Source organism: Sebastes fasciatus, chromosome 6 (assembly GCF_043250625.1).
Source record: "Sebastes fasciatus isolate fSebFas1 chromosome 6, fSebFas1.pri, whole genome shotgun sequence".
NCBI classification, from domain to species: Eukaryota; Metazoa; Chordata; class Actinopteri; order Perciformes; family Sebastidae; genus Sebastes; species Sebastes fasciatus.
This window is the reverse complement of record NC_133800.1, coordinates 11,602,199-11,852,848: the sequence shown is the minus strand read 5'-3', so window position 1 is coordinate 11,852,848 and position 250,650 is coordinate 11,602,199. Positions and strand designations below refer to the sequence as shown.

Here is a 250,650-nt window from a genome sequence, read left to right as displayed (position 1 = left end):
CGTTCAACAAACACCTATAGGAAGGAGCATGAGTGATCATACATGATTTAGAGAAACTGGAGGTGTACTGGTGATGCTGTACTTACCTTAGAGGCAGCATACAGGCTGTACAGGGGGAATGGAATAGAGGCAACTCCAGATGAAATATTCACAATCACCCCTTTTCCCCTGTAGAAACAAAAAAAAAGTGGGGTCTTACATTTGTGGCCAGAAACTCAATGTTGATCAGCATGTTAGAATTTTATCATATTACACATTACATCTACTGAAGAAAACATGGAAAGAAAAACCTGTTCTCCATGCCTGGAAGGATTATTTTGCACATCTGGAGAAAAAAAGAATATGAAACCAGATTTGAAACAAATGTAAGGGTTGACAGAAAGAAATCACACTCATGGTCCATCACTTGTACTCATTTCGGTCCTCAGACGTTCATCAGGCAAAGTTCATATATACAAAAACTATGTGAACTATTGTCTATTTGATTTTATTGTCTCGATAAAAGTCAGAGGACCGAAACGTTGTTAATAAAACTGTCCAAGAACTGTTTTAAAATTGTTCATTTGTTTGAGAACAAAAAAAGTAAAATACACACTCTTACCTTGGCCACGGTTTTCACATTGCAGTTTATCACCTTTGTGATTGTCTGAAAGCATAAATAAACATGTGTAAGATGTATGTAATTATAATCAAGGGAAAGGAAATATCAAGGGGTGGATACAGTTAAGATTTAAAAAAAACAAAAAAACAAAATTGGGTTCCTTAAAGCTGCAGTGGGTAGAAATGGAGCAAATATGATTAAAAAAAAGTTAATTTTATAAAAAGGTCACTATATCCTTTGGTGTCTGTGGAACAACACACACCCCCACAACAGCCTGTTCTCCCCCCTGCCCTCTGGTAGAAGATACAGGACCCCCAGGACTCTCACCAGCAGACTGAGGAACAGTTTTTTCCCCCAGGCCATAAGACTTTTAAATAGATAATTCATACGACACTTTCTCACACAAAAAGTGCAATAAACAAGTGCAATACCTCAATCATATATCTTATACTGTATATACTGTATATACTGTATATTTTCTTAATATGCCTTGTACAAAGTACTTCCTTTTATAATTGTAATATAACTTTTTAATGGAGCTTCCCAGCAAAAAGCATTTCACACGATTGTACTTGTATAACCGGCGTGACAATAAACTTCTTGAATCTTGAATCTTGAATATCCTGGCAATAGTGCATGAGACAGGTAATCTGAAAAAAATCATATGCCTCTGTGTCCTCCGGTATCCTCCGGTGCGCATCTGCAAGATTTCACAGACCGGTAACCAGTCAGAGCTGATCTGGAGTCTGCCGTCCAGCTGCCGTCTATGAGAGCCAGCTGTCAATCACTCGCGAAACGGTCAAACTAGGCAGCACTGATTAAATATGAATCAATATTCTGTTACTGTAATGTCTATTTATTTTTTTATATTGCAAAAATCTGAAAGTTTGTGACCCGGCAGCCATGTTGAGATCAGTTGAGGAAATACCAAGCACCGCCCACCATCCGGAGTACAGCCAATAGGAACGCTCTCTCTCTGAAATGCCCTGTGATTGGCCAAAGTCTCCCGTCACGGGCTAAATTTTTTAAAGCCTGAAAACAGAGCCATGAGGAGGTGCAAAAGTATAGTATTCTCTCAGAACACTTGAATTAAAAATTCAAATTGAAAGGTTATCATGGAAATTTTGTCCAATGATGCCAAATTTTTTTTGCCTACTGAAGTTTTAACTTCCTAAAAAGTTAAGGGAAATGTTTGATGAGGATCAACACTTGGTTGAGTAGATGATGTGAAACTTATGACCACTAAAAGTAGTTTATTGGTAATGCAAAGGGAAGAAGAGCATTTGGAAAATACTTTAAAATGTTTTATGGGGAAGATTCATTCAACACATCTGTTAGAGCTCAAGGAGACATGCAATGCAACACTGACTGTAAATATGAATTGTGTTTGTTTACAGTACACGAGAACTCCACAGGGCACCTAATAAAACTACTGAGGCACCACTGACCTGGTCCAGATCTGCAGACTCAAGGAATTTGCAGGGGACGAAGCTGGGCAGAATGCCTACATTATTGACTGGGATAGGAAAAAAAGATCCGGTTTCAAAGGGGGGAAGAAAATCAGTATTACTATCTGAAATAATGACCTTTTTCTGGTTTTTGGTAACCGTGGAAGCAATTAATGTTTCAATCATTACATGGAATTATAAAAGAAGTCCAACCTAAAACCCCAATGTTGAGGTCCCTGAGCTGATCCTCAATTTCACTGAAGATGTTGTCCTTGGTGAAGTCTGTTACCATCACTTTCACCTTCTGCCCTGTGGTGACACCTAAGAAAAATTAAAATGTTAACAATATGAAAAACAGCATATCTGTGGATGTAATTCAGGTTTTAAAAGTAGGCAGAAAGCAAGTTTTTACCTATGTCCTTGGCCACCTGGTCCAGTATTCCTTTAGTTCTACTCATGATTACCACGTTCATTCCTTGCTCAGCCAGCTGAGGGAAGCAATAGTGCAGCAGTGGGCGGTAGGAAAAATAAAAAAAATTACAAATTGCCAACAAGAATTAGCAGATGTGCATCAAATAAAAAGCATACATATTTTAATCTGCACAATGAGCTGGGCAGGAAATAAACAGTACAGTATTTGTTGCCCTGGTCTGAGAATAAACATAAGTTAAAAAATGCTACACATAAAAAGGCATCATGTATAGCAGTTTTTAAAAATCTTTATCTAACACAAGGAGTGCTATTTAAACAATAACTTACCGCAAATGCATATGCTCTTCCTATTCCCTCTGAAGCACCAGTCACCACTGAAACAGGGATGCAGGGATTAGTGTCATATTCTTCTGCAGTTTCCATTTTTAACACCAGGGGCACAGTGACTCAGAGCTGCGCAATACACCGTCTCTCTTCCTCTGCTATCATACAAATCTCAGGATTGTGTTCGTGTTGGTATTCGTTTACACTATATACCTGACCTATCCTGTTCTAACACACTGTACTAATACAGCATGTTCCCCAGTTCTGATAAAGAGTTTCCGAGAACCAACAGGAACGGCTTGTTTCTGAGTGTTCACGGCTCTCCTATCTCCTCCTGACCCAGATCACAGAGATAACAGGCTCATTTCCTCACTCATGTTCAGACATTAGATATTGGGCATCAATAGTAAACAAAGCCTGGTTTTCCAGGATTGGGATTTTGGAATAATTTAAAGCTGCAGTGGGTAGAAATAGAGCAAATATAATTTCAAAAAGTTGTTTTTATAAAACGGTCACTATATCCTGACAGTAGTGCATGAGACAGGTAATCTGAAAAAAATCATGTGCCTCTGTGTCCTCCGGTGCTCCTAATGGCATCTGCAGGATTTCACAGACCGGAGGAAAACAACCAGTCAGAGCTGATCTGGAGTCTGCCGTCCAGCTGCCCTCAATGAGAGACGGCTGTCAATCACTCGCAAACTCCAACCAAACGGTCAAACTAGGCAGCGCTGATCAAATGTGAATCAATATTCTGTTACTGTAATGCCTATTTCTCTCCTCAAATGTTTTCAGAAACATCTTGTAGCGTACTGTTTAGCTGTAAAATGAGAACGTTTGTGACCCGGCAACCATGTTGAGATCTGTGGAGGAAATACCAAGCACCGCCCACCAGCCGAAGCACAGCCAATAGGAACGCTCTCTCCTGTAATTGGCCAAAGTCACAGGCTAGATTTTTTTAAGCCTGAAAACAGAGCCATGAGGAGGTTCAGAAGTCCAGTTTTCTCTCAGAACACTTGAATTACAATATGCTGAAAGGTTACTATGGATTTTTTGTCCAATGATGCCAAAGAATTCTGACTACTGAAGCTTTAACAGAATTGCTGAATGAAGCTATAAACGGATCCCAATGCTACTAGCGACATAATACGTCAACGAGCGCTCAAGTGCACAATGTAACTGGCCCCGCTTGGCCGTTCTGTAGCTTTTGTTGCTTGTAATGTGAACAAAACATTAGGCTGCAGAACATGCTAGAAAACTTTCTGGTGCCTCACCACCACATGCAGCTGGTGGCCTTTTTATTTTTTCACCCCTGCCCCTAGGACAGTGTCAGTCCCCCACTGCTCCTGACCTTATAGATAACGTCACTCAAGCGGCGGCAACCGTTTCTACAGGAGATGAAATAACCAAAAGGCAAAGACCCACCCAGAAATAAACATTAATTTCATATATACTGTATGCTGTCTTCAGTTGACCCATGCACCATACAATCCATCTTAGGCCACTTGAAATTGAAAAGACTCAACCCTGCAGGAGACACAAAGTCATGCTAATGTGGTCTCAGATTAATACAGAGGGACAGGGTTTCTACGGCCCAGGACATACTGTTCTGTTTCCTCTGTGCTGGAATGGAATGAAAGTGGGCTTTATAAAGAAAGGAGAGATCAGCCCTGTATTCTGTGTCTTTTTATTAGGTTTTCTTTAAGCACTGTGGGAGACTGAATAACCTCTTCAGAAGATGCCAAAGAAAATCCTCGTAATTCGATGAGACTGCTCTGGGACCTGCAGAGGAATGTTTCGGTGTGATTAGAATGCACTGACACTGTCCTCGAGTTACAGTAATAGGATGCTTACAAGTTTGATTCCCTGCACCTGCTGGAAAAAGTAGTAAGTACTTTTCATCATCCTTAATCTCCGCTGTCAACAAGGCACTTCATTGCAAAATAATCTAATAAAGCAGGACAGTTTATACTCTTGTTAGTATTGTCTTCTGGGATTGTTCTTGATTTTCTTGACACAAGTGACACCAATTTGCCTCCTTTGCCATACAATTACTATTATTTAACTATAACCACATTGGCAGTGAACATTTCAGACCATCAATATGTTTTGTAGATGAATAACATTGATAAGATCTCAGCGGTAAGCAGCCAATCCATAGGTGTGCCACGTGACCACTAAGGGAAAGTCAGAACTTGCCACTTGCCTCACAAGTGTAATCTTGTGTAACGGTGAAAAGTTGAAACAAGTCTAGAACTGAACTCTCCTTTTTCTTTTACTTTTATCGCCAAATTTCTTTTTGCATGCACAGGCACGTTTTAACCCTGCAATTTCATGCATAGTACTGTACTTTCACCATAATAATTGCACATGAAAATACACAAATTAACAAAACAGATTAAGTGGTTACTTGACATCTAAATAGTCCTGATGCTCATTGTCCCGTTCATCAAAGTCCTAGCATTTATTTTTCCACAGTATGACCTACTGTAGGTCAGACATACATTACAGTACATGCACAAACACACACACACACACACCATACACACACATGCGTGCACACACAGCTCACCTGCCCACTCTCCCATAGAGGTGAAAAAAGACTTCGACAGTGGAAACCACCTTTTTGGAAAAAACATCCTACTGAAGAGCAGCAATTTCACTCCATAGCAGACAATAACTGCAGCACCAAGAGCGATGAAACACATTTCCATTAAATCCATTGCTTGTCCGGCACAACAACAACAACAACAACAACCCTGGTTTTAAGCCTTTCTATGTTTGTGTCTGCTCTGCTTTTTAGTTCAGTGGTTCACTTATAAAAAGCAGGACAGAAAGAGAAGAGAATATAACCCTGCCACAGGACACTCCCATTTCAAGATCACACACACACACACACACCCACACACGCACACACACATGCACACACACACACACACACACACCCACCCCACACACACACACACACACACACACACACACACACACACACACACACACACACACACACACACACACACACACACACACACACACACACACACACACCCACACCCACACCCACACCCACAGACTCTCACTCTACCTCTGACTTGCAGACACACACATAAATAGTACATGTACGTGTCCCTCAAAACTGATGAAATGTTGTATGGAAAGTTGCAGGCTGCCGATAAAACTGATATTTTTTTGTTTTTTTTGTTTTTCAAAAAAGCCCTTTGAGGCAAATTTCTAATTTTTGACTTTTTGACTATTCAGAAGCGGTGTCTGATCGAAGGCTTAGTACAAACTAATCCATCTTAATCAGAGGACCACATCTTTTCTGGTCACTGCTGTGTCTGGATGAGGTTATACAGAACATCTTTCCTATGCACACACCTCTCCATAACATACTTGATAAGCTGCTAAATTCATCACAGCAGTTAAAAAGCTATGGCTTCCAGCCATATGGGTAATGTCAATGGAATCCAAAAGAAGGATGATTAGTATAGCCTGAAAATATTGTACTTTTAATCCAACTTCAATGTTTTGATGGGAAATTGTATTCTGAAAATCACTTGACACTGTCACCTGTCTGCACAGCTGGTTTCCTTTTAATCACTTAAAAGCAGTTCATGAGTTTAATTTGTCACATCTTCAGACTTGATCTCCTGCCTTTTACCTGCCTGTGTGCTGAAGATCTGCATGCCCGTGTACTTTGGTGGAGCGAGCCAAAATAAATGTGGTTAGTGAAGAACACTTATAGCTCTTCTCACCAGAGCTAAACAGGTTCTTCCAGCTCTAGTAAGAAGTGCATATTCCCTGTTAGCACTGTTAGTAGTCTTTTGCAAACTACAGACTACAAAGGTGTCCACGGACCATTTGATGGTACAGGATCATCCGTAAGACTAGCCACTAACAGTGTTTTGTGGAGCTCAATATTGTATGTAATGGGGGGTTTGGATCAGATTTAACTATACGCTATGCCTGTGATTGGTCCCTGTATCTAGAGCCATGTGATAAGAGAAGTGATTGGTTCCCAAATAATTGGATCCAACTCTCAGCTGTGTGTTAACTCTGCCCTTGTGTATATTACTGAACTGAATTTGTATACTTAACACACTCTGAAGAAGGCTCTGTGCCGAAACGCACAAATGTATGTATGTCTATTGTGATGTGAGCCAGTTAAGTGAAATGTTAGTATTTTGTTCTCCATGATTTTGAAATATGGGATGTGCTACCCTATCACATTTTTATGCTTTTTGGACTTTGGATCCAGCACTCCACCGTGAATCCCATTGTTGAAGCGCTACCTTCTTTACCAAAACATAAAGTTATTATTAAATTTCACATAAAATAGTTGGGAATTACGGATTTACAAAAAACGCAATAGGTGTCACATATTTCACGATAACTTTAAATATACCTTTAATTGTCCTGCTTTGTTGTTCTTCCTGGCTGTTCTATCTATTACTGTGTACATTGAGAGGAATACAAAAAAAATTCAAATCAAATCTAGTCCTTGTATGTGTACACATCCTTAGCCAAAAAAGGTTATTGTTGAGCTTTTAGAGTTGCTGGAAGTTAAATCAGCTGTCAAGTCTGTTTACACTGAGTTCACATTTATGAATACAAAATGTATGAATAAGCCTGAGTAGGCAAAGGGAAGTCTAAATGTAAAAGCTGAAGGTTGATCAGCATCTATACAATTTTCCATTACACATTTTCTCATTGAAACTAATACGAACAAAATAGCTGCTGGCACACTGCAATAAGAATGATAGTAAATGAGAAAAGAGCGTTCAAAATTACAAAAATATGTCAAACATTAAGGAATCTGTTTTATGCTAATTATTGTTGACTCAAATGACTGATCTGATAAATGCAGAGATTGGTGGAATTTATTGAGCTTAGAGAGAGAAGAGCACCAGTTGGAGGTGAACATGGAGGATGAGGAGGAGCAATAAGATAGATAGATAGATAGATAGATAGATAGATGGATAGTAACTTTATTGATCCCGAGGGAAATTCAAGTTTCCAGCATCACAGTTCCATAGTGCAAAACATGTTAATAAAAAGGTAGCAAAAAAGTTAGTAGTGCAAAGTACAAAGTACAAAAAAATAAAAATAATATACCAGATATATATTAATACAAGGAGATGAAGAAAACTATTATAACTGAATATAGTGCAAGGTAACAACTGTGATACACGACTATTAAAAAAGTGAATATAGTGCAGAAGAGACTGTTAAAAATGAGTATAGTGCAGGGTATCTCCAGTATCTTAGTCTATGAAAGTGCACTGTGTGCATTATTATCTGCAGACCGTCCTCCTTTGTCCCCCCCCCCCCCCCCCACCCCCCCCCCTCTTCCCTAGAGAGGTATAAGGTATAAGGTATAATGCATCAATAAGCATCTCTGATGCACAGCTCTCGTAGAATAAATTATCTTAGAACTCCCCCCCAGAAAAAAAGTAAAAAATGGGAGAAGCATCAGTAAGAGCAACAGAGTAGGGAGGGATATATGAGTTCATGTTCAAGAGACGCCTTGTGAGATAATGGAGGAGAGATCAGGTCCAAGATAATTCAGAAGAGGGCTGCCAAATATTGTGGAACTGATCTACTTTGGCATGTAGAATATTTGTGAGATAATCCAAAGGGACCATCTCAAATATGACTTTACGCCAGCCTTGAACAGAGGGTTTCTTATCACTGATCCACTGTAATAATATATACATATTTTATTATTTTTTAACAAGGAAAAATGGGAGAAGCATCAGTAAAAGAGCAACAGAACAGCTGCAGCTGGCTCTATTCATTCATGACCAAGGACGCCTGCTAAACCTCATACGTCATTAGCGCGCGACCTGCTGCTATGTTGAACGCGCCATTCCTACAAGCGTGTGTCTCCATCTCCATCACACTATTACCACTGACAGAGCTTCAGCAGAGCTTTACCGCTGATCCTGCTCCTCTACCGTCACTCTTTTAGGTGAGTCCGTGTTTCCTTGTTTATATTTGACACATGTACTTGAGGAGAGAGGTTGTTTACCAGCAGACACTCTGTCGGCCCTTTGGTGTCACATTGTATACGTTTAGCTTGCTAGCTAGCTCAAAGTTAGCTCTGGAAACTGTCAGTGTCGCCTCTTTCACTAGTGGAGGTGTCTTATTCTCATTGTAGGGTCACACAGAGAGAAAGAGAGGGCCATTACAGCAACCTGGACTATACTGAGAATGATTCACAGCTGATTCAGTCCACTGTGGATCACATGATGATGTACATGTGATGGTAACGTTGCAGCTCTCTGGTGACCACTGAGCTTGTTTTGATTCTCTCAACCTAACTAACACTTCATAGACGCTTCCTAGCTGATGTGATTGTGTCAAGATGTTGACATCTTTATCATAAAGGCATCTACAGTGGAGGCACACAGCTGTAGTTATACTGTAACAGGGCCACTCAGAGTATAACTTTAGTCAGATCAATCCTATAGGCGCTTCGTAGATCAGGGTTGAGTTGGTGGAGCTGTGATGCTATCAACATGTAGCCTGATTATCTAGCTTATAAAGTCATGCTGCCGCTAGCTTACTTGTTCACTCAGCCTGCATTTGACTCCTAGGTTAGCTAGTGTTAGCGGCAGAGGCCATATTATATGCAAACCACCCAGACATCTAGCAGGCTCACCTTGGGAAAAGACCCCCAACACAGTGGCAGTAGTAGCTACAATACAAACAACAACAACAACAACACTGAGCTGTTAGTGTTGCCCTGTGTGTTAGCCTGCATGTTTGCTCTGCAGATTCTAGTTTTTCAGATTCAGAAGCTAGTTTCATGTTGTACATTTCTAGCATATGTGGTGGTGAGGGTGTACAGTATGCATTTCTGATCTGGCCCAAAGCCCAGCATGTAATGGGAATGACAGATCAGATAAGATATTCCTTTGTTAGTCCCGCAGTGGGGACATTTGCAGTGTACAGCAGCAAAGGGGATAGTGCAGAAAAACAAGATGCATCAGCTATCACAGTAAAAAAGAGCTAAACAAAGTGTAACAAAATATGAACCATTTAAATGGAAAGAAGTATAACAATAGGAGCAGTATATACAGTATTGACAATAAACAGACTATTAACACAATTGCACAAGTGGAAAATTATATTGCACAGTGAGAATTAAATGAAATTCCACCTGAAAATATCAGGTTATTGTCAGTTTTTTGGTGTGTAAGTGGTCTACTGGGAGCAGTGCTGGTTGTGGTCTACTGGGAGCAGTGCTGGTTGTGGTCTACTGGGAGCAGTGCTGGTTGTGGTCTACTGGGAGCAGTGCTGGTTGTGGTCTACTGGGAGCAGTGCTGGTTGTGGAGTCTGACAGCTGCAGGAAGGTGCACCTATATACAATCTGGTAATAGGCCCTTTTCACAGAGGACATTTTTATATGTCACATAAAAGAAAAGGATGACATAATATAAGATTAATTCCATCTAGCTGCTTTGTTTTCAGGGTCCTGGTATTTTGCATGCTGGCTCACTGTCACACTGCCATGGCTTTCTGGGACACTTGAATAGAAGTGGAGCCGTCGTCAGTGTTATTAGTACCACCTGTGCTTGTCCTACAATGACAAGTCAAAGGATCTGCAGTGAAAGAGGCCTAGATATTTAGTGGACTGCTAGAGAAGCAGCACCAATAGCAACTGACCTCATTTCAGCTGTACATGGATGTTGTAATGTTACAAGAATTGGTATCGTCCTTTGCCAGTTAAAGATGGTTTGACACAGTTGACAGTACCACATGCACACTGCATATGAACTCTGGGCCGGCTGTTGCATCTGACTGGAGGCACCTTTCACTGATTGCCAGTCCTTTTTGAGGGTGTCTCCTACTGCGAGTAAAGTACGAGTAGTAAAGGAGTCTTGCAGTGACATTGTCAGACATCACTGACAATCTCCACCCGAGTCATATGACAGTCTTTAAATAAGACCAGTCCCTGCATTCAAACATGTATTGATGTATAACACAGACATTGTTGACATATCACGACGCCACCTGTTCATCTTGACAGTGTCTCAAAACACCAGACCGCTCACAGATGTGAATCTTCTTCTTCTTTCGGTTGCTGCCGTCTGTTTCCATCTCTTCCTGTCCTCTGCATCTCCCTCTGTTGCTCCAACCACGTGCATGTCCTCCCTCACCACATCTATAAACCTCCTCTTTTGCCTTCCTCTTTCCCTCTTGCCTGGCAGCTCCATCCTCAGCATCTCTCCTTAGCACATGTCCAAAGGCAAGGCAAGGCAGCTTTATTTGTATAGCACATTTCAACAACAGGGCAATTCAAAGTGCTTTACAGAAACATTCAAGAACATTGCGACAAAATGCAAAAGAACATTAAGAAATAATTAAAACAGTTATAAAAACATAAAAACATTAAAACATTAAAAATTAGAAAATAAAAACAAGCTAAAAATAAAAGCTAGGATAGAAACTAAAATTGCATAAAACTCAAAAGAGTAGAAGTTATAGTGCAGTGTCAGAATAAAAGGCACCCGCAAACAGGAAAGTTTTAAGCTTTGTTTTAAAAGAAGTGAGAGTTGGAGCGGTCCTGCAGGTTTCTGGGAGCTTGTTCCAGATATTTGGTGCATAAAAACTGAATGCTGCTTCTGCATGTTTAGTTCTGACTCTGGGGACACTAAGCAGACCTGATCCAGATGACCTGAGAGGTCTGGATGGTTCATAACACAGCAGAAGATCAGAAATGTATTTTGGCCCTAAACCATTTAGTGCTTTGTAAACCAGCAGCAGTATTTTGAAATCAATTCTCTGAGAGACAGGCAGCCAGTGTAGAGACTTCAGAACTGGACTGATGTGATCCACTTTCTTGGTCTTAGTGAGGACTCTAGCAGCAGCGTTCTGAATCAGCTGCAGCTGTCTGATCGATTTTTTAGGAAGACCAGTAAAGACGCCGTTACAGTAGTCAAGTCGGCTGAAGATAAATGCATGGACTAGTTTTTCCAAATCCTGCTGAGACATCAGTCCTCTAATTCTTCTTATATTCTTCAGGTGATAGAAGGCTGTCTTTGTAATTGTCTTAATATGGCTGTTAAAGCTCAGGTCTGAGTCCATGACTACACCAAGGTTTCTGGCTTGGTCTGAGCTTTTTAACATCACAGATTGTAGGTGAGCACTAACCTTTAATCTTTCTTTTTTGGCTCCAAAAACTACGACCTCAGTTTTGTCTTTGTTCAACTGAAGAAAATTCTGGCACATCCAATTATTGACTTGTTCAATGCACTCACTCAGTGCTTGTATTGGACTGTAGTCTCCTGGTGATAGAGTTATGTAAATTTGTGTGTCGTCTGCATAGTTATGGTAATTTATTTTGTTGTTCTCAAAAATCTGACCCAGTGGGAGCATGTAGATGTTAAACAAAAGAGACCCCAAGATGGAGCCTTGGGGAACTCCGCATGTGATTTTGTTCAGCTCAGATTTACAATTACCTATAGACACAAAGAAGTCCCTGTCTTTTAGGTAGGATTTAAACCAGCTGAGTGCTATGCCAGAAATACCCACCCAGTTTTCCAGTCGGTCTAGTAATATATTATGGTCAACCGTGTCGAATGCAGCACTGAGATCCAGTAAAACTAAAACCGTAGTTCTACCACTGTCTGTGTTCAATTGGATGTCATAGAAGACCTTAACAAGAGCAGTCTCAGTGCTGTGGTTTCGTCGAAAACCTGACTGGAAGACATCAAAAGAGTTGTTTAGTGCCAGAAAGCTATTTAATTTTTGAAAAACTGTTTTTTCAATTATTTTAGACAAGAATGGAAGATTTGATATCGGTCTGTAATTATTTACTACTGATGAGTCCAGATTGTTCTTTTTGAGGAGTGGTTTGATGACAGCAGTTTTCAGGGCCTGTGGGAAGACTCCTGAAACAAGAGATGCATTAACAATCTGTAAAAGCTCTGAGACCATACAATCTGATACTTTTTTGAAAAGGCCTGTTGGCAGAATGTCAAGGCAGCATGAGGAGGATTTTAGATGTTGTATGATTTCCTCCAGGTATGTCTGATTTATTGGATAAAACTGTGTCATGGTATTTGCGCCAGGTTTAAGTGGACGCAGGGGAAACAAACATCCTGTACCTGCTATGGAGGAAGTGACTGCTTGTCTGATTTTGTGAATTTTTTCTGTAAAAAAGGAAGCAAATTCATTGCAGGACCTGGAGGATAAAAGTTCAGAGGCTACTGACACAGGAGGGTTTGTTAGCCTGTCGACAGTAGCAAATAGGGCACGTGCATTGTTATTGTTTTTGGTGATGATGTCAGAGAAGAAGGACCGCCTTGCATTTTTCAGTTCTGAATTATAAATGCAAAGTCTCTCTTTATAGATGTCATAATGAACTTGTAGATTTGTTTTCCGCCACTGGCGTTCAGCTTTTCGACACTCTCTTTTTTCATTTCTTACCAACATGGTATTTCTCCATGGAGATTTTTTCTTACCAGAGACAATCTTCACCGTGGTGGGTGCAATGGTATCAATAACATTTGTCATTTTAGAATTGAAATTATCTACAAGCTCATTGACCGAGGTCCAGGGGAGGGTGGGTGTGGAAGAGAAAGCCTGAACAAATTGATCACTGGTGTTTTCAGTGATATACCTTTTTGTGATTACCTCTGTCTGATCATTCCTGTGCACAGGAAGAGTACTCTCAAAGAATACACAGGAATGATCAGACAGAGCAACATCCATCACTACAACCTTGGAAATGTTCAGGCCCTTTGATATGATTAAGTCCAAAGTGTGTCCCCTATTGTGTGTGGGCTCTGTCACATGCTGACTCATTCCATAGTTATCAAGAACCTGACACAGTTCTTTGGCCCCTCTGTCCTGTTGGTTGTCAACATGGATGTTAAAATCACCAACAATGACTACACAGTCAAAGTCAACACAAATTACAGACAGCAGTTCAGTAAAATCATCAAAAAAGTTTGCACAGTATTTAGGTGGCCTGTAGATATTGAGAAACAAAGCTCGAGAAGAGGAGTTCAGCTGAAGAGCGACATATTCAAAAGAAGCAAAATGTCCATAAGATATCTGTTTGCATTGGAGAGAATCATTAAACAACATGGCAACTCCACCTCCTTTCTTATGCATTCTAGCTTCGCTCATAAAACTAAAGTTGGGAGGAGTTGACTCGATAAGAACAGCTGCACTGTTATTTTGGTCTAACCAAGTTTCAGTTAAAAACATAAAATCAAGCTTGTGCTCAATAATAAAATCATTGATTAAAAAACTTTTTCCTGCCAAAGACCTGACGTTTAACAGGGCTAGCTTTAATGTGCTAGAAGCATTATTATTATTTTTTGGGACATGGTTTGGCTGGCAAGGAATCAATGCTAAATTTGATAAATTAGCACAATCAGTCAAAATCTTCCTGTTTCTTTGTAGGTTCACCATTCTTTTTCTACTACTTATTAGAACTGAGATAGAAGAAGCTCTCATCACACAGGGCCCCAGCTTATCCTGGAAACAGTCACGTGTATCATTAGCCTTGAAGCCTGGACCCAACACATATCAATCTGTGCTTGCAACATTTTGTAAAGGAACATCCTTATCAGGCTGCGGAGACAGAGGCTGATTCCATTGTGGAGGGGATGGAGGTGGTGGGTGTCGTGTTTGTGGAGATGGTGCCAAAGTTGTTCGAGGTCGACCTCGTGGGGGGATCATGGGAGAGAAAATGGGTGTAGGGCGGGGAGTAAGTTTAGTTCCAGCATTGACCAGCTCCTTCATGTGGTCAGTGAACTCCAAGAGGGGGGAGGAGGGAGAAAGGGTGATAAGCGAGGATGAGGACGCCTCCTCTTGTCTCTGCTGTATCCCAGGGCTGGCTTGTGGTGGGGGGTGAAATGATTCTCCTTGAGGTCCCCTGGCACATTGTGTTGTGTCTTCGTCCAGTGGTGATTCCTCTTGTCTCGCGTCCTTGGCAGAGGGAACAGATGAATGACGCAGGAAGTAGAATAGGTTGGAGTTGAACAATTTTACTCCTGACTTGTTTAGGCAGAGTCCATCTGCCTTGAAGAGATGTCTGCGGTCCCAAAAAAAGTTAAAATTGTCAATAAAATGCACTGAGTGGGATTTGCATGCTGTTGAAAGCCATGTGTTCAGTCCCAGCAATCTGCTGAATCTCTCGACTCCTCTTCTGATTGGCGGCAGGGGTCCACTGATAAACACCTGAGCATTCACAGAGCTGACCGTGTTTAGCAGACCAGTAAAGTCCCGTTTCAGCACTTCAGACTGTTGCTTCACAACATCATTCGACCCAATGTGCAATACCACATTTTTCACATTTGGGTGTGCAGTCACAATATCCAGGATTCTTTCTGCCAGATCAGAGACCATATCTTTGGGAAAACAGAGTACTTTGATGTCTTTACTCCACATGCTTTTCACATCTTTAACAGCAGCATCACCCACAATCAGAGTTTGAGTTTGAGGCCCAGTTGTTAGCTTTCCCTGTAGCCTTTTACCTTAAGTGTTGCTTTTGGTTCTTACCCTGCTGTGTGAAGAGTTGACATTATCCAGGGCATCAGATCGAGATCCAGGGTCCTGCAACAGTGGAGCAAATCTGTTCTCCAGTTGCAAACTTCTTTGTTGGGGAGGTTTGTTACTCATCCTTCCTTTCACAGTTGTCCACGGTTGGACCTTACTTTGTACAGGGGTTGATGAGGCACTATGCTCGGATGCTAATGCAGGCCAGCCGGTCGCATCACATATCTGAGGGTGCTGGGTTCTGCCTGTAAGTTTTCCTCCCATTTCCCAGGGACATGATTTACGCTTTGGCTTCGCACCAAGAGCGTTCCAGGGAGGACTACTAGTCGATTTATTGCCCTCTTGATTCTTGGTGGTCTTGTTGGTGCTAATTAGCTTTCTATTAGCCTGTTCCAGTTCACTGTTTTGAATCAGCGGTAGAGTGGTTTCATTCCCACATAATCCATTCACCTCCGCATTCACTTTGAGCCGGATAATCTTTGTTTCCAGCACTGCTATCTTCTGTAGAAGTTTGTAGTAGTCATCCGTGGAGAAGGGAGGCATCTTGCTGCTGATTAGCTTTAGCCAAGCACCTCGCTCCCGTTCACTAAAGTACAGGCTTGTGCTGCTGATAGGCCACGCTCACAAAGTAAAACAGTTTTTGAAATAGTGGTAGCCTTCAGTTTCTTTCATAAATTAAACTCCCAGTGATTTGTAAGTATCCAGGACCCGTTTTCCAAAAATTTAGTAGCGAAAGATAAGCATAGCAATGATAAAAAGAAAGCAAAGCGAAGAGCAACTCAGCGAAGCGTCTGCACAGGAGGAAGAGCAGGAAGCGAATCATCTCAACCTCGCCTCTCTTGTTTTGTCTCCAAGCCGTCTAACCTGAGCTGTCCCCTTTAATATACTCATTCCTAATCCTGTCCATCCTTGTCACTCCCAACGAAAATCATAGCATCTTCAACTCTGCCACCTCCAGCTCCGCCTCCTCTCTTTTTGTCAGTGCGGCTGCCCCCAAACCATACAACATAGCTGGTCTCACTACCATCCTGTAAGCCTTCCCTTTCACTCTGCTCACATATGTGAATACAGTTTTCTAAACACTTAAAGATAGCTCTCCTTAATCACATTACAACGTGCCCAAACACCTCGTTTCTGCCAAGCTCACTGCTTACGCCATGAAGCATGTGTGCACAAAAAAGCACTCAGCTGAGAATAGAGAGCCGGAGTCACGCCACTTTCAGTGGACCATCATGGGATCTTATTTCAGAAAAAATATGAACGGTAGTCAACGGAGAGAGATAAATATTTAGTTGATCCCCTTTGAATTGCGACCATGAATCACACATATGATGTTTGTCAATTTAAAACATAATTTTGCAAGTCAAGAAAGTCGCAGTTTGTTGTAAAACAGGTAAAGTATAAGACTGTCTCTCTCTGAAGCTACGATGCCTGTGTTTTTTTGTACTGGGATGTACTCACAAGAGCAACGGGTCTTGCTCCTTCTTTTGCTTCCCGGCTGATAAAAAGACCAGGAGTCGCTGGATAAAGCACATCAGGTCAGATAACGTTTCATCTGAGCGTGGAACACACGAGAGATGTAGTTCACTGAGCAGTTTCACACAAAACTAAATGATACTACGACAAACCTACGACAAACTGTGATTTTCTTGACTTGAAAAATGATGTTTTAAATTGACAAAACATCATATGTGTGATGCACAATTCAAACGGGATCAAAAAATGATTTATTTCTCTTTGTTGGCTACCGTTCATATTTTTTCTGAAATATGGTCCCATGGGGTTCACCGGAAGGGGAGGGACTTCAGCTCTCTATGGGGGCGTCTACAGAATCTGTGTCAGCAGAGTTGCTTTGGGGGAAAACACAGTGCATTGCAGTTTAGTTAGTGATATTTTAGAGGTGGTGTAGCCCAACTCTTGGGTTTCTCAAAACTGAGATAAATGCTTATCCAGGTTTCTGAAATCAGGATAGGATGTTTCAAGGGGATCCCCTGTCCTACCAAAATACTAGTGTGCATGCACATTAATTGTAGCATTATGGCTACCAGGTGGATTTTTATCTTGATGTTGTTTCATGTGGAAAATGATCCCTGTGTTGTGAGACATAAATGCCCTTTATTTATTTATTTATTTATTTAAAAAGGATCCCCATTAGCTGATACCAATGGCACCAGCTAGTCTTCCTGGGGTCCGAAATCATGTACATTAATTTATCACATACATACTATATACAACATCACATTTGTGTTACACTAATAACACTCAAATTTTCAAACATATATAAATTTCAAATTTCAAATTCATACACAAATCTTCCACAATTTTTTTTTTTTTTTTTTTTTTTTGTTTAGCCTCAAGGCCCATCATCAGGGAAAAAGGAACAAAGAAAACAAAGAAAACCATACATGACCAACACTGGACTATCGATCAGCTGTTTAAGTAATGTATTCGTAGATGGTATTTGAATGTGGATTTGTTAGAGGATAGACTGGTACTACTCTTGCTATACGTTCACACCTTATAACAGAATCTTCTAATAGATTTGTTACTGAATTAATAATTCAAGGGGCTGTTTTATTAAAAGAATCTGTCTCTGTTATGTTACAACAGTTCGCATTCTTGTGTGAACACGACCCTAATTTAGTACATGCAATTACAGAAGCACACAATGGATCATACTGGAGATTTGTTTCTGGGCTGCAGATGGCAGCCTTGCTCAATATTTCCCCAAACTTACTAATGAAAGCTCACTTCAACCGCACTACCTCTACTGGTCTCACAGATTATAGTTTCTCCACTCAGTCTGTTAGGGTTAAGTGCTTACTAAAACAATCCAGCTGTTTTTAAGTGTGTTTTTAACACAGTTTGTATCCGGAATAAAGTGCTTCTGATAGCTCCGGACTGCAATATCTTGACATGATTAGTTGACAGACATACATAACATATTTCTTAGGTTTTTCATCTCATGCTTGTCGGAAATATTCTCTGAAACTATTTGGAATGCACCCAACGTTGAAGAAGAAGAAGAAAAGTTTGCTATGTTTTGTAGAAAAAGTAAACAACCATGTTATTTTTTCTCATCAGTTGTTGTATTGTTGATAAGCTCCTCTGGAGATGTTGAGATATGACCTCCATAAGGAAGGATTCATAATGTAGGTCTGGTTATGGTTTATTTTTCTATCTGAGAATCCCTTTTTTGAGGCACAGAGGCGACTGACTCGGGTACTTTGAAAATGAAAAACACCATTGGACCTGTGAAGCTGAGGTGCTTGAATACTATCTGGGACATAGTCATCTCATACCACGCATAGAGCTGTTCTGTCAGTGATTCTATCAGGTGTGCTTTCCTCTTTATTCAGAGGGATTTGTTTCTTTCTCACTATGTTTGACAGTGATTTCAGTGCTGCTTGATCTATAATAAAAATGGATGAAAAAAGGGATAAAGCCAGACAAAGCAAAAGAGAAGACTCCTTGTTCTGACATTTTTTTGTAGATGTAATTTGACTGCCTTCCGCTTTCAATTGATGTTTTATTATGATGTATTTCCCTACAGTGAAACTATTTTAAAAGTTTTTTTCTTTTTTAACTCGGCCAGAACTTTTCTCAACACGAGCAATGAAACTCTTCTCTTGTCTGCTCCTTCCTCTTCCCTCCCCCCCTCTCACGTTCCCCTGCAGATATATCCAGCTATGGATATTGACGGTGCCAGTTCAGTGGTGCTGCAGGCCTTAACCCAAGCTACCAGTCAGGACACAGCTGTGCTGAAGCCTGCGGAGGAGCAGCTCCGACAGTGGGAGACTCAGCCAGGCTTCTACTCGGTCCTTCTGGTGAGGGATGCTATCAAATAATTGGAATACATGTGCTGGAGTGGAAACTATTCAAACTTTAATGAATGGAGATGTTAATGAATGTGTATCTTAGAGAAAAGCAGGACGACGTTGGGTTTTGTGCTCATTTCTGATGTTTTTGAATAAGTTTTTAAAGTAACTTAATTCAAACAATGAGAGGAGAGTGTTTCTTTGTAGATCAGTTATTAATAGAAGAGGAATATCTTAACAATCGGCATAACAATAGCAGATTGAGAAGTTATATATTCTGTTCATGTGTGACAATTCAGCCTGGCAATTTTACACAATAACGGTAATCACAGCAACAAATCAGAGGATTGTGTGGAGGTAGGGAAATGGGGAGAAAGAAGGCAGTGGAGGGCAGACAGCTGGGAATTGATTTGTGTTAAAGGGATACTAAAATTCCATTAAATGGTTTTATTGAAATTTATTCACAGATGTTTTATCCACACTTGGTATTTTTCAATGTCTAAGATCAAGTGTGGTCAAAAAGTCTGAAAAGTGGGAATAATTCAACAGGTAACTTTTAGCGCATATTCATCACGATGCTTGTGATGATCCTTGAAGGAATACTCAGACATTTTAGTTAATGTGTTTGTTTGCTGTCTCGGCTGGGTGTAAATGAGAAGATGGATTTCAGTTTCATCTCCTTTCATTCAGTAGAGAAATTGGCCCAGGGTGTGTTCTGCGTAGCTAAGCACAAAGCCCTATTCCATTCACATGAAAATGTATTATTTTCTATATTTTTGTCCTGAAAATATTGTGGAAAAGGGAGACAATAAACAATACAACGTCCTGTTTGAGTCAAAGTATATCTTACAAGACACATTTTACGCACCCAATCAACAATTATAAGATACAAAAAACAAATGTGGCTTGTATAGCATTTCATTTGTCTGACCTATCTGGCTAATGCGTAAGGTTGCCTACCCCTGATCTAATCACAGCACACTGGAGCTGCAACGATTAATTGATAAGTTGTGAACCATTAAATTCATAGCCAACTGTTTTGATAATCCAAATAATTGGTTTGAGTACATTTTTTAAGAAAACTAAAGTCAAAATTCTCTGATTCTAGCTTCTCAAATGTGACTATTTTCTATGTTTATGACAGTAAACTGAATATCTTTGAGTTGTAGACAAAACAAGAAAGTTGAGGATGTCATCCTGGGCTTTAGGAGACATTGATCTAACTTTTTCACCATTTCCTGACATTTTATAGACCAAACAACTAATCATAATCATCATCATAATAAAAAAAAATACTCAACAGACAATAAGCAATGAAAATAACCGTTAATTGGAGACACAGCTTCATCGACTTTTCATAAGATGTTCTTGACAAAATCGGGTTTATGCATCATTTTGTGTAGCAGCCTGTGCTGCCAGGGTCCACATCAGTTAAACTAAAAGTACACCATGTCCCCTGTCTCATTCAGTTTAGGCTAATTATGTCTGTACATCACGAGGGACAGCATCAATAAATAAAATGCCGGCTACAGCAGCTAAATTCCAGTTGATGAATCTAATTAAAGTTTAGTGGCAGTGTGCAGATTTCTACTTACATATTCAAGGAAATAGTTACGCTGTGCAGCCCAGCTAATGGCCTCCCATTCCCTTGATACAGAGCAGGAGGGTGTTTTATTTCTGTGAAAATAAAAACTTAAACCCTCTTTCATTTAACACGTGTTTGTTCCTACATCTCCTAGACCTGAAAAATACAGGAGCCAAGAGGATATGACCGTGCTGCTCTTTATGGAGCTCCTGCCTTTACAGTGACTTGGAGAATGACTTTGAGTACACTGTGACAGTGCTCGGCCAGATTTTCTAGGGTTATGGCTACATTTTACAGCTCAGAAGTTTAAGCACTTATAAGATAATAAAACGGCATTAGTGTGTACAAGTTGGGCTCTAGATTGCAAAGTCAAGGTGCCCTGTATTTTAATGGAGTCGACCCTTAAAGTATGGCTTGATGGCATCACAGGTCTGCATCATTATTCTTCAGTAAGGGTTGTTTTCTCTACTATAGCCTGAGCTGTCACACATCATTAAACTGTCCTTGAATTGCCTGGTATTACCCATTTGAGTTTACCAAATACTGTATATATATTTTTTTCCCTCCATAGAATATCTTCAATAACCACATGCTGGATGTGAACGTCAGGTGGCTGGCTGTGCTGTACTTCAAAAATGGCATTGACAGATACTGGAGGAGGGTAGCGCCTCAGTAAGTGCCTTCTTGCCTCTCATGTTCCCTATTGCTGTCAGCCTTGCTCTCTCATTTCTCCTATCTTAGGCTTGTTTCTTTTTCTTCTCTCTTCCACCGCTTCTTTATTCTCTCCTTCATTTTGTTCTATTCGTCAGTCTTAATCTCTCGGCCTGTTTTTTGAAGCTTTGTCATTCTCCTCAGATCTTTTTTTGTCACAGATTTATAGTTGCATTTTACTGTTGTGTCCCTATTCCTCATCGCCTTCATTTTCCTCATTGTCTTTTCTTTTTTACCGGTTATAGCCGACGTCTGCATTTCTGCCTCCACCACTTTTCACCGCCTTCTTTTTTTTTTTACCTTCCATCCTGATTATTCATATCATTGTGCTCTGATTTTACTCGGTTTATTCTTTTGTGTCTCTTTTGTCTGGCGGTAGATCGGCTTTCAGTATTCAAAGTCTGTCTTTGGGTACCTGACTAACTGGCTTTTGTTAGATTTGAATTGAACACTTGCTCTTAAATCTCCAGGACAGCAGTTGGCCGGAGGTAATCAGTTCTGCCTCAGCACTCTGTGGCCACTCTTTGACCACTTCAAATTATTGATATTCTCTTCTTTCTCTCCAAAGTTTTCTGCTCTTACCAAAGTTTGTTCACTCTTGTCAGTTATTCAGTAAACTGAATTCTATTTGCTAGAGCGCAAGGTGCAAGGTCTTTTGGTCGTTGGGATTATTTGTCATCACCTTGGGACCATTGGCATTAATCCAATAATTGGATACTACGTGGGACCATGTGGTATCACTATACAAAGCTTAGGCCACATTACATCATATTTTTATGACACTGTCAACACTGGGGTTAACAGTAATGTGTTACAACTGAGTTCAGTTTGCAACTGAGTTTTTATGCCTTCGCGCAGGCAACAGGTTGTCCGTGAATATGATATCTCAGGAATGCCTGGAGGGAATTTCATTACATTTGGCACAAACGTCCACTTGAATGAACTGATTAGAATTTGGTGGTCAAAGGTCAAGGTCTCTGTGACCTCACAAAACATGTTTTTGGCCATAACTCAAGAATTTGAATGAATGATTGAATGAATGCAACCTTTATTGCCCCTAAGGGAATTTGTTTTGCATAAAAGAATATCACGAGAATGTCAACAACCATATGTGACAGCACATAATATAACATAAAGCATGAGCATAATAAAAACATGATAAAAAGCATCATTTGGGAAATCAGGTGCAAGTTAAAAAAAAAAGGGCAAAGTTCAGACCATGTGATCCTGGCTTGTTAAGCAGCTGAATGCTGCGTGGGACAAAGAATGTGAAGCCTCTGTTATACTGTACCTGCGTCCTGAAGATACAAGTACATATTCAGGCCTTAGAGGGTGCAGTGGATCTGCTGTGATGTTGAGAGCTAAATTCATGGTGCACTAGTCTGACATGTAAGTAAGCCATTACTCAACATTGGCTCCTCTGTTATCTTACCACCCAGTTAAACAACCCCGTCCAGTTTGTTCTTGTTATGCTTTATGCCAATTATGACAACTTCACACAAATGTCTAATACGATAAAAAGAGGAAGTGATGGCATTTTGGACAGACATGGATATAAACTGCAACTTCACTGGTTTGCAGAGGCATACAACGGCAAAGCGGTAATTTTATTTTTTATATTTAAACCATAAGAAAACAATTAAAGACATGTTGAATTCGTCCGTTTTGATATTATATTTTTCTTTTATTTCTGTGAGAAACTAACCAAATGTGGATGATTTGGTGTCTTAAGATATTCCTAGTGCAGGTACAATTACATTAGTATTTTGATCAATACAACATCACATGATAATGTGAGCGTTTTGCATTACTCCCTCAATGAGCAAGAATCAACCAGCAAGTCCTCAACCTTGATATTGCTGTTTTATTTGACTGGTTTTTAATATAGGAGAAACCAGTCAAATATTATCATAGATACTGGTTACATTTCTTTTGACAGACATTTTGATATGTCATAGCTGAAAAAGCACATGTTTAACTAATGTAATTGAAAAATTACTGTATTCCATTATGGCTGCCTGCTCCACAGCCCTGGGATTGTGTCTGCTGGCTTACTGGCACGGCTGAATGGGTCACTTAAGTGTAATGGTGCCATCATTAATGTTATTAGTTCCACCTGTGCTTTTTATTGCTATGACAAGTCAAAAGGTCTGCTGTGAAAAAGGTCAATTCCTCTTTCATAACTTGGAATAACTCCCCCTTATGCTTTTTATTAATGTTATCCACGACGGTACACAGGCCTGCCATTTGTCCATAATGCTGATTTATGAATAGTGAGATTGGAATTTATTATTTTATCATAATATAATATTATTTTTTAAATATAGATGACAATAGAACATTTTCAAAATAATGTAAAAAAACAATAGAGAAAATAAATAAACATTCATGGGTTACATGCTGTACATAATGCATACCTTACTTCATATGATCTATAAAGTATTATCTCATCTCATCTTAAAGCAGAAAAAGAACCAGAAATAAACACTCAGTAGATGTTTGCCAGGTTCGGAGACAGACTTCACATCTCCTGTGTTTTCATTCTCCCTGTCCATCTCTGCACATCCATTCTAGGGTCCTAGTTTACATCAGTTACAGAATTGGGACTCTTCAATTGAGTAACTGAGATTCACCTCGGGGCTCCCTGCCCAATGAATTGAATCACTGACTTTAACCGAGCAGCCTTATAATGTTATCACTATCTTTGGTGGCTTTTCCACCCACTCGTATATAACTCAAGGTAGTTTCGGAGATGCGTGAAATTACAGTGCTTTATCCAAGATTTTTTTTTTTTTTTAACTCAACATCACACGCTGATGAAATTATAGTGAAACAGGGTAAGACATTGTTCTCTGCAAGTGCCGTCTCCTGGCTGATTAGACTGTCTGTAGAAGCAGAGTAGAGATTTCTGGCACAACTTCACCTACTTCCAAGTTGCACGGAGAAGGGAAAAAGTCTGAAGAGGTCATCACTCTAGCAACACTTGTAGTATAAAAAACAACTTTATCGTCAGACCAGACCAGATCAGAATCATCATGATGAAGGCCACAAGCTGAAACTAGGACTGTCAATCAATTCAAATATTTAATCGTGATTAAACGCCTGACTGTCCATAGTTAATCGCCATTAATCGCAAATTAATCATACATTTCTGTTCAAAATGTACCTTAAAGAGAGATTTGTCAAGTATTTAATACTCTTATCAACATGGGAGTGGGGAAATATGCTGCTTTATCCAAATGTATGTATATATTTATTATGAAATCAATTAACAACACAAAACAATGACAAATATTGACCGGAAACCCTCACAGGTACTGCATTTAGCATTCAAAATATCAAATCATAACATGGCAAACTGCAGCCCAACAGGCAACAACAGCTGTCAGTGTGTCAGTGTGCTGACTTGACTATGACTTGCCCCAAACTGCATGTGATTATCATAAAGTGGGCATGTCTGTAAAGGGGAGACTCGTGGGTACCCATAGAACCCTTTTTCATTCACATATCTAGAGGTCAGACGTCAAGGGACCCTTTTGAAAATGGCCATGCCAGTTTTCAAGCTAGTGTGACATGGTTAAAACGAGTTTGCCTTAACGCGTTATTATCACGTTAACTTTGACAGCTGGACACATTATTTTCTCTTGGCAGTCGGGTGATAAATTGTTTTATTATTTTAACAAATTTATATTTTTGTACTGCATTAACTTTCAGCTCAGAAAGGTTTTGGCGAGATTAAAAATATAATGACTAAAACTGACATTTTTGAAAATCACAGGTCAAGTAATATAAATCATGGATCAGTAATCAGGTGTACCTCGTAGCAGATTCGGTCTGCAGTCAGGCAAAGGTGAATAGTGTATTTTGAGGTGTTTTTATATGAGGCATACACCTTGGCTTTTGACTGATGTATGCGGTGTCTCCCCAACGCAATATCAGTCTTGTTTTTGCAAATATAGTGCGCCGTAGTGTGACATTTGAATGCTTTTTGTTAATGTGTCATGCATACAAACATGCCCAGCCTACACAGGCTTACAAGACACCACAAGTTTTATATAAGCCAGGTCCAGAAAGCATGCATTTGCATAATTCTTTAAACATGCTGACAAGCATGCTCATTCCTGTTTGCTAGGATGCCTGTTCCCTGAAAGGGTTTTAACATACTGAAAAAAAGATGAGAACATATCTAACAAAGTAAAACCAAAGTAATGTGCTTGTTGAAATAAAGAATCAAAGCAATTTACTGCAGAACATATTAGGGGTGTAAGAAAATATTGAGTATCGCGATATTATGTTTTGTGATGCAAAAACACTATCGATTTTTAATTAATAATTTACATGCAAAGATGAACTCAGTCAATACTTTATTTCACTTACTTTATTTGTGCCCTCTCAGTGTGTGCCCTCTCAAAGTAGTGCTGTGTTGTTGGATGTTACAGGGACTGTGATAAATGCAAATGCAGATCCCACTGTTCTGATTAAATAAAAAAAGTAAACTTTTTTCACTCAGATTTTATGCATATGATGGTGGTGTTTATACTATGACAGTTTCCCTAAAATTAAATTTAATAAATTGCAATATATCACAATATATTAAATCGTACCCACTGCAGTACATATCGTATTGCCAGATTCTTGCCAAAACACAGCCCTTAAAAAAATAGACTGTCAAGTTGGCACTACCTGAAAAATCTAAGGCAGGAGCAACTTGAATGAGAGATTTTTATTGTATTGAGAAGCTCAATTTAGCTACCTGCAGTAACAGTAAAGGGGTTTTCACACCAAATCTGCTTTCGTTCTGTATTTTTTTATTTATTTTTTATAAAACCCAGTGTCCAACTTATCATTTTTCGCCTCTGGCCCCCCCAGGCCAGTAGATCAGTTTTACCGGCCCGTTGAGTAGTTTTACCGGCCCAAAAAAAAGGGAAAAAAGTCTTCTCAGTTGGCTGTCTTTTTACATGTGATTTTTGCTACAATCCTGCTGTTGTAAGGTACAACTCAGACAAGTCATCAGTTACAACTTGTAACTAATGACTTGTCTTGTCTTGTTAGCAAAAATACTTTTCAGCCATTAATATCTATGTACGCATTTACAGATTCACAGGTGAACTGACTGAAGACTGGGATTATCAACTTGCCCTACATACTTTTTTACTGACCCCAGGCCATTTCTTATGTCGAACCCTGAAACTGATAAGTGAAACTGAAAAGATTTTCTTTTTTCCCCAGTCGTCAACTTTTCTAGTTCCTTTTGCTTACAAACACAAAACAAGGCTCAGGCACACACTTGCTTATGTTTTTTAATCTCTCCATTTTCTTCAAAGCTCGCCTCACTCCCAGATTCCCAAAATATGTGTGTTGTAAATCTTGTTTCACTAATTCACACTCTCCCCCGTAGTAATTTGTCTTCCACCCATGCCTCCTCTCTCTCTCTCTCTGCCTGAGGTTACAGCATGATTCATTCCTCACTCTTCCTCACATCAAACACTCTCCCACTCCGTCTAGCTTCTGCAGTAGCTGAAGTAAGCCAAACAGGCGAAATTATAGAGAAAATTGTTTTGTTTTTTTCAGATTGGCACTGTCACTCTTTTGCGCACACCCCCTACTCTATTTGCAAAACCTTAGGCTCATGTTGTAGACTACAAGATATGAGATGGAGGAGAGCAGGGGGTTTATCCAAAGCTTACTGATTAAATCAGGCAGCTGGCAGGACCTGCACTATAGAGTGTTATAAAGGGATTTAATTGATCCCATAACAACTTGGCAGGTTGATGTAATAATATCTTCCCTATATTAAAATATGAGGCCTGCATGTCCAGAATTTTAAATGAAATTATAAGGAGTCTCTTGGATATGAGCTGCAACAACTCAGTGGTTAGCACTCTCGCTTTTGCAGTGAAAGGGTTTAAAACTGGGCCTTTGCATGCATCTTCCTGCATCCTTATGGTATAACATCTTAAATCCATTCAATAAAGTTGTCTCAAGTGATGCACAACTAAAGAAACTGCTAACTAGCCAGACAGGCAATGTTTGAAATGTGTGTTTTACTGGTATTTCGCTGGTATATTATAGTTATTGAGAGATGTTCTTCTTGTCATTGATATTGTATTATTTTTTTTTTTTAGTAAATCCAAATATTGTGCTACTCTTGCTCTTCTTCATTCTTTCTTGACCCACTTACCTCTGCTGAACATCTTTGTGGTTGGTTTGTTCACAGTGCGTTATCAGAAGAGGAGAAGACGTCATTGCGTGCTGGTCTCATCACAAACTTCAACGAGCCTGTCAATCAGGTTAGTGGGGAAAAAATGGGATGTACTATGAAAGATTAAGACAATAATCTGATTCAGCATTATAAACTGGTACAAACAAAGAAACTCCATGATTTCGGTCTAGATTACTTAGTATAAAACCATATCATGTACAAAGAAAGTGACTAAAAGCATCATGCCACTTTTTGCATGCTATAGTCCATTTCATTTATAATGAACATTTTTCTATGTTCTACTGTAATCATTTAGCTTATAGCATGGGAATATACTTACAGAAGCTTTAAATTAGCTTGAAATGGGTCAACCATCATAATGAACAGAACACTAGATCTACAATCGTTGAAATTTTATTTATATTGTCCAAGATTTTAAACAGCATATTACACCCAGTTTGTTACCCAGTTTGACAGTTTGTTATAGGACACACTTTAGATTGTTGTAGTAGTTTGGCATAAACATGCGTGTCCACTCCACTATAATTGGACCTGTTCTGATGTTAAACTGTATTGAATATAGCTCATTGCAGGGCTCAACAATAAGGATTGCCCGCTTGCCCTGGGCAAATAAAATTCCCCGTTGGGCAAGTGAATATAGCATTTTCTAGCAAATTGTGTATTTCAACCACCTGTTGACACCATAACTATTGTGATTTTTCTCGTGGCAGCTAGATTTAATTGGATCAGACCAGCTGTTCTATCCTTACAATCAGATCACATCGCAAACAAAGAGGGAAATGAAGTTGGTTTTATTCTTGTCTTTAGGAGATAAAAATGTAGCAAAGGAGATTTTTCATTTAGAACCACAATCAAATATAAAAGTGTGTTTGTGTCATGATATGAGCTTTCATAGTGTATGTTTGAATACATTATAGCGGCACCACACACCGTCCTTTTCATAGTCTCAACAACTAGGTAGCAGCGGTGTGCCCTTCTTAGGTGCCCGGGCAGTGACGCAAACATTTGACAAAATAGTTCCCATCCTCTTCAATTACATCAGCAAGGGTAATGGTGGCTTTATGGAGAACGTCTTGCATTTTTCCTTTAACTCAATCAGGCTGGATTGGCATTGGAATAACATTCTTTAGGTTAACAGTGTTGTACTGTGATAATAGAGATTATTGCCACACTAAAACAATTTACGTGCCTTAAAGTAGCCGCCAACCTCACCAAATCAATTATCTGAGCTTTAGTGACACATGTACTCTAAGTGTACTATTTTAACAGCAGGTAATATAGATACCTGTATGCTAAATATAGCCAGACCTTTTAAATTTGTCTTCTAAAATGCTCTAAATAGGCTACACATAAGTAACTGTAATGCAATGAAATAAGAAGATAATAGAGAGGATGAAGACAGCAATTGTGCATACCGGGACTGCATTTGAGGGTCAAACCGTTTGTTTATAAGCCATTATTTGTAGTTCTCAGGGGAATGCTGCAAACAAACAAATAATTCAGAATCAAGCGGTGTGTAATACATCTGTCTGAGGGGATATGGAAGGTGGCCCTGAATGTTGGCCATCCATCCTGGTTTTTCTACAGCTTGTTGTATCCCTGAGGGACAGCCCTCCAACATCAGGACTGATAGCGTCCATATGGCGAGCAATGAATGCCATTTAAACACCATATGTCTCACCAGTCACAGCCTCTCCTCGTCGAATCGATTTAGGTTGTGCGCGCGAGTGTTCCAGTGTTATGTGGACAGTTTACATTTATTATTATTTATTATTTATTTAAGTTCTGTAATCCAAGCAAATGTTATGACCTCACCTGGCTTTACAAAACTTAATGGCTTATTGATGCTTGAAAATTTAATTTACATGCACACTGACTATTTATTGCTTACTTAAATTAGATTGCTAACCGTTTCTATCAGAGCATGCAGTCTATAGACGATGCAATACATTCTCATCCTTTTACCTCTAACTGATTGTGGATTCTGCTGTAAAACAATAACGGGGATCAAAAAAGCTAAACATTGCCATTGCTGCTTTAATATTTGTACTATAAATGTATAAATGGGCTAGATATATGTTTTTTGGAATTAAAGATGAATCCCTGAAAATATTAGATCAGCTCAAGCATGTCATAAAATGTAAACTACTGTTATACAACAATTATAATTTACAAGTTAACTGTGTGATTCGAGGGTTGTAACAGGACTATCAACTTACATGTCTACCCTTATTGATATAAATTGGGTGGACACAATATTAGAAAAGCCTCTCAGTATATGACGATACATTTCAACATCATAAGGTAGGATGTATTGCATCAGGGCTGTTGTATTAGACTGGATTTGTTTTAGCTGGCAACTGAGTGTATATCTGTTGTTACCACCCAGTCCCACCTCTCGAATATATGGATTAGGGCTGTCAAAGTTAACGTGATCATAACGAGTTTACACAAATTCGTTCTAACGACACTAATTCCTTTAACGTATTAAGCACAGAACTAAAAAACGTAAGGAATCCATTGGTACCAACTATGCAGTAGTAGCTTGTCGCAAAGGAGGATAAATAATGCTCCTAACTTGCACTTTATTTTGGTGAGAAAAAACTGGCATGGCCGTTTTCAAAGGGCACCGTTGACCGCTGACCTCAAGATATGTGAATGAAAATGGGTTCTATGGGTACCCACGAGTCTCCCCTTTACAGACATGCCCACTTTATGATAATCACATGCAGTTTTGGGCAAGTCATAGTCAAGTCAGCACACTGACACACTGACAGCTGTTGTTGCCTGTTGGGCTGCAGTTTGCCATGTTATGATTTGAGCATATTTTTCTATGCTAAATGCAGTACCTGTGAGGGTTTCTGGACAATATCTGTCATTGTTTAATAATACATATAAACATACATTTGCATAAAGCAAGCATTTTTGCCCACCCCCATGTTGATAAGAGTATTAAATACTTGACAAATCTCCCTTTTAACCTTAAAGGGAGATTTGAAACAGATAAAAAATATGCGATTAACTTGCGATTAATCGTTTTTAACTATGGATAATCATGCGATTAATCGCGATTGAATATTTTAATCGATTGAAAGCCCTAATGTGGATAATAAACTACGTCTGCTCATTTACCTGGATATTTACGTTAATGCTATATTTATGATAGAACTGTGAAAAGTTAGTATTTTGGCAGGATGTGTGAACAACAGCTGTCAAATTAAAGTCAGCATATGCTTATGTGGTGTAAAAACAGTGTTTATTACAGATGGCGTTCAAATAGTAACAGCCCTAATTGTACAGATTATAAAGATGCAACAATCCTGTTTTGAAAAGCAACTTAATCTGTCTGACTGATTGCATCTTTAACAGGAAATGGATATGGGAATAGTGTATGCACACTATGCTATACATGATATCATAATTTAATAATTTGTATCCTCGTCCAAACTACTCATTTCAAATCACACCTTAGGGCGTGATTTAGACCGTTTCAGATGTAGTCAAATTCCCATCAAGTTTACTTTAGCATAACCGCCTTCTGCTGTGTTTATGCTTTGCCTCTGGTAATCTTTTCTCTCTCTTGTGTGTCTTTCCAACAGATAGCGACCCAGATTGCAGTACTGATAGCCAAGGTGGCCCGTCTGGACTGCCCCAGGCAATGGCCAGAGCTCATCCCCATTCTGCTGGAGACGGTGAAGGGTCAGGACGGCCTGCAGCAGCACAGGGCGCTGCTAACCTTCTATCATGTCACCAAAACCCTAGCGTCCAAACGTCTGGCGCAGGACAGGCGGCTTTTCCAGGATGTAAGTCCACATTTTTTAGCTATTTGTCAGTTGTTTCGTCACCACTTAACATCTTTATTTTTGTATCTCATTGCTTGTCATTCTTGCTCATTCACTATCCCTCTCTGGCTTTTTGGGCAACACCTTATAATAACCATAATTTATAAAAAAAAAAAAAGGTAAATTGATAGTTAATTAAACTTAGTTAATAGTTATTTTACTGTTAACAATGAAATAATAATTAATAATGTTTACAAACTATTAGTAATGCTAAAATTTCTGTGTAATATGAATTAATTAGTTTATAATTTATATATTGTATCATAGCTTATAGGAGACAATAACAATTACATTCTGATTACATTATTTATTATCAATTTATTGTTGTACACATTGTAACATTTTATATACTATATTAAGTATTTGTTAATGATTACCAAATGATTTGTAAACTTTTAGGAAATCTTTCTAAATCATCTATAAACCTTACGTAGACAGATGGACCACAAACCAATTTTTAACCATTGACAAAGTATTAACTATCTATCTAAATAATGTTTATAGATGCTTATAAAGTATTTCTTAACCATTTAACAAGGTATTATAATCATCAGTTGCAACTTTATAATAGCCATCTAAACAATGTTTATAGATGGTTTACAAACCAATTAACAAAGTATTACAAATATCTGGTCTATCTATTTATGAAATGATTGTAGATGTTTTACAAGCGATTTCTTAAAGGTTTACAAATTATTTTCTAATCATTAACAAACACTTATAATATAAAATGTTATAATGTGTGCAACAATAAACTGTTAAAATAACATAAGTTGTAGCATTACTAAATATATTTTAACATTATTAATTTTTATTTCATTGTTTAACACTAAAATAATACATTTAAATTAACTATCAATTACCATTTTTAAATGATTATAAGGTGTTACCTTTTTTGTTTTCTGCACTTGATGCAGTGGCTGTGCACGTCTGAATACGAGGTGACTTTAGGTCAATAAGTAAAGAAAAAGAAAAACTTGAACTCTGTCTACTGAACTTTGCTGCTTTTTCCCTCTTCTTTCTATTCTCGTGTGCTGCCCTCTGACTTTGTCATGTTCCTTTTTTTAACTCCCTATTTTTCCACAAAAACCTCTTAAGCACGAATAGATGAATAGTAAGATTATCTTGAGAGTTGCAGGTTTATCAGTTTCACTTTTTGCCTGTAGGAGATGCTGTTTAGCCGCTGTATGAAATGTGTCAAATCCCAGATTTATGGCAGCCAGATTCTCTGTGCATGCATGTGTGTCTGTTTTCATGCATGACTGGAGCGGGATTGACGTGTTTGGGAATAGATTTGTCTGTGTTGCTTGTTGTGTGTGTGTGTAAGAGAGATCGTGTTAGAGGGAGGGTTGTTTGTGTGAGTTAATGTTTCTTTCAAAGAGGAAGTGAATCAGGGTGAATACAATTTCTTTTTTTTTTGCCATCCATGGTTTTAAAGAACATAAGAGAACGAGTCATGAGGAGTGTGGGTTTAAGGGAGTAAGATATCAAACAGACCAACAGAGAGAAGATGGAGACCAACTGAGGGAGAGTAAGAGTAACAGAGACAAACCAGTGGACATCAGAGGCAGTGACTGAGACCAAATAGCTGGACGTCGTGCAGAGGCATCCTCTATGCCAAAATGGGTGCCCTTAGGCAATACGAGGAACAAAGGCATTCAGAGCCCCATTAAACAGTGCAGTTTTTAAATGATGCACTGATGACTTTGACGCTAAATGGCCCATGGAATGCTCTCTCCCCCCCGTCACGACACAACTGACTCGGTGGCCTGTGTGTGTGCACACACCATGCATTGTGAAGAGGTGAGGAAACAAAGCACAATGCAACACTGTTAATTTCAGCTCCAGCGGCAGCACGCTTTACCCCTTGAGTATTTTTTAATGCGAAGGCTGATTTGAACCTTACATGACCTCAGTTTAATGCTTTTTTTCATGTGGGTTATTTGTATACACATCGTTACAACTGTCAAGACTGGCTCTGGTCCTGTTCACACCTGGCAGTAACATGCATCTTGGGTGATCCGATCAGAAGTGGACAGCTCTAAGCACAGGTGTGAACGCATTGAGATCCGATCGCTTAGACCACATTCGGAGTTGGTCTGGGCCGCATATGGCCACATTCTATTAGCAGTGTGTATCTGAAGGAAATTTTCCCACCGGTTAATAAACTTGTAACAACACCAGTGTTACCGATTAAACTGGACATTTTACAAGAAAAGATAACGCTCAATATATACAGAGCGCTTACTTTGATCTTGTCGAATGTGTCCTGGGCCACATTGAAGGACCGGCTACTCAACTGAGGTCCTCTGCTTAAGCTGAAGTACGTACTCATTCGCACCAACGGCATCATGTCAAAGTATGACAACAGGCAAAAAAGGATAGAGGATGGATACAGATATATTACGACTGCGTCAAACATCTTGGGTGATTTGGTTTGCCTGGAACACGCCAAGGAATAGACCCCAGTCTGTATTGATTTTATTTCTTCTTCTATTCCAGCAGACTAGGCACGGGAAGTGCATTGGTGGCTCCCACTGGTTAAAAACAACACATTTGGTCTTTGCAAACGGAAATAAGATATGTGTTTATTTGCATATTATTTGCATAGAGTGGGGAAGTTAGATCAGATCACAGGTGGTCACTCGAGACACGTCAATGTCAGGTGTGAGCTGACGTGCTTAGAGTTGTCCTGTTGAGGATCAGATCACCCAAGACGCATGTTAATGCCAGGCGTGAACAGGGCCCCTTGTGTCTTGTGGTAAGGCTCTCTTTGTTCACCATCCCAAATACCACACCTAATTTTTCAGTCACGGGCTGGACATAAAACTGTGAGACTTTGAAACAAGGAAAGCTGTAGTATTATAGTGGGTTGTACTTGTTTGCGTTTCTGAAAGAACACAGTGATTAGTCACTGGTTTCCTGAACCTTACCTTTGCCATTTATTCACTGAAATGTATTTTCATTGGACAGCAAGTACCTCTTCATTTCTAAGATCACTCTTTTTACCCGCTCTGTTTTTTTGTGTCACCCTATTTAGCGCGGACATAATGTGTCCATAAGTGCTGTTACGTGTGTGTGGGTGTTTGAGCGTGTCTTCTCGTACCCGACGAGTGTGTGCACTTCTCTCTAGTCCTTCGCCCCAGCTAAAACAGTTGGTCGACCATGTTGACTGCATCATGGGAGATGAAGCACTGGCGGCAGTACTTCAACTAGCTCTTTGTTTTACTGGCCCACTTGCTGAGGCTTTGAACTCAACTCATTCGCCCAGACACAGAGCTAAACAGATAGTGGGAGAAAAGGGAAAGAGTGGGCTGATAAAGAAGCAGGCTGTGGGTGTGTAGGAGAAGAAGTGATTGAAGTAACCAAGGGCTGCTGGTGGCAGGAGGAGGGATCACAGAAGAAGTAGTTATGGAGTAATGAAGAGAATGTGTTAAGATAAAGTTGAGACTGTATTCAAAGTAAAGAAGGCTGGAATTGCGGCACTTTTAGAAGTGGATTTCTTAGAAGTGTGTAAAAGTACGGATGTTTAGAAAGTGAAGAGGGAACTGGATGAAGGAGAAATGCTCAGTGCCTGATAAAATTGAACTCTGCAAATTTGAGATTCATAACGGTATTTTTTTCCTCTCATAATATAATGAAAACATGAAGAGTAAGCAAAGGGCAACAAAACAAAATTATAAAACCATTCATCTTGAAAATGAATCCATGAACAGGCACCACAAGTAGTCAGTACTTGAGAATAGCTGCACGTCGCTAAACGGGCCATGCCTGAACAGCAGGTTTGCATAATGCAGTTGTACAATTGAAGATGATATTATTGAGTAATAGAGTCTCGTTGCCACCGAACAGGATGATTGTGCCGTCTCAATTTTACAATTTAACTGTGGGTGATATTGCCCCAGCAGCAGCAGCATGGAAGACATGATGACTTATCAAAGTCAGGGACATGCATATCAAAGTGGATCTCAACACTGGTGTGTCAAGCCTGATCCCAACAGACTGGTTGATGTCAGTTGCTGTTATTCATCCAGTGTGCGTACTGTATATGTGGTGTTTCCCAGAGGTCAGTGGCAGGTGCACTGTTTTACTTATGAAGAGGTTGCCTTTCTGCCTTTTCACTGGGCCCTGTTCCCCAACATTAACAGTGTTTTGTGTCTGCTTAATTGTTGATTTCTGTCCAATGTTTCAGATTATTTGATACATTGTCAAGTAGTGTGTATAAATGACACCAGCTTGTTTAGTTTGTTCTATGGGTTCATAGGATTTTGTTGTTCTGCCTGGGATGGTGGGGTCAATCAATCAAGGAAAGTGCCAACAGGTTGGACTCATTATGTCCTCTGAGCAGGGAGGGGCTGGCCACCGTTAAGATGTAGGATGATATAGGTAAGATAGTTCTGCAGTGAATGACATTCTTATAATGTTTGGTGGGCTCATTGGTATGTGTGGGTGCCCATAGATAGATTGAGATGTCAGCAGTAACTTAGAGATCTTGTATTAATGGTCTGTTCATTACTCTGTGTGAATTTGGATGCTTGTTCGGTTTAGCTCACCCTATACTCACTTAGTCAGGTGGTAAGTTCCTGTTAGGTGAGGCTGTGAAGTTAAAATCCCATTAACTGGAGTAAGAGGGGGAGCAGAGTTAACGGCTTGCTGTGAGGCTGCAGCTTTCTTTTGTTTGCTGTTCTTTTGATTCAGTTTAAATGTAGTTTTGTTGAATTTCCAGGGTTTCATTTTTGCCCTTTGTTTCAGTGAACTTTTTGTATATAAATGGCACTTTTTTTTGCACTACTCCTGCTTGTCAACCTGGTTCTTCAACATCCCTTTTTAAAATAATCCAGTGCCAATCCACCTCGTCTGCCCTTTATATGGGACACCCACATTTCTGTTACCTTACTGACTTTACCACAGAAACACTTGAAACCACACTGAGAGAGATACAGCAATAGAATATGTCTTTCTGTAACCAGAATAATATAAATACTTCCACAGACAGACACAAACACTTGCTGAATCTGCAGAAAAAAAGGTTGTCTTTGGATGGAGTTTATTTTTTTTGCCCTCAGAATAGTATGTCGTTCTCTTAACACAGCAATTGTATTTATGAATAGAGCTGCACAATTAATCAACATTTTATCGGAATCGCAATATGGTCTGCTGCAATTTTCAAATCGCAGGAGGTGCAATATTTGTTAACGACAAAATGTGTGCCAAAATACTATTTTAAATGAAATATTGTCCTGCTGCAGAGATGTCCTGGCCTTCACATCATATTCTACAGACTTAAGAAAACATCTCTGTTTGTTACAGATCCCCCACAAAAATCACACCCTAATCATTTTAATGTTGAAAATGATAATAATGATCTAAAAATTATAATTCCCTTGAATATCACAAATCATATCGCAATTGCAATTAGATATTTCTTCAAAATCGTTCAGCCCTATTTATGAAATCATTCTGTTCTCCTCACTCCCGTATATAGTGAATAGCTTACATGGGACTGCATTCTTGTAACAAAGAGAGTTATTCTGGTGGTAATACATTGTTGAATGTTTTCTCTATAAAGGTGATCATTTCAGTTTTTATAGAGAATTGATTTTTAAAGCAAATTGCTTTTCTATAAAAATAAAAATGGTACTGGTAACCACTTTTTAAAATACTTTTTTACAAGAACATTTCATCTTAAATTTAAAATCTTGTGAGATAGCCGTCTAGAGACTGCATTGTTGTGAAGAAACTGCGTTGACATTGTGTTGAGCTTGTTTGCTTTTTGTGATTCTCAAACAGACAGTAAATTTAGAGAGGAATGGGGCAGGTGATAACCAGCGTCTGGCTTTGTGCTTTCGAGTAGCAATAGAGGAGCAATATCCCACTGGATGGGTGTTCATAAACAGATGAAATGAACTGCGCTTTTCTTGGACGGCTTTGGTTTACGAGTTCTTCCTCCTGGAATAGAGAATCAGCTTGCAGATGGAGGAAATTGTTTGCTTTTATTGAAATTTTGCCTCTCTGTTGTCTGCAGTTGTGAAAAGGAGCAGACTCATGCATACAGAGACACACACGCACGCACACACACACACACACACACACACACACACGTACACACACGTACACACACATGTACACACACATGTACACACACACTCATGCACCACACGGGTGGGAAAATAATAGATTTTTAGATACATCGGAATCCTCTCTTGAATGATTCAGCAACAATTCACAAAACTCATTAATTGGAATTCAGATGGTTCCCCGTTCACCAGCAGTCAGCTAAATAACAGACTGCTTTTCTCTGTGTGGCCGACTTTGTTAAAAATATGAAGTTGTGGAGCTTTAATTGACATCCTCTTGGTTTATCGGGAGAGTGGACTGAGGCTGTCAATAATCCACTTTATGAGGCTGCATGTTATGGAGATGTAATCTCTTGTCGGGGGACTCCAGGAGTTTGTGTTCAGGGTTACGTTTTCATGTGTGGCAAGCTGTCTGTGTAGTTGTTGTTGTGCTGTTTCATAATGCTTTTCAGTGCGGTGTGCCACCTGGGATTCTTGATGGGGATTGTAGTCTGCCTCAGTAAATTGCACCAAGCTTTAAAAGCCTCAACTTCAGCCAAGATGATCAATCATATGAAAAAACACCTGTTGTGTGATTGTCTGTTTTGTGCTTGCCAGCAAACAGCAGGTGCGGTTGTTTGGTTCACCATCAGCTGTTAACTTTAATTAAAATGAACTAACTGAATACTCGGGTGCGGCTGTGGCTCAGAGATAGAGCGGGTCATCCACCAATCGGGAGATCGGCCGTTCGATCCCAGGCTCCTCCAGTTCACATGTCGAAGTGTCCTTCGGCAAGATACTGAACCCCAAACTGCTCCTGAAGGCTGTGAGTTTGTTAGATTAGATCCTGATGGGCAGGTTGGCACCTTGCATGGCAGCCTCTGCCATCAGTGTATGAATGTGTGTGTGAATGGGTGAATGCTGACATGTAGTGTAAAGCTCTTTGAGTGGTCGGAAGACTAGGAAGGCGCTATATAAATACAGGTCCATTTACCATTTGGGCGCTTGTTGCATGAGTGGTGTGTAGTTCCCAACCTTTTTCCTTAAGGGACCCCTTTTTTATTATTGAATAAACTGACAACCCCTGTCTAAGTGACATTTTATGGATATTTCATATTATATTCAGTGCATAACAATAAAAGTACAGAGCAACTGATAAACTGTACAATAAACTCAAATAGTGAACGCAATAACTGCAGGAACGAGCGATTTGGATGTATTTTGAGCAGATTATTTCCTGTGAATATTGCATTGAAGATGAGTTGTCCTGTTATTTTTAGGAACCTTTAAGTAGAGTGTAGTAAGAACCTTTATGTTGGGTGGATTTTAAACAAACATTCATACTTAATAGGCTTCTTCTTTTTGACAAATTCAGTGTTTTCTTCTCCCTGACGCTTGGCCATTGCTCTATTCGCTCTTTGGTTGTTTTAACTGCGTACTTTTCTAATGCAGGACAAGGCTGTTCAGCAGAGAGGGGAGGCTCTGTGATTATAGCTTGTGTTCAGGTCTTCACCGTGTCCTTATCCTGTTTATATCTTAAATGATAATCCAAACATTGAAAATAACAATTTCATTTAGTTTTCTTTTCAGAAATGAATGAAATGCTGAGATATAGGGCAACTGTATATTTTTTTTAAAAGGTTGTCTTACACCCCTTAAAATCAAGAAAGCCTCGCAACCCCCCGAGAAGCTTTGGAGACCCCTAGTGGGGGTTGGGACCCCATGTTGGGAAACATTGCTGTACAGTACAGTATGGGGCTTGTTGTGGAGTTTTATCATACACGTCATGGGATATCTACTCTGTGCCTTGTTGTCACATTCAAGGCTAGAATTGTCAAAAGTCTGTGGCAAGTGTCACTGCACTTCATCGCTCCTATCAATGTTATTACTTTCTAAGTGTTTAAATCTTCCTAATATTATTTGATTAATTTGCTGGAGGAGAAGGGCTTACAGGTTAAATCAGACTAATTTACTGGGATGATTCCCAGATAATCTACATTGGGTATTTTAAACATGTTTCCGAGTACTAAAACAACATTGTTTTAGAAGTTATTTAAAGACACTTGTGTTGGTTGTGCTATGATTTCAGTCTCTCGTTGGATGATGATTGTAATTTTTCACAACACCCTCATTTTACCGTTAAATGACTTTCGCACTCGCAATATATTTATTTCATTGGGCTATATATACTTGTGTGTAGTCTGCGAGTGTGAAAGACTGGCAATATCTGGTGTGAGAGAAGCATTAGGGAGACGTAGGCTAATTCAGAAATTAGATTTATATCAGACTTCACGATTATACAGACTCGTGCTATTGCAGTTCTTTTTATAATTATTTTATTGTTCAGGAAAAGCATTCAAAATGTAAATCCTGTTGTCCTTTACACACAAATGTGTAATTCATCATGAGGCATAAGGAGCTGAACCTTTGTCCCTCTGCGAAAGGAAAGAGCGGGGGGATGACAAAATATAGCATCAATAGGTCGTTAGGAAGCAAACACGCCATAGTAAGTCCCGAGCATTTGGAAAACCACCATACAGTATATCCAGCTGAGCAGTCAGACCTGCTTTCGTCCATGTTAGAATACAGTTAAAACTATCTTACATCCCATAGAAAACAGAACACCAACAGTGAGGAAGTCAAAAGAAGAATTTGAGATTGTTTCCTAAACTTGGTTCATCACTTTTGGGCTGCATGGGTTGGATTAGTCTGGTATCCGAGGAATGGAAAGTGCCAAGCTCTAGAGAAATCTCTCCAAAGAAGAAAGTTGCCAGCCTTGCTGTTTTCTGTAAAGAATCTATCAAAGCCTGTTCTGTGCTGTCAAAGTAGGGATTTCTCTTTCAGTAGGCTCACGTCACCAACCTAACCACTGGATCCTCCGATTTTTACCACTTGACACTCAAGTGTTACCCCTAACACATAGTTCTACTGTCAATGAGTTTTTCATTTCCTTTTTTTTGATATGTAGTGTTATCTACTAACTAGTTTTCAATGTGTTTGTTTTATTCAAGTAGACATCACATTTAACAGTGTCAGAATATCTGACGGTGTAGTTTTCCTTAAGCTTTATCCCACGGAAATGCTTGAATATTGAGCCACTATGGGTGTTTACACATGTAGTCCTTTTTAAAAGAACCAAACTCAGTCCTCTTAAAGTGGACCAAAAAGTGGACCAACAGAAAAGGGAATCAGTTCTTTTTGCGTTCACACTGTCAGTTCATTTGAAAGAGGACTCAGTTCTGTTTCTGGTCCACTTCAGCCCCTCAGTCTTCTCTCTGTTCACACTATAGTTCCTACCTTCATCACTTCTGGTCAATGCTTTCCACTTCAATGCCATTTTTTAGGGCTGGCACAGGCGCTTCCACACAGAACACTGTCCAGTTCGTTGTAAAAGGGGCATGTGTCTTTTATGTCAGCGGATTCCCCGATTTTCTCATTTTATTGCGTGTTGTAAAGTACTTTTGACGTAGTTTTTTTTACATTGACGCTGCACTGCAGTGCGGTCCTAATGAAGCCCCTCGCTTTCACATGAACTGACAATTGGAAGAAAACCTCAGCGTTTCTGTGCGTTGTAGACAGTTGCCATTTGACGTGTTCTTCGTTCCATATCTGGAGAAGTGCAGTAGTTTCTTCTTCGGTCCACACTACTCCTTGTCTTCTAGTGTCCATGGTTCTGCGTTGTTTTTCCGAGTGTCACATTGCGCAAGTGCATGTGATCTGTCTACGGCAACTCTAGAGGGCTAAAATACGATGGCAAAAATGCAAAGCGAACCTGGAGCGCTTTGTGTTCACAATGCACAGATAAAGCGATCGCAACGTGGACTTGAATCAAACCATACTCAGACCACCTCCCGAAGAGGTCTGAATACGGTTAGTTTCAGAGGGTTTCAGAGTTCATTTGGAGGGCGGAAAGGGACCAAGTGTGAAAACACCCTATGTCTATGTCTATCTATGTGAATAGTTACTGTGATGTGCTGTTTACCTCTTTTCTGTTCTGTTTATTCTTTTTATGAAAACACAAACCAAAGCATAATCCAAAGCTCATTATTGTGCCTTGGCAGATTTATTATATTATCTGAACTACTGAGCCAGACTACACAGTTGGAGGGACTGAGTGTACTTTTGTCTACCTTTTGATTATCTTGTTTTGCCTCTACAGGAGAATACATTCATGGAAGAAAATGTAATTGGTTTGGGCCCAATGTTATGGCGGCGACTGTAATAGGACGTTCATTTGGAGCTAAATTAGACCTCTGACTCAGACGTCCTTCTTTGCCCCTCCTTGTTTGTGCTGTGAGACTGTATTATGTGGAAGTGCTTTTGTATTTGCATCATCATCGGTGATCTGTCTCTGACGTTATAGGTGCAGTTTGCACACGTGTAAATCTGGTGTGCTCGTGATTCATTTCATGTGTTGACCTCAAATGCCTGTTGAATGTGATCACTGATCCAGAATAATTTAAAGTGTGATTGACTCTGCTGTTTTTGTGTATGTTGGCAGCTGGCGTCGGGCATCTACAGCTTTGCATGCTCCCTGTGGAGCCATCACACCGACTGCTTCCTCCAGCAGATCTACGCCAGAGATGAGGCTGCAGCGCTCGGCTCACTGGAGAGGACGCTGCTCTCTCTTAAAGGTAGCAACATATGCACACATGCCCATACACACACACACACACACACACACACACACACACACACACACACACACACACACACACACACACACACACATACACACACACACATGACACAACTGCATTCTCATGCAAAGAGGTGCTCTATAAAATCAAAATGGTAAGTTAATAATGGCCTTAAATAACTGACTGCATATCATATTGCATTTATCACATGATTCCACCTATTGACAAAAACTTAATTAAGAAGACAAGTTGTTAACTTCTGGAAATATTCATGTGCTGCTACTCAATTAAGTGGAGATTAATTTGCAATTAGCGACAATCCTGCATACTGATTTTTTTTTTCTTTCTATCTGCCCCTCTCAGTGCTTCGCAAGTTGACAGTCTTTGGATTTCAAGAGCCACAACAGAATATGGAAGTGATGGTGAGTCTTGAGTTATTTCAGCTGGGGCTGTTAAGAATCTCTAATTTTTTTTGAATAGCTGATATTTTTTGCTGTCGGTGTTTCGAGTCAAAAACGACTCCAATCACAGGGTGGAATGTGGATGGCCGAGAAGATTAGTAAAGTGCCTTAAGCCTTGTCTCGGTTCAAAGAGGAAAGAGTTCTGTATGAGCTCTTCTCCCACTCTCAGTGTGAAGAAAGTCCAACTCCATGAAACTGTTAATTCAATTTAGTCTAAATCTCTCTGGTTTGAAAAAAAATCCTAAGCGTTTGCTTGGATAGTGTTTTGGTTCCCCCACGGCTTAGAGTTAATGGAATCATTTTCACAAAATGTCCCAGCGCTGTGAACTCCAGCTGCAGATTCTGACTACTTCCTGTTTTTGCCAATCAAGGTTTGGTGAAAGAATAGCAGTACATGTTTTAGATAAATAATAGAATGGAATAATGGTACATGGTAAGAAAGTAACTTTGATAGTGAGATTTCTTTTTAAAATGTATTCTTTATTTTTTATTTTAAAGGTCCCATATTATAAAAAGTGTGATTTTCATGTCTTTTATATTATAAAGCAGGTTTAAGTGCTTTATAAATACTGTTAAACTATCAAAACACTCAATATACGGAGAAATACACACAGCCCCTATTTACAAATTGTGCATTTGAAACAAGCCGTCAGGATTTCTGTCCATTTGTGATGTCACAAATATACAATATATAGATCATTACACGGTTTTAAACATAAACATTCTAAATGTGTCCCAGTTTATTTCCTTTTGCAGTGTATGTAAATAACATCAGCTGACAGGAAGTAAAACATGGACCCAAACTGTTGCCTGGAAACGCAATTCCGTTGCAATTCCGTTGAAATTCACTAAAACGGAGCGTTTGAGACAGCGGCTGAATACAGGTATATTCAGGCACAGTATGAGGAAAATAATGTGTTTTTTAACATTAAAGCATGTAAACATGTTCTATTAGAAACACAAAATACAAGTATGAACCTGAAAATGAGCACGATATGGGACCTTTAAACAAAAGAAACATACCTTTGGATTGTGCTTGTAATCTCCAGGGTAGGGTTGGGGACTGAAAATAGGTAGCGATATCACATCTGTGCCCTTACAAGCTCCACCTACAACAGTGTTTCTTGAGCACACTGTACAGTCATCAATACTGCTAAGTATGCTTTGGAGGAGGAAAAAATATTCAGACAGCTCAGTCTATGAATAAGAATATAAGAAATCACCCGGCACTGGTAAAAGTAAAATATAAAATGTTTGTGACCCGCCCACCATGTTGAGATCAGTTGAGGAAATACCAAGCACCGCCCACCAGCCCAAGCAAATATTCTCATTTTACAGCTAAACAGTACACTACAAGATGTTTCTTGAGGCGAGAAATAAGCATTACAGTAACAGAATATTGATTCATATTGATTCATAGTTTGACAGCTGCCGTTGAATTAACAGCCAATAGGAATGCTCTCTGAAATGACCTGTGATCAGCCAAAGTCTCCCATCACGGGCTAGATTTTTTTTAAAGCCTGAAAACAGCCATGAGGAGGTGCAGAAGTCCAGTTTACTCTCAGAGATACAACTTTCTGCCTACCCTCACTTTAAAACTTTGGATTAGAAGGTTAGTCTAGGGTTAGCGCTATTGGAATTGGATCAGGGAATATGAGTTGAACATATTATGGACTGGTAAATCACAGTTTAAACCTATTCAATCTATCCACTGAGTGGACTGCAGAAGGTATAAAGAATACCAGCTTATATAAGGAGTCCAATTGCACCGTTCTGGTTCAATAATGAAAGTGTGTAAAAAGAGTGCACAAGAATTTATATTTTAAAAAAGTTGTAAACTCTTGTTGCAGATATATGTTTTTAATTGAATCTTGACCCCCCAATCACAATTAAATAGTAAACTACCATAAAAGATTCAGACTGACAGCTAACTAACGACATGGCACCCTGTTTGGATAAAAGTGATTTTATTTAAAGAATTGTAAGACTGGAATCATGAAGTCAAGACAAAGACTGGAGAAACTTTGGTAGGAGGATGTTTGTAAGTTTTGCACCTATTGCCAGAAATATCATTAGTGCTGAAATAAACACTTCAGTCATTGATTAGTATTAGTGAAATAATGGGTGCTGAATTTAAATATTTAAATAAAAAATTCCACATGGTTACGGCTTAAAAATTAGTATTTGCTTGCTTTTGTCAACTTTATGCCATTATACATCATTCTTATTCACGTGAATGAACAAAATATTAAATTTTACACCAGCAGAAAATGTATTATTTAATCTTCAACGAGTATAGACTGATTTGATCAACACTATAATTGACAATGAAAAGAAGTATTAGTTGACTCCAAGTATCCTTGGGATACAGTACATACAGTCATAGGAGGTCAGTGAGTTCTGTGCTCTTTCTGTCTTTATCTCTCTATTAATTTGATCTTTTATTGGTTTATTTGTTTTAGTTTTTTTTCTCTCTGTCAACTGGGACATGGAAAGGACATTTAATGACAGAAGTAATTGTGTTTACTATACTCTATTATGCCACTAATGAGACAACTTTTAGCTTGCAGGCTGACGGTTGTATAATGGTTGAAATAGTCACATTAAAATGTCATTTGCCTTGAGCTGTCCCTGGTTATTCCAGCTCAATGAACAGAAGAAATGGATTGTAGTTAATATTTCATGTTCAGATGTTTATGCTATTATTATCTCAGACTCACGTCTTCCTACTTTAGCTCGTCGATAACACTTTTCATTCATTTTATTATTCTGCTGATGGTGTGTTAACAGTGAAATATGCACACTGGGAGCCTAGCTCCTTTCTCAACATTCAGGTCATTGGCTTTACCTCATACTATTTTAAAATCAAATAATGTCAGAATGTTGTTTTACTTATTGATGCTTCACTTGGATGTTTGAAGGATGGACGTATGTGCAATGTTTGACACTTGAAGTCTGTTTTCACATCCTGAAGGGGGACAGTTTCTCTGTGCTCACTTTAAATCTAAATCTATCATATATGTTCGCGCAGGATTTTATGACATCACACATCAGCCAATCATGGCCCAATATGCAACTCACACTTAAATGTGATTTAGAAACCTGAACTCTAAGAAATAGGAAACATTTTGTGTCTACAACTTTTGAAATGAACAACATTTACATTTTTAACAAGGTAATTGACCTTTTTTATGTAAAAGCAATAGCAGACACAAATTATTATTCCAAGCAGAGTATTTTAATGTCTTTAAAACATGTCTGGAAGGCATCTTTAAGATTTATTTCACTGCTTACAAAAGCAGGTGGTGTAATCTTGTGGCTTTCTCTTGACTCTTTGGCTGCTGTATAAAAACAAATAAGCAATATCATGCATCCAGTTACTCCGCTATCTCAGACTGATATCATGGCTTACTGTACTTCAGTTTTTGCTTCTGCTGTCACTCTACATCTCTGCACAAGTGGAGTCCTTTTTGCCTCAGGATGAGCATGTTTTTGTGCTGCAGTAGATAGACTTCCATGATCTGGAACAAATTAAACTGAAAGACAGTTAATTGTTGTTAACAGGAACAGGTGAGTTGAGTCAGACAGGGATGATGTCATTTAAATGAATTGGATGCAATTACTGGTTTTGCTCAAATGAACCCTTTTCCCGAGTAGGACTCATTGATTAATTCAGTTATTCACGACACATTGACAGGTTAATCTGTTTCAATCCGGTAATGGGAATCCTCATCCAGATCATATTGACAGTTATTAACTACTTCCTGACATTTCTTTTTAGTTAACCTGATTTTGGACAGACGATTTCCTGCAACCATTTTTCAAATATGTCCTGTGATGGTTTAAAGACGGCTCTTTTTATCTGACTTATTGATTATTAAGGTGTTCATGGCTTATCATCTCATTTTCTCTTCCTTTGGTAATGGGTGGGATGCTGAGAAAACTGTTAAATCGTATTGCAATATTCATTTTTTTAAATCTGTTTCAAGGTTATACTTCTGACGGGGACTGTAGGAAAAAAAGAGTCTGAAGTTTGCCTACTGAAGAAGTCATTTAGCAGCCTGCAGAGAACTGAATAAGCCCATCTGAGAGAGTAACTGTGTTTAAATAAGTCATGATGTGTTGCTCAGACGCCTGCAGCACAACAGGCCTGAGCTGTAACAGTGAGTCTTGATAATAAGCTGGTCCCATATCTGTTAATTATGCATATTGTGCATTAGCAATCTGACTGTGAATAAGCTTGTCCTTTTGTTTACCACTTAAGTTGTTGTTTTTTTATATACTTTGACCCTCAACCCAATCTTTGGTGTGTGGGAACCATGTTGGAAGTTTGTTATTTATGGAAGGACATATGTTTTACATTGAATATATTTTTTTATGGTGAAATGGCAAACAGTGATTAAATGAACTTAACACATTCAGCCAAACAATTTTCCTCCTCTCACTTCTAGTAACGTTTACAGGTTACTTCTGTAATGTTTACAAAATGTACTGAAACTGGTGTTTGTGACTGCAGTGCTACTTAGACTTGCGTCTCTACATGCCATTTTGTTTGTTTTTGCTGTTATGTTTATTTCCAGTTGTCTATAATATGACCTAGGGCTGCTTGATTATGGCAAAAATCAAGATTATTGTGGTCAACATTGAGGTCACGATTGTTTAACGCGATTACTCATTGACTTTGGAAACATCATGAATTTAGAAAGAACATTTTGTAGGCTACATTTTAAAGTTGAATGCATCAATCTGGTGCACTCAGAGCAAAATTAAGAGGCTATTGTAAACAATGGGTTGTATAAATTTTAATGGTGATGACATGGCTTGACACAGGTTGCCGACATCGCCGCACTGAGGTCAGTCCGCCCCGGTTGACAGTCACCAGGAGCGTGGGGTGAGGGAACAGTGAGCACTAAGCACCAAGGTCTGGGCGAGGGGTGCTGCAAAGGGCCACCTTCACCCTGGGCCTTTTCCAATCTGACCTAGAGCCAGTCATGGCGTACCACCACGGGGCGAAAGCGCACTGCTGTAAAGGAAAGGGGTGCGCTGGATTTATATAACTCTAGACAAAACGAGAGCGTCATTGCGAAATGGAATGCCGCACAATAATCATTTTATGTTGATTATCTTGTTTTCATAATTGTTGGGAGCCAAAAATTTTAATTGTAATTGAAATTTTGCATAGCCCTAATATGAACTAAAATAATCACAAAAGTACCGTTCATTAATGGAACTTGAAACACTGTTGGCTCCAAATATGTGAGGGCCCTGACACACCCAGCTGATAGTCGGCTGTTGGGCGCCGTTGGGCTGCGTATAGCACACTGGTACCATCGTTTTTTTTGCTGTGTGTGTGTGTGTGTGTGGCTATAGTTTACCCATGTCACTGCCAGTTACAAGTTTTTGATAAAAAAATAAAACCCTAAAAACTTGGAAAACAACTTGAGAATGTCTTAAGACCCAATGACAATATTTGGGTAGATTGTTTTTGTTCGCTTCTCCATAATGCTCTTTGGAGCACAAATCCAGACTACTAACAAGTTATTCACCCTGACATAGCCACCCGTGTCTTCACACTCGACACGTGAACATTCTGCATAGAGTGGGTTAATTTTCTAATCACCACAGTGGCAGCACTGCTTGGGATGATTGACAAACAGGCATTACAGGAGGCTAGAATAGATATCTCAATTGATCAAAAACATATTTTTTTTCTAGATATATGTTCTTGCTTCTCAGCATGTGGCTCCGCAACATCCAGGAGTTAACGAGCCTCTTTGTGTTATTCCCAAAGCAAATTATAGATTTCTGTCGAGCCATGGTGATATACAATTTACTGCTACATCATAAACTTGAAGCAAGTCTGTGCACTTATATTTCACCACATGCAGCGTTCACCCACTGTTCGTCCTTTAGATCCTTTCTCATATTGAACTTGGTTGCTCTGTTGACACTCTCATCTCCCTTTACAAACTACTCCTCACATTACTGCTGACATGCCCGTTTGATGCCCGCCACACTCTGTTTCAACTTTCCATCTTTATCTTCCCACCTCAATCCATTTAGCTGATTCATTTACTTTCCCACTTCATCCTTGTGTATTCTTCCCCGGCGCTACCGTGAGCTGTCAAACCTTTTTCATCATGAGCTATTCAGCTGAAAACTTCTATTTTGCACTCCCTTTAATTGTTTCTAATTCCCTGCATGCTCTATTTAAGTATTTTTCTTTTGTTTCACCCACCTTGCCTCTCCGTCTTTTTCTAAATCCCACCATTAGCTGAACAAATGCCTGTCGTGCATGTTGTTCTTCATCATCTCCTGTGCTCCTCTTGTGACCCCGTCTTTCTCCACTAGATTCGGTTTGTTAGGAGCTGTACTTGCCAGCTGGTCTGCGTTGGACGGGCTGTGTGATTAATAGCACTGCTGTTGACCTCATGGCTGAACATTTACGCAGAACTAAACCGATTGCATCTCCATCTATCATCTAATTTCCCATGCTAAGCCGCGTCTACACCAGGCTACAGAAAATTGATTCTCTTTCATACTGTGTAGCTGGCACTTTTATTTATACTCCTGAGTACAGAGGCGTGTGTGCCCGTGCACACACGCACATACACAACACACCCGTACTAAAGTTATTCCCTTTGTTGATATATATCTGCATCTGAGCAATACTGATGAAGCAATCACGAGCAATTCAACTGCAGAAATGTCAGAGATTAAACTCGATCTCACCCTCTCTTCATCTCTTCCCTTTCAGGGTTTCCTGAATGCAGTGTTTGAGAGGCTAAAACAGTTCTTGGAATGCTGTGAGTACTTGTCTCTTTCTCTTTCCTGGATCTCTGATCCGAGGCTTCTCCCTTCAGTAAACAAACTCCTTTACTGGGGCTTGATCTAATGCATATTAAAGGCACCTACTTAAAAGTCTAAGAGACTTTACGATACACAAAGTCTAGGTCATGATAGTATAGCATTATATAGGAGTCAAATTAAAAATGTAGGCCATCCTAAGGGGCTTAGTTCGTTTTTAATCAAGTTTTTCTCTTCTAAACCATTAGGAAACAGAAGACTTCTAAGTACAACTTCTCCTCACGGTACTATAATTTAAATGTATGAGTCTGACTCAAGGAATGAGAACCTGTAATAGTGAGATCCTAAAGGGATAGTTTGGGTGTTTTGAAGTGGGGTTGTATGAGGTATTTATCCATAGTCAGCGTATTACCTACAGGAGACCACGGATGGCGCACCTCCAGCTTGGAGAAGCAGACAGGGGTACCAGCACAGAAGCAAAACAATGTATGGCTACGAACGTGTATTTTAGCCACCTGAAAGAAAGGCTCAACTAAAAAAAATCAATGTCAGTTTAAATGCATTTTGAATATTTTCGGCGGTTTACCTTGTCATGAGACAGCCCTTTCCGACGGGGAACTGGAGCTGTTCTATCCATCTATGTTCTCACCAAAACCACCACACCTCATTGGAAAAAAAACTGTAAATTTTACCTCGGAGAACACGGGGGTTGCTGGTTGTTTAGTTTGTTTGTGTTATTGTGTGACTTTGGTGAAACCGAACTCACTAAAGTCACACAATAATACAAACTAACTAACCGATCCAGGCAGCGGTAGACCAGCAGTTCTCGTGTTCTGTGAGGTTGCTCTGGCATAATGGTTTCAGTTCCCCATTGGAAACATAGACTGTAAAGCTGTCTCATGGCAAGGTAAACCGGCGAAAATATTCTAAATATAGCATACACTTAAACAGATATAGTTTTTATTTTTTTTAGGTAAACCTTTCTTTTAGGTGTCTAAAATACGTTTTGCTGCCGCCCCATTCACAGCAGTACATTGCTTTGCTTCCGTGGTGGTACTCTTGTCTGCTTCTGCAAGAGACCCTGTCCCTTTAAGAGAGCAGGTTAAAGACACCATGAAATGTGTCTTCCTGGAAAGTGTTTGATGGTGAACATAAAATGTAAGCAATAAAACTGTCCAAAAATGATAGAGCAATCTTAACCCTCCTGTCCCTCCTATCATATCAAACATGTCAGGTTTGATCCTTCACTAATATCCCATTGGTTTACATGTGAAAATGATCCCTTACTGTGTTGTGCCCCAGCCCAACATTGTGCATTAACAGGAATTACCCACATTAACAGTCACTTTAGATGTTTTACGTGTTTGTTTTCTTCTGATGTTTTGCCAGTTTATACTCTGGTCCAGAAGGAGCGATATTTAGTTTTAACTGTATTTTTTTTTTACAGCTAGTACTGCTTTAGTGTGTTACTGCGATCAATTTGCAAATTATGTTTTATTTTATTTTTTTTCTTGTTAAGTTTTCTCTTTGCCGTTCTATCTCTCTCTCTCACTCATTTGCTCACTCTCTTGAACGCCACTTCGTTCGCTCCTGGTCCCTTGAGCTCAGTCACGCACACACTCTCTCTTTATCTCTCTCTTAAACTAGCGTGGACGCTAAAAACATAACTTTTTATGTAATGTCAATAAACATTACGAGAGATATCCTCCCTTCAGCTTTCCTCTTTCCTGAACCATTGCAAAATAGTGTACTACCTGCGGAGCAGGGACTTTTTTGGCACCTGGTGCAGCAACTAAATTTAGTACCTAGTTCTTCTGGTTGAAATACATGTAAAGTTCCTGAGTTCTTAAAAGGGTTCTTTATCCTGTCACCTGTAACCTGTTACAGGTACCTGTTGTACCTATCCCTCCGTCCCTCTGAATGGAAAAATCTAAATAAATTAAAAAAAAAAAAAAAAGTGGTGGCTACCCAATTTAGCTTCAGCTATGTTAGCTCACTTCCACTGTTTGATTTCACTATCAATGGTCCTTTCCTCTTTTCTGTGGACGTTTGTCATGACAACACCCAGTGAGTGAGAGATAAATCACAGACACAACATCCATGAGCTACCATAGTGGCAGATGTTAGCAAAAAATATCATTTGAGATATCAGCCACAACTGTCACTCCCAATATTTACTCTGCTGATGGCAATGGAGACAGGGTCAGGGTCCTGTTGGTATTTGGGCTGGCAGATAGGGGAATCGGCAAAGCAGCTCACAGCCGGGCTGGGGAGAAATATCAGCTCTGCACAGACTGATAAGGTCAGCTATATAAACTGGTGTTTTCAGGGCAGTCTTTGTGGTCCATTCAGATGTCTGGCTCTCTCTCTGTTAGATCTTTGTCCTCAGACTGAGGTCACCTATCCATTTCTGTCAGTCACTATATTGTTGAAAACTTTTCTTTTCAAGGTTACATATCTGTCAGAAACAGTGAATATTTTCATTTTCTGTCTTCATTTTCTTTATCTATCTCTGTCTATAGGGTTTTAGTAGCAGGTTTCGTTGGTTCAGATGTAGGACCTCAGTGACTTTGATGACATTTACGCACCATCTGCTTCGATTACCAGCTGTCGCACACCCGCAAACAAGGAAACAATGGCATGGACACAAAAATCAATAAAATGCAATGGTGTTTTGATCTACATAGTCCCTGATCTTAAATCTGAAAGAAGCAAGACAAAGAAGTTAACCTTTTTAATCAATCTAGTGTCACGTTGAATTAGCAGCGGCAGATAGAAATGAATGTGTGTATAAGGGGAGAGGAAACTATGACCCTGGCTATTCAGAAATGATTGAAGGAATCCCAGAGACCACGATGCTAGGTTGCAGATTACATCAATGAGGTTGACAAGGAAGTAAACTACATGGGACATCTTTATTGGCTCTAGCATCATGAGTGATTTTATGTGGCCAAAATTTACATCAAAGGGACTGAGTCATTCATGGTCATTTTTGAGTTCATTTATTACAGTACTTAATTATAGACACTGACGTAATGGGCTCATGGGACTCTCACAAGGCAGCAAGGTGAAGTGGGCATTTGACCTCAAAGACAGCAGAAAAGTTTCTTGTAGTAAATCAAGATACATTAATCTCTGCAATGCAAGCTGCATTAGAAAGTAGTGACAGTCTATTTGTCTTGTTTAAAAATGAATATTGCCGGGGGAAAGGAGAGTTTTTGTAAGTTCTCTGTTTGGGCAGATGTTGCTCTGAAGCGGCTGCCTGATGGCAGTAGCTGAAAAGTAAAAAGGCATACATTTCCTTTACACAAAGACATTATAAAAAGTGTCAATTGACCTATTGCTAAACACCAAAACAGCTGGCAAAGATTAAGAAAACTAAAATAGCGCAATCATAAACGGATAAAAAAAAACCCAAAACAAACCGTGTTAATAATAGACACTCATAGTACAGCAGCATATCACCGACACCCCAACAAACGCAATATTGATCAGGAATCAGGAATGAGTGGGGAAATTCATCCTCTTAACAAATTGGAAGAATGGACCCAATATTTTCCCAAATTTATTGGAGGAGCCACTTAATGAAAATCTGATTTTTTTCAATCTAAGAAAATAATAATGATGCCTCTTATCCAGTGGGTATGAGAGGGAGATAGAATTTGGTTCTACTTTCTCCCAAGTCATCTCTGATTGGGTATTACAATCTCTGTCCAATAATTATGTAGGGGATGGGCAAAGCTAGAATATGTGTATGAGGTTTACAGGAGATTGCTGACACCTATCACAGGCAGGTTACACTGTCATAGTTCTTAGACAACCAAACCTTTGTGTAGTAGGTACAGTGTCAGACCATGTCTTGCACAAATAGAGAATTTGTGTACACAATCTAAAATCTCCACCCAAACTGATATTACTTCTCCCAGATCCTCCTTCCTAAAAGGGTCTTTATAGAGTCTAATGACTCTCTACGTAAAAGATTAATTTGGTTGTAGATGAAAATGAGCCCTTCAGAGTTGACATTGGTGTCAAGACACAATCTAAAATGTAATCACTAGGTAGTTTGGGAAACACAGGGAATTGAAACAAAGTTGACAAAATCCTCATTTGAAAGTTAGCGTGTATTAAGACACCATAGCGCATGTGTACTATTGAAATTCTTAAAATAGATTCATAGAAATTGGAGCATGATCAGATAACAATTGCGTCGTATTTACATGCAGACACAGATGGAAGTAGTCTAGTAGTAAAAAGTAAAAGTATGATGCAAATGAAAAAAAAAAAAAAGGAATACTCCCTTTTTAGAAGGGTTAAAAAAGGGCCAGGCGTCAGAAACGGCAAACTCTGTCATGAAGGACTCGATTACCTTGGCAGACTTCGAAGGCAATCAAACATTGGAGGAAGAACGATCCAAGTGAGGATTAAATCCAATAGTTAAAGTGTCCTCCTAATATTAAGTACTGTGAAGACATGTCATGGAGTGGTAGGAAAAGCCATTTGAAAAAAGGCATCATCACAATTTGGAGCATAAACATTAACCAAAATCACAAGAGTATCATAAATCTGGCCAGTAACTATAATGAATCTACCATTAGGATCAGAAATAACAGATTTATGCAGCAGGATAGCCGCACCGCTTGATTTGCCCAGCAATGAGGAATGATAAGCCTGACCTACCCATCCCCTCTTCAGATTTAAACGATCTGAGGCTTTAAGATGAGTCTCTTGTAAAAAGATTAAATGGGCACCCAGGTGGTGGAGATGATGTAATACCTTGCTATGTTTTATAGCGTTATTGAGCTCTTTACAGTTAACTCTGGTGAATTTAATGTCTCCCCCGGTAGAAATGCTGTTAAATTAGGTTGGGTCATAGCTAGGACTTGGAAGTGCTATTTAAGGAAAAGAATGATGGTCTGCAGCAGTGCTCAAAACAGAAACCTGACTGATGGAAAGGGGGGAAAAGAGAAATGAAGTTGGGGAAAATTGAGATTCTCAAGCCCACCAGACAACCATTTTTCCACCTTGAACATCTCCCCAGGTCTTCACATTTCTTTGAAACGGAATCGACCAGGGCGATTAGCATGCTACCATTAGCTTGAAGGTTGGTTAGCTATCGTGGTCATTAGCTGAGCGCTTGAGGTCCGCAATAACCCCACCATGTGAGATAATCTTGCTCTCGAAAGACTGAGATGACCCTGAGATGATGGAATCAAATTTACTGATAATGTCAGAGCTCATTTTGTCCATCATTTGCCATCATGTTCAGCAACAGAGTCTCGTTAGCATCCAGCTGCTGTCTGGTTCTGGCTCAGCCGACAGCCTTTAGACTTTAGAATCAGATTTCCCTCAACCTGCCATCATATATCCTCCATTGGAAAATAATTTGTTGGTTGCTGTTTGCAAACACACGGCATTCAAAGTTGGCCCCGTCCTCCTTGGCTCAACAAGCGAGCGAGGAAGAGAGAGTGAGCAGCAGTTGTCAAGCGAGCTATAGAGTGAATGAAGAGAGGGAGCGGCGTTGAAAACAAAGCAGTGAATCAGAGAAATAAAGTGTTATTGCTGAAGCCCAGAAACGTCCCTAACACAGCAAAATAAGACGAAAAGAGAAAATACAGGTAGAGGGCAGGTCCTCAGATTTAGAAAATTCCTGCATAATATACCTTTAACTAGAGTAAATAGCTGCAATATTAAAGTTTGATATTGACAAAAGGTACAAAATAGTGCAAATAAAGTAAATAAGAAGTTACATTCCAGCGGGGCCACTGCAAAACACATCCTACATCTTCCCTGCTCAGCAGCGCCCCCCCCGTCCTTCTTCCTACTCATTCATTCCATTCAAGTGTTTTTCTATTCTTTTACATAAGGTCCATCATGGCTGTGTTGATAGGACACGATCAGACACCACTTAAGATGATTTCTCGTCTAATGTTCCATGTCATTTTTAAAAGGTTTCCTCTGAATTAATTGTGTGACTCATAAAATCGCATTGTCTGACACTGTCGTTTCTTATGTGGGCTTCATGCAGTGTGTACCTTTTTATCAAGGCGTAGGCTAAATACTTCAGGAGAGGAAAGTTCAGAATTTCAACACGTCGTGCTGCTGCTCTGCCGGTGTGTCGGCATTAAACACGTGTAACTCCCGAATCCTCAGAAATTTCACAAATCAGCCATGATTTTTTTTCTCTTGAAAATTTAGTGCTTTATTGCCTCGGCAAGTAAGTGAGTAAACATATTTCCTAAAATGTCAAATTATTTATTTAATTAAATCCATTGTATCTAAAGGCTTAAATAATAAAAAAGTTGCTCACAAAAGTTCTAAAGTTGAAACAAAACTTGCTTAAATACAAAAGTTGCTCACTTTGAAGGTCAAGAGATAATACTAATTATTCCCACTGACATCATGGATATGAATTAAGTTACAGCAATATATTACCTTGTTATTATTACTCTCTCACTCTTTTTACTCGTATTATTAAGTTGCATTATTGACAAACTAAATTACTTGGATTTAGATTAAATAACTATGGACCATCTCTATATTGCCAAATGATGATAATTGCCTGTGGATGCTGTAATTAACAATACTGTATGGTTGTTCTGTGTTTCAGCTCGGCAGGTTGGTCCTGACAGCACATGCAGAGAAAAGCTTGAGAAGATGATCATACTGTACACTAAAATTGTGAGTTGACTTGTATATTAATATATAATAATAAATGGCTGTTTCATCATTAATGAATAGGTTGTACGTTTGCATCAAGGGTGTTGCAGACCAATTGCAGCGTCTAACACATGTTTATCTTTCTCCCGTCCCCTTTTCTTTCCATGCAGTTGTTAGATTTCCTGGAGTACCATCCATGTGCATTTATACCCCTAATCCAGCGTTCCCTGGAATTTGCCGTCAGCTACCTGTTCACACCTGCAGGGGAGGGCGTGACCTTTGAACGCTTCATTGTTCAGTGCATGAGCCTCATCAAGCTGATTGTAAAGAACGATGCCTACAAACCCTCCAAGAACATCGATGGTAGGATATGAGGGGCTGTGGGAACGGGGAGCAGGGGAGGGTGGAGAATAAAGGATGAATGAAGCGACAACACAAGGGAGTAAAGTACACGGTAGACGAGTGATAAGAATTGCAGACATGAACAAGGAGAAAGAAGAAATGAAAGCCAAGACAATACAATCTGAATTTTAGGTCTATGATTCAGAGGCCTTCAGAAAAACGCCACAAGCTGTTTTGAAAAACACAACACTGTAATACCATCAGCGTCACCGTACCTCGCCACGGCTCATGTTTATTTCAAGCTGACAGAGGCCTCTAGTGCTTCATTAGCTGTGGAGCACAGCTCTCTGTCTTTGTTCTGCCAGCTAGTTTGGTCTTTGGTGTGCCTTATTGAAGATCTTTCTCTTAAGCAATCGTTAGTTGACAGAGAGCGGAGCCACGTTTTTGTGGTTCTTGTGCGAATTGCTTTGGTTTTCATGCGAACGTTTGATTGTGCCGTGGGGGCAGGGTTAGGTTCTACTTCTTATACAGGTTTTTCTTTCCATTTCCAATTTCCAAACAAGAAAACAAAGTATTTTGAGTAGCAGGGCTACATAGCTAAAGGGAAAGTTGAGCCTTGGCTGACCCAGCTCAGCTCAGAGCAGCCATCTGACTTATTTATTAGACCCATGCTGTCAGTCAGATAGACAGACAGGAAGATCTGTGTGTGTCTGAGAGTATTGGAGGTCAGGGGCCACAGGTAAAGTTTGAGAGGTTTGAAAGTTTAAATGACTAGCAATCTGACGAGTTGGGTATCGGTTCGCCTCTGGAAGTAAATTGAAATTTTCTTGTTTGCTTTATATCAGAATTTTCCCCCTAAAATGCATTTTGGCTGTAAAAATAAATATTCTTTAATCATCCACATACAGATTAATGGATAATAAAATATTTCTTTTCTTAATTCTTTATTTTTTCTCTCCTCTTCCTCCCTCCTCCCGCCCTCAGACAGTAAACCAGAGAGTCTGGAGGCTCACAAGATCAAGACGGCATTCTTCACACACCCCACGCTGACAGAGATTGGACGCCGGCTCGTCTCTCACTACTTCCTTCTCACAGAGGAAGAGCTGGCAATGTGGGAAGAGGACCCGGAGAGCTTTGGTAATAGCACATCCCTAGATACACAAGCTGAATCCAAATGTGCAGACTTATCTGGACCTGCAGACTTGCAGAGTTAACAGGCGTGTTGTTAGGAAGTCCAGAACAGCGAGGGTTAGCTAATTCTACAATTCATGAAGTCAGCAGTGTCGCTTTGGATACAGGCTTTGCCAGACTTTATTGTGTAGTGGTGATGCTGTACTCATTCATTAAGGTTAGGTGCTGAACACATAAATAATAGCCTTAATAGGGATTTCTTGAATTGGGATTTGTATGGTTTTCATTAGGGCTGCCAAAGTTGACTATTTGTCATTGTTTTTAAGCGATTGACAGCCGTAGTTTTCATACAACTTTCACCCACCATCTACCATCAACACTGCGCTATTTTTAAAACAATGGAACATTTTATTATGCAGATCAAGCATTACAAACTTATGTGCAGAAGCTGAGATTTATCTATAGCAGCAATACTCTACACAGCTGCATGTTTTATAAAGTGCTGATACGGATTCCTTTTGGTGAAATGGTCAAGATTAGAGGGTAATAATGTTGGTGTTGGTTGTAGCTATGGCAGAGATTGAGATATACGTTACAGATTTTATTTTCCTCCCAGCCAAGTGCCCTCGCAGACTTGATGTAATGACACCGACCAATCAGACACAACACTTTATAAAGCTGAGACCACAAGGGCCCTATGCTGTTGTTCAGCTTGTTGACATATGGATTCAGTTCCTCAGTCAGACAGAAAAACACACAAGAAGTGTGTAAAAATACATTTGCACTTTTGCTCAGACAAGATGTGCAGTGTTTCTGCTCCGCAGCTATAATCTCCAGACCGGCATTTCCAAATAGATAACCATTTGTCATCTCAGAATATAGTTCAGGCCTGTAGCAGTATTGGCTTGACAGTCCTCCCACTCTTCTGATTATGCTCCACATGGGACACCAAGTCTCACACCTCTCTTCTCTTCTATTCTAGCCGTTGAAGAAACAGGTGGTGACTCTTGGAAATACAGTCTACGGGTAAGTAAACACACACACACACACACACACTAAGATTGATGACCTGAGAAGGGGGAGACAGAAACTCAGACAGAGAGGTCCTCAATGATTTCAAGTACTTTTGTGTTTCGTAAGTGCCCAGTGATGATAGTTGTACACACAGTCCTCAACCTTTCCCACAAGAAGAATTACTGCAGCATCTACAAACAGTGAGAGGAGGAATGTTGTTAAACAGAAACCTAATCTGTCCCCTGCGTTTCAACCAAAAATATCTAGTTTGCCAAGATTAAAGAATAAAGTTTGCAAGACATAAAACACCTTTGAAACCATAAAAAATATGATTGAAAGAACCATAACAGCAGAAGATTTCCATATAATGGAATTGCTGTAATATAACTTTTTTCAGAAATACATTTTAGTGTGTGCTATATTTTGAAACATTTAATGTATTTTATGTGGTGGCACTGAGCAGGTTGTATACATTGCAACATCATAAAACAGTTGGTGGTCCACAGGGCTTTCGATCCGGTCTCTGTGACTCGTCTTCAGCTGTTTTTCTGAGTCTAGACATACTTTCTTATTCATGTCTACCCCTCATTTCTCTCCCCTTCCCTCTCGGTGTTGAGCCCCATCTACTTACTTTCATACTTCCGTTGACAACCTTTTGCTCTGCAAGGGATTTAATTATAAATTGGAGTGGCCCAAGAGTTTTAAATAGTACTCTGTTTTAGTTGCTTTCTCACATACTTAAAAAAAAAAAAAAAAAAAAAATCACAATATGATTGGAATTTGTAATGAACATTCTAGTCTGTATGTATAACTCTTTAAAGGGGAACAACGGCCATTTTTAAAACATTGGTATTATTCTGGAGGCTATACACCGATCAGCCATAACATTAAGACCACTGACAGGTGAATTGAATAACATTGATTATCTCGTTACAATGGCACCTGGCAGTGGGGGGGATATATTAGGCAGCAAGTGAACATTTTGAACTTTGTGTTGGAAGCAGAATAAATGGGTAAGCGTAAGGATGTGAGCGACTCTGACAAGGGCCAATTAGTGCTGGCTAGACGACTGGGTCAGAGCATCTCCAAAACTGCAGCCCTTGTGGGATGTTCCCGGTCTGCAGTGGTCAGGACTCTACCAAAAGTGGTCCAAGGAAGGAAAACCGGTGAACCGGCGACATGGTCAGACCCGAGGCTCATTGATGCACGTTGGGAGAGAAGGCTGGCCCGTGTTGTCCGATCCAATAGAAGAGCTACTGTAGCTCAAATTGCTGAAAAAGTTAATGCTGGTTCCGATAGGAAGGTGTCAGAACACACAGTGCATCGCAGTTTGTTGCGTATGGGGCTGCGTAGCGGCAGACCGTTCAGGGTGCCCGTTCTGTCATGATGTTATGGCTGATCGGTGTTTAAGATGATGGAAAAAAAATACTGCAACTTGCTCATGTTGGCGCATATTGCGAGGGCGCGCCGGGAAACCACAATGGGGCACCGTCATCATGGTAAACAGTAACTGACTGTAAGTGCACGGTTTTAATGGAGTATAGAATTTCAACAACCTTTGCAATATGAATAAACTTGTTGTCACTTTCTGAATCTGTTTTATGTTAACAATAAGGGAACTGTGTCATACTTTTCTGACTTCTTTCGTTTTCCAGTAGTTATAGTTTATGCAAGTGCCATCCATTGGAGCAGAGCAATCCATGACAGAATTTCAGCGCATACATATTGTGACGGTTATCCCGCGACTAGCGTCCATGATGACAACAGGCACTGCATATTGGTAGCTGGCTAGTTAGATTGACTTTTGTAGCACGGATGGGAATCGTCCAAGATGCTTTACTGGTTTAATGTTCCTCACTATGGAAACTTCAAGCTACCTGCTGCCCAAATCCTGTCATGGATTCATTCCAGTGGACAGCACTTGCATAAACAATAACTACTGGAAAACGAAAGAAGTCAGAAAGGTATAACACAATTCACCTATCTTAAAAGTGTTTATCGTTAACATAAAATAGATTCAGAAAGGGACAGCATGTTTATCTACATGTTGTGGAATTTCTATACTCCATTCAAATCGCCACTGACAGGCAGTTGCTGTTTTACCGTGATGACGCTGCAAACTTGTGGTTTTCCGGCGCGCCCTCTCAATATGCGTGTTCATGAGCATGTTATGTAGCCTCCAGAATAATATCAATGTTTTAAAAATGGCCGTTGTACCCCTTTAAACAGGAACTTTTCCCACACAGTGTACGACCTCTTTTGACCTTCATATTAGCACATTGTGGAGCTCAGGACGGTTCATGGATCAAATGTCACTATCCATCTATTCCTCCAATGGTCACCAATTCTAATGGCTGATTATAGATGACATACCCCTAGCCATATTACCACCTGTCTATATATCCCCAAAAGAACAAGGGTTTGTGTTTGTCTCAATCCTGCAAAGGTGGATTGGCCTTTTAGAAGTGCCATCTGACCTCCTGCCACCGGGGTGGAAAGGTTATACGTGTAGACACATGCACATACGCTGTATAGCACACAGCATGTATTCATGAATTGGCTTTTTTGCTATTGATTTTTTTAGTGACATCTAAAACCAATAAACCACTGAAGGTGGGTGGAGTACCATTTCTCTATTTGACCACACACAAACACACAAATCCCCCGACAATTTCACATTGACTTTTCATTGAACCGGGAGCTCAAGCCATTGTTTGCCTTCGTTTGTCTGTGTTTGTGCATGAGCCTCTTTGTATAAAATGTTCTTTGTGTATACAGTGGGTATGCACTGACATCACTCGTTCATGTGATTTTCTCCCTCGCCACCACTGAGTGCCCATCCAAACCAAAGCAGGCTGCTGAGAATGGGGAGAGCAGAGAGAAAAACAAAATTAACGATTGTGATGACTTCTGCATTCAGTGCACCATCAATTCTGCCAATTAACCGTCTTCCCTTTTGTCCCCTTCTGCTCTCTTCCTCTATTTAGCCATGTGCAGAAGTGTTGTTCCTGGATATCTTCCACAGCTACAACCAGATACTGATACCGGTGCTGCTGGATATGGTTCAGAATCTCCAGGGTCAGTTAAATGTCAATCCAAATATTATTCCATGCCAAAAGCGAAGTCTGCTCTCTTTTCAGCAAACCTTTTAACATCCCTTCAATACAAGGAAAACATGTACTCATTGACACTTTATTAGGTACACCTGGCTAAAACTATTGCTTTCTAATACAGCTCTGCATTAAATTGTACCTTCAGAAAGTTCTGTTTGGATTCAATGGGCCTCATGCAAGAAACACTCTTACAGACAGATTCCTTCTTAAGTGGCTTGTACGAGTGATTTTAGGTTAATTTTGTCGCATTCACCAATTTTATTGTATTTTGAATTTTCTCTAAGGCACGAACACAATTTCTGAGTCTGTCCTCTGTCGTAGGAGTCGTGCAATTAGTCTGCTTTTATCCAAACCTAAGTTTTTCACTAGGTGATTGTATATTTAACTACTTTGAAGCAATTTTGAGTTTGAAAATCCTTTACATATTACACGTCATAATTATGTTGACATCATCCTGTTAGACTCTTTAGTTGGAATTATAATATAAATCTAAATGTATTCATTTAACTTAACGATATCATTAATTTAAACTGGCCAATCCTGATATTGTATAAGACTATATTATCAATATGAACATCTCAAACTGCAAAACGACTTAAATTGTGCACTAATTAAAGATTTATTTGTCTCTGTAGATGATAAGGTCAACAGGAAGTGTAACCAGGCGCATTATGACTGACTTACTTCTTTTGGATGCGCGTCAGGCCCGTGGAAGAGAGCGTGTCTTATTAGACAGCGTACTCATGCATTGGCAGAGACAGATGAATGGGACAGGATGCGTAGACTTATATGGTATCATTGGGGCGTTAGTTATGCTAATTTGCAATTCTCATGAACTCGCGGCCATTTACCCACAGGTTTGCGCAAGTCATTCACACGGTTATCTGAAGTTAGGAGTGTTTGCTGAATCTGATGTGGCACACTTGTACGAAAAAAAGTAAGAGAAAGTTGAGATAAGAATACGAAAATGTTCTCGCATGAGGCCCAATGTTATGGTAATTTTGGAGGCTGTTTGTGGTGCTGTTTGATTTTATTGTGTTATACTGAGTGGTCTTTCTAATATTTGTCCACCCCAGTGATATCATAAAAATCCCTTTTTCAATGTGTTTTATCTGATTGTTTTCGCATGCATTTATACACACTATGCAAACCACTCTGAATTGCCTTTGTGTTTAAAAAATGTTATACAGATAAAATTGCCTTGCCCTGTACTGCACTTACAGTATGCCTCCTGTAACACAAAATGTGCCTCACATATCAGACATGAAATGTAGCCTTGCCTCAGAGTAAGTTATAAATATTTCATATATCAGAAAACAGCAAAGCGTGTAGGTTTTATTCACGTTGCTTTTAGCAGTCAGTCACAGTATGTGTAACATGCAATCTATAGGCTTGACAGCACCTTCAACTTCCCCCCGTAACAACCTCCACCATTACAACCACTCACAACTCTCTAGTCAGTCACATATACACACTGCCACGGGTCCCCTGGCGGCGCTGGCATGTAGTTCGTGTTCTGTTGCTGATTTAGTGGCGTCAAAGTGGCAGAGTGGAAATGGGTTCTGCTGGAGCAAGGAAGGCGCCAGATTGGTGTAATTCTATGGTTGAAGGCAGGCAGCTATTGATTTTGAGAACGGAGTACACAGCAAGGACTAATGGAGAGGGAGCGAACAGACCAGTGAAATGATTGAGACAAGAATGATATAGTGGAGTCCAGGCCGCTTCAAGTTGCAACCGTGTTATGATGTGGTCACTGGGTCCATTAATTACTACAGGTCAGCTGTTATTGAAAAACGTTTTTAGCTGTATGCATGCTACTATAACCAATAAACTAATCCAGACTATGTATATGTGTTTGCAGGCCCAACCAATGTGGAAGACTCCGTTCAGTTGCTTATGAAGGATGCAGGTGAGTCAAAGGCTTCACCTACTCTTGCTGGTTCAACAATTGCTGTCATCCGTCACGCCAGGTATATTAAAGGTGCAGTGTGTAGAATCTGGCGGTATCTAGCGGTGAGGTTGAGATTGCAACCAACTGAAGCCTCTGCCAAGCGTGTAGAACTACGCTGGCTGTCGCAAAAACATGAATGGCCCTCTCTAGAGCCAGTTGTTGTGAGAGTAGAGTAGAGTAAGAGTAGCGTAGGTCATTTGGAGCAGAGCCAGTGGAAGTGAGTGGCGACGACGGGAAAGAGTAACTCCAACCCAAGCCGTTCTGGGCTGCTGTTGAAACATGGCGGTGCAACATGGCAGACTCTGTGAAGAGGACCCGCTCCCTATGTAGATATAAATGGCTCATTCTAAGCTAACAAAAACACAACGATTCTTATTATCAGGTGATTATACACTTAAGAAAACATACTTATTAATATTATATTCCATTTCTGTCAATAGATCCCCCTAATTGGTACACACTGTTCCCTTAAATGACTGATTTGGTCTCATAAGGAGAGTCTGATTTTGCTAAAATTTATGTTTTATCTTCAACAGAAAATGTGAAGGTTGTTAAATTTGTTAAATTCACTGTCCCAAACAATGCAAGCAGATGGAGAAGGGAGAGCAGGGTAAATTGAGATTTGAATAACGAGAGCTACAGGATGCATAACAATCATTTTAGGCTAAGATATATAAAGTCTGAAAAACCACATGAAAATGATAATTGTACCTATAGATTCAACTTTTTTCGTTGCATTTTTTATAATGTCATCCATTCTTGATATACTGCTCAATCTCTCATGTCCATTGACATCTTGTTTCCACCCTCTTTTTTTTCTTTCGTACACCCTCTCTCTACCTCCTTTATCTATAACTCGGTGGCAGGTCAGGGCTGCCTCTCAGGTGGTTCTATGGCATACACAACTAAATCACAGACAGTTCGGATTGCCTGCTATTAGGGCCTCTGTTAAAGCTGGATGCCCACAGAGAACTCAGTAGTCTGCTGACAGTGTTGATAAAACAGCAGACATCACTGGATGATGAAGCTGTGCTGTGGCGGCAGCTGTGACATATAATTGTGGTTGTGAGAGCTAAAGCGGGTTGAAGAGCCAAAGGGGCACTTAATAACAGCAGGTGCTGATTTTTTAATTAGACAATAATTATAATAGTGCCGCTAATACACTTATAGACTAAGACCTTAATTACACTGCTGTAAAAAGAGGATCCAGGTTTTTTTTTCTGAGCCCCCAACCCGACATTTAACTGAGTCACTGCTTCAATGAGGTGAAGACTGAGAGGGGCACATTAACCCATCCTATGTGCTATAAAGACATTTGTCATATGCAATATATATTTAACATAGCAATATTTTATCAATACATGGACGTCAAGTATCAATCTTTTATTATATGAACTATTGTCTTCTTAAAAATCCGACAGACGCTTTTCTGTCTTTAAGAGGTTGTAGCGGGTTGAGTCTTAAAGCTAGATTGAAGATGTTAGTTTAATACCATCATATGAAACTAGAGAACCTAAGGAATCGATTGGCACCAACCATGTTGTGTTACCTTGTCGGGAAGAATGCTAAATAACGCCCCAAAATTACGCACAATTTTGGCAAGGAAAAACTGGCACGACCATTTTCAAATGGTCCGTTGACCTCTGAGAAACTCTGAGATGAACAGAGTGAATATTTTATTAGATAACACAGATATTGAAAAACTGCATAATTTGCAGTTGAAAAAAGGGTAACAAATCACAATATGTATCGCAATACTCAGCATATCGCAATAAGATCGCTAAGGATCATGATAATATCGTATCGTGGGGCCTCTGGTGATTCCCACCCCCAGTAATAGACAGCGCTACGTGACAACCATGTTTAATAAAAAAAATCTGCTTGGATTCTTTTTATAGCTGACAAATGCTGCAAACTGGCATTCAACCAAGTATAAACCCCCCTTGTGTAGCAGTGCTTTTAATTTCTGTCGCCACAGACATCCATGAGGTGTTTACATAATTTTGTAATCCTGGTATCAGTCCCACGTTTGTCATTTTAATGCTGCACTGACAGGATAATTAACTTCCTCTTGTCTGAAATGTTGTAAATTAGAACAGAGTAAGTATATTTTATTACACCATTAGCCCTCTGAGAGGCCCTTTTGGACCACTAAATCACAATTGAAAACTTATGAACATCTCATTTTGGGGAGCCAGAATAATAAAGCCGTGCTGTGGACCAGGAAATAACTATAGTTTTAACCTTAAAGGGAAGCTAAACCGTGTCATTAGCGACTATTCTAGGACTCTCTCCAAGGAAGGAAGGGAAGCAAAAGACAAATGCATGTTACTCTTGAAAGTTTCAAATGTCCCTGTCAGTTTTACTAACCTATAAATAGTAACCCCTCAAAGCTTTGGTTTGGCCAACGTTTCTGCACCTGTGCACTATCCATCTTTTCTCTGTGTCCTTCCACCCATCCGTCTTTTTGTCATGATAAACGAGAGAAAATATGTCTGAGAGGCGTTTAGCTGCTCCATTTGTTTTTGGATCATTCTGCTGATAGACACCTACAGTGTTTTATCTCTCTTTTGCTTTTCTCTCTCTTTCTCGCTCTCACACAATCACACAAACTTGCATAGAGATACGGTAGATCCCAATATACTCTTGCTCAGTGCCAGCCTTGCATAGATAATTAAAGTAATGGGAAAAGTTTCAGTTCCTCTCTGTTAAATCTGTCCTTCTCTGCTCTTTCCTCCCTCTCTTTTTTGCTATCTCAGAATTCAGTACTTTTAAAGATAAACTATAAATAGTAACAGGAAGCATCTCTTCCACTTGTATGGCTTCTGTCTCTTTATCTGTCTGTATTATATTGTTCTCATACTGTCATCTTTTTTTAATCTCATCTTTTATTTGTTGCCACTATTACACACACACACAGATACACATAGACATAAAGCAAGTCATGGCCCTTCAAATTCACACACATATACCATAATGTATAACCATTATTATAGGAGAAACACGTGCACGCATACATGTGCATGGTAGCGTAACTGAGGGAACAAAAGGTGGACGAACTGTAAATAAGTAGTCCTAAGGTAACAGGAGCTTACCAGGGTTTCTGGAGTAGGGTGCAGTGCTTATACGATTATACTTGATGATTTACAGTCATTCCAACTAAGACACTTGAATGACACCTCAAATCCTTCTTTGTACACTTAAGCTCAAATAAGTCCTTACACTATAACTCTGCCTTTTATACGCCTTCCATGGCTTACACTATACTTTGCCCGCCTTTATCCCTTTACTATTATTCCAACTCTTCGTTCTCTTTCAACTGTTCTTTCATGCAAAGTTAAACGAGCAAGGCTGTTCAGCTCCCAGCCATGCATGAAACAATACAGTCCAACTTCCAGCTATTGCAGCAATGCAGTGTTGAGCTCTTGGCTGTTCATCCAGAATTGCAGCTCAGCGTCAGCTTTTCAGCAGCCAACAATCACACAAAACAATTTCAGAAAAATTGCATTCTGTAGTTGTGAGTTTTTTTTTTGCATATTTTAAACATTGAAATAAAACCTGACAAGTGATGCATTGCGTGATTAAAAACATTAGAACCTCAAACATGAACGTCTTGTAGGAACAAAATGTAGTAATTTCCTTTCAGCCAATGACAGTATTGTATAGTTTTTCGCACAATATTTTTGTCTTTTTTTTTTGCAAAGCTGTTGTAACAGTAAAATTTCCCAGTGGGATTAATAAAGCATCCATCGATCATCACATGGATGACTCAAGTTTTAGTGTTCTGCGGCTCATTTCAGGACCATAAGCCATCTTTTTTAATGGAGCTACAGTATATCTTTTTTTTTAAATTCTCTCACAACTTAGACTGCTATTCTTTTTATTTACTGCTGTTTTTAGAAATTTTATATTTTCAGTGCTACTCCGAATACTGTGACTAAATGATGATAATTCTCTGACTTTTATTGTGGTTGTTTTGTCCGCAGTATACAATGCAGTGGGACTGGCAGCTTATGAGCTGTTTGACAACGTGGACTTTGACCAGTGGTTCAAGAATCAGCTTCTTGGAGAGCTGCAAGTCAGCCATCACAGGTATTGTGTTAGTGTTGCATTTCTTTTGAAACCCACACATTTATCTCAATATCTTTTTTGTTTCATTTCTGTTTGTCATGATATTATGTATTTTATAGTATCAAGAAGTACACAAACTAAAGAATTATAAAACATTCACTACTCAAGAAAAGATACCTGCTCAAGGTGGCCGAAACAAAACGGACACCTGATGGTCAGCTGCGTCTCTTCTAGAGATTCAAGGTCACAGCAAACATACAGTGAAAAGTGAAAGTGAAAATGACCTTTTGACAGTATATTGACATCATACCAGTAACATTACTACAGTTTCAGTGTCTCTATCTGTAGACTATGTCACAGACATGAACAAAAGCAAATATTTATTTTTAACTCAACACTTCAACCCGTTTCCCTTTCAAAATAAAAGCCCTCCATCATTCTCTTTATACATCCATGGGACAGAATCCCTTCATTTGTTAATAATACAAGGCTTTGATTCGGAAATATTTGCAGGTCAGTGTTGTTGAAAAATGCATTGACTTGCAGGGCTCCATGAATTAATAGAGTTCTGGCTTTTGGATTATTATTATTTATAAATAAGAACATGCTTCTTAACCTTTTTCTGTCTAAAATAGATATAAATTACATTTATAATGAAATGAAATGGCCATTATGAAAGTCAAACTCTATGTAGAAAAAGAAACGCTGGCAGTAGCACAAAAGCACAGCAGCAGCAACGCTGTCTGTCAAAGAGGAGTTGAACTGCATCAGATTGCCTTCATAACACCTCACAGTATTTATATTTAATAGTGTTAGTAGTATGTGAACAAAAATAACAGAGTCTCAACAAAAACTGAATGTGATAGGCTTCCCTAAGGCAGTTTTGAGTTGCAGGGTTATTGAGTTGCTTTGTTCAGTACAGGTGTTCAATAATTCCCTCTGGCTTCTTTTATGCAGCATTATTTTTAAATGCATCACTGTTAGGAAGTGGATGACTCTCAAGTGCATCACATTTGGCCTTACTAATGTTCTACAGGCTTGAAGCAATAATAGTCAAACTTGAGCCGGCTAAGCAGTTCTTTGTTAAATGTCTGTTTATTTTACTGTACGTGAGCTCCTTTTCAGACATTAGCTGTGTCTAATGCATTGCATAGTTAACATTCCTGTCAGTGTAACTCAATCTAATTGACTATTAACCTCTGTCCAGCTATTGATTGCTGTCAGCAGCACAGTCAATGCATGCCAAAAGGCTCATAAGTAGCCAACTGATGCTTGGAGTCAATGTCTGTTATGGTCACATTAACAACTGCTGCTTGTATTCATACAATCACTCCAGCAGCAGTCAAATGTATGCAACAGCACCAGCATCATAACAGACTGATTAAGCTAGAAAAACAGTAATACAAACTTTACATATCCCATCATGGGTCTAAAGACAGTCTGATGCAGTGACAATAAAAAAACATTGAGCTGACAGATGACTGCATTTAAAAAATTATGACAAAGAGGGAGAGTGGCCAGAGGGGAGGTAGTGACAGCGATATGAAGAACAAAGAAGTGCCCCGCTTCACCCCGAGACAATCAAAACAAAAAGCCTGTAGCACTCAAAAAGGTCGGTCACTCAGGTTGCCGCTGACGTCAGAGTGCGGGCGAGCGGCTGATGTCACTTGTGGCTCTACTCCCACGCAGTGCAGGTGCCAATAAGCCCTCCACTTTGTACCTGTGTCCTTATTGCATTGGTGTTTTCCAAGTTTAGTTCACCTCCACACTATTATTTTCCTTTTTTGATATTCAAACCTTTACTTGATTTTATGTATTTGAACAGTCAGTCAGGCCTGACATCCCTCGTCACTGTGTCTTGATGAGCTCAGTTTGTTCAAATACATAAAATCAAGTCAAACTTTGAATATCAAAAAGGGAGTGTGGAGGTGAAATGAACTTGAAAAAGACCAAATCAATAAAGGACCCAGGTACACAATGGAGGGCTTATTCGCACCACGATCATAAATGCAACATCCCGAGAAATAAAACCAAATGAGCAAAGAGCCCAGGGATGCAGCCAAATGTCACCTCTGTTGCTTTCTCTGTTTCTTGTGGACTCACACACACTAATGCAAACACACACACATATACATTTATTAACTCTGCTCCCCCAATAACAGATGGAAAGAATAGAGAACCTAACAAATGGAAATCAATATTGGAAAGTATTTCTTTATTTTATTTAAATGTATTTATTCTCAGGGACAATGCACATTGAGCAAACATCACTGTGAGTGTGCCAGTGTTAGCCTTGGCTGATTTTCAACTGTTGTTAAAATGGGCCGTTATAATAACAAATAAAACACACAAGATATAAAATTAGAACAGGAGTAGACATGCTGTCAACAGCTGAACAGGATAAATAGCTTAGAGGAGTAAGGCAGCGTCATGCATTTAGAAAGCAGGCAAATAATACAAAACCGAGTTAAGCATACAGTCGGCACAGGCAGCTAAAACATGACAACGTAAAAGCATATTACAGAAGACAGGTAAAACCAGACGGGATGCAATCTGACACACACAGACAAAAAGCTAAGCATACAAGCGCAGACAAGGCAAGCATGCAGTGACTAGGTATGATGGCAGGCCTGGTTGCTTTTTCAGTTTTAGCTTTTTTAGTTTTAGCTTTTTTAGATTATGTGCAAAGGAACAGTAAGAGTCACTATGACGTTTATTTAAAGGAAAGATGATCCAAAACTGGGAAGCTCTTAATGTAAAAGCTGTCTGGCCGATAGATGCTTTCCTCCTTGAGGCATCTGTCTCCTCTTACTCTTGATCTGGTTTATTTATCCCCAACATTTTCACACACAGTACAGTCCCGAACATGATGTCTTCCCAAAACATACCTACTATCAAAGGTGATCAAAAATGAAAAATGTAGCTGTGGAGTTGTAAAATTAAATACACTTGCTGTCTTAATGACAATAGAAGGATGTCACCAAATGCCACAGTCTGGCTCCAGGCATAAATGATATCAGCCTGTTGCTAATGGAGGACGGAACCTGCAAAAAATCAAAAATTATGAATAAAGAAAAAACTTGATAAATGAATAAAGCAAAAAGAAATATTCAAAATAAATGTTAAATGTGACATAAATTGATATTTCTGTTTTAATTTGCTTCTTTATTTATTTATATTTGTATTGATTCCCTTATTTATTTATTCTTCTGTTTAATTTTCCCTTTTTATTTATTTATGCATTTATTTATTTTGAAAGATTTTCCCTTTGCATTTCACCCCTTATATTACTGTATTCTTGTCTTTATCCCTTTTTTGTATAAATCATTCCTTTTTACATTTCATCAATTAATTAATGGCTACATTTATTTTTGATATTATTTTTGCAACATATAATTTATGTATTAATTTATTTTTTATTTTGGCAGGTTCCATCCTCCATGGTTGCTAAACAGTTAAAGATGTTTGCAGGATAAATTCAGTGTTTGGTTTTAGTCTCCTCAGTGAAATTCATTAAAAGATAACTCCATCCTTATCCATTAACTGTCAAATAATGTCTTTTTTAAAACAACAGAGAGGTCTTTTGATGATAACCTCTTGCTTTGTGCTAAGAGGATTGTTTTCCTTTAAGTAAAGCCAAGGTTAGTTATATAAATGACAGTAGATAAACTCTTCAACTCCCATTGATTTCTCTGTTGTGGGGTGCTGAATCAGGCTGAGTTTCTGTCAGGCTTGAGATGTTTTCCCACAGTCTTTTTGAAGAGGCTTCTGCAATGAGAATATAGATTCAGCGTGGATATTATTCAGCGTTAGTGATGATGCTCCTCACTGAGTGGAGCTTCTTTCTTCTGTAGCAACCAGAGGCTTGTGTGCGCTGTCAGTATGTCATCATGTTTTACATCCTGTCACAATTCGATATCTCATTCTCAACTCCCAGAGGAGTGCACTAGTCCCAAGAACAGACTTCCTCCTTTCCTGGTCACATATATGAAGCCATCACATAAATAATTCTGACATGCTTGACCAATGTCCGGAAAGGGAACACAATCATACGAAGAAGAAACTGTAGAAGAGCATGGCTGGGGCTTTTAGTGTCACTGTTATTGATCTTACCATACCTTAAGTCTACATATCTATATGTAAAAGGCACCATCACCCTGTAACTACATTAACCAGTGACCTCCCATCTAATCTGATCTAAAAAAACACTTATTTTTAAAGCAGCATCTTTTTCAGAGCACTTTACCATGTTTCCCCTCCACATGCTGCAATCCATACACATACAAATCATCTGTAGGCACTTGCAGGGTTATTTGGCATGCTGGGGCACTGAACTACACATTATGTATACGGTCTATTCACTAAGTGTCCAGAAAGTTACAGGTCCCTGTTCCCTGCTATGGTGGCCCATGATTGAAAGAGCTGTCACACGTTGTGGCAGCGACTCAACAAGGGACCCGTCGTGCCTCGCTATCAAAGCTGACCATGCAGACGTCGGTGCTTTGCACGGCTGCTTACGGTTTATAGATGGAGGTTCCTTTTTTACTGATGCTGCTTTCAAGCTCACTCCAAAGGTGTTGAGGTGGATTGCTATCAGGGATTTGTGGGTACCATTAAGTGTTATATTGTAGACTTGTGATTATCTGAAATGGCCTGTGCCAGCTGGCTTATCTCTATTTTGTTCAAGTGTTTTGTGCTCTGGTACGTTCAGTTTTCTGTATGTTTGATAACATTTAAAGTCCAAATGAAATCACATTTAGTCATCCTTTTTTTGTAGTCAAAAATATAGTCAACATATTTTATATTAAAGTTTTTGTTAGTAGATAGGTTTTTATTATTAAAAGGAAGAGTTTGGGGAAATGTTCCTTTTTATCTCAGCTCCCTGGAGGGGCGCATCCGTGTCTTTGTTTGATTGACAGCTGCTGGCAGGCTGCCAGAGTGCCGATGTTACACCGTAGGGAATGAGAGACGAGACGTTAGTGGTATCGAGGAGAAAAGGACACACCATGACTTAACCGGACCGCAGTTTGTATGTGTACATGCTGTTAAAACTTCAGTAGGCAGAATGTTTTTGGCATCATTGGGCAAAATTCCATAATAACCTTTCAGCATATTGTAATTCAAGTGTTCTGAGAGAAAACTAGACTTCTGCACCTCCTCATGACTCTGTTTTCAGGCTTTAAAAAAAATCTTGCCCATGACGGGAGATTTTGGCCAATCACAGGTCATTTCAGAGTGTTCCTATTGAGCGTTCCTATTGGCTGTGCTGCGGCTGGTGGGCGGTGCTTGGTATTTCTTCAACAGATCTGAAATGGCTGCCTGGTCACAAACTTTCTCATTTTACAGCTAAACAGTACACTACAAGATGTTTCTGAAAACATTTGAGGCGAGTAATAGGTATTAACATAACAGAATATTGATTCATATTTGATCAGCGCTGCCTAGTTTGACCGTTTGGTCTGAGTTTGCAAGTAATTGACTCGTGGCTCTCTTTGACGGAAGCTGGACGGCAGACTCTAGATCAGCTCTGACTGGTTGTTTTCCACCGGTCTGTGAAATCTTGCAGATGCCATAAGGAGAACCGGAGGACACAGGGGCACATGATTTTTTTTCAGATTACCTGTCTCATGCACTACTGTCAGGATAGAGTGACCGTTTTATAAAGATACATTTTTTTTAATCATATTTGCTCCATTTCTACCCACTGCAGCTTTAAAAGTGCTGCAGCTGAACAGCTAATTAGCTGTCTAACCTGCAAACGGATGTTGGCATTGACCTTTTCCCAGGTGAATGTTTGTTTGGTCGAATGCAAGAAGTGTGTTCATGTTTGTAAGTTAGATAAGAAGTCATAGTGGCTCTTATGTTGTGTAGCAGGCTGCTGTCTGATGTCTGCTCTGCCTATGATATAATGCTGACATTACTGCTCTGTACAAGATTTGATTTGGTTGTATCAGAATAAGGTCTCCATCTACATAGACGAGTACCTAATGGTATTCTGTCAAATGAATGCAAAATGAGGGGACACCATCATGAAACCAAAAAAATGTTTTAAAAAAAATTCTCAAAGGAGAACATATACATATACTGTATGCAAATAATAAGTAATGGCCCACTATGTTTGTGCAGGCAGGGTTTAGTTTTCTAGTCACTGAGTGCGTGAACACAACAAGAAGTAAACAGAAAAGATTAAAAGTCTTTCTGGATCATTGTTTGATTTAGTTTCCTTACACAGTCCCCCCCGCTGGCTGCAGGATGGATATCGCTGTGTGTGTTTGCTGAACTGTTTTAGATTTCTTCCAAATGCTGGAGTGTGCTGGGTGAAGCCCATGTTGGGAGAGTTCAGCCAGCGGGTTTGTTTGCGTTGTGTCTTGGGAAATCTAAGCATTTTGCTGGAGCCATTCTGTTGCATTATCACTGTTCTCCACTGCCAACAGGTTAGCATATACTGTATATACTATATATATATATATATACTGTATTCTTTCTATGTAAAAAAACAAACAAACAATGGTAATAGGAAATTAACTCTCGACTTCACTTTATCGTTTTATAATGTGGCTCACAAGTTCCCTAAAGGTGAGTAGAGGACAAAAAAGTTGTGTTGTTGTGTGGACTGAACCAGACAGAACCCTGCTTTCAGACTTGAACGGTGATTATTCAAGTGTAGATGTTTTCATTCAACCCCTGTCATCTAGGTCTTAATGTATTGACAGTCTGCCCTGATCTGATACAGTTTCACATCACTGTGAAAATAGTACGGCCAGCTAAAACAAAGAGGAGACATTGCTGAAATATTTCCCCAACTTGGCAATATCTCACGAGAAGCAGAAGGACAATAATTATATTGGCATCTGCCAGAAGCCTCATTCAAAGCAGATTTTCTGCCCGACACCCATGCCTGCTGCACATTTGTTGCCGTTACCACAGTATTCCCACATCGCACTGCCTGCCTTCCCCCGGCCCTCTGGACATTGGCTGTCGGAGTGTTTAATACAGCTTGCTTATTTGGACCTTGATTTACATCACAGAGAACAATGAAATACTAAACATTAACAACAAGAGGTACCATTTAAAATAAAATAAATAAAAGTAAGGTTTCTATGGAGAAACCATTGTCCTGAGAGCAGCTCCACTATTGTTTCCCTGACAGTCTCTGGGGTTTGACTGGAGGTCTGCACCTGTTCTCACACCTGCAGGATTTTCTTCTGCCTCTCAGCCCGCAATATGTCCGTGTCAGTGCCCATGCTGTTTCCCTGGGGTAGATTATCATTTAGATGCTCATCAATCCTGGTTCTGAATCAATTCCTGGGACATTTTGTGATACTCTTGTGTTCATTTATCACCATCAACATTCAGGCAATACTAGCACGGGTGGCAATTTGACTGTTTTCTCGTTCGCTCTGCGTTGAGCTGTAATGAAGTCTGTTCTGGCTGACAGAAGCTTTACACATGATAATAATATAGCTCTAGAGTTACAAAGATAGGATTTATTTTTTATGATTTAAAAGTCTCACAAAGTGTGGCATTTTTGGCAAATAAATGGCTATACAGCCGTGCACTGAAAACACGCATCACATCGTGACAGTTCATGCCTCCCTGCAGCCCTAGGGAGGAAAGGAAAAAGAAAAAACTGAAAGAGAAGCATCATCTGCCGTGTTGAACCTGTAGGCCGTCCTGCCCCACGCAGACCTCTAGAAAACCCATGAGACAAATGCTGGGGGACTTATGTACTTCCAAATGGGGAGTCAGGTGCACTCCATGACATCAACTGTCTGTGGAGCTTCTGTGTCGACAGGCGGATTGATGTCCAGGCGTCCTTCCCTCTGTCCTCAAGGGTAGAGCCTGCATACTTGACTGATTCAAATGGTCTTTGGTCAGTATGATGCCGTTTAGAGTCAAGGTGAGGAGTTCTTAGCAACATCAATCCACGTTTGCTTGTTTCTGAAAGTAAACTACTGTTTACACCACGGCCACGGGAGAGTCTGCTTTCTGTGTATAACTGCACAGAAAATAAAGAGATAAAGAGAGGTCGCAGGTAAGAATGTGAGAAGGAAAGGGAGACAGACAGCAATAGAGAGCTAACTAGTTGTCTAAGTGTGTGTGACAGAGTGAACGGGAGAGCGAGGCAGCTGTGTGTGTGTGTTTGTGTGTGTGAGAGAGAGCACTATGTAATGTTATCTCCACTGGACAGACAGTTTTACTAATATCTTATAGCAGGATGAAGCGCTATTCTCTGTTTTGATAGGTTGGGTGTGTTCAGGATTTTTAGCACAATCATTAAATTTCTATTTCAAAACGTGTCAGGATTTTAAAACTCGGAGCCCAGCTGTGTGATTGCTTTGCTGTTTTAGCTATATGTTGCTTAGCAACGCAAACAACAGATATTCTCACACCTCTTCCTAACATATTGTGAGTGACACAACTCTGGCGAATGGAGCGCAAAAAATTGTCCAGATATATTACGAGCGATGTCATTCTCTATTACATACCTTTCCTTCCATTTCACGTTACAAAGACACACGGTAAACTAATGCAGATTTTGACCAGTGACAATAGGTTGGAGGTAAGTGAAACTTTGCATAAGTAGAGCCAGGGCGAGCAATTTCTCAAACAAGCGACACGTAGTTTTGCCTGTTTGTTGACGCCTGGAGCAGGTTAGGACGTCATTGGGAAAAGCTGAAACAATCTGATGTTCACTTGCCTGCTCGTTTGCATCCCGTCCAGTTAAGAAGTGTCAGGCTGAGGAACTATTTTTCATGATGTTTAAAGCTGCAGTGGGTAGAAATGGAGCAAATATGATTTAAAAAAAGTTATTTTTATAAAACGGTCACTATATCCTGACAGTAGTGCATGAGACCAGTAATCTGAAAAAAATCATGTGCCTCTGTGTCCTCCGGTGCTCCTAAGGGTATCTGCAAGATTTCACAGACCGTAGGAAAACAACCAGTCAGAGCTGATCTGGAGTCTGCCGTCCAGCTTTCGTCTACGAGAGCCACGAGTCAATCCCTCGCGAACTCCAATCAAACGGTCAAACTAGGCAGCGCTGATCAAATATGAATCAATATGTAATGCCTATTTCTCGCCTCAAATGTTTTCAGAAACATTTTGTAGTGTACTGTTTAGCTGTAAAATGAGAACGTTTGTGACCCGGCCAATAGGAACGCTCTCTCTCTGAAATGACCTGTTATTGGTCAAGGGTTAGATTTTTTAAAGCCTGAAAACAGAGCTATGAGGAGGTGTAAAAGTCTAGTTTTCTCTCAGAGCACTTGAATTACAATATGCTGAGAGGTTATTATGGAATTTTTGCCCAATGATGCAAAAAAAATGTTAACTACTGAAGCTTTAAAATCGAAATCAGAATTACTCAGATGAGAAAAACAGGCAAATCACCCTCTGCTTCACATCAGTTGGTTCTTAGCCTCCACGTCATCCATTACAATCATGAAATGTAGAACTTGTCGGGTGTTATTCCTCACTGTACATGTACAAGCTGTTCACTTATTTGCAGGTTTGGTAATCGTTTCCCCATAGGGCTCTGATAGTGTCAATGTGCCTCTTCAGTTTCACTGATTTAAATTTGAGCCCTGCCCGGTAAGTCGGTCTATATCACTCAATACGAAGCAGCAGCGGTCTAAATATTAATAACCATAACTGTCAGCACAACTATTGTGTGTGACTTAACACCTGTGGCTGAGCCTCAGGCTGCCTTAAGCTCCCTTAAAAAGAACTTTTTGTGCATACTGACTACACAAGCACCTACACAGTCATACATGCAAATTGATCTGCACGCACACTTAGATTTTGACTCGCTGTCAATCTTTTCCTCCTTTCTGCGCCTCAACCGAAATAGTTGTGATACCTGTGATGAGTCATCATGTCTGAGTGCCGGGAGATGACAGCAAGTCATTTTCGAGCACACATACACACTCAAAACTACTTAGGACACAGCCACACACACACACACACCCTTAATATCACTCATATTGACATCCCAGAATAGCCAGAAGGAGCTTTTTGTGTCACCGAGACAGACGGTGAGATTCAGATACAGAGCGTTTTCCATCATCTCTACTGTCAGACTCTGCCAGCATAGAGGGGCTGTGAAACACTTTGGCATTTTGTCATTGCCTTTTGTGGCTTGACCTTTTGTGTTTTGTTAGAAAAGTCAGTCCCTCTCCTGGGTGACCAATAGATGTAGCTGTAAAATGACTCTGTGCTTTGGGTATCTTAAATGTAATTTCCCCTTATTGCTAGTATTTGCCACTGCGGATGGATTTTGTGTTGGCTTTATACTGCAAACAAAATTGAGTTTGGCATGTTCACACAGGTGAGCAAAAAAGAAGCACCTCATTTCTGCTGCGCTGTGCGTGCGAGCTGGTTATGAATCAGACTTTTCACACCGCAGGGATCATGACCCCAACTCTTACAGCGATACCAGTTTCACTGTAACTCTGTTTACTTCTTTTTCTCTTGTATCGGCTCCCATTGTGACTCGCAAGGTCTTTCACCTGGTCTTGACACCATTTAAGCGAATAGACTTCAAGTCCCAGCGAGTATACTGACATTTGCCGGCAGTGCTGTAGCTAAAAGGCTACACAGACGTGTTGTAGAAACAACCTAAATACCTTCTGTACTTGGTCCTTTAAACCTTACACCAGGACTCCACCACCTTTTTATTTACTCATGGATATTAGCTTAGACTGTGTGAGGGATTCTTCATATCCTCAGCCTGAGAACAGTTAACCTTAACCACGATCCCATGTACGTGACATTTAAAAAAATGAGGTTACTACAGAAACCAATAACCATACTATTTGAGTGCATGCAATTTAGAGGTGTGAATCTTCTCTGGCCTTATGAATCACACAACGATTGCACAACGATTGTACAACGATTGCACAATGATGATTGAAGATACTGGTCTCATATAAAACTAGAAAATCTAAGGAATCCATTGGTACCAACCATGTCATACTAGCTTGTCGTGAAGGAGGCTAAATAACGCTCCAAACTTACGCAGAATTTTGGCGAGGAACAACTATTGCCTGTTGGGCTTGAGTTTGCCAAGTTATGATTTGGGCATATTTTTTATGCTAAATGCAGTACACGAGAGGGTTTACTGGACAATATCTGTCATTGTTTTGTGTTGTTAATTGATTTCCAATAATAAATATATATACATACGTTTGCAAAGAACAGTGTGTGCACTTGATGATGTGAAATTGAGATTCTGCTTTTCAGTCAGTTCATATTTCATCCACATGGATTTCCCATGTGTTTTGCCAGAAGGAAGAGCAGGGTCGCTGACAGCTGTGTGACGTTATGGAGGAGGAAACGGGTTTAGCGCGAGTGAGTCATGTCTAATCTTTGACTGACGGACAAATACCCCCGTCATCCTGCCTGTCCACCTGCCATTCCATCCTTTTCTTCCACTTTGCCAAGCGCACCAGTAATAAACTCTACCAGCTGTACCCTCCCCAGCTGAAGAAGATATTTTGTATTTGTTAGTCACAGACATGCACACACGAACCACTCTATTATATTGCATTTAGATTTGGGGAAAACTTTCAGTCACTTCAACAGATGCATTGAATGAATAATAATCAGCATATGGATTATGATGATTTTTTTTTGCATAAATCTAAACTTGCATAAACAAACATATTTGCCAATCGTTGTTTACTGCACTATGTATAAAAAGATATGTTTTTAATTCGTTGTCTTAAAGAATACACAAAAAGCACAAGCGTCCTGTAGAATTACCTTTCATGAGCGTTAGTTTGACAACAGATGATAATCTGTAATTTGATTATTTATTCTTAATGTCGCCGAGGTGTTTACTGAGTGTGATCATTTTGTTGCCAAGTTGTTGTTTGGATCCTGGATATAGAGAGAGAATTCTGGGACAGTGCCCATGGCCACTGGCACTGGCGCACCTGCTCTATCAGGCTTGAACCATCCCATATGTTGATGCCTCCATAAAAGCCTGCAGAAAAATCTGATCTGGCTTCCTTTGTTTTCCTCTACAAGTAATTGGATGATAGTTTATTCTCCGTGCATGCTCCACTGCTTTTGAGCAGTTTAACCCAGAAGTGTCCCAGTGCCATCTTGTGCTTTTAAGATGATTAGAAATCAAGTTCAAATTTAGCCATTTATCCCTTTAGCGGGACGTTGTTAGGCTAAGTTTTCCAAATGCCTTCTGGAAAGGTTTATTTAAAATGTATTTGGAAATCAATTAAACCAATTACCTTAATGAAACACAGAAACAAGCTTTTTTTGTTTAAGCAAACTAATTTTCTCTTTCCATACGCACACACACACACACACACATGAACACAGCGTTATTTCCCATCCAAGTCCTGAGTCATGCTGTTGTTTAGCATCTTCTGGCTGGTGGCCCAGACTGTGGTCTCTGGCTCCCTGTGGATATTTGACAAGAAGCCAACAACGAGTGTCAACCCCCCTCCCCCCTCCCCCCTCCCCACCTACCCCCTCCCCACCTCCCCCCTCCCTATCCTTTATCCTCTATCCTCCTTTCTCTCCGTCCCTTCATCCCTCCATCCGCTCATTTTTGTCAAGCCGGTCCTCGGATCCGAACAAGGGCAGATGCACAGGGACACTTCTTGCCTGCCCGATACAGCTATTGAAAACCCATCAGTTCCCAACATGCAGTGGCCCACATTTGGGACTTGCATTGCAGGGCATTTTAATTCATATCACACACTACTCAGCCCCAGTGGATTTTTGATCATTCTAGTTTTTGAACTAGGTTATTTCCTTTATTTCGTTTTTCTGTCACTGGCAAGTCTGCAACTTGGACTCAAGTCGCACTTAAGTAGCATCAAAAGACTTGAGATTTGGGACTCATGAACAATCATTTATCAACATCATTATAACATATATTTTCGCATTATTGATACACCGGTACCAGCTGCACTTTCTCATCCTCTCTTGCCTCCCCCTGCCAGCTGATACACAAACCCGCCCCGTCTCCTCTCACTCACTCACAGTGCTGTCTCGTCACTCGTCTCAATCGCTCCGGTTATAATCATTTACGGGCCGTTGTTGTCATGTTATGGCCTTCAGTGTTTCCCATTAATGACCTAGGCAGTCTAGATAAGCCCGCCACAGTTTCATAATGAACCAAAATGTTTTTACACTTCAATCTCGGCGGGTCAGGGATGCTCCAGGTCAGTTTCGAAAGGTGTTTCGCGGCTCCGACTGTGAGCTTTACAGCACCCTGTCTCATTTGTGGGTGAGACTTTTGACAGGTGAGACTGTCATCGCCATTCATATCCATACAAATGATGTGTTTATGATTAAATTGTTTACTACAGCACAAAATTGTTTACAAGAGCACAAAGTTCTTTATAGATCTAGCTTTGTAATTTGGCTCTCAGAGTGCACCAGATTGATGCGTTTAACTTGGCCTTGTTATAGTTATCTTTTAATAAAAATCTAAAAAGTTATGCCCTCAATGTTGTTTAAATTTATCGAAAAAGGGTGTTTAATATCAATATTTTTCAAGGTATTGTATCGAAAATCCAGTATCTTGACAACACTAATGCTGATACTGAATGCTAATAGATGAAGGAGTGATGATACAGTACATGCTTTGGATTCCTTAGATATAGCTATACAGTGTTCTAAGCAGACCGGATGGAATGATAGAAGGCTCATTACAACCATACGAGTCTTGAGACTTGACTTGTACTTACAAGAATTGACTTTGACAAATACATTCTCAACAAACGCTTTCTTCTTTTCCTAGTTCTTCTTTGCCTCAGTTTGTCCCTCGGGTCGTGGTTTGAGTCAGTTTTATGTGTAAATCCTACTATCTCTACCTCTCCGATAACTCTAATACCCTTTTTCCACTGCGCGTTTATGCCGTTTTTTTAAACACGAGAAAACCCACTAATTGGTGATAGACTTCTTTCCCATTGCGAGTATGCCATGCCGTTGTACTGGCCTTTTATGTTTTTGTCTAACCAGAAGCAGGGTTAGAAAACAGTGAACATGTTCCAATGGTTACTTCTTTTTTTTTTTTTTTTATATCTGTTACTTATTCAGTCTCTCTTTTGAACTCCCAAACTAGAGTTGGTGATTGTTGCAACAGTGGAAAGACAAAGACGTTTTTGATGAGTTTTATTTTGTTCCTGTCGAGTTTGAATTGAAGTGTGTTTTGCAGCAATCGGCAAGGTAAAATCACTGCTCTCTGACTGGAGTCTGGTGGCTTTTAGGAGAGCATATTAATTGTATGTTTTGTACGTTAACAAATTATTATAATTATCCAAATCCCTGTTGATTTTATTTATTATACATTCAATTACAACGCGCCCCACATAACATTGCACCGGAAAAGGATGTCATGTTACCATCAATGCCGATCAAAGCTGGAACCGATAAATACCTGTGACTATTGCAGAGTTATTTGTCCCGGGAATGAATGCCGACAAAAGCCAGATATTTGTGGTTGTTATTGGGGTTTTTGTCCAGTGGGAAAATTGAACCCACACTCAAGTTGTTCACAGTTCAGTGTGCATGTGTATGCCACCAGATTGGACACAGTCTTGAAGTTGGATATGTGAAATGAAAGGGTAGTGATATGGCTCTCTCCCTCAGAGCACAAATTATACTGCAGTCTCCACCAAACGTAAGCAACTGATAAAAGCAATTTCAGGATGAGCCACAAGAAATGGCAGATTTCATCATTTGAATAGCTGGCCCAGTTGTTTTTAATGGATATGTAGCTCCACTGTGGAGATAAGGTTAGAGAGCCTGTTGGTTCATTTCTCTAAATTACGTTATGGATGAAGAGTGCGGAGAAGAAGTTTGTTAAAGTATTTCTCTGCAACCAGAGCTAACTCCTCTCCCCCTTCCTTCTTTCCCCTCTCCAGATACAAGCTGATTCGCCGACGAGTCATCTGGCTAATAGGACAGTGGATCTCTGTCAAGTTCAAATCCGACCTTCGACCTTTACTCTACGAGGTCATCCTGAGCCTCATGCAGGATCCCGACTTGGTGGTAAGGCAGCTACAGACACAAAGTCAGTGTTTTATTGGTAAACTGCTTATTATCACTGGAGTGGCAGCTTCCCTAGAAAACATTGGATTCGTAATGAATGAACCGTTGGTGAAAGTGCACAGTCAGCGACACAAACACAGCTCTCAGCTTAACAGCATGGAACCGCAGCTATTATGCTGCCAACTTCCCACAAACAAAGCCAAACATAGTTAGTCAGGGATTGCAGGAAGGTTTTGTCATCCGATTTCTCAACATACTATTTTTTTTTTGCATAGGTAATTTCTTGGAATTGCTTTGATTAAAAAGCGAAACCTTTCATTTACTCATTAACATTTGTATTCAGCCATGGCATTGATAAACTGCTGTGTGATCCCATTTGTGGGAAAAGTGGCTGTTATTATGCCACAGTCATCCTCAATTCAAATTACATTTCGCCATCCTTTCGGGTTTCGTGCCTCATGAGCAATGCACTTGATTGATGTGTTTTCCTTCAACAGCATTTATATGAAGGAATAAGGAAAAATCCTATGCATTATTTACAATGCAATTCAACGTGAACCCACCATTAGACCAAACCGTTATGAGTAACTGGGTTCAATCTCTCTGCGTCTAATTGCCTCTCTTACTTCATAATCCATCTTTGCGTGGAGGAGCTTTAAGATGGGTGTTTATTTGCATTCCTTTTTGTTGCAATACACATAGAATGTGATTATAATGTAATTAAGATTATAATGTAATTAAGATTATAATGCACGTAAGGCAGACGCCACGCTCTGATCATATTTACGTGATGGATGGAAGCATAAACTCAGTTTGTGCAGCTCTCGGAAGTTAATTGTATGTCCCCAGTTATGACATGTATGATGCATCATCCATTTCGGGTACTTAGTTTAAATTAAGGCTATAGAAGCACACATGGTGACACTAACAATGTTAAATAGTATAGATAGGTCTATAGCACCCTCATTTTGTTTTCACAGCCATTTACACAACATTGGAGCATAATGCCACCTGTTGCTATGGATTTCCAATTAACTGAAGCAGGTCACATCACTTTATGGTAAAATGATTAGCAGGCAGCCATGGTGGAATTAAACTTGTGTATGTAGCATTATAGACAGTTAGCCAGTTATTTTCTTTGCGTTGGACATAAAATGGCTCATCATGACGTCCTTCTTTATCAAACTTACATGTCACAAAGGTCCCCAGGATATGATTTTATTTTGTATTTATAATTATTGGGTGCATTTAAATATTAAATTATATTCATCATTAGGTTTTCCATTTCACCTTTTTACCCCCCCAGTGAAGCCATATAGAGATTATTAAAAGAAATCAATTCTTTCGTTGGTTTTACATATCTGCCCCCAACCAACCAAAGTTGTAGTTTTGATAGGTAAAATTACATTCAGTTTTTATAATCTAGTGCCATACATCGGAATTTGATATACGTTTTATGAGGGGGATAATGGCTCTCAGAGTTTTAACTTGCAACTTTTTATTTGTCCCTGAAGGGCAATTGGTTTTTGCTGCGAGCTATAGCTAAGACCATAAAATACGAAAAGCCTACATAGGGTACCTACATAGGGGAGAGAAGCTGATTTAGTTTCGCCGTCCAGTCTAGATGAGACACTACCATAAGACACTACCACTACAACTCAGTGGAAGTACTGTAACAAAGTATTATTACTTAAGTTTACTTAACTTTTTTGGGAGTGTCTGTACTTGAGTTTTTATACCTCTGTTAACTTTCACTTTTATTCCACTACATTTCTTAACAAAGTAATAATACTTTTTTTACATTACACCACTGCTACAACTACAGAGTACAGAGTAGGGAGTACTACTTAGTCTAACAGTTTCTATGGTGTTTCTTCACACAAGCTCGCTGTTAGATCACTGAGCAGCCCACCAATCATGTTGTGGTTCCTGATCAATATGTTCCGGACCAATTAGAACCTCTTGGGCAGAATAAAGTATTGATCATAAACTTTTAATGGGCTAATGGCGCAAATTGCCCTCTATCAATCAGTCCAACTGGTTATCTATATCTGTACTGTATTATTCGGCGGTCCTTGTTGTTCAGATGGAAAGTGAATCACTAAAGATATCAATTATATTAATCTCTGACATTTCAGTTTCTGTACTTTATTGAAAGGAGCAATCAACAAGAGAAATTGTTGGGTAAGCAGAGTTGTAGTTTTATCAAAATGGTCATTTAACTGCATGTGGGCTGAATGATTTTTAATTTAATGTCAAAAAGTTGTTTCAACTAAATCTGGTGCATTTGATTTCCTAAAGAAACATCTCAAATGAGAGCTGTTTTAATTAAGGATGTGCTTTTTGGTTGAAGAGAGAACATCTCACCTTTTCTGTGCCTGCTTACTGGTTTTAATTATTTTTAAATTTAGCTGATGTCTCCAGGGAGACCATTTCAGAGTTTGGCACCTTAATAACAAAGGCACGGTCACCCGGCGTCCTTGATTTAGATTTAGCTGTCTTGAACAACAAATAGGCTTGTAGGGAGTTATGAGCTGGGTAATGTAACTGTTGGACAAGCCTGTGCCTTAAATGTGATTGTGAAATCTTCTAATTAACCCTCAAGAGGCTAAAATAAATGTATCATGCTCTTTCTCCCTGAGGAGTCTGCAGCATTCTGTGTTAATTGAAGTCTAGTTAGGGTATGTTTTGCAAGACATGAATCACAGGTGCAATCTAGATGTTATATAATTAAAAAAAAAAAAAAAAAGTTTCTACATTTTTGTTTTATAGAAATGATTTAATTGTAGTTTTTTCTTTATTAACAACCGATTTTTCATGCTTATTTAATTTCAGTTTGTCATCAAAGATACTAATAGGCCTATATCTGTATTTGTTTTTGCATTTGAGAAATGTGGATATCCACAATGAATACATGTTTTTGTGGTAGCGTCACACCCCGTGGGAGCTTTGTATGTGAGTCAGTACATTGGCATCTATCAATGACATTCATGAGCTGAATCTGAATCTGATCACAGATGCCAGTTGCTCGCAGCCTTCTATTGTGCCAGTTTTTCTATCCTCATTTCCTCCATTACATTCTCCTTTTCTCTTAACAGCTGCATTCTTCTCTATTTGAGGCTAAAAATAATCTCGGTGGCAAGTGTAACTCCTTCTATTTTCAGGCCATTTGCATTCCCCGTGGGAGGTAATAATACTTTCTAGAATTTGCGGTTAAGCTTTGACGACATCAAGCTGTGACGTTTCAGTCAACAGTTTGTCCCATTTCCGCTCACTTTTCCTTAACCGCAGGAAGGCTTTGAGGCACTCTAAATATAGATTTTATGCCTCATGATTATAATCCCACTCAGTCATGTTTTAGTTACTGTACAGTCAATGCACTATCCTGATTGATATCGGTTTTGAACCACACACTATTAGTTGGAGTGAATTCTAATAGGCTTTAGTTAAGATCAGAATTTGTCTTAGATAACCAAATTACATCAGGTGGCTTTTCCCCATGCCAAACATAAATATTTGTTAACCGTAGGGCTGACCCGAATGCTTCAAAGCTTCAACCGTTGCCATGGTATTCAACCTCCAAATCACTATTCAAATGCTTCATTTAAAAAAGAAATATATATATATATATATATATATATATATAAGTATGCAATTATAATGTATAAATCTCAAAATAGCACACAAAATAAGGAATAATCCCACAACATTATTCATATTCAACATTAATTATTATTAGTTATTCTCAGATGGATATCGCTGTTTGTTATGTGTAGAGTTGCATGTGTGTGTATACAGTAGTGCAGCAGCGACACTGTCCCGGGCACTGAAACGGGACATTTCAAAAAGTATATGTACTTGTATTTATATAGCGCCTTTAGTCTTCACACTCAAAGCGCTTTACAATACATGCCAACATTCACCCATTCTCACACACACACAGTCATACACTGATGGTAGAGCCTTCGGAAGCAGTTAAGGGTTCAGTATCTTGCCCAAGGACACTTGGGCAAGATACTGAACACCTGAACACCTGCACTCCTCCTGCAGACTGGAGGAGCCGGTGATCGAGCCGCCGATCTTCCGATTAGTAGACAACCCGCTCTTCCTCCTGAGCCACAGCCGCCCATGATGAATAATGAGGCAGCAAATGTTTTGACTGAATTAATGTCAGACATTGCGTGTGCTCGCATGTGTGTTTATTAGACCCTTCTGAGTATTTCATCAAGCAATCTATTATCTTCTAGGCTCTGCCGTAGAATTGAAATGCAGTTTCTCTCATTAGTGTTTGAATTGCCAACAAGGCCGGTGCTGATGGCAAGTGATGGGCCTCGTTCATCAACATACTCCTTTTGTTGCCTGTTAATGTATGCAGCATGACTAAAACATTATTCTGTATTTTATGATCTTCCAAACAGCGGGGGGGAATTTATACATCTCTAAATCCAACTAGTGTATGTGTCAATTCAACTTTAAGCAATTTAATTTCTTTAATGCACATTTTACAGTGGTGTTTTTTATCTTCATATGTGGGCATAGGATGAGTGTTTGAAATGATAATTAAGCCAGTTTGTCAGTTTAAATCTCTTGAAGAATTGAAGAAGGCTTTCATGTCTCTCTGAATATATTGGCAATTTCCTGCCATGCTGTTCTTCTTTCTGAGAAGATGAAACTTTGTCTCTGCCATGTTGAGATGACAGTAACAACCCCCAAACCTGTGTTGTTACACAGATTTAAACATCATTCAGTATGCATTATGCAAATAATTTAATTAATGTAAATGACTCAATTTCATGTGGTATTCCATGGGAACATAGTTGTATTTTTACTTCTGGTGTCCAGATCTTAAAACCAAGTCACTACAAGGGAAATCAATGTGATGATGCAATCAATGATGTTGCAAGTGTTAAATATTGATGACATGTTTTCCTTTGACAAAACCATGTCAAATTCTGGTTATTGCAGTGTTATAGTTTGTTTTAGACTGATAGTATCACAGCAGCGTTAGAGCCTGCTTGCTTTCCAGTGCTTCACAAACACATACTATTCATGATTAGTCCTAAAAAGTATAAATGCCATCATGCATTTTAAAGCTGAGATCGGTAACTTCGCCGTGATCATCCTTTGCAGCAGCGACAGGTTAGCCGGTAAAGTTGTTTTTGTGGGAGTCTTTTTGAAAATTTGCTCCGTATTTAAATCAGTATCTTAAAAATTGGTAAAATGCACCAGCTAGTGAAGTGTGTGTGCTGTACTACTGAGCTTGTGCTTCGGTTTGATGCGTAAAAATAGAAGCACGGTGCAAAATAAGTATCTTCCAGAAAGCTGACTTACCTTTGAAGTGAGTTTATTGACATTAAAAGTATGAAAAGCAGAGAGTGCTTGAGAAACTCCAACCACTTCAATGGAGACTGCTTGTGTGTTTTTAATAGACTAAACCACAAATATAAATATATTAATGATTTATAAACTGAAAAATAAAATATTTAACAAACACATTTTCATCCTGCACATGTATGCTGTCTTCCAAAATAACATAATTATTATCTAGGATTTTCCATATTTAATAGATGTGAAAATATGCACATAGAAAAAATAAGGTTTGATACTGTATGATTTATTTTTCCAAACAGTATTATTTACAGCAGAATGGGTTATGCTGTTCAACTCATTGGGGTAGAATATAAATAAAAAAATAGCTTTTTTTTAATGCCTTCGTTAGGAAATTAAGAAAAAGTCAAATACACCTGAAGTTGTTTGGACTAAAATTACAATACAAAGCTTGCAAAGACCTTTCATAGTTTGGATAGTGTTGATACTGTTGTCTGCAACACCGAACACACACACACACACACACACACACACACACACACACACACACACACACACATACACATACACATACACACACACACACACACACAAACTCAACCTTACTTATCCACCCATAGATGACATTTGTACTTCAAATGTGTTGTGCTGTAATTGAGTTCTCAGTCCCACACCTTACTCTTCACTCCTTCTTTAATGTCTCCTCCATCTGATCACTTTCTCCCTGGTGGACGTTTCCCCCTCCATCTCTCCGACACAGCTAGATTACCCTGCTAGAGTCTATAAGGGTGGAGGGGCCGCTTCCTTTTTTTATAACAATCGACAGCCTGTATTTAGCGAACTTGCTGCAGGTGCACACTCCTGGAGTGTTCAGTTATTAAAAGCTTTTGCTATAGTAAGAACTCATTGTTGTAGTCTTTCTGAGGCTGCCATTAAAGGAAAAAATGCAATTATGTTTTTTTTTATGTTTGGTTGAATTGCTGCACGTGCAGCTGCGGCAATCATCTACTGTTCATGTTTATGTATTTCTATATTTCTTTTGCTCTCTCGGTCTATTTTTCTCCACTTAGCTAATCAAAGCTGCGGAGAGAGAAGACATGAGTTTGTAGTGAACTAACAATCCAGATGCACTGATAGAGGCTTCATTTCTAAAATGCTTTTCAAAATGAACTGTATTTTCATCTTTTTTTTTTTCTCATAGGTGCGGATTGAGACTGCTACAACCCTGAAGCTCAATATCCTTCCTGTACTTATATCATTTTTAATTTTTGCAACAAATAATTTGATCATGCTATTCTTAGTATGTTTGCTATTTAAGCCTCACTGCATCTGATGGTGTACCACCAGCTTTATTAATGGTTTAGTGTGTGCTGAATGATGAACTGCAGTTTGATTTCATCCTTAACTCCCGACCACCTGTTGATGACTTTGAGTTCCGGACAGAGCAATTCCTCCCAGTGAGTTCATCTATCACTAACGTGGACATTACTATACATGCTTTTAATTCAGTGATGAGTAGAATCAAAATCTCACAATAATCAATGACTAAATTAAAACATTTTATCTCTCCATTCCCCCATCTTTCTGACTCTTAAATTCTCCCTTCTTTCCTTAGTACCTCGAGTCTATCTTCGGGCTGCTCTTCCAGTTGTTGCAGCAGGTGACGGAGTGCGACACTAAAATGCAGGTGCTCCATGTCATCTCCTGTGTCATCGAGAGAGTGAACACCCAGGTGAGATTTGAGATATCAAACATAGAAAAGTTTCCTATAATTTCTTTACCATCATCAATTGCAGTATGTAAATTGAAGTTGAGTCAAACTCTAAATCAGGACCCGGACATTTTCTCTTACTGGACCTCTCTGAATTTTAATTGAATACCCCCTGCTCTAAAGTGTCCATGAAGGAGCCCTTGCGTTGGACATCTGGGGAGATATATTCTGCAGCCGCTTCGTGAAGAATAGCACCACACAAATTGTAGTAATCGATTCGTACTCTGCAGGGGACATGTGAAGCTGTAAAGAACATAACACAGGTACAAAACATCTGTCACCCGGCACTAGCCCCAGACCACCAAGGTGAAACAGCCATCTGTCCTCAAAAGATAGCTAAACATGAATGATTTTTCACATCCTGAGACACTGGCTGTGTAAATCACAAGGCCTGAGGCAGCCCCGCACTCATTTACCACGATGACACAGCCTCCCTTCTGCCACACTGCAGTGCTTTTGTGGCCATACGGATTTTAATTTTTTTTCTGAGCATCCAATAAGTCGTTCTAATCCACTTAACTGCCAACTCTTAAAAACTAACCTTTCTCTTGACCCCCTCAGGCTCTTTTCAGATCCATTTTAAGCACCTTCCTTTAAACGATCCCTTGACTTAAATCTTTCACAGAATTGGCTTTCATCCTTGTGAACTGTCAGTCTGGTTAAGTCTTCCCCCAGTCATTGGCCCTGGCTAAACTTCGAGAGTCAGTGGAAGTCCCATTAATATTCTAACTCTCCTCACGAGGGAGTTCAAACCCACTAAGAGTGGCAGCAGCTGAGAAAACTAGGCAATGAAACCATGCTTGTGTTGAAATGAACATGATGACAGATATGATGAGATTCAGCTCCTTTCTCTGCTGTCAGTGTCACAGAAGACACCCTCAGCTGGTTTGTGGGACTGTTTTTCTCCCTTTTTTTAATCTTTCTCCTCAAGGCTGTGTGTCATATTTCATTTTTACTGTTCGCTCTGCCCTCAGCCAAATCCTTATAAAGGTGTAATCGAGCAAAAATCCCGTTGTGGGTTCTGAATCCCGGCCACATTGAAGCTACAGGGAATACGAAGGGTTGGCACAAGTCAGCACAAGAAAATGGCTGAAAACTTTTTGAAGTCCGTGATTCAGTGCTATACTCGGATGTCTTCGAGTTGGCCGGCTGCACGGCGAGTGCACCTAAATTACAGTGTGCCATGACATTTATTTTCCAATTTCACACAGGTATGAGAGTGATGACATCCATTTGGTCCACTGACCGCCCAGATTCAAGTGTTTAAAACAAAAGAAAGACGTTTTGTAGGTAATATATACAACTCAGGATAGAGAGTTGAATCGTAAATACAGCCCAATTTTGTTATAAAAATAGATTGTTATGGAGGTTGCTGTAGTATGGAGCATTGATTGAGATAAGTTATGTTGGTATATTAGGGGAGGGAATCACCAGAGGCCCCACGATCCGATATTATCATGATACTTAAGTCAGGATACGATCTTATTGCGATTTTAAACATTTTGCGATAAGATATATTGTGATATATTACCTTTTTTCAAATGCAAATTATGATGTTTGTCAACATCTGTTTTATCTAATAAGATTCAGTTTTCACTCTGTGCATCTCAGTTTTCATCCACATATCTTGGGGTCAGAGGACCTCTTTGAAAATGTCCATGCCTGTTTTTCATCACCAAAATTTAGCGTTAATTTGGAGCGTTATTTAGCGTTCTTCTTGTCAAGCTAACAGGAGATTCCTTAGGTTTTCTAGTTTTATATGATACCAGCATCTTCACTCTAGCTTTAAGACTAAGCCCACTACAACCCACACAAAATATCGTGATACTATGCTGTATCGATTTTCCCCCCACCGCTATGGTATACAAGATCAACTGTGGAACAAGTTTTCTAATGAGAACGATACAACAGCTTATGTGTGAAGCTTGTATATTTCCAAAATGTATACTGAAAAATCGTAATATCGTGTTACTTTACACACCTGTTCAGCTCTGAGTGTTGTTGCTGTAGCTGCTACGGATCTACAAACACTCACATCATCATGTGTCGGCCAAATTGGCTTCCATGAGCCCTTTTACAGACTGTAGAGTTGAGGCATCAAGAGAGATCACCTCAGTGGAGTTCTGACTTTCTCTGTTACACTAAGAAGAAAATATATGCTGTGTTTTCAACAGCCTGTCCAATATTTTCTTTTCACATCTTTTCCTCTGAAGTATGTTTTGAAGCAGCTGCTTTGGGTTGATAGAGGCATAGGATAAGGGGATTGTGTCTAAATTCACTGCTGGAAAAACCGAACATACAACGCTTTGAGGGGAAGCGTTACATTACCTGCATAGTTGATCACTTTTCTTTTATCCTATATACTAAATGTTAACACAATTTCAGGCTAATTAAGCTTACACTGCTGCAATGCTTGAGTTGTTTCTAAGTGTTTTTAGGTATCTGATGAATATACATACACCATTGTGCCTGTCACTTAGGGCTGTGTATTGGCAAGAATCCGGGGATACGATACGTATCGCGATACATGGGTTAAGATTCAATTTATTGCGATACTGTAAGTAAGGCGATATATTGCGATTTTTTTTAATCTAATTTTAGGAAAACTGTCATATTATAAAGAACACACCACCATATGCATAAAATCTGTTTTTATGCAGTCAGAACAGTGCGATCTGCATTTGCATTTATCACAGTCCCTGTAAAATCCAACATCATAGCTCTACTTTGAGAGGGCACATCTTTGAAAATGATATAAAGTAAACCATTATTTAAAAATCGATTGTGTTTTTGAGAATCGATACAGTATCACAAAACATAATATTGCGATATTTTCGATATTTTCTTACACCCCTACTGTCACTGCTCCCAAATTAAACATGCATTTGATAGTAGTTAAATATTTTAGCTGTTTTGGAAGTTGCAGGTTGAAACTCAGTGTGTGTGTTTTGTGCCTTATTTTTCCCATTTTCTTCCGTTTCAGATCCGGCCATACGTAGGCTGTCTGGTGCAGTACCTGCCGCTGCTCTGGAAGCAATCTGAAGAACACAACATGCTTCGATGTGCCATCCTCACTACACTCATCCACCTGGTTCAGGTATGGCGCACATCCCCAACTTCCAACATTTTTGCATCGTGTCAAATAAGGCACACATATGCTCAGTGTTCATGCATGGAAGCATCCTTGTCAGCCAAGCAGAATTCGGCAAGTGTATTATGTTTATGCACCACCTTGTCATTAGATATGTGTGAGATTTCACTCTTGCCAAATGTGCCACCTGTTGGCTAAAATACCATAATGGAATTAAACAACATTGTGTCACAATAAATTCCACTAAATGTCAATTACTTAAATATAAATGCCATTCAGCTAGTGGTTGTAAAACACCAAACATGTTGATTAGAAGGGAAATAAATGAAAAACGACTTTACAAATGTGTCATTAGTGAAGGGGGCACAATGTTGGGCTTTACTAGACTCCCAACAGCGCTGTTAAGCAGCTCAAGCCTAGATGCACGGTTGCTGTCAGATAGAAATTTACTGTCTGAATAAGCTGCGTTTGGCTGGCTCACCTCGCCAGCACTCATCTCTCTCAGGAACACAAGAAAAATAGCTCATTAACAAAACTATTGCAGGAAATACAACTGAGGTTTAACTTCAATAATGGTTCTGTGGGTTAGATAGCCCTTTTAATTAAAAGTTTATCATGGTAATTGTTCATTGTGAGTGGAAATACCAGGTTCTGCGGTATGACAGGTGGTACTGTTAAGTGGATCTGGCAGTAAGTGTGGTTTTACTTGTGTGGGCCACATGTTGCTGAGTTCCAAAATATCTGCCAGGGTGACATGGGTCAGACACATTTCCCCAAATGGCTAGGTTACTGTGACACCGATTTTTTTTTATTTTTTTTTTTTTAACCTCACCCTCACCTGCCATAAATTGTGACTTGACTGAATAAGGCAACCTGGAGAGAGGCTCTGGCTGTCTTTCCTGCTCTGTTATTCTCAAATTCAATTGCTCACGCAATGAGCAAACATATAGTTTAAACCACTGATTAAGACACATGTCAAAACTCCTTTTTTTGCTTTTAGCGGTGTGATGTTAGGATTCTGTTGTTTTTGTGGGGCAACTGGTATCATTTCCAATCATTTGCTTCAATATCATTCAGGTTTATCACTAACTGAAGTTAAGAAGAAAGTAACGTGAGACAGAAGCTCCATTCCCCACAGCATTGAAGGAGCCTGTCTTTAATATTTGGGCCCCCATGTGGCTGCCGCTGCATTACTTCACAGTGGGAGATGAAACGCTCAGTGATAGAGACACACTCCCTTTGAAAGGGTAATACAAGTACACATCTGGCAAACTGTGGGAGGCATTGAAAGTCTACCGCTGAAGGGGTTTGGATTAGTGAATCGTGTAATCACATACTAATGTAGATTTTAATATAATGCTGACATTAAAAAAAAAAAAGAAGGAAAAAAGTATGGTTGAAGTTCTGTAGTTACTAGTCAGTTCAAATTAGTTGAAAATGATTTCTAATTAAGAGGAGCTGTTTGTTCAACACAAAACAAATGGTTTATTGTAAGCTATGGATGCACATTTGATAAATTCCTTTGATTTGTGTTAATCAGTCATAGTTACTTTAATCATGAAAGTAAATTCCATTAAAGTGTTGTATAGAAATGCAAGTAAAAACATTTATCCAGGTTATTCTGGTGTTTTGTTACCTATCTTGCTAATTGAAGCTTTAAAGAATCAGTTAATACAGTACAGAATATACTGTAAATCTAGTCAAATGGATATAGACTTTTTGCCAGTAATAATAAAGACACAGGTAATAAAGTATAATTGAACATTGTTGCTACTTAAATTCTCTAACAGGAGCTCACTGACACGCATCAGAGACGAAGCAGCAGTATAGGAAAAGCTGAAAGATGTATAGCCTACTGTTCAACAGTTTTATACGTTTCCCCACAGATAAATATGAGCAGGGAAGCAGAATCCAAATCACAGATAGTCACTTGAAATGAAATTCTAGTGCTACTCATACATTTCATCCAGCACATAATATACTGGATGACTGGAGATTATTCCAAAAAGAGACTTCTAATAATCAATTAGGACTTAGTTTATATACTGTATATTAATGTGTAATAGTTTCAGCTGGCAGATCAGCTGTTTGAGTGGCGGAGCATCATAAAACGCACTTGACAGAAACAAACTTTCCACAATCAACTTTGTTTTGTCAAAATAAACCCTTATTTCACCGAGTTATACGTGAAAGTATGGTGGCTTTACATCCTGTTTCCCTCCGCTGTCTCTCTCTCTGCCCGCTGAGAAGCTGAGCGGCTCTCGTTCTTCGGAGATAGACCATTGAATTAGCTAAATAAAATGAAAAAACATCACCCCCCTAAAATAAAACACAACTTGCAATGTACTCAGCCGTTCGTCTATAGCCACTATATTCGTTCAATTGCCCAGCCCTAATCTATACGATACCTCCTCATTTTACTGCAAAAACCTAAATAAAGTGGCAGCTGGCTGAAGGGAGATCTCCAGGGAGTTTCCTACTTGCTGTTGGATATATTGTATGTCATTTCCAGTAAATATCTCAATACAAAACGTGTGTCTTCCATTTAAAAAGTAAAAATGTCGGAAGATAGCAAGTACTACTAACCCATCTTTGAAATGGTCATGTCTTCTGTCTGATCTCAGGCGCACAGCTGATAGGTACGTGGTTTGTTTGCATGACGTAAAGTAACGCTTGCTGTTAGGTCATGGTCTCTCTGCGGCCGAGTTCTCTGCTGTCTTTACAGTTGTTGTTGAATTATTCCTCGTCCAGCTTGACCTAACGGTACGTTTCATTTTCACTTAATGAAAGTTGTGTGACTCCTGTCATACTGTGCATTCAGTTTGCACCAGGCAGACAGCCAAGCATTTTTTTTTCAAAATCGAATGTTAATTTTTATATTCGAATATCTGTTTGTTTTTTTACGATTCAAATATTTATTTGAATTTAGAATGTTCACACGCGTCAGCACAATAACACAATAACAGCACACGCCACTCCGCTGTTCTCACCACTGGCTCCCAGTTGCCGCTCGCATCAAATTCGAAACTCGCTTACAAAACAGCAACAATAACAGCTCCCGCCTCCCAGGTCTACAGTCCCTCCTGTCCCACTATGCTCTGCCAATGAAAGGTGCCTGGTACTCCCATCACAACAGAGCCTTAAGTCACTACCTTGACTCTTCTCCTCTGTAGTCCCCCGGTGGTGGAATGAGTTATCGAACTCCATTCCATCCACAGAGTCCCTTTCCACCTTTAAGAAAAAAAGCTAAAGACCCAGCTCTTTCATGAACACCTCCGCACCTAATGACACTGATGCTATTGATGATGTTGATGATGAGGATATTGAGGATGTTGCTTATGTTGATTCGGATATTCATGATGATGATATTGATGACGTTGTTGATGTTGTTAATGATGATGATAAAAAACTAAATCTGCTTCTATACACCCTGTGCACTGCCTCTGTGCGCTGCCTGTCGGCGCCTGTGTCCGATCGGACACTTGAAGCTGTTGTTGCTACTTACTCACATTGTTCCCTCCTATCTAGATCCTTGCTTGTGTTGTACGAACTCTCAGATGTACGTCGCTTTGTACAAAAGGGTCTGCAATATGAAATTGTAGAATATTCATTGAAGACCCTAGTTCCCAGCAGCACTGTCTTTGACTGTGATCCTCCATGAGTTAACAGCCAAGTGAAGGTCAAGATGACGCACTGCTCAGCTGCTCTTTCCTCATCCTCAACCTTATATTATAGCCACATACTTATGTCCAACGCGTGCTCATCTGTAACAAATGGGTTTGTGCATTACACTTTAAAGAGCAGATCTTCCCAAAGGAAAACTCCGTCATCTCCTACTCACCCTAGTGCCACCTGGAACGTCGTTAATATGTGTTTGACCCATAGAAATAGAATGAGAGTAAAATGGACATTCCCATTCTAATCAACATAACAGGATGGTCAGAGCAGTGGCCATTTTTAATGCACCGTTGCCATTGCATAGAACTGTAACCGTTGTAGCAGGCAAACTCATTCTATTTCTACGGTCAATGCCCAGCACTGAGTGCCATTTCCTTTTGAGCTTGCCAAATGACCACGGCAAGCTGTTCAATGTCCGTTCTACTCTCATTTTATGTCCATGGTATGACCACTAAAAGGACATTAAGTTAGATTTGTACCTGAGCCTTTACTCAACCAATTGAAGTAAATGGGCACATGCCGTTTTAAAAGAGCCATAAAAAGAACGTATTAAAATTCCCCAAACGACTCTTGCACCTTAAGGCATGTATCTTTCAGCCGAACAGTACAAAAAGACACTATTCATTACACTTCCGTGTTGTGAAAGCGGGAACAGTTGCACATGCCCCGCAGCGTGCTCGCTCCGCTACATGCATCTTACATAATGTAAGAACAAGGTACTAAATGCTGTGTAGCGTTGGGGACAGTGTGCTCTGACAAGGTGTGCATTCCTGGGAACAAGTGAGTCAGAGCAGTTAAATGTTGAACTTTTCTATAGGTCTATCGTTCTCAACTTTGCCCAGAGGAACACCCATTAAGCTAAAGCACATAAAGTACAGCCCTTAAAGTCCCCCTGTCTGCTTCCTTTGTCAGGTTTTCCTAATTTGGAATTGACTTTCTGTATCTGTGTGTTCTCACAGGGCCTGGGGGCAGAGTGTAAGAACCTGTACCCTTTCCTTCTTCCTGTCATCCAGCTGAGCACCGATGTTTCCCAGCCGCCGCATGTGTATTTGCTGGAGGATGGACTGGAGCTTTGGTACGGACACACACGCATATACACTACTACACATTATAGAAAAAAACTCCCCGATGCACACGAAGAACTTGGTGATCTCATTTTCTTCCCTCGCATGTCAGACCACACTCGCACACACACGACACATCCATACTATGAATCTAGCTGTCTTTATCTCTCTATTTTCCTCTTTTCTTTGTCACTCAATTCTCTCAAGTCCTTTTCTTTTTGTCATATTAGTCATCCTCATTTACTGACTCACGTAGGGTCCCATCTATGCAGATAACTTTGCAGATAAGTAGTGGTAAATGGGCTCACCGTGACATCTTATTATAATTCGCTTTTCCACAGACAACTACTCTAGGTGGGCGATAATTCATGTGCCTCACAATCTTGCCTTTTTTATTGTTTTGGGCACTTGCCGTTTTAAAGCTATCTCAAGAATCTGCTGCGAAGCGGTACGCTCACTTTTTGCAAATGCATTACAACCGCAAAAAGTTTTGGTTCGGTAGAAGAGAATTTGCTGGGTTCCCTTTTTTATTCCTATCCTATTGTCCCTGCTTAATGTGTTGTTCTCTGTCTGTAGAGAGCTGCAGTGTTCTGCATGCTGTGTGTGCTTGTAGTACAAAGCCACAGTCTTATGTCTCCGTCCCGCCTTTTATTCCTGCCTGATTAACAGTCGCGCCGTATTTGTTTGCTTTGTTTACAAAGTCAATGTCATTTTCTTTTGCTTTTATCTTTTATCAGCTGATTATCCTCTCTCTCTGTGGCCCTCTCAGTATCTGTCTATCTTGTTTTTTTCTATTAGTCTGGGGAGCATGCATCAAATCGGTCATTCATGTCTCTTCTTCTTGGGGGTTTTTGATCATTGAGTGTTTTTTATAAGCATTAAATATAACATATATCAGTTTTTTTCAAATGCAACATCTAAGTTACTGTAGGTAACGTTAATTCACTGACTATAAGGATGTATATATACTGTACATGTAGCAAACTACATCAGGTCATGTGGGGAAAAGTTTTTCGAAGGGCTCGGGAAAATTGGATTTTGATGCTAAAACATACATACTTAAACCATAATTTGAATGTTTGGATTTGAATACAGAAGGAGCACCACTGGGAAGCTACAGAATGATATAAAAACCTAAAAGAAATAGATAAATAATGGACTCGCCCTTTAACCACTAACCACTTTATCTCATTTAGCAGTAAATATCTTTTCTGGCGAACTGATTAATTATTTTGTACATAAAATGTTTAAAAATAAAACCTAACCCATTATGAGTTACAAGAGCCAATCTGACTGTCCAAAATTAAATTAAATTTTCTTTATTTTAGAAACAAATGTGTAAAACTGTTGATATTAATCAACCAATCATCAGACTTATTTGACATGATTTTTCTTTAAACTGAGCCAAACCACTAACGTTGCTTTCCTCTGCCTCCTTCTTTTTCCAACTTCACCATGTATTATTTCTTTCCACCTTTTTGATGCCCACGTTCTTTTCCTCTTTCCGTCTCTGTAATTTGTCCCGCTGTACTTGTCTTCCCATTTTCTTTTGCCACCTCTAATCTATATCTTCGGTACTCCCTTCTCACAACTTCCCCCCATTTTCTGTTTTTATTCTCTCCTGTGAACTCTCTTCTCCTTTCTTTTTTTTTTACTTTCCCTTCTGCCTGCTCTCGTCCCTCCCTTCCTCTCATCATGCAGGTTGGTGACTTTGGAGAACAGCCCAGCCATCACCCCGGAGCTGCTCAGAATTTTCCAGAACATGTCGGCTTTGCTGGGTGAGCTCACATGAGATTTCCTTGTTTGCTAGTCCGTCTAGTGCTCTGTTAGTGCGTGTGTGTGCAAATGAATTTGTTTTTTCCCCCTCACTTCATGGAGTTTAGCATTAACATATAAATGAAATCAGTTGTAGAAAAGGAAGGTATCACAATGACATCAATAATCATACTACTATGATGCATTTTGCATCGTTCGATCAGCATGAGGTCAAATTGTGGCATCCTGTATAATGAAGTGATGTGTTCGAGTGTGTGTGGAGTTCAGAAGAGAGAAAACACAAAGTTAGATAGAAAAAAAAGCTGAACTATCTCAAAGAACAAACCAACATGATATGGGCAAGTCACAGAGAAGCTGAGAGAATGAGAACAGTAGGTTGATGACACACATGGACATGGACTTCATTTTCATAGTTTTATTATTTATCTGGGCAGTGTGGCTTGCAGAGATCACAGTTGTGGCTTTGCAGTAGCCTCAAGGCTTCAGGGCCACAACTCCGGGTCTGTAGGCAGCTGTGAGCGGTGGCAGATTGAATGGAACTGGCTGGATGATTTATCACAGGCCTGGAGCATTGGTACACCTCACTTACTGTAGCGTGTGTGTGTGTGGCTGTGTGTGTGTGTGGCTGTGTGGCTGTGTGTGTGTGTCTGTGTGTGTGTGGCTGTGTGGCTGTGTGGCTGTGGCTGTGTGTGTGTGGCTGTGTGTGTGTGGCCTTCAGTGTGATGAAGAACAGTATTGATTTGGTGCTTCTGCACATAACGAGTGAGTCAGACTAATATGAACACTAGTTGTGGCCTGATCGGCTTACTGGAGCATTTGATCACTTATAGTGCGGATAGGGAATCCATGAGACACAGAAGAGCAAAGGACTCAGAAAGACCGTCACACATGGATGAAACAGAGCGGGAAGGATTTAAAAGAGAGTTGAGAAAAGGGGAAGTTTGGTGAAAACATAACAAGCAGGTGGTTGGATAAAAATTAATGATTTAAGAAGTGATGGCAGGAAAATGAATGAAAGAAAAAAAGTTCTACACTGGAGGTGTGCTCTGAGGAGCTTGGACACGGATGGATGGAAAGATAAGAGAAGCCCTTTTTACTCTTATCTAGTACGGAACAGAAAAAGTAAACCGAGGCAATGAACAGTAAAGGAAAAGTTCTTTTTACAGAGCAGCACAACCAGTCACGTTTCATTTTAGACCAATTACACAGAGGGGGAGGTGACAAAAACAGCTACTGCAGCCAAGAAGCCTTTGCACAGAGGAAAAGCCCAGCCCTGGCAAACTGTGATTTTTTTTTTCATTAAATGTAAGGTATGTGTGAAGGGGGTTGTCACACTGTGACTCTACAGCAACAATACTGAAACATTTGATGGAGCATCTGTTTTCTACCAGCAAGGACGATGAACCTAGTAAGAATGAAAATAGAATAGTTGACTAATAACACGAGTAACGTGTATACACTCCTAGAAGTCTGACAGTGGGACTGATGAAGAATGATTGATGAAGAAATGTCAAGTGATTAGTGCGCACTGATCGGCTCCCATATTACTGGTGTGGGTGGCTAGTTTAACGATGGATTGAAAGACGGGGAGAGGGAATGTAAAACCAGTAAGAGGACAGACAATACTTTAAACTAGAGACTATCCTGCGATCAGATAACACCAGCCGTGACGCCAAATCAAGCCAATGGCCCCTCCCCACTTCCTAGCAAAACTCGGAAGAGCGACTTGTCGCAAAAATGAGAATGGCTGGTCCACCTTAAAGGCCAGGTCGTTGTTGCTAACTTTGGGTTTTAACCCCCTTCACTGTAATCAGCTGGTTGCAAGCAAGACACAGGAACTTGGCTTTGGTCTTGAAGAGTGGTAGTATTTCTTACACTGCTACGCTCACAGCTATAACGTTACTTCTAACTTCTTCACACACGCTCTGTCTCTCAATCGACCATACACTTGCTAACATTAAGCACACAATCTGCGCACTGAATTATGCCTTAAAGGAGTTCACTGCTTGTATAACACGTTTTAGTTAAAAAAAACATCATAATAATAATAATCCCAGATGCTTAGGCCCGGCAGGGACTCAATTTAGGCCGCCGGGCTTGCAATACACTGGTGGAAACCCTGATGACGACGATGAGTCTGAGATAGCCGACAGTCTGAAATGGAGACCGTCATTCTTTACATATCCTGCCTGTCAGTTGTTTTTTAGCTCAATAAACACAGATAATATTTCACCGCAATGTCTCCCATTTGTCCGGGACATCGAAACTTTCCAGGACACGTGGACCGGCACCAACCCTCGTATGGTTGTATGTAAATAATGATGAACACTTTGATAGGTCCTATACATGTGCTTGTAGGTTTACCTGCAGATATGCACTGATTTGTCAGCACCATTTATTTCAGATCTCCCTGCTCTGCAATCCAACAGATGCAGGCTCAAATTAGAGCGGCAACGATGAGTCACAAATTAGCCTTGAGCAGATAATCGATGGCTGCTTTCCCTTGTCTTACATCATAGTAAATTGGATATATTTGGGTTTTTTGACCATTGTTTGGACAAAACAAGACATTTTATGACGTCATCTTGGGCTCTAAATAAATTTTCACTGGCATTCACAAGCATTTTTCCCTTTTTTCTGATGTTCACGATTAATCAATAATGAAAATAATCCTTAGTTGCAGCCCTATCAAAAATACAAACTAATTCCTGTGGGTTTTTCTTGTTTTGTACACTTGTAATATGCCTAAATGTGTAGGACCTTATTATCCGTCTTTTCTGTCAGTGATCCAACAACAGCCTAATGTGTTACGATATAGTGCCCACGTCCACCTCAGACAACATAACTTCATTGAAACACGCTCATTCTGTGACCCGATTTTGCTTACTATCATCATCATCCTCTGTGTTTACTACGGAGGCTTGTCACATTTCTCTCCTTCAATATTTGTTCGGTGGAGATGAGTGCTGCTTTTTCTCTGGCTGTGACAGACACATTAAAGCAAAGAAAAGGAAAAAGCTTTCACATCTCTCCAGGTACAAGCTAACAGCATGCCATTAGTCAAGTAAAAAACACAAAATGATAAGCAAATGCACGGTGGAGGTATTTTGTCCCTTTTCCCAGCATTTTGCTTTTATTTTTTATGCAAGTCAGATTTTAAACATTCATGAGAAAAAATGTGGGCTCCATTTAGGATCTTCCAGTGCTTGAACTTCTTATGGATACTCTGATGCTGCACTTACATCATGCATACTTGCATACTGTAATGCTGTTTGCCTATATCAGGTCAACCTTAACCTGAAACGTGTCATCTTCTCATTTTTAAATGTGCTCCTGTGTCTAAAATTGATTTAATCTGTCTTTTAATCTGTGGCGGTAGTCTGCACATCATTAATTATTTGACTGATACAGCAGTTTAAAAAATGATTTAAACACCAAATCCACTAGCTGTTTTCCAGCTTTTGATCTTATCAAGAATGATCTTTTAACCAATTAGGGATGTCACGGTGAGGACATTTTCCCACTGGTTAATAAATTTGTCACAACACCCGTGTTACCAATTACTCCAAACTGAGCCGTACACACCGGCTGTGACAACTTAGTCCCTCGCACAGCGATTGCCTCATTAACTACTCTGTGCTAAGACTCTGTCCGGAACAGACCTTTTCACATCTGCGGAAATGAACTAAAAGGGGTTTTATTTTTATAGAAACCAAGGACCAAGTCATTGTTTTGCTGGTCACAAGTAAATCTCAAGTCTTTGCCCTCAAGTCCCAAGTCCAAAACTTTGAGGTTTGAGTCCTAAACTAGTCATAATGCACTCTTCACCAAATGTAACGCTATTTTAACAGAGTAACGTAAGTTCTTCATGATTTTCTACTACTACTTTGTGCACACATTTTTAAATGATTTCCTTTTTGGGTGATGACATCGAGGTCACGAGTCATTAATGTTAAGGTCCAAGACGAGTTACTTTTTTTATTTTGTCAATTCAAATCTAAAGTCATTAAATTTGCGACTCAAGTCCACACCTCTGCCACACTTTATCTCCACCTGTATGGCACATCTTTGTTCTCCACATTTGCCCTATCCTGCCTTTAATTACTCCTGTAAAAGGAACCCAAATCCTTGTTCTCGTCTCCAAAGGAGTGTGGTGTCATGCTTTTTTTTTTTCCCTCTTCATTAAGAGCTCCTTATATCCTTTATCCCTTATTTTGTATTATCCCCCCATGCCTCATTCCCTCTCCCTCTCCCTGTGTCTGTCTCTCTTATTTGACATTTTTCTTAACATCAGCACGTTTAAAGCACATTATCTCATTGAATGAGACTGTAGGCTGTCGATGCAAAGTATTAGAGGGAAAAATTCCAAGCTTCTGTGATGAAAAATGACAGCTCAGAGGTACGGTCACAGGTCAGAACTAATTAGCAAACAGTTTTAAAATGTGTCTTTTTAACACTGAACATGAGAATAAGTGGAGGATCATTTTATATTCATGCATTTATTTACATATATTGAATAATTCTCATAGAGGTAATTAACTTGGCTTTTTTCTTTTTTTTTTTTTTCTTTTTCGTGAAACTGGTCAGTCATCATCTTTGGCTGGTTTTCACCAGAACATTCGGCGGTTCATTTGTTTAGTCCATAGAGAGCAACAGTGGAGGGATGTGGGCCATTGAGAGAGTCTGGCTCTGTATGGTACTGCAGCTTGCCAGGTGTGTGGCCTGGCCTGCCTGATAAAGAGCCCCGCTCCATCACTGCTAAACTGGAGCAGCAAATTCCCTAATTAGAATGTCAAGAGCCTTGCCTTGGCTAAATTGTTAGACTAGCACTATGTCCTGTATCACTGCCACCACACTCTGAACTAGGACACATTTCCACTGTGTCTGCTGCACTGACTAGTGATGATGGAGAGTAAGCAAGGGAGTTTGTGTCCTTTGTTGGCCTAACAGTGATTAGCGTGAGCAAGTGATGGAGTTACAGTATCCATTAATTTAAATGCCATTTTATATTACTTGTTAAGAAACTCACGTCTTGCTGTTTTCACAGTAAAAGCTGTGCAGGGAAAGGAAGGCATAATGGCTACTGAACTGCTAGAGGGCTTCAGTCTGAAACAGATGGAGGAAATGTTGAGTTTCCTTTTAAAAGCAAAGAGCAGCAACATCTAATTAACACATTAATGGTGAAATGTCAGAAAACATGAGGGCTTCTTACTGAAAATATATAAAGTATTCTTATAAAACATGGGAAATTAAGAATAAAGGTCTCTTTAATTAATCACATTTTTTTATCTGTTCAAAATGTACCTTTAAAAGGAGATTAGTCAAGTATTTAAAACTCTTATCATTATGGGAGTTGGCAGATATGCTGGCTTTATGCAAATGTGTGTACATATTCAATCAATAAACAACACAAAACAATGACAGATAATGTCCAGAAACCCTCCCGGGTACTGCATTTAGCATACAAATAAAATATACTCAAATCATAATATGGCAAACTGCAGCCCAACAGGCAACAACAGCTGTCAGTGTGTCAGTGTGCTGACTTGACTATGACTTGCCCAAAACTGCATGTGATTATCATAAAGTGGGCATGTCTATAAAGGGGAGACTCGTGGGTACCCATAGAACCCATTTTCATTCACATATCTTGAGGTCAGAGGTCAAGGGACCCCTTTGAAAATGGCCATGAAAGTTTTTCCTCGCCAAGATTTAGCGTAAGTTTGGAGCGTTAAGCTACCATGACATGGTTGGTACCAATGGATTCCTTAGGTTATCTAATTGCATGCCAGTATCTTTACTCTAAGTTTAAAACTGAGCCTGCTACAACCCCCGAAAAATCAATTAGGTTAAAAGAATTTGTGGCGTTAAAACAAATTTGCTTTAACGCACTATTATTGCATTAACCTTGACAGCCCTAGTTAATAGCCTTCAGCCTTCAGTATTATCTTGTACTTTTTATCAATAGATTAATGGCTTAGTATATATCATTTTAGAAAATGGTGAAAAATGCCCTTCACAATTTCTAGAAATTGGCGGGCGGCGACGGCAGCCTAAACTGTACACACACTGCACTGCGACGTTCACACCTATAACGTTACTACTGACTTCACACTCGCCGCCAGTCTGAGTATATGGCTGGACCGTGTCTGGTCAGTCTGTGAATTTGTGGCTAACTTGTTATATACAAATAGTCAGTGGTCATGTCTGTAATGTTAAATGCAGCGCTACATGTCCACTAGGTCCGGCGAGGACACTAGGAGACGTGCTGCTCCACTCAACTGGCCATTCAAGCGGTGACGTACCTGATTGGTCCCTGGTTTTCTGCTTGTCATTTCAAACAGGAAACAACAATTTCGACCAATTGTTTCCATACTAATAGCCTGCCTTTCCACAGTTTAAGGTAAATAAATGATAATAGACAGGACTACTGCAACATGACCTTCCTGAAATGGCTTTAAAGTAATAACAGAACAAAATTGGACAGTCTAATAATAATAATAATTTCAATTATCAAAGCCCCTGGCCACATTGCTTCATGATCATCCCATCAGTTAGCAATTACTGCAGCCAAAGACATGTCAGGCCATCTGCACGAAGATCAATGGCAATGTATTGAGAGAGCTTTCAGCCTCATCTTTTGCCTGTGAAAGAATGTGGTCTCTCCGTTAACTGCCCGGCTAATGTGCTCCATGGATCAATCTGGACATCCCCACCAGAGGATAACCTTTTTATTACAGGCTTCTCAACTAGAAGTAATGACTGATTACAGCTGCCACAGATGTTGGATATATTTGGCCGTATTGACTGCCCGGGATGGAAGAAATTTGAATAACGTATCTCAATGTTTATTATATACATGTAGCAGTTTATTTATTGTGATTCTGTGCATTAATTTTTTCTTAAAGTTTAATACTATAATTAATCATTATCTTTTTTTTCTTTGTAGTCTAAACCTCTTGAGATCTATTTGCCCTGTTCAGCCTTGAGCTGCTATTTGCATCAACTAAAGTGAGATGTTTCAGAAAATTTCCTGGGAGGTTTCTGCTTTCTCATCATTGCTGTCATCTCATACCTGATGGGTGTCACCCTATAAAGTAGATTTCTGCCACTTCGTTGAATCCCTTGCTGAGCTTTTATCGCTTCTCTCATGCATGATTACCCGTCCATGACTTTTTTCAAAGACTCAGTCACTCGAGCACCAATGGGAGTTAGCTTCTCATCTTGCAACTGCAGCTGTTGGCCATGTTGTTCTTCATGTTTTTGCAGTGAGTCCTTTGTGTACAGTAAAACCTGGCAAAGCAAGCCATCTCTGGAGAGCTGCTGGGGTAAATATTTTGTACCCCTAAGAAAGTCTTCAAGGAGGCTTTAATACGGTAGCAATGCAGAAAGCTATCACCAGAATAAAACATGATTTGACTTCTCTCCAGAGGTTGTCCTCTTTAAGTTTTATTCATTTTCAGGTCTTCAATTAAAAAGAAATAATCAATAAAAAGAAAGAATAGTCAGTTTTCATTTTAGATGTATTGTATGCATTTAAACCTCCAACCTTGGGCTTTACTCAGCTCAAACTCTTTGTATCTGGCTGGCTTAAATGTTCCCATCAAACACGTCCGTATGTCTTTGTAGCGCATCAGTACAGATTTTGGCACCCCCTTTTTTTTGGTATCTGTTAACTTTCATCACTTAGCAAACATTGCCATCCACCATCACACATAGTAAGTAAGCAAAAATTGGTTTGGGAGATGACCAAAATTTTTTAGCAGCGTCCCCAACAACCATTAGAGGCACTTGAGAGAGGCCGTTATCACAGTCAGATGTGAGGCTCATTTTCCTGTTAATGTTGATAACCGAAGCGGATTGGGCAGCACATGCCCAGGGCTATGAAGGATGTACTGACTAAAGCTTAATCAGTGCTTTAGCAGCTGTTTTTGTGACTATTTGATTATAGCGGATGATGGTGTGTGTGTATGTGTGTGTGTATGTGTGTGTGTGTGTAGGGGGTGGTTGTGTCCTCACTTGCCTTGTTTTGTGACCATTTAATTGCTTTTATAGTATTGATTTGGCAAAATAGCCTATTCTGTTTTAGAATAATTAATATTCATAAGTGGTTTCTAACATTCTGCCTTTGGCTATTTACATGCACGGAAGAACAAAATGTTAAAATACTTTTCGATGTAATTCAATCCTATCCAAATCAAACTAAAGCCTCAAAAATGATTCCAATAAGCCACCTGTTTTTGGACATTGTGTATTGTGTATTTAACCACGGATGCCTGCAATATGGTTTGTAGAAGGAACAAAATAGAAAAGAGTAAATTATGTAAATCATGAAAATACAGGCGTGGAATCAAGTGAAATAATACACAAAAGACTCCTGAAAAACTAGGGCAGCAGTAGCCTGTAGGGCACATGCAGGTATAGCACAGATTTTGTCAACTGAAATAAACCAACCAAGGAAAAAAAAAAGTTTCTTACTATAACCATCATGGTCACCCAATTCTTTAGGATTTGTTTAATCCTCTTGGGAAGGCTCGATTGTAATAAAGCCCCATCTTCCTCTCAAAGTTACTGTAGCTGGTGCAGTATAGTATGGTATGCTTTTCTTTACGTAACAGCACCAGTCACTCCTAGTCTGAGGTTTTCTCCCGCGGCTCTTCATCCGAAGGTCACACTTCATTCCAGATTTACCTTTTCATCACATTTGTCAGTACAGGCTCGTATCGTTTCCCTGCTATCTGATCTGAAGCGGCCTTCTCTCTGTGCCTGGGGTGTTGGCTTGTAGCTCACTCATAAATGTTTCCCTCCATGTTTGTGTCATTCTGGGCCTGTGGAGTCCTCCTGGTGGCATCTCGGCTCAAAGCAATGATATGAGATGTTGATCAGCCGTCGCTGGAGGGTTGCTGTGAGAGCTGTTCAGGCATGTTCCTCGGGCTGAAAGCCACCAGTGGTTTAAAGCCTCGACTCTCAATTTGTTTCAGTTACACAGTCTGGATCACGGCGGATGACTAATGCTTTTGGCTCCCATGCTTTTTGTGATCTGAAGATGTGAGACTCAACACTTATTACTTTTCAATCAAACCTAAAAGCTTTATTTAAATTCTCACTATACATTTTATTTTTGTTCTACTCTACTTCAACATATTTCTGAAATCACAACAAAAACACATGATGAAGTTTTATAACCAGAATCCAGATTATATTTGTTTTATGTAAATTATGGTAATCTACTACAATTGCACAACCATTTGAGTTGACCAAGTACTTGTGTGTCACTCGTATCTCTGTGGTCAAATCGGCCGACGCTACAACTGTAGAGCACCCATATACTGATATTTATGTTAAATGCATTCAAACGGCCCCGATGGAGCTGACCATGGATGCATAAAGAGAACGGAGCTAGCGACAGACTTGGCAAAGTAAGCAGAAGTATACGTGTGACTACGTCCGGTTTTCAAAATAAGGTGTTTACAAAGGGAACTGTATATACAAAATACATATTTGGAAATGAGATTGATTGGATTGTATTAACCAGAAGTATAAAACATCACATGTCCCTTAGAAATTAAAAAGAAAATACTACTAATTTGTGAGGGAAATGTCTTGATCCTTTAATTTTTGGGTTGCTGGGAAAAAAAAGAAAAGAAATAATGCCTGACAATTACTAATATGTTTGACTTCAGGACATCTCTGACTACATACATGCTGAAAATCAAACATTATTACTGGATTAATTTAGAGATTTTCCAAAGTAAAAGTCCCTAGAAGTTTATGATTCAACTTTTTCCTATGGTCCAGTGTTAAAAAGTTAACAAAAATCGCAATATCGAATCGCAATACTTGTAGAATCGCAATACTTAAAAATTACAATACATATAGAATCGGCACCCAGGTATCGTGATAGTATCAAATCAGGAGATGGATGAATCGTCCCGGACCTAATACGCATACATTTGGCATTTGTGCAAATGAGCCTCGTTGCAAAAACAATCCAATTCACAAAGATCAGTTCTAATAGCCACACGCAGTAACAGTGAAATTGTTAACGTCTTCAGTAAGTAAGTGGTAAGTGTAGTTCATATATAAGGGGTGTCACCTCCGCCTGTTTGAGAAGCTTGTAAGGCATTGAAATATGTTTTGTCCTCCGCTTCAAATCATGCCATCTTCTTCTACAGTCTGACGGTGTGCGTTTGAAAACACCAACAGCACTGACAGACTGGGATATTAAATCCCAAATACAGTTTCTCTCTGTCATGTTTAAATTCCCTGCCTGAAGTCTTCACCTCGTAGGTCAGGACCCTTAGCTCGCGGTCTGAAAATTTAATTTTTCTCTTTCTCTCTGCCTTTGTTCTGCCGACTGTGATCTTGGCGCTTGGGCAACATTTATACTTTGTCACATGAGTAATTGCAAAAAAATGCATAACATTATGGGCATGTTTGTGCTGTAATATCATCACAATTCATGGTGGTATCAGCAGTCTCAATCCATTCTTTGTGAATTCGCCCATGAAGGTATTATACTGACATTTGTCAAGGGTGTGTTTCAGTGTGAGTGTGTGTTTGTTTGTGGAAATATGCAGCATGTATGTTGTATTTTTCTTGTTGCTGTGAATTATAATTTACATTGTTTGCAGGTATTGTGAGGCTAGTGGGAATAATAATAATAATTTGAGTTAATTTGATGATAAAAGTGTCATTCTGCTGTTAATAGAACTGAACAGAATTCAAGTGTTCACCTGCCCTATTTACCTGTAGGACACAACAAGAGGATTTCAGTCCCTTTTGATTGAATTTGAATAGATAGCCTAAATTGCCTTGAGCACAGGAGAAAAAATGTTCAATGATCCTGTGAATGCATGAGATGCACTGATGACTTGAGCTGCAGTATTGAGGTTGCACCCTTTTTTTAAATGAAAATGTACCCCCAAAAGTTACTTACTCAACCTCAGTGTCCTGATATTTGAACTCATATCATACTTTGAGACACATTTTGATTACAGTACATTAAAGTTGATGGGATGTATATTTCCATAACAGCAAAATCGCATCAAAATATCTGCATAATCCCCTCAAAGTACTCATTCAACACCAAAGTCTCAGGTATCTTATATGCACAGTAGATCCTAAATCCATTCAGTCCACTTTTACAAGGATTGTGCCAAATAAACAAAGGCCTGACAGTTCTTTTTTTTGCCAGTTTTCACCCAAAAAACACCCATATTTATGTTTGAGATATGTTTGAATGCTTGATTTTCATCAGACTGGAGTTAACTATACACTGAAAGGTTGTAATTTCCTGCTTTAAGAACTATTTTTTTTTTTACTTTTACTCCAGGGCTGGACTCGATTATTCTTATTTCTTATTTGATTATTCGTGTTTTTGTTATTTGGGTAGTTATTCGGTTTTCAATTTTGGAATTCGGATCTTTTTTAATCCTCTCTGGATTACAAACATGCATATAACACACCAAACCTTTTGGAAAATGCTTCATATTCAATAACAAATAAAAATACAAACAAAGATACTAAATAATTACAGAATCCATAAAAGTGAATGTGTTTATCCATCGATCCATCTGCAACCGCTTATCCCGTTAGGGGTAGCGGGGGGGCTGGAGCCGATCCCAGCCGACATTGGGCGAAGGCGGGGTACACCCTGGACAGGTCGCCAGTCCATCGCAGAATGTGTTTAATTAAACCTAAAGACACGTTTAACAGCGTTATGCCATCCATCTCAGCCGAGAACGGAGTTCGTCCCGGGTTATGTCATGTAGACGAGCCTAGCCAGTGTCCTTGTTGACGATGCTTATGTCAGAACGCGGAGTGCAACCCATGCAGGGATCGGGCCGACATGGCTGAGAGGAAGCAGGCCGCAGGCAGCGCAGCCTTGCAGCCGGCACTGCCGAAGAGGCGGTGTATAATGCATGGAGACAGCAGGCTCAAAACGCAGCTATTTAGGGGGAGAATTCCTGCAAAGTGACTTTGAAGTACATCCCCACTCGCACACACACAGAGGGATGAGGAGAGAAAATGCTGAGCATGGACAAAGGCTGACCACACGAGGTGTAAAAACATAGCTCGTGGACACAATTTTGTTATAAAAAAACACGTGGCCTCTGAGTGAGTGACAGATGAATCTGTGCTGCCTGCTTTAATGACATGAATCCGTGCTGCCAACTAACCGAGAGATTAAAGCGCTCCTCCGGTCACAGCGTGGCCAAGCCAAGGCCGAAGCTTTGAATATTCACTGTTGATCGCTATCGAAGCTCCAGAGCCCAAGAAATGGTCTTCGGGACAGCCCTATTTTATCACACATTTTACAGTAAACAAAGTCTTCTTAAAATAAGGGGTTGCTTGGTTGGTTCCCCATGGTAATATTAAGTCAGAGAAAATAAATATATCAACATAATACAGGTTTGATAATGCAGTCTCTATGTAAGTTTTAAGAAAAATGTTCCACTCAGTATTATGCACACACTTCCGTGTTTACAGACGCAGCAAAGAACCATGATGATTTATTCACCTCCTCTGCAGGACTGCGGCCCTGTCGTGCTCTCCTTATCCGATGACACTGTGTGTCCTTGTTCTCACACTGTTAAGCAGTCTGGTGCCTTTGCTTTATACTTAAGAAAAATGAACCGACCTGGCCTGACCACAGGAAAGCATTTGTTGTTGTGGAGCTCACGTCTTTTCCCTATCTGTTTCCTCATAATGTTCTACATTCCAGCACCCATGATGTTACAGTATACTGACAGTAGAAACATCAGAACAATTGCTTTAGTGCACATTTGATGTCGCTTTGACTTTTTTTAGTCCATCACTGTTGTTTCTGCTTATTCTTGTTTTTGGACACATCTTTGCAGCTGATTTGGTTTTCATTGTCTTCTCTTGATCTGTGCTCACGTGACTTGCCTCTACACTGCATGCGTTTAGCGTAATGATGCTCCATACTATGTTTATAGTGTTGAATATTCATGTCGGCTGATTTGCTGACTAAATAGGCCTCTGGAATACATTATGTACCTGCACAGATGGCAGCATACATTATCGTCATTACCTTACTGTGACTGGCAGATGGCTACAGAAAACGCATTGCATACATCAACATTAATATCACCTGTATGAAACCGGCTTGGTTAGACTGGACCTCCTCTATTACGGCTCACCAGTGACTTTTAATCTTCTTCCATCCAAACGCTGATGAGGAAGAAGAAGTTTAATGAGGTTTAGGTGCTTTATGAAATTCAGATTCAGAAAGTTTGTTCTTAACTTTGGCTTTGGAAAGAGACAATATGGTTGAAAACAACTACTATATCATAAGTACTATAGAATATAAAGACAATGCCACAGAGGAACAACGCATTAGACTGATAAAACAAATGCTTCAGAGGTTTCAGGTCCGTTATTGTAGGATTTAAATTTTTCATGAACCCCTAAAAGATGCTCTTAGGAAGATCCAAGTGTGCAATGAGCCAGATGTTTATTGCCTGAAATCATGTTAATTTGTTTGTGTTGATATATTTTCAGATAATTCCTGTAGTAGGCATGAGGGGTTTGTTCACTATTATTGATGTTTAAACAAGTCATTAAAAAAACAACTGTCTCACTATACTCAAAGTAATAGAAGGACTGAAAGAAAGCTAAAGAGTGAATGAGAGAGAAATACGAGCGCAAAAGCAAAGTTGAAAGACACTTATTTAGTTTTTAGTTCATTACTTTATTTGACAGGGACAGTGCATATTAATAACATTTCTGAAAATATGCCAGAGTTAGCCAGAAAGGCTAATTTTCATCTGTAGATCAGGCAATAGTTAAAAACACAGACGTTAAAAATAAAAGCACTTCAAATAGAATCAACGATAAAAGCAATGAAAAATAAAATATGCAGATACGAACCGAGCCTGTACTGCACAAGAGAGACAGTTCTTATAACACACAGAATCAACAATAACAGGACGGCAGTACAAACAACAAGCATGACGATACAATGTCAGGACCGGTGAATTGTGGGTATTATGCACACTGTGTTAGAGACACAATAAGCAGGAGCAGCTCTCTTACACTAAACATAATAATGACAAATTAGACAACAAACAACACCTCGCTGATCTAATGTTCACAGTTTCTTATGTGTTGTGGTAAATTGTTCCAATCCTGGGAGGCTCTTCCGGACCTGAGAAAAAGTTATTGCAAAAAGAATTACTGCACCCCCATTTAGACCCATATAAAAAGTAATACACAGTGAAATGTGTGAGTTTTAACAGCTCTAACTTTACTTTACTCAACACCAAAATAATGTCTTGTTTATTGTACAGTATGTATTCATAGGCCTATACAGTATATCCACAATATCTGCCCCCCCTGTGTGCATGTGGGGAAGTAACTGCTATCCTGGGTGTTAGAATTAGCTACCCTGTCAACTTGTTAGAAGTAAACAACTGTTCTCGGTGTTAGAGTCAGCTACACTGTCAGCCTGTATTACTTTCAAACTATTCATGCAGATGTTAGTCCCGGTGTATGTATAGATGCTGTGCGGGGTGTTCGTGTCGGCATGCAGGTGTGTGTGAGTCTTTTAGTTCCTGTCTGTCCATCAGCTGTCTCTTTTCTTCCTCACCTCTCACCTGTCTGCGTTGTCTGTCTGCATTTCCAAATGCTACGTAGAGGTGTTATGGTCTGTTACCATGCCAGCTTATATTACTGTCAAACCTATATCCTACTGTGTATATAGGTTAGTTGCGGTGTATGATTAGGCCACCTCCCACTGCTCATGTCCTCCTCATTCTCATCATCGGCGCTGTCTATTTGCAAACTGGACCGTGTTTCAAAACTCTTTTTCTTGTTGTGTTTTTCTGTTATCCTCCTCTGAAGCCCTCACTCACAACACCATAACATCTTCCTCTCCTCCTCAACCCTTCTTTTACTTGTTGAACTGCCTGGCAAGCTGTTTTAAATACTTTAAAATTTGCAAAACCGTCTTTCCTACTACCCAATACATTTGCACATGTGAGCAAGGAAACACACTTAATACTCTGTGTACAGTACATAATCATTTCATTCTTTCATTTAGGCCTTTGTGTTCCCTAAGAAACATAAGCCATCGACGAAAGCCCTACATCCTAGTGGGCAACTCTGGTTCTGAAGAGTGAAGCCAATGCTGAAGTGCCTTAAACTTGCATTCTTTCTAATAGCCAGCAGGGGGCGACTCCTCTGGTTGCAAAAAGAAGTCTGATTGTATAGAAGTCTATGAGAAAATGAGCCTACTTCTCACTTGATTTATTACCTCAGTAAACATTGTAAACATGAGTTTATGGTCTCAATCGCTAATTTCAAGTCTTCTTCAATACAGCATGATGTTCATTTAGTGAATTATGGTCCCATTTAGAGTCAAATAGACCATAAAGCAGGGGGTGCTTTAGGGCGGAGCTACCTTGTGATTGACAGGTCGCTACCACGGCGTTGTTCTTTCAGGGTGTTGTCTGTGCTTTCGGCTTTTAACCCTTTCACAAAGTGTTTCCAGTTCATGAAAGTTAATTTTAACATTTTGGTCCTTTTGGTTTTATTCAGCATTTGGTTGTACTTAGCTCCACCCTCTCGCGTTACTTCTGGTTGCAAATAAACCAAGATGGTGACGGCTTAAATGCCAAACTCGATGCTTCAAAACAGCAGTCCACAAACCAAACGGGTGACGTCACGGTGACTACGTCCACTTCTTATATACAGTCTATGCTCCACCCTCTCTGGTCTTGTGCTTTTCCAGTTGCAGCCATGACAGCCCATCAGTCTTAATCTCTTGTTCTGTGCTGCTACAGTGCATAATATCACATTGATATAGTATTACACACCTGTTTGTGTCAGTGAGGGTTGGTTTCTCTCTGCTCCATGGATCAAGAGGTCATTAACAGTTAGAGCCATGGTACCACATTGGCTTCGGACTCCCGCATGTACACGTCCAAAAGTCAATTCTTTGCACTCCTTCCTCCTGTGTATAATTCTCTGCTAATGGTCCAAAGTGTTATGTGTTTGATAGTGTTACCTTGAGGGTGTTTTCTTCCCTCTTAATGCATTAATGCATCCATATCTGTACAAAATGCCACACGTTCAACTTTTCCAGAGTGAGTTGTTTTTGAGGCTACATCCCGCTGAGCTCGCCGGCCTCTTTTGTTGCTCTTTTACATTGTTGTCCCCTTTAATTTTTGTCTCTACTGTTACATTTATCCCTCGGTTATGATCTTATTTTAATCCTGTTTGAATGAGTATAAATAAACCCAAGTTTGTTTGTTTTTCAAATCTGCATAACGCACCGCAATGTGCAAAAAAATACTTCATAGACGTTGTATAAAGAGCTAATCCTCAGGTCTCATCCAGCACTGATATGCGAGGCTTCATTCTGTCTGTGTTAACATGCACTTAGACAGCAAAGGTCAGACAAACACCAGAGACTAAGTAGAACATATTTAACGCTGGGATAATGATGCTGAGGCAACAGCCTGCTTAATAATTTAGCTTGTAGTTCTTTTTAATAGATTCTCCCAGCCTCTCATTAATGCTGGCAGATGAGCAGCCACTTGTGTGTGTTTTTTTTTATTGAAGGCATATAAAGCTATTGCTGCAAGGTTCCATTTTTTGCATCATGGATATCTTGAATTGGATGGTTTAAAAAAAAAGCTTGTCCCAGTATTTCTTTTATTTTTTTTTTTATCACCACGATGAGTCAGTTTTGTTTCTCTTTTTGTGTTGGCTGAATTTCCTTTCAGCATGCAAGAGGAGAACTACAGCATAGTCACAGTAGATGAAATTAGGAATTTTGGACAATCTTTAACCACACGCTGAACATTTCAAAAGTAAACGTGTTTTTAATGATCACTCTAGTTCATCATTAATATTTAGCCGCCCCTTTTATAATTCTGGGACCCCCTTAGAGGAAAAACTGTCAATACCGTTTTCAAAGGGGTTCTTTGACCTCTGACCTCAAGATATGTGAATGAAAATGGGTTCTATGGGTACCCACGAGTCTCCCCTTTACAGACATGACCACTTTATGATAATCACATGCAGTTCTGGGCAAGTCATAGTCCAGTCAGCACACTGACACACTGACAGCTGTTGTTGCCTGTTGGGCTGCAGTTTGCCATGTTATGATTTGAGCATATTTGTTATGCTAAATGCAGTACCTGTGAGAGTGTGGACATATTTGTCATTGTTTTGTGTTCTTAATTTATTTCCAATAATAAATATATACGTACATTTGCATAAAGCAAGCATATTTGCCCGCTCCCATGTTGATACGAGTATTAAATACTTGATAAAACTTCCTCAAGGTACATTTTGAACAGATAAAAAAATGTGTGATTAATTGCGATTAATCATGGACAATCATGCAAATAGTCTCGATTAAATATTTTGATCGATTGACAGCCCTAAAAACGGCCAATCAGAGCCGAGGAGTCTCTAAGCATCTGTCAATCACTGCTCGCAAAACTTGTGAAACTGTCAAACTAGGCAACACTAATCAAATATGAATCAATATTCTGTAACTGTAATGCCTTTTTCTCTCCTCAAATGTTTTCAGAAGCATCTTGTAGTATAGTGTTTAGCTGTAAAATGAGAAAGTTTGCTCCGGCCATTGGGCAGTGATTGGTTTTGGCTGGACTGTTTTGAACACGGTGGCTGGGCAACTTTCTCATTTTACAGCTAAACAGTACACTACAAGATGTTTCTGAAAACATTTGAGGTGAGAAATAGGCATTACAGTAACATAATATTGATATGCATTTGATCAGCGCTGCCTAGTTTGACCGTTTGATCGGAGTTTGCGAGTGATTGACAGCTGCTCCGAGACGGCAAGGCTCCAGCTCAGCTCTGATTGGTTGTTTAGATCCGGGCGTGGTAAAAACTTGCAATTAGCATTAGGAGCACTATGAGGTAGGCAGAGGAACATGATTTTTTTCACAGATTATATGTGTCATGCAATGCTGTCAGGATATAATGACAGTTATATAAAAAAATATTTTTATCATATTTGCTCAAAGTGACCGACTGCAGCTTTAAACCCTTTTGTTCAATTTGCTAAAGTGTAACATCTGATGTTCTGTTCCAGGGTTGAGCTCCGAGAACCTGCGCACCTGCTTTGCGATCGTTAACGCCTACTTATATTTGTCTGCCACAGACTTCCTGCAGGTGAGAAACACACACACACACACACACACACACACACACACACACACACACACACACACACTTTTCTCCTGGCAATATAATCCACATACATTATATAAAACTTCCTAATGCTCATATTATTTTATTCCCCACAGAACTATGCAGAATCATTGTGTCGAGCTTTCTGCGATCTGCTGAAAGACATCACGAATGAGGGACAGGTCCAAGTGCTCAAGGTACTGTCACTCCAACCCTCTCACACACAGAACTACTGTTTATTCTGCCTCTCTCTTTCCTGAGGGTTCATTTTTTCATCCTCCCTTCTGTGTTTGTTTGTTTTGTGTGTGTGTGACCCGGTGCATAACAGGTGCACTAGAGGTGGCATTAAATGCTGTATACACAGACACAGAAACATAAACAGACACAGACAGTGCTGCTTGTGAACTGACACCGGGTTATAATGCAAGACGAGCCCTGATAGTCTCACAGCTTATACATTATTTGAGAAGTATTACAGAGGGTACTTCAAACAGCAGAAATAATTAGTATTATGTTAACTCTTTGATGTCCTCACTAAGAAAAAAACAATGGAAAAATTTTCTCTTCGCATTTTTTATATCCTTGGGGCAATATTAACATTAATCAATGGTATTTTTTGATACAGGTTTCTACCAAACGGTTGAGATAAGCTCTTCAGGGTAAAAGAAAAATACAAACCGTGTACTGTTATTTTGCAAGTAAGAGGTTACTTTACCAACATATGTCAATTTGTTACTGTGGAATTAGTTGTATTACCAGTATTAGTATTATTTTCAGGTATTTATTCTAGATATTTACCATATTTACAGTAGGCTACTTTGAAAACATCTTAGAAAAAGTGAAACATCATAAGTAAATCCTCTGAAACTATGATACATCAAAAAAATATGCTTACTTTTCAAAATTTGACCAAACCGAGTCCTCGTGTCTGGAGTGACTTTTTTTGTTGCTAACTTCCTGTAAGGAGGCGGATTAAAAAGACATGCTATCTAAAGTTAATTACAGCGACATATAGTGGATTTTCTTAGCATAACATACCTAAACTGAGTGGTAGAGATGGCTCAACACATTTTTCAGTACGATATAGTGACTCAAAATGTGCTCTCCCAAACAGTCGAGCAGAACATTGAAGGGTTAACGCCACTGCCGATCATAAATCTGAGTGAACCACCATGTCAGTGGAGTTCCTCAGGCCTTCCTGTGATTAGCCACGCTCAATTTCATATAATAACACAAAGTGAAATCAAGCCTCAGGATGTTGGCATGTTTTTTTTCCCTAATAGATAATTGGCTGTGATTGTTTCAATTACTGGCAAATTTATGCTATTTTCAACTAGATGCTATCAACAGTAAGCCGAACACACTATGAGTGTGCTCTGCATGTGCGATTGTTGTGTGAGTAGGCGTGATAAATGATGGGTTAGAGACGAGCAGGGCCATCCTTTTCAAATTTGTCATTTCTCTTGGTTTACTCTCAGACTTACAGTTGGTGTATATATGCGTACAGTGTTGCACATGTGCTGTTTTGCACCGCTTCAGTTGTATATGTAGCCAGAAGGACCATAAGACCACAGAGCTTTAGCTTAGTACAGCTCAGTGGCATTACTGCACATCTGGCTCCTGCTAATCCTTTGTTCCTCAGAAGAGGAGAGCCAGCAGACAATAAACCCGTCAACCTACACAGCAACATGTGCACACAGCAGTTCACCACACACGGGCACCCTGAGAACGGAGGGATCAGAGTAATCAGCATGAGTTCCTTTGAAAAGTTCACATGCATGAACACAAGTTACAGAGACAGATATGGGCCACTCACTGTCTGCATCTGCGCTTCAAGTTTGGTCGCTGACCTTTTGAGTTTAATATTCTCATTTGAGGCTTTAATTTGCAAACATGCCATTTGTAATGTAACAGCGTTTACATCATCATGTTGGTGTGGTCTGGATTTATGTTGTAGTCTAATCATGGGAAGCCTAATGAGGATGGAATGATCTTTTTACTGGTTTGAATTAAGATTGGGCGATACGACCAGATCTGTGAAATCTTGCAGATGCCGTTAGGAGCACCGTTTTATAAAAACAACTTTTTAAATCATATTTGCTCCATTTCTACCCACTGCAGCTTTAAGCTGTTGAATTCAAGTGGTCTTTTTATTTCAGCTGTGACAGAGAGCTCATTCAAATGTCTTTGAAACTTAATCTTAAGGGACTAACCTTGCAACATACTGTAGGTCAGACTCTCAATTAAAAGGAGGATTTTCCACTATCTCTCGAAAAAAGAAGCTCCCGCTAACTCCCTTTTGCCCCTCTATGTCCTCCCACACTTAATGTTTACATCATCCTGTTTCCGACCCTTACTGTCTCTCTTTGACACACACCCTCTCTGGCCCGATCAAACCCCCTGTATGTTTCTCCTTGCAACTGTTCCTCACTCCTCTCTCTGGGTACCGTATCTCATCCTCCCTCTCCCTGTGTCTCGGCAGGTGGTAGAGATAGCTTTAAAGGTTAGCCCCATACTGGGAGCCCACATGTTCCAGCCCCTGCTGCCAGCTGTCTTCAGAGGTATTGTGGCCGGCGAGGTGAGTTTAACCTGAACATCTTGCACCGATCTGGACTTGGATTATATAAAAGGACAAACCTATAAAGATGTGCTATATCCCCTGTGGTGCATTTTCACTCATTTCCATCTTCTTTTACTGAATCGTTACCTCATTAAACCTTGAAAATAATCACTTAATAAGTTCCGGCATGTTCTTTCAGTTTGTCCTTTTCTGTCATGCATAAATTAATTCTCATGGAGACTATATAATGGTATTTATTGATCATTCAGCTCAGTTAAAGGTCACAGGCTGTTTTTCAACGATTCTGCTGTGTCAATCTTCTTTCCCCCTTATCATGCGTAATGACCTTTGTTTTATGTAAAAGCGTTTGTGCATGGTTATGTTTCCGCATCCGCATGAGTGATTCCCATCGCTGCTTGTTTGTTGTTGCAGAGATATCCCGTGGTGATGTCCACCTACCTGGGAATAATGGGCCGCGTCCTGCTCCAGAACTCCACTTTCTTCTCCTCTCTGCTCACTCAAATGGCCTCTGAGTGCAGCCAGAAGGTGAGATTCGCATGTCCGCCCTTCATTTCTGTCTTCTCAGCACAGTCCCCTTTAAATGTTTGCGGGAAACATACCCGCAAAGCGCCCGTTAAAAAGGGAATAATTCTGAACGGGGCCGAAACGTAATGAGCCAAGGAATTGCAAATGGTAACATATTCGAGCCCTAAAGTTTAGAGTCGTCCCCACTGTCACTGTGAAACCGTGACGTTGTTTTTGTGTGACCCGGAGATTTGTCCTGTATTTACATTACTGCCGTAATATAAAATGAAAGACCTCGAGTTGTCTCTACATTGCCTCTCCTTTTTTGACAATAGAGGACAAGGCAGTGAGCTAAATGAGGCAGAACAAATAGGGAAGGTCAGTTTTGCTGACTTTTATGACAATCCATCAGTATATCTTGAGTTGTCAGACACTGTTTATGTCACTCTTTCTTGACCTCTCTTTATATATTTAATTGCCGCCCCTTCTGTTTGTCTTCTCTTTATTAACCCTCCGTATCTCCCCTCCCTCTTGTCCACCTCTCTACTCATCAGATGGACCAGTTGCTGGGCAGCGTGATAGAGATGTGGGTCGACCGCATGGACAACATCACTCAGCCGGAGAGGAGGAAGCTGTCGTCGCTGGCTCTGCTTTCCCTCCTCCCATCTGACAACAGGTGAGAAACATTTGTCATTCATTTATCTGCAGAAGGGGCTTTGATCCGGTGAGGAGTGGATAGCATCCGTCAGCACAGCTGACACAAGGGGCAAATAAGAGGAAACTGAAGAGACGTACTTAGGCAAATTATTTACTCAGCTTTTGTTTATCTTTATAGACTATAGCTGGTGAAATGATCCTTCTCTGGGTAGTCTGTGGTTCTGATTCTGATGGGTTTTCACTAACAACGGAGAATATTAGCTGTTAAAAAGTTTGATAAAGATAACAGATTTTTACCCTAAAGTCATAATGTGCTGCACAAAATCAACAGACTTGACACCATATGGGTGGAGGTGATATGTGACAGCAGCTCACACATATATGCACCATGCAGGCATACATTCTGTAGGCAGTGGGGTTTCCAGACATGGTGCTTACAGGAGGTGTGTTGTGAGAGAGACAGCTTTACAGCCGAACACATTGTGGGGCACTTCTAGACAAACATGTTCTATGAGTTTATATTCTGTCTGACTTACCATCTCTCTTTCTGGACAAGTCTACAATGAGAGACATAGAAAAGTGTTCATAGACATAGAATAGGAGTAGAGCGGACATTCCCACTCAAATCAACATAGCAAGATGGTCAGCGCGATGGCCATTTTTACGTGTATGTTGCCGTTGCAAAGAACGTAGCAGGCTACTTCCGTATAAACTTCCGCATAGACCGCCTTGCGGTAAGTCGCGGACTCCACGGGACTCACTCAGGCCGGCGTGATGTATAACACAACAGCGCCTAGCAACAGTGTGACAGGTACGGCCCCACTGACGTGTGTTGTCCCCACAACAACTAACAACAATCGCCATTTTCTTTAGAACTGGTCAAATGACCACGGCAAACAGTTCAGTGCCCGTTCTACTCCTATTCTATTTCTATGGATGTGGTATTTTAATCTGTAAATGATCCGGTTTCATCATAGGCATGGGACATCTCTCTGTGCTTGTGTGTGCCTCTATTGCTTCTAGTACTACTAACTAACTAGTTGACTTGTAGTGGATTATGGTGCAGAGAAACAGCACCATCTTCTTACAGTAGGTTAAATGTAAAAGTTTTAAGGCCGTTGCCTGTAATGCTAGAACATTTCCAGAACAAATGCTGTTTTCAGCACCTCAAATATGGAAATTTCCTGTTTTTCTCTGTTTCATATCATTAAAGTAGATAAATAAATATCTTCGGCTTTTGGACTGCCAAAACAAGACATTTAAAGACATCACCTTAGACTTTGAGAAACTAGGAGGGACATTTTTCACTATTTTCTGACATTTTACAGACCAAACGATTGATGGATTAATCAAGAAAATCTTCGGCAGATTAATTGATAATGAAAATAATCGTTAGTTGCAGCCCTACCCGACTTAAACCAACATGTTATATTGTGAGAGCATTCTTCTCTTTCCTCAGTCATCGCACATTAGGCTGTTATCTACACCTAAATGTGACAGGTGCACGGGAAGGCTGAAACATTTAAAAAAACAAGTTCTTCACTTGCCATCAAAAGACTTTTCTCATTTCCTATTCTAAGTGAAACTTCTCTTGAAGTGGTTCAGAGGAGTCACTGTGGGGTTTAATGATACACTTTTCTTGTGATGTCCCATCTCACTGTACGGTGATGCATCTTTTTATCAAGATTTTGTGAAGTTTAGTTTTCTGCATTTGAGATATGGTGATCATAGACATAGACAGGCATGAAATCCTTTGTTACGCCCCCATCCTTGGTCTCCAACGGCAATTGATTATGACAGGATTGGCTGGTTAAGTGCTGCATGACTAATCAACTTTCTCACTTACAATCAGACCTAAAATTGGAAGAGGTCCATATCTTGTCCATAGCTGCCCTTAATATCATCTCATTTTTTGTCCTTTTTTTTTCTATTAGATGTAGTGTGAAGTGAAAGTCAAGTCCTAAATCCTACATTTCACTGGTATTGAACAATAAACCTCAATCATAATGATTTAACTGATTAATGATTTTTTTATCACCCCAATGATACAAAAAAGAGAAACATAATACATCATTGAAAAAATCAGCAAACGCAAGAAAAAATAAACTGTGACAAAGCTTTTCTAGCCATCATTATGTTATGTTATCTATATATTGTTACATTTAGTTTTACAAAGTTAGAAAAGCAATGTTTAAGTCAAGCCTGATGTTGCCTTAGACATAAAAGAATGATCCCAGTCTCTTCCACACAGTGAGGCATACAGCTTATTAATTAAACACTGGTATCGGATCGGTACTTGGTATCGACCGATACCCAAAGCCCAGGTATCGCTACTAGTATCGAAACTGAGAAAGTCGGATCGGTGCATCCCTAATTTTGGACCATTAGTATTACTATAGATAACCCCCAAAAAGCTTGAAGACAAAAACTTGCTATAGTTGAATATTTTTTTTAATTATTTACACACATCGTAGCCTTTTTCTGAACATACAATCCTTCTGGCAGTGTTTGCCAGGCCTAAATCAAAAGAGCAGATTCAGAAAACCTTTAAATGTTTCATTAATTATATTTTTTATATCAATAATTATTTTATAAAAAGAACGTGAGAATTGTATCAATAAATTACAGCACCCTCGTTCCCACTCCATCCCCCGTGTCGTGTCGTGCCGTCCGCCCGCCCGCTTGTACAGATGCTCTCCACATTGTTTTTATGTCCATATGGCTGAGGCACAGCGCTGCACCGTGTATAATGGCATGAATCGCCTAGAGAACCTGATCTGGAGTGGACAAAAAGAGTACCAGCAGCTTGTTAGAAGTACCGGTGAGCAAGGAAAAAGTCACGGTACGCCAAAGAGTAAAATGTAGAGGTGCCAGTACTGCGTACCGGTGAGTTCTGACCCACTTCGACACTGCTTGCAACGCTAAATATCCCATCTTTACCTCTTTAGTTTTGATGTCTAAAAGAGAAAATGTGCACCAGTATGCAGCTGTACAGTAGAATGCACCACTGGGGATTTGCTTCAAGGCATAAAGTGAAAAGGCACCACTAGAGGGCTGTGAAACAGCTGCAGGCAGGTAATCTATAGGGAAGTATCCAGTTAGGCACTTCTTATTACTCATTGTTGAAGAGGGTGCTTCACTCTGGTGGACCAGTCAAGAATATCACACAGGAGAAAATCAACTTACTCTGCTTTTCCATTATGGATAATTTGTCTTAGAATTGTTGTTGCTATTACTGCACATCATGTAACACGGTGTACAGTAGGTGCTGTCATTGAAAATAGCATCTTTTGTGTTTTGAAATGATTGCATCATTGTTGTTTTTTTACTTTTTACACTTTTCACAGATTTGTATTGAATCTGTCAACTACTTTTTTCCCTATGTGGTGATTGTGCATTAATGCATTCAAAGAATGAAACCTGTTTGTCCTTTGATGAGATGTTCTTCATACTTTCTGAAACTTTTGTGCAATGTAAGGGCACTAGACTGTTTAATTTGTATTTAACATGCACAGCCATGAGGCCGTTTTCACCGCAGACTGCTTCAGTCATCAGAACCTCTTGTTCATCCTTTTTTTTTTTTGCCGTACCAGTTCATCATCACTGACAGGTTGCTTTACGACGCAAAGCAACAAGAACAAGGACCTTAAGAATTCATAATGCACATCTTTATTGCCTGCATCTGCTGTGCTCTCATCAAAGTTTTGATTAGTTGTTATGTTATATTTGGTTCAGACATTTGATCTGCTTTGTTGACTTATCACGCAACCCATAAAGCCTGGCTGTAGCTTGTATATATTTCTGTTTTTTGCAAGCAATTGCATGTAAATTATTACTAGTAAATCAAGCTCTTCTCCATTGTGAGATTATGCAATTATTTGCCTTTAATTGTTGTTTTTATTCACACATGTGTTTTTTAGAAATCTATAGTTTTATGATTATTAACTGTTTGTCCATAAAGGTAATTTCTCAGTACCGTCATTAGATTATTTCCCAGTATAATAAATAGCTTCGATATGCATACATCATGCTTTCAATTTGCTAATGCAAGACAACAACCTTTAGTCCTGTCATCAGTTATGCATTCGCCACTTACACCAGCAAAGCCCCTGTGCTATTTAGGGTCTACACTAATGATTCAAACTTAATGATGCTCAAAGGCACCGAATGTAATCAGTGACGCTTATTTGAAATCCATTTGTAACAAGCTCAACTGGAATATGTCCAATATTTTAAAGAAAGAAATAACAAGGAGGAAGGAGAGTATTTAATAAGTATCATAGCATGAGACACTGCTTCTCTAAGGAGGAAGGATTTTACCATTTAATCTGTAATTACCACTGAACACGGAAAACAATATTAATCTAATGTGAAATGTAATTGCTGAATAAACTGTTTTTCAACACTGAAAATGTCATTTTGCATGCAGCCTTCACAGGTCACTGTCCTCTACTTCCCTGTAGCCTCCTTTAGTTTACGCTGTGAGGATGACACAGAGACAGTTGATTCTGATGAGGACTTTGTTGCTGCGACCAGTTTTGTCTTTGCACGCAGCCCCGTCAGCTTTCACATCATGTTTCCACTTACATTGATTTGAATGGCAGGCACGAAGCAGCTAGCACTAGTCGGCCATTAGAAAATAATCACTGGAGAAGTGTTGGGCTGAATGGAATTAAAATTGACAGACATGTTTAAATGTGTGATAAGGGATCTTTGATACGATGCCTGCATCCAGTTGTTGCTATGGCTGCCAATTTGAGCCTATTATTAGGAAATTGGGGCCAGAGGTGTTCAGTGATGTATTTTACACTCCCAGGATATTAGTAGCGAAGTGTTACTGACTGAAAGGAACATCTATTTAAAATTCACCTGGGCCAATTTCCATGCTCTTTTAAGTCAATCAAAAACATTCCTGGCGTCTACTTCGTATATACCGTGACGGTATACTCATAGATAATAATATGTGTGAGTGCAGATATGTAAATTTGAAGTTGATTGGAGAAGTACATATTTGATCACATGCCAGTGTAGAAAATAGGATTATAGTACATAGTCGTAGGCTGACTAGACTGCAGAGGAGAGGATTTGAGTCACAAATTGTATGACTTTAGACTTGACTTGACAAAATGCAAAAAGACTTACAAGTCGACTTGGAGTTTAACACCAGTGACTCTTGACTTCACTTGGACTTGAGCCTTTTAACTTGAAAATACTTGATACCCAAAGATTATAAAGTACGTTATTAAAAAAGCGTGTGCATGAAGACTATCAACTGCCCGGTACCGGAGGTAACTCCGGCAGTGTCATAGATGTTGGGTTTATTTATTTATTAGATTATATAGATCCTTTATTAATTTTTTTTCGGTAGAGGATTTACTCATGGGGAAATAAGTAAGGGATAATGTACAGCGAGCCGGTCATTGTTGTGAAATAAACCCCCAACAGGGCGATGCGGCACATGCCACGCAAAGCGGAGGGGTGGACCCCGACGCGAAGCGGTCCTGAAGGGGTTTATTTTACAACAATGACCGGCTCGCTGTACATTATTCTGCTTATTACACGGCTACTTACTTAAGAAATCAATAATTTGACATAAAAACGGTCAGCCAGAGTCCAAGGTCAGAACTGCGTCCATAGCAACAGTCTGTTATACATAGCAACGGTCTGCTATAAAGAAATAACAGGATGTAAAATGCCGTGATTGACCAATCAGAATTGAGTATTCAACAAAGTCAACCTATTGGCTACGATAACAATGAGAGACTCAGCCTGCAAGGCTGTGTGTAAAGACATTAAGCCCCTTTGATTTTTGATTTTTCACACCTGAATGTGTGAGACAATAAAATAAAACTGCATTTATAGCTGGAAAATCACCCTTATCATCTGTGATTGATCAGCGCAATGGGAACGTGTTTTTGTGGGATAATAAATGTAGAGAAATATTTTCAACCTTTCAGCCATTACCCATGTTATGGGTTGGGCCTTTTTTAAACCCTCTGCCTTTCTCTCTTTTTGAAAATGTTTCTACTAACGGTGAAATGGTGAGAGTGAGAGGCATACAAACAGAATAATCTGGACATGTGTTGCATGACGTGAGTTGATGGATGGCATAGATTACCTTCTCTGGATTGCCATATGTTTTTTTTTGACAGACGCTTTATCACTTTCAGTGTCGCCAGGATTTAACCTCGACTGTTGTCATGTTGCTCTCGATGACCATGTGCTTATTTGGACAGATACCCATCTCTCTCTCTGTTTCTCCCTCCCCCCTCCTACAAAAAACAAACACACAGCTGTTGAATTAATGATGTCATGAGTAATGAGCCTGTGTTGTCTGTTTGTTATCAGCGTGATCCAGGACAAGTTCTGCGGCATCATCAACATCTCCGTTGAGGCCCTGCATGATGTAATGACAGAAGATACTGAATCAGGCACCTTCAAAGAGTAAGTGTGCATGTTTCTTACTAATTTGGACGAGAAGAAAACAAAGAAAAACAAGAAACTTCCAAGTCATACTGTTAAACCCTCCAGACATTTATATTCTTCTCATGAGTGAATGAAGTTTGTAACATTGACAAAGCTCGTGCGTGATGATTGAAGACAGTTGGAATATGTGTTTTGAAAGCAGTGCAACTTCCGATGTGCTTTTGAGTTGTTAGATGTATCAAAAACAAACCTGAAGAAAGATTTTAAATTAATGATATGAAAGCACTCCCTTAATCATGGAGCATGACAGTGGTGCTGCAGAAGGCTGAGTGGCAGTGTTGGACTGGACACAATTCTCTAGAAAAATAATGGAGTGTGAAATGGCCCAAAAAAACACATGCTCACTGTGGAAGGACACACTCTCCCCTCAGGCTCTCCGTCCCAGTAGCATGGTGCTCATTTCTTAGTAGATGTTAAAGTCTGGTGTAAAGCACAATCAGAGATTTGTTTTGAAACACATTATATATATAACAAAATAACTGCTGAAAAGACTGTGAACTACATAGTACTGAATTGTGGAGTTAGACCGTTTAAACTGTTTTTCACCATTTTCGTATTTAGGATTTTTTTTGGGGCGGGCCTGAAATCATGGCTTGATGACGCACTGGAGCCATCCTTAGCATAACCCCTCCCTTTACACTATATAAAAACTAGAGGGCATAGCAGCTGTGGTTCTCCTGCTCAGTCAATTGTTGTGGCTGTAAAACAGTGGATACTCCCACGAAATGACTAATTTGACTATCAGAATTTGATCAATTTGGTCCAAATTGAACACCCGCCAAGCGCCAAATGCGAGTAGATTTTCCGTTTTTGCGAGTAAATCTCAGAAGACTATCCACCACACTGGAATGTAAACGTTTTTTACCTAATTAGTCATATCATAAAAAACTATACAGTAAGCTTGGTTACACTGAGAGTCTCTACTGCGTTTTGGTATCATTTACGCTGTTTCTGTCCTCTGATCTGTGTTGGAGTTTGCCACACACACACACACACCGAGTGTGAGAGAGAGAGAGTATGAAGTTACAGCTGTGAACATAGCAGTGCAGTGTGTGTACAGTTTAGGCTGTTTGTTGGTGAATAAATGCTGCAACTCCTCAAAGGGCTCGAGCGTAAGGACGTCCCGTCGTCCCACGGCCAAGAAAAATAGGATCAGGGAGGATGAAAATTTATTTTGGGACGAGAGTTGAAAGAAAAATACCCTGCTAATGTTACAATGAAAATTACGTTTTGTTTAGCACACAGTTCTTCTTTATATTAAACCTCCTTGATAACATTAACACACACACAACACATACTGCCGGTCTCTGACCTCACGACAGCCGCAACAGGGAATTCAACCCAAGTCAATGAGGTAAACTTAATAGTATTAATGTTAGACTCTTTAGACGGAAACGCTACAATTACCGCTAGCTAACCAGTGAGCAGCCGACGTGTGCATCATACAGTGAGATGGCTGATGATAATGTTACGTTAACTATTAGGAGTCAAAACTTCGCAACAGGTCAAATCATGTTGAAAGTCTCTGGTGCACATGGAGAGGCAGGGCTGAGAGAGAGGGCCTGGGCTGAACTCAGCCTTGATACGTGGGGCGCACGCTCTACCAGGTGAACAACTGGGGCGCCTTTTAAGCAATTTTTGAATCATTCAATTTTGTCGAGGTGGTTAATAACACATTTTTCGTGTGAAAAACTCAGAACCAGGGCTGTCCTCGACCAAAGAAATACTTAGTCGACTAATCGATTAGTTGATTTAATTTGTTTCTCCACAAAGAATCACACAAAAGCACCACTTTAAATCTTGTGTTTACCAGAGATGTGCACCTAAGTTTCTTGGAAATAAGTAACTCAGCATGAAAAAAAGCATAAAAAACAACTAATCTACTAAGGAAATCTTAGTCGACTACGACCAAAAACAACCGATTAGTTGACGAATCGACTAAGAGGAGGCAGCCCTATCTCAGAACACATTTAATTTGGCTTTACCCAGACCTACATGATGCAGACACCTTTTCTCTGCTGTCAAAAATGCTCAGCACTCTCCTAAAATGTGCCAGTGTGAAATGAACTGAAAAAAGAGGTTAGTGTAAATGCTTCTTTATTTGCCAGTGAAGTGCCGAATTGTTTTGGTTCCCCGTTGTGCTTCATAACGGACAAAAACATATTTGTGGATGCATGTTTTATTCACTGTTTGTAAATGCAATCAACTGAGACAGAGAGCAGTAGGTATTGTAATCGTCCTGCCTGTATTTAGGAATTAAGTCAAGTTTCAAATAAACAGACTTTGCTTTTATTCTTCTGTTGTAAGTAGTTTGGAATTGTTCTAGTGTGGCGAGGAATAACAATGAAAGTCCTTGCTGCCATGGATAAATTCAGTAAAATAACATGCCAAGTGGCAAGCCAGTTCAGCATCGTACTCTATTGTTATTGTAGAAATTCCGTCACATGTCGCTTAACTACTGTAAAAGGAATTCAAAGTTTGAATGTCTTTTGTACTGTACTGAATTGCACAGGATGAATGTGTAAGAGTTGTAGTTTCAGTTCAACAAACTTTAAACTGCACAAGTTTTAAAAGGGGAAATAGAAATGCAGCCATATGTAGCTTTCGACAGAGCATTAAACCATTACTCTAAACTGCAATAACTTTTCTTTTTTGGCGCCACTTGGCGGTAGCGGAAACAAGTTGTGAAACACCACATTGACATATCATAACCTTTTAAGTTGACATGACAAACTTGTTGGCAAACAGTTGCTTATTTACACATCCAGCAGTTGGAGCAACATTATCTTTCATTTCGAGTTGTGTCTCTGGCCCCAATATTCATTCTCTCTTCCTGAGGGAAATATCTGGCTCTTTAGCTGCTAAATGATCCACTGTGTTCACCGGCTAGACACTAACTATGTCTGTCTGCTGTTTGGTGTTTTTCCACTGAAATCAGCTGGCTGCTGCTGCAGCCGAAAACGATGACACGACATTGGCGAGAGTGAGCCAAAACAGTACAGTTGCCAGCTGAAACTCTCTGTAAAGCTCTGTAATGCGGAAGCCTTAAATGGACGTGATTCAAACACTTATTTAATACTGTTAACTCGAGAAAACAAGCTTTGTTATCTGGAGATAATGAGATAATTAACTTGTTATCACAAGATAGCTAAAAGTTGTTCTCTTTAATTACTTATAAAGTTTGGGTCAAATCAGCAGACGGTTAATGCATCCAAACGGCCCAGATTGAGCTGACAGCATGGATGTATGATGTAAACATCCATGGATGACAGTGATGGACTTGGTGAGGTTAGCGGAAGGACTTTGTGTCGGTAGTCGGAGATGTCTTCAACTCAAATGTATCAGTCAGTGTCAGGAATTATTCATTTAATTGTTTCCCAGAAACCAAAAATCAAAGAATAAAGACATTTCCCTCACAGTTTAGTGGTGGGGACACAGGTAACTTTTTTTTTAATTCTGGTGAATATAATCCATTTAATCTTATTTCCATATACAGTATATGTATCCTTGCTAGCACCTTATTTTGAAACACGGATGTAGTCACAGGTGTGTCCGTCTGCCAACTTCACCAAGTCCATCACTGTCAGCTCGATCTGGGCAGTTTGTATGTATTTACTATCGACCGATTTGACCCAGACATTATAAGTAATAATAATAAAAAAAACGTTTGTTTTCTCGTTATAACCAGTTAAAGGGACTATTTGTAACTTTCAGAAATGCTTCTTAACAGCGACACCTGTGGCCGTGAAATCAACGAAGGTCAGCGTCGGGCTCGCGCTTGCTCGCTCTCAATATACCTGAACGAGCATCACTCAAAACAGTGAGGCGACACACGTCAGCTAAAACCACAATATCATTCTATATTTCAGCTGCTTGGCAGTAATGTTAGCTGACCAGACGAAGGTCTCTCCATGAACATGATTTAGATCTGATCCTAGTGTTGGCTTTTCCTGCCTAAGTGCAGGCTGAGGCAGCGGGGCTCTGCAGCGTGTCTCCCTGCTCTCTCCGCCCGCAGCCGGAGAGAGCAGAGGAGACACCGGCACCCGGTCGGTAACGAGAAGACAACGTAACTCTCTGCACAGGTCGGTCACTTCACAAGACACGGAAAGCCTCTGTTGGTCTGGAGGAGCTGCAGCAGTTATTTCTGCACAAACGTCCCCTGTGCATTCACTAAATATTCTCAGAGCTAAACTAACTCTTCTGCAGTGTGGAGTGAGCGCGCGTTCACGTCTAGAGGTGGAGCGAGCTGAGCTGTCTGAGTGAAGGAGAGCAGGCAGAGGAGGAGGGTACAGCGGCTACACGCGAACGCACATATGCGAGCGCGCATGTGTGACGACCCGCTACATTTATGCGCGTACAAAGTTACAAATAGTCCCTTTAATTATATTGTGATCTCGAGATAACGGCATTAAAAAAAGTTAAAATCATGTCCGTTTAGGGCTCCTGTACTGTAAAGCCGAGGGAGGCCGCAGATTCAAGTGATAAAACTCTGTAGGTTCATCAGAATGAACGACCCCTTTCACATTGTCACATTATTTTTGCATTGTCATTTGATACATTATTATAGAAATATTGATTATTGCCTCTTTAAAGGCGTGTTCACCCCATAAGAGAAAGATGGTCACTGAGCTTCATTTCTTGAAAACCAGTTCTCTCTAGTTGTTTTTTTATTAGTTTGAAGTTCATTAGTTAGTTTTTAATTAGAATTTCTGATCACGAGTTATCAAATGCCACATGTCAAAGTCACTAAAGGTGACATTGGAGACACCATCACCTCATCTCTACTGACAATAAGGATTAAGTAAAAAGGACAGAGGAAATAAAGGACTTTGCAGACTTTGGACTGAGCACAAAGGTTTCGCTTGTAATTCTCTCTGCATGCTGATGAACCAATATGAATAGCAGTCCGAGCTGTGTACTGGAGTGCCAGAGGGTTCAGCCTTTTTTCATGTGCCTTTGTGTGTGTGCACACACGCCGCCTGTTCTGAAATTGTCTCCTACTGTGCAGGTTTATGTGTGGTTATTAATATTGAGTTGAATATTATTGTGTTTGCAGCTGCATGCTGATGAGCCATTTTGAGGAGCCCAAGCTGAGTGACGATGAGGAGCCACCAACTGAGCAGGACAAGAGGAAGAAACTGGTAGGTCAAATACACACACACACACACACACACACACACACACACACAATTGTACACACATAAGATCTAATTTTGCAATCACTAAAGCCTTGTGTTCTGTTTTTCCATTCTCACTTGCTATTTTATACAAATAGCTTATAATGTAATGTTACTATTATTATATATACAGTGGTTCCCAACCTGAGGTCCCCGCCCCCCTTAGGAGGGCGCCAAAGATAACAGGGGGTGCGCCAGGATTTGTCTCGCTTGTCTAAATTAGATTTGCACTTTGTGGATAATTTATACAATAGTCTGTATGTAAAACTATTTAAAAAGATATTTTTTTGCTACTTAGTAGGCCACATTCTGGTATTTCTGCATAGCTGCAGATAAAGATCAGGCTACACTAATATTATTAGTATTATACTATTGTAAAAATAAATTCCAGGCTAGGTAGGATTGTTTCCTAATTGTGTGATCAAAACATTTCCAATATCTCCAGAGCGTTGTAAAGTCTAAAAGTCAAAATGTATTGAAAAAAAATCAAGTCCAAAATTCGCAACATGTTTTTATCTAACAAAATTTTCAGCTTAAATCCATATTTGCTGGCGTTTAGCCTTTCAAAAACAACATTTTCAATGCGGTCAAAAACTGTTTGCTCTCCCACTTGGCGCACACAAAGGAAGGCCTGTACCTGTATTAACAGGAAGGTCTAGCAGCAATCTAACAAATAATACATTAAATTTATTCAACCACAATAGCACAAAATCCATTACGGCTCTAACACTACTATATTTAACAAAAAAAAGATCACATCATTCGCTTGGCGAATCCGTCATCACTTCATTTATGTTGACGAAACTGTTATATTCGTTAAAGAAAGTTGACTCGTTTAATACACTGAACCACCTTATTCAAATTGAGGATTTTGTTCGAGGATTTGTAATTATTTTTCAAGGGTGATGACGACAGAACATATGGAGGGGGTGCTCAGCTTTTTCTCAGATACAAGTAGGGTGGGGGCTTCAAGGAAAATAGGTTGGGAACCACTGCTTTATGCTCCACTGGCACTCATGATACAAAATAAAATCACTCAACTAAAATAAACCCCATGATTCGAGACCAGAAAGTACATATTTTACCGGTAAAAACAGCGAAAGGTGGTCACTTCATACACTCGTTAGTCACCAATTCAGAGCCACCTCTCAGCTTCAATGGCTGCTACAGCTTTTCATGCAGCGCACCACATAATCACTTTTAAGTACAGCCCCTGGTTGCACGCATGTGTCACAGTAGCTTTCAGCGTGCTTCGAGTCACTTGAGGTAAGCACGGATGTTGTTGAGTACCTATAAATGGCCCCTAGGTGGGGGATGTATACCAATTAAACAGTATAGTGATGCATGTATGTACGTGTATTCCTCTGCTACTCACTCTGTCACACTGTGGAAGCTCAGAACTTGTTGCGCTATTTCACATTGTAAAATCATATTGTTTGTGGTTGGTGTCTCCAAATGAGTACCTGAGCAAAATTGAATTTATATACATTTAATTTCATTGCTGTTTGGATGAAGAAAAACAGCTGTATTTATTTTTTGTAGTGTGACTATTTCCCCTCCGTGTGTGAGTGAGTATGTGTGTATTTTCTGGGCGGTATCCAAGTGCACTTATCACCTCAGCCCAGACTCTGACTTTTTGCTCCAGGGAATAGAGAAAAGGAGACTTAAAGTCGCGCCTCTCTCTGCTTCTTAAAGCGTGTGGGTGTATGTGCCTTTGGGACACGCGTGTGTGAGTGTGACGGGTGTGACCACGTGAGACAGCTTTCAGTTTGAGGGAGAAAGTTAATGAGGAGGATGACCCGTGGCATTTTTGAACATTTTATTGACTCCAGTTTGGCTTTTTTATGGCTTCTTTCCTTGGCAGGCGTTTGCATATCTGTGTAAAAGCATTGATGTGTATAAAAATGTTTGTGCTAGTCTGAAAGAGCTTGTGAGAGACAGAGGATGTTGTTCGTTCGAGCACTTTCTCGTGATAAATAGTAGCGTCAAACTGTCTCGTTTGCCCATCAATGCCTCACTTTGAAGAATATATTAAGACGACAATGTACATGTCGGTGAGGAATCAATCAACACGTCATTTTGTGCTCATATTTAATGTCCCATCCACTTTGCTTAATCATATTGTGTATATAGTGTACTTGCACTCAAGTGGCATGCAACCTTTGTTCAGTCAACTTTCATCAGTCACTTTTCACTTGCTCAGAAGCTTGAGCAAGTGAAGCAATACCAAATAGATATAGTTTGGTTCCAAGACCAGTGCTGTGCATAAAGGTGAGCCTAAGTCCTGGATGGAGAACTTGACTCACTCCTTCTCCTTCTCCAGGCAGGTGTGTGGATAGTCACGATTCAACTGACTGAGCCCTACTGTGTTTTTTCCCTTTATATGCAGTGCATCTAACTATAAACCAAGGAATCTCTGTCTGTCCCTCTGTGTGTATATGTGTTTAGTGTATATAAACAAGGTTTCCCCAAGAAAACTGGTTAGTGGTTGAAGCTGGCAGAGATGGTCAAAAGAAAACTAAATTCTCTACCTTAGTACACGCATGTCCATATAGTATAATACCTCATCCATTTTTGCCACCTTCTTTCCACCTTCTGGTACATCCTTTTTTTGTCCTTATCTTACTTCCTCACTTTCTACTTGTGTAGCCTCCCCTTGTCAAGCAGTCTCATCACAGTCTCTGCCTGCAGGTGATATTTGTATGATTGTGCTGGTTTGTCTTGTTGAATTAGATTTGGCTGCTTCCTTGCGGGCTCCTGCAATCTTACATAAAAGATGAAAACAGTGAATACAGGGAAAAGGGAGGAAAAGGGCAAATTGCACTTGGCTGCAAAACGTTAGGGCGTGTTGGGCGCTGTAATATCATTAACGCAATATCTATTGTGAATCAGACCTTGAGACGGGGCATATAGAATTCGGCGGCCTCGATTCACCCACAAATTGTGGGTCTTTGCTGGAAAGACAGGCAGTCCTGCGGAGCTTTGACAGTTACTAGAAGTACAATTAATGGTTTTAGGACTCATTCTATTAGCAATTGTACATAATAAGTACCTATAAGCTCCTCATACCTAAGTGCTTCATTGTCCAAATTGAAATGTTCCCCAGATCATTTGGAATTAAAGTGAAACCTCTGAATCAAATAAAAGGTTTATCAACGGTCTTATAAGGCATTATGTAAAGGGCAAAGTATCCTTTTGGTTCCCTGCACAGAAGTGACAAGGTCATTTAACTGCTGTCGCTGGTGCAGAGGGGGAAAAAAAGAATGAAAGAAGAAGAAAGTGGCTGCGAACTTTGAAAACCTATTGAGTTCCCGTGGTGTCAGTGTGTCCCTCCAGCACTTGTCAAACAGTGTGTTTGTCTGTTTGCGTGCATTTGTCAGTAAGCACTGCTGTTGACCGTGTCCATGAAAATCGTGACTTGTGAATGTTCATAGACTATATTATATAAACTTGAAAGTAGGGCTGTCAATCGATTAAAATATTGAATTGCTATTAATTGGTGAATAGCAGGATCTGGTCTGTCACTGCACATTTATGTAAATCACACATAAACCTTGTTTTAAAAGTTTGATATTTGATAAAACCTAGAATGAATGAAAACGTCAAGCTCTAAATATGTGGGTTTGGTTTATCTTAAGATGTCCTGGATCGCTCAGCGTTCCTCTCAATCTATCATTCCAGTCAGAGGTTTGTCTTCATGGTTGCAGCTCCGTGATTTATAGTCCCAGTGTGTTAGGAGAGGCTACAGCACCACTGCTGCTTGTCTTATGATTTTGTCCCTGAATTTGATTTGCCATGATTTTCTGGGCATGAAGCGGGAGTTTGTTTTGTGTCTTGGAAGCTCTTGACTGTTCCACTCTGTCTGGGATTTGTAAGGGCCCCTCACTTTGATCTGAGTGTTTCAGGCAACTCGACTAGGCTAACTGATGCTGTGCTCTGGCCTCGGTACATAATGCATCATTTGATTCTTGTGCTTCATCTATAAGGCCAGCACCATCAAACAAGAAGAGGGATAGGCGACATCAAAGACTTTCTCCACTGGGTACTAATGACAGGGCTCCGTCTGTTGTGCTGTGGTGGCACAAACCCACTCAAGTCTATTCTGGTTTTTTTACCGCACGCTAATGCACATGCACAGCACACATCGAGCTCATTGTGCTGTGAGTAGGCGCCAATCACTGATTAGACGCCAGCATGAAAATAGAAGACAAAGGTGCCCTATTACACACAATTGTGCAGGTAAAACGGGGCTATAATGAAGGGGCAGGTTGTGAAACCTGTTCACTGAATGGTGATAGAGGCCAGATGTGGTATCATGTATTGGATCTTATGCCAAACATGGGCCAAAATACAGGCTATTGTGCTGCATCATGGTTTATGCAACGTGTAAGCTTGAAGGCAGGTCTCATCTGATTGAATAGGGAGGTTTTAAACGAGCAGTTATAAATGTGTCCTTCACACTTTTAGTGGTATCTACTGCAGCAATTCAGATAGTTTGGGGTTGTTGTATTTGTAGTTGTTGTTGCTGTTTTTTTTTTTACTGAAGTATTTAGAAAACTCGCCAAAACTCGGAAGAGCACCTTGTCACTAAAATGAGAATAGCTGGTCCATTTTAAAGGCCAGCCCACCTTAAGTGAGCCTGGGCCATCGTTGTCGCTAACTTTGGGGCTAACTCCCTTCACTTTAATCAGTAGGTGGCAAGCAAGACACGGGAACTTGGCTTGGGTTTTGAGGAGTTAAGTAGCATTTATTCACCGACAGTCAAAAGTGTACTCACGCATAAAATGGCATAAAATCCGAACCCAAATCGACCCAACTCTAAATGTCAGTAAATTTGAGTAAAATACAGATTTCGCTTATCTGGTGCGAACGTGCCACACAAAACACAGACGTGGGTGGGGTAATTTCTTAATCACATGAGGTCCTCTCGTAATGTCCCGTGCGAATAGGGCTTAGATTGAATTTCCATCTGTACAGGTTAAACAGAAACAACCCTTGTCCTGTTTGTGATATAGTGTGTAGGGGTCAAGTGCCTTTCAGAAGGGCAGCAGTTGTTAAGGAAGGACTGTGTTAATGTAAATATCTGCAAAAAAATTATCCATTCAGTGTAAAGTTCTTAATTGGTGAATATCGACCCCTATCCCTTTGACAAAAATGGCAAAAGACTAGATATGGAGTTCTTTCTCCACTCACTCTGTAGCGTCACGTCTTGGCATTAAACTTCATGCCGATCAGACACATTACTTATGGATCATATACATATATTGCAGCCTCCCAGGTGCAGACCAGTCATAACACTCATTTTGAAAGCCTCATTTGGTGTACTCTGTTTACTGTTTAATGTAGTTTCGATTTATTTGAACAGGATGCTTGGTTTCGTCATTTATTGCATGTGCTCAGGATGTGTGACTGATGAGTTTTTTGTTCCAGACAATTAGGCTAATGAGTTAGTTTTCAGAAGAGCGTCTTTCTGCCATTGGTATTGGCATTAGTGGGTACATATGCTAGTATAATACACATTAGGCTCACAGTTGGAACAGTTGTTTTATAGATTTAAAGATGATCATGCTGATTGTGAATTTTACAACAAAAAATGTATATATTGTTGTATGTTGATTCTGAAAGCAGCAGAAGTTGATTGCAGCTCAGATTAAAAAAACTCAGAGTTGGCAGGAATTAGTGTGTGTTTGTTTGTGTAACAAAACAGAACAGGAATTGAGTCAAGTAATTGTTTAACCACATTTATGAATGTGTTGTAGACCGTCCACGGGTTGACTTAATGATATGCAGAAAGAAAGCCAGGCATACTCTAGACCTTTTTTTCTGTCTAAATAAAGGCCTTTCAGTGCTGTATGAATGAATCCTAAAACCCGGAAATGAGTGTGAAATGGCATCTGCAGGATTTCAAAAAGGCGGTTACTAACAAGTGGCTAAATGAGACTACTAAACGTCATCTCGTCGACTCATCCGCCTTTACAGCCTCGTTGTGTATACTCGCGCTCATGCGACCGTGGTGTAGTTCGTTTATAGCGTAACGTTAGCTTTTTACTTCTGGTGATTGCATTTACTCTTCAACAATTATAAAAGTGGTATTCATTTGTGAGGATTATCTTGCTGAACAAAACATGTAAATATCATAAACGTTTGTTTGCCACAGAGCTCATTTTCTGCGATAATCCAATGGAAAAATCCCATTGGCTTTTTGTGGAGGGAACCCAGGGTGATGCTAACTTCCTGGTCTAAAAAAATTCATCACCCCTAGAGCAGCCTATCTTGTTAAAGGACCAGCGTGTAACAATTAAGGGGATCTATTAGCATTAATGGAATATAATATTTATAAGTGTTTTCATTAGTGTATAATCACCTGAAAATAAGAATTGTTGTTTTTTTGTTAGAATGAGCCGTTTATATCTAAATACGGAGCGGGTCCTCTCCTCAAAGAGCCGGCCGACATGTTTCTACAGTAGCCCAGAATGAAAAAAAAAAAAAAACAATGTGTTAACTTTCTGTCTAAAATGAAGAAGCGTTCACTGCATTATGGTACAAGAATACTGTTTTTTTGTTGTTCCCACCTAAAAATGCCTCGGAGTGACATAATGGTAGGGAGTTAAACTCAAGCGTAGGATAGCAATTATTTTTTTTTTCTTTATTTTACCTTTTTATCCAAAATAAGAAGCAAAATACTACAACATATTTTACTTTATTTTAGTACAAAATTAACAGGAATTTGTTTGATGATAATGGGAATTGCTAAGTATGGAGCATTTCATTTAGCAACTATTCCCCATCCTCCCTTGGTAATCCAAATGGGGCTTAAGTAAAAAGTCCAATCAGAGGACCTCCTCCAGTAAAACTCTTGCTGATGGAATGGGGCTTTGAAAGGGCATCCCATTAAACGTGCGTGCTTTGAAATTTGAAACGGGTAAGATAAAGAATTACATTGTTTCCCCATGGCTGTTATTGCTCAGAGTGAATAGAAAACATTTTCCAGCGCTTATTAATTAGTCATGAAATTGTCTCCTAATTTTCATCATTTTGTGTAGATTAGTAATTAGACTGATTTAGTTCCCTTAAACGGAAATTCCATTAAATGTGAATGCTTTGATTTTTAAGGAAGGAAATTATAGAAAATTATATCTATTAATGTTACCCGGTGGCTGTCGTTGCTCACAGTGAACCCAAAATGCTTTTTGAAGCTTCGATAAAGTGCCGATTAATCATGAAATTGTTTTTGTCATTCAACAGTTTTTCATTATTTCATTTTAATGAACAATCAAACTGACCCTGAGGTCTCCTAGAGGTATATATTTATAGGAAATGAGTTTCAGTGTGTTATCAACTCTAGGCCACACAAAGCTTTAGTAAAGAAGGCTTGCCAGTCTTGCTTCATTATTGCTCCTAGTCTCAAGAAGACCATCAGTGTCAGCATAATTTGGTTTTGTTGAATAACAGACCTCTCTGACAGTGTTGTTTGGCACCACAAGATATAAATATTCTCCTTTGTGCTGCCTAAGGCATACAGAGCTATCAGAATTAGTTTCCATCTCTGTCGCTTCTGAGTTTTACAGCTATTTTTCCATGAGAGCACGGGGAGTTGTGGGTTCTTAGAGTGTGGCAGGATTGTAAATATGCCGCAGATTACCACTTTTTGAATTAACCAATAATTAAGTGCAGCCGGTAAAACATGTTTCGTATATTACATGGATAGACTTTGAGTTATAAAGCTGTGACGCTGGCATTGTTTACCTTTTTTAAAGGGACTGTTTGTAACTTTTAAGCGTATAAATCTCCGCTGCCTCTCTCCGGCTGAGGTCGGAGGCGATAACGTTTCTCTTCCTGCTTCAGCCTCAAAGCCAACACTAGGATCAGCATTGATTCATGGAGAGACCTCCGTCTGGTCAGCTAACATTACTGCCAAGCAGCTGAAATATAGAGGGATATTGTGGTTTTAGCTGACGTGTGTCGCTTCACTGTTTTGAGCGATGCTCGTTCATGTCTATTTAGAGCGAGCACAAGCACAAGCCTGACGCTGACTTTCGTTGACTTAACGGCCACAGGTGTTGCTGTTAACAAGCATTTCTGAAAGTTACAAATAGTCCCTTTAAATGGCTATGTCAGTAGAGTTAGATTCAATTCTACTGTAGAGGGATGGGAATAATATACAAAATACAGTGCTCACAAACTTTTTCATGTTTTATTTTTTTAATGGAATCATTGTGGATGTCATTTAAAGAAAATATACTTAAATGCCAAATTTAAATCAAATCTACATATTGGTTTACTGTAAATTAATGAAATGTGAAATAATTGCTTGTTTGAGTATTCACCCATACTCTGACACACGTTGTCGGTCAGGCAATCAGCAGGTTTGACAAGTGAGTTTTAGGTTAAAAGTATTTACAGGTTGGATACACGCGTATCTGGCAGTTCATTGTAACCACTGTTCAATCAATGTCATGGCAAACAAAAAAAATACAGTAACTGTATCATGAAGACAAAGGGAAAATATGTTTGTGGCAACTTCACTGGCAATATGTGGCAAATTCCAATCAGGTGAAGGATACAAGAACATTTCCCCGATACTGAATATCCCTTGGAGTACAATAAATGCAGTCCCAATAAAACTGAAAAATATGGCACAGCTGTAAATCTGCCCAGAGCAAGCTGTCCTCAGCAGAGTGTCCTTGGGAGGACAGGCAGAGAGGTTCCCAAGAGGCGATACAATGCAATTTTGGCAATTTAGGTGCTGTGTTGTATTTTCCAGCTGTTTCACTGTTTTCTCTTCATGGTGATATAGACATTTTTCACAGCAGACATTTTGACTTGTCATAGCAAGAAAATAACTGGTGTAAATAACAACATTAACAATGGCTCCGTTCTGTTTACTATCCCAGTAAGATATCCCAGTAAGCCAGGCATGCACAATACCAGGCCCTCCGCTAAGTGGAATGCAGCCATCATCATCATCATCATCTCCACCAGGAGATTATGTACTCGGTCATGTGTGAGCATCTCTTTGTCTGTCCGCAGCTAATCTCGCATTTTGATATCAGCCTAATATTTATTATGCTAATTTATGACTGTATGCTCAAGGATTTCTTGTGGTTGCAGTGATTCACACTTTTTGAAAACAAAGTTTATTGACGTTTTTATACCATCATTGACTGCAGATCAACAACTGCTTCAGTTTGGACTCTTCAATCAAACATTACAGCAGTTATTGTTTAAAACAGAGCTCGAGACTAACGGTGTTCTGTAAGTCCCAGGAATGATTATGTGTTCACTATCGCTTAGCAAATGACAAACTCAACGGAGCACTGACTATAGCAGCCGCTGGGCAGTATCGACGTTTTTTTTTTTTTTTATTTGTTTTGAATTCGGGTAATTTTGTTATTTTATTTTGCTAATTTAATGGTCTGCCTTTGAAGAACGAGAGTGCATCTTCTCGTGTCGGTAGGAGGTAGAGCTAACAGCTAATAGGGCTAATACAGCTAACAGCTAAACCAAACCAAACACACAGCAGGAATGACGGTTTCTGTTCAGAGAAAGCATGAAACAGTCAACATGAAGCGTTACACAGTGAACGGAGCCCGTGCACACAGCTGCATGGATAAAAATGAGAGCCTAAGTGCAAGTGAAAAATGCGTCTGCGGTCTAGGCGGCAGCAATTGTGGTTTGTATTCATTCAATCCAACATTACAGCAGTGGTCGTTGCAGATACACCTGGTAGAGATCTGCTCTCTGAGTGCACCTTTTTTAGTTCATGTTATTAAATACACCTGTGCTTTCCAGCTCTGTCAATATATCTGCCATGACTAGCAGAGTGTAAACATTTCTCATTAGCGTTGCCATACTGATTAAGCTGTTCCATGGAGGCATCTGAACAACACCGCAACTTGTCGTTGAAGATATATCAAAATGCAAAACATGTACTTCAGGGTATGCTATAGACTCATTTTGCCCACTTACATCTCTGCCTGTCTTTGTATTAATGTTGTAGCTGTGCAGACCAGATGATGATGATGCAGCCAAAAGTGTGCTTCACATTTCACCTGTCAGGTCTTTGGATTTATTGGGAGTTAATTAGTGTGATTTAAGTAATGATGAGAATAATTGATTTTTGGTTGTTAAATTGATGTTACTACATCTTAATTACCAGTGTGAAGCTTATTCATTCTGAATGTGTATCATTACAGTGGAAACCAACCTCTGTGATTGCGATTGTCTGCTGGGAGAGCTGAAAATTCAGTCTGATTATTCACACTGCTTTGTATTTTTTCTCACCCTTTGCCCTATATACTCAGACAAGTAACAAAATGATTTACTCATTGGTCTTTACTCAGAACAGGTAGATTAATTCATCAAATAAAACATTAACGTTGATTTACTGCGAGCAAATGTTGGTCTACAATACATCAACCATGGTCATATTGCTGGTAGGGCTGTGTATTGGCAAGAATCTGGAGACACAATACATATCATGATACAGAGGTAACGATTCAATATATTGCGATACTGTAAGCAAGGTGATATATTGTGATTTTTAGGAAAATTGTCATAGTATAAAGAACACACCAGAAATACACCATTTTAGAATAGTAAACACATCTGCTATATGTTGTTTTTTTGCCCCAAACTGCATGTGATTATCATAAAGTGGGCATATATGTAAAGGGGAGACTCGTGGGTACCTATAGAACCCATTTTCATTCACATATCTTGAGGTCAGAGATCAAGGGATCCCTTTGAAAATGGCCATGCCAGCTTTTCCTCGCCAAAATTTAGCGTAACTTTGGAGCGTTATTTAGCTTCCTTTACAACAAGCTGGTATGCCATGGTTGGTACCAGCGGATTCCTTAGGTTTTTGTAGTTCCATATGGTGCCAGTATCTTCACTCTAGCTTTAAAACTGAGCCCGCTACAACCTACGAAAGATCGAATAGTGGCCGGGCCCCACGGTGGGCTGTCAGATTTTCAAGAGGTTAATTAAAAATCGATTCAGTGTTTTGGAGAATCGATACAGTATCACAACGCATATCGATATTTTCTTACATCCCTAATTGCTGGCAGTTTCAACAGTATTGTCTGAAGAGGGATTCCAAGCGTGCAATGTTCTCTTGATGCTGTTTGCGAAACCATCCAGCCGTTACGGGCGAAGCTGGGATTGGCAAATAAACTAACCCATTATTATAATTCTTTTAGTATTGAGCTGCCAGTGTAAGGCTGGCACTCACAACAGATGCTGTGAAAACAGAAAGCACAGAGTGTGAGGTGTCCAGCACAATATAGAAAATTCTCACTGAAAATGACATGCTGCACTGTAGATAATATTGCATTCTTTAGTTGAGTGTTGAGAAGAGTACCAAACTGGTACACTGTAAATAATTCTGTCCAATAGCTCAAAACTACCAAGCATAAGCTCCAATTTGTCATGATAGTAAATAATGAAAATAAGTTAGACTGATGCAGCGGCTCACTCGAGCTTGTAAATGCATTGACATTCGACATTTTTTGAGACCAGAGGTGTGTTTTACAGCTTTCAAACATTGCACGCACATGTCCCCTCACAATATCTGTTGCACTGAAATTACATTCCCGAAGTCAAAGCAGCTACATCCCCAGTCTTATCTTTTTTTAATGTTGGTTCCTCTTCAGATTCTCATGCATAAAATCAGTCACATTTATGAGGTGTTTTTATTCAGTCTGTGTCCTGACTTGAGATTTGTCAATTTTTTAGCAACCCTATGAGACCTGCACACATTCTCTTTCTGATGTGAAGTGTTTATTCACCAGCATTGTGGAATCCTTAAAGCAATATGTCTCTGACCTGAAATGGAAACCATACATGCACTGTGTTTAAATCCTACCAGGAAATGCACTTTTAATATCTCTTATAGAACGGTTATAGTCGGTTGCAGAGGGACTTTCTTTGTATCATTTAGTAATCTTTTACCAAGCTATCTCTTTTATATTTCACTGACAAATACAATAAGACACTCCCTGGGAAATGAGCTAGCAGAATAACAAATAAGATATCTCAGTGGTCGTGTAAAAGGAAGGGAATTGGTCTGATAGCGCCACTTGAATACTAACCTTAATTATTTATCTGTCTCTCTCTGTTTAAACAGTAACACAAATGAATTTATCCAAACATCTCTTTTGAGCTAAACATCTCCTTTTAATGGTTTATTCTTATTTATTTTTGTCACAATTGATAAAAACTTTTCAAAATACAAATATTGATTTGAATCAGACAGAGTGGACCCTACTGGTGTCACTGTAAGAGAAACACATCACAACAAAAGTTTCCAACCCACAGTTTGAAGGTACCCTGTGGAATTTCCCTTTTGTAAATCTTTTGTTTATAAAATGTATTGTGTGTACTGTGTCCTTAAAGGCGCTAAATATGCGATAGGGAGCATTTCTATTGCCTCTCAACAGCCCTCAACATGGCAACGTTGAGCCAGCGGCTCGCGGCAAACGGTGTTAACAGCGCTAACAGTGCAAACAGAGGCGGAAGTGCTGACAGAGAGAACAGTGTTAACCTGAATCCAGGGGGTGGGTGCAACGCTTCCGCAACAACGCCACCGGTTGGGACGGCATTATCAGCTGTAACCGCCGTATGAGCGCAGTGCAGAGCAGTGGCCATGAGCCAGCAGTGCCGAAATGAGTTTTGAATTGGGGGGGCAAGCTTTGGATGACGTAATACAGTGTTTCACACAGGATTTTGAGAGATTGTGGTGTGGTGCTCCCCCTGTCGACATTTTTTTAACATATTAAAGTTAAATGCATCAATCTGGAGCACTTTGAGAGCAAAATTACGAGGCTAGATCTATGGAGAACTTGGTGCTCTACAAAAACAATTTAATCATAAAGGTTGTATGGTTATGAATGCTGAGTCACGCAGCATCAGCATGGTAAATGAGACGGGGTGCCGACCTCGACCCCGATTACAAAATATGGATAAATATATTATTCAATGCTTTTTTATTAGGCATCAACATCGCGTTTACGCACATATTGTTGGAAAAACAGCCCGCATATGTAAACAAAGTGAGGAGAAACTCAAAGACGCACAGAAGGGGAGTGACTTCATTCTCTGCTCAGGTACACATTACTCCACCATATCTTTACACGGCAAATAGTTGTTTGCTGCTATATTAATGCTTTGGATATCGAATTTAGCGCCTTTAAATTCTTACACATTGTAAAACATAAAAGCCGATTATTATTTTTTTTAAATCCTGTATTGTTTACATCCATGTCTGCTAGCTTGCAGTCCTCTTCTTCCTTGCATTTTCTTGGCACTTTGCAACATTTCTTGGCTTGTTACAGCAGAATAGTGTGAAACTGGCGGCAGAGATATGTCATGTATCCTGTCACGCATGTGCATGCTAGTGTGTGAGAGTCCTCATGTGCAAGCATTATTTCATATGAAAAATTCATGAAATTGATTTGATCTTCTTTCCCCACACATACACAAGCACTCGATGCCTTGCAGGGGCGGGAACATGTGTTTGCATTAGTGCTGGGCCTGTGCAGACAAAGAACTAAAGTTAAGAGATGTGATGCTATGCAAATAACCTTTCCATTTGCAGCTCAGGGGAGGCAAATCTATTGTTTCAATAGCTAAAACAAATTCCCCCCCCCTGCATTTCACTGATATCTGTAAAAGCATGCTTGGATTTTCAGTATTTTCAAAAGCCACGAAATGTTAATTAAAGGAAACAATGAGGCAACCTTTTGATTACGCTTGATTTGGTTGAACTTTATATGCACAACCTGTCACGGCACATTCTTACTTTGATACTAATTAATAAAATGAAAGACATTGCATAATTAAGTATTCCAAATACATTCCATGAAGTTGATTCAGGCTATGGAAATCTTTCACCAACAGAATTAGTAAGTTAATAATTTGCTAATATTGTACCCTGAAAGCCCTACAATTGAGCACCCCCTGTGGTAGTGTGGTAGTAAGGTTTGCAAAGCTTAAAATCCAAGATTATAAATTGAAGTGAATCAATTTAGCATCAAGATGGTTGTTGCGGTATATCACAAATTGCATTATTACTCTCATATCCATCATTAATAATAAATTGACAGTTTATCGTTTATATCACAGTTACATCACAAGAAATTTAAAATGTTCTTTTGTAGTTAGGAAGCTCTTCCTCAGTCTGAGTGCTTTATTTTTTTCTGTGCATTTCCTCACAGTAACTATGACATTATAAAAAGTTCCACACTGCAAAAATCGCTGACTGCATCCTTCCGCTCCTGAGTCTTATAAATGCAGAAATTGGTCTTTCAGTGACTGCCAGATGGCACAGCAGATTTCAGACAGGATGTCTTGTATTACTGTTTGACCCATCTTGTCACTCAAAGCCCCAGTTGCAAGAGTCCACCAAGTCACAGGCAATCCATCAGCCAAATCCACCAGAGGGTAAAAGTTGTAAGAAACCGTGGTAGTGACCTGTCAATCTCAAGGTAGCCACGCCCTAAAACATAACCTGCTTTATGGTCTATTTTACTCTAAATGGACCATAATTTACTAAATGAACATCATGCTGTATTGAAGAAGACTTGAAACTAGAGATTTAGAACATAAACTCATGTTTACAATGTTTACTGAGGTAATAAATCAAATGAGAAGTAGGCTCATTTTCTCATAGACTTTTGTATTTTTTTTTTTGCAACCAGAGGAGTCTCCCCCTGCTGGCTATTAGAAAGAATGCAAGTTTAAGGCACTTCCCCCATTGGCTTCACTTTTCAGACCCAGAGCTTTTTTACACTTTGCCCTCAGGCCTTTTTGGCACACAACCACATATCTTTTCCAGAGTTGCTGTAGACCTCCTGGTGGCCTCCCTCGGTACTGTCCTTCTCAACACCATTACTCAGTTATTGAGGGTTTCTTGCTCTAAGCAGATTTACAGCTTCCAAGTTTTCCCCATTACTTTTTAATATGCGTGTGTATGAGTGTACATGCATGCACACACTCCTACACTTAAAGGTATGTGTTTGGTAATATGCACCCTTATGACAGACTGCTAAAGGGCTCTTACATTTCCGCCCTCTAGTACAATACTAATTAGGGTATTACAATTTGTGCCGCCTCATTTAGTGAGGAAATTACTGCAATCAAGTTCTAATCCTCCCTCTAAATCAAGAGACCATGAACTAATGAAACCTCAGAAAAGGGAAAGGGGTGATAGAGGTGAGTGTGTGTTTTCCTGTATATTGCGGTTTATGCAATCTCCCTCTTTCTGTTCTGGCCCTTGTTTCTCTGTGACAGTTGCTCTGACCTCTCCTGTCTTCCTACTTTTTAAATTCCACTTGTGTCTTTCTTGACGAATATTTAATGGCGCTGTCTATTTCCCGTATGGTTGATCAATCTTTGTCCCTGAATAACGCTGATGAATGTACATGACGTTATCTCTCAGCTCACTGTTCTGTCTCACTCTGTTTGGTTTTCCTTTTTTACTTACGCAGTGCAGCTTAGGAGCCACTTGTTATTTAGGCTTTGTCCACACTAATGCGAAAAACATTGAATTCCTTTACATCCACACTGGCATTTTCAGAGTGTTTTTGAAAAGTTTGCGATCAACACTGAATTACCACAACAAAGGAAACATTGTTGAATCTCTGCTTCTTGCATTACAGCCTAGTAAAGAGCATGGTTGGTAGCATTGAGTGTTTGGGCAAAAATATTGGTTATTCTGCTTGGTCTTAGCAGGTTAAGGCTTTGTTCTGTTGCTTCCAACTGTGTGAACAAATTATAGGTTGTTGTCATTGACAGATCCTTCTCTTCGTCTTTTTAAGGGTTGTTATTTCAGCAGAAACAATGAAAACCTGTATTGTGGTTTATATTTTGTGTCAGTTTTGCAGCAAAGCAGAAGTACTTTTGGCACAGTCATACTTGAGAGCATTTTCTAAAACACTGGAGTCCACATTACAATCAAGCACCAGCATTTTTTTCTATGTATTTACTTAGGAGGGCATGTTTATAAAAATCAGTGGTTGAAAATGCAGGTGTCATTTGGATGGAAGGACAAAACTAAACACAACATTTAACACCAGCTGAACATCTTGTTTTTGCTGACCTCAATATGCTTTAACTTCTCACCTTGCTGCAGTGATGTTAAAGTGTACTCCAAAATGTGTTAGTACATTGTGACATTTCTGTTTGTTGTGGTTACAGGTGCAGCTGAGCACACTTCTGACTACGCCAGCAGTGATACTGTGTTTGGTCAGAAGTGCACTTGAACACACTTGAAATGTTCAGCCAGAGAGGGCAGTAAAACACTGCCACTTTATATCCTGATATTAAGTTGCTGCGAAAAGACCTCCCAGACTGGGCAGTATAAAGTAGCCACGTCTTATTTTAGTGAGATCCTCCTGGAGTATAAGGATGCAAATTTTAAGCACTTTCCTTCATTGATCATTGCTAACGATCAATTAATCTATTAATCGTAATTAAAACATACAAATTGTGCGTATACCAAACAATACCAAATGCGTTTCTTTTCCTCAATCAAAGCCTTATTTCCACAGAAAAACAGTGCATATTCCCTGACAGCATTGCATAGCCTATGAAACATATAAAGATAGAGGCCTAGACATATTAAACACATTGAATGTTCATGAATATCACAAATATCTCGCAGTGTCTCGATTTCTGCCCGGTCTTGTTGTTCTAGGTGCTGTTAGATTGCTGCTAGAACACCCTGTTAATAGGCATACAGGTGTTTGCCGGGGGGAGAAAACAGTTATTGACCATAATGAATGTTGTTTTTGAAAGATTAAAAGCCAACAAATATTGCTTGAAGCAGAATATTTCGTTAAATGAAAACATGTTGTTTTTCTAAAAAAAACACCCATTTCTGTCAGACAGAATTACCCTCAGAGACGACAAACAAGTCTGTGTAGCTAAATGAGTTTAAATTGCAATCATTTAAATGATCATGAACTAACAAAATGTTAATCCAAGTTATAATTGGGACAATTTAGAAACCTTGTAACTCAGTCATGAGGTTAATGGTGCTCATTGTAATTATAGAAAATAGATTAATTATAAATGGGAACTCCACCAATTTCACAGATTAAGATCAGTTACTACTAGTCATGGGGAATAGTGTTACGCAGCCTGTGAAAACAGTTGTAAAATGTCGTCTGTGTGTCTGGAGAAGCTTGGTCAAGTCTGAAGACATAACCCCAGTTAAGTCATCAGGATCACCTCAGGTAGGCCTCGGAGACTACAAAAGAAAGTGTGAGTTAATAACTAGGGGCACAGAGTTTGAATGTCAGAGTCATATTTTTACATTACAAATAGAAGGAATATGACAATAGGTAAGCACTCCCACAGGGCCGTGTATACATGCTTATATTGTTTGTTTGTTTTCAGCATATAGATATACATCTGTATGTACATGTATATATGTGTCCTTTAATCAGGTCAGTGTATGTGAAGACATCAGTAGATGAGAGAGAGAGATGAGAGAGTTGGAGTAGGAGAAGCCTGAGGTAATGGGATTATTGTCAGACTCGGATATTCAGCAGGCCCATTCCCACCAGACCGGTGCAGCTCTGCCAACACATGTAGAGAGACTTTCACTCGCATGCATAATATCCATTAGCCACACTCTCACATATGCTTCCATAAAAACTGGCATACACGCACACAAACAATCCTTTGCATCCCTTATTCTTTTACGTTTATAATCACAGACAGTCATGCCTTTTAAAGTTCTACTCTTTAACGTGCCATCTCAAATGCTTAAGTTGCGATGGCTTTAGAAGAGAATATATAATAGAAGGATAAGGTTGGAAATGTTCCGAATTTTTGATTGTCAACAAATCCCATGAATAGAGCAAAACCAACAATGCGTTAGTCCGTCTCTCAATACTTCCCACCTTCCAGCCTCTCTCTGGCACTCACCCCCAAACATATTTGTTCTTACTGAAGATATAAATCTTTAATAACTGGTCATGAATATATACTTTTTTTTTTTAAAAGGCTAAATCATTTCCTCAAACAGCTATGTACTGTAGTCTTTAGCAAGTGTTACTCAAACAGGAGTAAATAGTGAATTTGTTGGGGATTTGGTGCTCTTGTGAGTATTTATGGCAGGAGGATGGCATTCATGGGATCGACTCAAGATAAATGAAATGCCTGTATTATTCATGGTTATGAAGGAACATCTCACCCAATGCAACAATAGAGGTCTGTTGCACAGATAAACAAGCTGTATCAGGCTTTGGATACACCAACAATACTTTGTTCATCAATTAATTGTTGGTTTTAGTCTTTTTGTGGACAGTAAGAAAAATATAGAATGTGACTAAACTTGTCCTTTGAATTATAACGTTGGTATTTTTCAACCTGGACCCTATTTTATCATGTTTTTGTGTCTTAAGTGACTAACAGGGACAACAATTTCTGAAATTGGTCCAGTATTGAAGGATAACGCTGTAACAGACAGCTGTGAAACGAGCTGCGAGGGCAGTGAGCAGTGTCAGGGTAGTGTGACGTTCACTAAAAGTGCTTGTTTTAGCCGCTGACGGACTCAGATTGTTGTTATAAGTGTCTGACAACATCATGGAAAGGGACTCTACAGAAAAGTAAAACGTTTTCTTACCTTTCGCTTGATCCGGTCTGTTTGCGATTGTGTTCAAGTCCCGCTCAAGGAGAAGTCTCATTGTGAAATCTGAATATCTGTATACTCCGGCTCAAATGAAGACTAGAGCTGTGTTTTGGCAAGAATCTGGCAATACGATACATATCGTGATACAGGGGTTACGATTCAATATATCGCCTATATCGATTTATTTTTAAATCTAATTTTAGGAAAACTGTCAAAGTGTAAAGAATACACCACCATATGCATAAAATCTAAGCAAAAAAGTAACTTTTTTATGCAATTTACACATCACAGTCCCCAGTCCAACATCATAGCACTACTTTATGAGGGCTCATACACTGAGAGGGCACTTGTCTTTGCAAATTAGATGAAGTATTGACTGATTAAGTTTTTGCATTTAAACTATTAATTAAAAATTGATAGTGTTTTTGAGAATCGATACAGTATCACAAAACAAAATATTGCTATGCTCGATATTTTAAATTTTTTCTCACACCCCTAATAAATACGGCCAGCCGTCGTATTCAAAGACCTCATCCACATTGTGGAAATCATCTAAATATTCAGCCATGACATTGCAAATCTTTTAAATACTAAGCTAAGCTTTCTGTACTCCAATGCAACAAACTCTGCCCAGCTGGCACTCCCGTTTCCACCATGGATGTGTTCCACTATTCCACCGTTGTCTTCTGGCAACACGTTACCTCGCCAGATTTCAGAACGAGACTTCCCCTTGAGAGAGAGTCTTTCCATAATATCAGACACTTAATAATAACAATCAGAGCCTGTCATGGCAAAAACAAGCACTTTTACTGAACATAAATGACGGTGCCAGCTTGCCCCAATAGGATTGCATTGCAGCCCCCTCTCCCCCTCTCAATACTGGACCAATTTCAGAAAGTGTTGTCGTCAGTTAGACACAAGAAGTTACCCTTCAAGCTGTAATTTGTGATAAGTGCTTTTGATAATGTTGTTTCATATTTTTGGAACAACAAACCTTTAGTATCTATCTCCTGAAGGTACGTTAAACACCCTCTCTTGTGAAGCCACTTGGTTCCAACCAAAGAACAGGTGTAATTAATAACAGTAATCAAGGCTCTGTTCAATTTCTGTGTTTGTTTGCCTGACAACCCTGGTCATAGAGGAAATACAAGCACCATTTGGCATCCTCTGGACAATCTTGATAATGTCAGTACAGATAGAAAAAGTTTAGCCTGTGTTTATTTTAATGGGCGTTTTACTTGAGGTAAAAGTGGCCACAGTTGTGGGTGAGCAGCATCATCATCATTATAATCATTGTCATAATTACAGTTTTTTCCCCCTTTTTGGCACATCTCGCCCACTTCACTATTTTGTGTTCTCTGCTTCTTTTCTCTCTTCATCTGCTCACTATGCAACTACTAAACCCCGTACACTTTTTTTCCACATCTCATCTGTCTCTCTCTCTTCTTTTCATCCTGCCTCTCATTTATCTTCTACTCTCTCCGAGGCATGAAGACCAGTGCTTCTTTATCAGTGAGCCGCAGCAGGGGGCATGTCCCTCTGCCTCTATCCTTTCCTCTCATCATCACTCCATTTCTCTCATCATCATCACTCCATTTCTTTTCTTCCTCAAGCCTCCGCTGGCCTCATCTCTCCTTCTCCTTCGTTTTTTGCCTCGACAGGAATATTTAGTCTGCGCACCATCAGGTTGGCTGTGCTCTTTATCTTCATGCAGATTGCTTTTGTCCCTCAATCCATCACTCGGACGTTTTTTCTCTCCCCTTGTTTTCACTCCACTTGGCATGTTGTTGTAGCTACACTTCTCTACAGGGCAAACCTTTCTTCTCTTTGTTCATCGCACCTCTGCTCCTCCCCCTGTCTTTCTGTTACCTTTATCTTTTCCTCGTTCATCCACGCACCCCGATTACTCTCCCATTTCATCTTTCCTGACACTCCAAACTTTGAATAGTAAAACTCTTGTGTACAACTTACCTGAAATGACCTGAACTGAACATGTTCCACACGATTGACTCCCATCAAGTAGGATAAAAATAACCGAAATTAGACATACTTGCAGTTTACAAAATCACCCTCATCCTGAAACATTCGTATTCTGATATCAGTTTTTGTCTCTCTCTTGTTCCATCTCCTCGTGGGCATAAGACACACGTGGAGACGCATTCTAATGCCAGGTGTGAACAGACGTACTTAGAGCTGTCCACTTGTGTTCAGATCACTCAGGACGCATGTTAATGCCAGTTGTGAACAGGGCCAAAGACGTGAAGACTGTCTCCACCTACTTGCACAGATTTTTAAATGACTGAGTACAAAGGAAACCCTACTGAGAGACAGGAAGGCTTGTTGCGCTTCTAGGCATCCGCTGAAATACAACAAGAAGACAAATTCTTACATGTTTCTTTACCAAAACAGAAATGTGCATTCCTCAGAGTTTGCCTTGCTAATTTCCACAATATGTGTGGAAAACAAAAAGATATGAGGGGAAATTTCATAATTAGGATGAAATAGTGGGTGGAGACATGACGGCAGAACTTCAGGTGAACTGTGGCTCTAGTCTGCACTTTAGTGGATCCTAAAATAACATCTACTCTCGCTCATAGCACGTCACACTAGTTTTCCATTTGCACATTATTTTCAGCCTGTTTTGTTTGTATTATTATTTCTCCCACTCACTCATATGATGTCAACATCCCCGTTCCAGTCATAAATATCAAACAAAAATAACTGTAATGAGAATGAAAGGCAGCGACTGGATGAGAAGGTAAATGAGTCCTTCAACACCAGCTGACCCAGACTGGGTTCAACAAGTCGCCACACCCCAAAAATAATTATCCTTTTTTCCATTTTCAAGCAGCGTTTATCGTCTTATGTAACGGTTAAAACATCTGTTCACTTGTCTTGATGCTTTGAGTCATTTTTGACCACTTGAGAGCAGCTTGCAAGTCCAGTCAGCGCTGCCGAGGGCGACTGGCTGGCTGGCGAGGCTTGTACATGATGTGTCATAAATTAGCTGATGAAATTAACAACTGCCCGCAGTGTAATCCCTCTGTACCCCACACTGTCAGCATCCTCTTACAAAATACGGTTCTTAGTTTACACATCAGTACATCATCATACAGCCCCACAGCTCATTACATCATGCTGAAGTGGGCGTACGTGTTCACACACACTCATGTACTGTATTTGTGTGTTTGCAGTTAGACATCAGGCACCACGGGATATTGAGATAAAGGCTGGAAAAGTACAGGTTGTTGCATCATTAACTCCAGTTAGCAATTGCCTGCCTGACTTAGTTTCCTTTAATGTCCTCTGCTACAAATGTGCTTTTCCACTGAATAGAGCAGAGAAAATGACTCTGAGAGGAATGGAGTGGTAAATGGGGAGGAATGGAAATAAAAGAGGTTTGAGATGTCCTAAGGTTAAGAAAATAGATTCTTAATAGGCCCACTTGTGTTAATTATGTAAGTTTAATATTGGTGAGTTTGTGGCTGCTTGTTAATCCCTGATTTCCTAATGCAACGGTAGGATATATATAGCTGATTTTTAATTGCCTTTGTGTGGGCCTGCCATTCAGAGAGCTGAGAACCAGCCGATTAGACTGTTGTCAGGCTATTAAATAGGCGTTAACAGTCGCTATAAGATATGCCCCATATATATGGGTCAGTAGGGGCCTCCTACACCCACTGGTAGGTTTTATCATCTATTCACATGGTAGATCACCACTAGATATAACTTTGCGGTTTTGGTTTTTCCATGTAGTTTGTGTTGGAGTCTGAGTCTGAACAGCGTAGCCACACACGAGTGCGCATGGGACACTGACCCGCAATGATTTATACGTGTAAGAACTTACAAACACTACCTTTTAAATAAGTTGTAGTTTTATTGCTTAAACCCAACTTCTTCTTTTTTTTTGCCTAAACTTAAAGGGACTCTATGTAAGAATTAGAAATTGCTACTTAACAGCGACACCTGTGGCCGTTAAGTCAATGAAAGTCAGCGTCCTGTTGCTCGCGCTTGTGCTCGCTCTACATAGACATGAATGAGCATCGGTCAAAAACAGTGACGTGGAACACGTCAGCTAAACTCACAATATCACTCTATATTTCACCTGCTTGGCAGTAATGTTAGCTGACCAGACAAAGGTCTCTCCATGAATCAATGCTGATACTGTGTTGTCGTGCTTCAGACTCCCGTCTTCTGCAGTGTGTAGTGTGCGCGCATGCACGTGAGAGGTGGAGCGAGTGAGAACGCGGTGTGTTAGTGAAGGCAAGCAGGCAGGCAGAGGAGCAAAGCAGCATCGACTCCGGCCCTAGAGACCAAAGCTACGGTCTCCCCTGTGTCTTCTGGCCAGGGTCGGGTGGCTGGAGCAGGAAGAGTTGACATTGTTTTGCAAGACGGGCTTCACTAGATAAAACTTTGCGGTTTTTGTGCTTCCGTGTAGTTTGTGTTGGAACAGCGTAGCCACACTCGAGTGCGCATGGGACACCAACCCGATTTATACGTGTAAGAAGATACAAACAATACCTTTAAGTTGTAGTGTTATTGCCTTAACCTAACTTTTTTTTGCCTAAACCTAAAGAAGTTGTAGTTTTATTGCCTAAACCTAAAGAAGTTGTAGTTTTGTTGCCCTAACCTAAAGAAGTTGTAGTTTTGTTGCCTAAACATCTATGGTGCTTATAGCGCCTGATAACGCCTATTTAATGGCCTGACAACAGTGGAATCGGGTATGAGAGCAGTAAACATACTGAGTTCTTGGCACACTTGTTAATGTTTGTGCACTGAGTGTGAGATGTTTAAAGTCCCCTGTGCATCCGGTTTTGAACAACATGGATGTTTTTACAGTCATGGCATGGGACTCTTTACATAGTGTGCTTTGGAAAAGGGCAGCAGGAGTCCAGGGATTGCATTAGAGATGACGGCTTTCACAGGCCCCATCATTTCATCTTTCTCTCATGTTGCCCACTCCTCTCTTTCCTCCTCCTCCTCTCCGTCCTGAACCAGTGAGGTACAGCTGCCCGCTCTCACGTCATCTTGTTTTCGTCAATCGCTTTCTTCATGGTGTTCTCTCAACGTCATCCTACGAGTTCTTGGTAAACCTCTTTTCATGCACAACAATACTCCTTTTCCCTTGTTGCATTTGTGTTTCCTCGTTGCCAGTTTCTTTTTCAACTTTCCTTTCTTCTGCTTAGCAATCACATCCTCACCTCGTTTTCCCTCACGCCTCCCTTTGTTCTTTGTTCTTTCTTCTCCTCTCCCTTGCCTTCTCATATCTGCCTCTGTTTTCCTCCAGGGATGACACTGGATCATGCTTATTGGTAGCTTCCACTCATCAGATTGGTTCGTAACAGTGCTGTTTTGTGCGCAGAGCTCCAGCACAGCAGGTGTCCTCAGTATATTGCTCTTTATCTCAGCGCTTCTGTTGTCGGCCATCTAAAGCATTCTGCTGTTAAAGCTCACGTCTACTCACAACATCCTGTTTGCATCCTGTTGTCTCTCTCTATTTAACTGTCTCTTCATCTGTTGCATCTTTATCTTGTATTATCCTTTTCAATTTACACAACTTCTTCAAACATTCCTCGAAGTGCTCACCCACACACTCAAACACACACACACACCTTTTTAATCTCTTTGTTTTAATACTTTGTTTCTTTGTCTGAGACGTTATGCATCGTATCTACAGCAGACTTGTAATTGCCTGATTCCCCACTAAACCAGAACTAATACCTGATATTTATTGGGATTAATGCAGATGTGCATCGTTAATATTTTTCTCAGTTAGATTAGATATTTAAGAGGATCATAGTGATTAAGAAATGCTTTATATACAACCTTTATATTTGGTTCACGCTCATTGCAGTTGTTCGTGCCATGGTTACTTACACACACACACACACACACACACACACACACACTACAAAACAAGAGAGATACAGTCCTATACACACACACATCCAGCAGGTCCTTGTGCTGAAGGTAATTATGCAGGTTAGATGACAGCTTTTCCATTAAGCCACTCTCCAACAGCCTCTCTTCACTAGTTTGATTGCACTGTAATGACAAAGACCTAATTAGCATGACAAGTATTCTCTCCAGTGATTGGCTAGAGACCAAGAGTTTGTCATTACAATATTCCGATTTTCAAAGGACCCAATTTGTTCCTTTGGGGTTTGTGGAGCTCTTCTGGGACTGCGTGAGTACAGAGTGCACAAGCTTGCCCGAATGTCAAGTTTGTGTATGATAGATTATGAAGAAGATTAAGTCACTGAGCGAGTTTGTGATTGTGTAGTTCAGTACACAGCCTGCTCTATATTACATAATAACAATAATTAATCTTTGGGGAAATCAAATGCAAATGAGAGAGCCAGAATCTAGCTTCAAGCATTCAGATGCACAAATACTCACACACTACAACAAATATCACTTTAAAAAAGCACTTGGTGATTTAAGGGTACATGCCAGATTCATATTCAGAGAAAATCAGCATAATACAGAAAGTACCGTTTACATTATTTACCAAAAAAACAATGTATAATTGCCCTTTTAATTGGTTTTGTAACACAACATATTGTGTTAAAAGTTTGCCATGTCATACATAGGAATAAGTTTTGATTGTGGATGTGATTGTTCACAGTTTATTTGCAAACAGGCTTTCAAACTTCTTTTTCCTTCGTGTTCCTTTTCCTCTGCCCTCGCTTCACTCCGCAGATAATAAATGACAGTGTGCTCGCCCTCAGCAATGTGTCGGCTCCAGACAGCCATCCAACTTTTCCTTGCTCTTTTACTCTATTGTCAAGGATTATTTTTCCAGCACCGTCGTCTGCGTTGAGATGAATGGCAGCGGCTGCATATACTGAATCATTTTCTTTAGTGCAAGGTTTGTGTAAGATGTTTCTGTCGAAGTTGGAAATGGTAACATGTCTGAGTTGCTTTTTCCTCCCCATTTCGTCAAAAGTGACTCTAAAACAGTGCGAGGGCTTTACTAGTGAATGCCCTTTTCAACCACTTTTGCGGGTACGTTGTATTGCCAACCTGAGCAGAATGGATGTTTTTAGTTATTTGTGGATTTACCTTTTTATGCCTGGGACAGCCGTGGCCAGAGGCATTACGTTTTTGGGTTGTCCGTCCGTCCGTCCCATTCTCATGAACACGATATCGCAGAAACACCTGGAGGAAATTTCTTCAAATTTGACACACTTGGACTCAAGGATGAATTGATTGTTTCATCCTTGTGATTGTTTGAATGAATGAGAATTTGGTGGTCAAAGGTCACCGCGATGTCATAAAACACATTTTTGGTCACAACTCACAACAATTTCTCACCAATGTCTAATAGGATAGAATGATGAAATGATGAGTATGAGTAAAGAAAACAGAAAATATTCACATTTAAGAAGCTGGAATCAGAGATGACTTTTCTTTCGTAAAAATTACTCAATCCGATTAATAGATTATCAAAAATTGTTGGCATTTAATTTAATAGATGACAACTAATCGATTAATTGTTGCAACTCTAATATGGACTTGGCTTTACATATTTGTTTCTGTCATTTTCTGTGAATAGGGGGTTGGGTTTAACTCTTTATCCACTGTTAATATTATGTAACCCTGCATAATGGAAATGCAGTGTGTAGTAGTGTGTACATCTTAACACTTCATAGACCACGAATTAAGCATATCAACTACAATAAGTGCTTCCATACCAGCACAACACCCAAAGATGGTGGTTTTGAAATCAGTGTAGTTTCAGTTATCCTTACACCTTGACCACAGGGTAGTCCTTAATCGTCCAGGAATTTAAAAGAAGAAGGTCACCACGGTGTTCAGTATCTATTCACCCTCATGTCAGTTGACCCACCAGTGTTAAACGTGAGACAACAGCCAGTGCAGTCAGTGCATGACTGGGCTGAATGGTTAGATAGACCAGAGACTGACAGCATGAGGCAAACGATTCTGTCCCCTCTGCTGAAACGAGAACAACTCTTCAGCTGTAATGCAAAGTGCTAGATTTAAGTGAAGCTGGGCTTAGTATCCAGACTGTGAAGCATGTTAGAGAGAGAGCACACCTAAGCTATTATCACCTACAAAATCAAACCTGGAACGCATACAGAACAATCATACGTACCCAGCCAAAACCAGATTTGAATCCCCTCTTATAAAATGTTCCAACTTTGAGTGAGCTTGAGCAAATCTGCAACGAAGAATGAGAGAGAATCCCCCAAATCCAGATCTGCTACAACAGTGCGGACATATTCCAAGAAGAATCAAACCTTTAATTGCTGCCAAAATATTCAGCCTCCCTGTATTTACTCCGAGACTGAAAAAGAAATGATGCGTGTATGCAATTAGCTGCATTTTCAAGAAATGATGTTGCTTTAAAAGTGTGTTGACATAAAGTCTTAATTTGGAATTCAGTGTGCGATACCAGGAATAACTGGCAATGACACTTTGTTGGAAGAGATTCTGAAAGTAATATATGTGCGTGTGTGATCATATCTTATCTTATATAATATATATATATATATATATATATATATATATAGAAAAATGAGTAAATAGAAAAACAAAACAACACACGTATATACATATACACACATTGACATATACATACATGGACATTAGCATATCCACACGTGCACAAAAACACACACACATATACAGTATACACATACATACACATAGTCCATATATGCCTACACATGTGAAAATATATACACATATACATATTATACGCACATCAACATTCACACACATACATACAGATACTTACATGCAAAAAAAATAAATTAGAAATAAAAGTGTTAAAGAATATGAGCAGCTCATTTACTGTCAGTAAATCTTTATTACCCAAAAAGCTGACTTGGAGACGCTTCCTTGGGGTGGTATCCTAACTGTAATTTTTCTCTTTTCTTTGTCCCACGACAGTTGGCCCTGGAGGACCCGGTGCACAGCGTCTCTCTGCAGCAGTATGTCTACGAGAAGCTGAAGGCGCAGCAGGCCATGATGGGGGACCAGGGCTTCGGGGTCCTGATGGAGACCGTGGACACAGAGCTCGTCAGGCAGCTCCAGGAGTTCCTCCAAGGCCTCTGAATCTTCAACCCTTTTACTACCTTACACAAACATCTTTGCCTAATGCTACCCTCCCATGCACCCCCTGTTGTTGAAAAATGTACCGGGAAGGCTAATAATCTGCCCGACATGTGGACTCTTAATCCAACCCCTTCCCAACCTCTACCCATGCTATGCCTTATCTATATTCAAACCTAGCCTTGTCGACTGTCCTCAGCTAACACCCCCCGTCCCTTTCTCTATTATCTGGATTCCCTTTTTTATCAAGACGGGGTCTATGTGGGTACTTAAAACCATGTCAAAGTACCTTCACACCCACATAAAAAACATCACCACACTAGAGCTTCCACTCAATTGTTCTAGTTTCTTCTCTTTCTGTGGTTTTTAAGGTGGAATGGGTAGAAAATTGGACGAATGGTAGAAAAGTTGGGGGGTTTGAGGAGTGTAAAGGAGAAAAAAAATCACCTGCAGGTGCCAGAGCGGGAGCCTCGGACTATTTTCTACGGAGAAACGTACAGATCGTAGCAGAAACGTGGATGAACCGTACCTAAAGGACCTAAAGCAGTGTTTACAGAATCTATTCTTAAAAAGAGAAAAAAAGAAATGTAATTTTGTATGTATGTAAAGTACGGATGATATTCTGCATGATGATATTTTAGTTTGTTTTTACTTTGTGTTAATTTCTCTTCCATTTAAAAAAAATAATGATTTTGTCATAACCAGAGGTCAAGTTGAAGTAACTACTGAGAGTGTTTTGAGTTGGGTTAGAGGGAATTTTGAATTGACTGTAAAATGGGTGATTTTTAAATGGTTGATTTGAAAGAGTGCTGAACCACATTATGTATATACATACTGCTGCTAATCAATGGTGTGTCAGAGCACTTTAATAACCAAAAACTGTTTCATGTTTTCATCTTTCTCTCAATGGTACATCTTCTCACATCATTAAGACCCTCATGAACCGTTGCCATATTTCATGTCTCACTGCTAACTTGTACAAAATACTGACTGACTGCAAACGTAACATGCCATAAGGTTCTGTCTTTACAATTTAATTTGACGAATTCTGACCTATAGTGGCTGTTAAGGAAGTCCCATCTGGAGCCACTGTGAGTTTATGAGTCAAAATACATTGTGTTGCGTTAAAGCTGTCCTGCTGCCCTATCGATTTTTCTGATTTGAACAATCATTGATGACTTTTTAGTGGTAGAGATGAAGCTTTGATATATTTAATTGACAAAGAGAACCAGTTTTTCCAGTAGGTTTTCTCAAAACAATTGATTATTTGGAAGTTTGGCAAACCTATATTATAAAGAAAAAACAATAAGTGACTGAATTTTGGCACCAAAGTTCTTGCATGAATACATTTAAGTAACGTGGATCTGTTTCATGCAAGAATCCAAAATGTGATTGAAGAAAAATATCTATAGAGAGAGAAAATGTGATTTACTTTGGGTCACTCTTCCTTTATAATCTATTCTTCTGGAATTTATGGATTAATCTGGTTTTCTTTGCTCTCATTAGGTTGGTCAACCTCCCTTCGGAAGGAGATAATCCTGACCCTAGCTCCTTTTGACACTGTGATAGAGTTGAGTAGCAGTCAGAGTTACGGCCTTATGCTTTCGGCCTTATGCTTTCAGCCTTACCTATCCTCGAAACTCAGAAGAGCTTTCTGACTATTATGTTCATTTCTTAACTAGTTAAACAGTAGATGATTTCTGTGCTCTTATTCTGTTAATGACTGCAGTTATGAAGTTTAGAAAACGTAACACAAAATACAGTAGAGAGATGTTTTTGGGGTTATAAAGTTGGTTACGCGTTGATGGGAAATAACCCTTGTTGCTTTTTCCAAAGCATTCAATAAAATGCAGTAATCTGCCAAAATATTAGTCTGTATTTCCATTACTGATTTGATGATGCATGTAACTGAGTAACTTTTAGAGTCCTTGATATTGTTACAAAGTATATTTATCTGCTGTCCACTTCTTAGGAGTGTGTTTATTTCAAGCAAATTAGACCACCATAGCACTGGCACTGACATGAAGTTTAATAACTGACTGACGGACTTGAAGACAGACCGTTACCCTGGATACCGCACCGCTGAGGACGAAACTTTGATAGCAGTGGAAAGGGGAACGAGGAGCATCTCTGTAAGAGCAATATCATTGCATGCATCTACTGTGGGTGTGCATGCAGTATATGTGACATGCAAGCTATGACCCGTTTAGGAGGGACTTTGGAAAAAGAGGAAAACGGCTGGTTAGATAACGGAGATAACCATAGAGGAGTAATTGCAATAATTGGAAAAATGTCTACCCACTCAAAGGGAGGGAAAGTCATTTAACGGTAATGGAGAAGACTTGAGTCTACCGGTCCTGTAAGGCTGTACTTAAAGGCCTTTCACACAGAACATGGTTTGAGCTGCGCTCACCGCTGGGTTCGCTGCTTGCTGCGCCCCAAAGTTCAACTCGCGCTTTGCCCGATGCAGCGAAAAGCCATTGTGGCGCCCCGCAAGTCATTGTAAATCATTGGTTTCAGAGCGTAGAGTTGCCCTTGTCGTGTTCTGTGTGAAAGGCACTTTAGGCACAGAGGTTCTTTCAGCAAAATGCAAATATCAGCATTGCTAACATGCACATAATGGCAATATTAACCTGATGTTTCACAGGTAATTTATAATGTACCGCTGAGGCTGATGGGAATGTCATTAGTTTTGGTCATAAATCAAAGTACAAGACAAAAATATGACCCCATAATGCTGCTACATGAAAAGTTGAGGTGATAACCTCCAAAGTGATTACAGCCCACCCTGTATGTGTGTACCAAATCTCATGACAGTTCTCTGTAAAACCATAAATCTCGTCAGACTCGAGGTGGCACCAGAGGAAAAGTCAGGGGATCACCAAAGTAATTAGGATACGTGTGGACCATTAATGTCGGGACAAAATTATTACATGGCAATACTTTCAAAAGTTCTTTAGATATTTCAGTCTAGATCAAAGTGATAGACCAACCAACCAACTATCTGTGCGTACTTTGTAAGGAGAACTGCAGTACGTACTAAAAGTAAAATGTATGTGATTTGTAACGCAGCTATTAGCTAAAAACTAATTGTAAAAAAATATCTGCAAATGCTTGGTGAGGTGAGCTTGCTGGTTTAATTTCTCCTACAGCTACATTACTACTGCCACAATTATTAATATAGTTGTTTTGCATCTGAATTTACCACTTACAAGATACTATTGGATGTTACACCGTAGAAATGAATATGTTGTTCAACAAAAGACTACCACTTATTTTGACGGAACAAAAGAGCAATATTGCTTTCTCCATACATTCTATTGCTCTCAGGGAATTCTGTAAATGCTGCAGTAGTCAGCAAACGTTGCAGTATAAACAGACTTATTTTAATGGTTACATAGTATGTAGCTGCTCAGTAACTGCAGGCTCTACAAAACAAATATATGTAGTACACTTTCCAACAGACTGACAACTTCTCTCTTACTGTAAGTTTGGCTACAGACTGCTAAAGGACAAGAAAACAAAGGCAGCAGTGGCGACCATCGACCCATTTGTCTTAAGTGCTCGAGAATAAATGTACTTCTGGCAACAGGTCACTTCAGTGCATGGCTTATAAAGTGCAAAGAAACGATTAAGGATTCTTCACTTCCCTCCCTGCTTTTTCTTCCTCCCCAAAACACTATTAATCCAACGGACACGGCCATTCATCTTTCATCCTCCCTCCTATTGCACTAGTGTAGTCCTTTAGAGACAGATAAGAGCCACAGGTAGACTATCGGCAAGGCTTTGTGTTAATTATCTTGTGGAATGCATGACAGAGGAGAGCAGGAGGATTAACGCTAATCTATAACATGCTTCATTCTTCATTGGATTAGTTCCCCCACTTCAATGATTATCATTACACAGCAGCATGTTCCTCTCTCCAACTCTCTCCTTTGGGTAGTTGTTAAATGTTCTTATTGATACACCTGCATTTATAGACATTTGTCAATGCACTTCCCAGGATTACCTCAGTGTTTTTAATTAACATTTTCTGCATGTGGAAAGTAAATTATCAATAGCAAAATCAAAGCTATAAATGGAGCTTTTTCCAAGTTCTTCCCCTTAACTGTTCAATCACCCTTGGTGTGGAGATGCTCTCCAAAAAGAGAGGGTTAGTAGTAAAAATAAAGAAATAAACACTATGTTGTAATGTTGACACTGTACTATTTTGGCATTTTAAGTTACTACGAGGAACTTTTAGCTGGTTATGAAACAGTCTCAATTAAATACCGATGCCTCTATATGAGACCATCAGCGAGGACATTGGCTGTTTCTATGGTTATTCTTAATGCTTGTCATCGGTGCCAGAGTCCACGCAAAATCAGACAAAATCATGCAGGTTCACCAAACACTCCAGTGGGGCCTCCGGCAGCGACCAGCCCACCGCGGACAGACCCAGATCCGGCTTCGCTGCCGCCTTCAACCTGCAGTCAGAGCTCCTGTGGGAGGTGGACGAATCCACGCCTCGCAGCAGGTGCTCCTCCTCTGGCCATGAGCAGAGCTTCACCTCGCTGCTTCACCGGTCCCTGCTGGGGGCCAACACCAACACCACGCTGCTGGAGGCCTAGGCTGTATTGCTGGGCCCGCTGGAGGGAACGGAGGCACGGGAGAACAAGAATCAGGACTGCGTGCGGCAGATTTTCAGACCCTGGTACAGTATAATGAGAGTTTTTCTAAAGGGACTCTGGTGCTTAGAAACAATACCGCTTTTGTCCACAGGGACCGCCAAAATCAACATGAAATTAAAGTTCCTCATAGTAACTTTAATATACAATAGACATTGAAAACTTTACATATAGCTGGCAAAACTATTTAGGCGAGCATTTAAAGGAATTGTTTGACATTTTGGGATACACGCATATTTGCTTTCTTGCCGGAGGTTAGATGAGAAGATTGATCCCATTTATCTGTCACACTGATATGATTAGGGTATTAATCATATCTTCTAACTCTTGGCAAGAAGGCAATTCCCGAACTGTTCATTTAATACTTTTTGTCTGAAACCTGAGATTTCCCTATCCATCACACCACCATTCAACATTTCTCTCACTTTGTGAAGGAAACAGCACTTCAAGTAATGAGTTCTTGATTCTGTTTCTCCAAATGAATATGCTGTATAAGTATAGCTTGCACACTTTTATCATAGATGCTGTGTGTCAATGTAACAATCCTGTTGAGTCAATGCAGTTGACGTGTACCCAAATATTGGTGATATCTCTACAGACTGAACATCAATCCATAGTGTGCCCTTGACAGTGTTTGAGGATCTCTGTGCTATTTATTAGGAATCCTGTTTGTCCTGTTGTGTTGAACACCTGCAGACTGTTCACAGATACCTGTTGTTGTCTTTGCCTCTGACATCCACATGTCTGTCTCCTCAACCACTGGTCAATGAGTAGCATCAGCAAGTTTACCCACATCGATCCCTAAAAATCCTGCCAGACATCTCTCAAAGTCACTGAAATTGTTTCATTAAGCCGTCGAGGCTTAAACAGATTTGGTGCATACTTGTATTTCTTTTCTTTTTTTTTTACCAGAACCACTCTGTTGTGATTGGTCAACCAAACCAAACTCTCTTGAGTGCTCCAGCTACGCTTTTACTAACTTTTTTTTTTGAGGGCATGCCAAACAAGCTGTTTTGCAAATGTGTTACATGGTGACATCACCACGTTACAGAAGAAAAGGCGGAACTTCAAGCAAGGCAGTTCAGGAGCAGTGTTTCTGTGGGAGAGAGTAACTCCCTTTTGCGTTGCACTTTGCGTTTTGTAACTTTGCAGACTTTTTATATGCACAAAAAAAAAACATATAACACACTAAAGGAAAGAAAAAAAGCACAAATAGGTCCCCTTTAAAATATAATGACAAGTGAAATGCTTTACAGATCATACCTGTGAACACGCTCTTGCTTTACTTTGAATATGTCCTTCCTTTCCGGTGCTTTGACAATTACCTGTGATTCTGATTGTGTGGAGGGCTTTTGTAAGCTGCTATAACAGGAAAGTATCAGTGACAGCGTGTGGGTGAGTGCCTATTTGTCTCAGTGTATTGATTCTGATTAGAAGTGGCGGCTCTTGTTCCAAGCATGTGCAATCATTACATGGCCATACAGCGTGCCTTTCAAGTAGGCGTATGGGTACCACGGGTATTCAAGCTTGAATGTCCCCCCTGTGCACCTGTATTTGTGTGCGTGACATCTTGCCCATGTTAGTCACTAAAGAGTGTTACAGGAATATGAAAAGTCCACTGATTAAAGTGTCACTCTTTGGCCCACTCATTAATGAGTTTAGTAGGGTTGTATGGAGGCAACTAACAATGACTCTTAAACACCTTAACCATTGTCACTCTATTCAAACAGCACTGACATGAGACTGATGTTATGCATTAATGGCAGCATGTGGTGTGTTTATGTTTAATGTTGACATATGAAGCCAGGTGTTACTTAAAGTTCATAAAAAAGGTTAGAATTAAAGCTTCAGTAGGCAGAACGTTTTTAGCATCATTGGGCAAAAATTCCATAACATCCTTTCAGCATATTGTAATTCAAGTGTTCTGAGAGAAAACTAGACTTCTGCACCTCCTCATGGCTCTGTTTTCAGGCTTTAGAAAATCTAGCCCGTGACGGGAGACTTTGGCCAATCACAGGTCATTTCAGAGAGAGAACGTTACTATATTCCTATTTCCTTCCTCGAAATGACAATGAATTGATGGACAGACAAACAATTTTTATGAATGAATAATCATTTACATTTGAAGTCATTTTTCAGGCAAATATACGCAACATACCCTAGTTCCTTTGTCTTATGTGATAATAAACTGAATATAATTGGGGTTTGGTGTGTTGGTCAACAACAAGCAATTTGATAACCTCACCTTGGGGCTTTAGGGTATTTTAATAGGCAATAAATTAAAGTAATTCACTATTTTCATTTCATTCATTTGTCAGACGAAAAGTTTAATTAATTGATTGATTGAGAAAATATTTGGCAGATTAATCTGCACTAAAATGAATGATAGTGCAGCCCTACTTTTATGCACTCAGGGCTGTAAAATTGAAGTCCTTGAGGGCTCTTTTGGGAAGCATCTGACACTCATCCAAATGCCTAACAGAAGCAGTAAATGCTTCCATATATCACCATCATTACGAGTGGAAAAAATGCTGTCACACAACTTGCTCTTTGCACCAGGCACAGCCATCAGCAGTATCTCGGCATAACCGAATGCAAATAAATATTTGATGAAAAAATGAAATCATCTGGTGATGAGGGAGTACAACAGAAATACAATTTTATATTCTGTAGGAAGACGGAACACAGAAAATGGAGTCGCTCTCTGAATCTACCTCTCATCTCAGAGTATTACAGTATTTATTATGCTGCAGGCTGTTGGGGAATGCAGCCAATACTAATCAGACAGGTGGGCACTAGGTGTTCCTCTGGTAATAATGTAGTCTGTCTCAGTCTCGTCTCCCGCCTACTCATATAGTGTAGACAAGTAGCCCAATCAGATTACTGACACATGTTCTCCCTTTTATCACCACAGTGTCACTTGTCTCAGGAATATGATGACTCAGCACTTCTTGAGGTGATGCCCCGGGCTGCATATCAACCCTCAGTAACTAAAATATGTCTGTAGCATCGAATATCAAGAACTGTCAAATATCTAAAGTGACGCTGATGTGCTCTGTCAGATTTTTCATCCTATGATATCATTCTGTGATCAAATATTTTGGATGTAAATCAGGAAATTGCTCATTTTAGACAATTTATCATTCAGGTGAATATCTTGTGTGGCTGCGTGTCTTTAGACGACAGTATTCACTGTTGGACTGACTGAAAAACTTCTCAATCTAAGACAGTGGAAATAACATATTAGTATCAGTTGGAATCGTATTGAGCTGTTTGAGAAAATTTAATCAAAGCATACTTAGTCCTAGTGATGCCTAAAGGTGTGTTTTCATATTTAATTACAATTCACTTCACAACCTTGCAGATTTAAATGTGTTTTTGTCAAGAATAGTGTGTTTTGGCGCCTTATGTAAAGGTTTTTCTGGAACCTGGACAAAGGTGATGAATGGAATTGACCACTTTATTGATTATCTGTAATGGCAGAGGGTCCTGGTGACCTATGGGATTGCTTGTTTCCATCTGACTGATGATGCCTTAAAACTGGTGATATGTCCCTGAGCAGAATCCAATCATCTGTCCCTTTGTTCTGCTGCACAGTATGCCAAGTCTTTTTTTTCTTTCAAATTGAGTAGCTCATTTTCTGGGTTGTTTTTGAGCGCCAGAGGAGATCTCTCTGCTTTGAGCACAATAATCCCCTCCTTTTGTCCTAATGTCAAACTCTCCATCTTCAACCGCTTATCCGGGATCGGGTCGCGGGGGCAACAGCTCCAGCAGGGGACCCCAAACTTCCCTTTCCCGGGCCACATTAACCAGCTCTGACTGGGGGATCCCGAGGCGTTCCCAGGCCAGAGTAGAGATATAATCTCTCCATCTAGTCCTGGGTCTTCCCCGTGGTCTCCTCCCAGCTGGTCGTGCCTGGAACACCTCCCAAGGGAGGCGCCCAGGAGGCATCCGTGCTAGATGCCCGAACCACCTCAACTGGCTCCTTTCGACGCAAAGGAGCAAGGACTCTACTCCGAGTCCCTCACGGATGACTGAGCTTCTTACCCTATCTCTAAGGGAGACGCCAGCCACCCTCCTGAGGAAACCCATTTCGGCCGCTTGCACCCGCGACCTCGTTCTTTCGGTCATGACCCAACCCTCATGACCATAGGTGAGAGTAGGAACGAAGATTGAACGGTAGATCGAGAGCTTTGCCTTCCGGCTCAGCTCTCTTTTCGTCACAACGGTGCGGTAAAGCGAATGCAATACCGCCCCTGCTGCTCCGATTCTCCGACCAATCTCACGTTCCATCGTCCCCTCACTCGCGAACAAGACCCCGAGATACTTAAACTCCTTCACTTGGGGTAAGGACTCATTCCCTACCCGGAGTAGGCAAACCACCGGTTTCCTGCTGAGAACCATGGCCTCAGATTTAGAGGTGCTGATTCTCATCCCGACTGCGTCACACTCGGCTGCGAACCGATCCAGTGAGTGCTGGAGGTCGCAGACCGATGATGCCAACAGGACCACATCATCTGCAAAAAGCAGCGATGAGATCCTCAGCACACCGATCTGCAAACCCTCCTCCACCCGACTACGCCTCGATATCCTGTCCATGAATATCACGAACAGGATTGGTGACAAAGCGCAGCCCTGGCGGAGGCCAACCCCCACCGGAAACGAGTCCGACTTATTGCCGAGGATCCGAACACAGCTCTCGCTTTGGGCGTACAGGGATTGGATGGCCCTGAGAAGTGCCCCCCTCACCCCATACTCCCGCAGCACCCCCCACAGTATCTCCCGGGGGACCCGGTCATATGCCTTCTCCAAGTCCACAAAACACATGTAGACTGGATGGGCATACTCCCAGGCCCCCTCCAGGATCCTTGCGAGAGTGAAAAGCTGGTCCGTTGTTCCACGGCCAGGACGGAATCCGCATTGTTCCTCTTCGATCTGAGGTTCGACTATCGGCCGAACCCTCCTTTCCAGCACCTTGGAGTAGACTTTACCAGGGAGGCTGAGCAGTGTGATACCCCTGTAATTGGCACACACTCTCTGGTCCCCCTTTTTGAAAAGGGGAACCACCACCCCGGTCTGCCACTCCTTAGGCACTGTCACCGACTTCCACGCGGTGTTGAAGAGACGTGTCATCCAAGACAGCCCCTCCCCACCCAGAGCCTTCAGCATTTCTGGGCGGATCTCATCAACCCCCGGGGCTTTGCCACTGTGGAGTTGTTTGACTACCTCAGTGACTTCCACCAGGGTAATTGATGATGGTCCCCCATCAGCTTCCAGCTCTGCCTCTACCATAGAGGGCGTATTGGTCGGATTCAGAAGTTCCTCAAAGTGCTCCTTCCACCGCCCGATTACCTCCTCAGTTGAGGTCAACAGTGTCCCATCCTTACTGTACACAGCTTGGATGGTTCCCCGTTTCCCCCTCCTAAGGTGCCGGATGGTTTTCCAGAAGCACTTTGGTGCCGACCGAAAGTCCTTCTCCATGGCTGCTCCGAACTCCTCCCACACCCGCTGCTTTGCCTCCGTCACGGCAGTGGCTGCTGCTCTTCGGGCCCGTCGGTACCCTGCAACTGCCTCCGGAGACCTCCGAGATAACATATCCCGGAAGGCCTCCTTCTTCATTCGGACGGCTTCCCTGACCACCGGTGTCCACCACGGTGTTCGAGGGTTGCCGCCCCTTGAGGCACCTAAGACCTTAAAACCACAGCTCACCGCCGCAGCTTCAGCAATGGAAGCTTTGAACATCGTCCACTCGGGTTCAATGCCCCCAACCTCCACAGGGATGCCAGAAAAGCTCCGCCGGAGGTGTGAGTTGAAGATCTCTCGGACAGGGGCCTCCTCCAGACGTTCCCAGTTCACCCTCACTACGCGTTTGGGCTTACCAGGTCTGTCCAGAGTCTTCCCCCACCCTCTGACCCAACTCACCACCAGATGGTGATCAGTTGACAGCTCCGCCCCTCTCTTCACCCGAGTGTCCAAAACATGCGGCCTCAGATCAGATGATACGATTACAAAATCGATCATCGACCTTCGGCCTAGGGTGCTCTGGTACCACGTACACTTATGAGCATCCTTATGTTCGAACATGGTGTTCGTTATGGACAATCCATGACTAGCACAGAAGTCCAACAACAAACGACCACTCGGGTTTAGATCAGGGAGGCCGTTCCTCCCAATCACGCCACTCCAGGTGTCTCCATCGTTGCCCACGTGCGCGTTGAAGTCTCCCAGGAGAACTATGGAGTCCCCTACTGGAGCCCCATACAGGACTCCATTCAGGGTCTCCAAGAAGGCCGAATACTCCGAACTGCTGTTTGGTGCATACGCACAAACAACAGTCAGAGTTTTCCCCCCCATAACCCGAAGGCGTAGGGAGGCGACCCTCTCGTCCACCGGGGTAAACTCCAACGTAGCGGCACTCAGCCGGGGATTTGTGAGTATCCCCACACCCGCCCGGCGCCTCACACCATGGGCAACTCCAGAGAAGAATAGAGTCCAACCCCTATCCAAGAGTACGGTTCCAGAACCGAGGCTGTGCGTAGAGGTAAGCCCTACCAGATCCAACTGGTAGCGCTCCACCTCCCGCACAAGCTCCGGCTCCTTCCCCCACAGAGAGGTGACGTTCCACGTCCCCAGAGCCAGCCTCTGCCGCCCGGGTCCAGTCCGTCGAGGTCCCTGGCCTTCACTGCCACCCGTGTGGCAGCGCACCCGACCCAAGCGGTTCTTCCCGCAGGTGGTGAGCCCACAGGATGGAGAGGAGGGGGGTGCCACGTTCCTTTTTCGGGGTATCCCCGGCCGGGCTCCGTGGCAAGCCCGGCCACCAGACGCTCGTTGACGGGCCCTCCGTCTGGGCCTGGCTCCAGACGTGGGCCCCGGGCTTCCTCCGGGCCGGGTAACTCCTCCTCTGCCTCGTGTCGTCATTGGGTTTTTTGTGAACCATTCTTAGTCCGGCCCCTCACCTAAGACCAATTTGCCATGGGAGACCCTACCAGGAGCACGAGGCTCCAGACAACACAGCCCTCAGGGTCATAGGGACACACAAACCTCTCCACCACGTTAAGGTGATGGTTCCCGGAGAACTCTGTGATCCACTAATGAGACCTGTTACACAGCTTTCACTTGACTGAATTAGATATTGACAAAGTAGTCAGTCTTCATTAGTCTCGACACAAGTCTTCATCCTATCAGCTGACTTTAAAGGTATCGAACATGTGTTTCACACGCTACTGGAGCTAATGTGAAACATGGGAAAAATATCTATAGTAAGCATTTAGTCAAGGTGGACTGGAGAATATGAGTAAACAGTTTTAGAAGATTTTTTTTCAAGACACCTTTTTATAAACACTGTTTTATAAAAAATAACTTTTTTTTTAATTATATTATCTCCATTTCTACCCATTGCAGATTTAAATAGTAAAAAGTAGTTTGGAAGATGTAGTTTGACAAAATAATCTTAAAGTGGCAGTAGGCAGTATATTTTTGGCGTCATTGGGCAAAAAATTCCATAATAACCTTTCTGCATATTGAAATTCAAGTGTTCTGAGAGAAAACTAAACTTCTGCTCCTCCTCATGGCTCTGTTTTCAGGCTTTAGAAAATCTAGCCTGTAGAACACAGGTCATTTCACTGAGAGAGCGTTCCTATTGGCTGTGCTCCGGTCATGTGACCGGTACTTGGCGTTCCTTTATCAGATTTCACAATGGCGGCGGCGTCGCAAACTTTGTCATTTTACAGCTAAACCCTGCACTACAAGATGATGATGAAAACACATTTGAGGCGAGAAATAAGCATTAACGTAACATAATATTGATTCATATTTGATCAGCGCGGCCTAATTTGACCGTTTGGTCGGAGTCCGCGAGTGATTGACAGCCGGCTCTCATAGAGGGCAGCTGGACAGCAAACCTCAGATCAGCTCTTACTACTTGTTTTCCTTTGGTATGTGAAATCTTGCAGATGTCGTTATAGGAGCACCGGAGGACACCGGAGGACACAGAGGCACATGATTCTTTTCAGGTTACCTGTTTCGTGTACTATTGTCACGATATAGCGACCCTTTTATAAAAATAACTTTTTTAAATAATATTTGCTCCAATCTTGCCTACTTCAGCTTTAATCTCAAAATCCAATTTCTAGGTTTTTCAGCATTTAACCACATCTCATAGTTGTCATTGTTGGATGGAATTTTGTCAGTTGTCAACTAGCGATGTGTCGCGAACGAGCCGAAATTTGGTTGAATTATAAAAGGCAGAAGTGGTAAAATGAAGAGCCGTTTGGGAGCCGAAAGAGCCGGCTCTTCTTGGTGAGCTGAGCCAAATTATCTGGCTCACCAAAAAAAGCCGGAATTCCCATCACAATTGTCAACTAAAAACACTGGTTCCTACAATTCCCATAATGCAACTCAACAGCGTGATTTGTTCGCCCCTCCCCTACCTGGTAAATGCCTAGTGTATTTGAAATTCCTAACGGTCGTGTCTACAGTTTGTAAAGCTAATTAATCACTGCAGAGCCATTGAAGACATTATGCAGCTGATGATGGGCCTAAGTGGAAATAAAACAGTCACTGTTAATTTGTTTGGTTCAGCTAAACTAGCTGCTTTTAGTTAGCCTCAAGTTTATACTACAAAACAACATAACTACGTCACGAGGAACAGAAAAAGTTCCTCCTAGTTCCTACTAGACGGTTGTGAATCCTAATTCAGCCCCAAATCAACCTGCAGTCAGTTTTCTCCACACTTGATAAAGTCGACTGGACCAACAACAGCTAAGCCCCGTCTCAAGGTGAATGGTGTCCTACCCGGTCACCCTACAAGACAAAACTCATCACCTGTCCAACAGGATAAAACCTGGCCTGGCATCATATCAGTGGTGATACACAGTCCAAACTTTTCTTCATGCTTATCCTGTAACAGAGCTGACTAAATCATTGAACTACAGTGAAATAATATCATTGCTGACGTGCAGTCATCTCAGTCAGGTAAGCCATTTCCATTCTTTGTTCCCGCTGTGTTTTAGTTGATATTGTGGATATGGATGCAAATGTTATGCTGCTGTTTCTGCAAGCCTGTAGAAGTATTATAAGGTAGCTAGATATGCTCTTGCAGGATGTGTGACTGTGTTTGTTTGTTTGTTTGTTTGTTTGGCTGCTGTGCCAGGATGTTATACGGTTGCTGTTCAGTGGCCTAGTTGATTTTTATTTATAAACTTGATTGCTGGGCTTGTCCTACTCTATCTAAATAAATTCAAAACATATGAATCAGTAGTCCAAATACACTGGGAGAAGCAGAGGATTTGTTTTCATTATTGAGCTGTCAGAAAGGCTTAACATCAGATGTTATTTTAAGAGTCCTTTACATCCGGACTGTTAAGTATTATATTTAAATTGTAGATGACATCTACCATAGATGTGTGTACAGTCAGAGCTATTTATGTGTTGTAAATTGAATATATTCAGCCTATCTGACTAATAAAAGTCGCCATCGACCACACAACATTTATTCTGTGAACTGAACAAACCTTCATAGTGCAAAATCGGACTAATAGCCTACAATCAAAATTAAACAAAAAATGTATTTTGTTCATCCAACATCTAAACCAATCAGCTCTTAGATCAGGGGAGAGCCAAGCATTTCCCATCATGCCCTTTGCAGTCGGTGGAGAGCAACTGCAGCGCCTGGCTACAAAACCTGTAGCCGCCTTATAAAGTACTGTCTATCAGGCCTTTTCATACTTTTTTAGAAGGGCCAGATTTGAAAAACAGTGAATTGCCATGGGGGCGTACATTTCCATTTCCTATGTGTGATCTGCAAAGCTAGGAATTTAAATGTGAAAACAATACACCTTTGAATCTCAGTTGATTATTGTTGTAATAAACACAGTGTTGCATTTAGTCGATTAGTCGACTAAGATTTCTTTAGTTAGTTAGTTAGTCGTTTTTTGGCTTTTTCATGCTGAATGACTTATTTCCACGAAACTATGAGCACTTCTCTGGTAAACACAAGATTTAAAGTGGTGCTTTTGCGTGATACTTTGTGGAGAAACTCAGTTTTAAACCCAACCGATTGAGGCAGATGGCCGCCCCACCCAGAGCCGGGTTCTGCCCAAGTTTTCTACCCATTAAAAGGGAGTATTTCTTGCCATTGTTGCATCAGAATGCATGCTTATGAAAGAGTGCTCCAGTGTAAGAGCTCACGTTGCCACTGATGTCACGGGTCACACTCAATGACGTCAAAGATGGAGAAACTGACCGTTATCGTCTCTGCGGGAAAGGGTCAAATTAGTTTTTCTATACATGGGGAATTGAATGGATGAGTGTTCACCTTAAGTAGAAATTTATTTAAGTTCCCTTGCCCACAAATAGATGTTTCAGGCAATCAGTGTTATCATATTGTCCCTGACATGATAGTGTAAACGGATGGAATTCCGGAAGAGAAATAATCCCAAAGTAAATCTGGCCTAATCCCCTGAAATGTCTGGAAAGGAATCATTGATAAGCGGTAGCCATAAAGGAAAGTAGATAAGGCCTGTATCTAAAAAGACTGCAATAGCCCCTTATCGGTGGTATTATAAAACTAAAATGTCCTCTTATCGGTTATTCACTGCTTAATGGCACTCAGTGCAAGGTGAATAAAGAGGGGAAAAAGGCACAGCAGTCTTGTTCCCGGGAACGATGAATTTGAAGGACACGGAAAGACTCTGATTCTGTGATTGTGTGCTCTATTGAGTGTGTGCGTTTGCAAGAGAAGATATTAATGTAAATTCAAGACTGAGTGGCTATTAGTAAAGAGATAAATTAAGAAAAAAAGGCACTTGAATTAAGTGGGTGTAAACACAGAAAAATTGGAAGAGAATCACGATCTTGCATGTAAATGAGAGGAAGTTTCTGCCACGGGATTAATGACCCCCCCCCTCTCTCTACTTTCTAGTCTGGTCAGCTCCAGCTTTACACAACACAGGTGGAGTCAAGTGTAGCAGCAAACCTATAGTACTACAATCAGGGAATGAAATTGGCACCTGCCACCTGCCAAATACAGGGTAAATGTTGGCTGTGGCAGGTGACAATTTCAGGTCACCTGCCACCATGGCAGACAGGTTTTCCTTATATTAAGAAATATTATTTTTAAAAAGCAATTCTAAAGCCTAAATTAAATATATGGTAACACTTCATTTTATAGGTCCACAAATTTCAGGGTAATTAGGTGATAACTAGCAAGTAACCTATTTTTTTGGAATTACTGCCAAATTACCCAAATATTTATCTATAAATCTATTGAAATTTACTTTATTACAAACATTACTTAATAATTATATTCTGCTATTTCTCAATAGCTGGTAATTTATTTAATACATTTCCAGGAAAAGAATACAAAGTTAATTGATATGCATTGTTTCCATATCTGCTGGTAAATAGATGATAATGGCAAATAACTTCTTTGAAATTTCTTTAAAAACTCCCTGAATCATAACATTAGCTACCAGGTTACATTTGTGTAGACAGTAAGTCACACAATGGTGTGATTTGTGCCTGATCAGAAGTGTCTTCTATTAGTGTTGGTTTTCCACCTCCGATGAAGAGCAGCGCCTAAAGGCCCTATTTTAACGTTTATATACTATTTTAGCATATAATAATTAAATCATGTTTATAATAAAGTAAGTTTCGATAAATTTTGAGGTAAATATTTGGGGGTAATTTGGCAGTTATTCCAAAGAAATTTCAAATAGGTAACTTGCTAATTATCACCTAATTACCATGAAATCTGCGGACCTGTAAAATGAAGTGTTAGCAAATATACAGTCATGGATTAAGGATACATGATATATTCTATAATTTTACGGTCTGGTACCACTGACTCAGTGTTTACAATTTCAAATCGTTCTACCTATTTAGAAGTGGCAGACAAAAAAAATGAGTGGCCGGTAGAAATGTTCAGTGACCTGCCACAGTGGCAGGTGAGGAAAAAGGTTAATTTCAGACCCTGACTGCAAGCTCTCAGTTAATATGACAGCACCGTCACAATGAGGGAAAAATATTTGCAGAGGGACAGACAGACAGACGAACAGACGCAAACATGCATCAGAATCATTGTACATGCAGTGACAGAAACATAAAAACACATTTCATCTCGCATACAATAAAAAGAAACAAGATCTGTGTTGATGCAATTTTCTGTGTTTGGATACAGACATTGGCAGCTGAATAACATCTCACTGGCAATATTCCCTGCCCATGTTTGTACCAACAGGGAAATTTCCCTTGAGCATTTGGTTATCTACAGGTCTTAGAGACACACACAGTTCCTAGAACACCTTACGCAACGTGATAAAATCAAATCCTTGCAATCGAAAAATCCCTGCAAAGTTGAATCAATACCTATCAGACAAAACCTCCACAGAAATGGTATATTATTTATAAGCTTTGCAAAGGTGTATTAGTATTATCTGCAGCGCCCTTGTACTGGATTGATTTTTTTCTACAGCGGTGTTCCTGTTATTGTGGCCACCCTGTGTAGAAAACAGCAGGTCAGCAGAGGGATAATCTACTTTCTAGTTTCACTCCGCAGCTGCTGCAGCTGTTACTAAAGAAACTCTGCTGGCACAGCTCCATACCATAGCCGAAAGAGTGTTTACGGTAGTCAAAATATGGCTTTAATCTTTACTTTCATTACCATGTATGTGCTGATGGTAATACGCTGAATGGCTTTCACTAAAGCAACCTGAGATGGAATTGTCTTTGGTTAATTTCACAACACCTAATAGGCTGCGAGTTTAACTGCGGCACGGCAGTGATGATGACTGACGGTGTGTTTTTGGTTTGATACGGTTCGTGGTAATCACGCTGTCAGCCTCTTGACAGATGTTTGACAGCGTGGTTACAGGTTCACTCAAGTACCTGTAACCGGAGAGCGTGATCAGAGTGCAGAGTAAGTGGAGTGTAAAATCATCACCCACACAAACACACGCTCACCAGAATCCTTCCTTTTTCCAACTCTCCCTCCGACCCGTCTATCGTGCTCAATCTCTGTCTCTCCCTGCTGGTGGCTGATTAATATTGGATGGCAAAGCTGTCATTATGTTTCCCTAGCAGGGACAGAGAATATAAGGGTGCATATATGAATATTAGGCATGCATTTCTCTAAAAAGCCACGTGTGAATCCAGGTCCACAATGGCGCTAATAATATGGCAGAACTCATGCATTATAATTCCTTTCTATTCACTGCAGCTTGAAAGGAGACATGCGTTCAAAGTGAAGAATAAGCTCTCACACCGTCACCCCTTTTTAATATCAGAAACAGCATGGTAACCTTCCAATTTTCTCCTCAGCGAAGTGAACAGCACTGCAGAAACTGTTAGGCGCCTCCAGCTCCCACACGTCAATTGTCAGACTCCCACAACGGGGAGGAATCCTCAACAAGAGATTTATGGGTGCCCCGGAGGTCCAGATACCTTGTTGGATTACCTGATTGCCCGTGGTTTCAATTTCGCATTATAAGGGATTTACAAGTTGAGGAAAGGATTTCATCGGTGACAGCATTTGCTTATGATATTATGGCTCTGTACGCTGCCTGTTTGATATATATGTATCGCACAGAAGGGATGTCATTACGCTTGAGTGTATTTGCTCTGTCATAATTTCTTTGCAAATTCTCACTTCAGTATGAAGCCCTTATCGTCGTGTTACGTACATGGCGGTGGATTATGTTTAAATAACTGTCATGCAGGTTTCTGCGCAGCTCTCTTTTTGCATCGTGTTTCTTTCATAGATCTGTCAGTGTTTTTAGTTTGTGAGTTTTTACTCTGTGCATCGGAAATCCTGGGGGCCGGGTTTCAAGACAAGTCTGAGGGGACCCAAGATGATTAAAGCGCCCTTCCAGACAGTTTTACTTCCTGTTTTTTGGTTAACGTTCTTTCTTAAACAGAGGCTGTATTCCAAACCACATATACAAGTAGTACGTACTGATTTGGCCAAAAATTGTAATATGCAGTATGCAAACAAAGGCAAAATCTACAGTATGCCAAAATACCCGGATGTCGTACTGATTTGTAAAAAATGTCCATTATGCATCGGACCAGTCTACCTCGCCTACTATATCCCACAATGCAAAGCGCTGGAATGGTACAGGCTACAGTTACAACAGCAACAGCAGCCACAAGCGGCTAATTAAAAAAATAAATAATTCGTAGCTATTTCATCACTAAATTCACTTCTGAAAATTTATGAGGCGAGAAATCAATCACAGACCGATCAGTTTTTAGCTGTTTTTTGAAACAGTCGACAGAGTCAGCAGAGCTAACGCGTGGGGGGAGATTGTTCCAAAGTCTGGGTGCTAGGACAGAGTAAGAGCAGTCCCATTTGTTTTTACGTTTGGCATACGATATAGCCAAACTATAGCCAAAATATGAAATAGATTTTTGGTTCATAAACATTGAGATTCAACGTATACGTTGAGATTCAACATATACGTTGAGATTCAACGTATACGTTGTTTGCAGAAACATACAATGCCAACATTTTATTCTGCCGCCTGGGTTGCACAAGCAGATATTGCCTCATTTTTAAGGATCCACAAGCCAAAACTTTTGGGAACCACGGTCTGTCCTTGGTGATTCTTGTATATAAATAATAGAATAGTTCATATTTTTTTATTTAGATCATTTTCTCCTGAATTATGTAGATGGGTTTCAATTTCATACATCATCCAGCCCAGCTTGTTATCTGCATTTCAAAGTAGTTAATGGGGTACAACTCCACAATCCAGCAGCAGACTGTCATGGTACATTGGAGTGGTTATTTTATAAATGTGCTGTCATTTGCAATGCTATACTAAACCAGAATATATGGATGAGGAAGTGCAACAGATTGGATGTTAAAGAAATAGTAAAATGTACTAGATTTGAAATAACCACCTGAATTTGGTTTGAAAGACTCCTGTAGCATCGTATTAACTGAACCGTGGAGTCGGCTTTGTTGTGGGATTGCGGATTTGTCCCACATTAAGTGTGCTAAAGTCGTGATGACGTGCTGAGCTGCGTGTCCAGTGTGAATAGACGGATGAAAGACTGTGGAAAATGAAACCATACTGTACCTGTATGTACTTATAGGTTAGCAATGAGGACAAGAAATAGGGAGACTATTCCTTTCACTGTGTCATCCGCCAGAGACTCACATGTTAGATTTACAAGTCCTACAGTCTTGACCTGATCCTCTTAACCTTTAACTTTTCAAGTTTGTTTAAAAGTGGGATGACATAATTAAATAGCTGTTTTTTTTTAAACAAGAAGGACTGGTCAAACAAGCGTGTTAAATTATTGGCGCCTTTTGACATCAGATATAGTGTAACAGATCTTAGAGGAGAATCGTTCCTGCACGGTCCTCTGTCACTGTTACTACTTAATCTGCTTGTACTCGCCTCTACTTAATCATCTTTTAAATGTGTGTGTGGATGCGTATCCGTGTGTTGAATACTGATATCATTTTTCTTCTGTTCTTCCCGCCTCCCTCCTGCACTCATTCACCCTCCTTTTCATTGTCTTCCTTCCTATCCCTCTGTGTAAGTGTCTTTTATTTCGAGGCCTTTTGATTGCAGGAATGTTAATTCTCTGCGTACAGCTCCTGGCCACCCACCTGCTAGAAATGTGTGCGTGACATGTTTGGGGGATTACTTCAGGGAGTTTATTGCAGAGAGGTGTGGCGAAAACTAAAGCGACACACCAAGCGACTTTTGAGCTTTCCTCCTACTCAATAAGCAGCCGTAAGTCCTTTCCCTGATTACATTGTCTGTGAATGAATTCACCACCACACCTTTACCCATCTTCCTCCCTCCCCTCTTCTCTTTCACTACTGACAGGTGGACAAAAAAAAAACTAAAATGATTCGACAGTGTTGTGCAAAGCGAGGGCAGAAGCTAAAGAAAGTTGTTAGCAGGGAGTTCACCGAGAGTCATCTGTGATTCTGGTAAGATGTGGGCGGAGGAAGAAGAAGAAGAAGGAGGCCTGAGATAAGAGGAGAGGCAATCTCAGAAGTGAATACATTAAAGGCTGAAGCACTTTGAGGAATATTGTCAGAAGCTATGAAATACATAAGCCGCTGTTGCGGCTCTTTGTTCTGCTTATCATAACGGATTCCTAAACAAAAGCAAGGTGACTGTTAATGGTGTTATTTGTGAAGCACCTTTTTTTTTTGAGTGATAAAAACATGCATTCCTGCTGAGTGATTTCTGTATTTTTAGAGTGGTGTAATTGACCCTCTGCTGCAATCTTTAGTGAAGTGATAAGGATGAGTTGCTGGTTACAGATGCACTAAAACTCCTTGCCACTGAACTGCAGGCATAGAGAGCCAAAGTCCTTCCCCTTCAGGTGGATCACATGGAACCTTATTTCGAAAAAAATATGTACGGTAATGGCAAGAGACTAAAAATTCTTTGATCCCGTTTGAATTGGGCCGTGAATCACACATATGTTTGTCAATTTAAAACATAATTTTGCAAGTCAAGAAAGTCACAGTTTGTTGTAGGTTTTGTCGTAGTATCATTAATCTTTGTGTGAAACCACTCAATGAACTACATCTCTCGTCTCACGCAATATACGTCACCAACTCTAGCTAGATAGCTAACTTAGGTATGACCACGCACAAATGTAACGTTATCTTACCCGATGTGTTTTATTCAGCGACTCCTGGTCTTTTTATCAACCGGGAAGAGAAAGACCGAGCTAGACCTGTTGCTCCAGTGAGTACATGCCAGGACGAAATCCACAGGCATCGTAGCTTCAGAGAGAGAGAGAGACGTCACTTACGTAACGTTTGGGTGTGTAGTGTTTCTAGTTTCGTATTTTCACAGTCTTATATACTTCAACAGTTTTACAACAAACCGCAACTTTCTTGACTTGCAAAATTATGTTTTAAATTGACAAACATCATATGTGTAATTCATGGTGCAATGAATTATTTGTCTCTCTCCGTTGACTACCGTTCGCATTTTTTCTGAAAAAGGGTCCCATGGCGGTCCACCAGAAGACTTTGCCTCTCTGTATGGACGCAGGATCAACATTTTAAAGAAGCTCTATGTCCACGTGACTGCTGGTATTAGTCTCAGTGATGCAGGAAACTGTAACTGCACTATGGATCTCCCAAACACACACATGCCAACACACACACACAGCATCCTCCATCTCTCTCTCTCTCTCTCTCTTTCCCTTTCTTGCACCCTGTTTGCTCAGGCACACATACAGTAATCCCCTGCATCAACATTCTCCTTTTGATACTTACATAAACACTCACTCATGCACAGTGGAACGTTAGTAACAGTTGGTCTTTCTTGGACAGCATGGGGTCGAATCAGCTTTAGAGGATTTAAGGAACAATCACAAACTAAGCCTTTGAGGAAAACAAGACTTTAGTCCACAGGCATGCATGAAGTGCTTTCCATCCATTTCTTGTCTCTTTTTTTTTGGTGTATTTTTGGTGTTCACCTCAACTTATACCTTCTTCGATAGTGTGTATTAGAGCTGTCCCGAATACCAGTTTTTGGGCTTCGAAGCTTCGGTGAAGGTATTTGAAGCTTTGCGACGTAGCAGGCTGATACGTTCTTCTGTCTGACTGTCTTCATCTCCCCCATTTCAGTGTCCGGAACAGTGCCGCTGCCACACTATTGTACGCACTTAATTGCATGGTTGTCCATAGTTACTCGCGATTAATCACAAATTATAATTTTTATTATATAATATGTACCTCATACTAATGTGTATACACATTAGTACTAATGTGTACTTTAGTACTACCACATTAGTACTAACGTGTACATTATACTAATGTGTATACACATTAGTATGAGGTGTATATATATATAAATAAAAACATGGCAACGGTAGCTTCAAAGACTTCGGGTCAGCCCTAGTGTATATGTCTTATGAATAAGGGGATAGAGGGGAAGTAGTTGTCTCATTTTAGTCCTCATCTCATTTTTAGTTAAAGATAGCTCAATGTACTACAGTTGAACATAGTAGTTGCTACTCCATAATCATATAAACATCCAGACAGCCCTTGTGTTGGTGCTTTCGTTGCGTCTGTGTGTGTGTTTGTGTGTAGGCCATGTAAACCTATAGTGTGAAATTTGATATTGATATTGGGCCTGTTTTGAGGTTGTGGGCGTCAAGGGGAAGTGAAAATTTCCATCAACATGCTTCACAGGGGTGGATAAAGCAGTTTGTCATGCTTTATATTAGATATACCCATACAGAATCATACACAATCCCACACACACACACACACGCACTGGGCACAAATGCACTCAAATCCCAAACCTAGAATTTCTAACAAGGTGTTACAGTTCGACAAATGTGCACAGCATGCAGGTCGCAGCAGGACAGAGTAGTGTGATTGGTAGGTAGGTGTCAGAACAATCCGTTTGGCATTGAGAGCTGCACACTGCCGTAAACAACGCAGCCACTATAGATGAATAGCAGAATGAGTACTAAATCATCCTCAGCATTCCCATCATTCATAGATCAGCCCGATAATGGTGCAACGACGAAGCCTGTAGCTTTTAAATTGCATATAATATTTTGTCTTCACCCCATATTTCATGTGCCTACATCATGTGTACTCCATAACCATTTAGCCAGAGGGACAAACAAATGGAGCGGACAGCAAAGATTAAAACTCGTAATTACTTCTCTGTGTGTGAGATTACACGTGGTCGTGCTGATGTTGCAACTGTAAAATGGCAGCTCTGCAAATTATTACTGTATATCTCAATTTTGCACGTTTGGTACAGTTCGTGGCCATGACTTGGCCTGAGGCGACAACTTCATTATTTATTTTTACAATCTTGCAGCTTTTCAAATTAGTCTGTCGCTTTTTTTCTGCAAGCAATATGCGTGCTTCCACATGCTAGTATGTATGAGATTTATATGTGCATCCATGTGTCGCAGGGTTTCCTAGTGTATGCATGTTTTTATACTGGTATGTATGTATATGGTGTATGCATACATACATACATACATATTTGATTGAGTATAATGGTGTATAATGTGCAAAAAATGATCAAATCAGTTTACACAGTCAGGGTTGGGAAGAGAAATTGTACACCCCTCATCGAGGGATTTGAGATGAATCATCGGCTATTATTAGTTGGTTTGGTATTTGCTGCTGGCCTTTAGATGCATTATTTCTCCCTTGGGATTTTCCTGTGACAATAATCCCTTGTTCTTTCGGAGGATACAGACAAAATTACTAGAATGACAATTTCAGACTATCCACAGACACGGGCTGTATTAAAGCCGAGATAAACAGACTCTGTTCTCAGGTAATGAATATGGGCTGTTTGGCAAGAGATGTTCTGTCTCATGATAAGTTTATTTCATAAGGCCTTCATGCTTTTTTTATGCATTAATATTATTCCAGTCTCTACCTACAATGAAAGTAAGAGTGCTACTCATATATCTAGTTCCGTTAAAGTATATGTACAGTGACTGTAGCCCCATTCTGTTATGGACAAGCAGAGTGGCCAAATATTCTAATAAGGATAGTGTTTTTTAATGTGTTTGATAAGCTTGTACAAAGAAACACAGGCCAATATAAATATTATATGAGTGCTGTGGCAGGAACACGTCCGGTCAGCACAAAGTGTTTTATTCTGTTTTATAAAACTTGTCAGGCTGTGTTGAGTCCCTGCATCAATAATGTTTTCAATAAAGTGGGTGAATAATATTTTACCTGCAATCAGAGGTGCCGTTAGGGTTATGATTCTTCGGACCTCCATCTGACTGAGCAAAATTAGCAAAAAAAGACAAATCTTATGCACACAAACTTTATTGCCAAAGCACAGTAGTGACTATAGGGAGCTTTTTTAAAGTTTTTTTTTTTTATATCACAACAGCCAGGGTCTGAAATAAGCACCCGCTACCTGCCAAATGCAGGTTATTTGCTGGCAGTGGCAGGTAAAATCGTGCCACTTTGGCAGACAGGGAAAATGCCAGGGATGGGAATAGAGAACCAGTTCCTAGTTGTCCAATTCCTAGGCATGTCATGCCTCCATGTCAGTCGTTTTCTTCTTCGATGCTTTCCAACTGTTGCGCATGCACAATGACTCATATCCACGCTGTATCAAGTTTCAGTTTGTTTGGGACTGGAGCCATGGTGGAAAGAAAAGAAAAACGCTCAAAAGCATGGCGCTACTGCTACTAAACCTAAGGGGGTGCACCCTATTTTTTCCCTGATAATGCTACACTGTGAAGAACAAGTCTGTGTTGAAACAATATTGCCTAGGTGAAAAACAAAAAAATTTACGTATATTATTTTAGTTTTAGTTTTTAGCTATTATGTATCACTATACCGAAAAAAAGTAGGGATGCAACGACACCGATACTGAATCACATATCAGGCCGATACTGACTCAAATAGCTGGATCGGATATCGGTGACAATGGGGCCGATCTATTAAATTAAATTCTTTATATGTTTTATAGTTTATATACTATATACATTATACACTGGAATTTTAATTCCTGTGTACGTTTTGACCAGTTTGTTTCTGCATTAAAACGGTTTAAACCTGAATTATAATTCCTGTTAATTTTGAAGATTTTTTTGCCAAGTTGTTGGTTGTACGATTTATTATTTTAAAAATAAAAAACAATTCACTAAATGTATATCTATGTATTTATTTGTTACATTTTGTTTTACAAAGTTAGGAAAGCAAAGTTCAAGTCAAGCCTGATGTTGCCTTACACATAAAATAATTATCCCAGTCACTCCCACACAGTGAGGCACAGTGAGGCATAATTAAACACTGGTATTGGATCGGTACTTGGTATCAGCTGATATCCAAAGCTCAGGTACCGCTATCGGTATTTGGACTGAAAAAGTCGAATCGGTGCATCCCTAGAAAAAAGGAAACCGCCTGAATTTCCATCAACTCTCGTGACATTGATCCAAAGAAATTGAACGGACTTGATGTTCCAGGAGATGGCGCTGTGCTGCAATTGCTTCACTAAAGTAGCGCGAAGATTAAACATTATGAGTGAGATGAGAGTGTATTTGTTGTGTGCGAAGTGCTTGTGAAAAAATGCGTCTGATACAGACTGGACTGGGGGCAATCAAACATCACAGCAGTGGCCGTTGCAGACACACCTGCCGGAGGTCTGCACTCTACTGAGTGCACTTCTATGTTGGCATGTGTGTGAAACTGATACTTTCAGACTTCAGCACCGGGACATTATCCATCTGAGTAGCCCACACACACCATATATATATAAGAAAAAACCCAATCAAGTGTGTGTGAGACTCCATATCAATCAACAGCGATGAATCAGGTCCTAGCTTTTCCGTGTGGTATGTGTGTGTGTGTGCCGAAGTGTGTATATATCCCTATTTGTGCACATAGGGGTATATTATCTTCACCTACAGCCTACACAACAGAGCTGTAACAGTCTAATAGTCTTAGTAGGAGAAACAGGAACTTCGGCTCACAATCACTACACACAGCATTAAACTGATTGCTTTTAACACAAGTAGCACTGCAAGGTCTGTGTGTGTGTGTTTGTGTGTTTGTGTGACAACTATGGCCTTTAATTTCAAGACAGGCTCTAAAGCCAGCATTAACGTTAATGCACTGGCAGTGCCACTCGCGCCTGTTTGGTAATTTCCTAGCTCAACCCAAACCTGCTTGTGCCGAGCTGAGTGAAGTGACACAGCTGAGGAGGAGATCAGACTGCACAGTGCAATTTGGTTCTTGTTTTGGCATAAGAAATTGCAATTTTGTTTCTGCTTGGTCAGACCATCTCTTATTGTAGCTTTAGAAGGCGAAAGTGCACAGGCAGACCTCGCAAAGATAACATAAACCTCCCTGTATTTTGATTTTTGTCAATTTCATCACGATGGGATTTGTTGAATTGATAGTTCTTGCTAATACTCTCTGCTATATCTTGAGGAATCTGTAGGATTCTTCCTTTCATTTGATCAAATGCCTGTTCATCAAGCAGCAGCTGCCCCTTCTCAGCATGAACTCTTATGTATTATGTATGTGTACCTCAACTGATCCCAACTACAGGAAAGATTGAGACAGACAGACAGACAGGCAGGGAGACAGAAATACCTGTGGAGTTACAAAACTCATTAAACACATATATAAACTACAGCCTACAGCAGTATCGTGAATTGCTGCTTTCAGGTAACAGAAATAATTAATTTCAGTTATAAATTTGACGAGATGATTAAAGCCAAAAGACATAGAGTAAGCGCACCAGCGTTTCCTTTAACTCTGCCTCCCAACTGCTCGGCATCAGCTCGCCCACATGAACAGTTCATTATGCCAAGGGAAATAACTCGATTCGGATATTAGTGAATTTTACAACTTTTAGGACCTAATGATTTAAACTAGGGCTATGTAAGTGTTCGCACTGGGAAGATGATTTACCCCCCAAAATTATCTGCTGATGTCTCTTTCCCAATGTCAGTCTATGGGAAAAAGTCTTTTTGGGCCCAATGGCATCACATAATGAGCCCCAAAATTGTGATTCCACTCTTTGGCCACTGTGAAAATCGGCTTCAAAGCCCGACGTTGTTCCTGGGGGCTTGGTCAGTCTCCAGTCCATAACTTCCTGTTGACTCTTGGTTTATTTATAAAACGTCAGTATGAACACTAGGGGTCTAATAAATTATTGATATATGAGTATTGCAGTATTATGTTGTGTGATACTGTATCGATTCTCCAAAACACTATATCGGTTTTTAATTAATCTCTTAATTATCCGACAGCCGGCATCGTGCCCAGCGATGGGCGTGCCCTATTGATATATATTCAGATTTTCGAGAATGTGGCAGGCTCAGTTTTAAAGCTTTAAAGTTAATATACTGGTATCATATGAAACTAGATAACATAAGGAATCCATTGGTACCAACCATGTCAAACCAGCTTGTCGGAAGGAAGCTAAATAACGCTCCAAAGTTACGCAAAATTTTGGCGAGGAAAAACTGTCATGGCCATTTTTCAAAGGAGTCCCTTGACCTCTGACCTCAAGATATGTGAATGAAAATGGGTTCTATGGATACCAACTAGTCTTCCCTTTACAGACCCATTTTATGAAAATCACATGCAGTGTGAGGCAAAAGCTATAAATGTGGTATTTTTGCCTATTCTAAAATGGTGTATTACAGGTATGTTCTTTATACTATGACAGCTTTCTTAAATCAAATTAAAAAAAAGTTGAAATATATGGCCTTGCTTACAATATCACAATATATTGCAATATATTGAATCGTTAGCCCTGTATCATGATACATATTGTATTACCAGATTATTGCCAATACAGAGCCCTAATGAACACATATCCAAGCAGAACTAAAATGCATAAATGTATAATCTTTTCGCTTTGCCAGGACCAAATGAATTGAGCTACAGGTGTGAAAGCACCCTTGAGGCACTCCGCTGCATCTCTGAGACCAAATGCAGTCATCAGTCATCAGGTGGGGCTTCCCTAAAGAAAGTCTTTGCATCTGAGGAACATTTTATCATTAAATATTTAAATGTTGACTACAGTCGTCGTCCTGGGGACTTTTTTCAGTCAGTAAGACCTAAAATGAACTTCTTTTGAACTTTTCCGGAGTTTCACCTTTGCTCCCCCAAACTATAATCGGGGCTTAAAGCTAGAACTACTGAGTTATCTAATGGCAGCAGCTCCTGTGTCAGGCAGACTGCCAAAGGGACACATATTATTAAATCTTGTCTTAGGCATTTCATCTGTATTCCGGAAAGACAGCACCTTCTTCCAGAAGTTCGCCTCAGGTACTGTGGAAACAGTGTGTCCTTCCTGTACTGTAAGATCCCATTTTCCAAACAGATTTAATGTCGGAAGTTGTTGGTATGAGTCTGAAGCGGGGCAGATGAGATTTGGATACGAGCCCCTGTGGAGCTTTGTGAGCTATGCGTGAAATGATATGCTGTGTGGGTCAGTAAGAGAACCAAACCCGTCAGTCACTGCGGCCGCCTTCTGTCTCTCTTACTGGATGATTGTCTGTGCTTTCTCATGCTGAGCAACGCAACGTCTGTCAAGTGTTTGTGTGTGTTCTCCGTCCTGTACGTGTGTGAGTGTGCACGTGCATGCGTTTCTATGTGCATGACTAGTGACGTCTCTCTTAAGTGCGTGTGCATTGCCGCTGGTGGGAAGCAGTGCCGTTCGGTTGCAATGATGAACCCGGAGGCCTCGCCTGACAGACTGAGAGACAGAAATGATGTGATGAAAATTGGCGTTGACCACCTTTGTTTCTCTCCCAACGCCATCACTACATGACAGAGTATGATAGACAATCAGCTGTCAGTGGCTGCTGGATGCTGCTGACTTTTAAGTTCCACTCTGTTACGAGCACACGACGTCTTCTCTATTTTCATGCACTATATAGTAGGCTTTTATTACTTAAATGAATAGAATAATGATTGAAAATTTCAGTTTCAGTTTGTCTCCAGTGGTATTTGAGTGTCTATTTCAAGCCAATTTCATTCAAGAAACAAAATAGATTCTTTACATTTTTCATTACATGTCGGCTTGACATGCCCCCCTGGGACATGTAACATTTTCTAGTCGTCTTTACATAAAAAAAATGAATAAAATTGGATTTATAAGGTTCCAGCCTGACACCAGTGGCATTACCTCACTGATACAGAATAGATCAGTTAAATTATAATCTCATCTCTCTATTCTGACATGTCTCCCAGCCAAGACATTAAATCTTAATTTGAGACTGCATTTCAAGTGCGTATACTCAAGCACTGACACATTGCCATTACTAATGTGTTCTGTGGCTTGACCACCTCTAAATTAGAGACCATCAGGGATTGGCAAATCTAACACCACCACCACAGCATGGCGTGAATTGTACCCCTCCATTCTACTCTCAGATTTACAACCTGTCTCTGGTGTATAACTCTGAATGATTAAGGCCGTTTATTAGTCCCAGGCCCCTGACTGTCATACAATAATCAATCGGATACTTTACAGGTCCAGCAGCACACCATGACAAGGTGAAATTACACTTCTGATTTCTCATCATTCTCACTTAAATACTCCTCATAAATCACGCATGGAGTGGAAGAGCAAGTCATTGCGGGTCTTGTAAAAGAACATATACCTATGACCATTTATATTGTACATATGCAACATTTAATTTGAACACATGAAAGTGTTTTCATGTGTTCAAATTAAATTTTTCATTTGTGTTAGTGGATTTGTGTTGAGTTTTTATGATGAAGTGTAATTTCGACATTGTTCCTCCTGTATATTGCTTACATCTGGGGCTGCAACTAACAATTATTTTCATTGTCGATTAATCTGTTGATTATTTTCTCGATTAATCGATTAGTTGTTTGTTCTATGAAATAGGGCTTAAAGTTTTTTTATAAAACGGTCACTATATCCTGACAGTAGTGCATGAGACCGGTAATCTGGACTCCGGTGTCCTCCGGTGTCCTCCGGTGTCCTCCGGTGTCCTCCGGTGTCCTCCGGTGCTCCTAATGGCATCTGCAAGATTTCACAGACCGGAGGAAAACAACCAGTCAAAGCTGATCTGGAATCTGCCGTCCGACTGCCGTCTATGAGAGCCACGAGTCAACTCCGACCAAACGGTCGAATTAGGTAGCGCTGATCAAATATGAATCAATATTCTGTTACTGTAATGACTATTTCTCGCCTCAAATGTTTTCAGAATCATCTTGTAGTGCACTGTTTACCTTTTAAAATTAGAAAGTTTGTGACCTGGCAGCCATGTTGACATCTTTGATGAAATACCAAGCACACTTGAATTACAATATGCTGAAAGGTTATTATGGAATTTCTGCCCATTGATGCCAAAAACTTGCTGCCTAATGAATTTTTAATACATGGACTGTGGTCACAGAGTCACCTAACAACCAACATTTCCAGCCCCCTAAAAAAGAAAAAAATGATAGGATACATCTCTCCTGTATTTCTGGAGGTTAATTCTCCTCTTAGATCTGCTAATATATGTTTTTTATTGGATGGTGCTTTATTACTGTTCACTGGGAGTCATTCACATAACTTTCTCACAGTTGGTATGATATGCAGATGAGCCCCGGTCTGCTCATTAGCGACAGCGAGGTGAACCTGATTGGCATGCGGTGATGTCTTTTTTGCATTGTAAAGCAAAGGCCAATCACGGGCAATTTTACAAATTGAAAAGAAAATCTGTGGTACTCCCCGGTCCCTAGCTTTTTATGAGACTATAAAGCAGTGAGTTTTATTCCACCCTCAGCCATCCCTCTGTGGCTGTCCTTATCACTTGCATTCCTGATCCCTGATTTGAAAATGACTCATCCTGTTCTCTGAACCTTTCGGGTTCAACACATTCAGGTACTTTTAATTTTTGGTGCCTCAGGCAAATATGCAAATGATCACCTTTCTAATTGCACAGCATAAAAATGTAATTGTGCGCTTTAAAACGCTGAATCTGAAGCCATCTTTCTGTTCATTTAAACGCTCTTAATAAACGCAGAAGGCAGATTGGAAACTCTTAAGGCACAGATAGAGAAGTATTTTCATGAAAAGCTATAGATCAAAGAGCAGGTCCTGCTGTTTGAAGCTTGATGCAGTCACTCTTCCTGTTTTGAGAAAATTATAGCGCACTCACTAAAAGCATTGGCTGAGGGAAGCAGCAGCGGTGCCCCCTCCTCATCTCCGTCCCTCCCTGTATCTCCGTCTAGATGTCTGTGTTCGTATCTCTCAACTACAAAGATGCTAGACGCAGCTTTCATATCTCACACTTCCACCCGGAGACACGCGAGAAGTGAAGTGGCATTTCGTATAGTTTGAAGTTAATACTCCTCAAAAATAGCAGATTGTTTAATTTCTTTGATTTGTTCTGTTTCGGTTTGAATCCCTTGATCAAGTGGAGTGCCGTCAGTCTACCCTGTAATAAATCCAAGTGGATGGAGGAACCGAGCAGAGTGGGAGCTCTTGAGTCATAGAGAGACTTTTCATAAAAAGCTTCCAGTGCAAACACAGAACAAAGAACAGACCATGTCGTTTGAAGCTTGGCAGTCTCTCTTCCGTTTTGTTTTTTGTGGGAAATCGCACACACACACAAACACTATCCATTCCCTCTTGCTCCCGTTGCCCCTTCCTCTGTGTCTCATCTCTGACTTTCTCCACAGATACATAAGTTTGTTATAAAAAAAGCTTCGCTGAGAAAAAAAAAGAACATCTTGATGTTTAACAGTTTGCCACAACACACTTTTCGTCTCTTTTACAAAATAAAAGGAAGCAGCTTAAGATGAGACAACCGCCTTGTCCTTTCTGTGTGTCGTCGTGTCCAAACACTAAAGCAGCTTTGACATGCCACCCCCTTCTATGTTGGGATGAAAGACAAGGAAAAATGTTTCAGCAGGTTAGATGAAATGTGTGAATGTCACCGTCAATACACGTAGAATCAGTTTAATCACAAAGGGGCAGAAAGAACTTACAAAGTCATCAGAGACGTTCGCCCCAGTCTGTGTCCAAGTCACACACTGATGATTCCCTCTCACTGAATTACTCTTTTGGTAGGGATTAACATGAAATTACAGAGGCGGAAAAACATAATTTTCAGAGCTATATTGGTTCAAATTTGTTTGATAATTTGAGGCAATTTGGATATCACCTTTGGATATATGAAACGTAAAATTAAATCACATGCTGTGCCATTTATGTTCTTAAAATGTACTGTAATTGGTGAAGTGTTTCTGTTTTTTAGACCCAATCAGCAACATATCTTTTAGGTGCTACGGCAAATTACGGCAGACAAATTGAGATGCAAGCCCTGAATTAAATCTGTATATACATTTATTTCTAATAAAAATTTTTTTTAAATATATGTCATTACTTGCAATGTATAACTGAACAAATATTTTGATGACATTATCATGATATGAAAACATGAATAAGATGTCATTTCCTACTAATTTAAATCATAAATAGAAATATTATCTCAAAACCTGAATTGATGTTTATCCCCACACACGTTTTTAAAGAACCCAAGTCAGCTAGTTGTAAGCTCCGGAATTTTTTTTATTTTACAGTAAATAATAGATTAAAGCATCAGTTTTCAATACCATATTCAATATTAAATACCTTTATATAAGCATGCCAAACATGGTTTGTGTTGAGTTGTTTCAACATGAGTGATGGTGAGTTCAAATATTGTGCTGCCTTGTCAACTGAGTCACGTATGCTGTAAAAATAAGGATGATGAGAGGTCATCATAAAGAGCGCAAGAACAGCATTTGTTTTGACCTTGATTGGCATGTAAAGATGTTTCAGTAACAGTTGATGCGTTGCTTATCACACACTGACTGTAGCTGCTGTTATGTATATAAAGATGCATTTAGTAGAATAAGTTATAATGTGAGAAGAGATCCGCTGCAGATGCTACTTCATTATGCATGCAATATCAGTCATGGGAAACAAAACAGGTCACCAGAGATTAAAAACAATTAGGAATTAATGAATAATACCATTACATGGTATATTCTAACATAATTACTTTCTTCACTTCCATCATATTTCCTGAATATGAAAAGTGTGTGATGGGATACCTCAAGTTTGAGTTCAGCAACTTTTTATTGAACATGCTGAGACTGCACTTTTCTTTATCAATACAGTCCAGTCGGCATAGCCTTTCTAATGAGCCAAAGTTTTGACTCTATAGTTGAAGTATTTGGTAAGACGTTTAATTAAGGCCCCAGGGAGGGTACACAATTTAGATTTTTATTTTGTGAAATTCTCCCTCTGTAGATATTGGTCGTCACCTTTTGAAGTTATCCGGCAAAGCAAAGTTATTTATGCAAACAGATCGTAATCGAAAGGTTAAAGAAATGGGCATGTTACCGCAGGGCTTCTCATCTGAAGTCTGGACAAGTTCTGTAGTATTCGGATGCAACTCCAGCTTCAGTAGAAATGCCCTCGATCGATGTATTGATCCCAAATCTCTCAACAAGAGAACACTGTGCTTGTGCTGGGCAGCTCCCGGGTCTGTGAGTGTGACGTAAGCTGTGGTTAAAGAAGATATTCAGATCCTTAAGCAAAGGCAGCAATACCATGATTTAAATATATTCAACTACATGTAAATGTCTAAGTGTGACATTATTAATAAGTTAATGTGTAAGCAGTATTTGAATATATTGGTGGTAGACAGATTACTTTATATATCAATCAGTATTGGTATTGTATAATATGTTCTGAACTTATATCTACAGTAAAAGCTTTGTCTGCAAAGGAACTAGTAAGTACTGCTGCCAGTGGAATTAAAATGTAGATTAGAAGACTATAGGTGAAAAGTTTTTTTGTGTAATATCTAGGGCTGTCAAAGTTGACGTGATAATTACGCATTAACGCAAATTCGTTTTAATACCATTTCTTTTTTTAATGAACTAACGCAATCGATCTTTCAGAGGTCATAGCGGGCTTAGTTTAAGGCTAGAGTGAAGATGTTGGCATCATAAGAAACTAGAAAACCTAAGGAATCCATTGGTACTATCAACCATGTCATACTAGCTTGTGTGAAGGAGGTTAAATGACGCTCCAAACTTAGGCAAAATTTGGAGAGGAAAAACTGGCATGGCCATTTTCAAAGGGATCCCTTGACCTCTGACCTCAAGATATGTGAATGAAAATGGGTTTTATGGGTACCCACGAGTCTCCACTTTACTGACATGCTCACTTTATGATAATAGTCATAGTCAAGTCAGCACACTGACACACTGACAGCTGGTGTTGCCTGTTGGGCTCGAGTTTGCCGTGTTGTGATTTGTTAATGTTAAATGCAGTACCTGTGAGGGTTTCTGGACAATATTTGTCATTGTTTTGTGTTGTTAATTGATTTCCAATAATAAATATATACAAACATTTGCATAAAGCAAGCATATTTGCCCACTCCCATGTTGATAAGAGTATTAAATACTTGACAAATCTCCTTTTAAGGTACATTTTGAACAGATAAAATATGTTTGATTAATCACGATTAACCATGGAAATCATACGATTAATCACTATTAAATATTTAAATTAATTGACAGCCTTAGTAATATCCTTTAGTTGTGACCTACAGTACATTCCTTGGTGGTGGTGATGGTTTGCGATATATAAGGGCATAATCTATCCTTGGGAGAGCTTTTCAAAATCCCTTTCACCCTCTAAAGACAGGGTTTAAACTTTCAAGTGCCTTGCACCTCTGACACTTCTCTGATCACACCCAACATTGTGTGATCAGGAACAGACAAGTGTTGCTGATGTAACCCCACCCAGTGATGTGTTGTTGAGCTGCTGTTAAGTTGCCCTTCAAAGCTTGAGTTTGGGTGAATTACTAAAACTGCATAAAACTTGGCACTCAGCCATTATAACCGTCTGTAGCAGTGGTGGTGGTACTAGTAGTAGCCGTCAACATCCAACAATTGTAAGTATTATTTAAAGTGAGTAAATGAGCTAAGGATGTAGAAATCTCTGTTATGTGAAGTGCCCTCTGTCACCTTACAATGTTTGTTTAGGTAGCAACTGTATGATGAGAAAATCAAAGCCAAAACATCTTATAGAGTAACTAAAAGCTGTGTTTTCCTGCTCTCTCTTGTGAGTTGCACCTGTAACACACACCCATCTGTGATGTCAGGGAGTACTACACTTCTACATCACCGCAGTACAGTGAGAAGTTAAATCACTGGAGGTCAGCAAAGACAAGATTAAAGCTATTGTTAAAAAATTCTTTAAAGTTGGAGTTTGGGTGAATTGCAAAAAATATAAAAGACTGACCAGCTGGCATTAGTAGTAGTGATGGTAGTAGTAGTATTCATCAACACCCAACCATTGGCAATATTATTTAAACTGATCAATGGCCATCTTCTCAATATATTCATTCACACCAGAAAATGTCTTCACTTTCACCCATCGCTGAGATACAAAATAAACTTCCGTCTTCACAGGAATCAACTTGGTTAGGTTTAAGCAACTAAACTACTTAGTTAGGTTTAGGAAAAGAACGTGGTTTTGGGTTAATATAACTACGGAATTGACGTAACTTAAGTACTGAAGTTACGTGACAAATAAATCAAAGTTGACTTCTGGTTTCACACAGGATACGAACACCGCGCGGTCTCCTGGGCGAAAGTCTGGTGCTTTTTGACCCACCCATTCACCTCGACCTCCTCGCTATGCGCCGTTTGTTGCTCTTTATCTTGGTTCACAATTACGTGGATTACATACAAATTGCTTTCATGGGATATATACGAATTTCAGGGCATTACTTTTCATTGGTATAGCTACGAACGATGTATGAGAACAGCCTGGATACAGTGATAAGTTAAGTCATATGTAAAGTTTCCCTATGATGAAAAAATCCGACCACATCTTTACAAACAACAAGAAAAAACAGCTCTGCTGCTCTGATACAAGTATTTTCTCTGTTTTGGTCCATTACTTCTTCTCCTCACCTCACTAGCCCTCCAACAGCTTTTCTCATTTGTCCTCCTGTGACCCCTCTTGACCCTCCCTTGTCCGTCCCATCTTTCCTCCTCACCGTCCAAAAGCATCTTTTCTCTCCCTCTTCCTCACTCCTCCCTGCTCCTCGTTTTTCCTTTCCCCCTTTCCATTTGCCATCAAGTGTGAAATGAGAGCGCAATGAGTTGACTTTGAGAGCAGAGAGGATGAGAGCGAGTGGTCTGTCACAGGAGAATGATCTTAACAGGCCTGTCCACCCCTAAATCCCCAACCCCCCGTCCTCCCCCTACACCACCATCATCACCACCACCACCACCAACACACACACTCACATCCACACACCTCGGTTCATCAGTCACAGAAAAGTCTGCAATGACACAGGGGCCATGGATTGGTTGCTTATTGATCACAATCAAACCAACCATCCAGGCAGCTGGAGGAGTCGCCGGTACAGTAGGCCTCGCATCTGACTGAGAATCCCTGATAAAGACTGTGGTGAACAATGCATAGGCACACACACACACACACACACACACACACACACACACAAAACCGGCATGGATTTATCCGTGCATGCACACACACATCAACAATTCCATCAAGGCCTCTCTCCATTTTCAAATTGGTTTACCCTCCCGACTAAAACTCCAATACGCTCACACAAAATGATAACTAGGAGAAGTAATTGGATTTTAAGGAGAGACACTTTCCTCCAAGGCGAAGCAATTTCTGAATCTAAAGCAGTAATAAATATTGATATAAAGTGCTGACATAATATGTATAGTCACAAGATGTGAATAATGAAGGATGGCAGTAAAATCCAAGGAAAAAGCAAATGTAAACAAGCCCGGTTTTAGTTTCAAGCTCGCCACCTGTTGTGTTTGCGAAGCTAATCAATACACCTGCTTGAGGTCTCAAACCCAATTGATCAACTGCACATGGACAATTTACAATATGTGGCAGTTTCTATGCTTGGCTGGTAAAAACACACATGCACACACAAAAGTGACATATTACAGAGGACAGATGCATTCCTCAACCCTGACAGAGACATGGCGCCAGTGTCAAAAAGCTAATCTGCTCTTAGAGGAAAAAAAAAAAAAGGGAAGAAAGTAGAAAAGAAAGAAGCTCAGCCTGAGAGCAGGAAAGAGAACAAGAGAGGTCTTTCTACCAGGCACTTTGAAATGTAAGATTTTGATTTGAGGTCACTAACTTTACAGATGACATTAAATATAAATAGATAGATAACGAAGAGGTGAGAGGTGAGAATTCTGTAGTCGGTTGTGATGAATGCTTTCTACAGAGCCCTCTTTTTGTATACAGTGTTCGTATATACTGTAGCTTGTTTAGCTTGGTGACATACACTGGACAGGTAACATTACCTTGTACAAATTGGCAAATTGGTGGCAAAGATGAGGACTGGGGATGACACTACTTGTAATTACTCTCAAAATTACTTGACAAAAGAAATCTCACCACAAGGTCCAATAGTAGCTGAACTGGAGGTTTGATGCTAGCACAGGTTGGCTTAAAAGTAGGGCTGTCAATCGATTCAAATATTTAATCTTGATTAACTGCATGATAAATCACAATTAATCACAAATTAATCTCACATTTTTTATCTGTTCAAAATGATTTGTCAAGTATTTAATAGTCCTATCAACATGTGAGTGGGCAAATACGTTTGCTTTATGAAGATGTACAGTATGTATATATTTATTATTGGAAATCAATTAACACAAAACAGTGACAAATATTGATCCAGAAACCCTCACAGGTACTGCATTTAGCATAAAAAATATGCTCAAATCATAACATGACAAACACAAGTCCAACAGGCAACAACAGCTGTCAGTGTGTCAGTGTGCTGACTTGACTATGACTTGCCCCAAAACTGCATGTGATTATCATAAAGTGGGCATGTCTGTAAAGGGGAGACTCGTGGGTACCCATAGAACCCATTTTCATTCACATATCTTGAGGTCAGAGGTCAAGGGACCCCTTTGAAAATGGCCATGGCAGTTTTTCCTCACCAAAATTTAGTGCAAGAATGGAGTGTTATTTAACCTACTTCGTGATGAGCAAGAAATTAGTGGCATTTAAATGAATTTGCGTTAACGCATTATTATTACGTTAAAGGGACTGTTTGTAAGAATCAGAAATTGATTGTAACAACGACACCTGTGGCCGTTAAGTCAACGAAAGTCAGCGTCCTGTTGCTCGCGCTCGCCTGTGTGCACGCACTACCTGCATGTGAGCGAGCATCCGTCAAAACAGTGAGGCGACACACATCATTTTAAACCATAATATCACTCTATATTTCACCTGCTTGGCAGTAATGTTAGCTGACCAGACGAAGGTCTCTCTCTCATGAATCACTGCTTATCTTAGTGTTGGCTTTTCCTGCTTCAGCCTCCCGACCGCGGCCGGAGGAAACAGGGGAGACACCGGCACCCGGTCGGAGACGATAACGTAACTGGTTGCGGAACCCCGTCACTTCACAAGACACGGAAAACCTCTGTTGGTCTGGAGGAGCTGCAGCAGTTATTTCTGCACAAACGTCCACTGTGTAGTGTGCGCGCATGCACGTGAGGTGGAGCGAGCTGTGAGTGAAGGCAGGCAGGCAGGCAGAGGAGCAGAGACTCCGGCCCTGGAGACCAAAGCTACGGTCTCCCAACATTGTTTTGCAAGACGGGCTTCACTAGATATAACTTTGCGGTTTTGGTGCTTCCGTGTAATTTGTGTTGGAGTCTGAGTCTGAACAGCGTAGCCACACGCGAGCGCGCATGGGAAACCGACCCGGATTGATTTATACGTGTAAGAAGTTACAAACAGTCCCTTTAACTTTGACAGCTTACTTAAATGTTGAGATTGAAAGTTTATTCTTGGTATTTGAAACAATATCTGACCAATAAAAACAAAAACTCACCACAATATTAATGTCAACCTTTGTTTCTAAGGTCAAGAATGAACTTGAAATGTAAAATTTAAGCTGCTATAAATGAGAAGTCCGACGATAAGATGACAACTGGGTACACTCCATCTTCTGAGGAACAGTGTGTGATACGAATGAAAGCTACTAACGGACCTTGCTGTGATTTGTTTCGTCACTTACTGTTTCAAAGGTCAGACTGGTGTGTGTACGTGTGTAAACCTTATTTCGTAGCTGCCAAGGAATGCTCAATAGACTTATGGTGGGCTGGTCCAAATGACATTATCCAGTATATTTTTTCTTCCATCCGCGCAATTGAAATGGTCAGAGAACACTCTACGTCATCTCAATACTCATATCAATCATAACTAATACAGCTGTACCTGTCACAGTGTGGGATTGTACAATCTGTGGTTCAAAATATATAGCCAGAAAGTCCTCATTGCACATGGCCGTTTGTTTCATGCTGACCTTAAATCTCACTGCAAACTGTGGCCATGAAATATTCTCCGGAAAACAAAAAAACAATCAATATGACGAACGACGTTCATCCCTCAAGGGAATTCCTCGATTCACCTTCTGACAGACAAGCTGGTGACCCTTGGCGGAGTCGTTCAATGTTTTCTTTTAAATTTACATTACAGTACAGCCATTCATAGCTGTGTCAATCAGGTTTTATATTATACTTTTATACACATTGCTGGTGTTTTGTAAGGGGATTTCTCCCGTCTTTACATATTGCAGCAGGTTGTTTCAAGGACAAACCATTGTGTCTTGTTTCCCAACAACACAGAAGAACCAATGACAGCGGTCACAGCAAAAGACAAGAAGATAGAAACTAATTGTAGCCATCATTATTCCATAAGATGTCAGTTTAAACATTTTTAGACCAAAGAATCTATTTCTGATTGAACTTCTTTATTTCCTCAAACCTGTCAACCTCTGGAGTCTATCTAGGGAGCTGGTTTAAAAATACTTTCTATTTCTTTTGCTTCTTTCCTGCCCGTCTCCGCTCGCTCTCCTTCACTCGGTCCCCTCTGATTTTGGCAGGACTTTGATAATGTGAATAATCAGATGAGCTGGGCCTGTGAGCCTGCCTTGAAATCGGGCTATGCCAATTCAGCCAGTAAATCATTTTAGCGCGGCTGTGAAGGGGGACGACTTCACAGTAAAGTCTGCAGCACGGAGCATCGTGTGATCTGAAGAACAAACATTTTTAAGAGAAATTAGATAGAATTGTGTTACGAGTTTGAAATATTATAATTGAAAAAAGAAGTGAAACTTAATTATTACTTGACAGATAGGCCTACATAAAAGACAGTTTGACATAATTTGCTTTCTACATATTGTGTAGTCCAGGACGTTCTCAACCTTTAATAACTTCAGACCCATTTCTGATTGTTTAAAAAAACAATTGACAAAAAAACACAACATGACAAAAAAAGGAGAAAAAATAAACTGGGCTATAAATATGTGTTATGTCACCGTCAGCTGTAACGACCAAAATAAATATTCTGCTTACCCTCACCCATCACTGCCTGCCATTATGAATCCAAAATGAATGTATTCAAGTAAATCATTCCTCACCACACGCTTTAGAGCTTTTACTGTCGCAGGATTGTCTCACACATCACTTTTTCCTTTATAAAAAAGATCCATTTTGTGTCACTGCATCCGAGGGAATGTTAGCTAGCTAACAATGACAAAACACGTTTGTCTACCTGATGATGTGTCATTGAAATTATGCTTTTTGATTTGATTTTTTTTTTTGTTTATTACCAATTATTTATTTTTTTTAGTTAATCTAACCATTTGGTACTACTTCTGTGGACCACTAGATGGCGGTCTGAGGGCAGCTGTAGTCTATTTTATAAGTGCTAAATTCAATATCGAGAGCTTTAAAGCTAAAGTAGCCGAGATTGGAGCAAATATGATTTAAAAAAAGTTATTTTTATAAAACAGTCGCTATATCATGACAGTAGTACATTAGATAGGTAACCTAAAAAAAGTCATGTGACTCTGTGTTCTCTGGTGCTCCTAATGGCATCTGCAAGATTTCAAAGACAGGAGAAAAACAAGCAGTCAGAGCTGACCTGAGATCTGCTGTCCATCTGCTGTCTGTCTATGAGAGCCGTCTGTCAATCACTCGCAAACTCCGACCAAATGGTCAAACTAGGCAGCGCTGATCAAATATGAATCAATATTATGTTACGTTAATACCTATTTCTCGCCTCAAATGTTTTCAGAATCATCTTGTAGTGTACTGTTTAGCTGTAAATGAGAAAGTTTTGACCCGGCAGCCATGTTGAGATCTTGTCAGGGAATACCAAGCACCGCACACATGACCGGAGCACAGCCAATAGGAACGCTCTCTCTCTCTGAAATGACCTGTGATTGGTCAAAGGCATCCGTCATGGGCTACATTTTTTAAAGCCTGAAAACAGAGCTATGAGGAGGTGCAGAAGTGTAGTTTTCTCTCAGAACATTTGAATTACAATATGCTGAAAGGTTATTATGGAACTTTTGTCCAATGAAGCCAAAAATATACTGCTTTACTGCCACTTTAACATCCATAGCCTATTTGTGAGAGTAATACAACGTGAGCATGTGATCTATAAAGCTACTCTTCTCTCTTTCTCTTCCTGAGCTGGTGAGGAAGAGAAGAGAAGATACAATGTGACAAGCAATTGGAGCCAAGACTATAAAAGTAATCCAAGATTACAGATGAGAGGAAAAGGAGAAGATGACTGAGTCATGGATAAGATGAAAGAATTGTTCAAGGAGCATTCTCGTGGGGGGATATGCAGGCAGAGGAACAGGGAGAAGAGCGGTGGTGGATGGGAGTAGAGTGAGATGGAGTAATAAATGAAGTGCTCCAGCATGTGTCTTGTGTAATTGTTTAGGTATTGTATATAGATTAGGTACTGTCGCTTCTTCATGTCAGCTTATATTTTGCGAGTGGGTGTGAGCCTTTACACGGTACATACAATACTAAAGTGTACAGTATGTTATTGCATCCCTGGTATACCACATATAGACACGTATGCGAGTCTAAGCACAGATGCAGGTGAAGAACAACCCATTACTTTTCCACAGATTTATGTTCTCATTGCTATCCCCTTATATCCATCTTTATGAATACAGATCACAGCTGATTGCACTTTCAAATTATAGGTCTCATGCAAACTCAGGCACGCATTTAAAGAGAGTCAGTCATAAGGAAGATATATTCATGGACTGAATATTTACGGAATAGTACTTATGAGGGAGTGGAGTGTGAGCAGAAGGTTTTTTCTTTTTTTCATCATATCTAGGGTATGAATTATAAATGCATTAGCGTGCATTGGAAGTATAGAGAAGCTGGAGAGCAACTGTATGTGCTTGAAATGTATAGAACGCTCAGTCAAAAATCCCTAAGGTCTGAGAGCTTCCTGCTTTCTGCTGTACATTTTTTTTTTATCAAAGGAGGGTTGAGATTTATATAAGCCTCAGACATGGATGATTTCCCTTCACTGTTATTTATATAAATGTGTTTCTAAATACACAATGATCTGCAGGTGTACTCCTCTGTGAATATGAAGTGTAAAGAATTCCAGTATTTATTTTTAATCGAGCACGAATGCAGAGACTTTTTATTCACCAGAATACATCTAAGGACACGGAGCACAGCTCGCTGTCGAAGGATTTTTCTTCTGCATATCTAGATTTAACTTTAACCACAGAAAATGTTTTTTAAAATGTCCTCACATACATTATAGAATAATCAGACCTCATACCACATTATCAGGCTGAGGGCACCAAATTATTCATGCACTTATGTTTACAGCCAGGAGTAAAAACCTGAAGGTGGTGGGATGATATTTTTTGGAAACATGGAGGTTAATACACAGCAGGGGTCCAGATGAAGTTGCAGCTCAGAAGCAGATGGTTAGCTGCATGCGTGTGCAAGGACATGTATAATACAAACGTGTGTGTTACAGCTATACATGAACGGGCCGTGGATTAGACATCAAAGAGCAACAGGATTAGCGTGCACAGTATCGGTCCACTCGCAGCACAATCAGTGCTTCATGGCAAATATTGTTAATCTACAGTAACATTTAATGTATTTTTGTTGCATATCGGAGAGTGGAGGAGTTCATGCATGAATCATTAATCAGACAACTGGGGTGAATAGAGCTTTTTGAAGAAAAAAAGAGAAACATGCAGGGGGAAATTAATTTGAAATGATTCATATAATGCTTTTCTATTTGCAATAACATACATAATAATAATATGTTGTATTTTATCTTAATATATACAATTTTTTTATCTTATATTCGTCCGTATGTTCGTATGTTTTTAAGAACCAAGTGTGTTTCTTTCCGTCCCATGGTGCAGTGACTATAAAAATGACTCGCTTCCCCCTCGGAATTTTACATATTTAATATCATGCAACTTGAAATCACAGTAGATTAATTAAGCAGCGGAAAAAAAGAAAAAAAAAAACACAATTACAAGGAAGAAGATGGAAAAATTTCATCATAAGAAGTAAACAGGAAAAGAAGACGACGCTGAGGGACGAGGAGGAGGAGGAGGAGGAGGAGGAGGAGGAATGGAATCAGAAGGAGGAGAAGAAGAAAAGGTTATCTGAACAGCAATCATATTTATTGTCTCTCTCTCTCTCTCTCTCAATAGAACAATCATTGAGTTTAAATCCAGCAGGCTGTGTCTTATTGAAAATATTAAGCTAACTAATCAAGCATTTTCTAGAAATCTCATCCCAGAACAAGAAGAAGAAAGAAGCAGGTTGAAGAGTGATGGTGATGATGATGATGATGATGATGGTGGTGTTGATTAAAGGGGCAAGATAGTGGAGAAAAGTTAAAATTAGATGCTGAGAAGCGAATCATCTGTCAGATTAGATCTAAGTGTCCAACTTTACTCTGTCAGACCTGAATTTACCAAGAAACAGCAAACAAACCTTCTCAAAAATAGGCTTTTTTTATGCTCAGTCTTCTCTAACTCAGTTCACAGCAGCTATGTCAGTCTGTGAATCACCACAGGCAGCTTAAGGCGTCAGAACTCAAGCTCAAAGAGACACCGGACCTCTGAGCGGAATTTCAAACCTGTCAGTCGTGTACTCGAGGCCAACTGCACAGAAAGTACATCTTCAGATGTAATATGCTCCGCTTTTGTACACACGCTGCGACTATTAAATTGTTCTCCAGGTGCCTCATTTACATTTGATGTTCTCGGGCTTCATCCTCTGTTTCACCGGAGCCCTCCATAAATGAATCATTTTTACAACGGTTTGAAATGCGTTTGCCAGAAAGCCAACAGCAAAATGACACAAAAAAAGCACATCATCACAGATGAATAACAAACTATTTCTGAGCAGCGCTAAATAGGCTGACTTACTTGAATATCAAACACGGCAACCCTTTGAGAACAGATGTAAATCACTGCTGTGCACTAAAGCAAAATGGTGCATTTTGAATCGTTTGAACTATAAAGATGGATAACTGAACATAATTTGTTCTTGAATTATGTTTGCATAGTTCAGGTTTGCATTCTCAATGCTTTTATTGTCCCGTGAGTTGTAATCTTACTCAGCTTTTCTTTGTGTTTTATGAGATAAGAAATGTTGTATTTTTAAATAATAAGTGTAACATTTTATTTAAGCATTCTCAAAGTGATTGCACAACTTCAAGGATCTTTTTTTACACATCTGTGAATTTTATCTGTGAGTGCAAATCTTATTCTACACGCTCACAAACTTGAATTTCTGTAAATAAAAGAAGGTCATATCAATCGCAGGTGAAGTCTGAACATCATTTCACCAGCTCAGAATCCATTGCAATGATTCACACCCTGCAAACCCCCACAATCTCTGGACCCTTCTTCATTATCCAGCAATAAACCTCACTACTGTCACCATTTATCACCATGCTATTTGACCTGTGTGGTTATTGCCCATACCTGAAAAATCGACTGTCTACACAACCTTTTGAATGTCAGACCTTGTATATATGTCACATTTCAGCCACAAAAATACTAATTTACTCCACAAGTGTCATTCCACTCAGTGAAGTGTCCTTGCAATGCACTGACAATGCACAATATATCACACTCTACACACCCATTTACAGCTTGAAATATAATATATCCCCTGCTTCTTACAGAACATACTGCTATAAAATGTAATATGAATGTAAATATTCAACATCTGCCAAAACTTTGCTGTAAACTGTCCCACAAGGCCCACTTTGCAGCTACTACTCATTCCTCTAAATCAGCACCCTTCAACACCTTATGGCTCAGATCCTGATTTATAGTTTATGGTTTCACCTTTTACCAGCTTCAAGGTTTTATCGATTACAGTTTGGCCAACTGTTTACGGCTTTGTTGCTGGCGTCCTTGAATGGGCTCCACATTTGAATGTTTACTGTGTACGCTCTACTGAACCGGCAGTCGTTGGAATGCGGACCGTGTCGACTCTAAACTGTCGGGGTGAAATTGATGCTGTACACAAAAGTGTTGATTGGGCATTAGATTTCTACACGTTACTCCCTAAATCCTAGATTGATTTCACAACACTCTGTTAGTGGCCAAGGCTATGGCATTCTATACCTTCAGGCCATGATTCAACCAGCTTCACCCCATACCTGGAACAAAAAAAAATAGATTTGTCATCCTTCCAAACAACCCATATGGATGGTGATTCAGTATTTTTGGATCTGCCGTCCATGATTTATGAGGATTAAGATTTGGTGAAGTTCCGGGCAACTAAAACTACTTGGTTAGGGAGGTTAGGAGAGATCATGGTTAAAGAAACAATGACAACGCTAACCATTGTTGGCTGTGAAAGCTAGGGTTGATAGTGTTCTTCCAAAAAAAATGTTGTTATATTTGTTGAAATTCTCTTTACATCCTGACAGCAATCGATAAATCAAATGCTCTGACAAAAAAGGAAACAAATCCAGCTGTCACAGGACTGTAATAAGCCCGTTCAATCATTTCATTCAGCCCGAATGAAATGATTAACTTTCTCACTATAGATTTAGGGACTTTTGAAACTAGTGCTGCTAGCTACTTTCATTGAAAAGAGTTGGCAACCCTGGGCTAGGTTTTTTGTTTGGATCATTTTTAAAATCTAGCATACTTTTGCTTGTTTCACAACATTATGTACCCTATCTTTAAGGTCTCAGTATGCTTCAAACAAACTTGTTTGTACAATGTGTCATCCAACCACTTCTAAAGTGTTGATGCCTGTTCCAAATGGCCACACTCGAAGCCTGCGATCATAGAGAGGGGAGGAATGTGAAAAATATCGCACACTTGCGGACAGTCTCTCCTTGAAGACAGTTGTGAGCACAACAAGTGACCAAAGTAATGTGAAGTATGAATAAATAGAGCTTGATAGAGGAGTACAAACTCCACCCTCTTTCACACGTCTAATTCGGAAAGTTACAAATATTGTTGGACCGAGTTTTCCCATGATTCCGCCTTTGGAAAGGGGGTTTCAGATATTGTCACGAGCACTTCTTTTGAAGCATACCTGATAGTGATGCACGGGTCGACCCACAACCCGGGTAAGCTTACTAGAAAATATCATGGGTTCGGGCGGGCGGGTCAAAAAGTGACAAAGCAGCATTCAGGGTAAGTTATTAGTAACTTACAGAAACATTGTGTGCAATAGTCCACCTTCTCTTCCCCTCTTCTGACTCTCTGTCTCAAACACACACACCAGCCGTTGTGGCGGCACGTCATTTTAAGGAGAGGAAAACATGCACATTCTCAAAAAATGTGATGATGCTGGGAGTAGATCCCCTCCAATATGTACTTTTTTTTTTTAAATTACTTGCTCCCGCACACACTTTTCTCTGCTTTATTAGTCAGCATTTCGGTCAACAAGGACCTTCATCAGGACATTAAGAAGATCAAATGGTGGTGTGTGTTCTTTTAAACACCACCAAATCAATGTGATTGGATGATTGGAAGTGTCTGCCATCCCTATTGGTTGAGGAAGTGACATCATCATATACAGCGGGTAAAATAAGTATTGAACACGTCACCATTTTTCTCAGTAAATATATTTCCAAAGGTGCTATTGACATGAAATTTTCACCAGATGTTGGTAACAACCCAAGTGATCTATACATACAAAGAAACCAAAACAAATAAGTTCAAGAATTAAGTGATGTGTAATAATGTGAAATGACACAGGGAAAAAGTATTGAACACATGAAGAAAGGGAGGTGCAAAAAGGCATGGAAAGCCAAGACAACAGCTGAAATCTATCAGTAATTAGAAAGCAATCCGGCCCTTTGTCAGTGCAAATTAATATCAGCTGGTTCAGTCCCAACTGATGACCTATAAAAATGTGTCTCATTACCAAGGTGTCACACAAGAAACATCTCATGAAGAGTAAAAGCAAAGAGCTGTCGCAAGACTTTCGCAACCTTATTGTTGCAAAACATACTGATGACATTGGTTACAGACGCATTTCGAAACTTCTTAATGTTCCAGTGAACACTGTTGGGGCCATAATCCGGAAGTGGAAAGAACATCATTTCACCATAAACTGGCCACAACCAGGTGCTCCTCGCAAGATTTCTGACAGAGGAGTGAAAATAATTATCAGAAGAGTTGTCCAAGAGCCAAGGACCACTTGTGGAGGGCTTCAGAAAGACCTGGACTTAGCAGGTGTTTTTAGGGTGATGTGCAGTGCCATTTGTCCTCCAAACATGGTGTGTATTATGGCATCCAGTTGGTTCCAGGTCTTTCTGAAGCCCTCCACAAGTGGTCCTTGGCTCTTGGACAACTCTTCTGATAATTATTTTCACTCCTCTGTCAGAAATCTTGCGAGGAGCACCTGGTTGTGGCCAGTTTATGGTGAAATGATGTTCTTTCCACTTCCAGATTATGGCCCCAACAGTGTTCACTGGAACATTAAGAAGTTTCGAAATGCGTCTGTAACCAATGTCATCAGTATGTTTTGCAACAATAAGGTTGCGAAGGTCTTGCGACAGCTTTTTGCTTTTACCCATCATGAGATGTTTCTTGTGTGACACCTTGGTAATGAGACACATTTTTATAGGCCATCAGTTGGGACTGAACCAGCTGATATTAATTTGCACTGACAAAGGGCAGGATTGCTTTCTAATTACTGATAGATTTCAGCTGTTTTCTTGGCTTTCCATGCCTTTTTGCACCTCCCTTTCTTCATGTGTTCAATACTTTTTCCCTGTGTCATTTCACATTATTACACATCACTTAATTTCTGAACTTATTTGTTTTGGTTTCTTTGTATGTATAGATCACTTGGGTTGTTACCAACATCTGGTGAAAATTTCATGTCGATAGCACCTTTGAAAATATATTTACTGAGAAAAATGGTGACGTGTTCAATACTTATTTTACCCGCTGTATCCATTGCACCATGAAAAAAAACAGGAAGATAAGAGAAGAAAAATACAAGTCAAACAAAGAACATCAACAGTACTTCACTATTGAAGGAAAACACTAATAATCTTACCATAAATTATCAGGGCACATGATCATAAGTATATAAAGTTACACATTAAAAACACTGCTTGGTCAATTTACTAACAGCAACTCAATTAACAAGATCAAAATGCCAGGCCATCATCATTACAATTAAGTAGAAGTTCTATATTTTACAGACACGCACTCAAATCTAATTATATTACATAATGCGCTGTCAAGAGGTTGTGATCATTTCACGCATTTCTGTGCGATCACGTTGCTAAAGCACACACACACACACACACACACACAGTGTGAGCTGCAGCGCTCGAATCCGCTTGTCTCTGTCCTTGTCTCAGACAGTCTTGACATGATTTTGCTACTTTAATGCATAATGCAAGGTTTGCGGGTCAGGTGGTTGATTAACGTATATTTTTGCGGGTTGGGCGACTCTCATAATGTTTGCGGTTAATAAAAAACCCTGACCCACACGTCACTAATACCTGATGTCAATGTCTGACAATCTGTACTGCCAAACATTCACCCTGACCTCCTCCCGAAAGGTTTTCGACATTGCACAATGTCTGCCTTTGTTTCTGATTGAGGAGAGTCATTATCTTCATGACCACAAGAGGTCGCTTGTCAGGAGGATGTTAACATTGACATTTAATTGAACAAACTGCAGACGCTGTAGTTTTTTCTGGCGACGACAGTGTCAATTCAACCCTACTCTCTTGCCCACAACAACTGTACTTGGCCCAGCCCTGACACATGTGTCCTCTCACACTCTCTTTATGGAGTTGTAGGATCACACTCTGTGGCTCTCTTCTGACTCCACCTGACCTCCAAACTATTTTCCATAGTCTATCATGCATTCATATACTGTATTTTACATTTACCTTTTCTTTCCCTCTCCCTCCTGGGACTGCAAATCAATTTGGTTATCAATAATGCTCTGCACCAGTGTCACTGAGTCTCTTTCCAATCCATTTGTCACACATGTGAAATGATTCTGATTCTGGAAAACTCTTCAGGGAACAGGATTGCAATTCATTTTTCATGTTGAACTTTGCCGGAGATCAACATCTCTTGGTTATAATGAGATTGCATCTCCACGGACTATGAATTATTTCTGAGAGTTCTCAGCTCCCATGATATGAAAATGCCAGCTTGCTCTTAAGGGAGCAACATTGCAATCAATTTTCCTAATGCTAAAGTGAAAATGTCAAGAAGTTTCACTGTTGATTTGCCCAAAGGCCCTTGTGGTTGAGTCGAAGCTCATTATAATGTGTATATCAGTATTGCAAAACTATACTGTATTGCAACTAATGATTATTTTTATTGTTGATTAATCTGTTGATTATATTCTCAATTAATCGATAAGTTGTTTGGTTTATAAAATGTCCGAAAATGGTGAAAAATGTTGATTAGTGTTTCCTCAAAGCCCAAGATGACGTCATCAAATGTCTTGTTTTGTCCACAATTCAAAGATATTCAGTTTACTGTCATATGGGAGGAAAGAAACCAGAAAATATTCACTTTTAAGAAGCTAGAATCAGTAACAACATCAGTAACATTGGTGTCTGAACTTCTTCCAAGGAGTTGTTTTTTTCCTTTTATCCAAAAATAAAAGCACAGTGGTCCTCTACAAATTCTTCCTTTACATGACAGCATGAGAGAGAGTTGATTTACCCTCACCAGCCACTTTATTAGGTACACTTGTTCTAATCCTAAATCTTAAAATATCTAATCAGCCAATCACGTGGCAGCAACTCATTGCATTTAGGCATGTAGACATGTTTGAGACAATCTGCTGAAGTTCAAGCATCAGAATGGGGGAACAAAAGGTAATTCAAACTGTTTTTCTTGAACATGACAATGAGTTCACTATACTCAAACGGCCTCCACAGTCACCAAGTCTGAATCCAATAGAACACCTTTGGGATGTGGAGGAAAAAAAGAGATTTGCATCATGGATTTGCAGCCGATAAACCTGCAGCAGCTGCGTGATGCTAGCATATCAATATGGAGCAAAATCTCTGCGGAATGTTGAAGTTATGTGCTATAACTTATAGATTTATGCTAAATGTTTTTGCCTAGGTAGCCTGTGTTTGCAACCATTATTTCACACAAATTGCTTTACAATAATTATCATCAATTATCATCTTGAAATGCATTCCCCTGGCTTGCCTTTTAAATAATTAATGTGCATACATAATACTATACACATACTATATAATGCTATATTTTTTCTCATTTTGAAGATGTAAAGAAATTATTTTTGTCATTCTAGTGAGTAGCTCTAATAAAATAGTGTAGAGCTTAAAACAATGATTTCTTATTTCACCAAAGTAAACTGCATTTTAAAGGAGTATTAATTGGCCTACTAGCACCAAAGTTGTTAAGGCAATGTGTAAACAAACAAATGCCTAATTACACATACTGTAGCTGTGTTTCTGTGCACCCAGTGATTTAAGTCCGCTATTCACTTTCCTTTTAGCTCTGCTTCAGGTTTTCACCAACTCCAGATAGTCACATCATGTTTGATGCTGTGGTTGGTAGTGAAAAGTGGGTTTTAACACACAGGTTGTAGTGGGCTCAGTTTTAAAGCTAGCTAGCATGTAAAACTAAAAAACCTAAGGAATCCATTGGTACCAACCATGTCATACTAGCTTGTCAGGAAGGACGTTAAATAATATAAACTTGCGCTAAATTTTGGTGAGGAAAAACTGGCATTTTCAAAGGGGCCCCTTGACCTCTGACCTCAAGATATGTGAATGAAAATGGGTTCTATGGGTACCCAAGAGTCTCCCCTTTACAGACATGCCCACTTTATGATAATCACATGCAGTTTTGGGCAAGTCATAGTCAAGTCAGCACACTGACACACTGACAGCTGTTGTTGCCTGATGGGCTGCAGTTTGCCATGTTATAATTTGAACATATTTTTATATAAATGCAGTACCTGTGAGGGTTTCTGGACAATATTTGGCATTGTTTTGTATTGTTAATTGATTTCCAATAATAAATATATACATACATTTTCATAAAGCTCCAATTTTGATAAGAGTATTTAATACTTGACAAATCTCCCTTTAAGGTACATTTTGAACAGATAAAACATGTGTGATTAGTTTGCGATTATAAACGATTAATCATGAACAACACTGCAGTTCACAGCGGGTTGAAATTAGAGTCAGATGTGATGGATTTGGGTTTTTTTTAAATAAGAACTTCACAGAAAAAAAACACTCGGAATTAAATATTTTATTTATTTCATATTTAGACAGCCCTAGTTTACATGCATTTGTTGCAGACCATGGCTCCGATTGCACAAAAAGTAGTGCTACGATGTTGGATGTTACAGTAACTGTGATAAATGCAAATGCAGATCCCACTTTTCTGATTCATATTCTATGCATATGGCAGTGTATGTTCCTTATACTATGACAGTTTTCCTAAAATTCTATTTTAAAAAATCGCAATATATTGAATTGTAACCCCTTTATCATGATACGTATCATATCGCCAGATTCTTGCCAATACACAGCTCTAATATGTGTGGTTGTTGACGATGAGCGACCCCTTTCATATTCCACTTTGTCAAAATATATACATAAAAAAATTATAAGTGCAGTTTTAAGAAAAACACATTCATCTAATAAATAAACTGTTGAAAGAGATGTATAATCAGATTTGTTGTCTACTTGGCTTGGCTGAATGTATCATCAGTGCACCATTAATTGTGATTATATAAAAGCGTGTTTTGCAATAATGTAAAGCTGTTGCAGTGTGATCCTGTTAATGCATTTAGTGAGTGAAACAGATACAGCAGTTATCCTTCCCCTCCTGGCCTACATTTATAGAATACACTGGAGCTGTGGGTCTTTCTCGTTGTATTTCATGAAAGCCAGGTCATTTGAAGCAGAATGACTATGTTTATATAACTGCCTCAGGCCCCTTTAGGTGAATGCGTGTCACCCGGAGCCGGTCATCTCGGCTGAATAAGGCGAACCAGACCCCCTCTCCACCTGTCTGATAAATGGCTCGGGCCCAATTCCCTCGCTTTGCTTTTTTATGCCGTCGCCTGTCTTTGATGTCATCAGATAATTGCTCCTTTTAGAACTCGGAAAGGGCCACTCAGCGCTCACGGGATGGAAGAGTATCCATGGTGACAATCTTTGTTATTCCACACCGCAAACAACTGTTTATTGTGCCCTGGAAGAGAAAAACGCTTTCGAGTGGAGATACTGCACATCTGGGGCCGAGGGGAGAGGGAGACGGAGAGAAAGAGAGAGAGAAAGAGGGAGATGGAAATAGAAAGGGAGAATAGGAAGAGGCAAACTAGAAAGATCACATTTGTGTATGAGTGACAGAGAGAAAGAGAGACGGGTACTTAATGGATTGTAACTGCTCAGGGAGGACAAGTGAGGGCTCAGTGAGGCTGCTGAAAGGAAAAACAAATTCACAGGACATTCTTTCCTGTGTTCACAAAGGATCTTTATGTGCAGAGCATTGATCCTGACTAGGCAGGAGGGATATTGATACTCTGGATTGCCGAATAGATGAAAGAATGATACCTAGATGACAGATTGTAATAACATGTCTCGCATTATGAACATATGATGTATTACAGCCATTTTTCTCATGTACTTCTACTGTACCAGTGCACTCCTGCTTTTGCTACCCTTTTCACCTTGTATTATTATTATTAATGAATGCACACACCCACAATGTGGATGATTCCAGCTCAGCCATTTGTAAGGCTGTCATTCTGCTGTATCCCTCAGCCCTATCAGTCGCCCTCTCTTTTCTTGTATTAGACTTGATGACTGTGCTAAACTCCACTATACGTCAAAGCACTTTGAATTACAATCCTCTTCACACTTCAGTGCAACGAAATTGGCCATCTCACATTTTGCAGTTATTACCATTGGATATTGCCAAATGCAATTATGGCAGAAAATACATGGCTTCCAGCTACGTGATTGACTTTGAGTGGCTGCCGTATCAACTTTATTGTAACTCTACAAGGTGATGAGACTTATATTATTAATGCACCTCATTAATTTAGGAAGCACATACAGTAGCTGCAAGTAAAACAAGTGAGCCAGGAGCTAGGGTTTTACAGGACTATAAATCTGCTTTGTGTATCAGGTATTTTAATAAATAGATAAAAGTAGATAAATAAATAAGTATACCATAAATTGTGCCAAAAATAATATTAAAAATAAATGTAGGCGTTAATTAATTGATAAAATGTGACATAAATTGCTATTTATATTATATATAAATTATTTATGTATTCATTTATTTATGCATGATTTTCCCTCTGCATCCACCCCCCGTTTATTTCCTCAAACTTATTTATTTATGTATTCTTTTCTTTACATGTCTTTATGCATTTCTGCTTCATTATGCAAATGAGGGGACTGTCATTCAATATGTATCATGGGGACTACTTTGTGCCTATTGGTTGATCAATATCAGAGTGCATAGATCGACTATACATATAGCTAGCTAGCTAGCTAATGCTGTCTATTTATCATTCCCGGTTCCATACAGCGGGTCGTTGGCCTGCTGCTGCTGCTCCGCCCGCCGCTGCCTCAGATCTTTGGTCTTGCATTTTCCGACTGGTGCAGTTGAATAAATACATATATTTAATAATGAATAAATACATTTAAAAGTAAATGCAAAAATAAATTAAAAAAATTATAAAAATTAATGAATAAATATATCAAAGGGAAAATTAAATAGAAGAGTAGATAGGGAAATTAATATAGGTAAATAATAAGGTAAATAAATAAAGAAGAAAATGAAAACAGAAATATCAATTTATTTGACATTTTATCAATTGTCTACATTTATTTTTTAGTATTTTTGGTACGTGTAATTGCTATATTTATTTATTTATTTATTCATCAAGTCATTTCTTTATTTGTTTTTTAATTTTGGCAGGTTCCGTCCTCCATACTATTACACCTGTACTGCAAAGCCTACAGTTATTTGAAAGACAGAGGATGAATTACTGATCAACCGAGAATGTTGACTGCAGTTCACAGCAGAGTTGAAATTAGGCAGATGTGATGGATTTGTGTTTGAAAAAAAACAAGAACTTCACAGAAAAACACACTGAAGAAGGGGATGGATTACATATTTTGGGTAAACAAGTTGGAAGCTGTATTGTGTGAAATTGCTCCCTGTCTACAGCCATCTGTGAACGATCTGCCCACATCATGTTCCTTGTTGTATATGCTGAACCATTACCAGCAACACTTATTTCAGTGGATCCTCAAAGATATCCCTGGGGTCTGGAGCAGCAATCACTTCCCTGCGCTGCATCTTAATGACGGAGCAGAGGAGAGATTGTGGCTCTCTGAGGAGTTGGTGAGGGGAAGGGTGAGAGGATTTGGGTAAAATAGAGTGCAGTGTAGAGGAGACAAAGTTAGACTAAGGAGAGAGAAGAGCGGAGAGGAAAGGTGGCAAGAGGAGGAGGAAAGGAAAGAAGGAAGGGGGGAATTATGATAACACAGAAAATAGGAAAGGGGAGAAGCAATGATCATATAGTCGCCCTTCAGGATACTCAGCCTTACCTTTTGTCTCTTTCTCCCTCTGTATGAATGAGTCTGTCCTCTTTGTGTTAGAGAGGAGCATGTGTGGCCTGTTTTGGCTGCATCTGGAAGTTGCTTGATGTCTTCCCAAATCCATATTTTTTATATATCTTTGCGATCTGTCTACCTAATATTATCATTCTGTAATTTTACCTTTACTGTCTATTCTGTACATTTATTGCATGTCTGTCCATCCTTGAAGAGGAATTTTCCCCCTGTTGTTTTTCCTGAGTTTTTTCTTGAGACTGTCAAAGAAAAGAAATGACAGCAGTCTGTCGACATTTTTATGGCCACACAGCCTGCAGATGGACGAGGTCGGGGTGGATTGGCAGGTCAACAGTCAACAAACAGACGCTTTGACATGAGAGACAGCTGGCTGTGTTTTGTTTACTTCTAAGAATCAAGGTTGTTTTATTAAAGCATGACCACAATCATTTCCTAACCTCAACCACATGGTTATTGTTGTAACCACGATGATGAAGGCCCATAAACCTCAACAAAGTTGTTGGTGGTATATTCTAATGAGCCTGCATGTAACACAGGAAGGAGAGCCAAATCTGAATGTCTTGTTGAATCATGTTTTCTGATCCAGGCAGCCCACAAAAAAACTGACTGGGTTCCATTATTTCACAGTTTGTGGGTTGGTAGCCACTCTAGATACCCAAATGTATGTGCACACAAGCACTGAAAAAGTGAGTTTTTCATGATATGTCCCCTATAACGTAGAACTTATTTTAACCTGAACCATCCTTTTCTTAACGTTAACCTAACACTAAGTTGTATTTGTGCCTAAACCTAACCAAACCTTAACCATAATGTCGTCAGATCATAAAACAGTGATTTGTAATGGTTTAGGGAGGCACAGACAAACGCCGTCCTGCTGATGGAGATGTCAGATGAGAAAATGCTTGTATAACTTATTCTAGATGGCAGTTACAATTTTGTTGTTAAATTTGGAGGATTTTTATAAATATTTTGTAGTTTTTCGTACCCCGAACTATAGGGATGTAACGGTGAGGAAATTTTCCCACCGTTTAATAAACTTGTGACAACACCGGTGTTACCGATTTTACACCGGACATTTTACAAGAAAAGATGACAGTTAATATGTCAATGTGTCTGGTCTCTCCGGTAGAGTTTTCCCTGCGGGGCCGCAGGTTTCCACCCGGTGCTGCTCCGCCGCACACACCGGCTTTGACCCCTCCATCCTCCTCAAGGCGATTACCTCATTAACATTATGGTCCCCTTATAGAATTGTGTGCCAAATAGGAGCTTTTGCTTTTCGCTTCAACACCAAATCCTCCGCCGTCGTCTTGTCTGTCAACTCTCTCTCGTCCCGTGTGTGTGAAATCTGACTCCTGCTACTCTGTGCTGAGACTCCGCGTGGAGCAGACTCTTTCGCTTTCAGTTTGTAGCATCCGTCGTCCGACTGTGTATTGATGACACGGTGCTGATATGACAAATCAGTTATCGGTGATCGTTTTTTTTTCTGTAAAACAAGCAAAATGACGGTGGGGTCGGTGGGTACATAATTTAATTGGTGTGTGCCTGACCACCGTGTAACACCAGTGACACCGACTACCGCGACATGCCTACTCCAAACCAAGGGTCAGAAATAGAGGATGTCTGTACATATTGTAAAGCCCTTTGAGGCAAATGTGTAATTTTTTATTTTGGGCTATACCGTATAAATAAAACTGACTAAACTGTAAAGGCAAAGAGTAGAAGGAGACGGGGAGAGAGGAGGAAAATAGGATAGAATTAGTGAAAGGGTGAAAAATTGAAAAGTCCTGTGAAAAGAAAAGAGAATACAAGAGGGAGAAAGAGAGTAAGTGAAAGATAATGATGCTGGAGCCACAGGAGGGAAAGGCAGGAGTGATAAAAAAGAAGAGAGAATTTCAGGCAAACCAGAATAAAGTCTCCAGTGTTATGTGTGCGCATGAGTGTGTGTTTTTTTTCCAAGAGTGCATATGTGTGCTTGCATAAAGTAAGAAAGCCTGCGAGCATTTTAAGAACCGAACCTCTCTGGTTTCCAATTTGCAGAAGTCTCGCTCTCCCCCTGGAGTTTCACACGGTGAATTCTTGTCATTTTGTGAGGCTGAGTTTGGCAATCAGTGCAGTGTATTGTTCACACATCTCTGATAATCCCGCTCTAGTCCTGGTGGATTACAGCAGGAGATTCCTCTGGGGTGTTGAGGCTCAACTTTATTGATACTCAGTGTTGTCTGAGAGGAGAGAAAATGTTCTGGTTTAGCAGGAGGAGAAAGAATCTGATATGTATTATTACACTGCCTGCAGCCACGATCCATTTTCCCTATAACTTGTCACCGCCGCTCATCCCAACTGACATATTGCACTTGAAACATGACAATATGTAAGGGCAGATAACTGCAGCTTTGCATCAAAGTAAACCAATCAAAGGAGATGTGCGGTGTGCATTATCATATTCATGCTAGATTATCAGTCAGTAAGCTTGTCTGCATAATTCATATTTTGTCAAACAGCATATTTTATCCACTGTATAGTTTCTCCTTTCCTGTAGTTTCCGTTCTTGTGTCATTAAGGGAGGAGACCTCTTTATCACAGTCTGTGTCAGGAATGAAAATTCATCCTTCTGCTCAGGCGAACATATGACCTTGAAATATAAAAGTGTCACTGTTCAGATTTACTGACATCTAAATGAGTTTGGGTTGAATATATTCATTCCTCGGATTCATGCTCCTGGATATGATGACGGGTATGAGATACAGCTACTAACATCAATCATTTTTTTTCTCCACACGAATAAAGAAAGAAATGGATTTGGAAACACGCTGCATTTATAACTCTCAACATTTCATAACATAATAATTTGTTACATGTCACATTATGTAAAAATGTGGGGCTCGGATGCATTGACTGTATAGTTATTCAAATGCGGCCTTGCCAGCTTAGTGTCACATGATAAACCGTTAAGTCATGGAACTATGAATGACCCTCCCCTTCCCACTGCCTTTAATACAAAGAGTTCAACCACATGGCATATGCATCACTTTTGCATTACATGGAATCACTTTTGATCTCAGTGCTACTATATGGAGCATTAAATCTTCATGAGCGCAAACACACACACACACACACACACATAAAGGCAAGGCAAAAGGCAGGGCAGTTTTCCTCCTATTGCACATATCATACACAGTGGCAATTCAAAGTGCTTCAGAAATTGCATAAAGGAAGTAAAATATCATTAAAAGTAACAAAAATAAGCCATTAAATTGAGCTTGATGAGCAGTTGTGAATCCAAGGTGGAGACAAAAATTAAGCCTTGTGGTAGTCTAGACCATAGACTGTATATAAGAAGTGGACGTAGTCACTGTGACGTCACCCATTAGTTTGTGGACTTCCATTTTGAAACCTCGATTTCAGGATTTTGGCCATCGCCATCTTGAGGGTGGAGCTAAGTACAACCAAACGCTGTATAAGACATTTTTAGGCGACCCAAAAGGTTATAATTAACTTTCACAAACTAAAAACATGCTCCCAGACAGGACAACGCCGTGGTAGCGACCTGTCAATCACAAGGTAGCCACGCCCTAAAGCATACCCTTCACTTTTATGGTCTATTTGACTCTAAACGGGACCATAATTTACTAAATGAACTGTATTGAAGAAGACTTGAAACTAGCGATTGAGACCAGAAACTCATGTTTACAATGTTTACTGAGGTAATTAATCAAGTTAGAAGTAGGCTCATTTTCTCATAGACTTCTATACAATCAGACTTCTTTTTGCAACCAGAGGAGTCGCCCCCTGCTGGCTATTAGATAGAATGCAAGTTAAAAGCACATTGGCTTCACTTTTCAGACCCCGGAGTTGTCCACTGGTCCAGACAGGCTAATATACATTTTGTGCTCTTACAGTCTGCATACAACAATGCTGAGTTCTGCATTGGCACTGCTACACTACACCTGCTCGGTCTCCTCTTGTATCAGTATTTAGATGTTTTTATTTAGTTGTATGTTTTTGTTGTTTTTTGTTGTTTTTTTACCTCAAGAACAACTTAAGAAAAGTAAAAAGCCTCAGTAGAATGTGTGATTCTACCCTCTGAAGTGTAAAATACCCTTCATTGCGGGTTCCTTGTCTCAACAGTAGCAGCAAAAATAATGTTTTAGGACTTTCCACAGTTTAAATTTAGTGGTCTTGCCAAAGGCATTTTTTTTGTTTTCTTCTTCAAACGTTAACCAGCTGTGACGCTTTTGCCATTTCTCATTAAATGTGGTTGTGACCCTCTTCTCCACACTTCTTTCTCCCCCTCCTCATGGTAATTGACAGCTTCAGTTATGTTTGTTTGCGTCTTGTCCTTATCGCTCTTTTTTTCCTTGAGGCCGTTTGCATCAAGACGATAGCACCACATCCTCCAGTGTGGCTGAGCTTTTCCCCTTTATGTACAACCCAGTTTGTACAACGTGCAGTTTGAAGGGTACAGTACTCAATGTGATGGTGAGAGGCAAGTCCATGACACCGTGCTAACGTTGTTTTTTTTCAACACAATACCCTGGAGATGAAAGACGACAAGCTGACAGAATGAAATGTAAATCATGGCTGAAATTGCAATATGATCAGTGTATTTGAGTGTGTGCATGTATCACTTATGCATAAATACATACAAACACACATGCATGTGCACAAACAAAGCTGCCTCAGCAGCATATTTCTGCTGAATCTTCTCAGAAAAGGAGGATTATTAGAGAATATTTTAATCGTATACAGAATTTGCACTGACTTTGCAAATTTAGTATATTTCTCTTGGGTCTGCATAATTAGTGGGAGCTGAGGCAGGCATACTTTATCAATATACCGTATATACACTATCTTTTCCCATTTTGTATATAGTGTTCCCTCACTTTTCCCGTAGGGTATTTTTCTCTGCCTCTCACCCATATGTGCTCATTTTCAAGTATTCTTTGCACTCTACGAATTGATAATTAGAGTATTTTATGATTCCATGATGGCTCAATTTTTCCTTTTAAATAAAAAAAATGCCGTCCCTACATACAAAGTGCAGAACACTAAATCACATGCTCAGTCTTCAGAAAAAAATCTCATATTGCTTAAAGTTTAAATGTTTTTTTAGTAGATCACTGCTCACAATGCTTTTTTATTTGTAATGTTTTTGTAATGTTCAATGCAACATGACACTATTACAGTGGATCACTATATTTTGGAAGATTAATGTAAACTGTCAAGTGAATGGAATCTTGATGTCTTGCATAAAAAGACAGAATGTCTGCTAGATACAGAACAGAAAAAGTAAACTGATGCCGTGAAATACAGTCACAATCATCATTTAGTTTACTTTTGTGTATATTTGTGTTATCTTTGAAGAAATTCCTATAGCATGCACTGTTTTGATGAGACAAAACATTATTTGTACCGTTTTTATTTTGAAATGACTGATTCAAATTCAGTGATGAATATATACATTATTGTGACACCCTGATGTACCAACCCGATCTCATGGGAAGGCGTATAAATGCCACGACATTACAAGGACATTACGTGTGTCATGAGGACGCCTTTTCGCATGTCATTTGTACACCACGCAACAAAACTACAGTAACGGCCGCAGTAAGGTTGAGGCAATCAAAACCACTTCTTTAGGTTTAGGAAAAACATCATGGTTAGGCTTGAAATAAAATAAGTTAACTAAGTCAAAATACGTACGGAAACAACGCAACAGAAGTACAGAAAACGTCACTAACATAACTTCAAAATAACTCAACAACACTTTGGGACACGTCTCCTGGTTGAAAGTCCTGTGTTTATTGGACCCATCCACCTTCCCTCCCGCCAGCCATAAGCAGTCTTTCTCACTTTTTATTCTACGTCACTAACTCTAAGCGTAGTATATTTCCGCAGATGCGTTTGTATTGCAGTCAGTACAGACTACGTGGCGTACAAATTACACGCCAAAAGCAAGAGCAACGTTTTAATTGCACGCAAAATTACTTGCGAAATACTGTGTCATTCATACGCCATTTAGTTCGACCAGGCTGGTTATTGATGCATTACCTTGTTTGATACAGGTGTTTTGTTTTATGTGCTACTGTTGAGATGTTCAGCCCACTGCTAGGAATATAGCATGTTGTGTTTAGAGTTCTGCACATTAAAAACTGCTAAATTGAACCGAAGCAGTCGTAATATACTTTAATAGTGCACGATATTGGTGTTGAAATGATCAAATTCAATCAGATGGTTTGGAGCCGGCGGATACTCTTGTACCAAACAGCCGTGCCTCTCTTCATGACTCCTCTCTCTCTTTCTGTCCATCTCTATCTCTCTCAAAAAACATTTAAAGGGTCTCTCAACATTCAAGACGAGAGGTCATCTGACAGGCTCCGCTGCTCAGAAAAACGGAACAAGAGCGAAAGGTCAAGGATTTCTGCCAGCCAGACAGCAAGTGGGTGCTGCTCTTCTCTGACCTGTTTTTTCCTGTTGCTGTTAAGTGGAAAGTCTATGAGACTAGACTGTGGAGAGAGGAGAGGAGAGTTGCTTGGGGAATAGTGAGAGAGGAGTAGAAAGGTGAAAATTGAGAGCATGGGAGGGAGATAAGGACAAAGGGGAGGGAAAGGAGCTGCAAAGACCAGAAAGGGGGTTAGGGATTGTGAGGATGATTCATTTGTATGCCCTCCGTGGCTCCCTTCTCTGCCAATCAGAATACTGAAATTGGCTGAAAAATATTTTTCATTATTGGTTTTCTAAAAGCAAGAAACAAGAGGAAAACAGAGGAAATTACAGAGAGCATTAAAAAACAAAGGGAATCATTTTACTTTTAACAGATTTGAACCACTGAGGTTTGGGATCAAGACGGCCTAAGGGTGGAACTTGTTAATAATACTGAAAAGTAGATATTGATCAGGCTGCCTCCGAGACTGTTCCCTGTGGAGGTTTTCCAGGATTTCTTCCTGCTGGGAAGAGACTCATAACACACTGGAGGGATTAAATATCCTACTGAGGAACCCCTCGGGATCCCATGCCACATTTAATCACATCACGTCTTTGTGAATAGCACAGATCAGTAAAGCCGTGTGTTTATTGTCCCTTATGGATCTTCCATATGTCCTTAATATGACGTTGTGGTGCCAGCGTGCAAGTACACATGTGTCTCTGTTTGCACATACTTGCCGTGCATGACTACCCACAGAGCTCTGTGCAAGCACTCTCATATACTATTAGTCTCTGTTAAATGCCATGGTCAGAGGATCATAAGATAAGCCCCCTGGCTGCTGTTAGCACTGCATGTATCTAATTGGCCTCCTTTAGAGGCTCAGTTTGCGAATGATGAAGTGTCAGCGAGCTCTTATCCTTTCGATACGTGGAGCTACAGCTGGGCTGAGACAGAGACTAATGGATAGACTTTGCCAAGGGGACTGCTGCTGCTGCTCTCCACTAACGCATATACACAAAATAAATCACACACACATCTACGCAAAATACAAATGAGAGCATGTTATACTTAGCTACACACACACCCAGGCAGACAGTTTGTTTACTAAGGTCTGACAATCCCATACAGGCATATTAGCGCCCTCAGGGTGCCTGCTCATGCCCAGACACGACACATTCAGATACAGTTTTCACACACACATAAACACACAAACAAAAATACACAGCACACGCTATATGCTGGAGCATATGCTGTATGTATTCCATGCTTGGAAGAGTATAGCCTATACATACACATGCTCACAGCAGCAGCCTCCTCATCTCAAGCCCCAAAGGCTCAGCCCTGAGCCAGGACTCTGATTAACCACACACATGAGGATTTCTCCCTTTGGTAACAAGTACGCTTTCTGAGTGGAGTAGTGCACGGGCCTGAATTTTTGGCACAAGCCCGAGGCCGAAGACATTATTTTAACATCAAAACTAACTCTCTCTCTCTTCCCTTTTCTCACTTTTTATCTCTGTTTCCTTTTCTGTCTCGCTCTTTTTTGCACACATGTGGCCCCACGACAATGGTGGCGCCATGTTCATCGTCCTCCTGCTTTAATTTATGGGCCTATATGTCATAAAGCATGAAGCGATTGTATTACCTCTCCCCACTGATAAAGTACAACCCTAAAACAACCTTTACAATGAACCGGTGAACAATTGCTTAATGAATCAAGACAGGGGACGGGTTTATTTTAGACACGACCCGTGGTCTTATCCGGAGATGAATTGTAAGCCTCTCTTTGAGCGTCATCTAATCAGGGATTTTTTTTAGATTCTAAATTGTTGTTCACCATTTCATTGCTCCTCTAGTATTTGACAGTGAAGAAGTGCAGGTGATCAAATATTTCTAATATTAACCTCTTTGCGTACTTTATTCTTTTATTTATCTGGGACAATCAGGGACGTACTGGGATTGAAATTCAGCCTGGGACTTTGAGATGGACAGGCATTTCATGCGAGCACCCGTAGGGCTGACATTTTTTTGGCTGTAACTTTACCATTAACACAGTTTTTGTGGTGTAAAGAGAATCTGATTTTGTTAAAGTCCTTCAAGACACTTTAAGATGTCTTGCTGACCCCTGCCTCCTCAGTTTGTATAAGCACGTCACCACTGCAGGCCAGGCAAGCCTATAGGTGAGCCGGAACACTGGTCACACTTTTCACACCTTCATGATGAAAATGACTGAGCCAGTCAGATTTCAACAAAAACGAAGGTCAGTCCAATTTGGGAGGGTTCACTCGTATCCCTCCCTCACTATTGAAAGTATTAGTAGTACTAGTACTTAGTATTAGGAATAGCACCATTCTGACAGACAGCTTTCTGCTCTGTGCTGTCTGCGGCCAGTGCATCGGCTGAGGACCATACAGTAACTACTGACATCAGAAATTAAAAAAATAAAAACTCTATGACCACCGGCTGGTTCGGCCAGGAATGGATCAGCCGTTTGGGATTTATTGGCGGCCACTCTGCCCCTGGGAACAATATACACTAATTAATGTCAATATGATTTACAGTAAACTGTGTCAGATTTGGCTGAAGGCTAATCTTCATCTGCAGTCCCTGAGCAGGTTGATGCTACACATTAACCCTCTGAGACCCACAATAACTCATTTTAGTCTTTTTTAAGGGGGTACAGTGGGTCCTTAGAGGGAGAAAGCAGGTCAACAGTAGATGTCACATAGAAGTGGTGTACATCATCTGAAAGCTGGGACTGAAGATTAATTTGAGATTCAGCCCAGCACTGTGTGTCTAGTTCTTCTAGTCATAAATCAGAAATAAACATGAATTCATTTATAATTATTTAAAATAAATTGTAAAATAGTATAAGGGTTTAGAACATTATGATTGAAGTATATGATGACCATTCCCATGCTTATTTATGTCTCAAGAGTTGTTGCAGCAATCTTTGGGTTGACAAGATTTGGTGCTAAATTCAGCCATCTTTATCTATCGAGAACTGATAAAAATTATCAGATATCCCTCCAAAATACCACATTAAGACACCAAGACCTTGAGGAGTACCACAGCAAAAGCCATGCTGTGATTTGGTGAGAAAAACTTTTGAATTTTGGAGATTTTTGCAAGACTTGCATTTTTCCGCGATTGGATGGTGAGTGTTTCTGTTCTGTAAACTGCTCAGAAACCACCTTATTGTCAATATAGCTAGGAAAGCCATCCATCCTCTGAATGCCCTAGGTCTTTAGTTTGTGGCTTTAAAGTTTCATGAGGCTGTGATAAACCTAGAGGTCACAACAGGTCATTTTATACAGTGAGGTCAAGTTTAAAAAATGCTCTCACTACAATGAAATAGCTACTATGGGGACTAACATCACCACACATTAATACAGTTTGGCTCATTAGATCCACAAGAGTCTCAGCTTTACATTGATACCCAGTTTCTGTAATTCCAAGACTGTTTAGGGACCCCAGTATGCAGAAATATTCAAACGCACCATTTTAGAATAGGCGAAAATAACACATTTATACTGCATGCACTGCTTTCATTCACATATCTTGAGGTCAGAGGTCAAGGGACCCCTTTGAAAATGGCCATGCCAGAATTTCCTCGCTAAAATGTAGCATAATTTTGGAGCATTATTTAGCCTCTTTCCCGACAAGGTCGTGTGACATGGCTGGTACCAATGGATTCCTTATGTTTTTTCTAGTTTCATATGATATCTGTAGCTTCAATCTAGCCCTGAACCTGCTAGAGCCTCTGAAAGACAATAAAGTCAGTCAGCGGGTCTCAGAGGGTTAAAAGAAAGCAGAATAAGGTGCAGTCTAAGTATCTCTCTGTCTACAAGATGACATTTTATTATTTTTATTCTGAGCAACAGTAGTGTGTGTCACTCCATAAAACGCTCCCCCATCACTTTGTAGTGACAAAAACAGGTAAAGTTTCTTTGCAAACAAGACCCAATTAGGAAGGACTATCAGTCTGGCTAAGGGGAATATCTGTTTGTTTCCGTCTGTGTGAGTGTGTGTGTTTCAAACTGCCCAATTAATGTGCACATCTTCTGCCAGTGTCACTATCTTGTTGGCAATTAAGACAACATGACTGAAAGCAATGACGTTGTCTCAGAGGACACAAAACAGCGAACACTGGGATGATGTTGTTATTAAAGATCTATGAAGCAGCAATAAAGCCACTTATGCTGAGGACACAGACACTTGACTGCCAAAAAGCATGCAAAACTGATGGTGGTGCATTTTGGTTTGCAGAGACGCAGCGAGGAAATGTAAATTGAAAAAAAGAAAAAAAAATCAAATTAGATGGTCCCTGAAGCAAAAAGCTGACATGTTAAGTTATTTGTACGTAGACCGTGAACATATTTACAGGACACATGGTGAGATGCTGCGGAAACATATCGCAAGAGGTGGCAGGAGATGAAACGAAGACAGCGGGGGCTTTTTTGTTTTAGAGTTCATTTTAAGGCAATAGATCTTACTCTTGGCAGATTTCGCTTGCTGACAGATAGTGGAAATGATGCAATAAGCCAAGTGATGACTCTCTCTGTCTCTGTCTCTCTCTCTCTGTCTCTGACTCCGTCTTCTAACGCCGTCTTCCAACGCCATCAACAAGGTGGCAGAGGCAGTAGGTCCAAATTAAAACCTGTGTTAATGTCATCTTCTTTTAGAAGTACCACTACAGCCTTGACAGAAACACACAAAGCCCTTGTTGTTATATCTGACTAAGAACTTATAAATCCATCCATCCATTATCTGTAACCGCTTATCCTTAAGAACTTATAAATCTGGGAGATAATTAAGTAAATATTGGTCGTGTGGACCCAAATTCCACTTTTGGATTTCTATCAAGCCAAATTGCATACAGAGTTTGTGCTGTAAATATTCATAATCTATGACTGTGATGTATGGGGTTGCTGAAATTGAGTGTCCGAAGATGTCTTCAGATCTTTTACTGAAGTAAAATAATAAAATACCACACTATAAAATACTCCATTACAAGTGAAAGTCCTGCGTTCATAATTTAATTTAACTTGCGTAGAATTACAAATGTATTAGCAGCAAATAGCAGCACAATGGTGTCTATAATAATTAATAACAATTTAACTATTTTAGATACTACTGGCCAGTTTAATTTGTTGTATAACAATTAGGGCTGTCAATCGATTTAAAAAACAATGACTAATATTGTCCAGAAACCGACACAGGTATACTGCATTTAGCATACAAAATATGCTCAAATCATAACATGGCAAACTCAACAGGCAACAACAGCTGTCAGTGTGTCAGTGTGCTGACTTGACTATGACTTGCCCCAAACTGCATGTGATTATCATAAAGTGGGCATGTCTGTAGAGGGGAGACTCACATTAACATATCTTGAGGTCAGAGGTCAAGGGACGCCTTTGAAAAATGGCCATTCCAGTTTTTCCTCGCCAATTTAGCGTTCTGAAGTTAGTATGACATGGTTGGTACGAATGGATTCCTTACGTTTTTTCTAGTTTCCTATGATGTCAGTATCTGGCTCTGTACTCTGGCTTTAAAACTTAGCCCGCTACAACCTAAAAATCGCAAGTGGCGCTAATGCGTTAAAGAAATTAGTGGCGTTAAAATTAATTTGTGTTAACGCATTATTATTAACTTTGACAGCCCTAATAACAATACATCATGTATTTTGAACTTATCATATGTTTTAAAGGCCTACTGTACTGTACCTGTATGTAAAATCTTAATCCGAAAAGCTGTCAAATGAATATAGTGAAATGTAGTCGAGTAGAAGTATACAAGTAGGCAAAAATGAAAATACTCAAGTAAAGTACAAGAACATCAATATCGTACTTAACTATTAAAGTAAACATACTTCCTGACTTATCTTCCACCGCTGCTGAAATTCTATTTCAGATTTCTATTTTTTGCTTTTCAGTCTGTACTTCTCTTTTTTCCATGTCAACCACATGTTTGAATACATAATATTGACTGTATTTTTCATCCCAAATGTGAATTCTGTCATGTGTGTGAAGTTTTACTGCAGATAGTTTAGGACAGGAGAGGAAACCATACGAGAGACAAGCTGCTGATTTCTTCCTCGTGTGGCTCTTTGAAAACTTTGATTCATCTAATGAAATACAGTCCGTTGCTGCAATAGTTCTGTTGACTGTGACAATTCATCATTCTGCTTGTTTGTTGAATCCTTTGTTTATTCAATTTGTATGCGCCGTTGTTCCATTCGGTTTCATTTAGTGAAGTTACAGTATATTATGTGAGTAACGATGTTACAGTGCCAGCAATATGTTTTTCTTTTTCATTTGTCAAAGTAATTGCTGTTAAAATTCAGTAAATGATAAAACTGATTCAGTTAGCACAACCTGGCAGCCAGTACAGCAACACAGTGTTGATGGTAGATGACAAGTGCTGTGAGAAGTAGCTCGTCTGCTGTATAATGGATCCAAGAAAACTCCAGTTTTATGGAAGTGAACAAAGAGCCCTTCAAATGACTCTCATATTACAAAGACTATGTCACCTTGTCTTATGTGTGTGTGTTGGAAGAGAAAATTATTGTTTCATCAAGATACTTTATATACAGTTCAGGAGTTTAATCGAATGGTTCTCCACCTCTGTGTTGGCCTTCCTCCAGACGGTCAAACGGTCATAGTTCTGGTACACAAATGAGTATTAATTTTTATGCCTCTGGCCGCTGACAGCTGTGGCTGGAGACGGTATGGTTTCGGGTTTTCTGTACCATTCTCGTGAGCGTGATATCTCAGGAACGCCTGTGGGGAATTTTTTCAAATTGGGCACAAACGTCCACTTGGACACAAGGATGAACTGATTAGATTTTGGAGGTCAAAGGTCAAGGTCACTGTGACCTCATGTCCGTCTCATTTCTTCAAATTTGGCAAAAACGTCCACTTGGACTGAAGGATGAACTGACCTGAATTGACCTCAGAAAACACGTTTTTGGCCATAACTAAGAATTAATATGCTAATTATGACTATTTCACAAAAATGTTTAATAGTATAAAATGATGAAGTGATGACATTTCGGACAGGCATGGATGTAAACTGCAACTTGACTGTTTGGCGAAGGTATACAACCATGAGGCAGTTATTATGACTTTTTTCTAATATTTATCATTTTGTAAAATATTGAATAATTTTACCTTTTTGGGCGTTGAACTCTTATATAAATGAAATCATCTGAAAAGGTTAGAGGGGAAACGTCTCTTCTATGGAACTGCTGACAACTGAGACATCTGACAAAGGACCACAATCAGACACAAACCAAAAACGTTGTGGACCACTGCTTTTATTACACGGCTTTGTTGAATACTCGATTCTGATTGGTCAATCACAGCATTCTATGGTCTGTTATTTCTTTATAGCAGACCGTTGTGATGTATAACAGATCGTTGCATGGTCGCAGATCTGATGTCGGACTCTGGTGGACCATTTTTGTGTCAAATGTTTGATTTCTTAAGTAAGTAGCTGTGTAGTAAGCAGGATAATGTACAGCTAGTGGGTCATTGTTGTGAAATAAACCCCTGCCCCTGTTTGCTGTACATTATCCCTTACATATGTAAAATCTTAACCATAAAAGTGGTTAGGAACTATAACTGTCAGACAAATGTTGTGGAGTAAAGAGCATAAAGTAGCATAAAATGGAAATATCTCAAAAATTGTGGTACATGAGTAAATGTAGTAAACTTTCCACCACTGCAAAAGAGCAACTTTAAATGCTTGAGGAATCTTAAAGTGTCCTCTTCTTCCTCTAGACGGAGAGTTTGAGCTTCTCCCTGCTGGTCAGAGATTCAGAGTACCAACTCCAGGTCGAACAAGGTGAGAAATCCTTTTGTGTTTTGAATGAAACTGTTATATGCTCAGGATGATGAGTCATGTAAAATGTTGGAGTGATAACGGTGATGTGTTGATTGGGTTGGATGATGATGGATGGAAGTACTCATAGGTTTTATGTTATGCTGTTACTGGATGTACCTTGTTTTATGTGACCGGTCGTTGTGTTTTTATGTATTTCATTATGTTTTATGCACCTTATTTTTCAGTCTGTGTGAGTTGTGTTTCACCTGGCTACAAGACAAATTTCCCCTTGGAGACAGTAAAGTTAAAATTGAAGTTGGGTGGGAGCTGTCAACTGACATTTGGCCTTGTAAATAATGACAGATTTTAATTTCCCTCTGCCCCTCTTAACACACACACACACTTTAAAAAGCGCTGAGTGATCCTCTGGGAAAATGGTATGAAAAAAGGGAGAATAAATGAGGCAGCTGCAGATGTTTGCCTCTCTCTCTCTTTAGAAATTTCAAATTCTGAGGTGAAGTGTTTTCCACTGGCTCTGATACTAATAGCAACGGGCACTTGGAGCATAACTCTTCATTTCTTTTATGCTTTTTTTATGCTTTTTTTGTAAAAGCAACAGAAAGCACATTGTTTACTCTTTTACCCTTTTTTCTGTTTGCTGTTGTCCTTGAACACGTGATGCCTGCCCTCCATCAAAGTGATGAGTTTGTGTGTGTGTGAGAGAGAGAGAGAGAAAGATGATCTGTACACAGACTTTGTTTTATCCATCAATGTTTGGACTATACTGCGGAACAGAAGTGACGCATCTGTTTCTAAATTAGGTAAACTAACCTTTATGGTAAAAAAAAAAAAAAATGGCCGTATCTGAAAACACCCAAACCCTCATCCCTCCACGTCAGAAGGAGTTTTCTGGTGCTCTCGCCTTCCTGCCTCTCTCAGGCTTGGACGGAGAGAGAGAGCCTCTGGCGTGTGACGGGCTGTGGGCTGTGAGATCCTTGAAAAAACTCTGACAGATCAAAAAGACCCTGAAGTAGGAGGGGGCGAAGCAGAAACATGTGTTGTGCTTAGTGTTTAGTCATATTCCCTTTTACCTTCTCCTTGTCTTTGCCTCTCTCCTCTACCCTCTACCCATTGTCTTTGACGCCATTTTTCCTTCTCTGTCTTTCTTTCTTTCTCTCTGTGTTGCTTTCTGCTCATCCCCTCGCTAACTTCTTCAACTCAGTATGCTTTTCCCTCTCTATATTACCCTTCAAACCATTCAAAAACAAACAGATACACACACATACACTAGAGGTGTAAGAAAATATCGTAAAAAAATTGAATATTGCGATATTATGTTTTGTGATACTGTATCGATTCTTAAAACACTGTATTGATTTTTGATTACAGTTTTTCTCAATTGTTTACACACAAATACTGGTACTTGACACACAATGACCACAACATGTAACTCATGCACCAACCCCCTGAACCAATTCTGCTAAACTACAAGCACAATTCCTGCTTTACACTCAAATTGCAGTCCTAAAACACACTTTTTTCAAAACACTACACACAATTCTCTGCATTTGGCACAATTTTCATGAAGAAAATCTCGTTTTCAAAAGGAACACACTGTCATTAAAAATTATAAAGTCAATTGCCCTACTATGCACACTGACTCATCACATGGGCAAACACCTGTCACACAGTGTTACAATTAGCAATCAGTTGATGCTTTTCATGGCTGGATTCGACATGCTAAGCGATATTTCCCCCGCTGCTTGGCCAGGGAAAACATTGCTTGTGATGTGGATGAGGTGCTGTGGCCAGACCGAAACAGAAGAGAGGATGCAGCATAGTTTTTTTTTTTTTTTTTTTTACAGTAACTGTATACAGTAAATTCTGTTGTTTTGTATGTAGACCACTGTATGTGCAACTTTGTGTTGGTTGGGATGTACACTGTGTACATTGTTTTTGTGGGGAAAATAAAATATATTTGTTACCGTGTATTTGTGTGTTCTGAGTATAAAAACAATATTCTAAAATATTTTACAACACACTTATGTATGTACTGTCTGTAGTAAGTGTAACACTGAACAAAAAAAAAGGCCTAAGTCATTATGATGAATGGAGAAGAAGTGTTTTCCATTCATCATAGTGTTTTACATTGAGCACATCAGTGTTCAACTGGTTCTTATAAATGTCTATTCATATGATGGTGTGTGTGTGTCATTTGAAAACAAAATACCATTTTGAGAAGAAATAACATTGTTTTGAATGTAAAGTTTCATTTTGCAGGAGAATTGAGGGGTTTTGCCCATTGTGTGTGTGTTTTTTGATTTGTGTGTAGAGTTCTGAGAGTATGAGGCATGCTTTCAGAAAATGTGTGTAAACAATCGAGAAAAACTGTAATAGTTATAAGTTGATACTTTATTTAATTTTGGAGATGGAGATGGAGATGGAGATGGAGATGGAGATGCGCCCTCTCAGTGTATGTGCCCTCTCATAGTAGTGCTATGATGTTGGATTTTACAGGGACTGTGATAAATGTAAATGCAGATCCCACTGTTCCGATTGCGTACATTTTTTTATGCATTTGGTGGTGTGTTCTTTATACTATGACAGTTTTCCTAAAATTAGATTAAAAAAAATCCCAATATATCGTCTTACTTACAGTATCGCTATATATCGCAATTGAATCGTAAGCCCTGTATCGTGATACGTATCGTATCGCCAGATTCTTGCCAATACACAGCCCTAACATACACAAACCACTGTCATGTTCAATGGCCATAGAACTAAACTCATCATCGCAAGCATAAATTGACATTTTTTCACTTTCTGTATTTTATAGGATTAGTTTTGAAAGTACTTTCTTACAGAGAAAGGGGGTGTTTTAGATTGCTCGGTTGTAGAGTCATATATTACGTACATTGAGCAAATGACAATGATGTTACGTGTATAAATGTGTCCTTTATGTGTATTTAATGGAACAACACTTCTGTTAAAACCTGCATTAGGCTAAATACCTAAAAAAATATATCATTGGTTGCCAGATACAGCCTCAAACATTCAGCTGCCTCTCAGTTTATTCTGCTGTTGGTACTTCCCTTAAAATAATAAAAATATTTACACTTATTTACTTACTCAGAGTGTTCACTTTTAGACCACGAGTTGTCATTAAAAATATATTGCGGTGCTCATGATCTGAAATGCTGTAAAAAATATTTTTTTCATTGTCGATGTCGGAAAGGAATCCTTTCTAATATTTTTAGACTGTGTTTATTGTTTATGAAAATATCACCAAAGCAGTCCTCCTTCCTTTGAATGCAGCCTAATTTTGTAGGTTTATTTTGAGATTTCTATTTGAAACACTTCAGTATGACAGACTCGAGTTAGTCAACTGATCTCAGATGACAGTCCATTTTTAATTAACAATGCTAATTTTGAAATTAAGATTTGAAATGCCTTTATATGTACTTTAAATATTCTTATCATACATACTAGCTTAACTCTGTGTTACTCTATAGTACATGTTAAGACTCTTTGCCTAAAGTGATCAGTGATAAACTTCCATTTTCAAATTCGTATATTCAGAACACCTTATCTGATAACCTAAAATCTATTACATCCTTGATCCAAAACTAACTCATGCAAGTTTAATAAAGAAATAGCAAGTGCATTAATAAAGTCATTAATATTGAATACAAAAGTACATTTACTTCTTTAATAGTCTGTTCTTTATGCAGTCTCTGCGGTATCACATTTTCAGGTGGCAAACTGCTGTTTGATATTGATCGGTATAATCAATTTCAAAGAGCACAGTGAAAAAATTACAATTATGTTCCCAAATTAAATGTCACTTTGGCAGGGTTGCCTGCCTGTGAAATAACACGTGTTATTTCCTCTGACTTTTCCATATAAAATCTATAAATGTTTAAAATCTTGTGTGTTGTTAGAGCAGGACGTTGATGCTAATTTTAGTGTTGAAAAATGTGTTGAAAACAGGAGCACTGAATTTGCACTTGACCGTTCTTTAACCTTTAACCCTTCATTCTTACTAAAATACCGTTTCAAACTTGACAGCATAAACATGCTATATGGGCTCCTTTGTATTTCATTTTGCAATGTTTGTTAATGCAGGAAGTAAACTTGGACCAAAGCTGTTGCCCTAGCAACAGAAATAGGCAAATAAGAAGGTCTATAGGATCAATGACTGTATGTATGCAGAATCTCATGCAATCTTCCCACAGTTTAAGGCCAGAGGGCAGTGATACACATGTTATAAACCCTGTAATCACCCTGTTTGTGTTGCCATTCTCCTCTCCTCTCCTCTCCTCTCCTCTCCTCTCCTCTCCTCTCCTCTCCTCTCCTCTCCTCTCCTCTCCTCTCCTCCCCCTCCCATGTTGAAGGAGATGCTCCTGCGTCATCACCTACCTACATTACATTTAAGAATCCTAGAGGGAGTGGGATTAATGTAGTCCTACAATCCAAAGCTTTGATATTACGGCGTGGTTCAAAAGGAGGGCAGCTGCCTTGTAATCCCATATATCAGGACCAAAATGTAATGATTTTAATGGTCTTACACACAGTGTGACTCACAATTGAAAAATATAGTCTACTATGATCAGCGGCTCACACCACATCCTCTATGGGCCTCTGTGAGACCGTCATAAGCCCAGAACTTGACCTACAGGTCACAGGTATGAGATTAATTTTCCCAAAAGCATTTTGAGTGCATTGATGTCGCGCTGATGCACCAGAGAGCAAAAGTGAGCAGATGGAGAGAGGAAACCAGTGTCGTGGAAAGATAGAGAGTTTTTATGAAGTCCTCCTTCCAGCTCAGTTTTCTCCTCCTGACACAATTATCTTTTTACACATTTTGATAGGTTAAAGTTCAGTTTGTTGTTCTGGATGCCGGATCTAGTTTATCATCAACATTTGGCAAGAAAAGTATGTTCTTTGTTGTTGTGCTATTAAAAGTGTATATTGGGGCTGCAACTAACGATTATTTTCATTATCAATTAATCTGCTGTTGTTTTTGTCGACTAATCATTGAGTCAAAACATAGTGAAATATGATTTTAAATAGCATTTTTTTATCTGATCAACAGTCACAAAGCCACAGATATTTTATCATGAGAATGACAGATATGATAGAGAAAAGCCTCAAATCACCACGTCTGAGAAGCTGAAATAATAGAAAGTTTAATTATCAAAAGAGTTGCAGGATAATATTTCTATTGAATAACTATTACTTAATTGACTCATCATTTCCGCTCTAGTGCAGTGTTACTGTGCTGCTGATGAGACCTACATCACTACATCACATTTGGCACACAGGCTAAATCTTTATTCCCTGAAATCAAAGAGTGATATTAGATCTGGAGGGAAAAGTAATTTCTTTTCAGACTCAATTAACTTATATTATACGAAATCTACTGTATTGTCCTCTGACTGTAACTGGATGGGTGTCCTGGGTGCCATTTAGGTCACACTTTTTTTTTTACGGTTAGTAAATGGCTTATAGCACTCTATATTGTACTTGTTAATCATCTGTAACAGGTGCAATTTAATGAACGATTGACAATATGATATAATACAGTTGTATATGTCTTTATATTTTACATTAATAATAATGTATTTTTTTCATTTATATGTGATACAGTATTAATTCTAGTTATTTATGACAGGAGTTATGAAACTTTTTGAGGCCAGGTACCCCTTATAAGGGAGAACATTCTCCAAGGAGCCCCTCATAACCATAACATCTATTCAGCATATGCTTACTACCATTTGTACTCTTAGATGCCATTGGAAGTAGTTGTATTATAAACCTTTTCAACCTAAATATGCCACACCTGTTCCATGGTGATAAACACACTTAAATTTGAATCATGTTAAGATGAAATAAGATGATTCATTATTAGTCCCACAGCAGAGAAATTCGCAGTGTTATTGAATGTTAATACCACTTACAGTATATACCTTTAAACCGAGGGTGACTTTATTCAACTATATTCAAAACGCAATTAGACTCAACTTGACAGCATTTATAGCCTATACGTTTCAAGTAAAGGCTTTCAGAAAATGAACAGTAGCAAGACTGGCATCCTCATAAATCCAGACATTTAAACTTACCAGCCTGAAGCTGACTGTCAGTAAGTGCTTCAACTTAAAAATAATGAACTTATTGCTGCGCGCCAAAATTACATCACAGTTTCTATTGGCCCAAAGCTAACGTGGGTGGGATTAATGGACACACTATGCTTCTTTTATTGGCGCAAATGGTCCCATCTGTAAATCCAGCAAGTGGATCTTGAGTTACTTTTTTTTGTCAAACTAAACCGGCTCAATATGTCTTCATGAGTTCTGGACACAAAAAAATCGGCATGTTAATAAATGATTCATAACACACTTAAAGGATTTGTTTGTGTGTAATAATATATCATTTAGCTATGGTATACTGTTTTACCAATTATTCATTAACTGTTTACTCAGCAGTTACAGATGTCTCACAGGAGGAGCTATTGTTGACACAACACTTTGTCCTTATCTACTTATGACTACAATATAGTGTGTTTTAATCATTTTTTAATTGTTTATACACTGCTTACAAATTCTTACCTCTAAATGAACAGTACTGCTTTCATGGATTAGTTATTTTAAAAAAAGTAATGTGTGTTTTCTGTAAGTTGCATGCACCCTGCAGAGTATCAGACATGGTAGTCATCTCCAAATTGCTGCATTGTATGTTACATTCTGGTTTGTTCGTGCTCGCCCTGCCTGCCTGCCCCGCCACTTTGACTCACCCATGATGCCTTGGGCTTAATGTGTCGCTATGACAATGAACCACATAGCCACCCATCTTGTGAAGCATGCTATAGGCCTCATTGGGCCTTCTTCCTGAAAGTTGTTTTCCACTTTTAACGTCTGACAGTCTTTATCTCTGTATCTACTGTAAGTGGATTTGTGTCTGGGGTTTTGTTTGACAGACGACGAGAGCAGTTACAGCAGCAACGAGGTTTCCTGCATCTCTTTTGTATTATGTGGTCTATTTCTCTGAGCAACCCTCTATATTATGTGGCATTATGAGAGCATGTGCTAAATTTAGCGTTGCTTTTCTTGATGTTTAATGATGTAACCAAGCTGTCTTCTCACAACATTCAATATGGGAAATGGTACTGTAGGCCTTATAATAATGCAATATAGGAAAGAAAATGTCTGATCCTCTCCCTTGTTTTTTTTTCTCTTGTGCAATCTTTCTTTCTCAGACACACACATAGGGGACAATCTGAAATAGAGAGATTGGGTGGAGGTGGGGGTGAGGGTGGGGGCTCTGGAATAAGAAGAGAGAGAGAGGAGGAGAACATATTATATCATAAATGGAATACCAGCCTCCATTTTTAGAAAAAAAATTGCCTGTCTCCTTTTGGTGTTGACTTTGAGATGGATTTGATGGATAGACAGTGGGGGTTTGTTCAATACCCATTTGCTGTAAGACCTCGAACACGCCATGCACTGATAACCCCCCATCATCATCATCACCATCATCATCAGTGTGGCCTGTCAGAGCAAAAATGATGAGTTGCTCACTTGCTTTGTTTGCCCCAACAATGATTCATTCCTTATTGTATATGAAGACCTATGGTCCCAAGGGGAGCTGTGATTTTTTTGCCACAATAGGCCCTGATCTCTGCTTGGCTCATTACTTTACTTTTTTTAATTTATTTTCTAAACAAAAATGGACTCATATTTCTTAATGACAAACTTTGATTTGCTCAAAAATGATTCATTCCTTATTTCATATAAAGACCTATGGTCCCAAGTGGAGCTGTGATTTTTTTCACAATAGGCCCTCTAGGATCTCTACTTGGCTCATTATTACTTTTTTATTTATTTTCTAAACAAAAATAGACTCGTATTTCTTAATGACAAACTTTGATTGCTTTTTATTTGTTTCAGTGCTACAAAGCTCATGGTGTATAGGACGGAAACCCCGCGCGTGTGTCTCATGATAAAAATGCATGGAATCAGCACATGACACGTGTTGCATGGCAATATAACGATGGGCTGCCGTCGCGCATAGGCTAGATACTGTAGCTACAACACTGAATAAACATGAGCTTGTACATTAAGAGCAAAACAGTTCCTGTCTCATATCACCAGTGACCCCATTTTTTTTCTTTTTACACTGTCCTCCAACACACACACTGAAAAGAGTCCCTGAATAAAAGTCTGTATATTTCTTTTCACCCATACAGTCAGTGAAACATTTCATACTGTCCCATCATTTACTCCACATTGAAGTTTTCACTGTGTGTGTGTGTGTGTGTGTAAAATCACGCTCTGTGGAATTTGCATCTGATGATCTTCTTGAAAGCACTTTGGAAGTCTTTGTTGAAGTAGGCATATATGATGGGGTTGAGGAGAGAGTTGGAGTAGCCCAACCAGTTTATCACTGCACCCAGCCAGTCGGGCATGTAGCAGCTCTCCGCACAGAAAGGCAGCACGAGTGCCACGATGAAAAAGGGCAGCCAGCAGAAGATGAAAGTGCCCATGATTATCCCCAAGGTTTTCACCGTTTTACGCTCCCTCTGCAGCGCGATCTTCCTCTTCGCACCTGAGTTCCTCTCATTCATGCTCTCACAGTAGCCCTGCGAGGAGGACTGAGGCGTGTTGGGCAGAGGCAGGTGCGTCTTTGAGTTGCTGATAACTTCTATGATCTCCAGCGACTCTCCTTCCTCTCTGTGCTTCACCGCGCCGTTTACGCACAGAGGAAGAGGAGAGCCAGGTTTGGACTCGTCGCTGCGCCTCCAGTCTTTTTTCTCCCCGTTGCTTTTCTTCTTGTGGAAGATGGCCGGAGACACACTCAAACACTTCTCGGACACTTTCACTTTCACCGGTTTCTTCACCGTCTTCCGAATCCGAAACCGAGCAGCCTTGAATATCCTCCCGTACAGCACCAACATGAGGATGAGCGGGATGTAAAAAGCCCCAAACGTGGAGTAGATGGTGTAGCCCGGGTCCTGGCTGATGAGGCATGCGTCCGGGTCTGCCCTGTCTTCTGCGCTTCTCCAGCCTAACATAGGCGGAATAGAGACGGAAAACCCGATCAGCCAAGTGACGCTGATCAAGACCGCAGCTCGCCTCGGCGTGCGTTTATTTACATAGTCGATCGGGTCTGTTATGGCCCAGTATCTGTCCAAGGCGATTGCGCACAGATGCAGGATGGATGATGTGCAACACAGAACATCCAGAGAGATGAATAAGTCGCAAATCCCCTGCCCGAGTGTCCACTTGTTCAAAACTTGGTAGAGGGCCGCCATTGGCAGAACCAGCACCGATACCATGAGGTCTGTGACGGCCAGTGATCCAATCAGATAGTTGGCCACGTTCTGGAGAGATCTCTCCAGGGCGATGGCGGCCACTACGCACGCGTTGCCGAATATGGAGCAGAGGATGAGGGCCGCCAAGAGCAGAGAGGTGATGATCTGGTAACTCAGCTTCACATCTGGTGGTGGAGACCCAGATGTGCCATTCTCACCATGAGCCCAGTCTCCAACCACATCAGGGTAACCACCACCGGTCGCGTTGCTCTCGTTGCTGCTGCTGCTGCTGCTGCTTGTTGTTGGTATAAAATCCATAATGCAACTTTTCCCAGAGCAGCTGGACAAGATAAGCAGGACACAGTCAGCCCCTCAGACTGCTGCTGCCGCGGTGCGTTTTACCCGGGTCCATCGGAGTTACCGCGGTCGTGCCGTCGCTCCCTGCAGGACGCATGACGCAGACGTGTTTGTGAGTGTGTGTGTGTGTATGAAGGGTAAGGGGTTTTGTGTGTGTGTGCGTGTGTGTTGTAGTTGAGCGTTGACAGCTCGGGTGGTGCGCTCACCGGTATACTGAGAATCATCTGAGCTTGGTGACGCCGTGAATTCATTTATACCAGCAGCTTTGGGTATACGTCAGACCGGGTGTGGAGGTCGAACCTGGAGTTTTGTGCCTCTGCTCTCCTCGTTGTTGCTCCTGTTTTTCACTGCAGGCAGATGATGAGGGTGCATGAGAGCTCTCCTCTCCTTTATTTTACTCTACTTTGGACGCACTGAATTGTAACATTTTGCGGATTTTTTTTTTTTTAAGTTTACATCTGAAAGTAGGTAGGTGTCAGTCAGGACTAACACTTATTTAGCCTTATACTGATTTATTACAACAAATAGCAAGACAGCACAGAAAAGGTAAAATCTATTTGCGGGATAATCGAGGTGGACTGAGAAAAGATCTTTATCACTTCTGTTTTAAATATTTTTTATTAAGAAGCATGTGCATGTCAGTGATACAGACTTCTGTGGGGTGTGTATCATGCCTCATTTTTTTTAATATATATCAACAAAAACAGACAATACTAGGAACTAAGGGCAAACAAAAATGGAGACAAGCAAATACAAAAAAAATAAGTAGTATCTTTATCACTTCTAATGAACTTTTCGTTTTTAAGCCAACTAAATTTGAAATAGGCAATTTTTTTTTGATAAGTAAAAAAAGACCGTAAAGAGAAAAAACAAGTGCAGTCAGACTGTAAACTGTTTTAAGGGGCGCAACAATCCATTCGGAGATGGATGGAGAGAAAAGGTAACATGCCCATGCAGAGTGGTTGGGAGCGAGAGGTGGTTTCAGGACCAGGGACAGCGCCACGGCAGGCCAGAGAGGACAGCTGCTGCCATCTGCTGTCCACAGAGGGGACTGCATCACATAATGGACACTTCTATCAGTAGTTTGAGTTTAAGGGCAAAGTAAGATACTGTAGGGAGGAAGGATGAGGAAACAGGAAAGGGTTGAGCTGCCAAGGGAGGTGGTGGTATGGTTGAAACGATGAGAAGTGTGACAGAGAGAGAGAGAGAGTCAGCAGTGAGACTGTAATAAAAACAGCTAGATGGAAGGAGGGAGGGGTGTTTGGAGGATAATTTAATCCAGAATAAAAAATTTGGAAGTGAACATTTAAAGAAAATAGAACAGAAACATTTTCTTCCTGGTACTGGTGACTCGATTGACTACAAGTCATTATAGTTACAATAATGGGTTTTGTGTCGATAAATTCTAACAGTATAGACTGTATATAAAGATGGACAATGTGACACTATTAAAGCTGCAGTGCGTAGAATTGGAGCAAATATGATTTAAAAAAAAGTTATTTTTATAAAACGGTCACTATATCCTGACAGTATAGTGCATGAGACCGGTAATCGGGGAAAAAAATGATGTGCCTCTGTGTCCTCCCCCGGTCGTCCGGTGCTCCTAATGGCATCTACAAAGAGAAAACAACAATTAGAGCCGAGCTGGAACCTTGCCATCTATGAGCAGTTTTCAATCAAAAGTTTGTGACCCGGCAGCCATGTTGAGATCAGTTGAGGAAATACCAAGCACCGCCCACCAGCCGGCACAAACTTTCTAATTTTACAGCTAAACAGTACACTACAAAATCATTCAGAAAACATTTGAGGAGAGAAATAGGCATTACAGTAACAGAATATTAATTCATATTTGATCAGCGCTCCCTAGTTTGACCGTTTGATCAGAGTTTGTGAATGATTGACAGCTGCCTCCGTTGAATGAACAGCCAATAGGAACGCTCTCTCTCTGAAATGACCTGTGATTGGCTGAAGTCTACCGTTATGGGCTAGATTTTTTAAAGCCTGAAAACAGAGCCATGAGGAGGTGCACAGGTCTAATTTTCTCTCAGAACACTTGAATTACAATATGCTGAAAGGTTATTATGGAATTTTTGCCCAATGATGCCAAACACATTCTACCTACTGCAGGTTTAACTCCCACTACAGCTACAAAAGTGAAGTCAACGCTGCCCTGATGTACTTTTCCACGCACACATTGATCTTGACTGACCCAGCTGCTGCGTTGAGTCTCAAAATGAACATGAATATGTTGCTAGCTTAAGCCTTTTAGTCTTTTTTTTAACACCAAAATAACATTTTCTCTAGAAGTTTAGTCACAGTCACACATGGGTGTGTTTTATCAGAGGGCAGAAGTTTGAAGATTTTGCCAGAGTGTGCAATGTTGGCCTGCTGCAAGCTGCACTTAATATTCAATGTGGATTCACTCATTAAATAAGCTCATGAAATACAAGTACACAGCTCAGCCCTATACTTCTTCTGTCTGTATGACACTCCCTGTGTGTGTGGGCGTAATTGACTTACAACAGACATTGGGTTTTGTAATCTGGTTTTTCGGTAAGAAAGTCATGTTCCTTTTAACCCTTATCATGTAAGTGTCCAACAAACTAATAGAACCACCAATAATCAAATATTGATTTAGAGAAGCAAATTGGTTAAACACTGTAAAAACACATCCATCCATCCATCCATCTGCAACCGCTTATCCCGTTAGGGGTCGCGGGGGGGCTGGAGCCGATCCCAGCCGACATTGGGCGAAGGCAGGGTACACCCTGGACAGGTCGCCAGTCCATCGCAGGGCTGACACATAGAGACAGACAACCATTCACGCTCACACTCACACCTACGGGCAATTTAGAGTCCACAATTTAACCTAACCTGCATGTCTTTGGACTGTGGGAGGAAACCGGAGTACCCGGAGAAAACCCACGCTAACACGGGGAGAACATGCAAACTCCACACAGAAGGGTCCCAAGCCGGATTCGAACCTGCAACCCTCTAGCTGTGAGGCGCCAGTGCTAACCACTGCACCACCGTGCAGCCTTTGTAAAAACACAGCATAATGTATATTGACTTTTTTTTTTAAATTCAATTTAAAGAAAGAGACAACGATGTGGGAGAAATGAGGGAGAGAGGGTGTGAAGGCATACGAGGGGGGAGAAAAGGGGGCGTATAATTATAATAATGATAATAATAACAATAACAAGTCATTCGTTAAGTTGGAGAACCATGTAACAACATCATCTGTTGTTTGCTTCTCAGATGTCACTCCCCCTCTTTCATCTCCACGTTTCCTGTCCCTCTCCTCTGTGTAATTAAAAATATGTATTTTATCATGTTATGTCTTTCATAAAGAGGGTACTAAATAAATACAAACTTTATTGATCAAGACTGCAGGGAAGGAGTTAAAAAGGTGAGATATTTGTGATTATATTGGAGGAGAGAAGTATAGATAATAGGTTACAAATTATTAGGAAAAAAATAAATTAGACATTATTTTCCAGTAACATCTCCTGGAATGTTCCAAAGCTTAATTGCCCAAGAGCCAAAGGCATGAACTTTACTCCTCAGCCTAATTATGCCTTGGAATGGGCTATCATACAATTAACTGTGATTAGTTTCTTGGAATTTTTAAATATTAGTTATATAAATAAGGCTGAAAATTCACATTTTATCAAAAGACCAAGACCTAAAACATGATGCAAAGTACCCACTCCTGCCATTCTCCTCAATAAAACATACAATAACAGTTGCATGACGTCTTATAACAAAATGTATGCTGTGATATGGAACTTTAAATCATTGTTTTGTTATTCAACTTCAACAAAAAAAATAGCATTTCATCTACATCACTTTCAGTCCACTAAAAATATACTCAGTAATTATAACGATGTCTTTAAACACTTCCCTTAAGCTAAGCAAAACTAACCCATAATACTGTTTTTCCTTTGATGAAGAATCTCCTGTTCCTTCTCATTTCCTCTCTTTGGAAATGATAAAGCAGTCTGTCGGAACAAAGCGCCATTAAACAAGTTATCCTGACATTTTTCATCCTGACATTTTTCATGCAAGTACACTGGTAGTCTTTCAAAACGACGCACCAGCAGAAACCAAAAAATCAGACATCAAATATAGGAAAAGTCTGAGGATTTTTTTCATGACAACACACGCACTGACTCTGTGCTCTGTTTGTGAAACCCAGAGTGAAAAAAAGCTGACACCATGGTAGTGGACGTGAGAAAAAAAGGTGGCTCTGGTTTTTTCACCTTATTTTTGTGTATTCAGTGGTTGCATAGCACTGTGTTTTCTATAGGTCACACAGGACAATAGTGAGGCCATGAACAGTGCACCTATTGTAATGGGGCTCACCAGGGGGACTTTGTCTTTGTCAACAGTGTGGAATGTCCCAGTGGGCCAGGATAGGCCAGGCCAGAGGGCTGCACTGCTCACCTCCTCTACACTGGAACAGTCCCTCTAGCTCTTAGAAAAAGAGCTTGGACCTGTACATCCAGAAGGAGTGGGAGGCAGAGAGAAGACTTGGGGAAGATGACAGGGGAAAGGCCAGGCTAAGCTGGTTGAAGTTGCGTCAAATGCACTCTGCTGGTGACTTCGAGTCTCGAAAGCGCCGTCATGAGCTCCCATTTGGGACCCTCTTGTGTAAATGGCTCAAGCAGAGTTGGAGGTCGTGGAAGTGAGGATGGCGGTGAAGAAAACAGCGACAACGAGACTTACACCCCGTGCTTAAAAGCAGTGAGGCCTAGGCTGAGGAGTGCAGATCCAGCTGGTGAGGGAAGGTCGAGCGGTGTGGAGCAGCTGGTGAGACCTGCACTGCCGGGGAGGAAAGCACACAGAAAGACCTGCAGCAAGGACAACAGAGGAAGATGGAGAGATGGAAACCAAGACAGGGATGAGGAGAGACAAAATGTTGAACATGTAGGAGGCCGGGAAAGAGGAAAACAAAGGCAAAGAAAGACTGAAAGAACTGAGACACGTGGAGATGGAGCCCGGGACAGACAGGGAACAGGAAGCACTGAAAGTTTGTCCAGCAGCAATTCTGACATCCACTTTAACAGCACTTTGGAAGTTGGAGAAGGATCAAACAACTTGCAGAGAGGATACATTAGACCTCCCAGTATTGGCTGCACCCGGACCATCACCACCAATTTAAACCCCCAATCCTCTCGGCCAGCATTGAAGTCCACATCTTCTGCTCTCCCTCAGCCTCCCATCCAAACCAGATCCACACGTCTTTCCCCTCAGAGACTTTTATCCAGGACAACGACGGCAGGAGACCTGCACCGCTACCCGTTTAGTTCATACAGAGAGCCAGATCCGTTCTGGGCAGAGGTGAGAACGGGGGCAGCAGCCGGACGATCGTCACAAAACCATCAGACACACATCCCATCTCTCACCAGCTCAGAGCTAGGAGAAGAAGAGGAGGAGGAAGAAGAAGAGGAGGATGACGTGGAAGATGGCGAGGAAGGAGGCAGTGGTGTGATGGAGGTGATCGGTCAAACCGTGACCTCAGCAGCGGTGCCGCCTTGTGTTCCTTTTGGGGAGAGGAGGATGAGTAAACGAGAGAAGAACAGGATTAAGTGTCTGAGGAGGAGGCAGAGGAGGAGGGAGAGGTGGAGACAAAGTCAACTGCAGGAAAGCAGACAGGTGAATGACACAATTAACTGAGCCTTCAATATGACAATGGGCACTGGATTCACTGTTCTTTTACCAGGTGTTTTGCCGGTGATTTTAGGATTAAGATCAGGCAACTACCTCATATCTTTATGTGCTACAAGAAGAACCAAAGAGCTGGTGATTCAATTATTGATTTATTTCTTTTTCTTTTTCCCAATTAATGCTATGTTAAACCTGCAGTAGGCAGAATGTTTTTGGCATCATTGGGCAAAAATGCCATAATAACCTTTAAGCATATTGTAATTTAAGTGTTCTGATAGAAAACTAGACTTCTGCACCTCCTCATGAAAAAATCTAGCCCCGTGACGGGAGACTTTGACCAATCACAGGTCATTTTAGAGAGAGAGAGCGTTCCTATTGGCTGTTCATTCAACGGAGGCAGCTGTCAATAACTCGAAAACTCCGATCAAACGGTCAAACTAGGCAGCGCTGATCAAATATGAATCAATATTCTGTTACTGTAATGCCTATTTCTCACCTCAAATGTTTTCAGAAAGATCTTGTAGTGTACTGTTTAGCTGTAAAATGAGAAAGTTTGCTCCGGCTGGTGGGCGGTGCTTGGCATTTCCTCAACTGATCTCAACATGGCTGCAGGGTCACAAACTTTCTCATTTTACAGCTAAACAGTACACTACAAGATGATTCTGAAAACATTTGAGGCAAGAAATAGTAACTGAATATTGAATCATATTTGATCAGCGCTGCCTAGTTTGACTGTTTGATCAGAGTTCGCGAGTGATTGACAGCTGCTCATAGACGGCAGGCTCCAGCTCGGCTCTGATTGGTTGTTTTCCTTCGGTCTGTGACATCTTGCAGATGCCATTAGGAGCACCGGAGGACACAGAGGCACATGATTTTTTTAAGATTATCTGTCTCATGCACTTACTGTCAGGATATAGTGACCGTTTTATAAAAATAACTTTTTTTAATCATATTTGTATATGTATATCCAATTCTTCCACCTGCTTTTTTAATACAATGCCAATAATTTATTAAAGCAATGTGCTTTTTTATGTGACAAACTTTTTTATCATTTACCAAATCAAACATTGCTGTCCTCATGTGCAGTCTTTTTCCGTTTGCATCAGCAGAATACTTGAGCAACTTTAGAATACTCTTAAGTTGCTCAAGTCTCAAGGAACTCCAGCTTTAAATGACCTAACTGATCCACTTAAAGGTCTATTTACATTTTAGGATAGAAGGCTAATGGAGAGTTTGTGCGTTTGTGTGTGTGTGGCACAATACAACAGGCACACAAATCAGACTTAAATATTGCTTGTTGGGTCCACTTTAAACTTTTTATTTATGGCACTTTATGTGACTGTGTGAGGCCACACGTGTATTTGTGTGTGTGTTCATGTGTGTGTCTGACTGTCGACAGCCCTATCAGCACACAGCTCATCTCAATAGCCATTGTCTGTGCGGTTTAAAGTGGGGTTACATCTGAATTAGTTGCATGATGAGGCTTGGATGGAGAGCCCTTCAAAAACAACCAGACAAAAGAGCAGATTCTGTTTTGATTGGCTGCTGCAGATCTGCAGTCACGTTGGTGGATTGAAATTATTCTGACTGCTGAATTAGACAAAGCTGAATAGAATTAGTTGCTTTGAAACATAGAATATCCATTTCCCAATTCGATGCCCCCCTGCTGATTGTATTGTTTTTAGTTCCTCTCTCCCTCACATTGGAGTTGGCGTGTTAATATATGCATGATGTAGATACATAATACACATACTATCTGGCCCTAGCAGATACAATTGTCTCCATTATAATCTGGTGGATTATTTCTGTGGGAGAGAACAGATGGCATGTGCCACCATGAGGAAAATGCATGAAGTGTTTTTAAATCTTTCTCAATTTGCCCCCACAGTTATCACGTGTAATTTAAGGGTCAAGTGTTTAAATGTGACAAACTTCTTGCCGAGTCAGTTAGATGAGAAGATTGATACCACAGTGAGTTTGGGTCTTCTCTCCTAACTCTCAGAGAAAAAGCAAGTAAGCTGGTTTGTCCAACTATTATTTATTCAGAGGAAATTGAATGAGCTTGCTTGGTCATTTATCATCATCAAAGCTTATTGAGTATGCATGCTCTTTTCCCAGCTTTGTCCAACTTTGCACCCGCACAGTTACACTCGTTCTCTCTTGGGAGCTGCTCACTACAAGCACAGCATTTCTGCTATTAGCCAGAGCCCTTGGGAATTTAGGATACTTTCTCAAGGGCAGCTCAACAATAATTTTTCTCATTCACACCCTCATATTATTATTATTTTTTTAACCCTTTGGTCACAAAGCCTGGTTTATATTCTGGATACATATTTCACAATTTGCATGTCCAAGTATAATGCTTTATTTATTCCCCTCTTTGGAGATTACATACCTGCATATCGTCATTGTTATTGGAGATGGTTGTTTTAACCCCCCTGATAGAAACTCATGTAACTATTTCTGAGTACAATTTCCTGCTGTACTTTTTGCATGCAGTATATACAGTAGGCCAAAGGTCAGAGTGGTCATTATTGTCATCCAGTTTCCCACAGGAAGTGGCTTCATCCGGTGTGATGGAGAGGTAATTAGGGCTGAATTGTTCAGGTACTTTCTCCAGCTGCTGCACAGAAGCTGAAATGACATGGTGCAGTAGATCTGTTAGTCAAATCAAGCTAATAGAAGTGGTAAAAAGAAGAAGTTTACTCCATGTCTACTACGATATTCTGATTTACTTTTACTTCCCTATGATACAGAATGGCATTTATCTATGTACACATTTACCAATGCAACCGAGACAAAGGTGCCATGTTAAAGCACATGTTGCCAAGGGAGAGCGTCAGTGGCCCATGATTACTTGGGAGCTGTGCACTCTGTGTTAATGACACACCTTGGGAGGCAGGACTGGTGCGACACGGCGGTCCCTGGAGCTCCCCCTGGGTGAGAAAGTAGTAATTACTCTGGAAGCACCCCCTGTGCTTTTTCAAGACTGAGGCTTCAGACACCAATCCTCTGGGTCTGCCGACACAGGTCGGAGGAGGAGATGGGGGACTTGAGGGGACCCCAGGATACTGTTCTCAAAACAAGTTTTTAGTACTTCCTCTCATATGAGTTGGAATCTGGAAATGCTGAGTGTGGATTTAATTGCAGAGGCACTTGGGAGGGAGGGCAGGTTGACTGCTGAGGAGATGAGATGGATTAGAGCAGATGTATTGTGCTGTATGATAAAAATAAATAAAGGGATTCAAACTCGATTAAAAAAGGTAAACAGAGGCCAACTGCAGCGTAAACAAAACGTTTTATCTTACAGACTTGTGTATGCATGAGTCACACTGTGCCTAATGGTAAAAGTCTACCTGAAGATGCAACACCTCTCTGTTTTCTGTAAAGTGAATGAAGTTTGAATTAGGGCCAGCGTCGGGGTCAAATTGCTCTCTTTCGCAAACAATGTTTATGCTTTAGAGTAAGAAGTGTGAAAATGTAGGTAGGTAGACGTTTGGCTCTGCTGAGCTCACACCTGACACCCTCATGTCCTCACACATATTATTATGCTGTGCAGGTGGGAGTCAAAGACATTTACACTCAATCAAATACAGTGTATTAAAGAGGAGAGTATTTTAAACAGAATCTCAAGAGGACCGCAAAAGAGGACATTCGCACTTACATTCATCGGCAGCTGGCGCGATGACATCTTGTAGTGATAATGTATGTTCAAAACCTCATATGTGGGGGGTCAGGTTTCTCCTTTATTCTTTTACTTGACACTTAATCCGTCTGTCTGAGAAGTTCATTCCATGTAGACGAAACCCTGTAGAAATGGGTTTGCTCTTTTTCATTTTAAAGCGTCAGTAGGCAACACTTTTTTGGCATCATTGGGCAAAAATAACATAATAACCTTTCAGCATATTTTAATTCAAGTGTTCTGATAGAAAACTAGACTTTTGCACCTCCTCATGGCTCTGTTTTCAGGCTTTAAAAAATCTAGCCCGTGATGGAAGACTTTGACCAATCACAGGTAATTTCATTGAGAGAGCGTTCCTATTGGTTGTGCTCCAGCTGGTGGGCGGTGCTTGGTATTTCCTCAAGAGATCTCAACATGTCTGCCGGGTCACAAACGTTTTCATTTTACAGCTAAACAGTACACTACAAGATGTTTCTGAAAACATTTGAGGCGAGAAATAGGCATTACACTAACAGAATACTGATTCATATTTGATCAGCGCTGCCTAGCTTGATCGTTTGATCGGAGTTCGCGAGTGATTGACAGCCGGCCCTCATAGACGGCAGCTGGACAGCAGGCTCCAGATCAGCTCTGACTGGTTGTTTTCCTCCGGTCTGTGAAATCTTGCAGATGCCATTATAGGAGCACCAGAGGACACAGAGGCACATGATTTTTTTCAGATTACCTGTCTCATGCACTACTGTCAGGATATAGTGATCTTTTTATAAAAATATGTTTTTTTAATCATATTTGCTCCACTGAAGCTTTAAATAATATCAGAAATATCTTTTTTGGCGCTAATCCAATTCAATTCATATTCCAAAACTCACAAAAAGCAACCCGTACATGAACTTTGTACTGTATACAAGAGGCGTGCAGATGTTTGCATGTATACACACATCAATATTTATGCATGAGGAGGAGGTCTACAAGAAAAAGATACGCATGGGTGCCGATACATCTATCAACATCATCTATCTAGTTTTTTCTCCTTCTGCCCCAGAGCTCAACAGGGAACCCATCCAGCAGCAGTAGCGAGGATGACGAGGACGTGAGCGCCGGTGACAGAGAAGGTTACATCTGTGCGGTGTGCTTGGATGTATACTTCAGCCCTTACATGTGTCACCCATGCAACCACGTCTTCTGTGAACCCTGTCTGAGGACGCTGGCTAAGAGCAGCCCCACCAGCACGCCCTGCCCCCTCTGCAGAACAATCATCACTCATGTCTTCTTCCAGAAGGGTGAGCTAATTGGCAGAAAGCACTTGGCTGCTGTACAAATCACATGATTTGAAATGCTTATCACCTCTACTTATGACTCTACTCAGCATACTAGATTGAACAATGTGAGATGGATAAAAAATACAGTTTAAAATATGCCAGTGAAATATTA

General features: G+C 40.0%; 4 protein-coding genes across 4 annotated transcripts in view; 2 read left to right on the top strand and 2 right to left on the bottom strand.

Moving 5' to 3' along the window:
* Positions 1–5,640, bottom strand: part of hsd17b3 (hydroxysteroid (17-beta) dehydrogenase 3) — a 9,161-nt gene extending 3,521 nt beyond the window's left edge. The window contains exons 1-9 of the mRNA XM_074637651.1: positions 5,375–5,640; positions 2,809–2,855; positions 2,462–2,537; positions 2,263–2,370; positions 2,050–2,117; positions 602–646; positions 291–325; positions 87–168; positions 1–14 (exon numbers count right to left, since the gene is read on the bottom strand). The exon at positions 1–14 is cut by the window's left edge and continues 52 nt beyond it. Of these exons, the coding sequence (XP_074493752.1) occupies positions 1–14; positions 87–168; positions 291–325; positions 602–646; positions 2,050–2,117; positions 2,263–2,370; positions 2,462–2,537; positions 2,809–2,855; positions 5,375–5,525 (626 nt within the window). The 5' untranslated portion in view covers positions 5,526–5,640. The remainder of the gene's footprint in view (positions 15–86; positions 169–290; positions 326–601; positions 647–2,049; positions 2,118–2,262; positions 2,371–2,461; positions 2,538–2,808; positions 2,856–5,374) is intronic.
* A 2,992-nt stretch (positions 5,641–8,632) lies between these two features.
* ipo11 (importin 11) lies at positions 8,633–162,662 on the top strand. Its single transcript, XM_074637658.1, has 30 exons — positions 8,633–8,773; positions 18,999–19,148; positions 21,296–21,396; positions 27,653–27,725; positions 31,258–31,461; positions 42,058–42,190; positions 42,560–42,618; positions 49,415–49,463; positions 56,072–56,142; positions 56,292–56,484; positions 57,448–57,600; positions 58,577–58,620; positions 61,596–61,686; positions 63,583–63,630; positions 67,659–67,764; positions 82,641–82,767; positions 89,297–89,330; positions 89,512–89,552; positions 89,711–89,827; positions 92,850–92,963; positions 97,595–97,710; positions 99,401–99,477; positions 117,573–117,652; positions 117,787–117,867; positions 120,153–120,248; positions 120,663–120,776; positions 121,310–121,431; positions 127,761–127,856; positions 132,955–133,039; positions 160,635–162,662. The coding sequence occupies exons 2-30, from the start codon at positions 19,011–19,013 to the stop codon at positions 160,797–160,799; spliced, it is 2,928 nt and encodes a 975-aa protein (XP_074493759.1). The 5' UTR covers positions 8,633–8,773; positions 18,999–19,010; the 3' UTR covers positions 160,800–162,662.
* A 73,826-nt stretch (positions 162,663–236,488) lies between these two features.
* Positions 236,489–240,115, bottom strand: htr1aa (5-hydroxytryptamine (serotonin) receptor 1A a). The gene has a single exon (XM_074637648.1). It carries the CDS (start codon positions 239,826–239,828, stop codon positions 238,524–238,526), a length of 1,305 nt encoding a protein of 434 aa, XP_074493749.1. The 5' UTR covers positions 239,829–240,115; the 3' UTR covers positions 236,489–238,523.
* A 4,243-nt stretch (positions 240,116–244,358) lies between these two features.
* The window catches only part of rnf180a (ring finger protein 180a), a 10,455-nt gene continuing 4,163 nt past the window's right edge, over positions 244,359–250,650 (top strand). Inside the window, exons 1-2 of the mRNA XM_074637649.1 lie at positions 244,359–245,525; positions 250,262–250,499. Coding sequence (XP_074493750.1) covers positions 244,494–245,525; positions 250,262–250,499 — 1,270 coding nt within the window. The 5' untranslated portion in view covers positions 244,359–244,493. The remainder of the gene's footprint in view (positions 245,526–250,261; positions 250,500–250,650) is intronic.

What these genes read in the sequence shown, in the direction of transcription:
- ipo11 (XM_074637658.1), top strand. Translation starts at nt 19,011, where the DNA reads ATGGATATTGACGGTGCCAGTTCAGTGGTGCTGCAGGCCTTAACCCAA. An exon ending in CTGCAAGTCAGCCATCACAG is followed by an intron (nt 67,765 to 82,640) that starts GTATTGTGTTAG and finishes TCCCCTCTCCAG; the next exon opens with ATACAAGCTGATTCGCCGAC. An exon ending in GAACATGTCGGCTTTGCTGG is followed by an intron (nt 99,478 to 117,572) that starts GTGAGCTCACAT and finishes GTTCTGTTCCAG; the next exon opens with GGTTGAGCTCCGAGAACCTG.
- htr1aa (XM_074637648.1), bottom strand. Translation starts at nt 239,828, where the DNA reads ATGGATTTTATACCAACAACAAGCAGCAGCAGCAGCAGCAGCAACGAG.